The following is a 282,641-nucleotide window of genomic DNA, read 5'->3' on the forward strand; positions in this document are numbered from 1 at the left end:
TTAGGTGGGGATGCGCAAAGGCGTTCTTTTTAAAGATTCGATCTTTATGAACCAAGTCACTTTGGCGATTCAACCAATCGATCCAATAGCTTCTGCAACGTTTTACAATTAAATAGTGTTAATTGCTGTTGTCAGGTAATAATCGTTGATAAGAAGGAGATGGATGCTACCTCATAGTCTTCCGTGGCGTTCTTGATTAGACGGTTAGGTCTTCTCAAAGTAGAAGGGTATTGTTGAGAAGATAAGCAAAGGAGACGATAAAAAACTGCAATTTGAAGAAAATATAGTTTTAAAAAATCAATCGTCTGACGTTTTACTTCCCGAATGCGATTCTCAATTAATCGAGTGAATCGCAGACTCACCACTCCACGCAAGGGCGTACCCAGAATGGAAACTAGGGGAGTAAGCCATGGTTGATCAAGTTGTGGGTAAGATTTAAGCATGGAAAAGGTGAATGAAATCAACATTTTTAGAAAACTGTAACAGATCTTTATTAGTCTTTTAAATTGTTTGCTTGAAAAAATGTTATTTTCCTTAAAGACATTTGCGATTTTTGCTTCTAAGAGGGGGGTGGGCAGCTGCCCCCTCCTGCCCATCGCTGGTACGCCTATGAATCCACGAGAACAACTTATTAGTCTGCGGATATTGGAAGAATCTACAATGGTTATTTAAGTAGGTAATATTTCAGACCGCAGTTCATAAAATGTTATCAAATTAACAAGAATTTATAATTAATTATCAAAATCTTATCTTTAAAATGTAATAAATGTTGTCGTAAACGAATGTGCTCGTAACTCCGAAATCTTCTCTCCTGGTATCTTCAGTGATTTCCGATAGGTGTCACCAATTGCCTAGGGTAGGGATCTTGGTTGCTCATCCGTGAACGGAAAACGTGAAGAGATGGAATTTGCATTTTTTTTTTCAAAAGTAATAGCCATCAAGCCCAAGCCTTTGTGAGGCTTTTTTTACACGGGACACATACTTGCACAATCTTGCGTGTTTTACGAATGCGCAGTCAAAATTGCGTCGTGTAAAGCGGTGAATTGCTAGAACACATGCGAGAATGCATGTACGGGAGATGGAAAAATAGCCCCTGTTCTAATTTCGTTCATGCATTCGCGCAATTCCACGCCATTTTAGAGATTAATGCAGTTCTAACCTGCGCAATTCCGTGCCCCGTGTAAAAAGGCCTTTAGGGCTAGCTAGGCTGGGCCACTATCGACATGATTAAGGGTAATTGAGTAAGGACGGCAACCGTGTACCATGAGTGACGTTTGAAGGGAGATTCTCTCTGCGGACAATCGACGCAGCCTCGCGCCTCCGGAAATAATTGACTGCCACCAAGCGCAGCGTTGAATCTAGGGAGCCTGTACGTACATAATGGCTAATTTATAGGGTAAAATAAGGACTTCAGGACATAGGGTAGTATTTGGAATTCGGTGCTCATTTATTTTTAGGTCTGTGATGACCTCGCTAGATGTCTCCTTCGTTGGAGGTAGTTCGTAAATATCATAGGATATCTTTGTCCATAGTCATCGAGTGAACTCTAAATTAAGTTAACTTGCTTCCGGAAACGCCCTCAGTCTCACGTGCGAAAGATTATGAAGCAAGTGACTTATTGAAATAAAAATATAATGCTCCCTTTATTTTTCTACAGTTCAATAAGGCTTAACAAACCTATTTAACCTTTTCTTAACTTTTAAATAATTTCAATTTTAAAATTGCGGGGTATATTATATTATGCAAAAAATTGCTATCTCTTTGGAGATTTTGAGTAATAGATATTTCAGTTTTGCTTTCTCTTCTGGAGATTTTAGGATTAAAGTTTATATGCCATTCAAAAATGTCATATGATTATAGGCTGCTAGCAGGTAGCTGAGAATTCTGCTAGCAGGTAGCGCTTGGCTTAAATAAGGATTATTAATGCCCAGACGTATCTTAAGATACGTCATACTTTAAAAATTCCTAAATACGCTTTAGTTTGTTTTTTATGCAATTTCTTTTCCTAATATGACAGAAGAAAGTCTTCAAATGCTATACAAGTGATTTAGATGATTTAACTCTATATTTGCAATTTTTATGCTTAATTTTGCATGGCTGGTCATGAACTACTCGGAAAGCGCTACGGTATGGTCATGTGAAAATTTATTTTTTGTATAAAGCATTGAGTTATATGAATCCAGTTTTTACCTGTTTTATTTTAAATGTATAAGGAATATTATCATTTTAAAGAAATTCATTTTTCTTTCAAGCTCATGACAAAACTAATCAGTAAAGTTTTGACGTATCTAAAGATACGTCTGGGCACTTGTGGTACTAAAAATTCAAGTTTTGACTTATATGAATTTTTCATTATATTTACTGATTAAATAAGTAAATAATTATTTTATAATCCTAATTGTGTGATAGCTCAGAGACAATTTTATATTTCTGCCATTTCATGAAGTATAATATTGAACAATTAGGTAAATACAGAAAAAACAGGTTTTTTCTCAGAATGGTGGTGTGTGGTATCCTCATTTGAATTGTGATAAATTACCTTCATTGGAAGCATAAAATGAATCAGTATTGAATTTCTGGAGGCACAAATTCTCGCGATATCAAGTTGCCTATCCTGGCACAGTAGTGGAATCAGGAAAAATTCAAGGGGGGCGCAAAAGATATCTTGAGCTACCTTTACTTGTATCGTAACGAAAAAAATCAAGTCACATTCAAAGTTTAGGAAAGTTTTATTTTAAATTATTATACCCATATATACAAGGCAATGCTATCTTATGATGTGAAGGAGTTACAATTGTAGTTCTGCGATATTAGGCAATGCGGGCGGCCCCGTAAGAGGGGGGCGTGCGACCCTTGGCCGTCCATGTGTATTCGCCACTATCCTGCCATCACTTGTATTCTGTATCGCCGACGGTGGAATGCATTGATTACTTTGTTTCTCGTTAAACTTTCCGCAGGCAATGAAATCCAGATTGCAAGCCGGAAATCAGTGTAGGAAATAAGTAACTTTAGTGAACATTGGTAAAGAAATTATGTATCACGCTATGTCACCCAAAACTTTGTACTTTGTATTCAAGTCCGAGTTTTCGAAGGATATACCTGACATAAGGAGGAATCGGCGCTTTAAAAATTTCTCAAACGTCTCTTATGTAAGTGATTTTTTTGTTACTTTTGTTGCACACCCCTTGCTATGTAAGTCAAGAAAACAGCATAGGGGTTCCCATTCACCGTTGAGAAGAGAAGACGTACCTTAGTGATGGAGCAGAGGTGAAACATATCTGAAATAGCTCTACCATCAACGCTGTCAGCACTAAAATTCAAGATAAGTTTTCTGAACAATTGTTAAAATTTTAGTACATTCGTACGTACAAATCTAAGAGATTTATAAAGTGTTTGGAATATCGCTACTCTCAGGTTATCACCGTCTACCTAGTCGATGGCTTTATCGGAGGTCATCTCCAGACTGCACCATCGAAATAGTTTCTCAGTCAATGCGAAGGAACAGTTTTGAAGAAATTTTAAGGTTTCTGCATCTGGCAGATAATTATTATAATGGGAAGAATGATGGCAAGGATAAGCTATATAAAGTTCAACTTTTGTTTGAGATTTTGAACAAGACTTTCAAAATTGTAAGTGCTGGAGGATACTGTTCGGTGGATGAATCAATCAACCCCTACTATGGTAGATATGGCTGCAAGCAATGTATTAGAGGGAAATCAGTAAGATTTGGGTTAAAATTATGATGTATTTCTGAATCACGTCAACGTTTATCATGCTGGTGCCAATCTTGAGAGAACTGATCTTGGTCAAGGAGGAGATGTAGTTTTAGGACTCGTGGATGAGTGTAAATTACCACGAGGTATAAACATATTTGTTGGCAACTTATTCATATCAGAAAAGCTGCTTAGAAAGTTGACTGGAAGGAGCTTGTGTGGCACTGGAACACTTCGTGACAGTAGAATCAATTATGTGTATATCCTTCCAGAAAAAGCTGCATTTCAAAAATCAAAAGGGGGAATGCTGAAGTTAAATCGAAAAGTTTCTAACGATGAATAATACATAGGTAGTTACCATGATTACTGATAGCATGCATAATAAAATGAAAACTCCTGTTTGTTTTTCTGTTTCCGAAAAGAAAAAAATTATATTCCAATGCCACTGGCGATCGCAGAATACAATTATCACATGGGTGGAGTGGACCTGTGCGATCAATTCTTGGCAAGTTACCGTACAACAGTCAGGAATAAAAATGGTGGTTCACTTATTTTAGATGAGACTTGATGTATCAGTTGTACAGGGATGGCTACGGTATAGAAAACTGGGTTACAGGGTCACACCGCTGTAAAATTTCAAAGTGCAAATGTAAATTGTTCACGTAATAATACTATAATAATACTCAACATTATATTATTTGATGCGCAAAAATTAAAATTCATGTACAAAAATCACTGATGAAGGCATTAGTAATGAATTATATAGTAAAAACGTGCATCAACACAATAAAATGATAATGTACATTTTTTTGACCCCTTCAGTGCCCAGATGTATCTTAAGATACGTATAGGATTAAGTACTACGCAAATGTTAGAGATTTTTTTAAACATTTTTTCCCACATCAGGTGTGATGTCTAATCATAATTTAATCAAAAAAAGTAAATTATTTTGAAAAAATTCTTCTGGGCATTAATGGGTTAATACCCTATCAAACGAAGGAAACTCTCCGAACTTAGGTATTTTGAATGTGTGATTATTAAGAGATGTTTCCCTGAGCTCTGTGCCTCATGCATGACTTAGTAATCTCAGACCATGTAAAACTCCCATCAACTCGTGTAGAAACTAGGTCCCTGTGACGTCATGTGGAGAGGAATCGCATGGGCGCCAATCTGGCCTTCTTCAAATGAGGTTAAAATAGAACATTAACATTCGTCCTAACTGGGATTTCTAAAACCAAATAATTTGTATATTATGAATACATTAATGGTGGGTAAGGAATCGCAATCAATGCATTTCGTTTTCTTTGGTGAAGGAAACTACCCTATTTAACTCAGTTAGGCTCCCCAACTCTGATAATGTTAATGGTGCATGGTATTGGGCTGACGCAGTGTCCTCTCTCTCTCTCTCCTTAGAGCACCCACCCTTCTCCCAGACAAACCCCACACTCCTCTCCGGGCCATTAAAAAGCGGAGCGGGGGACGCTGTGGTCATCATCATAAACGCACCCACCCCCCCTCCCATGCCTCACATCTTCTGACGCCCTCTTCACGAGAAGGCAATCTCAGCCCTGGGCTTTCCTCCTTATCTAGCAGCAGCTATAATATACACTGGACGCAATACAATGAAGAGCTTGCACATCACACATGACCGCATTGTCCTAAGAGACATGATCTCTTTACGAACTGTCCGAGATAATTCAAACGGCCCACATTAATGCAGCATCCTAAAATTAAGGCTTGGGATGATATGGACAAATTAACTAGAGCTACCACTAATTGACTTACGTGAATGAGTCCGATGGCTGAAATGCCAAATGCCAATTAAAAGTTGGAAGGAAAAATACCACCGATACAGGTTTTTCGATTGTATCAGAGATATACGAACTTAAATTGCTGTTTGGATTTTCCATTATTTGGACTTAAACAGCATAGTATGACAAAAGAAACCTCTCATAAAAATATTAACCTCATTAATGTTTGTTCCGGGTTTCTTTGTTCGTTGAAAACTGATTTGTTCGTAGTTAGTAATTAAAAATATTTTTATTCAGGAAATAGATCTCAAAAATGTTCCGCATCCTGCTTGGAAATAATAAAATCGTTGTTCTTTGCGAAAAACATTCCCTACAAACGGAGTGATGCCAAATATTCCGGTGGTTTAATTTTATAAATTGTACTAGTAAGTTGTGTTAATGGTCTATCACGTGCAAATTTGTGACGGAAGGCTCATGTTATAAAGTTAATCCAGCAGCCATGACCCGTGTAAGATGAAACAATTTATTTTCCACCCAAATACTCTCTCCAGCTCACATAATATTGTACATGCCTATGAAGTCCATGCCTATGAAGATGAAAGCGCTGACACCGTTATGTGGGATAATCTGAAACAATATATATGACACCCTACGCTTCAGAAAATCAATTTGAAATGTATATGGATCGTGTAACTTTACACTTTCTGCTAAGCGCACTATATGCAAACAAATGCCCTGGTTTCTATGGAACTCGAACGTAAACAAACTTATTGAAAACCCGTTGTTGAGTGGTCACATGTGAGAGAGTAATTTGGTGGCAAACAAATTGCTTCAGCTTGCACGGGTTGTGGTAGGTGAATTAACTTTACTTGAGCCTTCCGTCAAACGTTCACGCGTGATACGGTATTAAATTTCCGTTTTTGCAGCGAGATAAAAGAATAATATGTCACAAGAGAAAATTTTTATTTTCAACGAAACTGATTTTGTCCCCCAAATATATTCTTTTTATTCATAGAGCCTAATCGGATAATCTACTGTCGGTTGTCACTAATTTAGGAGGTACGTAAGAAATTTTTACTCCGTAAACTGATGTCCACATTAAGCCATGAGTGTGCTTACTATTTAGCATCTAATACCTCCTTTCTGCACCATATTCAGTGTTGAAAAGTAAATAAATTTTACAGTCATAAGTATGTCAAACCAAATATTTTATTACTCTTTGGTAATGAACATACATATGTACAAAATATCAGTCATTCATGTAGTTATAAATTACATCACATATTTTTTACGAATCGCCTAGCGTTTTTCTACTTTATTGAAAGATATAATTTCACTTCACAGCTCATTTTTCTCCGTTCGTCATTTGTCTTTTTTTTAATGGCACTTTAATGATGCACTCGATATAGCTCTATTATTTTTTCCGAGTTTCTCATCTTTCATTGTTTTTTTTTTTCACGTATGCGTTTCATTTGATAAAAACTTTTCTATGTTTAGCACGCGCATGGAAAGTAAACAGTTGTTCTAATGCTTCACACGTCCCTGTATTTCCATAGTCACTTCTCACATGCACAATTTTTAGCGGCGAGTCTCGGGCATTATAAGTTTGGGGATTTCATTTGTCAGAGTCCCTCCATGTAAGCGAGGCCTCTTAATTTAGCCGTCGATTCTCTTCCTAATCTCCAAAACTAAGGGAAGTATCTGTTTTATCGTCTTCCCAACTCTCTCTCTCTATCTTTCTGTACAATATAAGGCGTTGAGAGGGCCGGGAGGATTCGTCAATGCAGAGACGAATGTAATTATGCATCTCCGTACTCCGCTCCACCAGTCTCCGATGCTATAGACAGAGCAGTCGGTTATAAAACTAAAGACACAGTGCATACCTCCCCTCCGCTACGTACTCGTTAACTTAATTAATCACTGGAGTTTGGCGCGCAGCTAGATTGTCAGCTTTTTTATTTCACTCGCTGCACTCGCTTACGCTCATTCCATCTTTGGCACTGACACATAGTTGTCAGAACGAACACACACACTCACACACTACGGTTGTTCACAAGGTGTTTTTTTTTCTCAGGTATTCAAGTAAACGAATATATACCTAGCCGCTCTGATGAATACTTGAGTAATCAAAATAATGGAATTACATTCAGATTCAATAGTAGTTGATTGTGACATCAGTTTGGTCGCCATGGTATTCGTCAGATTATTATTAGAATTCGTTCGAATGCTCATGAATTCACATGAGTAGCCGGCTGTAGTAGTTATGAATAAATTTGAGTTGCCACGTAACCATTCGAGTTTTCACAAATGTTTTCTCTCGGATTATTCACTTGAGTACTCAGGTTTTCACTTGACTAGTCAAACGAGCTATTGTACTTTTTATTTCAAAATACCCATTCGATTAGCCATGAAATAATTTGACTGCACTAATGACCATTCGAGTTTGTACTAACATTTCCACTCGAACACTTCATGTATTATTCACTTGAGAACTATAAGTATTCATCTGAGTGTCCTGGCATTTATTCAGGTGCTCGAATACCGATGATAAACGCCATCACTTAATCACACCTGCACAATTCCATTTGATTGTTTCCTCACATTTCCACCGAAGGCTTGCACACGGCACAAAGTATTCATCCGTGTCTAGTGCACGTATTCATTGGCCGTCATTTGGTGGTGCAGGTTGTACTGCTGCGCGTCCACTATGACGCTCGTGTACCCTGGCTGCTGTTGAGCGGGGGCCACGTGTATCTCGTGGTGGTCCTTGATCCTGCCGCCGCTGCCTCCCCCTTTGCACGTGTCTTGGAAGTAGTGCTGCAGGCCCTCTTTGTCTCCGCCTCCTCCGTCCGCCCCCGCCGTCGCCAGCACCCCCGCGGCGGCGGCGCAGAACCCGAGGCCTCCTCCGGGGACGACCACGACACCGCTGGCTTTGGCTGCCTCGGACGCTTCCGTCGCTCCGCCGACCATCAGGCCTCCTCCGCCCTCGAAGTAAGAAGGCGCCGCCTTCCTCGCTGCCTCCTCCATCGGGATGCCCCCGCCCGGGTGGAAGCGGGCCCCCGGCGGCGTGCCTACAATGTGGGGATTTTTTTCATTAATTATTGGAAACCTATAGTCATCGTTTTGGTCGCTTACTAGGAATAGGGTTGAAATAAAAATATTTTCGAAAAAAATCAGAATTAAGGGGAAAATTCCATTAATCCGTGAATTTTCATGAATGTTTTCGAACTTAAGATACACCACAAATCGCCCTTTTGGCCACATCATCGGAAGGTGAAGCAAGTAAAATATTTGAGTAGTTGTTATAAAAAGGAGATATTTTCATGAATTTTTGGAAGCTATGACATCGCGTTTATTCCAACAAGAAAGTCAACCGGTTAAGGTAGGTACATGAACATCTACCAACTACCACGCAAGCAGCCTTGATAGACGTGTGGCGGGGTCCTTTAGTGTGTGAAGATCATTTCCTTTCCCCAGCGAATCAATTGCGTGAACTTTTTCCCGGTCTCCTACCGGGTGATTAATCCGTCTGTGGAGATACTCAATAGACGGATACGGAGTGGGAGACCGGAGATAAGGACTTAACTTATTTGTCATGCATCATGTGACGCCTGCCTTCAGTGAAAAAGGCAGTGGATTCGAAACCCATTGGGCGGGCTCGCGGGTTACTCCCCTGGGCTGAAGTCTGAAGCTATGAGCTTATCACCTCTGCACCGCAGAAGGGGGAGGACAGGAAGGAAAAAGGAAGGAGGCACCGCCGCGATAGTAGCCCGAAGACGCCTCCTGGGACGGGATAGGGAAGGAAGGGATGGGACGAGGAATCCCGCACCGTCACATAGGCGGGCGGGTCCTACCACTAGCGAAACCAGGAAAACCATTTCCGTGCCAGCGATTTTAGAGGATTATTCTATGGGGAAGAATAATTATTATAAATTTTCACCCCCTAAATCTTTCCAACCCCAGTCAAGTCTATGACTTTCATGACCCTGATGGCCTTAAAACGTCAGTTTTTTCAATCAGAAGCAGATAATATTAATAAAAGTACCTTGAAAAGCGATAAGTTTAGTACGGGGTTGTTTTCCCTAATTTAGGGGTTGCTCGTAAAAATGGAGGGCGATAGAAAAAAACGGAGGTTATTTTCGGATTCAGCGACCCGAAATTAGCTAGAAACACTCTAAAATGTCAATCGCCGCCGCGATAGGAGCCCGACGACTCCTCCTGGGAGGGGATAGGGTAGGAAGGGAAGGGACGAGGAATCCCGCACCGTCACAAGGCGGGCAGGTCCTACCACTAACGAAACCAAGCATACGCAATTAATATACTAACGATTCTATGAGGAAGAATAATCCAACGATCAAATCGTTAGATATTCACCACCGGACAGGTGGAACGAAACCCTTAGGACGGGCTCGCGGGGTACACTCCTGGGGCAGGGACTGTAAGCGTCAGCTTTTCTCCTCTACCACCAGAAGGGGAAGGACGGGAAGGAGCAAGGAAAGGAGGCGCCGCCGCGATGAGAGTCCGACGACGCCTCCAGGGGAAGGACGGGAAGGAAGGGAGAGGACGAGGAATCCTGCACCGTCACAAGGCGGGCAGGTCCTACCATCAGCGAAACCATGCGTACGCAATTAATATTCTACCAATTCTAGTAGATTTTCCTATGAGGAAGAAAAATCTATCGATCGAATCGGTAGATAGTGAAAAGGGCAGTGGGTTCGGGGGTCCCAGGGCGGGCCCCGCGAGGATACAACTCGAGGACCGGGAACCAAGTCGGAGACTTATACGCCCGTGCCTCTCGAGAGGGGAAGGACAGAGGAAGGAAAAAAGGATTGGAGGCATCGCCGCGATGAGAGCCCGACGACACCTCCAGGGGAAGGAAAGGAAAGGAAGGGAGGGGACGAGGAATCCCGCACCGTCACAGAGGCGGGCGGGCCCTACTATAAGCGAAACCAAGCTTACGCTATTAATATGCTACCAATTTTAGTAGATTTTCCTATGAGGAAGAAAAATCTATCGATCAAATCGGTAGATAGTGAAAAGGGCAATAGGAACGAAACCCTTGGGTCGGGTTCGCGGGATACACTCCTGGGGCAGGGACTATAAGCGATCAGCTTTTTTCCTCTGCCACCAGAAGGGGAAGGACGGGAAGGAACAAGGAAAGGAGGCGCCGCCGCGATGAGAGTCCGACGACGCCTCCAGGGGAAGGACGGGAAGGAAGGGAGGGGACGAGGAATCCTGCACCGTCACAAGGCGGGCAGGTCCTACCATCAGCGAAACCAAGCATACGCAATTAATATTCTACCAATTCTAGTAGATTTTCCTATGAGGATGAAAAATCTATCGATCGAATCGGTAGATAGTGAAAAGGGCAGTACGCACCTGCTTCGGTGGCGCCCTCAGCCTCTCCTGCGCCGCCGAACGCCTTGAAGCCACCGTAGAGGCTCTTCAAGCACGCCGCCGCCTCCAGGTCCAGCACGGGCAACTGCCCCCCGGCACCGCTCTCCTCGACCCTCGGCACCACGTCATCCTCCGCATCCGCCAGCAGCAGCCTCGCGCCATTCGCTCCCATCTGGTGATGGGGATGCTGGTGGTGGTGTCTCTGGTGCTGCTGCTGGTGGTGCTGATGAGAAGGCACCAGCGGTGCCGGCGGCGGCTCCGACCCGAAGCTACTCGTACTGCTGCAACTGCTGGAGGCGGAACTGAAAGGCCTCTCTTGCTGTGGCGGCTGCTGGTGCAGGTGGTGTTGGTTGTGGTGCTGCTGTTGGAGCGGGTCCAATATGGTGCCGTACCCAGCACCGTCCTCACCTCCGCAGAACCCACCGAAGATGAGGAGGTCTTCTTTGGAGCCCCTGGGGGAGGGAAGGGCCTCCATTGGCATGCGGCCCGTGTAATACGCGTCCCCAACACCGTAGCCGCCTCCGCCGAAGTTGTCGCCTTGGTGCTGGTGATGGCTGCCGTGGTGGTGGTGATTTTGGTGGTGCTCGGGCACCGCCGCTGCGGCCGCGAACCCGCCCTCGTGCAGCGTCTGGTGCTGCTGGGCGTGGTGGTGCTGGTGCTGGTGAGGTGTGGTGGTGTGGTGGTGGTTGCCGTGGAGGTTCGTGGAGGCGACCATGGTGCGGTTGTTGGTGATCGGGGACATCTGGGCGTACATGGGTGCGTGGTGCGGTCCGTTGGTGACGACGTCCGTCGCTTGGTGGTGCTGGTGTTGGTGGTGATGGTGCTGGGGCGCTTGCTGGTGGTAGTCGAACCTCATGGCGGCCTCGAACGGTGGCGGCGGCGGCGGTTGCTGCTCTTCGATTGTTTGGGGTTGCTGCGGCGGAGGTCGGAATTTGTTGGGGTCTGCGTTGTTGGGGGTGGGTCGGTGGTTCCTCGGCTTGTGGGTGGGGGAGGGTCTTCCGGTGGAGGAGGCGGGCGATGAGGAGGTGGAGGAGGTTGTGGAGGAGTCCGCGGAGGAGGCGAGGGGACAGGCGGGTGCAGACGATGGCGTGCTGACGTCCTCCCGAGGCCCACCGCAGCACTGCTGCTCTCCGTTCAGAACCATCTCCTTTGCCTCCAGGTCGCTGTTCAGAACAAGAAGAGAGCCCGAAATTAGTCTCCCTCATTACTGGTCGCACCATAGGCTGCCCCGATGTTCACCCCAAACAGCCAGTGAACAGTACAATCATTTTTATGCGCATTTGTCTGTCTTGTGTGATTAGTATGCTGTTTGTGTTACAAGAAGCTTAAAAATTTACCATTGAGAACATGAATCAAGGAATTTTTGTATCGATTGCATACAGATGATAATTATATGGTATGTTTAGAAAATTTCTTATTCTACCTTTTCATTTTTTCTCGGGAAATTTTTGTCGAAAATGGAAAATTTTTATCATTTCATAATTTTTTAGTACTTCTTTTTCCTTTTCTGTTACCTAAACCGGTCTTTTATTATCTGTGGGGTCAATGTATTTATGGCAGATTCATTCTTTATTCATTAAGGAAATTATTATGAGCTTTGAAGTAAATTTTTTTGTTCCTTGCTACAATGATTCCCAAATTACAACGAATGAGATTTATATTTTCATTTCCCTCGTGAACACTCTGGCATTGTCTAGGATATTTATTTTATTTGAATAGTTCTACTTCTGTTTGAATTTTTACAATATTTGTGGAAGCGTTCATTACAATGGCAGATACACAAGTATCGGAATCCTTAATTACGCGTTCATCCACTAAAAAACCTTAGAGACCTTTTGTAACAAATATTCGCTTTGAAATCAGATGGTATATCATTGATAGAACATTGAAAAATTGTAGGTCTACAGGTCTCTAAGGGTGGTCGTTTTTTGTACTCGGTTTATCGAAATTCTAGCATCGGAATGCAATAATGAACATATCCGAAAATAGGATATTTTGTCTCCCTCTATCACTAGTCTACTTTCGCAATTTGCCGTCATTCGCACCTGAGGACGTAGTTGACGGAGACGACGCAGTGTGGCCTGGAGGACCTCGAGTTGTGCACGATGGTGGCGTAGCTCTGCATCCACACCCAGCCACCGTCACGCGCCAGGAACCGGAAGTACTTGGTGGTCACCTGCCCTTTGAACAGCACTGCGAGAAAGAGGAAATAATACATTTTCATTATTAATTCACTGGAAAGATTTACCCGACACGAATTTAATACAAACTGACCAAAAAAAGATATAATCTTGGGAATTGATCTATTCATTATTTCTCTGAGTGCGTTTATTTCGTTCGAAAAATTGATTTTGGTTGCGAATGGAGTTGTGCCTTGTATCATTTCATCAAATGCCAAAGAAATTTCCCTCCTTAAGATGTTCATCTCGATATGCTTCGGAAAGAATGGTCATAGGTTTCCATCGCTGAGTCTTGTATAATCCTCGTTTAAAGCCTGTGAAGTTAACAAAGCAATTAATTAAATGACTCCATGGACACTATGATGGACTTGGACACATAATGGAAATTTAAATTTTGTCCATAGCTATAAAATGTGTCGACAAACATAGCGCCGATAGACGTGTCCACCTAGGGGGTGGTTTCCATATAATGGGTGGAAACTATAACTTAATAATTATTGTATGACGCTTTTTTTATCAGTAAATTGAGTTGTTCACGATTGAAAAATTATAATTTGTATAGAAAATACGTTTTAATGTGGTTTTCACGAATCACTCAAATACTACGCGTATCAACAAAAACAAATGCAATGAAAAAAATGTAGCTTATAAAAGAAGAAACAGAATCTCGGGCTAGAATAGGAAGCGACACAGCCCTTGCGTGGCAATCAAAATGTAAAGAAAAACTGACGGAAATGACCGCGGAGAAAAGGACAAGTACTGTGGATGGATCAAGGAGAATATGGGGAAAATAAGCCTCAGGAAAGTAAAAGGTAAAAGAACTGGCATGGGAGACATACGGAGAAACAGAATGCTGCAGTATGCCAATTTTAGGATTCCAATTATATGCATAAAGATCATAGTATCTTCATCACAATGTTGGGAAATAAAGCATAAATACGAGGTGACTCTCTACTCTAGGCGTTGCGTGATTTTCATTGAAGACACTGGCCGTTCAGTCTCCGGTTTGCGAGTCCAGAATCTGACTCAATATTTAGACCTCATTCTAACTCAGTGGCTCACATTTCAGGCTCAAGTCGAGTTTCAGTTAAAATTCGTGTTTTCGGGACTTACTTCATCTGAACTCACTTGACCCAGTGTAGTTGTGCCAACGTTCATTAATAAAATTTACGAAATATATTCATGTACCTATTACTTGGTTACTCATGGTCTCACCGCCTGAACTAAAAATAGTATTACTGCAGTGCATGCGGAAGTATTTTACAAGAGATATTTCATTTAAAAACGTGAGGCTGCGAACATTTTGCGACTTTATTTAAAATGGGGCTCAAATTATCCACTGTAGAGTGTAGCGTGAGCGTGATTTGGGACTTGAGTGAGGTTTCGTAATGCCAACATGAGTTTAAGTCATGCTCAAGACTTGAGCAACGCAGTTGCATACGGCTGCTTGGTCTAAATCTTTTTGGTTGCGCTTTGGTGTGGGGAATGGTCAGTAAGCAGTAGCAGCATCATTCGCCTCCATTCTGAGGCTTGGCTGTCTCGCACGAGTGTTGATGCCATTGGCTGTCATTCAGCGGGGGTTGGCTGCTGGAGTGGCTCCCCCTGAGATGGCGCAGGCGCCCCCGCACACATCTAGCGCCACCCACGCTCCACCCTGGACCCCTATTCTCTCTCCTCCTGCGCGGACAGGCTCCCATCCGGCACCTCGTGGCGCTGGCACATCGATTGGGGCGAGAGAAACACTACACACGAAAGAGGAGGCTAGAGTCCGCCCCGTTGAAGCTTGGTTTTTGCTCTCACTTTGGGCGTATTTTATTTAGTTTAACTCTTAACCAATGACGTGCAATTCTTGTTACACTACCAGAGACCGCAATAAAACAAAAATTCATAAAACGTTGCAGTGTCATTTTTATTGTTTTGTTTAATGTTTCTTTGATGGCTTAACTATTCTAAAACTTATATTTAAAAGTATGCATTCCCAATACGAACCAATTTTTCAATAAAAATTTTTATTAGAAACAGGATCAAAAACCCGATATAAAAAACACTTGAGATATAATTATCGTACTTTTTTTAAATTAAGTACTTAATTATACACGTTATGCAACTAAAAACGCTTCCTCACAAATTAATAATTACTAATATTCATAATAAATCACTAATAATTGTTTTAACAACTTTTTCAATCATGTCCACCAGCATTACGTTTATCTTTTTTTTCAATTTAATGACGTGAGGTCTCACTAATCAAATTCCGCTCAATCAAAAATCAAAGGCCGCTAATCAAATTCAGTTGCAAATTTTCAGATATAAGTAATAAGAACGTTGAATTTTAAGAGTGCCATGTCCTTATTATAAAAATTATGACGCTCACGATGATCATAGATATTTTGAAATGGCAATTTTGAAAATATTCATAATTTTAGAAACGCAGCGGTCTCTCAGACCGAACGTCACCGGTTAAGGGTTGACAAATATACCTAGCATGCGTTAGACTAAACACATCATTAGAAAGCGTCGAATAATTTGGGTGAAAAATTATAAATTTTGTCAATAAATGCATAGCCCTACAATAGTGCGTACAACTAAAATCATCTTTGCGTTAATGGAATCAATTTCTTCCAGGGACTTAACAGTCCGCCTATGAGTGCTTATTCACTGGATAAAAACCAATAGTGCAATGAGCTTGTGCTACGCCTGTGAATCTCTGGCCTTCAGAAATTTATGGTTAGACCTGTTGTACTTTGAGATTTTCAACGCTTTTTTTCTGAATAAAATTACTTCTGTGACCCTTAATACCCAATACTTGCCCATCCCTCAATGTTTGAAGTATACGTACTTGTTTAATACATTATTGTGTATTATTTTTTCCTAGTAATTTAATTCGGAATTTAAATGGAAAATTCACTTGAATTTAACTTAGCCCCCTTAATTTTTGACCGAGAGCGTTAAAAGAGGTTTATTTTCATTGAATAAGTTGCTGGGATATTATAAGTGGCTCATTATCCCAGCGTTTCAAATAGGTATTATACCATTAAATGGTCTTTTGTCATTATTTACGTATTATACTGGTTGAGGTTGGTTTCATGGATCATCGTATGGATTGCCACGGCCTGACCTCCCAATTTCGACTTCCCTTCTCAAATGACAATGAGGCCTACTCCCTTTCATTCTATCTTAAAATTTTTACTCTTTTCCTTCCCCTCCCTCGTTTACCCAACCTTCTACCCTCTAACACAGTTTTCAACATCCCCTCCCCCCTAAGTATTCCCTCCATCCATACCTTCTCTCTCCTCCGCATCTCATCTAGAAATTTTTTCTCCTCTAGAACAAACTACTACTATACTTTATACTTTTCTTTCAACTTTTACATCACGGTTTCCTTATTAGCTATTTTTCCTTTTCGTGAACGCTTCCTTTTCCTACGCAATTCTCTTCCTGATGACCTCACTGCTGTATCCGTCAAGATGGCGAATTATTTTATCAATTTTAGGGATTATATGGATACCAATAAGTATGTATAATAATATAGTATTCTACGGATTAAGGTAGGTTTCCGCCGAGCAATTAAAAAGGTATTCTTGCCGTCTCCTCTCTCTTCATAGACTTTCCCCTTCAATTCAACATAAAGCCTACATCGTTTCATTCTATCTAGAAATCCTATTCTTTTCCTTTCCCTCCCTCGTTTACCTCACATTCTACTCTCCAACACTGTTTTCAACATCCCCTTTCTGCTAAGTGCTCGCTCCATCCGTACCTTCTGTCCCCTCCGTATCTCATCTAAAAGCTGCCTCTCCTCACCCACCATGTCCAGCACTTCGTCGTTCCTTCTCCTCTCCGTCCACTTCACCTTCACCATTCTTCGCCACACCCACATCTCGAATGACTCGAGTCTTCTCTCGTCCTCCTTCCTTAGTGTCCACGTTTCCACACCGTAAAGCACTGAACTCCAGATTAGACTCTTCACTAGTCTTTTCCTCAAATTCTTACATAATAATCCTCCCATTATCTCTGTCCTATTCATTAACGCCTTCTTTTCTCATTCAATTCTCTTCCTTAGGGTCAATTGCTGCCCAAAAATTTGAACTATGATGTGTTCTATAAGTTCCTGAACTGTTGAGAGGGTTACGTTTTGTAGCCATTGCGTCAATAAAATCAGTCCTCTTCAGATATTTTTGGTTTGTATTTCGTAGACGGCCGCATCGGTGCTCTTGCGCGTTGGTCGTTCGCAGGTCCGTGTTTGCTGATAGGTTCGCCTCGAAGATTTACATGAGTATATGGCGTTCACTAAGGAGGTACTTCCATTGGAATTCGGCAACCATCGATATCACTTTATGTAGACACGCGGTGCCTTACATAATGATTGCTCCTTGAATAGAGATTTGAGCCGTGATGGGTGGGTCCAAATTGATCGATTTGTATTTGCAACCCCTGCCACGCACCCATTTTCCGGAGCGACACTCTATCCCCATCCGCCCTCTCATCTATCCTTCCTTCCTGTACCCCCCCCCCCCCCAATCCCCATCGCTTCGTACGGAGCCAACGCCACCCTTGGAGAGAGAGCCGTGGCTGGTGCATACATATATATATATGTGTGTGTGTGACACTTGGCAGTTCGCACGATCATCCGGTAACAGGGTAAATGAAGGAAGGGATGTGCCTTCCGCCCTCGCTATGTGGGAGGACGGTTACATATAATGGCGCCCCCTCCAACCCTTATCGCCCGCCACCAGCTTCGCGAAATCCTCCCCGACGCGATGGGTCGATGGATGCAAGGGGTAGGGGGAAGCTCTCGTGGGAAGGGCGTCGTGTGACGCGTGGGACGACATTCAGAGACTATTGGGGGTGGATTTCCGAAGCGTTGTTAAGGTATTCTTTCTTCACAGAGACGGAAATTAGCCCTTATGAGTCTATTAATGTTTCCGTAATCGCCAATGGCATTGGTAGAGCCTTTTCTTTAAACTATTTTTGCTATTTTATTCAAATTTAATCAATTAATGTAACTAAACTGCAGTTAAATGGAATGGAACATAATTTGACCGATTTGGAGTTAACAGTGCTCAATAGCCTTTCCTTTTTGAGCAATTTTGCGTGATGGTCAACTTTGAGTGAATGGGTAAATAAGTCTGAAACTTTGGAACAAGCATTGTGGTAGTAATTTTTTTCTTGCGCTTTGCGAGCGTGTTTTTTTCGCTCTGCGTGTGAACAGTGGAAGAAGACATCTCGGAATGAAAACTTCGAAAAAGAGATCGTTGCGGCTCCAAAAAAAACTCGATTTTAATGCAATTTGTGCGTCACTTTGCCATTACTTCTGCAGAAGAATAACAGATGGCGTAGTGTCCGTGTTGTTTTTATTAATCAAAGCTTGAAAGCTGTTAAGATTATTTTTCGTCGAGTGATGAATTTCAATAGATTGCCAATTTTTTCCATATTTCTTAGAGGGCCACGACGCGATGTTAATTGCGCCGCTAAATTCTAATTATTGTACGTATCCTGCGACCTGTCCTCTGAATTCGCTGTGCCATGCAAGAGCAGCGAGTGATTCTGAATATTTGACGAGCGTTGGACACATTTCCAGATTTTAGCTCATTGTCGTTATCAACAAAAATAGCCACACCCAATTTCATCCACCCTGCTCAGATGTCTGCAAATTATTGCCTTTACTGCCGTAACGGGGTTAAATAGGACAGGCTATAAAGGATTTAAAATAGAAGATATTAAGCAAAGGTTGCGAATCCTCGATCTGGAAATGATGCACCCAATGACGACACAAACGCCCGTGTGACATCGCAAATCACAGCTTAAGCTATAATTTTCCCTGTCGTTGACGGCCGTAGTGTAAATGATACTTTGACTTGTGCTTGAAAAATTAATTATGTGAAATGTCGAATGGGATTAATACCAACCGTAACTCTGGTGAGCCTAACGAAATAACCCGCGTGCAAAAGCTTTATCCTGACATTCACGATGGTGGCAGTGGTCGGGTGATCGATCGTCACGTGACCGTAGAGGACGCCAGCGGCAGAGGAGGAAAAATAAAAATGGCGCGCGAAGGAAGGCAGCAAACGGCGAACTTTTAAAGGCGACAATGAGTGCGCGCTAATGACGTATTATTGAATGGGAGATGAAGGAAATCGATCCATCAATAAATAGTCAAGGGTGGAAAATGCTAGTTTGCGACCTGAAGGCGGGGTCTAATCTAGAGCAAGGACCTATGTACGAAGACAGAATTGTATTATTTTCTCTCTTAATTCCAATTTTTTTCATGAAAGCTTTTTGTTTGAACGGTTAAATTGGACGACATTGATTCTATCTGGTATTCGCAAAGCACATGCTGTTTTAAGAGAGACAACTTACTTTTAACGAACGGCCAATTTTTGTCGGATATTCACTTATTTAACACTCTAAACAATCATAGATATAGACGAAAGCACTGCGACAACACTTAATGTATAATTTTTTAATATGGTTTTTATCATAATTAGGGAATAGTATTATTTTTTGTTTGAAAAAGGAAAAGGCCAAAATGCGCTGCATAATTCGTAAAAGGTTTTGCACGGAGACCTAGGCCATCGGTATTAAGATTCATAGCGCTCAATGTAGCCATACCCGAAGTCATCAGTTTGGCACCTAAAATGGGTCTCTTTGAAGTGAGGAAAGTCGTCTTGAAAGATGTCTAAACAGCGATATCCATGCAAACGTCGATCCATCAACCAATAGTAATAATCACTGAACTCGAAACAATGTTGTGCTGGTCATTGTGCAGTAAAATACCAGGTAGCCGTGCATTAGTGCTTGTAGTTGAAAATTTATTTATTTCGTACGTATTACAACAAACGCACTATCGACTGGTGGTGGGACAGCAGTATTAACATAAATTAATGAGAAGGCCATCTATCCAAGGGCAAAGTATATGAACAGAAAATGCTCCTACAGAATACAAAAAAATCACATTAATACGAATATATTACGACTAAAAATGGAATTTGAGCCGAATAACCCGATTTCCAACGACCGTGAATTAACCACAGTGACATTAACCACGAATCGAGAAAATTTTACCCTCAAAAATTTTAATTTTTGCGGGGAAGATCTTAAAAATGTCTAAATGTCTTCAGGCAAGTCATTTCATGCCTTACTTCCTCCAGCGAATCCCCCACTTGGGTGTCACTGAGCTGATCTTTCAAGTAGCGATATTTGCCATGGCAACCCGCTTCAATAATGCACCCCCGCTCGTATGACCAAGGTAACCAATCAAAATTTCCGTTTTTTGCTGCTTGAAGTTTATTTTGAATTTGTGATCGTTTTTTCCTATGAAGCAAAGTGGAGTTCAATGTGGATCGTTAAAAAATTTTAATCGCCGATTTCCGTTTTAAATGTAACTTCTAACTGGTCAGATTAAGAATTTTAGCAATGTAACGGAAGAATGTAAGTAAAGAGCCTATTGTTTAAGTTGTGTGCATTTTCAAGTAAAAAAATTTACATTAATACTAGCTAAGGCATCAGTCGTGGAGTTTACTAGGAGGTTTTTTTTTTTGATTCGACGTTTTTTTTTGCTCGCTTTGTAATAACGAGAGGGACACTATGGGAAGAAAGAGGAACAATGGGCTATGATATAGAATGGAGAATTTTCGTGTGGAGGTACATACTACCTGCGCATGCGCACCTCCCCGTCCTGCACACACAAGAGCAGAGAAGCGCCAACCAATGAGCGGATGTGGCAGCTGAGCATCGTGTTGCGGGGACGCAATCGATCCTCCTTTCCACCCGAAGGCGCCATCCACCCCAGCGAATCCCTCCACCACTTGCCGTGTCACTGAGCTCTCTCTCTCTCTCTCTAAGTGGCGATCTTTACCATGGCAACCCGCTCCAATAAAACACCCCCGATCGTACGACCCAGGTAACCAATCAACGTGCATCCAAACGACCGTAGTAACACGGTAATGCCATCCTTTGACCAAGATTTGAGACTCGTGTGAATATAATAAAGATACACTATTGTATGCTCCACAGAAGTTATAATAACCGACCCAGGTTTCGACAATACACTATGTCATTTTCAAAGGTGAAAATGACATAGTGTAATGTCGAAACCTGGGTCGGTTATTAAAACTTCTGTGGAACATACAATAGTGTATCTTTATTATGTTTCCTGTCACGAAGTTCCACCAAATATCGCCGTCCAGCGTTACGTTGATCGTGTGAATATGAATGACAAGTAGCAAAACAATGCACTGCGCTCCAAATGACTTATCTTTCTTGAAAGTCACCTCCGATTCGCTGAAGATCCTTCCCCGAAACATTGTCGCTTTACATGTCTCGAAAAGAAGAAAATGTTCGTGGGCAAAAACATCAAAGATTGGGCAACGATAGAGATACTGGGGGGGGGTCTATTTCAAGGGGTAAGAGAGCGAGCAGCAAACGCTCTGAAGAGGAGTACGGCATCAAGAAGAAGAAGAAGAATAAGATGTCTCGAAATGGTCACATTCTTCTTCTCTTCATACTTCCTTTTTGCTGTTTCGGCGTTCATGCCATTATGCACATTGAAATATATCATGTTTTCATATCGCGGGGTCGATATATATTATCGATCCTGCGACCGCAAGGATGACAGTCGATGACTTAACGTTGCTTACGAGCCCAGCAGATATCATTTAGCACTAACATTTAGAACACAAGTAGGAAATTTCCCCTTTGGTACTCACGTGTGTGATGAGAATACCGCATGTGCATAATATCACAGCCATGGATGTAATGGTACAGCGTTTTTTCAATGAGGTCCTGGGGCTCGTAACCGGTTAATTGCGCCACCCTTTGGAATAAATCGGAAATAAAAATAAAATTAACCGTAAATTTTAAGAAAAAGCAGTTGTATGACGCCACCGCGTAATAAAACTACGTAACACATTACGCCTCTAGAAAGAAGCTGAAATATTAAAACACAATTGTTAAAGTTTTCATCCAATTCACATATATTTACGCTTCAAAATAGTGGGGTTTTATTACCAGGTGGAATAACACATTTCTGAAATCCCCCACTTCAATCTTTATTTTTATTTCTTCTTATTTTATACCAAATTCTATTTTAAAATTAAACGAAGAAATTGAAAACCTTTATTTTTACTTGGAAATAAAGAAATAAAACTTTGTAAGGCTCACTATTGTTTAATTATGGGCACGACCCGGGTTTCGTAACTTGGTTACATCGTCAGGTGTAACCAAGACGATGTAACAAAGTTACGAAACCCGGGTTCACTTCAACAGGTTGAAATCGTTGGCTTTAACATAAGATAGATAATTGCAGTACAATTATGCCTCAATAATAAATGAAATTTACAAGATGGATGCATTAGAATATTACCAACGAAGATAATATGATAGCGACGAATACCGTGAGGTACTTCAATAAGCATTGAACAAACTTTGAGCCTTCACTCCGAAACTTTTGGCTTTTTCTTTGCGGCTCAATACCCCGAAAAGCATCCAGGAAGACTCATCAAGACCTTTTACCAATTTATCGCCAAGATATTATTAAACTTCCTCTGTCAGCTGCAAATATGTGCCTTAAGACGTCATGCAATAGGAAGAACACAATACGTAGGCTGGGATCGCCCCCTAATGCCATCTAACGTGCAGCCTCAAAAAGTGAAACTAAAAACAACGAAATCGCAAGGAGCTCGCTGGGACTGGCCGTGAGATAATCAGACTGTGGAGTACGAGAAAATTTGCGCGTAATGATATGATTCTGCCATGCTCTCGTCATAGTGTGTGCCCCTGTTTCTTGCGAAAGGGAGAGGATTGCTAGGGCGTCGCTTTCTCTACTTCTTTTGTTCGATTTTGGTTTCGTCACTGCGAGGGATACGTTCTCTCACACCGAATGTGATATCCCGCCCACTGGCGATACGAGCCCGCCGTATCGCCAGCAGAACGCATACTTTAGAGGAAAGGAAAATATGAATCGTAATTTATTGCGAACAAAGACAATTTATTTAGACATAAGGTCGAATTTGTGATGATGTAGAATGTATGCTAAATCTGTGGATTATTTAAGTTTCCAGTACTTATCCATCAATGGGCATTATTTACTCATTAGCACATCAAGAAACACCCCACCACTTATTAAATAAAATTTAATTGCATTTTTTACGATTATTTTAATTCGCACCTCGCGTTTCGACTCACAGATCCATCATCTGGTAGAAGACATCAAAGTAGATGAGAAAATCGCATTTATACATTTGAGGAAGAGGTGGGGGAGGATTTGAAAAGTTTGAGGGAGGAGTGGGAACAGACGGAGAGTGGTTTTTCCGCAACTTCTTAATTTTCTGCATTCTCACCGTCTCTCCACCGTACTTCTGTTGCCCACCCCTTCCTCAAACTTGTCGAATCCTTCCCCATCTCTTCCTCAAATGCATAAATGTGACGTTCGCATGAACTGTGATGTCTTGCACCAGATGATGGCTCTGAGAGCCGAAACTTGTCGTAAGAATTAAAATTGTTGTGCAAAAAGCCATTGTATTTTATTTTAACACGGCAAAATTTCACTACATCGTGCCTGGAACCGTTGAATTTAGTCTACCAATCGACCAAATGACAGACCTCATTCTGTCACAGTGAGAAGTCGATTGGCTTGACTGATGACGACGATGCCTAAGGGTTTATGTTAGAATCAGTGATGCACTTTACACTCGCGCCCACTATAGTGTGGAGGACGGAACCAACCGAAGCGGTGCATCGTGGGAAGGAAGCATCGTGGGTGATGAAGGCGGAAGGAGAGAGAAGGCCTCGTTATATAGCCTCGTATATTGCACGTAGGCATGACTCGACACTTATGACTGTCCCTCCCGCCACGATCACACAACACTTAAAACAGTACCGAAATATTATTTTCGCTGCATCACAAACCAATCTGGACCATTAAAAATTCACGAAATCAGGCACGCACACAGACAACCGAAAATTCACGAGTTCATAAAGGCACTACCTGTTCGCCTAAAAATTACTCCCTTTCACGAAATAATTTAATTAGCTGGCACATGAATTCTTTCCTGTGTGTACCATTCCTAATAAATTAATCGTTGTGAGAATTGTACTTTTTCGTTGGTCAAACAGTGAAGCCTTTTGTCGCCGTGCCATCAGAGCGACGAGACTACACTGATTGAAAAAAGGCATTGTTTAAAAAAAAGAAAAAAAAAGAATGAAACGAAAAAATCCGTACAAAAAACACAAAATGTAGAAATAGGATATTTTATCCCAAAAAAAGATCCAATGGGATAAAAAAGAACAACAAAAATCCAATGATAGTAATGCAAATGTTTTCAGTTTTTTAATATTAAAATGAAAGTGTGCAGTGAACCGCTATATGAGCCACATGCCGACAGCATGTTAGCTTAGCCGATTTATTTCAGTTTTTTAATATTGTATTTTCATATCATAGGATTTTAAAAATGTTTTAGATTTTTTTTATATACTGTGCATTGCACGCGCCCACTAATGGCGCTTTTTTTAACTTCTCTTTCACTCACACTAGAAAGGTCACAGTCGTACCTATACACGCGTGAAATGCCTTCCACTAATTCGTGCTTCTGCGCACCACAACGCTGCATTGCATCGCACCGAAAGCAGCGGAAGAAATTTTCCGGACCGGCAACAAATTGACGTGCCACTCACACAGCGGTTCCCCGTCCGTGTGGGAAAGCTGTCTGCGGGAATTCCCGTGTTTCTCACGGGCCCAATAATCACGGCCTCCCTGAGAAATACCCGACTCGGAAGGATTATTCGGGCCTTCCTGTAATCCGGGCCTTGCGTTAGGACGGCGAGGGTCTTATGGTCGTGTATGTGGAGGCGGCAAATGTATGTAGCGTATGTTTACGTATGTACCTGGCCGCTTGTGAGGGCTCTACTACGGCCTCACAGGTAGTTCGCTGGCTTACCTATCGCACGCCTCCTCTCCAAACTTAAAAAAAAACCCTTAGGGGTTCCTGGACAGGGCGTTGGAAATAGAAAAAATAGCAATAAATTAACCGTAGGGCGTAACTTAAGGACTGCATATAAAAATATGAGCAATACATCAAATTCAGGGGGAGCGCGGTAGGTTGGTGGGAGTTGGGCTACTCATCGAGGAGTACCGGATTCAAAATCCAATTGAAGACTTGGGACAACCTTAAACATAATCCTTGAAGTGCGAGTGCGTATTCCAGGGATAGGACCCCCCCCCCCCCCCAATCCTGGATGTGTGAAAATCATACATGTACTTGTGGCTTAGTTCATGATGAGCTCTGAATTCACCTATCAAAACCAAAAATTGGGGCGTTTATTGAAAACATAAACAATTATTCGACGTCATCCATCGCTCTTCTGAAGAACTAACTGCAAACTTGGTATTGAAATTGAGCTGTTTTTTAGATGCGTCGATGTCTTTTCTGAAGTTAATTTCCCCATTCCGTATTATCTCCATGTTATTTTTCATCCCGAGATATATCCTTCCATGATTCTCGGATTAAATTAACAAAACACGGGTAAAAACAGCGTGAAAAAATGATAGCAACAAAAGCGTTGCGTTCCAAAGTTTCACGTCAATTTTCCCGTCAACTCAAAACCGAAAAAACCTCGCGCTAATTTTATTGCATATTTCACCGAATTCGGCGTCGTTCGTCGAAAAAAATAGCGCGGTATATAATATAATTAATTTTAAAATAAGCTGGGCGCTACGACCACACGTCGCGTTAATATTTCTGCGTATTTAACTTAATTCATATTCATCGTGCCGAAAATAGCACTATTTGAACTGTAAATCGGGTAACAAATAACAATGGACGAACACAAACAACTATGATCTAGAAAGGGGTTACCTACCCGGGCGAGACACGATCCCACCACCTTAAATATGGCAGACGAGTGCCCTTTGTCATCTGTAGCTGCCACCGTTTCACCACGTAATATCCGCACTATTTTTTCTGAGATTCACGTTCATTCACGCAAGGTTAATGGAATCTCACGCCAAATGTTCAGTCTGGGTAATTTATAGCTAATTTTTTCCCATGTAGTCAGTCGACTTAACGGTCTCTCCATATGTCTCTCAATGGTGTTTCGCCGTGTTCTCTTTGCCGTAAGCGGCTTACGCGCCCAGCAGAGGGGGCGGGGGCGACAAGGCAGACCGCGGTCGTGAGAAAAATCCTCGCACCTTTTTGGGCGAAAGTTGGCGCGATTTTATTGCTTCCTCTCCGTCATATTGTCGTCAAAACTCGTGTTCGCGAGACATTCTGGCGACCTTGGGGTTTTGCAGGCCGTGTTTAGTCCGGTCGACTTTAAGGTGATCGGAAGTCATACATGTATGCGCGGCGCACTGGGATGCTCCAAAACACAAGACTCACGGAGGACGAGGCGTGGGAATGCTGTTGTTTTTGTATAGTGTTTCCCATGGAGCAAGGCTGTCGTCGTAGGTTCTAGAAGAGTGGTCGTTGCTTATTTGCGGGCATTTTCGGGTTCCGAGAGGAACCACTGAGGGAGATCTCATGATGAAACAGTGAAAATAAAACATACTCAAGTTCGCTTGTCGCTGTTACTCCTGACCTAGGTAGGCACAAATATAATAATTATAACAATCCCTACAGCATCCCATTAAACAAAGCTGGCTTTACTGTTCGGTTTACAGGTGTATATGTTCTCATAGAAATTTGCTATTAAATACGCATTAAAAAGTATCATTTCTTAAAATTTATTGCAAAACGGACTGTTTCCGACACTTGATTATGGAACACTGGAACAGGGGTGTTCTTAATATTCATCAGTTAACAGTGGCGTAACTATGGGGGAGGAAGAGCGGGATAGATCCCCCCCAAACCCTCAGAGAAATAAAAACAATATTCAATACTATTGTCTAGTTTGAACATACAGTAAATTTTAACGTAAACTTTTAATGAAACACAAATTTTAAGTGCCAAAATTATTTCAAATGCATTTGCGGGCGTGTCATTTTTACAAAATTTTCCCAAATTTGGGGTGGGTGGGAGGTCGCCCATCATCCACCCCAAAGCATATTCCTAGTTACGCCACTGTCAGTTAGCAATGCGAAGATTGGTTTGACGCAGCTCTCTGCTCAGTTCTCCTATATCACCTAGAGTTTTAACGCTTACACGATCTTCTTTTCTTATCAGCCATAATTCTAATTGCTTTGCCAGGAATTTTAGTGTTTCTCTCTTACATTAATTCATCACATAAAATTGTATGTCATACTTGTCTTCATGTTCCAAACAGCATTATGTTATTTATTATTACCCTGACATCTAAGTATTTTTTACAGTGCAACAGTCCAAAGGCAAAATCAGCGTATTGTGCCACCTTTAGTAAATTTCTTGGGCGCGGCGTAAATAGTAAGGTCATTTATGGAAATAAATGTCACCGAAATGATGAGGCTGCAAACAAGATACGAATAACCGAAAGCCTGCTTATTAGATATATTTCGTTACAACTAGAAAGCACTACCATAAGAAAAGGCCATAGCAAGAAAAAGCGCTACCATAATAAAAGGCTATATTAATATCAAGCGATTTATATTCCACTTAATAGCAATTTACGATTGTTAAGCGCGAGAGAAAAAAAATTGCCGTAATGCGCGAGTTTTCTGAATTCTTCGGATATTCTCTCTTCGGTGGACGATAAAAAAGGCTCGCGTTAGCAGAAACAATGGGAGAGAAAAACTCAGTCGGCGTCCGTAACCATTGTGACGATGTGTTGGAGGGATCAAGTGGCGCTTTACAGCAACAAACCTTCCGTGAAAGTGTTGGGAACATCATTGTCTCACTCCCGGTAATTCTAAAAGTATGTACGCGAAGCATCAAAAGTGAGGAAATTTTGGGGTCTTTTCATATTTCCAACTTAACTCTGCAGACAATGCGATAGCAAGGGAGAAAAAAATGCGATGCCCCATGATGATACCGAGTTTCTCAATTCATAATGAGCTTTTTTTCTCGTTGCGAGGAAATGCATATTGCAGAACATACCAGGTACGGAATGATTAGGTACGTAAGGACACGTAAAATGGAAAATGCCCCCTTCAAAAGGCGAAAAAACATTTGCTTGAGCGTTTTTAAAGATAATAAGGAAGTTGTTCAATTTACAATTTGAGGTGTTTTCATGAGAGTGCAGAAAGGAAATGCAATGGCGGGTTCCACAATTATTTATCGATGCGACCGGTTTCGATCAACCAAAGGTATCATCAGTATGACTGATGTGTAATGCCAGGCATGATGTCTAATGTCAGGCCTGATGATGATGATACCTTGAATCGAAACAGGTGGCCACAAAAATGCTAGTAGTGGAAGCCGCCATTGCCTTTTCTTTTCTGCACTATCGTGAAGGAGTTCCATCATGTTTCGCCTGACACTGTCGAATTTATCTAGCAATTTGATCGTTTACATTATTCTTCCTCATAGGATAATCCTCTAAAATCGCAGGCACAGTAATGGTTTTGCTATTTGGTGGGCCCTTTTCGCTTATAGAAGCGTTAAGGCGTTTTTCCCCGTCCCGCCCCTTCCAACCATTTCCCTACCCCAGAGGCGTCGTCGGGCTCCTATCACGGCGGCGCGGGCGCCTCTTTCCTTGTTCCTTACCATCCAAATCCCTCCCCGAGAGGGCGGGCGTATTAGTGTCGGGCTCGGTTCCCGGCCCCGGTGTGTTGTATCCCTCAGAGAACCCACCTAGGAGTCCTGATCACTCTGTCGAATTTATCATCGGTATTTTAATTTATTCCGATGTAAAGTAAACATGTATTTTATCATGTATTCATATCTGCCTTAAAGTTAACAGCCAAACGTAACGTAAACATTTTATTGAGACTGTGAAACTCCATCTCTGCTACCCGGAAGTTAAAACCTTGGATTTAAAAGCACTCGCTCATAAGATGTACTAATGTGATGTTCTCCACGTCTCCCTGAAAGATATCTATTCTCAATCGCTCAAACAATCAAAGCCCAGCGCGCGTGGTCTCTGAGTCTCTAGCAGCTCCCATGCTCCTAATTCGTTTAAAATCTGTGCGACGCTTTCTCTGCGCCCGTAGCAGTTTTCGATGAATCGCACGGCTTCCCTTCGTATTTTATTAATTTCATGTCCAATACTTAGTGTTTCTGCACCGAATCCCATATGCTAGCAGCATATTCAAGCTGTGGCCGGATAAGTGCGAAATAGTACCTAATTTTACTTTTTCATCCTAGAAATAAGGCGAGGTTCTAATTTGATTTTCACCATATCGCTTTGGAAGCTATCTTTTCTTATTTAAATATTTTTTTTGGAATTTCCACAACATTTTGTGGAAAAGTGCCACGATCTTTTATTTATTTAAATATCTAATTTCCACCAATTGAAGCCTAAATCTGTTGAACTTATATATTTTCTTAATTGATCGAGCTTAGTTGCTTATCAGTCCATTAGGATGGGAACTGACTCGGTTTCCGAAACTTCGGCAGCAATGTCAACAATTACCCGGTGGAAAACCAGAATGGCCTTCGCTAGAGAATCCTAATGGTAGCAGTAGGTGGGAAGGGAGGCCGTGGAATAATAATACATAATGGAAATTTCCAGAGCGCAGGCGCCACAGCCCGGCTCTTCTTTGCCTCGTCATGCACGCGCGCGCGTGGAGTCTCGCGAGGAATTGGGCGTGTGTCGCTGCTTCTCACGTTTCGTTCGGGAGAGAGAGAGGGGCGATTTCATTTGCACCTCCTTCAAACCCCTCTCTCTCTCTCCCTGCCTTTCCCTCGAAACGAATTCCCATTCTCTCCTCAAAAGAGTGCCGTGACGCCGATCACGTCCACGGCGAGGTTTTTATTGCGTTAAAATCAAAGTTTGCACTTCAAAAAATAAACGTTCAATTAAACTTTAGTTTTCGACTCAGTTTTTCCTCCGCCAGCCTTGTCTCTCACTTTCGCTCTGTGATTCTCATCGAAACGGTCGATTCTTGAGGGCAAAAATCAATTCAACGTTTATTGTCCTGTTCAAATAAATTATGAATACACATTTCCACAATTATTTTAATGCGTACGACGTGTTTCGGCACACAGAGTCATTATATATATTGAATCACCATATGTATATATCATCGGGCCTCCGTGGCGGCGGGGTTAAGGCCTGCGAAATCGAAGGTCGCGGGTTCGAGTCCAGCTTGGGTAGGTAACCACTCTATAAGGCATGAGTGCTTGTTAGCGTTAGATTCCGCCGCTGTAAAGGCCTTCAATGCGCTGTTTTCGGGGCGGAGAAGATAAATACGCTGGTACAATATATCACTGTTCATCTTACGAAACTCGTCCTTTGCATTAAAATAATTGTGGAAAAGTTCCATTACACATTTTATCTAAATGAGTGGAACTCCCACGATATCACGCCTGAATCGATTGCATTTGTTTTACGTCTTGACCTTTTCATGTTCGGGATCACCGCTGTAATCGATTAAGAGACAGTAAACTGTAAATTTTTATAAAATATATGTCCCTGAAGCTGCTCGTCGCCAATTGAATTTGATCATCTTCCTTCAAAAATTAAATTCAAATCTGCAATTGAAGTGTGTAGCCTGTTGCGTATAAGGATTTTGTGAATGGATTCATTGAACACAGTAAAAGTAGACGAAAGGTATGGATGGAGCGGGTGCTGTGCGGGGAGGAGATATCGAAAACAGAGATAGAGAGCAGAATGTTGGGTAAACGAGGGAGAGGAAGGTAAAGAGTGATTTACGGCTACAGTACGCATCGGAATCAGCAAAAGTTAGTTCTTCTATACAAAACACAAAGTCAATTATCGTATTTTTATACTTTAATTTACACTTTAAATGGTATTACTGTCACCGATTCTTCCATAGTTTTCGTTTTTCCCTGAATACCTTTCGCTTGTTCTACCTTTTCGAATTCTATAGCTTTCAGCACAATGGCATCCCTCCCGGAGATTGCCAGGCAGAAATACCAGCAATTTTTTAATCGGTGTCTTGTGGGACCTTCAATTATTTCTACATGGTGGTATGAGAGTTGAGGAAATATTGTCGTTTCCGAGTAATTTCTTCCATATGCATATCATTTTTCCGTATCTAACTTGCACGTATAGATTTACATAGCCCTGGGCCATATGCTATACGTCGCTGCAAATGCTTTCAACATTTTAATCGTGTGTCCGATGAGATCTTTTAATTATTTCCGTCAGCCGTGAGTAGCCGAGGGAATTAGGCGCGGCACTTTTCATCGGAGAGCTGCCTCGCACAATGGGGAACCTCGCCCACCCGATAGAGAAAGCATTTCGGGAAAGCTCTGGACAGTGGCAGAACGGCCCTCTTCAAAGGCCTTTCCTCACTTCATCGCTCTATGGTTGGGGGGGGGGGAGGGGCAGGCGATGCGGCCTAGCGTGAAACATGAAATGCGGAAAGTGGAAAAGCGCGTCGCAGCACTCTGGGATACTACTGAGGGCCTTCTTTTCCAATTTCAGTTTTCTCGCGCGGCCCATTCAAGGTGCACATTATCGTAATTACTGGTAAGAGATCCAGAGAATGGTTTGACGCAGTTCCCAACTCAATTCTCCTTTCAATTTACAATTTCTCACCTGAATATTGCTTCTCTTTCACAACTGTCTTTACCTGCACCATACATTTTATTAGCCGTCTTCATTTTCCATTCTTGCCGTACACTTGTCCCTCGACGATTGTCTTCATCGCAAGTCAACAATCCTAAAGGCCGCTATACCCACGGTGAATGATTTCATTCAGCATGATCATTCACCGCGTACGACGGAACAATTCGCGAATGAACCTTCATGCGCACGATCATTCAGTGAAAATTAGAACATGATCTATTTTGCCAGCATGATCCTCCGAATGATCACGTGATCATTCAGCATGATCATTCACCGTGTATAGTGGCCTTAAGATTGGTTTAACGCAGCTCTCCATTTCTCTCTCCTAGCCGCTAGCCTTTCCACAGCGACGTATTTCTTCTCATTTACGTCCTTTATATCCTGTCTTATGTAAGTCATTCGGGGCTGCCCTTTTGCCCTAGCAATTCTTCCCTTCCACCCGTCCTTCTAAGAGTGTCTTCATCAGGCTATCATGACTCAAAATATAGCCGATTAAATTAAGGTTTTCATGAGGGTTCTCTTCTCTCCTTGTCTTCTTAGGTCTTACTTATCATTTACTCGGTTGATCAATCCTCATCATCCTTCTACTTCATCATATTTCGAAAGCCTCCACCATTGATTTCTCTGCTGCTGTCATTGTCCATGCGTAGAGAAAAATCCTCATCCGCTTCCAAAAAATTCAAGTTTCGATGCATTTGTTTCCTTATTTCTACGTCTAAATTTACATATGTGGGATGTTCATTACTTTGCCTTTTAAAATATTCTTCTTTCAGGATCAAGTGAACCGCTAATCTTTATTCGCATCAAATTATGCCAGCCGTAACGGGTATTTACAGGCATTTTTAGGAATATACATACTACAAGCCGGATAGAAGGCAAAAATTTTGAAAGATAAAAATAAGAATTGGCGTGATACCCTAGTTTGCCATTGATCGCGAATTTTGCAATATTTTTCGTTATTTTCGCATTAATAACAAATTTGAATTAGATAATTAAAAAATATCCATGTAAAATTAGAATGATAGCTCTAAATGATCGAGTGGAAATTAAACTATTTAATTTTTATTATTTTTATTTGGAAATTTTTCGGAAAGAAATGGATAATTAAATTGAAATTATTAATCGGCCAAATAAGCTCTTTTTATTAATACCTGTGTAAATTTTTTAAATGAGGACTTCGCGAACTGAGAGAAGTTGATTTACGTTTAGTCATTATTTTATATTGAAACTCAACCGGTTCCACCGCTAAAAAGTCCATTTTCTTAGGCACTTTTTTTACAAGTCGTTTTACAGCTAAAGCTGGCTGGTCATGGATTACAAGTGAGAGCCTGTAAATTGACTTCCATTTTTATTACTTCCTGAATGTCGTCTGAAATCATTCCAGAGATTTGTGTGTAGGCGATTACGAGCGAAATAAATCATTTCAATCGACCGCTTCCGTAGCCGTCGAAAAAGAGGCCAATCCACCTGCCTGCACTGCACTCCTTTTCGAAAATCATCGTAAAATCACGAGAGGTTTAACGGAATAATGTGATGACTGCCACTCCGAAGTTCGCCTTTCACCGCTCTGCTAATTTCAAACGGCTCTGTTCCAGCTCACATCGTGTTATCGGAATCCTCTCCTCCTCCTATATGAATCTCACCTTTCCTACGCCCTTTTTCTCTTTTTCCTTTCGTGCATGTCATTTCATTAACGTTTAAAGGAAAATTAAGTGTTCCAAATTGTTTATTTAACGGCTATTCTAATTCACTAAATACACTCCTATACGGCGTTGGCTGAACCTAGAGCAATGTTAAATACCATTTGGATTTGAAAAAGTTATTTTTGTTTCGTATTTTTTTTTTACATAGTTGGCGGAAATTGAGCATCTATCTCGTATCTAAACAAACGGTTTCCTAGATTTTCACCTGTCATTTTTTCGTGTACAAGCGGCAAATCTGCAAAGTTGTCGATATTTATCTCAGGCTAACTCATGGATTGAGAAGAACGGTACATTTTATGAACTTTGCGGCTGTTAAGAGAATACAATAATTGAATTTAGAAACTACTGAATTCAGTTCAGGAAATTGCAGCACGTAAAAAGATTATACGAAATGGTGTGCAAATTCCAAAAACGGGAAATGTCATTTTCATTGGCCCGGATCCATGATATAATTTGATAAAATTATATTAAATTATGCCACCAAAAGCCTCTTATTATATAGCATAAAAGTATCTTCTTCCAACTCTGAAAATTATAGACCACAGGAAGATCATATGCGTTTGTCAATTGGATTATTAAATTGATCGTATTAATTTACACATCGAAGCATTTTTTGCATTTCAATAAAGTGTCAATATTTCTCATCATCGATTCAGGCCCATCACTGGACTCATTAAGGGCAAATTACAGTTTGATTCAGGCTCAGATTCAGGTGAATCTGAGCCTGAATCACTGTACTGATCATCACTGATGCGAACGCCATGGCCCGTCGCTACGGTATAACTCAGAACTACGCGATTTTCTGAGTAATTGAATCAGGTAAAAGAGTAGATGCCTAACAGCAAAAGGGCATAAGAGAAAGAAGAAGAAAGAGTAGATGCTCTTTTCGGAGATGTGTGACATTTTGGATTCCTTACGACTCAAAAATATCAAACGTAAAAGTTATCCCGTCCTCATCATCGCATCTACCGTTGTCCTTTCCAACTCTTCCTCTCCCCCCCCCCCCCCCTTTTCTTCGGATCGTTTCTCCTCCACCCCCCACCCATCTCCCACACGTCCCCCACCTCCGCTTTCCCCTCCATTCTCTTTTCCAAGACAAAGCGTGTCTGCCGGTGGAAACAGAGTTCCTGACCTGCTCAACACCCATGCCCGTGTTCGATTCAGACGAAATAGGCACGCATTCATATTTCCCATCCTGTGAGAGATACCTTCAGCGACGGGCTCCATGAAAGTGTATTTTCAATTGTTTTTTGCGAGTTTAATTGGCGGTACTTGCTCTTATGTTAGTGAAATAAGCATATTGAGAGGTTTGTCAATGCCACACAGCTTTGTGCGGAGTACCTTTGAGACATCGGTTATCCTCAGAATGGAGACTAGGCATTTGTAACGAACAACCAATCTATCCGTATACAGTTACAGGAAAGTCGGGGGAGTAAAAATTGGGACTCGAAGTTAGAAGTCAGAGAAATATCATAGAATTGTGATTGAAGTCAGGGATAAACCCTGGAGGCTCAGCGGAAAGATATAAATCTACATTAACATACTACATCCGTAAGATGCATCAACAGGCGTGTGTCGTGGGGTGTTAGGACATCAGCAGTTAGAAAATAAAATATAAATGCTCTACTGAAGTTCCTTGTTGCATTTATACTAAATCGGGGTTCATATATGATGTTTTCCGTGTTGTTCTTAAAAATATACATTCTGAATCGCTCATGCAATATAAGCCTACCGCGCAGCATCCGAGTCTCTAGCGGCTCCCAGCCTGATTCGTTTTGCATCCGCGTAACTCTTTCTGGACGACCGCAGAAGTTTTTGACGAATCGCGCAGATTTCCTGAAGTTTTTGACGAATCGCGCAGATTTCCTGAAGTTTTTGACGAATCGCGCAGATTTCCTGAAGTTTTTGACGAATCGCGCAGATTTCCTGAAGTTTTTGACGAATCGCGCAGATTTCCTTAGCACTTTATTAAGTTCACGGATTAAGTCTTTCTGCGCCTGACTTGGTTTAACGCACCGCGATCCTTGCCGCATTTTTGCGGTGCTGTAAGAGTATTTTGCCGTCCTGGCTAAGCGACTCGGGGTACTAGCGCTTACCTATTACTTCATTTTATATCTATTACTTCATTTTATATCTATTACTATCACTGTCTCTGCAATTCCTCTCGATAATGACACGAGAGTGATGGATTTGGTGCCTTCCCGGCGTTTCCTGCTGATGAACTCTTTTCGGGAAATCAGCCGGGTCAGAATGGACATTGCTGCCATGTCCGTTATCTTCTTGACACGCGTGTGTTGAAACCGGTCTAGGTTGTACAGGATAAAACTGTGTGGAATAATAAAGCTATCTACGCATTTATTTTTCCATGAAAATAGTTAATCCGATGCTATTTTCCTTCCTTGATTCCTTACTTACATGTTTAAATTTATCAATATAGGACATTTTTTATTTCGCTTTTAAAATATCCTTCTTTTAGGATTAGTTAAACCGTTGAACTTTACGAATCAATTAATGCCAGCCGGCACGGAATTTACCGACCTTATTGAAGAATATGCATCGAGCTTAGCTACACGCTGGATCGAAGGCAAACATTTTTGAGACATGAAAATAAGAATTGGCAATTAACCCTAGGTGGCCATCGGTCTCACATTTTACATTATTTTTCAAAATGAGTTCACTTAAAAAAAAACTAATTTCAAAGAATTCATTGCAATTAATCTGTTCTGAATTCGAATAAGGGCTCTGAATGATCAACTGGAAATTGAAATATTTCGTATTTAATGTTTCAAAATTATAATTTTCCATATAATATTTAACGTAGCATATTCCAGTGCTTTACCTCGCGAGTGCAAATACGCTATTGCAAATAAATTGATTGCTCTACGCTCCTCGACGCGAAACGGACATATTTGTAAACGCATCCAAAGGTGCAACATAAATCAAGCTTCATAGATCAGTCGACTCAAGCGGGCCACCTTTTATGCAGTTGCCTCTTTGGCTATTTTTTCCCTGGGGCATCTCTGGTTTCATTCATCGCCGATGAAATTGCGGTTTCGCCCGTAAGTATGCACTTGTTTTCTCTCCACGTTGCTCTGGGATACGAAGAGAGAGAGTTCCATGGCCTTGGGCTAGTCCAAGAGTCATTGTTATCCTCGCTAGATGTGAATGCCGTTTTCATGAGATCGCTCCTTTCAATCCAATCATTGTGTCGAGTAACGCCAGCCCTCAGTCCGTTGCATAACCTCAAATACCTCTCAGTGATGTAAGCCCTCTTGCGCTCAACAAGGAAAGGGCAATCACTGACGGGAGAACTGCTACAGATTTGAGCAAGAGTAATGTCACTCTGATCTCGGCGCAGTGATGCACCCGCAAGGAAATATATCTTAAAATCGCATTCTTTATACAGTATCGAAAAGAAGCAAACCTCGTAAAACTTTTGTGGTGGAACAGGTGATGCCAAAAATTCCATCTTGAATCAAATTATTATTTTCTTGTTCCTCTGCAACTATTCCCGTTAGGTTAGGCTGCTCCTATCTAGTAGACTCCAAGTCCCAGTAATCCTCCCTCAAACCATTCTCGACAAAGTCCCTCCAAATGTTGGTGGTTGTTTTCGGGAATTGCTGCGTAGGTATCATTTTCTTTTCATTTCTTTTTTTTAGAAGCCGTGAAAATCCTCGTACGAAAAGTCTTCTCTTTGGTCTTCCCCCCCTTCTCTCCCTTGCAAATTTCCAATTCTGCCCCCCAAATACTCCTCATCATCCCTTCTGTGAATATAAATATGACCGAACCATTGCATCCTTCCCTCCTGCACCCTCCCAAATAATGTCGACCACCCCTGCCATATCCCTTATTCGTCTTCTTATTCCTAATCCTATATCTTTGTTTTTTCCCACCATCATTCACATCTCTGCCACATTTATTTTTTTATCGTGGGCTTTCTTAGCAGGCCAGATTTCACCGCCATATGTCAACGCTGGCCGCACAACGGTTTTACATACTTTTCCCGTGATACTGCTCCCAATCACACAACAGGATACTGATACCATTTTCAAGTTTCCGCACCCTGCTGATTGGATTCTGAGTCAAATTATAATGTAAATAAAATATTATTTTATGGGTTTTCCAGCATTGGACAGAAAATCAGATTTAAGTTCTTCATTATTTCATTATTTGCATATATTAAAAGACGTTATTAATCCATCACTAGGTACCTCATGAATCGTTGGTACATTTTGTTTGCGTACTATATTGTTAATGGAAATGCGGAATAAGCCCATACCATTCGGACTTTTGTTTATTGTGGAGTCTCTTTTAAATTTCTTTTTCGCCTATGTAAATTAATTATTTGGTAGAAATGAGAAATGTATCTTATCTAATAATTAATAAACATTTTTGCGTGTAAACTAATATATACTGTCGTTAGTGTTTCCCTTACTATGCTTAAATATAAAATAACATTTCCTCCTTAACATTTGATTTATTCAGCGATGAAGGATTACCTCGGGCCTTGGTGTTGGAAAGCCAGTGCTCTGGACACCGCTGTAACACGATCTCCGAGAGATGAAAACATTCAGCAAATTGGACGCGTGGCTTCGGAGAGCAAGAGTTTCGTAACTTTTGCTTTCACGCCGGGGAGAGAGAATAATGCGTCGCGCATGACGAAGCACCAAATGATAAAGGCCATTAATCTCACTTCCATTAATATCTCGAGTGACGACGGAAACCACGCTATCTATCTCTCTCCACCTCACCTCAATCTCTCTTCCTCGATTGCCTCCTCTCTTAACGCCAAACAGACTGTTATTCTCCGTAAGAGGACGTGTGCTCAGAACTTAACCTGAGCTTCATCTTCGGGCAAATCACGCGAAACACAGATCGCGCTCTTTATCCTCTCGCGTTCTTAAATCTAGCGAATCAAAATGGCAAGTTGGTGAAGAGTTCTCGGGTTTTCCTCCGGGTGAGTTGATTGTACGTCGACGTTTGGACGGCTGCCTCAAAACACCGTCTCCCGACCAATGATTCAATTTCTGTTTTGTGAACTTGATTTTTATTCATTTGTTTCATTATAAACATTTTATGAAAGGAATTTTCGTATTTTATCTCATTACTCTAAGAGTTCACGGAAGATAAATTTCCCAAATGATTTTAAGAACATATTTCAGATATGATTATTTGGTGAGAAATTTTCACGTACGATTTTCTGGTCTATGACTTAAAGATATGCCTGAATGGAATGAATTTTTGAAATTCTTCTTAGCGTCTAGGAGCGATCGGTACAAAAAATGACCTCTGCTCCATAATTAGCTATAAAATACGTCAATTTTTAGGCGTAATTTTATCGCGAAATGAGTGAAATTCTCTCATCGGGTTTAAGCAACGTTCTTGCGTGGAGACAAGAGTGGAGATTCGAACTCAAGAAGTGCAAATGCACGGGTAATTTACTTGCGATGTTGGGTCATCTATTCCCGTGCATATGTTATGGCTGGCGTCAACATAAAAGCGACAGAGGAAGTGAAGTACCTGGGAGTTGCAATAACTTCGGACTTATCGTAGGGAACATGTAAAGGAAATATTTGTAGCAGAGCCCTGAATATTCTAGGATTGATCAAGCTTTTGTGGGAATATTTTTGGATGAAAAAGTGCTATTTCGCAGCTAACCGGCATCACCTTGAGCATAAGGGACCCGGTACAGAAATAATTATTTCGTGAACTTAATAAAATACTGTCGAATAGCTGCGCGATTCGTCAAAAACTGATAAGGGCGTACAGAAAGGGTTAGAACGCTTGAGCAATGGAGAAGAATAGATATCTTTTAGAGCGACACATTAGAGTACATTAACAGGCGTGTACGGATGGGGAGGAAGGATTGCGCGATGGTGGTGAGCCCGAAGGTTAAGTGAAGAGGTGGTTGGACCGATGTAGAAGGCGGGGCAAGAATGGAACGAAAGGATGTAGATTACACTATTATCATTAGCATAGCCTAAGTGTATCACTCACCTGGCGTCGAGGAAGATGAGCTTGAGGTCGAGCGATGCTCGGAACATGAACATGTTGGAGTGCATCTTGATCTCGGTGATGGCACTGGGGGGCAGGGAGTGGCCCACGGCCACCAGCCCCACGTTCTGGAAGCAGCCCCCCGTCCCCGCCGCCCCACCATCCCCGTACGACTCCAGACCACCCCCCAACTGCTTCACCTTCAAGTAGCCGCTGCAGTGGATCACCTGATCGAGACAAAAACAGTCGAGATGAAAAAAAAATGACCGGCTATTGACAGGAAATTGTGTAAAATACAATGCGAAATTCAATATTATTCCAAGCGTACTCATTCTACAGACAATTTATTGCCTCCAATCACAAAATTTAACAAGACAAAAATCATCCGCACGATTAAATGAAATATATTTTTTAATGCATGTAACCTTAATGAGATATTTTGATACTTTGTGTTGGGAAATTTCTATCGCTATTTTTTGAGAAGTCACCAACTTACTGTAGCTTAAGACACACATAATTAGTGCTATGTGACGATAAAAAGTATTGTTATTATTTTTATATTAGCTTCTTTCATTGTATTAACCTTTATATGTTATATTAAATATTTCTTGGAATTTAGGTTTTAAAATTGAAATAAGTACATTTTTCCGACGCTTCGATTACTTTATACCCCATTATCAAGGCTTGAAATGATTTTGATGCATAAATATAATAGCGCATTACAGCAATGTTTTATTTTAATAAAATATTTAAAAAGAGAAACATTCAGTTGTAAATAAACAAGAAAGAAGAGACTAGAATTTTGACTTACCATTTTGAAATGTTTTTTGATGGTGACTGAAGTAATACAATTCATGGTTACATGTCAATTTCGATTACTTAAATAATAACATATTTTGCTTAAATTGTATATGCTGGTCTTTTATTACTTATATTTTTCTGTTTAGGAAGTATTTATAATTTCTTTGATTAATTAATACTTTTTTCTGTTTCTATTACTTTGGTATTTTCAAAGTAGATAGTATGGGTATTGTTTAAACTGTGGTTTGTGAGGGATTTGTATTTCATTTAAAGGGCTTGTATTTTATTTTTTACAGGTGATGTATGTTGGGAAATTCTATGACACAAATATTATGATTCCTGTCCCATGTAGCATTTGTTACACTATAGGCATAATAGTATTTTTTAATATAATGTTTCTGGTAAGATTTAGGAGTTTCTGATTTTATTTTTCTGTCAAGGCGTTGAGTGTTATGATTTTGCGTACAATTTGATAATATATTTTCTAAACTTTTTTTGCGGTTTTTTCAGATAATTCATTTACATAAATGATCCCTCGGTATTGGGAATGTGTTGCATTTGATAAATATTTTTTATTTATGAATGTTGAGTATGTGGACAGATAGCGCTGTTCGTGTGAAGTATGGAGTGGATGATTCTTTGTGGAAAGCGATTTTTTAATCAAAATATCCTCGAGTCTATTTATAAGGGGGGGAGCTCCATCTATTATATTCTATCTAATTAGTAATGCTTATACCCTATCATCTATTATTGTGCACTATTACACCTGTATCTATAAGTAGAGGCAACATTTTAGTCCGATGATAGAGCTACAGAGGATACTTTTCGCCGCATTACTTTTGCTGTGTATACTCCACTACGTCCAGCACCCATCCTCATTCATCACATCTTGTGATTAACTTTAGAATTGTCCGTTCGCGCTGCTATCACCGACTAATTTGAAGATGTAAAATTTAATTTGAATTATATTACTGCACGTGATTTTACAAAACAAGACCCCCGTCTTTGTTAGCTGAGTGAACGACCATCCTTCGTCCATCGCGCTTCGCGATTGATGGATTGCGCGTGCCTTCGTCTTCCGCGCTGAGAGAACTATCCGCCACGGTCCATTCGGCCTCCTCCTTGGATTCCGCTAACCACACTCGGGAACGTGCTCAGAGCAGTGCAAGGAAATCGGCAGTGGCCGAGGTAAGGGTTTGCTTACTCTCCCTCCCCTTGCGGACCACCCCCAAATCCTCCTTTGCTTACCATTCCTTTCCGTCGTCGTCACACTTTTCGGGCGTGACGCGACGAAACCCCCCCTCCCATATCACCCCCACCCACTCCACCACCTCGCCTCCCCCCTCTTTGAGCGGATGTGTGGGGAGTAGTACGGAGTGACGCCCCCTTTCCGCTAAATTGGAGGAACATGGTTCGCCTACCTCACTCCCAATTTATGGCGGGGCTTAACTCTGTCCCTTCCCATTCATTCCTAATCCTCGTTTACAATAACTATACTAAGTAAGCGAAACTCGACTTTTCTCACGCCGCAGCGGTAGTAAGTGCACTTTCCCACGTTGACCAATCACATGCGATTTTCGAGACATTTTTATGGTATTCTTACCTGTCTTATCATCCTGATTCGTGTTTCTTCCCATAGAAATTTATTGATGGTCTTTATTAAAACAATTGCTGAAGAACAGGTGGTAGGGAATAACGGCATAGGTAGGCTTCGCATGAGATGAGGGGATCTCGGTGAAGAAGTTCAAACCGGAAAAATTATGTTCGAGCTAAAAGATTAGCTGGCAGGAGAATTGATCGGACAGCTGCGTCAAACTCATCCTCTGGTTAATAACTTATGGTAGGCCTCCTTGATTTTTGCAAAAAAATGTTTGTGGCTTTATTTCTTAATTTCTTACCCGACTTTTAGTATTCGTGGCGTGTTAAACTATTTTTTTCCCAGATTTTTGGATGGTATTCCGTTCTTACGACTGCATTCAAAAACTGCAAACTATGATGAGATATTGTGCTCTCCCGACGAATTGCTAGCATAATGTCATCTCGGATTTCCAACTGGGTGAGAGAGTTCATAGTGTCCAACGTTTCTAGTCAGCTCGAGCGCTTCATCTTCAGGGAATGTATTCAAACAACTTTCTATGTTCAAAATAATTTGTTGCCGTCGCGTTTTCTATCGCTAAACACGAACGGGAAATAGAGCAGCAGCTGATATCGAGCGAATCCCTATAAAAAAATTGTATAAACCTGTTTCAAATTTTTACACATTCTTAAACATTGCCATACAATTTTTTCATAAGGGAAGTAAAGATCAAGGACGCCTCATTTAGCCGCTAGTGACGCGGAGACTGCGCGATAAGCTTGATTGAAAAATAAAAAGTATAGATAATTCAAAGTGAATTGAAAGAACATCACATTATAACTCTACTATATTTCCAGATCGATTTATTTAATTTATAACTAGATTTCCAACAGAAAGGATTAATTAAGAGAGAGATTTTGCGAACGGATAGGTATGGGAATTCGCTTTTGCCCCGAGCAATATAGGGCTACTTTAATAAATGCTAGGTGGGGATTCGTTAGAGCATATCCTTTTTATTTGCCATCTCTTAGTAGGTCAAAAACGATCGTGCGCTTCAGCCTTAAGTAAAATGAACGAAGGAGAAAATCCGCGCAGTCTGAAATTCGTAAACACGCCGTTTCCTAGGAAACGCCTCTCTCCTCCCCCCCCTCCTTCAATGGCGGCTTTAAGAATACTAGGTATAGGCAATCGCCGTGTTCAGCAGCTCACCTGTGGGAAGGAAGCCGTGGAGGGCGCGACCGAGACGTGACTTGACAATCGAATTCTTCCGACGCTCGCTTGTTGCGCTGCACTCGTAAACGGCGTAAGCGTCGAACGTCGTAAATGGCCAGAGCGTCCGTGTGCGATTATCCCACTTATGTGTGTCCACACGTAGCCCCGAGAAGAAAGGGAGGTGCCTTGTAGTGGGAGGGGGGGTGGGGTCTGTCACCCACACTGCCTATATTGCAGTTGTCGCGGGACAGAGCGCCTTTGGGCGTGGCAAAGGTCATGGGAATCAATGGACACGTTGTAGCAATGGCGGGAAAATTGAATTTATTTATCAGACCCTGCATTGCATTTCTACATATTTTATATTATTTAATTATTTAGAAATAATATATTCTGTTAAAAAATATATAAAGGCCTTTAATGCGTTGTTCTCGGGGCGGTGAAGTTTAAAAAAATGTGTTAAATTAACTTTACTTCGGTAGACTCTTGGAAATACTTTGATGTACCTACCTTTGATAATGTATGTACTTTTTAAGATGCAAGTACGTTAATTATGTCACACCCCCACAATTTGTGGGGCACCACGCTAGTTCATGACCGATTTCAACACTTTCGTCTCATTTTCAGCGGTAACCTATTGTACATAGGTACATGCAAGGATGATAAGGTACTTTTGTACCCTTGATAATGACACAATTACCCTAACTTCAAAAACGGCTTTGAGATGACGCTAGGGAGTCATCATTATCCATTTTCCTGTACATACAAGTATTTCAGTACATCCCTGCCATAATAGGTCCCTCATTATACTTGGAAAATAGGTGAAAGAGAGGAGTAGAGAGCCGATATGTCAACTGACACTAAAAACTTCAAAAATGGCCTCCGATCGGAGACCACGGCAGAGCAATACATCGGCAGAACGGAGTTCTCTAATCTATTACTCTCTTAAAATAGTCAATCTACTATGGGGTCTGATTACCTCTAGAAAGTTTATCATCTTCCCTGAAGCCTCCACGTATCAACCCAGACATCTTCCCGTCACTCTTCTTTGACACTTACATTCTAAATAATTTCTTATTTCATTATTTTTTTTTATTATTTTATTTATATTTTAATTTTTACTTAAATTATAAAATAATACATTTTTATTTTTAATAAATGAAAGCGAATACTTTCACTATTCCACTCAAAATGTATTTGCGATTCCTCTCGGCGAATAATGTCACCTCCATTCACAACTCATGAATATTCTCGCAAATATAGGAGGAACATAAAAGTTTATCTAAAAAATATGTTTAATTTTTGCCTGCGTACGTGTTTGTTTGAATCTTCTTTAGTTGTGTATGAGGATGACATCATAAGCTGAAACCGGTCGCAGATAAATTATGTACGGAAAAGTTTTTCACATTCATTAATTTTAAATTTTTAAGTTATTCCTCAAAGATCAAATTTAAATTCACTTTAGGTGACTTTAAATTTTATCAAATTTAAGGAATATTCCTGCTTCTCAGACCCATTTTCTTTTTTGGTTTTCGTTTGTTTGCCGTTGGCTCAAAGTATTTTATCGCTCAGTTAAATTATGATTGATTTCTTTATAGGTTACAAGAAATAAGCAGCAATTGCTGCACCTATCAAATTGACCGCATTTGAGTGGAGCTTCCAAGCTGTAACTAATAATGGATTATGGAGCAAGTTGTGAGTACCCCCTTAAAAATATATCATTTGATAAAAACGCCCGATTGTAGCATTTAAAATATATTATGTTCGTCTGTCCCTCCCATTAGTTGAGTTTTTATTAGTCAGAATGTGGTATGTATCATAAAAATGATTAGGATGTTATTAATTTTTCTATTTTGTTATTCATAACTTACTCGCGAGTATCCGTTTTAAAAAGGTGGCTTACCTCAAGGCTGTCTCGGATTAATTTGTACCAGGGTTTATACAGAAACTTGAGGTGTAATTATCTAGAAGAATTTAAATAAGTAGGGTAAACTTTTCCTGACTTTTCAAAAATAGGGTTCATAAAACTTTGATTTTTAAAATATTGCAATATGCTCGACTGATTGCTTATTTCCTCCGATAAACCATTTCTCATCTCGTCCGCACGGCGCATGATAAGGAATACTGCGTAGCGATAGCTTTGCTGTATCTCTTGTACACGACCGTATCTCAAGGCTTGACGATATTATAATTAAAAATTCGAAATATTGGTACTAAATTGAGCTTGCGATAAAATGGCGATTATAACGATAAACAGTGGACGATATATAGTAAATATTTAACCCTCACTATCGTAAATCGAGACTTGTTGCCCACGTGGGGGAATGCAAGTAGGAGTTGCATGTGATTGAATCGAAATGTCGGGCTGCAGAAGAATGATCATAAACAAATTGATCGACTGATTGAACAATTTAGAAGTCTTAGGAAGGAGGAAGAAAAGCCTCACGAAAACCTTAAGAAGAGAGAGGAACAATCCAATCGGCCTTATCTTGAGACATGATGAAGACAATCGTCGAGGGACAGCTGGATGGCAAGAACTCAAATAAAATATACGGGACAGGTAAAGAAGGGCGTAAAATGAGAGGAATACGTGGCTTTGAAAAAATCGGCTGATAGGAGAATTGAGTGGAGAGCTGCGTCAAACGAAAAATCTTAGGACTGTTGAGCAGTAACGGTGAATGTTTTCATCGTGTTCAATCGAGATATGGCTCATGCTTAGCCTCACAACTCTCACCCTTCTTCTCTATGTTTTTTATTCAAATGCTCTCCATCCTCGGACCACTCTCTGCGAATTAAAAGGATATATTGTATAATATGTGGCACGGTGTGGTGGAAGTTATTAACACTAGTCAAATAAGACATAGCTATATTCCCACTAAATTCTGGTGGTGGTTTCCTAATTTACCTCGTAATTTTGTGTTAAGCTATTCGTCAAAACTGCGTCGATGAGAGAGCGTTACACAGCTTTCACTCAAATTGCAATGGGAGCCGCTGGAGACTCGGGAGGCATAAGAGTGTTTCAGCTTCCACGAACAGATATCGTGCGGAGCGCCACTGAGAACATCACCTTAAAGCATCAACGTGTATCTAAGTCCGGCAGAACGGAAAAATCAGAACAGATTTTGCTGAACAGATTGGTATAGGATTTCCTTCTTCCCCCGTACAAAATAGAAATTTAATAAATGTTTAGTTAAGTACAGTAATCAAATATGCGCACTTTTTATAAACTTTAATTATTTTGTTGACGAATGTTGCCCTAACACCCCCCGCCAAACGCCTATCGCGGCGGCTCACAGGGTTGAGCGCATGATCGTCCATTTCTTCTTTTTCTGAGTCGCATCGATTCCGTTTGGAGAGGCTTCCATCGATAATCGCTTTGCTCAAAGGCGATTGGTTAAGGAACAGTCCAGCCTGGCAATCTTAGGGTCAGTCGAAGAGAATGGGAAAAGATTTCTCAAAAAAACGTCAAGTGTGTACGATAGATGTGCTTTGTCAAGCCAATGTAAAGGTGCGGCAGTTCACCTCGCTGCGAGGTGGGTACTTGACGAGGGAATTACCCAAAATGACTCTTGTCCGACATTCCCCGGATTCCGTCCACTTCTTTTTCTTCTCAGGTGAGCGATCTATGGCGGGGTGTGTGTTGGAGTATAGTGAGAGAGGAAGGGATGGATATATATGTATGTGTTTGTGTATACCCTGTCCCCATTGCAGCTTCACCCCCTGTCCGCGGTGTCGCTGCCTCGAGTCGTGATCCGGCATAAGTTGAGGGTGCGCCGCATCTCCGCCGTCTTTTGTCCTACGACACGCAGAAGAGCATCGGGGATGGGTTTAATGGGTGCCGGCCCTCTCTTGTGTTTTGGATGTTGTTGGGTGGGGTGGAGTGGTGAGGGGTGGTCGGCTGCTGAGGGTGCGTGGAATGGGGGACATCGCGGTCCCGCATACATTACGGGGCTCAAAAAAGAGCGATGGATATGACGGGGGGGGGGGGGGGAGGCCTGTTTGGAGAGTGGAGGGGTGGGATACGGGTGCACCCGCCTTAACACCCCTTCCCTGCTTCTGCCCCACGCCAAGCGAGCGCTGCGCTCGTCCGACTCGGTCAAATGCGCCACCCGCACATGTGCAATCGACAGCGCATACAATGCTCCAGGATGGAAACTTAGTCATTAAATTATTCCACCAATTAAGATAGTTTTCATGTAACATTAGTATTTTTTCTCCGCAGTATTTTGATGTTTTCAGCGAGGTATGGGTCACACCAAGCACTCTCATCCTTTTATTCTGAATTTAAAAACATGTATGACAATTCGACAATTATTTAAAATTGCACCTTTTTTCAATCGTAAGGAACAAGTTTTTCGGTCGTTCGATATACGAGGGTCGTTTAATAAGTCTTTAGAAAAAGGTAGAAAAAAAATTATTTTGGGTCATTCTTTTATATTTTTCAACTTCGTTTCGTTTTTGCTCTATAAATTTTTCTCCTCAAAATAGGCATTGTTTTGGGCGATTAACTACTCCTAAGACGTAAACCTTTGTCCACCAGGACATTTATTCAAATTAGGAAATTACAAAAAGTCACTGGTGGTGAAATTTTTTTGAATATGGTGAATTTTGTAAGAATTGGAACTTTAATTCCATTATTTTAGCCAATATAACAGCATAGGTGTGTAACCTTACATTGTCTTGTTGAAGGAGGAACTCTATGAGGACACTTTTTTTGATTTCTACCGTCGACCGGTCCAATAACGGATGCTCTCTTATTTTCGCTTTTCTTCTTTCTGAGAAATCGATGTAGATTATTCCGCATCCATCCCAAGATGTCGTCGCCATAACCTGACCAGCTCATTTCACTATCTTCGCCTGCTTTGGAGCCTATTCATTTTCAGAATTCCATTGTTTCGGCTGTTTTCTGTCTTTATAATGTGGTCATGAATCCATATATCATCAGCAGATATGTATTTACGCGGAACATCCTCAGGATTTTGGCGGACAGGTGCTAAAACAACCTCGGTGTTGACCACGAGTTTTGCTTTATTCTGGACAGTGGGAAAACGCAGTAGCCATATTGCCGAGATTTTTTCACACCCAATTTTTCGTGCAAACTAAAAGTGATTGTGCGTTTCGATACGTCTGTGGTCTCAACTATACCGTGCATTTTGTCGATCGTTTCGCGGGTGGCGGGTGGGTTTCATCTGGAACGATGTCGATTTTTTTGGATGTACGGCCACGTATTAATTCATTTACCCAGTTTTTCCCTCGGCCACGTTTACCCATTTACCCAATTGCAAATAGCAACAAACACAATAGCAATTGCGACATGAACTTTATGCTACTCAGCTATGATTCTTTTCGGCGTTAACCCTTTTAAAAAACAAGTGTTTGATCACCACAAGAAACTTACTTTTATCCATTTTAATAACAATTGGAAGTTGTTCCCTGCAATCTGTAAAAACGATGAAACTATGGCATAGATACAGCTGGAGCACAAACAGCTGACTTGTCAAAAGTGCTGCTTACTGGGAAAAATTAAATTTTCATATTGAGAGTGCGATATGTCGGAAATTGTAAGGACATATTGAACGACCCTCATATTTAAGACCATGATGCATTAGGTGAGGCACGACACAGGTGGCAGAGATAATTGGTATGATGTGGATTTTCTCTGATTTCAATAACCTCTTTATGACTTCTTTGTGTTCTTCATATTTTATAATTATTTTTATTTGAAAAGTATTGTTCCGACGAAGGTAGGCATTCAGTTATTTTTAAGATGAATATTTAAGATGCATTCTGGTAGTCTCCCCTCCTACGATAGACTTGTCAGTTCGCAATGAGGCCTACTCCTTTCATTCTATCTAGAAATCCTATTCTCTTCCTTCCTCTCCCTCATTTACCCAACATGCAAATTTTGCCAATGCAATAAAAGAATTACTGATTTGTAAATGAAAAACTTTGCTGTTTCTACAATTTTGAACTTTATTTTCCTGACTAGTTTCGATACACTGTATCATATTAATAAAAGAAGTAAATACCAAGGAACAGCTTAGAGAAGGTCCTGGCGAGTTCCGAAAAGGCTTCACAATAAGGGCTAATCCCTTCACTTTTATCTGAAAATCCTATTCTCATCCTTTCCCTCGATTAACCAACATTTTAACATTGTTTTCAACATTCCCTCCTTTAATTCTGTCCAAAAATCCTATTATCTTCCTTCCTGTCTCTCTCATTTCCCTAACATTCTTCCCTCTACCTCTGTTTTCAACATTTTCCTCCCGTTAAGTACCCCCTCCATCCATACCTTCTGTGTCCTCGGTATCTTATCTAAAATCTGTATCTCCTCACCCACCATGTCCAGCACTTCGTCGTTCCTCCTCCTCTCCGCCCACTTCACCATCTCCATTCTTCACCATACCCACACCTCGAACGCCTCCAATCTTGCCTATTCCTCATTCCTTAGCGTCCACGTTTCCACACAACAAAGCGATACACTCCACACATCAGACTCTTCACTAACCTTTTCTTTATCCTCTTTATTGACAAATCTCACATTCCCTCCAGGTTTTCTTATCATTCTAATAAGTAATCGCTCCAAGTTTAAAGTTTTTGAAGTTTTATGAAATTTATAGTGAAAACTAACTTAATTTGAATCTACGCATGACTTTATTACTAAACCAGCTTTCAACAAAGAATCAGTCCAACCCAGATGACGCCAACACTAAACTCATCAAACTTTTTTAGGATAGAATATTGGGTAAACGATAGAGACAGGAAGGAAGAGAATAGGATTTTTAGATGGAAACAAAGAGAGTTGGCCTTATTATGTATTGAAGTTCAATAGGGGAGAGAAGACTGCCTGGATGCTTCTTAAATACTCCATGCGAACCTACTTTAATATCAACAACAATAGTAATAATAATACTAATATTACGTCGCATTCATAATTTTGCCGTGCAAATCCGCTCAAGTGCTAGGACTCAGCAGCACACTTAGGAAATACATACATTAATCGCCGCTTTGAGGACATTTTTGAAAATAGAATGAAAAGTGAGCAGGATGATTGGAGTATCTGCGGAGTGCATCCTCCCCTATAATGCAGGGCCTCTCCTTGGTCCCACTTGAGAAGAGGGGCGGGGTGGGGTTTCGGAGGGGGGGAGGGACCAGTTTGGGGGGCGATGTGCTTTTCCACGGAAGGGGTCGGAGGGGGGAGGAATGGGGGTGGGGTGGGGTGGGTGGTGGAGGGGGATGGAGTTAAGACGGGCGATGGATTACGTTTCATTCGAGTGAAAGGCATCGCTGCGAGTGTGTGTGTGTGTGTGTCCACCTATTACACGCAAACGAGATGCCCGAGAGCTTCCTTCCCCTTCAAGGAGAGAATCACTTCCGTACCCATGTGTACGTATCCCCTTCTTCTCTCAACGGGGGCATTCCTCACCCTCCACGGAAGACTATGCTCCCCTCCACCAATATATGTATATGGACATGGAGTGGTATACATAACCCCATAAAGAGAGCTGAGGCGGAACCATTTTTCCACTCAAGAGAACCTGGTTCCCCCAAAACATTCCTTTTTCTTAGCACTCATTGTTTCTCGGGCTTCCGTTCGGGTTAACACTCCATCGTCGCCATATTCTCGGAGAGCGCGTTCCTCATCGTCTTTAGGGCTGTCTGATGCAGGGACACTAAACGACTCCTTAGGCTTAGACTTTGCGGTCCCAAAAATGTCTTCGTCACCTCCCCTCTCTTAATGTCCAATGTCCATCCCTCTTCAATTCATGATAAGGCCTTCTCCCTTTCTCTCTATCTAAAAATCCTATTCTCTTCTTTCCTCTCCCTTGTTTACCCAACATTCTTCCCTCTAACACTGTTTTCAACTTCCCCTCCCCGCCAAGTACTCGCTCCACCCGTACCTTCTCTCCCTTCAGATCGTTTTCCTCTCCTAATTAAATGTAGTATGTCTGCAATGAAAAACACATTTAAGTTGTCTAATAATGCCTTCAACTCATCTTTTTTTCATTTCATAACCTGCAGTACACTGGTGTTGCTGCGTGCGTATAGAAATTGATCGAGTGGAGGCAATGTATGAAGCAGCCGTCGCTTACTAGTTTTTAGCCTATTGAGATTGTTTATGAACATTGGCGAACGAACCCACCATTGCAAATTAAAATCGATCCTTTTACACGCTTTATAAGAGCGCTGAAGTTTTGCTGGCAGCATCTATGGTATGTGTATGATCTTAATGTGAGAACGGAGACTTCCGCGGTGTGCGTTGAAGTTCTTCATTTTCAGTTACTACCGCGGTGGTTGCAGTGGCGATGACAACAGTTCCGCGGGTGCTACGATCAGGTCGAAGATGAAGACGCTGACAGTAGTGCAAGCGAAACTATTGTCATCGCCTCAGCAACCGACGCAGAAGTAACTCGAAATGAAGAATGTATATGAACTTAATACACGTACTACCCTTTTATTGATTAACCCTCTCGATGAATTGAAACACAACCGTATATTAAAGTGCATAGTGTTCACTCACCTTGTATCCTCCTGTGGTGAGTCCGGCGTTTCTCTTGGCCAGCACACACTTCATCCGAAGGAAAAACGCCCTCTCCACCTCGAACTCTGAAATACACCAAATAAGAGACGAATTCAGTGCGTATAGGAGAGGAGACCCGTGTTTTAAAGGATCTTGTTCGATATTTTAGGAGAAATGAGATGGACAAAAATACCTGTACATCCATTACAAAAAATTTGTCTCTTTAATTAATGAAAGCGAGAACTTTTGTTATGTCACTTAAAATGTATAAGGAATAACAAATCTGTAGCTTTCATTTATTTAAAATTATGAGCTAATTCCAATAAATTTCGCCTCCTTACATAACTTTCCTCTTATAAACTCCTCCTTGCCCATGAAAGCGCTATTCTCTTCCTGATTTCCCTACTTCTACATCAGTTTTTATCCCTACTCATGCATGATAACTGCGAATTTAAGGATACTGAAATTGCTTTTTAAAAAGCCATCTTTCCTACAAAAGTTTAATTTCAACGAATTAAATCGTTTCAGATTCGATTTTATGAAAGTCCGATATATTCATGATAAAAGAATACAGATGGTAATTTCCACACTGTAAATTCCAAGGTTAATTCGAGTTGTTCTTGATGATTATTCTTCGTTGAGGACATGCAATTCTGAGTTGTTGTGAACTAAGAGACGCTCATCATAAGCTTTTACTCCATGTTTACGCCAAGTTATGTCAAGAAAGTATAAAGCACCCAAAAGTAATGTCATTGATGGGAAGTTATTGAACAATTCATCATCAATAGTCGACAGTCGTGAGATGAGGTTAGATGCAGCTCTCCTCTGCGCTAGCCTTTTCATAGCTACGAATTTCTTCCCTTTTATAACCTGTCCTATGTAACTTTGTAATTTGGGCCAGTCCCTTGTCCTTCTTCCCTTCCACCTGTCCTTCAACGATTGTCTTCATCAGGGCTCATAATGTGGACAACCTAGTTGTCCCGTCTTCTTCTTATAGATCTTAGAAAACTTCTCTTTTCTCCCACTCTTCTTAGCACTTCCTCATTGCTTACTCTATCGATCTTAATCATTCTTCGGTAGCACCACATTTCGAATTCTTCCACTCTTTTCTTCTGCTATCAACGTCCAGGCCTTGCTATCGCAGGTAAACATTCCTCTGATGAATTGATATACTTAATAATCACATTTAATGAACTTTCACTTCCCTCGCTTTCAACATATTGAGCGTGGCGCTAGCATTAGACGACTTCCTCCACGCCTTCCCACGAGTGGCCACCATCTGGAATCCATTTCTTATCCCAGTTATCTTAAGTTTCCTTTGTTGATTCAGCCCCTATCTCAGTGGCCGCTACATGTGGCCACTAATTGTAAGATAGGGGGTGAATCCAACGCTCTTTTTAAACTGGACCTCACAATCGCTGAGACCCGGAATATATAGGTACCATTTATATACTCCAGGATCTTATGCAGCCGACTTAACTTGAAAACAAGCTCGGTTGTCATGAATTTACAGAGAAAACCTGGAATTGTCATGAAGAGCCCAGATATAGTTTGAGAATACTGAATGCATTCGTCTTCGGAATTACAACACCATTAGAGTTATTTTACTCGTTGTTTGTGCTTAAAAATGCTCTATAAAATCAATTCAAGATCTGATTATTGAAGATAGTATCTTATTAATTTCAATTAAGGTTGAGAATAAAACATTCTCCTCGAGGACAGACGAAGGTTTCATCTTCAGCATAACTTTCTAGATAAAAATTCCACTTAAATACTCGAAAAGGAAGATTTTTAGAGGATAAAAAAGAGAGAAAAATATAGCATCAAATATGATTAAAAGAAATGGTATAAGGTGCCTGATAATTTCAACTGAGATGCTCTGCTCCCTCAAAAGTGTATATATAAAGCAGTATACACCTATACGATACTTCAAATCCAGGAAATATTATTTTTAGCTTTGCTCAGATGTAGCTTTATTGTTGAAATTGCTGTACGAATGCTTAAAAACGAGAATTATTATGTTGGTTTCCTTTTAATTCATTGCTCCTAATCAATTTTTTCGGCATGCCTCGCTGAAAGTCTGGTCCCTTAGGAGAAAACTTCTAGCTCAATTCCTGCGTCAGTAGAAGTAGGATTGAGCAAAGTTTTTACAGAAATTTACGGAGCGCAGTTAGCATTAGCGTATGGACTACGGAGTGTATCAAAATCCATTGAAATAATATTCATACTCATTTGTCTGTGTTTTTCAGACTATGCTACCTCTTGTATTTATGTTCACCTCTGTAGTGCTCTTCAGTGCCAGTCACTTTTCAACTTTGTGCAAATGTAATTGCAATTCCAATAACCAATATAAAGCGGGGATTTTATAAATTGGTATTTTTTCTTCCAAACTTCTTCAGAACCATTTTGAAACCTTACAAACCTGTCAGATAGCCTGCTTCCTAAAGAAACAATTTTTTCACGCTTCAGTAGATGTAGAAATGAACAATTAAAAAAATAATTTTATGGAACGCAAGTTGATAGTAGCGTTTGGACTATGAATGGTACGGATCAATTTTCTTATAATGACTTTTTACTAATATATGTGGGTGCCTACTTGCGGTAAGGCACAATGCTGTGGGGATATTTAGCAAGGATGGTGGCACTCTCACACATTTGGCCAAGCGGTAGATCCATCAAACTGGTTCTAACTCAAACCTCACGTATTTAAAGTATATTTCATACATGCTAGTGACTCTACTGTTTCCCACGGCCAGAATGGGAACCTGTTTCACTTTTTCATATGCGTCGGTACCTTTTTTGTTTTGCTGAAGTCCTTAGCTAATCCTACGCGGTCAAGAATATCAAATTATGTTTAGAAACAGGAATTTCTAACTACAAAGCTGTTGAAACCGACAACCAAAGCATAAAACATTCAATGTAGAGGTGATATGAGTTGCATTGTTGAAGCTTACGTTGTTTTGTCGCATACCGTTCTTCACAAGCTGCTTTTTCAAAAAATATATGGTCTCAAAGTTGAACGTATTTCGCAAAAATTGCCCGCGTTGATTATTGTCCGAAACTCATCATATTGAATCAAATGGTTCACTTTTTGTAGTAATGCATTGAAAGAAAAAAATTACTGCGTTCTCAAACGGTTTATTTTCATCAACTAGCACGACTTAGTTTTTGTCTTTTGTCTGTGGCCAATGGAATACAAAATGGCGGACCCTGTTTTTCGTCTAATTTTTGTGTTTGGAGGATTATAAAAAAGAGGTCATCGAGTTACCTCGAGATATTTACACCTCACACACAGCAAGGGCTGTCGATTGTGATCCGAAGAGATGATTCGCGGCGCCGAAGTGAAGATGGTTTTGAAGAAATGACTCCATCATTTGATTTACTCACCTTGCACGACGTGTGGTGCGGCGTGTCCGTGGTGGTGCAGGATGGTGGCGGGTGGCTGGGAGGGCGGGGGTGGTGCCTGGTGCAGCGACAGCACAGCCGTCATCTCATCGTGGTCCGCAGGGTGGATGTACTCGTATATACTGTTCCCCGTCAACTCCACCTATTGGCGACGAAGCGAAGTCACATTTGTCATCAATGCACTTAGCACTCGGCCCAGTTGAGTTTGATTATATTATGCTAGTGCCTCTGCGTGGGCTGTACTCTATGCTGATAATTTTAAATGGATACCATGATTATGTGCAATACACTGAGGCGACGCAAATTTATATCCACTGCGTGTTCAGCGTCAGCTCAATGAATTGATTCTTGTACAAATTATTTTATAAGATTATTAACTGTCCATCATCGGTTGAATTAATACCTTTTAACATCCCATTTCCCGATACCAGGAGAACTAAATAATTCTCTATGAAATATTGCATTAAAAATTCCACTTTCTATTCCCCAATAAAAAGGTTCCTTCCATGATGTGATATTCTGTGATAACAAATGTTGACATTCGTAGCAGTACATACCCTTACTTTTTTTATCCCAGGAGAAGTGAGATGATCTATTTATGATACATTAAACCGATTTTTACTAAATATTTTTTGTAGTATATGCATAATATACCATGTTAAAACATTTACTGCACCTATATTAAGAATGTTAACCCTAATTATGTGCAATTTTAATTTTATAATTTATTCTTGAAATATATTATTATTAATGAAGCTTTGTTTCCGAAATTCCGAATGATGCCATCTTTACCGAGTAAAATGACTCCATATTGCGTAGAACTCACGTGATCATTGCCATTTGACACGGCATTTTCTATTGATTACGTGATTTTTATGCGATGAAGAGCCAGTGAACTTAATAAATTTTACATGTTTGGTACTGGGCGAACATAATCGGGTCATAATAAAGGCTGAATCATACCATCATTTTTTTCCATCCCTCGGATTGATAGCTTAAGCGATAGGTTTTCAGAAATCAAGAGAGCCATTGCTCGACCCTTCATTGTGTATTAATTACTCTGTCATTCCCACCGTCCATCGCATATTCCCTAACTTTCCGTATTTACAACTGTCATTCCATTAGAAGCCAAGCGTGGCGTTACAATCGCTGTTATTCGGCGTGCGTTCTGATTGGCTGAAATACGATACCAGCGATTGTTTCAGCGAAGGAAAAAGGGAATTGGCAAGGGATGAAAAAAGGGATTGGATTCTCTTCACTGGAGCAATCGGGGAAACATGATTGTGTGAAACGGTCATTTGTTGCATCATTGGAGCGATCACTGGTTGTATCGCTTGGAAGGGAATATGATCGTGCGACTCAGGCTTTGGTGAATCGATGGAAAAGTGAAGAGGTCGAGCAAATCTTGCTCCTGTGCATGGCAGCGAGAATTGAGGCTCCTTGATGCCAGAAAAAGAAGTTTCAATCACGGTGGTAGTTTTTAGTGATTAATTTTAAAGTAACTTTTTGAGAAAGTAAATAATGTAATCTGATTTTTTAAACTTTCAAGCTATGTATTTTTTGTTGGCGGAAAAGATTCTTACGCTATTTACTTCTGCTGCCTACTTCATTTTACAATCTACCCTCTTAGAAAAGGATATTTTAATGCAAATTTAACTTTTTTATCAATCCTATTGGTCGGCTAAACGTGAACACTGCATAATACATGAATGTCCATGGCAAAGAATTCCTCTGGAACGGGAATCGAAGCACGGACCTTCGGCATTCCGGGCCACTGCGCAGATCACTACGCTATCCGGGTTCCTGAAATCCCGTGGCAATTGCACCTTTGCTCATGATACTAGATAGTCCAGAGGAATATTTTTCCATGGCAATTAAATGTATATTTCACCGCCGTTCACGCGGCAGACTTCGAAATATTACACAAATACTTTATTTGAATGACCAATAGGTTACATTCATTCGTCAAGAGTCCCTCTACTCTACTTTGCAACTGAATCATAAAATACTCTTTTTTCTCATAAATTGGAAAGGAAATTTAGGCTCTGTCGGTACGAATAAATTATCACCTAAGTTTTCATGGTTGCTTACCTGTGATAATCCGAGGTGGACCGACGCCGTTTCCGATATATACATTATTTTTCCATCAGGAGCTACGACGAATATAAAACCATCCAGAGTCTGCAAGAAAATAATATTAATCCGTTAATATTTAGAAACATTCATTGCAAGAAAGCAAATGTATATCTTAGAAGTAAAGAAAGTCTAAGAATGTGAAACTTGGAAATATTTAAGACAGTGATAGAAAGAATGCAATCGATACATATCTCTATAACAGATACAGCAAAAGTTGAAGCCGATTCACCAAAAGTTTAAGTATATCTGCCCAATTAGTTAATTGACCAGCCATGCAAGTGATATAAGCATATTCTCATCCACTGTTTTCTCCACTTAATTTCTAGGCCAATGCGTACACCATTACTTTCTTTCTTTAGAATCGTTGACTTTACCTCACGGCTGAACAGTGATGGTGGTTCGAAACCTGTGTTCCCAGTGATGCTGCCCCAAGAAATTAAAAAATGCGAAATAGTATTTAATGCCGCGGATTTGTACAATGATCAATTTATTTACCTATTAAAATTTGAGACTTTGTTTTTTTGACAATTTATCACCAAGAGTAGTTCTTGTTGCTGATAGCCGTCAAGAAAAAATATCTGGCGCATTTTACTCCTCATACAAATGTTGTGAGCTCGACAGAATTGAACAGACAGAATTCTGTCAATCTTTGCTGTATTCTAACTTTAATTTTTTACAATATCATATAACAATTCTAACGAGGAAAACTACTATTTCCTTATCGGGGAATGATAATGGTGACATGACCAGTATAAGATGGTAAAATGACAGGCCACGTTCAAGGACATGTCGGACCTCAAAACGTTGGAGAAAGTGGACGGTCAACCGGCTGGAAACGTGAGAAATTTTATTTGTTTAATCTCCAATATGTACAACATTATCATCATCAATTGTTTAAATCATAAATCCCACGTATCATCATTCTTCAGAAAAAATATTCACAGTTATCGTTCTAGTCAAATTACCATTACGACGTTGCCATGAGGAAGAAAGATCCGGTGCTTTCCCGGCGAATAGAATCGATATGGTTTTCTCGGGTTTCCATCCGGGTTGAGAGTGTCCATTTTCCCCAGCTTTTCGCGGTACGACCGAAGTTAGTAATCAGAAAGAATGATCCTTCGCTAATGTCGAAGCGTTGGAAAAAATGGACACTCTCGCCCGGCTTAAAAGCCAAGAAAACTTCATTCATTGATAACCGTAACATCTGCCTTAGCTGCCACAAAAAAAGATGGCCGCCCATGTAAGGCCGGTAATTTTCGATTAAACACATCCGACATTTTTAAAACGCGATTCAACATATTTTTCGATCAAGCTGATTTTTAATGTTTTTTTTTCTATGATGCATCACCGAAAACATCATCCGCACTTGCATATTTTGAAAAAAAAATAATGGTTGTCTGTTGGGCCACTGGTTAGTGTGCGGTGGTTATATGGTGGGGTAATACCTGGAGTAGGTGCGATCCTAATTCCTTGATTCCGTGGTCCCTGGGTGCCCCTGGCGGAGGAGCGGCTCCCCACGCGTCCCCAAGGCCTGCAATGGAAGAAAGAACATGAGATGAGGAATGCTAAGCTGCAACCACAATCAATTCTCCTTGGCATCCATCGTGAAATGGCACAGTGATTTGGCACGGAGTTAAATTGATTTGAATTTCTCTTAAGTTTACTCTTATATATTGTTTAGGTGTGCGCCAAGATGTTTGCATTGCACCCCTAAGTCTGCCATTGGATGGAACAAACTTTCCGCTTGTATTATGTTTTGTTTGTCTATTGTTGGTGGTGACCATGGGGTAGATTGTTGCAGTTGCATTCATGCGCCTTTGACGAGTCAACTCGTAAATTTTATTTGCATTTACGACACAGTCCACTTATCTTCTCTGAAGTGTATTTTTTCTTAGTTTTTGCCTCCTCACGTAGCGCGAAAACGGATTCACTAGAGCAAATATTTATTTCCAATGATGCGTATCCTACGTTTCGTCGACCGACTCGCCCACCGTCTTCAGGAATCCGAGCGATCCCCCATCGTCACATTGGAAGAAGACACGGAGAATCTAATCCGACAGATTGTCACCAATTCTGGAAAGTCCCTTCACGAACCCATCCCGAAGTCCAGAGGGGTTGTTTTGTGCACCCGAATTATCGCTCAACTTTGGAAGACGTCGCAGGTTTAGCCAAAATACGCGCATTGTTTGAAAGTCACTGCCTACGGCGTGTGAGGAACGACTCTCATTTCCACGAGAACGGTTCATTTCCATCTTGTTGTCATGATTGTTGCCTCGGGCTCGCGTAGATTGCAGGGAGTTTTCTCTAGGGCCACGTGCTCCGGCGACGCCTAGAGTCAATTCAGAGAACTAACAGTGAAACGTGAGAAATGCTATGTTGACGTAATCACAGCTAAATCACATTGATGCAATGAAAAATGGACGAAATATCGCGTAGTTGGAGATGATTTCATTTGTGAGATGATTGAATGCATATGATCATTGAATTAATACCTAAGAAATATTCTTGAATACGCAGGGTCATAACTGTTCGTTGTCATCTAGTAGCTGTGGCTCTCGTTCACCAAGTTGCTATTTTAAGATCTTACAGTTCTGCGAAAGTGGTCATTTTTATTTTTTTACATTAATCTTCGCTGCCCGGAAAACAGCACATATAAGGCCTTTGTGGCGGATAAATCCAGGAAAAAATTATGTGGGATGATCGCAAACACCCATGCCTCGCAATGGGGCAATTTACCCAGATGGGATTCGAACCCGCGAGCTTATGTTCAGCATGCGAAAACTTTACCCCACCGGCCGGCGGGAATGCATAATAACCCCTCCCCCTGAGACTTACGCGTCATAGAGAGCGGTGGAAGAGACAGGGGGGCCCCAACGGTGTGCTCCCTTTATCACCGATAAGGTCTTCGGCTTGTCAATTAATTATACGGCGCGCGTATGCCCTCTTCGCATTCAGCGAAGACGTGGTGATTGAAAAGAGTGATAGTTAGGCGGGGAGAAAAAAGAACATCGCGATAGAGGGGGCGCCCCTTCGGGGAGGTGCCTCTCTTGGGGGGCCCTCAATGGCCCCGCATCCGGGGGTATCCCCCCCCCCCCCCGTTACCACAATAGCGATGCGAAGTAAAGGAGATAAGCATCGGCACCTCCTCTGTGCATGCGGGAGGCAGACGAAGAGGGTTCCTATGGCAACGCGTCAACAAGACTTCGTTACAGTTTCGGACGCAACCGGAAAGACGGCGCCCTCGAGCGAATTGCCTCCGAAAAATCTCCGATTTTTCTCTCTTACCGAAGGAATTCGTGAAGCGAGTGGTTGCAGCTGTGACTAAAATATCATCCAGCCCTCACGGGGCCACAATTACTTAGTAGGGCCCTCAAAACCATGATTATTAAATATTAATGTCAGACTGATTCTATGCACCTAAAGTTACGAAGTTTCGCCGTATTTTAACTTGCAATTGAAGAAATGTAACGCCAACTGATACGTCAGGTTAAATCAATGGCCTTTACATCAGATATATGATTACATTAAATTTATGTTTCGCTAAATAAAATTTGAACAATAGTCAGTACATTAAAATATCACTAAAAAAGACAATGTGTTACCATTCGGTAAGCGTAGAAAACCACCAGGGACATACAATAATATTGAACAAACCTTTAGTCCGAAAAGTTTGTCGTTTTTCTTTTCTGTTCCATAGCGTATATAAGCAGATCATCAAGGGACAAAACATGACCGTTTACTCATGTATCACCACGATATTAAGTACTAAATTCCTCGTCCAACTATAATTATCACTCATAAGCCGCCTTGCAAGTTGCAACACAACAACCACAGGAGCCTCAGATTGCTTCCTACTGCCATTTCATGTCCAGCTTAAAAAAAGTGAAACTATAAGCAATTAATGAGCAAGGAGCTTTATGGGACTGCTTAAAAATATGCCTAAAATTATATTTAGAATTTCACTAGAAAAAAATCGCGAGAGTGTTGATCAGGATTCTAATGATGATGTCATTTTTTAAACTTTTTTAAGGATATGTTTGGCAGAAGTCACTGTTTTCCTTCCCATAGATAGATTCGAGAGAAAAAAAACGAAGGTAAAAACTTGGAGCGGCCACTTCAGCACTACTCCTTATAACCGCACCTGATTCAATCCAGGGACACAGGGAGTAAAACGCCGAAAATAAATCCTGACACTGTAATAGACCGGACATCGTCCATTGGACAAGTGCGACTGGTTTTCGTGCCTCAAGGAGACTCCTGTATTGCATTCCTCCGATGTAGTGTTGCTTGTTTGTTGCATGTTTAAAATGAATATTGATTTTTCATCTCTGAAAAGGATTATAGTTCTGCACGTCAACCATAAATACTATTAGGAAATTTCTCATGCTTCAAATTTTATTTTTCCGAAATAGTTAGAAAACCACTTATCTCAAGGCATTGTAATAATTTATCAATGCGATGCAGAATATTTGTGGAAATTTTTATTTAAAAATTGACTATTCACAAAATTATTTTGAAATTTGTCGCTTTCCGGTGTTTAGTTTCAACTATAAAACAATTGTTATTCCCTCGATTGAGCTGATTGCATATCTGGAAAACTCTTCCATATTCTATCGCTGCGTAAGTTATTCCACGCGATTACGCAACCCTATTAAAATCAATTTTCCTAGAGAAAGAGGAATTTATTGTAATTTAGTGACGCTGTTACAAGTCAATTCCAGAAAGGTGGAGTTTTCTTTGATACTCAGTTGAATATCAATGGTTCTTTTTGCATGCCAAAGTACGATAAAATGATGTTTATACCGTTTTTAGGTGGCAATAGCTGGAAAAAGTGAATTTATGAAATATTTTTTCAAAGCCCCTTTGGGCGTTTTTAATCTCCATGAAAATATCGCCTCTGATTGAGTTGGCGAAGAATGAGAAATTCGATGAGGATGCTGCAGAGCAATGGGATAGGATTTGCGTGGGAGAATTGAAGTCGAAGACAATTGAAGGGCGATTCGCGTATGTATGAATTGAGTGGAGCGTTTAACGAGCAGCAGACGACGACAGAATGATTCCTGTGGTCTCCGACCCTCCACGCGCCTCACACACTGTCCCTACGGCGCACGGGGGGGGGTCTACCCTACCCCCACGAGTTATTATTGTTCTGCACGCTGCTGCGACCGAATGAAAGACGGGAGGCGCATAGCGACCCTCTTTTGTAGCTGATGCTCACGCCCCCTGCCATTGTTGGGGCAGGGGTCCGTTCTTTGATTGTCCCTTCCCCCCAGTGGATCTTTCCCCACAAAACACGTACGAGCAAATAACGACCAGCCCCCATTTATTCCTTCCTTCGCTCTGCCCTATAGATCGGAGGCGGCGATATTGAGGCGTAGATAGATACACCTAGCATGCATCACTTCTTCCCCCCCCCCCCCCCCCCGTTCTCCTTCGATGCAGCCCGAATTTGGGGATTCACAAGATTGACCGATTAAAAGCGAAAAGAAAGTCGTCCCGCATGTTAAGTTGACAAGCATCCTATTTTAATATCTCCAGGAATTCGTAACGGTCGGAAGATTCGTGACGATGAGGAAAATTTTTGAATGTTCTCCGAGACACAGAGGACATTTTTTTCTGTGAAATTTTTAAAAGATCCCCGTTTTTTTCGTAATCATTTTATTTTTTAGTATTTTACGAAAGTAAAGCATATACATAATATGATTTTAACTGATGTGCTCTGTACGTAGCGTGGTAGGGCAATAATGGGTAGAGGATATGCTTTGCTTTAATTAAGAAGTACCGGGTTCAAATCGCGAATGAGGTCTTCGTACACCCCCAAACAAATAAATTCGTCGAATTGCCCAGGGAAAAGGAACTGCCCCGCCGACTTATCCACAATGCGTGATGTTCACACGCCAGCGGCCTAGCCCGAGGCCCTACCCTCTCCTATCCAAAATGATCTTCGGGGTGAATCACTGCTACAGTGAGTTAATGTTCCATTCTTTTCGTTGGATTCCATCGGACTGCCGTTAAAAATTTTGGCGTTTTCACTTTTACTTTTGGATGTTTTCACCCAAATGCTTAAATAGGATTAGACGCGTCAGAGATGGTTGCACAGCGTTCTCTTTTTCTTTAAATCCCTAGCAATCTATAATAAACAGAAGTCGATGAGCGACTCGCCTGTGGCATGATATGTACTTGATAGATAGATAATCCTCTTTTCAAAATTGCAGCTTTATTATAGTATGCCGGTGCAGAAATAAATATTTTGACGAAAATAGCTTCATGAAGTGTATGAAAATCTTGATAATAATCGGGGGAGGGGGGGGGGGAGCACCCCCATGCATCGTTCGACAATACGTAAGCCGCATGTAGAGATGGACCGAATTCGTCAATCTGTCATTTTTTTTTCATTAAAGGGATTAAAGGCTCTATTCATACGCAATTCGTCCTTCAACTGTCTTCATCACTTCTCCGTCGGAAGCCCAGCCCCCAGCCTATTGCATTTAATCGATTTCTCTCCCCACCTCAGTTCTGGGTAAAATAGCTTCCTTGATTTGTCTTTTGGGCCTTTGAGAATGCTGCTTTGAAAGATTTGCTCAATTAAGGGTGATCATTTTTACACTTCCAGAATTTTATAGCGCAAAAGGGTTGAATTGAATCCCTATTTTCAAATCGGCAGCTCACTGCCGTTGTACAACTGATAAAAAATACATTTCTTTCTATTTAACTTTTTATTACACTGAATAGAAACAGATTGATATGGCATGAGTTTTCTCCTGACTAAATTTCAACTTTCATGGAACAATATCTCGTTGTAAATGATAGATCCTATGGAATATAATACATAGCGTTACAATTTTGGGAAAATTGATTATAATAATTATCAATGTAAGATCCAGGTTTTGACAGTACATTATACTCATTTCATTTCGCTGCCTTTACATTCATTTACCATGTTTTCGTAAGAAAATAGAGAAAACAGTTGTTTCCTACTGAACATTGCTAGAGCATAGGATCAGCTGATTCCTAGGTTTCTCTTACTTTGACATAGGAGTCCTAAGCTCACTCAACTGGATGACTGACTGGTGTTTTGCCTTGTGCCTCCCACGGCCTCAATTCACGAACAAAAAGTTCAGAGGAGAAGTCTTTGGACGAGGAGAGACGCCCCTCATTACTCCGCGGCGTCGTCGGCCCCTGGCGTCGCGTGTCTCTGTGGGCGCGTGTCCTTGGGGCAGCCGCCCCTCGCGGAGAGACGGACGCCCCTGGGCGAAGGCGATCGCTAATGATCGCAGGGGTAGAATTGGGCTGGAAGGCGACGTGGATCAATCGTAGGGCCACAGACCCCCCCCCCCTCCCTCCACACAGGCGAAGGCGTATCTAAGCGACGCAATAAATCATACGATTCGATTCTCAAATATTTCATTCCGCGATCCGTGAACGATTCACTCCCGCTCGTGTTTTGTCTTCTGTATTTATCGGCAATATCGGAGTCTATGCCTTTCCTGGTAAAGATTTAATGCGGGTTAAAAAAAATGTCAAAAAATGTTTTAAACGAGAAAACGTTTTTATACGATGTTTTAAAACATACTTGGAAAGAAAACTTTTTTCCATCACTAATGGGAGAAAACGAGGCTTATTCCATCCGCACGCAAGGAGACATCAAACGTACCTTTTATAAATAGTTCCCTTCCTTCATATCTCTTTCCTAATAAAATGTCGCAATTTACCGTCCGTCCCCCCACCCCCATCTGAAGCTATTAGTAGCAGGAAAAAGACAGTGGAGATGAGTTAAGTCTCCTTGTTTTGCATTCCTCTTATGTAGTTGCAGATACTTTTTCGAGGTCAGCACATAGCCGTGTAGCAATAATCTGGTGCAACGAAGTAAAAGTAATTGAATTACAGTTTGAGATTCCATCATTAGTAGTTTTTCTTGTAACCGTTACATTTGAGTAATCAAAAGTGAACGCCAAACACGCCGATCGAAGAGCTGTAGTTCCAGCTACATTAACCTCATCCACAGGTGAGAGTGTTAGGTAGAAAATACTTGCTTATGTCTAAAGTTTCTATATCAAATATTATAATTATTATTTTATGCAGTGGTATTATTTAATAATTACAATAGCTGCTTTGGGTGATAATAGTTCCTTTGTTAGAGATGTTGATAGGGACTGTATCCAACGTAGGAGCAAAATTAAAAGTAAATGTAATCTTTCTGGTTTATTTCTTAGAGATCATTCTGCTATTGTAATTAATTATGACATTGGGAAGTGTAATTGTAATTGAGCCCTAATACATTTTTTCCGTATTTTTCTCACCACTGCATGTTGCATGTGGCCTGCACAGAGGAGGCATCATTTCTCATCAGAGGAGGCCACATGCATTTCTCATCAGAAATTCGGATCGCTGTGCCGTAAGCGCCGCGAATGGCGACCGATGTAAACCCACTTAAATATTCTGTGGAAGTCGGCACATTTAGTGGCCAACATTTTATTTCTCCACTGTAATATTCGTGAACAATGTACTCAATATGAGAGATAAGGTTTTCCACCGTTGTAGCCACCTCTTGGATGAACTATTGCAGAGGTTGTCAAATGAATGTCGGTTTATCTAAATCTCCTTCCCTTCGTATCGACGACTCCCCTAACCGCCCCTTATTATGACAATCCAGAGACACGGTACAACCTCTCAAACCCTAATAGACACCGGACATCGTCTACGGGACAAGAACGAGGGATTTCCCCGCCGCAGGCCGACATCCAACCTCCCCTTTATAGATGGTTCCTCCCTTCCTTTACACCGTTTTTCGGATAAAACATTCCCATTAACCGCCCCCTTTTATAACTATCTTCGCCCCGAACAATGCGGGAGGGTTGTAAACCACGCCCCTCATGGCCGAAGCCACGCATTCCATTTGCACCCCTGAAAAACCCCCAGGGGCTCCTTCAGACTCCCCTTCCCCCCCTGCGATACGCGGGAATCGTTGTTCCGTCGTCTGCTACCCTTCCGCCTTCCCCGGGGGAGAGAAATCCCAGCACACCCCCCGCTGAGCAGCGCAGTTCCCCTGACACGATCATCACCATCATAGCGGAAGGAAGTCAATCGATTCGTTATTTTCCCATTGAGAGGGCTTTTCAAGGTCGCTGGGCACTAGTCGGAGATCAGAGACCGACGGCAGAGTCTTAAATAATGGCCTGTTATTTACTTGTTATTTCACTTGGGTTTTTTCATTGCAGCGAATTGAGAGTTTTGTGTACCCAAACGTATTTCGTAAAAGCTTGAGGTTAACTCGAGGTTGAGTCTTCCAATTAACGGATTCTCCAACGAGCCCATTCATTTTCAGGATAGTCATTTCCCACACTTGACTTGAATTAATGTAAAACCCGGATCTACATTTCGCCTTGACAACGAGAATATTGGGATCAATTGGTGTAATTCGAATTACTTAGAAGGAACTTGTCGCCAAAATGCCTACACCGCCAGAAATGACTGTTTTGTCCGATTTTACGCCTGGACCATATAATGGTAATTAGAGGATTTTAAGTATCATTCGACAGTCCAGTCCAGACAGAGGGACTGATATTGCACTAAATATTTTGAGAAGAAATTCTATGCATGAATTTTGTGGTTTTGCCTCAAGTGAATATTACCAGGTTGGCGATAGGATATAGTGGCGAGAAAATTATATTCACTTTAATTACAACTTCTGTTTCTGCAGTTATTCATACGATGGCAAATATTTTTTTTTAGCAAGTGCAGGAGATTTTGCAGAGTATATTTTTGTGAGACACGTTGGAACCGTTCCATCATGAATGAAAGAGATCTTGCAAGTTTAAGTCCACTTTAAAAATATTATTATTCACCACATTACACATCGCGTTTCGCTGCTTTCATCATTTTATTGTGTACCCAAGATGTTATATTTTCTTCCATTTATTATATAAATATTTGTTTTGTAGAATTATATGTTAAGTGTGTTTATCGCGATAATTGGACGAAATAAAAGAGTTTTCACGCTCTTGAAAACTATGATAAATCATCGTAACCCGTCTTTAAAGAGAATCTTGCGAGTGTATACTTGTAAGTATGCATGTATGTACTTGCGAATAAAGTTTTTAAGTTAAACATGCAAGATCTCCTTCATTCATGAACGAAGGTAAAGTTCGAATAAAGTATTTATTTTGATTGTCGTGGTGACGGTGTAGCACGAGCAACGGCATGAATGAATGGCGAAGGACCGCGCCACCTGCTCCCACGTTCAAGTCGGTTCGCACCTCCTATATTCCATTCTCGATATTTCCGAATTCACCCCGTAACCGATTCATAAATTAGCATTCGCGTGTGGCATTTGCTGGAGAATGAAACGACGCGATGAACCACGAGAAAAGATCTCTGTACGAGGTGAAAACCAAGCGCATCTGACCTCTGACGCGCAAATTAAGCGTATAAACGAACAAAAGACGACGTCCGGGCGCCAGTTATTTTTTTTTACGACCGACGAAGGCGAGAGTGGATGAGTAGGTATTGGGCAGGAGATCGCGCAAGCGGAATCACTCTCATCCTGGTGTGAGCGGAGTCGCGCGGCCCCGAGGCAAATCGAACTCGGCGAGAGTAAATCAGACGGAGAGACCGGCGTGACGGCGTAAAATCGCTTCCAGGGGCGCCACAGAATATCCAACAGACTCCTCTTATTCTTCTCCTCCGGGACGCGAAGGACAGGAAGACGCCCATAACCCGCCGGAGCCGAGGGAGTGGAGAATAGGAACAAAATCTCCCGAAGAAAAAAATCTCGATTCACAGTCAACTCGAATATAAAAATTTTGAAACACGTTTTCACAATAATGAAATGCACTCGACGCGATAGATTATTGCGGAAAGTGCAGATCTTTATCTTTAATTTCAAAATGACAAACTTCCTCTATATCACGCCTGAATGGGTAGAACTAATTCGAATATAAATTTTTGTAATAAATTCTCCCGCGAAATTCGGATCGTTCTGCCATCAGCGCAGCAGGTGGTGACTTTTGTAAACCCATTTAAATGTGTGATGGGTGAAAGGAGAATTCTCCTCGGTAATATTCGTGAAAAATGCGAAGGATGAGAGATAAAGCTTTCCACCGTCGCGTCGTAGGCATCTCTTGAACGAGCATTTGGCGAGGATGACAAATGAATGTCGTTTGGAAGGAATGCCCTTCCATTCGTAATGTTGCCGACTCCACTTAACCGCCCCTTATTATCAAAGTCCAAGGGACTTCGCCTCCAGGAAAACCTTTCAAACCCTAATAGACACCGGACATAGACCTGAGGGAGACGGAAATATTAACAAAATCTCCCGCAGAAAAAAATCCCTTGCGCTTGCAATCCAGGTTTTCGCGACAAAGTGGACCCTGATACGGTGGCTATGAAGAGATATCTCGCCAAAGCAATCAACGCAGAAGTATTCTAAGCACGGATATTCCAATGAAGGAGGCCCAAGAACATGACGGTTGAGGGTTACATCAGTTGCCGTTTCACTTATTCGGCGGCGCCAATAGGCAGCTGTATCTCGTTCAGTCATGCTTTCGCCGTTAATCGCAGCAGAAGTGGCCTTGGTTTAGTTTAAAATGGTTTTGCATGCGTTAAATGTGTGGTTTATATGGTTTATTGCCTCAGAGTCTTATTACTACCGAGTATTTTTTCCTGACAAGTGGATATATATGACTGGTAGAGCCGCGAGTGGCGATTTTTTAATCGGATTTTATTGCGCGGGGAGCGGAAACAATTCTAGCGGCGGCCTTGAGAAAACGTGAATTCGTGGTCTTAAGAATGCCAAAGCGCCTCGTGATGGCAGAGGTAGAAACAAAAAGGACGGAGAGATAGTTGCGAAGGATAATTTCATTCCCTCTTCCACGAATATTGCAATGAAGGATTTATAAGTTTGCATTAAAATCTGTGGTCAGAGAAAAACACCTAATATCAAGGCTGTCAACAGAGAATTATACTAGGTATTGCTGATGTAATAAAAAAAATTCATAACTATTCAATGATATTCCTCATTATTTTAAATACAGTACTGAAAATATTGAGAATAGAGGGATCGCCATAGTATCTATATCACTACCATTATCAAAACAGAAGTGTCCCACGAATGCTAACGCTCTTCGTGCTGGCAGAGGAAGAAAAAAACGAAAGAAATACAAGTAATTCCATGCCCTCCTTTTTATGAGAAAACAAAAGTACATTTAGACATAATATAACATATATCCCTAGCAACAAATATATGAAAAAATCAATATACGTACTATTCATTTTGCTTGTGCATGTAAAGCAAAATATTTCTCCTGCAATATAAACATAACCATCAACTCCTACTGCGTTCAAAGTTGAACTATAGTATGCCTCGAATCATTGCCTCAATCAAGTCGTGTTTTAGGCCTTCAAGATGAGGTAGTAACATTGAAAAATAGATCGTAATGATGTTTTAATCGGGGAAAATTGTAAATATTGAAAATAATTTTAATATGGAGAAACTTCTGCTCCGGAGCAATTTAATTTGCAATCCCAGAATCTTGAGGGATATTGAAGCGGCTTTAAGGTTTACCTTCACTCATTCGGAATCCCAAATTATCAATTGCAATAAATAATCTAAAGAAAATCTTTGTCTTGAAAATTAAATGTCTCTCTTTAATACGTTTAATAAATATTTACGTATAGTTTTGGGTGTGAATTTGTGCTATTCTGAGTATCCCCTTACGAACAGTTTTTTTTGCTCTAAAATGAAGAGATGATCGCTCTATTTTCGTTTTAAATGGCAATCAACTATGGATCAAATTCAAAATAGACCTTTCCGCTGTTTTGTCGCCTCTCTGTCATGAATGCTACGAATGAAAAAAAACATCGCGCATGGTTGCTAACCAAGCGAACTGGGGGAAGGAATGACGCCATTTGTTTGACGTGTCAACTCTTTCAATATGCTCACAAAATATTTGCTTGTTTAACGGTGCGTGATGTTTACGGAGTATGGTAATCACTCATTTCACTTGCTCGCTCGTAATTGGGTGCTTCTGGTGACACCTACCCGCATGATTAGGCATGATGCAGCATGTGGAAGCGCAGTAGCCTATTTGATTTGATAGGTTTGAAACGCTGTGATGAATGACACTCTTTAGATATATTGAGTAGTTTTTTCCCGTTTCAGTTATTGAGTAATCTCCAACAGACAGTTGGCTTAAGTCGGAATATAGAAGCACAATGAGCGGAATCTAATTATACCAACCGTCTTCGGAAACTTTTTTCTTTGATTAATTCACTTATTCAAATAAAGTACAAAAGACAAGAAGTATTTCTGGGAGCTTAATTGTCTTCTTCAATATTGAAATGAACAAACGGAAAGGAATATTTGTGTACATAGAGGACGAGAGATACATTAATTAATGATAATAATTGAGCTATAAAAAGTTGGTTTTAGATGACGATATAATTAATTGCTGTCCAACTCGTCATCTACTTAAAAAAAAAAACCTTCACACCAACAATTAGCAGAAAAAATGTACTTCCATTCTATCACTGAATGTTCGGTTACTTTATGCTCCTTGATTCTTCATTAATTCTGCAAAAGTAACTTCTCATTTCCGACTTTGGAAGTATCTACTGTCCTGAGAGAGTTGTTATTTGCTCTTAAATTCTTTTAAAATAGGTTTTATTGAAAGAATCTCATGAGCATGAACCTTATTGTGTGTGCCTCTATGACAAGTGTTCACCAGTGCGTTTTATTTTTAAATTCCACCCCGAAGGTATGAGTAATTCAGCCATGACCTAATTCAGAGTGAAGAATGACCCATAAATTGTATCAGAGGAATTTCCTCTCATACAACTTATTCAGCGATGACGAGGTATCCAGGCTGGCAGACTACATGAGGAGCCCCAGAGCTATAGCTTCATTCCACGTAAAATGCGCAAGAGATGTTTTGTTGATTTCGTTCCAATGAAATTCGAATTGTTTTAGCCAGCAGCGACGCGGGCGGCGACCTTTGGAAACCCATTAAAATGCGGGACAGCACATCATATGGCCCGCTGGAGAATGCTCTACCCATTGTAATGTTCGTGAAGCCGCAGCATTGACGAACTCAGACTCAGTTATTTATAAAAACATTCAATTCGACGCCATGCGAACTCAACTTTTAGCGCCGAGACAATGCGGGGCAACCAGAATCTAGTCCAATCTATTCTCTGTCGTGGTAATGCGTTATTTATTGATTTTACCCTTATTGTATAGTGCCAGCGGGCCGATCCATCGCCTTGGGGGCTATGTGCGAAGATGGCCGAGGGCCGATCTATCGGCCGGGTTTTTTTACACTCGCGCCGTTTATTTATTGTGCATCGCGCAGCTTTGGTAACTATTTTTTAGTATCTGTCAAACTTTAACATACTCGTAAGTTTTCGGAGCCAAAGGGCAAAATTGGCTGCCACTAAAAGGTCTGATTGTAACAAGGTCATCCTGCTAAGCTGTGCACGTGCAATAGATTTGAATCAATAGAGGTCGCAATTCCACTAACCTTGATGACGACGTCAGCTATCAAAACTATGGGCAGTGAAAGTTTTGCTAAGTTCAAGTTTGTTTTTCAGCTCAGCATAACTCTTTTTCTCTTGTCATCGATTTTTTTGCGTAGCAAAGAAGGTCCAACTTCCATGGAAACTTAAAGGTGATTCATTATTTCACTCGAGGACATAAGGTTGATAATGTTGACCTGTGACGCAGTTTCTGCTCTCCGTGGAATACATAACGAAAATGAAGGCCCTCGGAGTGCACGACCACCCATCACATCATCACCCATCAAGCCAAAATAATACAAATAATATCAGCAATAATAGTTTTTTTTCTTTCTCTTGAACTCATCTTTTCTGTGATTAGTGTCATGAAGTGTACTAAACGAAAAACCTGGTGTAGGTATAAAAATATACTGAAACGTTGGTCACACAATTATGCATTTAATTCTCGAAGACTTACTCTCCATGACACTAATCTACTTTGGCAGTAATAGTGGCAATATGTTTTGAATAAATAAATGTGTTTGGAACCCTCTGATAAGCCATGCGGCTTAGAGGGACCATGTTATACAGGGTGAACACAAAGTCCTGTCCTGATCATAAAAATTTATTACAGAATAACCGTTTGAAATAACTTTTTTCTGCGGCTATATTAAGGACAGAGTCTTCACCACCCCAGTTGCTGACGTCGACGAACTGAAGGTTAGGATACAAGCTGCTGCGGGTACTGTGACAGCACTCATACTACAAAACACCTGGCGGGAACTGGAAAACTGCTTAAACATTCTCCGAGCTACCAAAGGGGCTCTAATTGAAGTTATCTAGCGCAAGTGGTCTTAATAAAACTAGTAACATTGGCCAATGTAGCAACATCAAATTTAAATTATTTTGTCAAACGGTTATTCTGTAAAAAATGCTTGTAATCAGGGCAAGACTTAATGCTCACCCTTGCGTTGGTGAGTGAGTGGTACTGACCGTCTGGGAAGACGTGTCTCATCTTGAGGTACGATGTGGTGAGTCTGATGACGGAGGCCTTGTCCAGTTGCGAGGTGATGGCGGCCGGCAGGGGGAGCAGCTTGGCCAGCTCCAGGAACTCCGCGTTCTCCTTCTCCCGCCTGCTCCTCGCCGCGTTCTTGCTCTTCTCCTTCATCCTACAACACACTCCTCCCAACCACCAATGTCACTACGGCTCGATCACCACTCCCTCCACTCCAACCGCGGAACGACCTCCCTGCGGAAATACATCCATCATGATATAAGATAGTAATACAATTCTTTAAAATATACATATAAAAATAGTAAGAATTAATGAAAAAATATCAAATCAATAGAAATTAATTATTATTCTTAATTAGATTAATTACCTTATTTCAACTTCCTCCGGTTACTATAGCGCAGGTGTTAAGTGACGACAACTGTTGTCGTCTCATAGCAACAGACGCGGTAGTAACCGGAAGATGTAGGAATTGAAATCTCAATACAGCAACATTTTTTCGTACTCTTATTATTTACCATATAATTGACTTTTATGTGCTACTTATGTAAACGTTCTCGATTCATGTTCTCAATGTTTAATTTTTTAGATTCTAATAACACCAACAACACGCCACTACGCATAAAACACAAACAAATGCGCATCAAAATTAGTGTTATGTCAAATGGTTGGTTAGGGTGAATATGTTTTACCGAGACAGTATAGGAACACGCCTAAGGCGTTACAGATAATGAGAAAGAGCAGCAACAATTGGAGACAAGGGAACCACATACATAGAGAGGAGGGCTTAAAAGGAGGTATTCCTTAAAAGGGAAATCATAGACTGACTTTTACCGAACAAGGAGTTCACGTTTCATGTCCACAGTGTGGCACAAGAGATGGCGGATGTGCTCACTAAGCCACTGTCGTAAATATAAACCCTATTTTGTCGATAATCGAACGTTCAAAAGCAACGCAGAGAAAGAGTGACTCTACACGCAGTCACGCGCACGGGTGCCGAGTTATTAACTCCAGTGGATGAAGTTCAACATGAATTGAAAATATTTCTGTTTTTTTTTGTGATGCTCTTTAGGGACAAAAACGGAGAGCTATTGATTGAAAACGAAGAAAAAGGGAAGAGATGGAAGGAATATCTGGAAGATTTGTACAAAGGAAGTCGCCTCAGAACGAATGCTATCGAAAACGAGAGGGAAGTGGATGCCGATGACATGGGAGCCCCAATTTTAAGATCGGAATTTGATGCGGCTGTAAGAGACCTCAGGATAAATAAAGCGTCTGGCATTGATGACATTCCTGCAGAACTAATCAAAAATTCAGGAGAGAAGACGTTGAGCCAGCTATACAAAATCATTAGTGAAATGTATACGACAGGTGAGATACCAAAGGATTTCGAGAGGAACATTATAATCCCTATTCCTAAGAAGAAACGAGCGGAGAAGTTCGAAGATTTTAGGACCATAAGCCTTACTACACATGCATCAAAGATACTGACAAGGATCATCTATAGAAGAATAGAACGAAAAGCAGAAGAGTACTTGGATGAGGACCAATTTGGATTCAGAAAAAACAAAGGCACAAGGGAAGCAATATTGGCCCTAAGACTGCTCATAGAAAAGAGAATGGAAAAGAACAAGCCAACATTCGTTGGGTTTGTGGACTTAGAGAAAGCATTTGATAACGTGGATTGGAGCACAATGCTTGGAATCCTAAAGGAAATTGGGGTTCTTTATAATGACAGAAGAATCATCCACAGTTTATACAAAAACCAAATAGCCGTGATAAAATCATGGCCCAGCTGTGAAGAAGCAAGAATTAAGAAAGGAGTGCGACAAGGCTGTACATTGTCACCCGTAATTTTCAACGTTTACATTGAAAAAGCCATTAAGGAAATCAAAGAAAAGGCATTGGGAGTGAATATCCATGGAGAAAAAATAAGCATGCTAAGATTTGCCGATGACATAGCCGTTATAGCAGAAACAGAGAAGGATTTGAAAAATATTCTGGTTAATATGGGTAGGGTAATGAGTAGATATCAACTGAAAATAAGCACGAAGAAAACCAAGATCTTAGTATGCAGCAGAAGAGAAGAAGTCAAGACCAACATTAAAATAGGGAGGCAAAAACTGATAGAAGTGGATGAATTCTGTTATTTGGGAAGCAAGATAACTAGTGACGGGAGAAGCAAGAAAGAAATTATCAGCAGAATAGCCCAGGCGAAGAGAGCATTCCACCAAAAGAGAGACCTGCTTACAGCGGGAAACTTAAATATGGATGTAAAGAAACAATTTATAAGAACCTACATCTGGAGTATGCTCCTATACGGAAGTGAGGCATGGACAATGACCGCAGCGGAGAAAGCAAGGATAGAGGCCCTTGAAATGTGGTGCTACAGAAGAATGATGAAAATCAAATGGATCGACCGAGTTAGTAATGAGGAAGTCCTAAGAAGGGTAGGAGAGAAGAGAAGCCTCATGAAAACCTTAATAAGAAGACGGAACAACCTTATAGGCCACATCTTGAGACATGATGGCCTGATGAAGACAATCGTCGAAGGACAAGTGGAAGGCAAGAATGGAAAAGGAAGACCTCGAACAAAATATATGGAACAAGTAAAGAGAGATGTGAAAGAGAAGAAATACGTAGGAGTGAAAAGATTAGCTGATAGGAGAACTGAGTGGAGAGCTGCGTCAAACCAATCCTAGGATTGTTGACCAGTGATGATGATGATGATGCTCTGGAAGACATCTATTCCTGGATATAAGCATATCTTTATCTTTCTGTCTCCATATCTGCATTGGTCCTCAAACGGGCGTCTTAAAAGTTTCATCATACTCGTCTTCAAGGCTGTCTTACAATTAGGAGGAAGAGAAATTCTCTCACAATCAGACATCTCAATTTCCGGGAATGATCCTTATTTTGTGGCCAATAGCATGTGTTTTCTCGGTTTCAATGTAAAAGATGGATAACTATTCTTACTTGATAGACCATAAAGAGAATATGCAACGAGTATGTGAGACCCAGGCCATAAAGCTCAGTTCGTAAAAATTGATTAAATACGAATTAAAGCAACTTGGGAGCAAGGAATTATCTCAAATTAAATCTTGAATATATGGACTTGGAGTCAGCGAAAAAGCGACAATAATCTACCACAAGTTTACTACAAACCAAACGTCGCGTTTCGATCGTTATGTCATAGCTAGACGACGGTCGAATCACTTAGCACAATGCGCAATAAACTTGTGGAAATGTACCATCACTTTTTCGTTTACTAAGACTTGTTGACTTGTCGAAGATGTCCTGCCACTATATCTCGCCTGCCTCGGTTACATTTATATGCACTAGGATTTATCTTTATTATTTGCGTCACTTACCTTAAAATAAATTTTTATTTTTACTCACCAGATTATCTTCTTCTGTTCAGCTGCCTTTTGACTCTGTTCATCCTTTGAATCATCTCTGGAAGCTGTTCCGTCTACGTGGTAAGTAAATATTGGCCATTTCCCATGTAAATCCAAGCTATCCTGAAATTGACGACAGAGATAAAAGTTAAATATGTGCAAAAGATTTATTGGAAATCATCTGAATGTTCTCCTTTAAAAATGAAAGAGCTATTTTACATGTACAAATTATGATTAATGAAGGATAGTTCATGATTAGAATACCATCTGACCGCAACAGGTGCGTTATGTTTTCATTAATATTTATATATAAAATCTTACAAATTATAATGAATATTGGAAAGCGTCCTTTATATTGGGATAAATGATCACCGCTTCCAAATTAATCAAGAACAGGTTAAGTGATTCCAAAATTTCCTTTCATTAGCTTTGGCTCATCGTAAAAGAGTTCATTTCCAAATGAATTTCTTGCTCTTTATTGGCAAGTAAATTAGAGAAAGAATTTGTAGTACTTTGTTGCCTCATTTTGAAATCAAGTAAAAATTTTCATTCTGGCGATTTCTTGTGAGTTTCTTCTTTTTTATGTTCTCATTTATGCTTGATGATGAGTATTTACGGTTAAAACTCATATTTTTGTATTCTTTCTAATGATAATAACCACTTTACCTAATTTCTAATAATCTCTAGCCAGCATATTACTACTCTGTTTGCATTTTATATTATCGGCCATCACAATCATTGGTCAATAATCCTAACATTGGTTTGACGCAGCTCTCCATTCCTCTCTCCTATCCGCTATACTTTTCATAGCGACGTATTTCTTCTTTCACATCCTTTATAACCCTTTGTCCTATGTGACTCATTCGGGGCCGTCCTTTGCCCTTCTTCCCTTACACCTGTCCTTCAAATGATTGTCTTCATCACGCTTTATTGCCTCTTAATGTGAACAACTGAGTTGTCTTCTAATTAATGTGTTTAGAAGACTTCTCTTTTCTATCAGTCTTCTTACCTCTTTCTCATTACTTACTCGGTTGATCCATTTTATCTTCATCATTCTTCGATAGCACCACATATCGAATGCTTCCTCTCTCGAGATATTTTTCTAACTTTCCGCTTTTTATTACTAACTTATAGGTTTATTTGAATGGTAGTATACTCGTGTCCTTAGCTTTCTCCTAGTTTCTGGTCGGACCGCGTGTCTTTGTCCTGTGTGATTGGCCTGTTTCCTGCGAAAGAGCGCGTTTCTTATTAAGTCTAGGATGAGTGCTCAATGCCTGTTAGAGTGGAATCACCCCCTGCCACACACCCTGATGCTGGCCTGCATGCTACCTCGCATACGTTACATCAAATCGTTCGTTCTCTCCCCCCCCCCCCCCCATTCCTTCGATTGACGCACTAGTGCTGTGGCCTTAGCACAGCTTCCTGAAATGCGCCCTGCATTCGGTCCATAGGTTCCGTGGACCAACTCCCCCCACCCACGCGCCTTCATCCTTCGGAGTTGAGAAAAGCACCCTGCTTCTTCTCCGTCTCGCAGCGCTCGTCTCGAAACCAGCCTCCTCTCGTTTTCTGCTCAATTGGCAGTCTTTTCCTGGACACCAGGCCCCTCCGCGCTTTTCTTAGCCATCGTGCCTCTAATTCATCCACACGTCCTCACGAGTACAGCGCCCGAGTACTCGATAAATCATCAGGGTGGATTTCGTCACGGTTGTGGAAAAATCATCTGGTTTTCATCGCAAACGCCGCGTCATTCAGCAAATCTGAAGGGATGAATTATCTTAAAAATGAATGAAGAAAAGGGAAAGATTCTTTCAGGGGAAAAACGAATACCTATATCAATCCGTTTGACAAAATATCTCTCTTAATTTATCGTTTCAGTCGGACCTCGAAATGTAATGACATTCTAACATGATATTCTCCGAGTCGCTCTGTAAGATGTTTATTAGCATTTGCTCTAGCAGTCTAAGCCTAGTGCTTAGCGCGAGCGAAATATTTTTTGTTCCTGTTTCATCCGAATATCTTCCCACAGCACGCCTGACTAATCCTAGTTAATGATAATCGCGTCGCGGAAATGATTTATTATTGGAAATTAAATCATTTCCTTAGTCTCGTCCTTAAATGTCCTACATAGAACTTCCATCATAACAGTAATGATCAACAATAACAGTCGAAAAAACAAATCAACGCATGCAACAGCAATATGCATTTGCATTATATATTATGTTTTGTTGTTGTATGCGTTGTATAACTCTGTGATCAGGAATGGCTAGAAACAAAACAGAGATAATTAAACTAGAGAGAAAATTAATAAATATCTGCTCATTTATATCGTTCTTCACACTTTAAATCGGGATCACCGACGCTCCCTTTTTTCAGCATTCGCTATTCACGTAATTTAGTCGAGATTAAGTTTTTTATAATTTAAGATGATTTCAGGCTTAACTGTGTGAAATCTTTCAATTATGGAAAATTAAAAAATAAACTTTTGTAGGTTATGATTTATTTATTGTCTATTATTATAATTAAGACAGTAGCCAACAATGTTCATTCATTCATTTTCCATTTGTAAGCATTGTGCTGGTTGGAGGGAAGACGAGGTCAAGTCTCCGGGGCCTGCTTCCGTGGAGAGCAAGAGATGTGGAGTGGTACAGTTGGGGGCGGACGAGTTTGAAGGGAGAAAGGAAGGATTAGGGAGAGATATATGGGGAGAGGGTGCGGAGGCACTGGGGGAGGGCGACACTTGAAAATCCTGCCCCCTTCCTGTGGGCCCCCTCCTCCACTTCTCACTTGAGAGCGGTAGGCAACGTCGTGTGTAATTGCGCGCGACAAGGACTCATTCAAGGAAAACCACACCCCCAGGGTCCAACCCCACTTCTGCCGCGCGCAAGGGCCTTTTTCGGGGCGCAAGGGCCTTTTTCGGGGCGATGATGATGAGTTTCACAGGGCCCCAAAGCAAAGGGCCTCAACACTCCAGCCTTCGAAGCAGTCCGTGGAGTAACTGACAGCGGAGTAATGATTTATCCTGACGGCCGGTCGGGTTTCAATCGACACGATGGTATATGGGCCAATTGTAACAATAATACAATTTCATGGCCATCGAATACCTGACTCTAGCGAGCCCTCCCTTGAAGTATATTGCTACCGCGAGGGACCCTTGCGAAGTAGTACATATAGTAAGTATGTATGACCCATATGGCTGAAATCAATAGAGTAGAGTGCAAGGCCAGATTAGTGATGTCAATGATAAAAAGTGTAGAGTTTCCAATATGTTGTCCGAGTTAGGCTGGAAATAAGAGCATAAAGCGACATAAAGACTAAATTTATTCGCCGAATTAAGAGAGATTAAGATTCGCCGAATTCGACGGTAAACGAAATATACTTTTCGTAAGAAAAATATATTTCGTTTACTGTCAATCTGTAGTGGAAGGGATAGCGAAAAGATAGTGAATCTGTTCCCAATTGTAATAATGATTCACTGCGCCGCTAGCGAGTGGGCATATGAGCAAAATATACATGTACATTCATGACAGAGACAAAATTTGCCAACGGTTAGTGATTCCTATAGCAAATACATGCAAGGTTAGAACTGGAAAAAAACATGCAACGAGTTGTCTTAGAAAGTAACGCCGGTAATTCCATTAATTGAGACACACTCGCTATCCTTAATAGCACGAGGAAATAATGACATATTAAATCCCTCTGTTTTACAGTCTATTTCTTTAATTTTCTTCTCACGATCACGTATACGCCGGGACTTGTGAGAAAATACAAGAAATGCGTGAAAAGATTCTTGGTAGAGTCGAGGTAAAGGTTTTGATATATTCGTCGTGAAATTAGTGAAGACACTATGAAAGAACTTTTTTAAGAGATTACCTTTCTCTCGATTATTCGTCACTCTATCACCTCGTTCATCCCATAAGTGAAGAGACTGTAGCGCTATTTCCGTGCACCTCCCTTAGGTACGTATGACCAGAAAGCCTAACAGTTGTCGTCCATTATTTGTTTTGAATTCACTCAACGCCTCCCTAAGTGCTTTCTTTGTCTCTTCTTTAGATTATTTTTTATTTTCACGCATTTCTAGTATTTTCTCCCAAGTAAGTCCCGCATTTGTCCTTTTCAGTTTAGCGTGAATTGCTCTTTGTCGCTTTAGAGCTTTACGTACTTTAGCATTGTATATTCTCGGTCAGTATTCAAACGTTTAAAATTACTCGTTATCGCATTATCCACGGCCTCTTGCATAATACTAGTAATGTTGTTTATGATCTGATAATTCGTTCTTCGCATTTGATGAAGTAGTTCTGATGGCTGAAGTCAATTGAGTGCAGCGTGGGGCGGCCAGAGCCCTGATCAGTCATTAAGCTAAAAAGAACAGCGTTTCCTATATTCTAGGTGAGTTAGCTACGTAGGATTATTTAAGTTAGGGAGAAACTTAATAAATACCTGGTAATTTATATCGTTCTTCACATTTTCTATCGGGATCGCCGTGATCAAAATATCCTTCTTTCAGCAACAATCACAGGAATAATATTATGTGATATAAATTTGGGAAAACAATCATAATGTCAAATTTGTTTTAAATGGATTGTGAATGGAATCGTCGATCATCAATAGGAGTGATCAATTTGTCTACGAGGCGTCCCGGGAAAAATAAAAAGTCCTTGTAGAAATTCATTCTATTGTGGAATTATTGGTCATGGTGAATAATCTGAACTGAAATGGGAGTGGGTGCTGTGGAGCCTTCCATGGGTGACTGTGATCGTAAGCCTACTGCCGCCTTTCAAGTGTCGCTTTTCAGCCACGACCACACGCTCCCTTGGAGGAGGCGGCGTGTCTGTTTCCATGGCATCATCGCACGCCCCTCTTCCTTCCCAAGCAATCAATTGTGGACGTCTTTTTGACGACGACGACGGAGAGAAACAGCCCCGAAAACCGTCAGCGCCCACGACACACGATCTCTAGTGAGTCAGGTCGAGGAGAATTTTCTACGAACTAAAACTGACTGAGACAAAAAGGTGAACATTACTCTCATGGTAATTATAACTTCGCCATTCAAATTGCTCTTAATCCGACTCTGATCAAACGTTTGGCATGGAATGCTAAATACCGCTAAATACCGTCTTTTGCCTCATTAGTCCAGATGATACATACTTTTTGTTATCTTCTAGAAGGTTGTTATAGTTACCAAAATGTAATAACGTCATACTTTTTCACTCTTCAGAAACCTTAGTTAAAAATCCGATATAGCTATTTCTCCTGGAACACAGGTTCGGGTAGTTTGCACGCTATTTTCATTATTAAATCAGGGAAAGAAAAGTTACATATTTTTCATTCACACTATTTATTAAAATCCGACCCAGTTATAAGTATCGTAACTTAGTCATCTCTTTTGGTTCTCATGTAACTATCATAATGGCACAACTTAGGTAAAATACCAATTTTGGATTTTGAAACTCTAATAAATAGAAATAGATCCTGAAAGAAACTTGATTGTAGGTGGAGATTAAAACGTGCCTTCTATGGATTGGGAGATGTATAGCTTTATGCATGGTGGAAGAGGAAAAGTGATTTGCAAAGCGTTATTGCACACTTTTACATTGAACTCATTGTTTCAAATAGCATCCGTATCTAACAGAGGAGAAAGTATTCTTGACTTATTTGCGACAAATATACCACATGGAGTAATAAACGTGAGCACCGTCGAGGGAATCAGTGCACGTAAGGTAGTAACAGCTGTTTTCTTTACCCAATATGATTCTGTAGAATCAGTAAAGTATCTAGGAGTTGGGCTCTGGAGGAATCATTGGGAAATTTGCCTTGCATGAATGTGGTAGTATAATTTGTTATCATGCCTAATTTTTTTTGGTCCGTGTAGTGTGCATGTGGGAATCCTATTTCATGATGATGATTGTTCTTCCTTTGCAAACATTGTTGAGGTGACTCGCAGGGTATTATGTAGATGTAGATATATATGTGCATTGCTAAAACCTGCGTTGGTATTTGATAAATAGCATGGCTGAAAACTATGATTCTGATTCTGACCGTGCATGGATAGTATTATTTTAATGGCTATCGGTGTACTAATTTAAACCATCCATGTAAGCTAATCATGGTTAGTGGCAGGTCACATCAGTGGCATTAATGCATACCACGTATGCATTGTATTATAAAAAAAGTTGTCAACAAATTCCGGGATAAGTTAAATTTAGCGAAAACATTATGCTCAACATTAATATAAATAGGCTTGTTTTGGTGATTGGTACGATTGATCGAGAAATTTTAACAATTTACAACAACCCCACATATAACGCGACGGTCCAATGGCTTGTGATTGTGAGTCCATGTCCAAAGTAGATCCTGTGAGGGAGACAATAAGAAATAAGTTTCCAAAGGAACGCTTGAAATGTCCTATAAGTTGTAGAATAATTAATCTATTGGAACGTCGCGTCGCGTTGTTTGTCAAGTATTGTAGCGAAATAATGGAAATATAGAAACCGTCGAAATTCTGAGAACGCGAGTCTTCTCTTTGAGCGATGGTTTATTATTATTCTTCTAAAATATCTGCTAAAAACTATTTAATTTAGAGAGCTGACTCAGAAAACCGTAGCATTAGGGATCCATCTATTAACCCTTTCTAACCCAGAGCTGCTTCTGGGAGAAATCAAATTTCAAGATTTTTCACTATGAAAACTTGAAAATTTTGCTCTCAGTCACCAACATCGTGGCAGCTAAATATCTCGTCATTGTTGTTCACATCACAAAATAATGCTTAGTTCAGATATTTCCGAAATTTAGCAAAAAATTTGGACATTTTTGATGTTGCTTAGAAGCAACATTGGGCTATAAAGGGTTAATGAACACTAATGGCATTGGCACTATTTTTATTTCAGGAAATGATACATGAAGCTCATTATTATCGTAGCTGCAAGGGAATCGGTACTTGAACCAATATAATTTGATGGCAATTTAACTGCGCATCTGAATTTGAATACAAGCGCTAAGCATACAAGCATTGTTAATTTGCATCAACGAGATATCGTGCAAGCCACCACCAGGGTGTGTGGCACGGGGTGTTTCTACACCAGTGTGCATGCAATACTTATCCTAGTCTTAATCAGACACGCGCTCTTTCGCAGGAAACAGGCCAAACACTCAGGACAACAACAAGCGGTCAGACCAGAAACAAGGAGAGTCCTAAGGATAAGAACATGCTTCCATATAAATGAAAACACAGGTCAGGAATAGGAAAACGAAAAGTTAGCGCAGTGATTCGTGCATGAGTTATACAAATCCAAGCAGATAGTTCGTGTTTACAATTATAATAAGTTATACAATCTACATAAAACCTTGCGAGCCACCTGTAGGGTGTTTGGCAGGGGGTGATCAATCACCAGCATACAACAGGACTCCCACATGCACACCACATGGTCCAAAAAAAAATTATGCATACTAAGAAATCACATCACCACATTCATTCAAAGGCAAAACCTGCCAACTGCTCATGAAGGCTATAAATAACCTCTGACAATAAAGCTAAAACAGAAAAAATATGCTTTTAGAAATATTAAGAACATTCAGAAACATGCATTAAGGTATATATAAGTTAGTAGGCTACAATACGAGTCATCTAATATATGTGTGAGTTTTAACACTGCCGTTATAGCCTCTTATTGATCGTGGAAAAAAAGATATTCTGAATCTGTCTGTTCTACAGCCTATCCCTCTTATTTTATTTGTACGATGTGATCTACCGTAGTAAGTTGGCTTTCGTAAGAAATGGATAACTTCGCCAAAAAATACACTGCACTTGAATTTATCTAATTGCACCTTCAATCTAAGCGTTCTGCAGTGTATCTCCCGAATCTTATCCATGTGATCGTTTCTACCGCAATAATTATCCTCTTTCAAAATATCTTGAACGTCAGGTAAAATGAATTCTACTCGAAATTTCGGATTAGATAAATTCTCTCCACCTTTTAGCCGTACAAATATTCGCGAACAATATCAAGCATACATAACTTCAGCAATGTGTGTGTCTACAGCCCCCCAGGATACGGCCGCTAAACTGTACAACCCCCACACTCCAGCTCCCGAGGCCTCAAACTGTCTGGGGAAACCCTCCCCGGTTTAACACTGGTGGGATGACAATTGTTGAGTGCCCTCGCCCTTTCTTCGACCGGTAATCGGTGGGGAGTCCCCACTGGTCGTAGCAATGGTCCCATACTTTCCCATCCCCCGCTAATACCACCACCCTTCTCTCCCATTTTTCCCACTGCCATCCGAAAAGAATACCTACTCCTTCCAAGGTGATAAAGGAGTTAGGTTCTATACATATATGGACAGTTTCCATCACATTGCACTCCTTTGTCCTTTTTCTACGCCTCCCCAGAACTCAATTACACGTGCTACCACATCACGACTACATCTACATAATACTCTGCGAGCCACCTCACCCGGTGACCAATCGCCAACATGCAGCATGCATGAGGACCACCACATGTACACCGCACGGTCGTGGAAATATTATCTACGCGTATTAGCAAAATATACGTGCATATTCATGAAGAGACAAAAATTGCTAAGTAATGCCTATGGCAAATATGTACGTGCAAGGCCTTTAATGGGGAACATGCATGGAATTTGTTCATCATCCTAGTTAGTCTCATTGAATAGAAAATTTTCTCACGAGTCCAAAGAGCTAATTTTGATGGGTTTAAGAGTCATATGAAAAATGCTTTCCCCGAGTTTCAAGAATCAGTATTAAAGTTAAATGTAGAGAATACTTGGAAAGCTTTTCTTTCGCTCGTAACTTCGGGAATAAATAGCTACATCCCTAGTAAAATAGTAAAAGAAGGCAGCGAACCGAGATGGTACGACGCGGAAGTGAGAAAATCATTGAGGCGACAGAGAGCGTGTCATGCTAAAATGAAAAAAGTCAGCACGGATTTATCCGCTAATGAACGCGAGCTAATAATTAAAAAATATAGGATGACTAAAGCCGCCACGAAAGAAGCGTTCAGGAATGCGTTCACGAATTTTAAAAGAAAAACACTAGTAGAGCAGTTACAGGATAACCCAAAAGCATTTTGGTCATATGTTAGGGAAGTTCAAGGTAAACGATCTACCGTATGTTCGCTGAGAAACGACAATGGAGATGTGTTGACAAGCAGTTACGATAAAGCCAATTTATTAAATTCCTACTTTAAGAGCGTGTTCACGGAGCCTTCCGAAAACTCACCCGGGACCGATGACAATCCCTGTATTCATAAGATGCCAGCTATTGACATTAGTACGCTCGGAATAGAAAATATATTGAAATCGCTTAGTCCAAATAAATCACCTGGTCCAGACGAAATCCCTTCTCGCGTATATAAAGAACTAGCCTCAGAACTTGCCCCCTACTTGCAGTTAATACTCAGTAAATCCATCAAGCAACACGAAGTACCTAATGACTGGAAAATCGCTAATGTAACGCCTATATTTAAAAGTGGAGACAAGGAACAGCCATCTAATTACAGGCCGATATCTTTAACGTCCATCTCTTGCAAAGTCCTTGAACACATCGTAGTCAGCTCGGTAATGAAACACCTAGACGCGCAAAACTTATTAATGGGAAATCAACATGGATTCAGGAAAAGCAGATCGTGCGAAACTCAGTTAGCGCTTTTCGCCCACGATATTTTAGTCTCCGGGGAAGACAAAATTCCAGTAGACGCGATTTTTCTTGATTTCAAAAAGGCATTTGATAAAGTACCCCACGGAAAGTTAATAATAAAACTGAAATCTTATGGTCTAGACGAAGATGTCATTTCCTGGATTAGAGAATTTTTGAGCGACCGCGTCCAAAGAGTAGTATTAGACGGTGCAGTCTCCAATGAGGTTAGAGTGACTTCTGGCGTTCCTCAGGGTAGTGTCATTGGCCCACTCCTATTCCTTCTTTATATAAACGACATTGGCGAAGTAGTGCAGAGTAAGTTACGATTATTTGCAGACGACGCTGTAGTTTACAGAGAAATTCGTTCCAGCAAAGATATAGATGAACTAACGAATGACCTTGCTGCTATCCAAGCTTGGTGCGATGCTTGGCAGTTAGAATTAAATTTGGAAAAATGCGTCGTAATGAATTTCTGGAAGAAGAATAACTCCCTACAGCGTAACTATGTCATTCGGGGCGCGCAGTTAAAGGCAGTTGAATCTGTGAAATATCTAGGCGTTAGACTCAATAATGATCTATCGTGGAATAAACATATTCGAGAAATAACCGGTCAAGCTAATCGTAAAATGGGTTTTGTCAAAAGAATATTAGGAAAGTGCGACGACAAAGTGAGAGAAATTAGCTACTTTTCCCTCGTTAGACCACATTTGGAATACGCTGCCAGTGTTTGGGACCCTCATGAAAAAGGCTTAATAACAGAGTTAGAACGCGTGCAAAGAAGAGCTGCCAGGTATGTGAAAGGTCGTTACGATAGTCTTGTTAGTGTAACTGACCTCTTAGATAAACTCGGATGGGAATCTCTGTCGGACCGTAGATTGAAAAATAGACTAAACCTTTTAGATAAATTCAAGAGCAGTGTCTTTTCTGACGAAGTTAACCATATCTTGCGGACGCCAACGTACTACGGAAGATCAGATCATATAAATAAAATAAGAGAGATAGATTGCAGAACAGACAGATTCCGAATGTCATTTTTTCCACGATCAATAAGAGATTATAACGGCAGCAATAGAACGCGTAAATAGATTGCATGACTTGTAGTGTAGCCTACTAACCTATGTAAAACTTACTGCATGTTTCTGAATTTCTATTCTATATTCTATTTCTAACAGCATATAGTAGTATAGTTTGTTATTATACGGGACGTTTCTTGGACGGTGTGGTGTGCATGTGGGAGTCCAAATGCATGCTGCATGCTGGTGATTGATCACCCCCTGCCAAACACCCTAGAGGTGGCTCGCCGGGTAATTTGTAGATGAAATATATAAGCCAAAACTCTCCTAGTACTCCACAAACGTCGATAAATGCTAATTAAAAATGCTCGAATATCGCTTGAAGTCACGTGGCCTGAAACGCCTTCTGACGTCATCGCACGGTACACCATTCACTTCGCTAAGGGAGTAGAGTGTTAGAGGCTTGAATGCAAGATATTTAAAGTAAAAATTGCAATTATTATCGCCAAATTTGCATTTGATCCGTCGTAGATCGATTTTTTACCCACTTCCTCAGTCTGTCATCAGTGGATACCGTTCCGTGACGCCACGCTCTGATGACGTCGTGTTTTCAAGCAGCCGATGAAGATCAATTTTTAAAGAGTCATAACTCAGCTAAAAAGCATTATTAATACGCGAAATTTTCGACGAGTACATTTGAGGTAGAGGTCTTCTTATTCCAGTATTTTAAAAAAATTGTGCATGTTCCCCATTCTGTTAACTGAGACACCGTTTCTATTCTTAATAGTAAGAGGGAAGAATTACATTTTAAGTCTCTCTGTTTTGCGGTCTATTTCTTTTATTTTCTTCTCGAGATCATGCCTACCATAGAACTGCCACTGTAAACGAAGGATATGTTTCACGTCGTCTGAGAAAATATTTTCTCGGAAATTTTCTGGATAAATTTAGCCTATAGCTCAATCTACGCTGCTGTAATATTCCCATCCTAACTCGCGTAACATACTAGAACCGCTGCACTTTTTATCGTAACTAAAAACACATCGCGGAGTAGCATCGGCACTCCGTGCCTCACAGTATAATACCACGGTCTGATGCCGATCCACTTTTGGATTATATTTACTAAATAGCGAAATAGGGTAGAGAATAACTATTTGCCACGTTACATCTAGTTATTAATGCGTTTTATGTAATAGTATTTCCACATTAAATTAAATCTATTATTGTTTAGATGAGCTTTTCATCCGCTTTGGTTAGCTCGACCTGCGAATCATGGAATATGATATCGTGGGATGAGGAATAGCTTAGATGTAATGTAGAGTGGAGAAGCGAAGAAGAGAACAAGGCAGCTAAGAAACAACTTAATATCAATGCAGAGCAAGAGGCGGTTCGCTGTTACTTAATCTTATTATTTTAAATAAATTCTTTCAAGTCGATGTGACTTAGATGTGGTCGGGTTGTAACATAAAGAACAGAAATATATAAAGTCCTAAATACAAAGTATAAATTGATATGTGGCCGGATATTTCGGATCGGATATTTTCGGATTCAAATGCATTTTCAAATTCCTGCTATTAAAATATTATCCCTGCTATTCCTGTTGGTTTTCTGAAATCTGCGACGTAGTTCCTTTCGACGTGGTTATTATCCTACGACGCTGAGATTACCCCGATGATCGTTCAATCTCTTGGGAAGAGTCACACTATGTGCCAGTCGTATTTTGCCTTTTTATTTTCCACGGCTGAAATTCTCCTACGTAACCTCTGCGAGAGCTTTTAAACAAAAGCGTTCATGAGTAGAATAAGAATCGCATGCGACGGCGCATTCAAAGATAGAATCGGAACTCTTTCCACCCTTATGGGGCGTTGCATTCACTGAAGCTATTATTTAAAATTTCGGATCCAGATCCGATGTCTTCTTCGACTTAGGATCCGATGTATCCGATGAAGGGCAATATCCGCGGATATTTGGATCCGAGGTATCCGATCCGAACATCCCTAGTAATAAGAGGTTTTCAGCTAAACGCTGAATTATTGCCAGTTATTTGAGCTCCGCTTACAGTTCGCTCAGAAGTATGATAGGTGTCGTCGCGTACGCCTTAATTTATTTCAATAAATGCCCCATATCGAAGCAAATTTTTCTTTTACTTTCCTTAATTTTAATTTATAGCTATTTTTTCCGATGAACCGGCATTAATAGCTACGTCAAGAACAAATAAAAGGGAGTGATGCGTCCCCTTGAGCGAAATGACACCCCCGCCCGCCCTAGGAATTCCGGAGGGGACTCGCATCCTCTCACACCCCCTGCCACTCTCCTTTGCCTTGCAGCTGCATTGGCCGTTATTTATGCTCCCCCGCGTGCAAGAACAAGACCGGAGGACAAACGAGCGAACATGCTCGTTGGGTTTCCCCCAGGAACAAGGAACAACCCCACTATTTGCTACCGCTCGGGGGAGGGAGGGGTGGTCGTCTTCTCTGCTGGTGGAACGAGGGTGAGGGTGCGTGAGGGAATGCTGGGAAGGGCGGAGGAATCTGCGCTCTTGTCTCACTTGCAGTTGTGCGGGGAGAAGTGGAAAAGGGTGTTGGGAGAACTAATGTCTGTAAAAAAAAACCATGACACCCGAGTTTTTAAGGAGCCATATCTTCTAAACGAAGCTATCAATTTCAACGCAAGGAAAAGCTTACGAAATAGAATTTATTTCTACGTCAGATAATTTACTTTAATTTTTTTCTTGAAATCTTCGGCTCTGCAATGTTTTCTGTGCTTCATTTTTTGTCAAAAAATACCCGTTTTTTGGTGCGTGAAATCAAGTTGCCCAACTTTGAGGGCTTGGCATTCCCGTAGTTTCCGTTCCAGTGACTTGCAATTTTGATGTAAGAAAGCCAGATCTAGTATTAACGGTTTGCAGAAAACAAATTGTTAATGCCACTAAAATTGATAGATTTGATGTAAAAAAAACGCAAATCTGTGCTAATTTCGAAACCAATGGAGAGTAGTATAGTATAAACAGTGGTCTCATCTACATACTACAACGCATAAGACGTGTGGCGGAGGTATTAGGATCATCACCATCATCATTAGTCATCAATCCTGAGAGTGGTTTGACGCAGCTCTCCACTCTATTCTCCAATCAGATAATCTTTTCATACCTACTTATCCCATCTCTTTCACATCCCTCTTTACCTGTTCCATAGCTTTAATTGGAGGTGATACCAGCAGTTGATAAAATACGAAAAGTAAATACAAAAGCTTTGGAGATATTTGTTTACTTATTCCCGCTCCGTATTTATGAAAGTCCTTTATCGTTCGAGAAAAGAACGCATTCTTAAGTCCATCTATTAAGAATCAAATCCGGTATATTAGAGCGAAGTCAAATATGTAGGAGGCCACACAAACGAGTTTTCGGAAGAGTATTTATTGCAAAGGAAATTGAGATGAAATCTCTACAGTGAATAATGCATGCCTAAGGAATATTAAAGTAGAGAATTCTCAAACTGGCTTGTAAATGTGTTGTCCCTTTGCATGCATTCAAATTGGTTTACAAAAGTTGCCACTCGCGTTGCTGAAAGGCAAAGCGATCCGAATGTCACGGGGAAGTGAGCTATAATTGGGTCTGTTAATCGAAGCATTTATTCGTGATGGTGTGACCTTATGAAGTCATAGCTTAAAAATGCTTTCCCTCGCAATTGTAAACGCTAAATTGTAAATTTCGAGAGTAATATGTAGATGTAAATACGTTTCCTCGCAACTTTTAATATTAAATTAATTTAAATATAATGCGCTCATTTTTAATTATGGATAAAAATGCGCCCGAAGTGGCTACATAAAGGGGGGGAACCAGGATTTTTTTGGGGGGATCTGCCACGCAAACGGTCTTCTCATATTTTATATTTAAAAACAACATGCAACAATTACTGCTTTTCTTTATTTTGATGTGAAATTTATTAATATGAAATTAAATTAATGAGACTCTATAATACGCAAAATAAATCGAACGTTAAATGATAATCGTATTAAAAATTTTGTCTATTTTCTAAGCTTCGGGGGGGGGGGGGGTGCCCCTCCCCTACATTCGCCTGTGGCCACATACAAGAACATAGTTTCAACTGGACGGACTGCTTCCTCCTGGCAGCTCCTCCTCGACAAGCGCCATTTTGTGTTCCGTGAGCAGCAGGGGGGAAGTAATCGATTACGCATGCGCCGTCCGATAAGTGGATAGAGCAGCGAGCCTGCCTTCCCCTCGGAATGCGGAGCCGCAAGAGAATCAGCGAAATTCATCCGTACCATCCACTCACTCACTCACTCACCATCCACTCTTCTCTCTCCTATCCGTGCACTCATTAGTCCACGCAAACAGATTGTTGCAACCATTGTCACTCACTTTTAAATCTTTGAGTGAAAAATTTAAACAAGTTTCAGCGTGATATACTTTCTTGCAAAATAAAGGATATTTTGAGATACCGTAACCAATGCATTATATAGTGCATCAGTGAATTCGGAGAATATTTTTCTCGGAGGACGTGGGACATGTCCTTCGTTTACCGACGTACTTTGGTAGACATGATCACGAGAAGAAAATAAAGGAAATACACGGCCAAAAAGAGACATTTAAGGTGTCATTCTTTCCACGCGTTATCAGGGGTAGCATTGGTGTTTCAATTGGTAGTTCACTTATTCGCTTCACCCAGTATTTGAACCCAGGACTCCTCGATTAGCAGCGAAACCCTCAGCCCACCATGCTACCACGCTCCAATACTTAACTCTCACGACCTGCGCAAATGTGTCTTGTGTTATTGATGTTCATTACGGATGATCGAGTAGCGATATTTGATCTCGAGTCGAGTATCGAGTGGAGAAAATTCTCCTGCAGAAAAACCAATTGTTCTACATGCTCATACCGCAGGTTTTGACGTCTCCATGTTTCAGTATTATTGCCTCCAGAAAAGGGACTTCTGCACAATTGCGTGGCTGGACAAGTACTTTCTCGCCAAATTTAAAGATTTGGGAATCTTAGGAACTTAGGGACTCTCATAAAGAAGGACTGATAGCCGAAATCAATAGGGTACAGCGCAGGACGGCCAAATTCGTGATGAGTTATCATGATAAAAGGTGCAGCGTTTCCTATGTTAGGCGAGTTAGAATGGGAATCTTCATAAGAGCGGAGAGCTAAGTAGGGGAGAAAAATATTAAAGGAAATAGACTGCAAAACAGAGAGATTTTGAATGTAATGCTTTGCTCGCACTATCAGGATTAACATAGGTGTCATTAATAGAATTAATGGCGTCACTCGCAGCGACGACTCATTGCGCGTTTATCCTTTTCCATTTCCCTAACTCTGCATGGAATTACTATCGGAATTAGTAATCGTGGGCAAGTTCTGCATTTGCGAGAATGAGCACGTATTTTTTGCTATATTGCTTAATACGTTCACGATTGTGTGGTGTGTATGGTGGGTTTGTCTTGAATCCAGATGATTGGTCAACCCATGCCAAGAGCCCTGAAGGTGGCTCGCAGGGTGTTATGCAGATGCAGATTCGCCTCCTCTAAACGAGAGCGTCGTCATAGAATATGTGTTGCATGTCTCCCGGGGTGACCCGTGATTTCTGCCCTTGTTGGAAATTGATCTGATGGGAATGAGAGACAAGTGCAGCAGACGGATAGAGTAAACAGCCCCACTGGATCCCCTCCCACTGTATGTATACCTACTCCTTATCTGAACCCCTTCTCCAGGGTTTTCCCCCGTCGCCCGAGGGGCCGTTATAGCCACACCCCGTAAATCCCTACGCTCTCTCTCTCTCCTCATATATCCCTATATATAGACCCTTTCTCTACCAGCTGGGAAATCCTCTAGCCCCCACTCTTCCCACTTTATCTTGGTCTACTGTCCCTGTTCCCAGGAGGGAAAGCCCTTCTTCCGGATACGTGGACGCCGAAGGAATCGAGGATTATTGCGCCCGCCGAAATTTTTTTAAATAATACGGAACTTCGGGAATACTATTGATTCAGAAATATGAAAAGAAAACCTTTTGTGCTCGCATATTTTGTTCGTCTCCAAGTAAATCGATTCTAATGCCATCCGTTAGCCGTCTTACTGTATTAGACGTAATCACGAGAAGAAAATAAAGGAAATAGACTACAGAAGAGAGATATTTAAAATGAAATTCTTTCCTTAAGAATAGCAAAGATGTCTATACAAATTAAATTAAAGCGTCACTCGCTAGTACGACTCATTGCATCTTTTTATTTTATCCATTGTTCTAACCTTTCCCCTGCCAAACACCCTAGAGGTGGCTCGCAGGGTATCATGTAGATGTATATGCATGGATTTGCAATAGGAATTGCAAATACTCTTATCACAAATAAAATGTATAATCGAATGGTTTACGCTATTGTTCTGTTATTGTTTACGAGAGCTGCGGTGTCCTTAAAGATTAATTTTCATTTCCAGACGACGTCGATAGAAGTATCGCGGCAATTAATTTAGCAGAAGAATGGGGTGTTAAGCCGAAAACAGAAACTGCGATGGAGATATTATAAATTCAATTTCTTCGATAAAGGAGGAGTTCATTAGTGTGAGATAGATGACGGCGGGTAGATAGGTAACGGCGAAAATAAAGGAGGGGAGAGTCTGTAATTGGGTTCGCGAACTTTACGGAGGTTACTCCAAATACCGAATAAAATGTTATTTACATGAACTTTCACTATCAGTAGATACTTCTTATCTTCATCTACGTAATACCCTGCGAGCCACCTCTAGGGTGTTTGGCAGGGGGTGATCAATCACCAGCATGCAATTGGATTCTCACACACAACGGTCCGAAAAACGTTTCGCATTCTAACAAATTATACTAATACCACAATCATACAAAAGGTAAAAATTGCCAACTATACATTATGGTTACCTCTCGATAAAGCTAGAACACACAAAACAAGCTGTAAGGAATAGTAAGAAAATTCAGATACATGCATTAAGGAATACATAAATTCGTTGGACACACTTCTAGTCATCTAATCTATTTGTGAGTTTTAGCGCTGCCGTTATAATATTTTATTGATCGTGGAAAACCGAAATCCTGAATCTATTTGTGACACAGTCAATCACTTTTTTTTATATGATTTGATGCACCGCAGTATGCCGGCGTTCGTACATCTAAGTGGTGCCTTGCACTCTATGGCGACACACCGCGGTTCAGAAGCTTGCACAAGAAAAAAAAAAGATCGGGGCGTGGTATTGGAGAATAAATGATAGAGATGCTGAAGACAAAATGGACGGAAAGGGTGGGGAAAGAGGAGTTATAATAGGATTAGGATGAATCATTGTATGCCAAAGAAGATCAAGGTGGGTCTCTTAATTACAGACAGCAGTGGCGTGGGAAACATAATGGATGGAAAAATTTATTTAAAAAGTTCCCGAGGGAATAGCAAGGGACAAGTATCTACACAGCAAAAACATTTGTCAGTAACTATTGAACACGAATGATAGGGAGTATTTTTGTTAAATAAGCACATATTTTGATGCAAATAGAAAAGTTCTTGATTTAGATTGGCAAATGTTCATGCTGGATCTTATCGTACATTTAGGCATTTTATAATTTGAGCAATTTTTCGGAAGGGTCCGGTAAAAATAACCGCATTAATTAGATACGCTTCAGAGAGTGGTGGCTTTCGTCGAAGTGGTGATCAATTTTACGAACGTTTTTTCATATTTGGTTCTAAATAACGAATACTCATTCGTTTCGTAGATTTGATTGTCTTCACTAATCCCTTAGCGATAACTATCGAACGAACTGCAGCCCCTGTATAATTGCCAATACACAATTGCAGTTGAAAGATTCCTTAAAAAAAACTACCTGAAAAGAAAGATGGGTAAAAATGATTTTATTTTCAATACATATGATGGCGAGAACGTTTTAATATTATTAACATTCATATTTTGGTTTATTTTCGTTTTTAATGTTATCCGTAAGCTGGTGCATAGAAGACCCTGAATACTATAGGCCAGATCAGATATAAGAGCCTCAATCAGGGAAGTGAAAGAACTAACATGGGATGGGGAGAAATGGAGTATGGGCTGCAGTATTCATAACAATCGTAGGACTGCAATAGTACGAATGACCTCGAGGGTGTGTGGCAGAGGGTGAGCATATCTTCCCAACATGCACCATTTGCTTCCTGCTTCAGTGCCGAGGGGAAGAGGGACAAGATTGTCGGTTGTTTATTTAACATCCAGATCTTTCGCTTCCGAAGAGTGAGCGAGGCAGACCGGACACGTGACCTTTATGCCGAGTGCATCTCATCTGTTGTTTCGTGAGAGAGGGTGCGTGCCTACGTCACGCACTCCAATATTAATCCGCCCCTTTCGTCTGATACGAAAGCGGAGCTCAAGAGGGTCGCCCTCCTTCTCCCGCCGCCCCTTGCTAGACCCTCCCTGCCTCTCCTTGTCGAATTGTTTTCGTTCGCCCACCTCTTGAATCCGCGCGCCGCAGTCGTAGGAGAATGGGCACGCGGCGGCGGTGGGTGTTAGGCAATTGTTTTCCCGCCGGTGGAACGCGTCAAGTGTTGTCATATTCAGCGAGGGGAGGTCCCTTCTCGATATAGTTCTACGTTCTCTCTAGAATTGAAGTGCCGAAGCAGCTGTCCACGATTGTGGATCCCACCTAGATTAAGTGGAATATCAAAGCCAACGTTTTCTTAATTTAGGCTCCCAATAGAGATGGGAACTTGATTTCGGGAGGAGGTGGAAACTACATCTACATCTACGAGGCACCGTGTAATCCACCACCAGGGTGTGTGGCACGGGGTGATTCCACACCAGGCATCCAGCACTCATCCTATCCTTACCCAGAAATGTGCTCATTCGCCGCAAGGTGATAGAACCTATCACCTCCTTCATCACCTAGCATTCGCAGGGCACAGGCCAATGACACGCGGTCAGACGAGGAACTAGGGGAGTGCTAAGGACAATAATTTGCTAACATGCAAATGAAACTACTAGTTAGTAATAGAGAGACGAAAAGTATAGAACATTCTGCGATAAAGATCGTGAAATATCGCCCGGTACTAAATATCAAATAAATTGACCCGATAAAAATATCTCGACAAGATATCGCGATAGGTCGTACAGATTTTTATAATCAGATGATCTATCTTTTCTTCATCGATTTTTTTTTATTTTACGATTTACGATTTTTTATTATGCCTGTGAAGAGGATATTTGTACCCCAGATATCACTTACGAAATCGCCAATCATCGATATTAAAAAAAAATAGTTTTCGGAATCCGATACTTAATATACATATTATTTGGCCCGAGCCTATTTGAGTTGGAATAGTGAAGAAGACCGGATTCTTACCACTACCACACCTAATGGCGAATCTCTAGGTGTGTTTACACTCAGTAACATGTTATATAAACAAGTTACATATAACATGTTTGGCAATGAATAACATGTTTACATAATATGGTATCCGTTGTCAGTGTAATCGTACCTTTAGGAGGGAGACTCCTTATTGCTAGGGAATGCTATGCAGCACAAGCCTAGTATGCGTTAAATCAGGATGCCTTATTTCAAGCTCTTTTATTACTTATCTATATTTTCAGTGAACTGTTTTGATGGTTCTGGAAGTTCTTGCTATTTTTTTCATTATATCTATGGCGACCTTAAGTTGCGCCATCATATATCGTATTGTTGCCGAGGAGGCCAGGATATTTGTTTATGCATTTAAGTCAGGGACTGTGATCTTAAAGGGCCTTGCATGATAAGCACCAATAAAGTAATTAGATATGTGCGGAGATATTTTAATTTATCCATCTCCACACATCTTACTCTTCAGATTTGGATAGTCAAGGGTGATCTTTAAGAGCTTTCAGGAGACGTTTCGTTTTCCGCTCATGGTTATTGGTTACGTATAACTCATAAATCTCTGTTTTCTCCTTTTTTTTAAGCACGCGAGAATGGGAGGCGCAGCCGATAGCGCATGAAGGCGAGCGATTTGTTGTGAATGCGGCCGGAAGTGTTCGGCGGAAAAGGGAGCCTTAAAAGACATCGGATGAAGAGCCATTTTTCATCAGAGCAGAGCCTGTGCCGTCACTCAAGCATCGACGCGGAGGCCGAAGGCGACACCCTGTCTCCCCCGAACGCCAATGTATATATACATACATACATTGTATGCATACATATAATATGGGTGTCACAAGGAAGGAATGGGGATACGCCCCTACTCACGTGACATTGGTGGCTGCTACCAGGGTTATTTGCAAAGGCATTATCCCCGAAGTGGAGAAGGCGTCTTTCCCGTGAATATGACCGGCCATTACTCTGATAGACCCCGGTGAAACTGTAGCCTCCGTCATTTGTACAATGTAAACCACTGAAATGCCCCATCCGAGGAGCCTCTAGGGTGTCTGGCAGAGGGCGAATAATCAGCAGATTGCAATTGGTAAGCTGCATTCTCATTAAGTGGTTATAAAAGTGAGATATAACACGTACCCATTGCGAAAGTGGTGTGAGCTGCCACTAAGCACGTATCGCTCCATGCGGAACAGGTCTGTGGAACGCGTAGGCTTAGATAGGAAGCTATAATTAATAAGAATAAGTCAATTCATGTGAGGTCAGAATAATTCAAAGGGTTTAACCGCTTGGAAATAACAGTCAAATAGTAACCAACATTGATGGGATGAATAAAAAATGCCCTAATAATACAGAATGGATTCGAAGAACACAAATGGAAAAAGACCATTCGTCCTATCGTGAGCCGCTATTTATTTCATTGGTTGCGAAAATGTAGCTATCCCTGATAGTACGAGATATATAAGCATGTTAAATAATTTTGATGAGCATTGTAATAATATTGAGAGTGCTAGAGACATACTGGTGAAGATGATATCAAATTTGACGATCAATTGAATATGACACACAGATATTATTTTTTACTTTACTATGATCTAGTTCTTGATCACGCCAGTCGGAAATTATTTCTTTCCTTTGAGCTGCAACATTAATTTAAAATGTGAAAGTTTTACCAGCTATAAAAATGCCTCCCATCACTTAAAATGATCGTTGAATGCTAAAAGTGATTCCTATTCAACCAGTTTTCCGACCCAAAAATTAATCTCAGTGTGTGTATGCTATTTCACCCCAAGACGAGGTGAGACTGTCCCACTTTATCTTCAAATACACAGGGCCTCAGGAAATTAAAAAAAGTTGCTATTTTCGTTGTACAATTCTTCTTCTACAGGGAAAAACGTATGTAATATAAGGGAGTATAAGTTTAGGCTTGTTTGAGCATATTTTATACAATAGTATAAAATAATTGAGACAAAGTCACTCCATTAGACGGTATTTGATTATGTTGTGTTATTTATCAATATATCCCAGTAGTTACGTAGCATAGAGGTACATGAAGGGGTGGGTCTGGGTTTGATTACCGTAGCTAACTATTATTTTTCCGGTCTCGGTGGCGTCTGGGTTAAAAGCCTCGCACGCTAACTAAAAGTCACGGGTTCAAGTCCCGCCTGGGGAAGTCACCTCTGTCCAGGACGTGGGTGTTCGTGGTTGTAAGCTATCAATTGTTGGGATCCTCTATTTTTGGGAGCTATTTTCGGGGTTTGTGGAAATCAAAAATTAAATTAATTCTCTTTTTTTTACTCATATAATTGCTCTTATATTTCTATCCCCGATAAAAAAATTATGGTAGGTTAAAATGTAAGTAAAATTATAATGTAAGTATTATATTTGATGTACTCTGCGTCCTGAATCCGGGTGGGCAAGCATTGGCCGAGGTGTGAGGCAAGGCTGTCCTCTGTCGCCGCTGCTCTTTAACGTGTACGCTGAAGAGATGGTAAGGGAAGCATGGGATGAGTTAGAAGCTGGAATAAAAGTGGGAGGAATGATGTTCAAATCAGTGAGATTCGCGGATGATCAGGCGCTGATTAGCCAGTCAGCAAGGGGGCTTCAGGCTCTAGTGGATGCGTTATACGAGCGTTGCGAGGAATATGGGATGAGGATTAATCACAAGAAAACTAAGGTAATGCGGTTTTGTAAAGCATCACGAGCGAGGAATGTGAGACTTAAGATAAAGGTGGGTGGTGAAAAACTTGAGCAGGTTAAGCAATTCAACTATTTAGGCAGTACGTTAGAGGAAAACGGATACAGTAGTAAGGACATTAGGAAGAGAATTGCATTAGCGAAGGAGGCGTTCATGAACCGGAAGGAGCTTCTAAGAGGATCGTTATGTAAGAGTTTAAAGAAAAGGTTAGTGAAGAGTTTGATCTGGAGTGTAGCTCTCTACGGTGCGGAAACGTGGACACTAAGGAAAGAAGACGAGAGAAGATTGGAGGCATTCGAGATGTGGGTATGGAGAAGAATGGAGAGGGTGAAATGGACGGAGAGGAAAAAGAACGACGAAGTGCTGGATATGGTTGGCGAGGAGAGGCAGCTTTTAGATGAGATACGGAGGAGACAGAAGGTATGGATGGAGTTAGTGCTTAGTGGTGAGGGGATGTTGAAAATGGTGCTAGAGGGTAGAATGTTAGGGAAACGAGGGAGGGGAAGGAGAAGAATAGGATATTTAGATAGATTGAAAGAGAGTAGGCCTTACTGTGAGTTAAAGAAGGCAGTGCTGGAAGGAAAGGGAGGCTCCCAGATCACTTCTTGCGTACTCCATGGAAACCTACCTTAATCGGTAGAATACTATAATAATAATAACTCTGCGTCCTAATTTTGCCATGACGTCAGTCCTCCCGTGTTCTCTTTGTGAGGAGTAGTCGCCCTTTTAGCAGTGAATCAGCTTCACATGAGATAAACGCGCTATTACGCATGCGCCGTCCGATAAGTCTATGGATCAAAGAGCGGCCTCCATTCCCCTCGTCATTACTCGAAATGCGGGACCAGAAGAGGAACAGTGAAATGTACTGAATATTTAAATTAGACAAGAAGGAAAAACAAAAGAAGGCAAATAAGAGGTGATTGGTGCAAAGTATGCCTGACTTAGCCGTTACTGAGGCGGCTTTGGAAACAAGTGAAGGGGATGACCAGTTTTCCGAAATAATGGCAACGTTAGGATTATTTTGTTTTTTTTTATTCGGATTACATTTGCAATTTTTAATAATCGTGAATAATTTTTAAGCTTTTTTAAATTTTAAGCAGTTATTTCTTTGGCTAAAATTTGACTGGAATTTTACTTCCCTAAAATGAGCTTATTTTATTTTACAAAAGACTATCTTACTGGATGTTTCCATGAAATCAGTTTATAGGAACGCTTGTTTGACATTGACCCGAAATCAGGGAAATGTCAGGAAAATTCAAAATGGAAACTTTTTGCAGACCCTGCTTTCGTACTTGAATTAATTTACCAATCTCTCCACTTCCAGAAACATCCTTGAATGTGTACGTAGGATAAGACTCGGGAAATATACATCGAAAGGTAATGAATGCCAGTGGCGTCAGCCATTTACTTAGTAGGCCAGCAATAAATGTGTCTCGCCCCCGTCTTTACGTTTTCCTCAAATGTGGCAAATCAGATTACGCGCGTGATTAATGTCCGCGGGAGGCAAAGGCGGGGAGTGCTTTCGTATTAGCACTCGCTCCAGATGTCGCGCGCCGTGCCGCCATCTTGCCTTCCGACACCACCGGAAATCAAATCCGCTGAAGGCGACCCCGCTTTGTACACACGGCAACTATCCATCCCCTTTCACCAGGGCCTACTACTCTCGTAAAAGTTGTTCCCCTCAAAATGAATCAAAGCGGATATATCCCTCCATTGCGCACCCTGAAAGGGGTTCTCGATGCGTCAACAGGATTAGGGCCATTTCCCCTCCTCACCCTATCCAAGACCCTGAGATTTGCTCCTGCCCCGAACCCCCCTCTGCTTTTACGGCCAATTGAAATAATCGTGCTCGCTTAATGCGACTCCTTCTGTACTCGACCACCGACACCACATCCGGAAATGAACACCTCTCGCGATTGCATAAGTGATGAGCGCCACAGATGACTGAAATGAAACACTACATTTATCTCACTTAACAAAGACCCTTCACGCGGAAATTTACGAAAATTCCTCTGAAGCATAAAATCTCTTCATAAAAGTTGAATTAAACAAAAAAACATTTTATTGACGAGCACGTCGTACGTTAAAAGTGATTCACATATTCTAAACGTGGGAATCAGAAAATTACATTATTTCACGCTTTAAGAATCACTTGACGCAAAAACAACGCAGGGAAATACAAAATATATCCATAGAAGTAAGAACTCTCTAAATTATAAATAGACAAAGAATTTCCATAATGAGCACTCGTGTTAGCAATTTAGTCAACCATAAGCCTTCCCGTAGGTGTTTTTACGTGGTATCAATCATACTATATTATCAATCTTCCTGGTATATAGGCTACTAGGTATGCGTACAGTCTACTATCAATCATAATCATTCTGCACTGTTTGGAAACACTGTTAAATTTAATTTGCAGTCATTATTTCTTGTCGTTCCAGTCGATTCAAGCGGAGTGAAATTAAAATAGTACCATTGTGATTTGCCCCAGTTGATTCGTCAAAACAGAATAATATCGTAGTGGTAATCTACATTTTTTTCAACGTATGTTCGATCATCTTCGTGAAAGTCAATGTTCGCTTCGGATTGTTCTCTTTTTAAGTTTCAGTGAATTCACGGGTGTGAAAGCACCATAGTTTCATAAAGAGCCAACGATGAAATTAATTGATTTCACATAAAAAGAGAGAACAACGATCTCAACCATTTCCGTAAAACCTCCGACGAAGAAGACTTCTAGCGGTCATCGAAGAGTTTAAGAAAATGGGTTTAAAAACTTGTTATTGGCGCTTTCAAAAACTCCCTAAAATATTTTAGTACCAGCATCAAAATGTTATCATGAGGAGCTTGCCCTGCACCTCTACCGCCACATGCCTCATTGGTGTGCGAGCGAAACTCCGAACAACTAGCTCAAGAAATTTGTGATGCCATGAATTTAGGTCCTAAGTTACTAACATAATCTACGTACCAACTGACTCAATGCTGAATTGTGAATTAAGACACTTCCGTTTACGTACATGATCGCAGTTTTATAGCTAATGTTCTTTTGGCTGATATTCACTCAATGAAAATATCGAAAAAATAAATCCTCATTTTAAAAACTCTCTCTCTTCTGTTCGAAAGCCAGCATTGCTTTTCAGTGAAAACTGAGCAAAAATAAACGATTGTGTTGGCATGGCAGTGGTATAGAAAAAGGATTTATCAAAATGTCTCCATTCCACTAATTTCTTTCTCCTCCATTGTTGCCCAGTGAAAACGCGGTGCTGGGAGTCCACTCAATTTCCATACTTCGTATTTATTATAAACCAATTCAGAGGGCTCTCATAAATACGTCATCATCGCGCTATTTTTCTACTCGTGCCTTACAAAGGACCGAAAATAATTTTGGTATATCATGTAAATATTCTCCCAATTTGGTGTTAGGAATTGAGTCATTGCCTCTCTTTGAAATATCTTTGTTTTTGTGCGAAAAATCCACAGAGAAAAAATCATTCGCCTTGACCGGGATTCGAACCCGGATGATTTTTTCTCTGTGGATTTTTCGCACAATTGTGCATTGCGGGTGACTCCCGTAAAGTTATCACCGTGGCTAGTCCCGGTATACTTAAATTCTTTGTTTTTGCTCTTATCGACCTTATTCCTAGTCGTCATTTCCACTTTTTAGACCGGAATGTATGATTATAATTTTTAATTGTAAGCTCACTAGTGGATTTGAAGACCACAGATCCATTTGTATTTAAGTACTTATGTATTTTTTTAAATTTATTTTCACTTCCCCGAAAACAGCTCGATGAAGGTCTTTACATCCACAGGGTATTTTAACCATCAATAGCGATGGAACATCATAAACACCCTTGCTCTGGATACAGGCAACCTACCCAGGCGTGACTCGAACCCGCGACCTCCGGCTTGGTGGGCGAGGACTTTACCACACCGCCTCCGAGCCCGGCATTGTATAGCTATTGTTCATATTTCAGCGTTTGATTGGTATTGTCTTTTCCGCTGCTGGTGGATTCATACCGAAAAATATGCCCCAATGCATTGTGTGTCCCAAGGCAACGACTGGTCTCCTTGAATTTACCTCCTACGGTCAGCATTTTTCGTTTTAATGTCAATTTCAAGTGAAATTCCCGGAATCAGAACTGAAAACATCCCACAAAGCATTCCTGTATAGATCGTAAACAACTCTGCACCGCAGTAGTCAAGGATGAGTAGAATAAATAAAAGTATTGGTCCGATGGAACGAGGAGAAATGATAGCAATGCCACTGAAGGGCGCTGCAATCGCTTTAGAAAAGCCGAATTGTCTGTTCCTCTGGGGAAATGTAAACAAGATGGCGCACAATGACTCGCAACAACTAACAGCCAAGGCTGACATCCAACATCCGTATTGGCATTTGAAATGGAAAGAGTTTGCGCAATATAAACTTTATATAGATATTATTACATTTAGCTAATTAATATGTGTCATTCCTAATAAATTAATGGGGAAGAGAAGGTGCGAGAAACGTTCGAAATGTGGGCATGGAGGGGATTGGAGAAGGTGAAGTGGACGTAGAGGAGGAGGAACGACGAAGTGCTGGATATGGTGGGCGAGGAAAGGAAGCAGGTTCTATATGAGACACGGCATAGGCCGATTTAGGAGGAGGCACAAGGTCACGTGCCCCCTTCCCCCACGTCCCCCCCCCCCCCCCAAACGCTAAAATACTAGACAAGATTTTTAATACGGTTTGATCCGCCCCTGTGATACGGTGCGTTTAAATTTGTGGATAGTTTATCTTGTGACAGTTCCATGACTCTAAATAGGTATATTTATTCTTAACGCTACTTCTTTTCCTCCGGAAAGTACTTAATTTTTTCTCTTTCTGTAACTCTGAAAATAAGGCTGCAGTAATTGAAACTGCAAGTAACTCTCCCCTCAGTATATCCCCTCCCCGCTCAGTATTCCATCCGTCCATGCCTCCTGTCTCCTCTTGGTGAGATACGGAGACAGAAGGTATGGATAGAGCGAGTTCTTAGCGAGGAGTGGATGTTGAAAACATTGTTAGAGGGTAGAATGTTATGTAAACGAGAGAGGGTAAGGAAAAGAATAGGGTTTTTAGATAGAATGAAAGGGAGTAGACCTTACAGTGAATTAAATAAGGCAGTGCTGGAAAGAAAGGGAGGCTCCCAGAATGCTTCCTTAGTACTCCATGGAAACCTACATTAACCGGTGAAATACCCAAATGAAACAAATTGTAATGAGTATCGCGTGTAAATGCGTCAATTTCGAAAGGAGGGTCTGATGGAATACACATGAAACATGTTTGATCAATGCTTGGACCAATGTATTTTCGAAAGGTAGAGGTCGTCTCAGTCCGTCCCGTGAAAACTTGTTGCCGATTGAGCGGATTCCAAGCGGTTCCAATAATGTCCGTGGCGCGGCGATGAGTCCATAGAGATCCGTGCATTCTCAGTGTTTGCAATGGCGAGGAGCAGCATTGAAAAGTTATGATTTCAACAGATCACGCCATCACGAATATAAATTCCGTCTAACAGATAAATTCTTCTGCCAACTACAAATATCCGCCATAATCTGCTGCCGTGGCGTAACTAGGAATATGCTTTTGGGGGAATGTGGGGGCTCTGGGGGGGAATAGATGGGTTAATGAGGGCTACCCCCCCAGGAAATGGGGATTTCATGAAAAGTTTTGAAAAATAACTTGCCTGAAAATGCATTTTACATCATTTTGGCACTTAAAATTGAACTTTTAGCGGATGCAGTTATTATGCATAAATCAAATCCAGACAAGATTTTCAAATACTTTTTTGATTTCTCTGAGGCTTTGGGGGAGGAGGAATACATCCTCTCATCCCCCCATAGTTACGCCACTGAGCTGCTGTACAATACAGCAATCACAGTAGCCTCGTATCACTCCCTACTGTCATTTGACGTCCAGCTTCAAAGAAAGCGAGGATAAAAACAATGAAAGCGGAGGGGAAGTGACGGCGCGGCGTGTTTTTCCCACGGGTGGCGCCCCTTGAGGGACGTGTCGGAAGGCGCCTATCCCTCCCCTCCCAACACCTCCCCTCATCGTTCCATTGGAAGGGGGCGTGCCCTATCGATCTGCGCGTTCCGATGTGATTCAAAGGGGAAATATGTATTCGCGTGGGCGCTCTAGGGCGACACAATCTAAATGCTTTGCGCTGGTCAAGACTCCATCCTCAAAATACATTTCTAATGGGGAACTTTCAGGTCCTCATTGATTCTGTTTCTCTCATTGGGACCTCACTTATGCAAATGCCTGCGATTATGCCTCTTTTCCTTAGCTACGACTGTTGCTGGGTGAAATATAATGTTTCTTCTGGATTGGCTAATTAAAGAAGCCATAGAAATTATCAAGACGTCGAACACCATAAACAGAGAGGACGGCTGCCCCCTCTGTTTACACGAGAAAGAAACAAACCGACCAATCACCTTCCATCGCGAGGGAAATGGCGCCAACATGCCCTGGAAAAGTCGACGAAAATCTTACTTTCTATATTTATATTTTATAGCAGCCTTTGCTTCGAATTCAATTTTACTTAACTCTGGAAAAGGTATATACTGTTCCCTTAAACTCTTGAAATGTCATTCATTTATTTGCGCCCCAAAGGGCATAATCATGTGCGGTGAAAAGGTGGTCGAGTGCCAACGACTCATTTGTGTATTGCATGGTCCAAAAAGCCCAATTTACGAGGAGGCGATCTGAGTCATATCCTGGAACTCGGCCTGAGGTCACCAGTTGAGGATGCTGGCGAAATGGTCGTCACCAACAAATCCCACGCGGCGAAACCCAGAAGCCATCGAGGCACCTGAAAATCGACGCCACGGAAAAACTACGAGTGAACTTAGCAGTGAGAGATATGCTGATCAATATATCGATGGCTAAGTTCTAATAACACGTATCTCAAATTCGGCCGGTTTGAAACTGGCATCTTAAAGAAAGCGTAATAACATTTTTTTAAATAAAATAGAAGCAAAAAACAACTCTTTGTTTGCAAATTAATGCTTCTTTTTCAATTTTACGAACTTTTGGTATTTAATTTCAGTGTGCAAGTAACAAATATTAATCGTTTTTTTTTGCTCTCCTGAAAATCTGCTATTTTTGATATACGTGTTGTTAGAACTTAGCCATCGATACATACCATACATTGAATCGATAAGGGTGAAATCATGATGAGACTTAAGGAACCTACCTTAGTGGAGTCCTTCGCTACTGGCGTTAAGTACCTACCACGGGCGAGGAGCTAAGAAAGAGGATGGGAAGATTGGGAGGGCTTTCATAATTTTAAGAGGCGTCTCCTGCATTCCTGAGTCTACAAATGAACAATCCAAGAAGAAAACCACCTGGGGTTATGAGACTCGTGGTCGGCGCCCTGCGCCTCTCCGCTCCTTCCAGGCAATGATTACTTCTCAGTGGCCGCCCAGCGAAGGTATAAGTTCTCTCCCATACTGTGTGTCCAACCAATCACCGCAACGCTTTTCCCAAACGCAAATGGAGGTGAACTTAGGGGCGTCTGACAACTAGAGGAAACTTCGGAAATGAATGGAAAAATAAGATGGCTTTTTTTAGACCGTGGTCCTTTTAAAACTGGCTGAATGTCGTGGAAAAATCCATCGCGGTCCAGGTGATGCATAAAAAACCCGAAAAGCTGTTTCTTTTTAAAACATAGATGGATAAAATAGGACTCTGGCAATGAAGTTATTGGTACTGCCTGCTGTAACATAATTGCCATTTAGTCACATGATTAACATTGCATTAACGACATAACTGGTGGTCGAGTACCAACGACTCATTTGTGTATTGTATGGTCCAAAAAGCCAAATATACGAAGTGATGACGTGTCGTAAATAGAAATTCGTAAATATCCGAAACTCGCTCAACATTAACTTGATATATTTTTACTTCCACTCACCCCTAAAACAGTTCGCGAAAGCCTTTACATGGAGGATCGCAACAATTAACTACTGCACAAGCACGAACCTGGATAAATGTAACTTACCCAGGTGGGATCTTCGAAGTAGCAAGCGAGGACTTTACACCACGCCGCCAACGAGGTCGGGCTAAATGCAGAGGTGTCTGTATTGATTAAATCCTTGCTATAGATTTACTCGAATTGAATTTCTTGGGCCTGCAACTAAAGCATAGTTACCATTGTCACATGTTCTTTTACGAATTAATTGGTGGGGTAAGGAGTGAGAAAATTAAACATTTTCAGTATAAACTTGCTTTAGTGTATATTTATAAATGAAATATGTGCTTCGCTTTTATTTCTTACGCTAGAGAGACATTTTTATGCACGCTACCGAAGGTTCTCCTAAATAGATCTCATGACTGACTCACAGTCTCAACTGCAATTGGTGGAATACATTATTGATTGGTCTTTAAGATTTTTAGTTCAGTTAATTGCGATCACCACCGTCTAACGTTTGAAAAAAACGTTTTTTTATTCGGCTCGAAAAGAACGTGAAAAAGCATTTTTTCGATAACTTCATAGATAGCAATTTCCATTATATGTATATTGTATTACTTTAGTGCCCTGAATATAACTATCCTATTTTTAATACCTTTTACTGCTTTTGATTTGCTGCTTTATTCAGCTTCTTCATTAGTTTCTCAATAACGAGTCCTCAAAATATACATGATCGAGTCCTCTGACAATGGGTATTGACAAGTGATTTTACAGACGACGTAAAATATTTCGTAATAATGTCACACTTTTATCTTCCAATATTTCCATGTTGCAGATAATAATTGAAAACGATTATACATCAGTGTATATTTTTCTGGGATAATATAAAGTTAATGCTCAGAGAACATGTCATTCCAGGTAAAATTTAATTCAAAATCTGAAAAGAAAACGTATTATATGAAAATATTTTTTAACTCAACTATTTAAAACGTTAACGGGAAAAAAAAGTTTTTTATTCAATGTTAAGAAAAGAATAAGGGGGAAAATGTTTTTTTTTCGACTTTTTTAAATCGTTCAAGAGAAAAAAAAACTTTTTATTCCACGTGTAAAATTTAGTGGAAAATTCGTTTTTTTCCATCACCTGTCGGCATGCGCTGTGAGACCGCCCTGAGCGCAGATGGATTTGATTTCGATTGGTAGAGACGAAATGACATCAAAATCGACGAAAGTCTTCCATCTCCGACTGAGAAGAAGCAGTAGTGTCGCGTGGCGTGTGATTGTGAGTCCATTTATTCGAAATGGATGGAACTTCTTCTCCCTTTCCCTTTAATGAGGCCATACGCAGTGCCGACGTGCCCAACCAACGCACCCCTCATTATTTTTAAAGAGATGACATACGCGGCGCGTGCAATTATTCCCGTTCCTCTCCGCGGTGTGCGGGAGGGAAAGGGGCGTAATGGGAAAAACAATGGCGAAGCGCGCGGCGAAATGGATGGGGCGAACGGAGAGATAGGGCACGTAGGCAGGCAGGGGGGGGGGGGTTACTCTGGGGTGCGCCCTTCGCCCCTCTTTTGTCACCCTCCCTCGCTGGTGGTGAATCTCTGCCCCCCCCCCCTTCCCCCGCAGCAAGCGGCGTCACGGTACGGTCCGGGAGTCGCCTGCGGAGCAGTCACGTAGCGAACGATATGTCACGGAGCAGTGTTAGGGAGGGGGGGAGGAGGAAGGGAGGGAGGGGGCCTTTGGAGGGGGGAGGTGTGGGTGTGACACAGGTGTATGTATCTTCTTATTCTCCTCGGGGCTCCACTCCGCAACACCTCTCTTTTTTATTACTCATTGAAGGTGGAGTGTGGTAAGAGCGTTGTGGCTGCTGACCGAAGGGACATGGGTTCAAATCCCGCGTGAAGCCTTCGGACACCCCCAAACATAATCCTTGAACTGCGAAGAGGTCCGGGGGAAGGATTATAACCCCCTAGATACTACTTGAATTAGTCCTGACGTTGGCATTATTTGTTTAAATCTTACGCAATAGTCTCGAAATTTATAGTGTAATTTGAGTAAACTATTGTCAAAATTTGCTGTATCTCAAGTATGTAAATTTATTTTATCAGGGGAGAATTTTGATATTTTTGAAATTCTGGTGAATATTGATTGATTTATCGATTCTGAACATATTATAATTAAATCCCAATTTTGGAGTAGGATTATGGTAGTATAGTGGGAAGAGCACTTGGGTGCTGATCGAGTGTTCCAATCCTGGGTGAAGCCTTCAGACTAGTGATGGCATGAACGACTCTTTTTGTGGAGCTGCCTCACAGGTCACAGCTCGTACAGTGCGACTCAGCAATGTGTTTCTGGGTAGTGGGGAAGGGGAAAAAGGGGAAGGTGGTGAGGGGGGACTTCTGGACGAGCATTAAAGCGCAACATTTCCTAGATCACAATTTGAAAAATTGATTTCAAGTCAATCACGTATTGCATATTCACAATGCTTAAATGGTGATTTAACTGAGGAACCGTTTCTGCCGATACTTTATATTTTTCATGGAAGACGGAAAATGCATTCTGTCTCCTGTGCTTAACGATGACGACCGTTAAAAAATTGTTGTAATAAAACATTCTCTCCGAAACTACATGATCATGTTAACAGTTTATAATAAATTTCATAGATTAATCTTAGTTGTTTGTGTTAGAACTTGGTGGTGAATTTTCATTTTTGTCTCGTATTATTTTCATAAATTTGCCGTTGACGAACACTTTTACCTTCACCTTACCTTACCTTCTTCAACCCTTTTTCTTTCACGATGCATGGAAAATGCTGGAGAGAGAATTGCCATGAGGGTCATATGAGATTCTTTAGATTAATTCCCAGAAAATATATCAGGAGAGATGAATCTTTCAAGCGACGTGATAGGTGAGCAATGGGCTACCCGCGATAAGTGCAATGTGCTCACACATCCCCATTTTCTTCGCGGACACGCACTCAAATTTGGCCTTTTGTGGCTAAACGGTGGCAGGTACGTCAAAATGCTCGAAATTTTTGAGCCAAGGAGATAGTAACTTGGCAAAATCTATATAAAATGACCGTAAAATATTAAATTTTTCGATATCCCCCTTAAATGGCGTTTGAGAGAGGGTAAGGGGTTCACCTAAAGGTCTCAAAATTTTCAGTCCTCATTTTTGGTCAGTCCCACAACTTTTTATTATTGGACCTGATTTGAAAAATTGATTTGAAAAAAATCGATTTTTCCGATCCTCCCTAATTTGCAGTCCATTTCGCTGTGGCAGTTTCTAGTCTGACCTTCCAGCAGAGCAAAGATGTGTGCATGAATTATCTCTTCCATCCACAACCAATTATTCTAATAACAATATATCTACCTTACTAAAAATTTGTAATTCAAGCTAATTTATTAGTATTAACAGCAAAAATGTTATAGGGCAGATGTCATATAAGTATTTTCAAAGCATATTTCTTTAAATTTTGTTAATTTAATTTTATTTCCATTTTTCTTCTTATCTGTATAATTATTGTGCATTATTTATGTATCTAACGTTCATCAAGAAGATATATCTGTTTTTCAATGATATACGCAGTAGTGCTACTGTTTTCTGAAGGTGTTCTCACCCAGAGGCAATAGCCTCTACGTTAAAAGAAGTTTCTTGCGTAATTCGGTGGAAATCTTTGATATTTAACATAATGAAAGCACTCGTCTATTATATTCCATTTCAAGGTGGCATTATGTGCCGAAACCTGGATGGCCTGGAATTAATAAGTGAGGAAATAGACAAGGACTTTTTATTGTGTTAAAAAAGCTAAATCTCCAATCTGGTGTTGTATCTATGTTATTTTAAAATCGTGGAAGGTTATTCGGGAATTCCACTGCGGGTAAGGTTCTCCAACTCCATCTCGGCCGGGAAAGCCTGCGATCGTTATTTATCTTAAAATTCTCAAGGAACAATTAATAATGTAATGGTAAATGATCCCTAGTTTTCGAGTGCGCGTCAGAGGTACCTACATTTCCGCCGTCCAAGGCGCCTTTGTGAGCGGGGGCGTGTCTTTTCGTCTCCTTCGCTGCAACAGGGACCCGTGCATAAGCAGGGACGGACGGCTTGCGTGTGACGAATCCTGAGATTCCCTCACGGCGGCAAGAATAGGCGCTTCTCCCCATGTTCCCTTCGAGGCGGCCTGTTCTGTTTTTATGGGGCCAAAGACCCCTTTCTCTCCTTCTCCATTTCTCTCTTCCCGCCCCGCGCTCCTCAACTCATCGCCTCGGAGGAGATTTTTCAGAGTCTCCTCACAATATTTTGACCGAAACCATCACCTACCACAACCGAAGCACGGGTTCCATTTTCACGAAGCTGTTCGGCTTCAGTCCAGTTTTTTTTTCACAGTTCAAAACAATCACCTCCATTGCTATTACCATTCCATTCGTTTTTTGATAAGATTTATCTCGTTGATTGCATCCATCGATATTTCAAATATACATTACGAATTAATCGGGTAGGTTTTAATACTTCATTAGGTATCTACATAGGTGTAAATAATATCCTACGAGCCACCTCTTAGGTGCATGGCAGGGGGTGAGCAGACACCAGCATTTAGCATGATAAAGTATCCTCAAGTAGAAATATAGGGAATGATAACAGCAAAAAATGCGTGCACATTCATGCAAAGGCAAAGCTTTCCAACGGTGAGTAATTCGTAGGGCAAATCCGTGCAAATTTGGAATAGAGGAAAACGATAAACTTGCAATGAATTGGCCTATACAGTGACGCAATTAATTTTATAAATTCAGACACTGTTGCTATCCTTATAATACGAGAAAAGAATAGCATTTTACATTATGACAAGCCTATCTTAGTCCGACGTTCAATGAAGGATATTTTTCATGTAGTTTGGCATATCTTCCCCGAATTTCCAAAAATGAAGTCAGCCTATACTTTTCTCTAATTGACTGCATCGAAGATGATACAAAATCTATTGAAACAGGTTTGGAAGCAAAATTAAAGTATTTGTTGGAAATTGCCCACTTCGCTTATTGTTATATTTTAGAATTCTACCGGATGAAGCCTGTAACAATTCTCTTTGTTTTGACAATCGATGCTTTTGGAAACGTTCTTGGAAATTCCTTAAGGGAAGCTTAAGTATTTGAAATGAAGCGCGATGGATTTGGAATCTTGGGAAGGAGGATTAGAATATGCTTAGCTGTCCAGAGTCAAAGTCATGGAGTTAAAATGGGGGCAAAGACCCCGGGAATGTCCATCCTCATTCTTTCCCTCTTTCCCTCGTTCGCAGCTGCCGTTTCCCTCCGAGCAGACCGCAGGAGATTAACTTTAGCGTGGCCATAAACACAGCGAGTGTCTTCTGTGAGCGAGGGCCCCAACCAAGCGAGGGAGGGTGGCCGAGACAGGGGCCCCCTTCTGCTGGGGCCCCAACGCTACTCCGATGCTACTCCTGGGAATCCCCGCGATAATAGTAAAAGAGAAGATGGCTTATCTCCCCACACCCCCACCCCCCACACACGCCCACGTCTTACTCTCACCACTTTCTTCCGCTTCGTCTTTCGCCCCTACTTCCTCTGCGAACCTCCACTTCTGGCCCCTCTACGAGAACTCTTTCAACGCATTCTACGCTTTATCTAGGTGCGTGCCAACAGGAAAAACTCACTATTACTCGCGTACCCGGATGGCGACTTGGATATTCAAGCTATCACATTCATGTAAATGAACTGCCATGAGATAAAATTCGCTTGGACCGGGAATAATTATAATAATAAAGTGTCTTTATTCGGGCGAGGTTGAGAATAAGAAGTCCCCTTTTCCACCTAACCCCTAGACAGCGTCAATGCAAACATATTTAAAAACGGTAGATAAAAGTTTACAATACAAAACATATACAATATACACTATTAGTGAAATGTCAATAAAGATAAACAAGTATATGTGAAAATTTTGTTTAAGAAAAAAGATTTCTGTTTGTGGGAAAAAACATGAGGATAAGGGTGTAGTATCCTTCAGCGAAAAAAACCCTCTGCAGGAAAACGCCCAAAGAAGGGGGGCGTGAGAAACCTGCGAAAACCTACTGAATGAAAGCTAATGTCATGTTGCATGCAAAATACAACATAGTCAATGAGGTATATAGAATTCACAAATATTGCACTTTCAATTAAGACATAAAATATAACATATAAGGTGCTCCGGGATATAACTGGGGCATGGTTTTACAATGAGATAGAACGATATCATTTTCAAATATTTTTAGTACAGATGACCCCAGTGAATGGCTGAGAAAAAACACGTAATGGTTTATCAACAGTCGCACTAGCACATCATGTGACTTGAATGAAATTTCTACCAGTAAACAATATTTTATATTAATATTATTTTATCGTCTCAGTTGGCCCCACTTACCCCACGACTTTCGAGTAACTGGATGGCAAACCCCATTTGAGCACTGCCTTAACTATTTTTGTTAACTGGATATATCAAAGTACCTTAAATGGTCAGAAAAATATTGGTTAACGTAGCTATTTTGATAATTATGAATGCTAAGGCCGTTATATTAGGACGGTAACGGAGACCTCACGGATTTTCGTTTCAAAACACACATTAGAAGAAGCATCATACCATTAGCAGAAACACAAAGCAATGTTTCTGTGTTTTCTTTTCCAGAGGTGCATGTTTTGCGTTCAATATTCCGATTAACAGCGCCAACAGGTTTTGGAGGGATCATGGCAGAAATAAGTCTCGTCACAGTTGAATATTTGGCCTGGCATCCCTTTCAAACGAAGTTTCTGAACGAGATCCGTTAGTTTTTCAAAAAGTTATGAACTACTCCAGAATTAGTTTGGTTACAACAAGTGTGCTGAATGCTTTGAGGAAAATTTAATGGATAGGCTATTTCTTTTTCGAAACGAAAAAAAACTAGTCTTGGCCAGGCCGCAGATTTTGTAATCTAGTATCGAGTTTGTTTAGAACAATGTAACACTGTATAATGACTAATACCCCTTCTCAAGTAAGGCCAAAGCCATTTTTTCCTTAACTTTTATTGCATTGGCAAATTCATCTTCATCAGCAGCAGAGAAATAAGAAGTCACACACCCACCTCCCTTACAAGGACGTTGAGATATGAGTCCTTTCCCCGAGTTTCAGAAACACGATGTTATACCGTACTCCTAGCAATGGGATAAAATAATACTGCTCCACAAGGAGTTTTGTTCCCGTTTTTTTATATTATTTACAGTATTTTCAAGATCTTCAATTGAGTAGGCTAGTCCAGCACCCTTATGAGTTTTCCATATATTTTCGCACCATTATCTGCAACTGAGCAATTACATAAATGAATTTTTAAGGTATTTTAGAGCTAGGTGAAGTTACATAATAAATATCTCCGTGCAATTCTTATTCAAATTAACTGTTGTGGTAACTGGGTCAGTCATGACCCTGTCCCTTGAAGTACGCCATGGGTAACTTTCATAGAATCCGAGCTAACTCCACTTAGATGGTTTACAATTATTGTGTTTGGTGCGAAGGCTTCCGCGGTGCGCTGGTAATGTAGGCTGCATTTTTCGGGTTTCACCGCGTCGTCGTTGCGTTGGGGACACTGGAATACGGGAGAAACTGCTGTCCCCATCGCAACGACGACGCGGTGAAACCCGAAAAATGCAGCCTACATTTATTATGTTTATACATTCGAAATGTGGTACCACAGAGGAAAGATTAAATATAAAATGGATTGAGCGTGTAAGTAATAAAGAAGTGCTGAGAAGAGCACGGGAAAAGAGAAAGCCTCCTACAAACCTTAAGATGCAGAAGACGAGACAACTCAGTTGGCCAAATAATGAGGCCTGATGAAAACAATCGCAGAAGGACAGGTGAAGAAGGGCAAGTGACGGCCCTGAATGATTTACATAGGACAAAGGGTTATAAAGGATGTAAAAGAGAAGAAATACGTCGCAATTAAAAGGTTAGCGGATAGAAGAGATAAATGGAGAGCTGCGTCAAACCAATCCTAGGATTGTTGACTGACGATGATTACATGTTTTAAAAGTTAGAATAAGTTGAAGGATTTGAAATTTAAACACCCGTTAAAAGAAAAATTTAGAAGAGTAGGTAAGCAACATGGGGCTGATATCATTCTAGGCCTATTGAGGATAAAGTGGATCGACTGAGTAAGTAATGAGGGATTGCAAAGAAGAGTGAGAGAAAAGAGAATTTTTCCTAAACACTGACGCAGACGACATTCTACTTAACTTACAATTAGCTGGCCTCATAATGAGGCATAAATATAAGCCAGGTACTGCACCATTCATTTATGGTAGTAGCGAGGTATTTTTCTAATTCCGATCTATGGTTTATATAGATGGTCCATGGGGTCGCGTTCTCTTTTTCGGCACTCCAAAGGGTGGGCTGAGGAGTTGTTTACTTTCGCTGCACCCACACCCCCCCCCCCTGGCTACGTGCCTGATTGGGCCCAGAGATATTCTGACCTATGGCAACAGTTTTCTCTCGATGAATCCAATCACAACCCTGCATTCTCTCGTTCCTTGTTTCCCAAATATCTAGCTCAGTGGGATTACGTGGAGAAAGCAACATTCCGGTGGCGATGAAATGAGATAAAACTATATTGTCAATGCACTGCAGGAACAAGTGACTTTGTACGCAGTCACGCGCACGGGTGCAAAGTTAAATACACCGATGGATGAAGTTCGCCATGAAAAATATTTGAAATTATATAAAAAAATATTTTAAATATAATTAAGAAAATCCACGCGCTGAAACCCAGAAGCATGGAGACATCATATAGACAACGCCACGGAAAACTACGCATCAACTTTGCTATTTTTAGCCAGAACTGAGATTGTGGATTAAAAGCCGAGTACATTCGAGACGAAACAGAAGAAAATTGTGAATTAAAGAATTTTCTCCTTTTCTAGGACGGACTCTAGAGGAATAAATAATATAAAATAGATCCTAAATTTTATGACAATCCCTTACTCCTCTTGAAGAATAAATTACTTCTAAAAGGGGGATTTAAATTTTACGGAATAACACGTATGTTTGAATTCGGTACTCGAACTCCTGATTAATTCTATCGTTCCCTCTGACTTCATTCATTACCCAGACAGATAGTGGTTGGCTGACAAGTATAAAAATGTAAGCATTTTACCAAAGTTAGAGTTATGCGAGTTCTGCGATTAGCCTAAATATCCCTCTAAAATAATGGTGCATCGTGCGTTTCGCCCTTGCCGTTAGGAGTATCCTGCTCTCAAGACTACGTGAGCATAAAAAAGATTGTAAATGCGTCCTACATCCAGACTACAGCTCTGAATACCATTAACTTAACAACTTGAGGCTTTTTGCATGCATTAGGATGGAGACTTCAATGCGCGATGGAGCAATTAACGGAATGTTAAAATAATAATATTATAATATGAATGTATTCCATTCATGCACATTATTAATGGTACACAATAAGCATCAGATGTAGTAGAATGAAATTAAGAACCCCAGAAGAGCACTCTGTTGGAGGGGATGTCATCCGATACATGTGCCAGCCCAGACGAACAAAAATATCTGAGCATCAAGGCAAGTTAACACACAGAAAGTATTTATTATTACAATAATATCAAAATCAGTGCACAATACCAAAAAAAATAGGAATCATCATGACAAAAAATTTATGGATTCCTAAAATGCTTTCCTATTGTTCGACTGATAAATAATATGACATTTATTTTTTCTTTTCGATTACTTTGTCACGCATTAAAATCTCCATCTGAGTTATCATCGCTGAGTTTATTGCTGCCCCCGGCTCCTGCTTTGCATTATTTTCTATTTTTGGTTATCTACTTACAGGCTCATCCCTTCGCCTATCTTCGCGCTTCTCGACTGTTTGTCGCATTGCAGGATAAATTATACTGCTGAATGGAGTAGAAATCCGTCAATTTGATGTATATATATGAATTTATATCTCTTCGTAGAAAATTTATGATAATTATTTCGGTAAATGAAACCATTTCCACGCTCATAACTAGTTTTTTTCAATCTGATTGGACCTTATCGCTCAATGACATGAGGGCCCTTATGTATGCCACTAACCAGGTCATTCCAGGTTTAATTGAAATCAGATGCCTTATTTTAATGATGTTCTAGGAAGGAATCGTCTCTTCGCCAGATGTGAAGAGAAAAAGGGGTCCCACGGAGGCCGAAGAAAATGTATTTTGATTTATTTTAAACGTTATCTTTCCTGTGAAGTTCTAACATTCCACAAATTGTAAATAGTCCTCCCCGTCCATTATTAAGGTTATTCATCAGTACAATTAACCCATATTGTGATCACTGTTGGATGGATTTGGTATAGTGATTGCTGTTTACAACAAAAAGCCTTATATCCTCTATTAACCTCTAAGTTATGTCTAGGAATTCTCCATAAAATATTCCCCTTTGCGTTGAAGATTTCAAATGATCGGCGATAACTTTTGGAAATGTGTGAAAGTTGCTTGTCATGGAAAATGCGTAAATTTATACTGAAAACCATTTATTATGCTGGTCCGAGTTTCAGCGTGCAACTGTCATTATCAAAATAATATTTACTTAATGAATTTTTTCTTGGGCTTTTTGTAAATCTTATTCATAAATGAAAGCGAAAACTTTTTCATTCCACGTAAAATTTATTTGCACTTGCTTTTGCGATGTCATTCTCAGGCACCGGATAATACAGGCAGGAGAGTGATAAGTTAATTCGATACTGGTATCAAATAAATTTTATTTAGAATAAAATTGTTTTCGCTTCCATTTATTTAAAATTTTAAGCAAATCATACCATATTTTTCCCGTTACAACCAATTCGTGAAACATTTTGGTTAGACCAGGATCAGCTAATTATGTTTACCCGCTATTTTGTAATTCTGATTCTTGGTAGCGTTTTTCGTGATGCTTACAATAGCATTCAACTCTATCTCCAGCTGTTAAATATAAGTACTGTCTGCAAAAGACACTATCAAAGTGACAAGAATCAAAATTAAGGGATCTGCGGTGGCATAATATCCTGAATGCAAGGACAATAGCGGTATGCGTACATATATTAAGGTGTAGGTGTGTTACCGTTTTTAGAGGTGTGTAAGTTGATGTAAGAGTCGTGAATCCATGCATATCCCTCTAGAACAGTAATACTATAAAATCGAATTATAACGCAGTTTACACCCCCTGTATTGCGGAAATATTTTTAGGGAAAGTAAGAAAAAAACTCTATAACTAAATTTTACCGTAACTTTTCTTTGCATGGTATAATTTTTAAATGTTATATTAAGTTCAAGGTATCGTCCGCGGTCCTTTTTAACGGGATTTACTAAAACAATAAGATGTTTCCTATTGGCGCGGCAGTTTTTTTACGAATTTTACTAAAAATTCAGCCAAAATTACATCTACATAACACCCTACGAACCGCATCAAGGATGTTTGGCCGGTGATAAGTATTTATTTACCAAGTAAGTAACTATCCAAAGTAAATGTACCAAGCATAAATCCGTAACATTATGCCTTTGTTGCTAAGAGGTTTTTACTGTACATCAGATACAATTTATTTGTCCGTATTGGATAAAGTGTCATTGATGGTGCCTTAAAGAGGCCCGCTGTCAACGCAGCGAAGCTCCGCGTGTGAGTCGCCACGTATCGCCGCATATCACCCCGCGCGATGGACGGCATCTGTCTTGGGGTCAATTTACCCCCGCTAGCCTGCCGCTCCACGAAGAGAGATTCCCGTAAAAACAATAGCTCTAGACACAAGAACTAACACTAGAAATAACACCATCATCATCTGCAGCTCTATAGCTATAATGCAGCGGGCCTTGGCTTCCTCTATCACTTGCCTACATTCAGTTCTTCTTGTCAAATTAATGGTTCGCGGATCCACTCCGTGGAATGGTGACATAATAGTTTCAAAATTAAAGTTAATATAATCCACGCAGTATTTATAAAAATTCTGGCGGTTTCGACCTTTCCAGGTCATAAGCAAGAGGTAACAGAAAATCCGCCATTCTGTTAAATCTTAAATTCTGTAACCTCTTGATAATGATCTGGAAAGGTCGAAACCGCTACGATATTTAACGTATACGATGAGGAATCCAGCAACTTTTATTTCTGAATACATCTTCTTGCTTTCATCTTGTAACTCCCTTTCCCCTTGAAATCATCCCGCACATCATGTGTTTCATCTCTACCGTGGTCTATCTCGACTGTGGCATGCGTAACAAATCTGTGGTTTTTCATTTTAGTCATTATTAGGGCAAATGCTACATATTTTACGTAACGTGGTAGATCTAGGTTATCACCTCCTACCTTTCAGACTATAGATTGTAGTAATATTTTAATGTAATTTATGTAGTAATCTTATCAATGAAACTTTCATAGCTTGATATTATTCTATTAAAATGAAGCACGTGCTTTTAAGAGATAATCCCTGCCATATTTATGGATTAATTGTACCATATCATATCATTTGACATGCAGCTATCTTGAGTAAAACAAAGCTCCTACTCAATGGATCGTTAAGGGAACTCACAGATATATATTTAAACCAAATTTTGTTTTGTTTTTTTTTCTAGTATTCCAAAACCCGTTTCGACGTGAGGCACTGGCATATCAAGAGGGCATTCACTACATTTGATCTGATCTACCAATGAACTACTCAGGGCTTGTAACGAAGATGATTTTTTTCAATCACCAGGTTTTGCTTATGCCGAAAAGAGATTTCCCCAAAAACACTAGAAATAACAACACCATCATCTGCGGCTCTATAGCTCTAGTGGAGTGGGCCTTAAATATGGGATTAGTAGCAGAGAAAAAGAGAGAGAGGAAGGCTTCATCTGCGAATTGAATAAAATACAAAGGAATGCTGCGCGATTCGTGAAAACCCGGTTCGATCGAGCAGAGAGCGTTGCAGAGCTTTTGCAATAATTCGGTAGGGAGCCGCTGTTAAATAAAATTAAAGAGAGCTGACTACATTCAGCGCTTCATGAATTTATGTGTTTATTTTTAATTTGGCGTTTGACGTGCATAAATGCTTCTGTAAATCGTTGGACAAATGAAATGTTTAAAAAATATAGCAATGGCTGTTGCCCCAACACCCCCCGCCACACTCCCGTTGAGACGACGGCGTAGTGTGGAGATGAATTCGATTACTTGTAGGACTCATGAAATTTTTATAATTTTCCATTTACTCTTAAAATGTTGGTAGCGCTTCTTTGCATACCTGCTGGTATGATCGATGCCGATTATATTAGTCGTGAATTGAAGTTCCCCAGAATGTAACTGCGTTGGACGCGGCCTTTTCTGTCTCGCAAAGCGACAGAAGTTTTTCACATCGATTCCCCCTCAATATGAAGTGTATAAACAAAAAATACACCGGGTGCGCTGGAATCCAAGTGACCAAAAGTTCGAGTTTGTTTATCATTCCAAGAATAAATTCATGCGAGACATTCATTGACTAATGCTGGCCTTGGAGCGGGCGGGGTGAAGTTCTCGCCCGCTAAAATGGAGGTCTCGGATTCAATTCCCGCCTTGGTTAGTTATCCTCCTTCTAGAGCATGAATTTATGCGATCGCCCTTAGTTACTTGTTCTCATCCCCTACGATGTGAGCGCCTAATTTAGCTGTTTTCGGGGCACTTTGAAATAAATAAATTTGTCTTCGAATCGCGCTCGCCATGGGACTTGACCGATAATTCTGAAATGACCGACATGATGGGATCTGACCGACAAATCTGCAACCGATACACACTGATTTTATGTAAGGAAACTATGAAGTTTCATATTGAAGAAATGAAGGAAAAAATGTTGAATACTGTCCCATCGAGTCGTTCTTCATTTTTATGAATGAAGAACACGTAACAAAACACGGGGATGGTTCCACAAAAATAGAATTATAGGTATTATTTAATTAAAGTGAAATGGAAATTCTCACAAATTCCTTAATGCCTTCCATTAAATGTTTTGAAACCGGTAATGAAAGGAGAAGACTTTTGGAAAATGGACGGTTACTTTTTATTTTCTAATAAGTTATAATTTCACATGATTGAATCAAAAATTACTCTCTAGAAAAACAAAGACACCTGTAATTGTTTATGCGTGTCTAGATGATATACATTTCACAGTAACCTAGTTATTGATTGCCGCTAGAATCAAACATTTATTCTAATATTTATAATATTCTAATTGTCTTTGTACCTAGATGAGGTGTCTTCTCCGTAATCTATTCCAATTTACTATCCGACTACTTTCAGAGTGACCTAGTTCTTGGTTGCCGCCATGCTTAAATATTTATAAATATCCACCTGCCCCGTTCTTACACCTTCTACAAAGACGTTACACAACTCAAGCCTTTCCTTCTTTCGTCACTTTAGCCTTCCTTTGATTTATTCTCAAACCGTAACTGCCTGCCGAAGATGCGTTCACAAAGCGGAAGAAAGCGTTAAGCAGCAATCTAAATATTGAACCGACGGAAAGTGCTTTGTACGGAGTTAGTTCCTGCATACCTCTGAAACGTGTACTCACAAAAGGAAAAACGAAGAGAAAAACTGGAAAGAGAAACGGAAGCGTTTGGATTTTTTTTAAGGAGAATATTTCATACAAAGTGGACGTACAAAAATAAAATAAACATGGTACACATCTATATGCTACCCCAATACAAGCCGCCTCACTGCATGGACGTGTGGTGGAGGTGTCAGTACTTAAATAGAAAGGAAATGCTCTAACGACTTGATCGAAGCGAATTGATCCTGTACATCGACTTCTCTGCGCCAACACACCAAACAGCGGAATCGAAGTATAATGCGCCCACGGAACCAACCAGTGCTAACAGAGAAACCCGAAAAAGCTAAATGTGAAAAATAATTGAAGAATAAAAATGAATATGACGGAACGAAGAGATGAGTCAAGACAAAATACATTTTTAAAATTTTGTTTTAATCGCATGCGGCGATTACTGTCTACTCAAATCGCAATCACGGAACCACATATGCTTGAGGCTCGTTTCAAATGAAACGGTAACATTCGGCACGCTGCGAATTGGAATCGTTTTCGGTGGCCTCCCATTGACACCAATTAATCTCTTAATCTACATATTACCCCGCAAGTCGCCTACATAGGCGTGTGGCAGGGGATGTTAAAACACCAGTCGTCGACAAATAAAAAGGAAATGCTTTCACGAAGTTCCGCCTAGAGTTATTCAAGTCCTTTATTGCGCGGGGGAAAAGCGAATTCCCATACCTAACCGTTCGGCTGTGTATCTGTCTCGATTCATCGTTCCTATTGGATCTGAAAATATATTGAGATACTGATATGATGTTCTCTGTGTCGCTCTGAAATATTCTCGAATCTGTTTTTATCAATCTAAGCCTGTTTCGAAAGCATGTGAAGTAACGCTTTCTGTTCTCCCGTAGCTATTTTTGGCGTATTGCACAGCTTAACTTTGTGTTTTATGAAGTTCACCAAGTCTTTCTCCACCTCATCCCATATGCGCGCTACACTAAAAATGGGTGAATGGAGGCATAAGTCTTGTCGCCTTGATTGACTGTCGGAACCATGATTCTACAAGATACGCGAGAAGAAAAATGTATATTATAATATGCTACGAAGCAGGGGAAGGGAGTAATGAATGAGAAGTTATAATAATTAATTCTTTTCAGTTGGGAGAAGGTCGTGGCGAAATGAAAATATTGGCGAAAGATATGGGATCTTTGAAGAGCAAACAATATCTGAGACCTACGTTAATATGTCCCCCATAATATTTAATATATTATCGACCCATGGTTGTCGCTTTAACTGATTGTTCACCGTAATTGGCGTGTCCCGAGCACAAGATATCCAAATGCCAATTAATGTTGGAGGAAAAATGTCTCCGAAGCCGGTATTTTGATTGTCTTCGTCGATCATCTACGGGGAGAAGAACACTCGCCTAGAACTAGGATAAATACTAGCCCAATGCAAGCCGCCTCTACAGGCGTGTGGGGGAACTCCATCCGTTTACGTATTAAAAGGAAATTCTCTGACGAAATTAAGCCTACCATTTACTTGAGTCCTTTATTGTTGGGAAGAAAAACGAGTTCCGATACCTATCCGTACGATAAATTATCTCTCTTAATTAACCGTTTCTGTCGGACCGGGAAATGTAGCTGTATTCTAATATGGTCTCCAAAGCCCCATCCTGAATTGCTCTAATCTTGCTGTAACAACTAAAAGCGTCGTGCGGAAATATTTCAACGTCTAATTTAACCATTAATTTATAACTTCCATCACATCCTTCCACATATCGTACAAATTATTAGACTCTACCAAGATGAAGTTGAAATTTAGTACGTGCGAACCTACTTTTTTTCTATTAGTAAATTGGCGACAGAGAGTCATTTATGACGAGCAGGTATGTCACCAATTTGAGTCACGACTTCCGCCCGTGAGTGTCCTTCGAGAGCGATGATGATTAATAAATAACTCGTCCTCCCTCCGTCGCGTCGTCATCAACCTTTGCTCGAGTGAAGCGCGTAGCTCACCGGGCAGTTCCGCGTTGGCCACCCGCCTTCGCCGCAGCCAGGGCGGGCCGCTGTCCTTTCGTTATCAGCCGTGGGCGCCATTCGTTGTCGCCTGGACCACCGAGGCCCGATAGCCGCGGTAACTGTGGCCCACTATAATTAGCCCACGATAGTGCGCGCTTCGTTGGCATCATCAGAGAACAGAGACCCCGTTGTCATCGCCCGAATTAGATTTTTCAGACGCTTCAAATGTGGTCCGTAATGCGTGCAAGGGTACACTCTCTTCATGTGCAAAGTGCGCACATAGTATTTCGGTGTTGAAGCCTACGATATTTTACGCAGCCATTCAGATTATTCAAATTACTTGGGTCGTCCCTCTCACTGATGCAAGAAAAGTTATTTTCTCCATGCCTGAGTAATCAACTCTTTTTCGGTGAGGCATACATGGTATGTGTCTGTTAATGAGAAAACTTTTTTAAATTTCGAATATAACTTCTGTTATTAGAAATCCCCTGGATAGGAGATCCTATGACACGATTGAAAATTAGATACTGTGAAAATATTTGTTATTATTTTTCAAAGCAGCCAATGAGAAGATGTGAAATATTTTAAAATTATTACTACAACAATTTCCTTCAGTCTCCGATGGGAAGATATCTTTGAGAAAATAATTGCAGTTTTATTGATAAGCACTATAGAAATTTATTGCTCGTGAAACGAGACTGCTCTCTTTTTTCTGCAGTATCCATCGTTACGGTCAGCATAGCATGGGTGTTTCATTTAATATAATTTATGGCTTCACTTCTTTTTCCATTTTTCTAACCATACAATCATTTTACTGTAGGAATTAATAACCATTGGCAAAATTTACCTTTGTGTGAATGTGCATGTATATTTTCTCACCGGGCGGGATATTTTTATGACCGTGTGGTTTGCATACAGGGATTGTTACTCATTCTAAATGCTTGTGTTTTCTTGAGAAAAATTGTATTCAAAGAAATACTAGGGGAAGTGGAGTTTTTAAAAACGTATATGATCCAGCATAGAAATAAAATGCTTCTCTCTCTCCCTCTCGCATTTTGTTTCATTGAAATCGGTTTGTTCGTTTTGATGATAGAGCTCCTAAAACTATGATGTCTAGCCTCCCAAACACCCTAGAGGTGGCTCGCAAGGTATCGCATTATCAATTATCTACATATCATCCCTCATGGCGTATATGACCTCGAAAATGTCCTGTCGGTCGTCTCATCCAAATAACATATGCGAAGAGATGCGGTTGTAGAAAGAAAATCGTTAAAAACGTGCGCCTAAATTTCACCTTCTGCTCGTGGGCGAGCAAGGAGCAGTGTTGAGAGCAATTGCAATAGCTGGGAGCAGAGTAATCGATTGGAGATTGCGCGTGTAACATCGTGTGTCCCGCGCATGATCTGGGCGTCTTGTGTCCACCTATGTTCCATATTTCCCTTCGGCACGCGAGGCCATGACATAGGAAAGCAGCAATCGAGAAGCCTGATATTTACTAACAAAATGAAACCCAAATATTTAATAACAATATATATATATTTAAAAAAGCAATCCATCCTAGTTTGAGGAGCTCGATCGTGAGACGAATCACCGATTCCAATGAAACAAAAAGCAGACCTTTTATTTATGCGTTGGATCAATTACTTTTAAACGACATACGCCATGAAGTATTTCTTGAATGAATATCTTACTCAAAAAAGTACCTGTGTTTCGTGCACAACATCACATTGCCCAGCTCTGAGCGCATGACATTCTATAGTATTCGTTCTCGTAACTTCCAATTTTAATACTAGGAGACTAGATACATTCACAATATTTTTCTTTTTTATACCACAATCTTTTAGCCCCTATTTTCTTTATGAAGATGTATACCTTACGCTGTTTACTTACTACATGCATGTCAGTAAAAGCTAGATGCCCTATTTTGAGGAGCTCTGGCGTCCAAACAGAAGAACCAACTTCTATGAAACAAAATACATAAGAGAAAGACCTTTCATTTCTATATTGTATCCTATACATTTTTACAACCCCATTTTCCCTAGTATTTCTTGGGTAAATTTTTTCTCAAACAAAGTGCCAGTGTTTTACGCATAAAATTACTGTACCCAATTGTGAGCACATGGTTTTTCTTAAGTTTCCCTCATATAACGTGAAATTTTGATACAAAGAAATAAGATAAATTCCTAGCATTTTGCAGAAGACTTATTGTTTATATCGATCTTTAATAGTCTATATTCCCTCAATGGAGATTGACTGCTAAGCCCTGTAGCTCATACCGTTCTGCTGTGCTTTCAGTTTCAGACACGTTCCATCAAAAGTCATCGAAAAATCCCTAACAGACCCCTCGAATCGAGGCTCAAAAAAGCATTGCCTCTCAGACCGTTATACATTTCATCTAAGTTAGTATCTGCTCCACGACACCTCTTAAGGCAAGCGATTTGAGACGTAAAAAACACCGTGATACTCGACATAACAGACAGATTAACAGCACGTTCCCCTGGAGGGGAAATATTATATGGTCAATACCTAATATCCGCAAAATCTAATTTTCCGAAGGCAAGAGCTTGGTATTACCATGGTTTTCCTCCTCATTACTTACAACTTTTTCATAAGGAGCAGGATCCTATTGCTGTTTCCAGAAAGCATAATGTTTATGCCTATCAAATTAAAGCAGTTGTAAACAACGCACACCTCTGCAGCTTTAACTACTGGTTTAATTGCAAATGGATTGATACTGATCAGCTTAAATTAATTCGAAATTTAGGCCTCTCGAACGATTACAATCAACTATGATTGGACCTTTCCTCTTGAATGGCGTCTGGCAGGGGGCGTTATTCGCAATACCGAAGTAAATGAAACAAGAAGAATGTGACAGAAAGCTCTCCATCAACCTTAAAATAATAGTAAACCAATAATGCTGGAGAACTACAATATGTTTCTCGCTGCTAATTTCTTTGAGTCACTAAAGAGTTTTATTATGTCCATTCTTAAACTGAAACCTTCTGCTGATAAAAAAGAAATCTTTTGTTTGGATGACAAAAAATTCTAAAGAAAAGTCGTAAATTCATGATAAACTGCAGAAATCGAATTTTAAAACGACGTTCCTGAGTGTAGAAACAAGGAAATCATCTAAAACAGATCGATTCAATGGCAATATTGTTTATTTTCTAATTTATAAATAATCTTCGTTCTCAAAAATATTCATTATCCAGCACAGGATTTCGCGCCAACAATGGCTTCACGGGGGCGGGGCAGCAGTCGCCAAGGAGAATGTTTCATTCTTCGATTCCACTTTGGAAGACTATTTATGTGAATCGTGATAATTTTGAGAACGACGACACTGACCGGTACAGGATGCTCCTTCATTGAGTTATCAATAAAATCCAATTACATGGCTTTAGAAAGAACAAGACTTTTTTTAGCGATTCCTTTGTAACGATACACCGCTGTGTACCTACTTGTTATCTTCCTATACATAAATAATTGGCAGAGAACCGGCTCCGACGTTTTGTCGTGCAGTCATGGTAAACAATAAATTTAAATAACGGAAAAACACCAAATGGAATGGAACAGACTGCACTTTAAAATGTGTTATTTTTTCCACACAGCAATTCATCGAAGTTAGGCACGAGGGAGGACTACGATATACTGGGAATGGTTTTTATGAGAGTCCGGGCCCATCCAAAGGCCCTGGTGAACAGCCCAAAACAACGCAGAGCTTGGGAGTCGTGTGCCTGGCGTTAGCCTCGGTACTGTGGTGCAATACGAACAACTATGTTGCCATAACACGTGACACTGATTTTCTACCTCCGCATCATATGAAACCACAAATAAATTCCGTTCGCGAAAAGAATGCCTCGGTTCGTTATTTTGCTCAAGCTCGCTCAGTGCTGTCTGGGACAATGCTGGTTCAAGACCGGGACAATCCTAATGATTTTAGCTTCTGGACTGTTGCACTAAGGCAAAACATACGCGGCATCATTTCACAAAATTGTCCAGCAAAATCGCCTTACAACCACCAAAGTTGAGGGTTAATTGACAAAATAACTAGGCGAAAAAAATGGGACTACTGGTTTGAGTCCAGGATGACGCTAAGGATATTACCCACTTGATAATTTTGCACTTAATGATCGCTTGCGGGTGACTTCGATAATGCGCACCACCGACGGATCCTCAACTGCGGTTATAATTTTATCGAAACTATGTCTATCCAATAAAAAGAGTTCGAGGCACAATTTCCACCGCTCTGCCAATTTGGAGCGGATTTTGCTCTGCCAAATTTCCGTACTTCATTTTCACTTGCTTCAATTCACACCGAGGAGTATTCCGCGGTTGTAAAATAAATTTCCAGTGAAACTTCTATACTTGTGTGAACATTTCCACTTGGTTCGAAGCACTGCATTAGATTTCTCGACCTCCTCACGCACACATACACAGCGACACTTTGCGTTAAGGGAAATATCCGCCCGTTTGTGTGTGTGATTGTGGCTAATATTACTGAGCACTCACCACTCCGGTCTGCGCCGATGCCTCTCCTCGGTAGGTCCCGCTGCGAAAAGAGAATCCTCGGCCGCCCTCAGGATGACAGAACAGAGCGGTCCAAACACGATGGGAGAAGCAAGCACACGGTGGGGCACAGTTTAGTAAAAAGAGTCAGGGGTCAGACGACTGTTATGAGTGGTGCTGCTTCTTGGTGGAAGCGGAGGCGAAGGACTGCTGAGGGGGAAGGAAGTTGGTGACGGCGGCCGTGTTGTCCCTGCGGTGGTGGGGAGGGAGGGAGGGAGGGTGGGGTTTGTCCTCCGGGGGGAGGATCTCTCTCTGTACACCCTCGTTCGGGGGGAGGGGTGAAGGCGTGCGGGTTGGGGAGAGGGAGAAACGTGGGAAGGTGGGCTTTCCGACGATTCGGGTCATTCGATGAGCTTCATGCCAATGAGTCGTTCTTTCAAATTGTTCCTTATGAGCCACGTGACACAAACCCGCGTTTGAAGAATTCTGAAGTTCTTCACGGTGAATGACTTGAGTGAATTTTTCTCGGGTTTCCAACGGGTTATTGTCCAAATGTTGTAGTTTTACTCTGCACTTGATGAAGCCCTACAACATGCAGACTCTGTTCCGGTTGGAAACCTGAGAAGAATTCTTTAAAATCAACATCTACATAGTACCCAGCGAGCCATTTCTAGGGTGTTCGGCAGGGGGTGATCAATAGCCAGAATGCAAAAGGATTCCCACATGCACACCTTTTATCATACTTATTTTGTTATATTTCTTTTACTCCATTTACTACTACATTTATTTATATGTTTAATCTTTATTACGCACAACCGTGACGCCAATTTCAAGTGAATTTTTTAACAAAAACATATAATAAGACTAAATATAATAACATTACAAAAACTAAGAAAGAGTGAACGACAGAAAACATACAATTAGCAGAAAGACAGCTTGTACGGTGAAACTGTCGCTTAAAAAGTAAATGGAGGGGCGTGAACGTGGTACGCCGCAAACCGCCTGGATCGGGGTACATCTACATAATACCCTGTGAGCCACCTCTAGGGTGTTTGGCAGGGGGTGATCAATCGCCAGCATGCGGCATGCATTTGGACTCCCACATGCACACCACACCGTCCAAAAAACGTCCCGTATAATAACAAACTATACTACTGTATGCTCTTAGAAATAATAACTGAATTAAGAAACATGCATTAATTTTTACATATGTTAGTAGGCTACACTAATGTATGGCGGGGGGTGCTAAAAAACCAGCCATGAGCGAATGGGAAATGCATGGACGAAGTTCCGCTGTGCATTTTTTAAGAGAAATAAACTTAAATACTCGATCTCCCAATTATTTTTAATCTTTGTAATCATTTTATAAAAAATGACCATGGATCGATATTCCATTATTATTATTACCACCATTCGTATTATTCCCCATAACAAACAAGTATTACTAATAAAAACTATTACTATGATTTCCAAACGTAATAAATGCTCTATTTCCTCAGCATTATTTATTAATGGTGTCCTCTATTGTCCTTGGGAAAAATGAATTCTCATACCTATCCATATGGCTAAATATCCCCCTTAATTTATCGCTTCTGTCGGACCTGGAAATACAATGAGGTTCTAATATTATATTCTCCGAGTCGCTCTTACAGATATTCATTCTCAACCGCTCAAGCAATCTGAGCCGAGCGCGCTGCCTCCGAATCTCTCCACTCAATGGATGTTTTGGTTTTCCGTTATTCTAATATTACATGCATATGGTATAGGAATTAATAACCGTTGACGGGTTTTTCCTTTACATGAATTTCCACGTACTTATATTTTGTCATTATGCATACTATTTTTATAACCATGTGGTGTGCACGTGGGCTTCCTCGTGTATGTATTGGTCACTCCCTGCCAAACACCCTAAGGGTGGCATCGCAGGGTATCATGTAGATGTAAGCCATCAGCAAATAAATTTTAGGCAAAATTTAGTTTTAACGGTTTTTATGATTTTTTAAAGTTTCCCGCTATGACTCGGGTTACCGGTGTGGCGAGGTATTTGCTCTGTTCCCCTTGACGTGCGATATAACCAGATTTGACTGCACTGCGATTCATTTCGTATTTGTTCATGGCAATGAGCCGTTCAAAATGAATGGTTCGCTCGTGAACGACGCATCTCCACTGACAATGAGCGGCAGAGGAAGGGGTGGTTCCGCACGGGGGGTTGGGATGGGGGTGTAAGCTTAAGAGGAGGGGTAGTTTGCTGGTGGGATGAGTGCGGGGTGTGTAGCTGGTGGGAATGCTTTTAAAAGGGGGGAGGGTGAGCAGGCGACCGACTGAGGGGGGAGGGGTGAGGGGAATTACCCAGGGGGAGAGGAAACAAAATGGCGGATTGGGGCGAGAACCCCCGCCTCCTCGTCTTCGCCGAGCTCCCCTCACATTGGGCAGAAAGAAGATGACGCGGAACCCGATCAGAAATCCACGGAAAAATCAAACGTATTTGGCGTGATTTTGTGGATCGACTTTTAGCTTATGTTCGGGTTGTGGCATCCACTAGCCCCAACTTTACGCCTTTTAGAGCATCTTTATTTTTCCAGGTAATTCATTTAAAAATATTTTTCTGAGCGGATAAATATATGGGAATTCGTTTTTCTCCCGAACAATAAATGGCTTTAGTAAATGCTAGGCGGAACTTCGTTACAGCATTGGCTTTTTATTTTTTAGCAGCTGGTGACACACAACCCACGCAACACGTACACTAAGGTGGAATACCGGGCTATTATGTATATAGGTGTAAATAGCCTGCGACCCACCTTTAAGCTGTTTGGCAGGGGGTGACCGTGGTCAGATTCGTAATGCGTTGTTACCTACGATAAAAAGTGCTGTGTTTCCATTATGTTCCTCGAGTTTGGATATGAATATTTACAGCAGCCCAGAGCGAAGCACAGCGTACATTAACTTAGTAAATTCGAAGAAGACTTAATTTATGATTTCGTACACATTTTTCGTTCGTTTTTTAGTTGTACCATGTAAGATGAGGATTACGAGAACAAAATAAAGGAAATATACTGTAAAACAGAAAGATTAAAAATGTCACTCTTTGTTCGTACAAAAAGGGATGGCGACGGCGTGTTGACTAATAAAATTTACGGTGTCATTTGCTGGGGCAACTCATTTCATGTTTTTATTTTCCCATTTTTCTGACATTGCATCGATTTACTTTAGAAATTAATAACCGTTGACAAGTTTTTCCTTTGTATGAATGTGCATCAATTTTTTGCTATAATTCGTGGATAATATTTAATATGTCGTGTGCATGTGGGCATATCCTCCTGCATGCTGGTGATCGATCACCCCCTGCCATACACCCTGGAGGTGGCACGCAGGGCATTATGTGGATGTATAAAGAAGTAAGTATTTGTTTTGAGTACCTTAGTCGCGGCAGTTGAGTGGGGAGTGTTGGCAACAATGTGCGCTTCTCTCCATCCACGCCCCCTCCTAATCATCTCCGCTTAATCGTCCGCGAGGGGAAGCGGTTCCTCGTTGTGTCGCCATTTTGCGTGCTCTGCTTTCTGCGCCCGCCAGGCGACGGTGGCGCCAAGGGGGCACGACGAGGGAATGCGCCTCGTGCGCTTTTTTTTCTCCCCTCTCTTGTTTCGGCCGATAGACGCGGGGCGCCATCCCTCCCTCCGACCCACTATCCCTCCATGACCCATTTATGTATTTAATTAGTTGAGGCGTTGTTGTGACGCGCCGCGACGACATTCCTCCCCCTTCCCCTTGACCACGCCACGCGGTGACCACCACAAATGTAGGGTAAAGGTAGTAAGTATAGAAAAAGTAAGTTCTCTAGCAGTCATGGAAATAGGATCGATGTTATGTACACGGATTCAATTGCAATTACAAATCACTCATTTAAAAATTAATCAGTAGGATTCCGAATTCTATTTTAAACTAAGGGATCCCGGTCAAGGCGAATGATTCTTTCTCTGTGGATTTTTCGCATAATTTTAATTTACATCCTGTACAGTAATATTCTGGCATTTTCATTTATATTTTTGGATTTTTTTCTTTCCCATAAGTGTTTTTCACAGACGCGTTAGAGATGGTTGTTCTCGTGCAATGTTACCAATCTTAGTTCCCTAGGAGTTCTTTAAAAACAGATATCGCAGCAGTGGCGTAACTATGGGGGGAATGAGGGGTTATATCCCCAAACCCAGCATCAGATAAACATGAATGAAACATTTTTCATTCATCATGAGCAACTTCCATAGAGTAACGCCTCAGACTATCAACATCAGATAAATATAAAAGTTATTTAAAAATATTGACTAGTTTTGAAATATAATAACTGCATCTGCGTAAATTTAAATTTTTAGTGCCAAAAAGATGTAAAATGTATATTCAGGTTTGTCATTTTTCAAAAATTTTCCCGCCCCAGGCCATCTCATCCCCCCCCTCCCCCCCCCCCCAAAGCATATCCCTAGTTACGCCGCTGTACTGATGGGCAACTCCCTTGTGGCATGATAGCTACTAGGTAGGTTATTTTCAAAATTCAAACTTTATGAAATCATGGTGGTGCATAAATTAAAAATTTGCTGAAAATTGCTTCATTAAGTGTATAATATTCTTAAATTGTTCAAAACTTTTTTTTTTTTTTCTCAGGCGAAAACGTTTGCCCCTTATAACCATTAATGGGAATAGGAAGGGAATAAATTAATTCGGCTAAATTACAATAACTACGACTAATTATTAATCAATTACAATTACATATTAATCTTCGAAAAAGGTAAGCAGTAGGATTACTACTACGATTACAATTAGTTTTGATTTTGCTCCTTCATATGATGCATCGCTGTCAATATTTACTCAAACAACGAGTAGGTACTACATGCGAAACGGCATTCTAATTGTTTTTTAATATTATTGCATAAAATAATAATAGAAATGTTTTATCTAGGCTATTTAGGCACAAATAAGTATGTTCTAGCGATAAAGTACACCTTTATGTGAGCTAATGCCTTATGAGGTAACTCCCTTTCGATCAGCGCGCGTGAAATTTAAATTCTCACTTTTTCTTACTCAAATGTAAGGATTACTCAAAGGAGATTTGGAGTAGATTAGAAAAAAAAATTTTTAAATGTATCCACTACATGTAAAAATTTCCAAATATGGAACAGTAATTGGATTACTCTTATTTCATTACATCTCATATCTGTGTAAATCAAAGTACAGATGGGATACCGCGAATCGTGAAGTAAAGAGAGGAAATGATTTCCAAGTTTAAAATCGTTAAATATAGTCTTCTTCTCGTCGGAGAGTAGGTATCATAGAATTTAGGTAAAAGTAGTGTCACCACCAGTAGCGAAAGATTTCAGATTTTTCCGACGAATGGCTAGAATGCATTCTTCTCTGAGCTTGCACGCTATCATCTTGTAGCTGTTAATAAAAAATTCTCCTCCATAGACGTATGGTATGGGGTAATACGACACCGGTCATTAAACTGTGAAGGAATAATTATAAAAAAATAATATCCTTTGTAGCAAGAAATTTGACTCGCCTAGTATTACTTCCTCTAAGTTCTATTCTACCCGGAGGAAATACTAATTCCTAAACTTATTGGATCAGCAGAGTAATTCTCTTACTTTATAATTTATTAGAACCATAGTGATGGTCTAGGTTATCTGATTTGCTCTGCATGATGTCCGTTCTCAATACCTCAAGGAAACAAAGCCTATCGAGTAACCTTCGAGCCTTTAGTGGTTCATCATCGCATGCGAGGGAATTGAAGGAAACCCGGTGTCAGCGATGGACCATCTACTCTTGTGGGAAGGCGCCATGGGGACCACGACTGATCGTCCCATTGGACGGACGGAGTGCTGAGCTTGAAGTGCCCGCGGGAAACGGACGAGGCACCCAGGGAAAATTTCCGCCGCCACCGGGATTCGAACTCGGCCCCACAGAGTGGAAATTCAGGCCACCATATAGCCGACAAACCAACCTGACTCCTGAACGTTATAGCTCGAGTGCAATTGACAAACTCTCATTCAAAATATTCTCATTCTAATTCATTCCGTTGGAGTTGCATCGTCTGGTCATTTGGAGAGTGTGTGACGGGAGAAGATGATGCCGGACGATGGACCAGCAGCCTGCGGGGAAATACAGCGCCGTGCCCCGTCTCCAGGGAGACAACGGCTACAGCGTCCAACAATGTCATGTGCACATCCACTAATAACATGAGTTGAAATGGTAATAATAAGGCTTTATTCAACATTAAACCCTGCGAGGATTTTTGCCAGGGGGTGGCTAATTACTTGCACCAATTTTCAAAATTATCATGTAAGGAGACTATAAATTCTCACTCGACGCTCATAGCCCTGAGGAGGATGGCCGAGTCGGGCATCGAAACGTCGGCACTAATGCAGTTCCTGACGCGGTGGCGATCCCGAGAACTCTTCACGCTGTCTATTGGCCGGGAAAACACCAAATCCCTCATTTCAACTTTTATTTAAACATTTTCATTTAATCTATGCTTCCTTCCATGAAACTCATTGGACTAAAATTTTGGAATTATGGCGGACTTCCATATATCGATGGCTAAGTTCTAACAACACGTTTCTCAAAAATGGCAACTTTTCAGGAGAGCAAAAGAAACGATTTATATTCTTAATTTTACGCTGAAATTAAAAACCAAAAATTAATAAAACTGATAAAGAATGAATGATTTGCAAACAAAGAGTTGTTTTTTGCCTGAATTTTATTTTTTTAATTCCATTACAGGTTGTTTAAGGTAATCGTCTCAAATTGGCCAAATTTGGAGATACGTGTTGTTATAACTTAGCCATCGATATGGAGGCTTCCGAATGTAATTCACAACAATTTTTTTCGGCCGTTTAAGTTGTGGTGGACACAAAGAGCTCCACTCAATAGAATATAGAAGGTTAAATTGATTTCATTTGGGTTTAATGATGCGGCGATAGTAAAAACAGAGTCATAATATAATGCTCAACATTGAAGGGAATGTAAAGGATTTTCTCGAAATTCTACGCATGGATACGTCGTGACACCCTCGTGGAAGAGGGAGGACTCTCACTGCGGTTATAGCGGCCCTCTGGGTGGCGGGGTCTTCGGAGCGTCGACTGGCGGGTTTACAGAGGGCGCAGGAGGGGCAACGCAATCCACTGAAACCCTCAATAACTTACGAGGTGATATTTTCCGTCCCCTTAACGCACATCCTCAGAAGGCGTACATAATACCCTTGGAGCAACCTCTAGGGTTTGTCTGTTTAGTGTCCTCTTACATAAACTCGGATGGGAATCTTTGTCTAGGAGTTCAAGAATAGCAGTTTATTTCAAGTTAGCTAAATTGAAGAGCAATTTATTTTCCGACGAAGTCAGCCATGTACTACGAACGCCAACATACTAAGGCAGATCGGATCATAAAAAATAAAATAAAAGAGACTGTCGAACAGATAGATTCAGAATGTCGTTTTTCTACGACCAATAGTAGACTATAACAGAAGCGCTAGGACGTACTAATTGCGTTGACCTGTAGTGTAACCTACTAACTTATGTATTCCTTAATGCATGTGCATGAATTTTCGTAGTATATCCAACAGCATGTTTAGTCTGTTTTAGCTTTATTCTGTGATTGCCTTCATGAGTAGTTGACAATTTTTGCCTTTGCATTCTGCATGCTGGCGATTGATCACCCCCTGCCAAACACCCCAGAGGTGTCTCGCAGGGTGTTTGGCGGGGGCTGACCTATCACCAGCACACAAAAGCAACCCCACTTGGCGGGTGTGGGCTCCCAGCAAGCGTGCATTGCTCTCTCTCTCTCTCTCTAAACCGAGTCCGCAACTCAATTATAGGCTCACGTAGAGACCCAAAACTCATCGACGGTTAGTAAATAAATAATATGGTACGTCCATGTAAGGATAGAACAATGGAAGGGTGGTTACCTAAAAGAAACACGGGTCTTACAATGTTCGAAAATGATAACATGAAGAGAAATATAAATGCAGTGAGAGTAAAAAATATACTAATGGAAAGAGATGTTTCGCTAGATCTTCGTCTCGCTTCTACTACAGGTTGATCGAAAACAAAGGATATTTTTCACATCGTCTGAGAAACACTCACCCCTTTAATTCGCTGAGGAAATATAGTTAGTCTTTATTTGGTTTTATGCTCCTGCAAATATTCCCAGCCTAACTCGCTTAATATACCTATTGGAAACGCTTCGCGTTTTATCGTTAGCAATTCCTTACGCATTTGGCGCTGTATCTATTAGTGTCAGCAATCAGACTTACTCATTGAAGTCAGAAATCTAGGAGACAAGATAATCTCAAACTTAACGCGGAGGACGCATATTAGAAATCTTTGTGTCCAAGCCCTAAAGAAGCTAGGATTCGCCAAACGTGTTGTGGGAAGTTTCCGATTAAAAAGGAAAAGAGAGTCACTATTTCGCTCTCGTCCGGATAGACCTTGAATATAATATGCAGCTAGCATATGGGATCCGGAACAGAAAGACTTAATCCTTGAACGTGAAAAAAATACAGAGGAAAGGTGCACGATTTATCGAAAACTGCTAATGTCGTACAGTAAGCGTTACGTAGGTTTTAGAAGAATTAGGCTGGGAGCTGCTAGAGATTCGCTGCATGCTAGGCTTCGATTGCTAGAGCACTTGAGAATAGATATCTTTCACACAGAAACGGAGATTATCTTCTTAGAGACCCAATATATTCCTAGATCCTGCAGAAACGATAAATCAAGAGTGGTAATTTGGCGAACGGATAGACACGGGAATTCTCTGTCCCTTGAAATCAGGTGTTTAATGAATGCGAGGTTGAAATGAACTGAGACAGCTGGAACAATTACTACCCGTTCTTACCCAAAATTTACTTTTCTTCTTTGCTCTGCTTTGCTAGTTAATGGCTTTGTGTTGTAACACCTTCCGCCACAGGCCTGTGTAGTGTGTAGCTTGCGGGATAGTGAATTGATGTAGATGAACATAATCCCCACCTCCACCATCTTGACCGAGGATGAGCAAACATCAAAAAATTGGCAGGGGTAGCCTCCATGATCGCAAATGGTGCAGCATAGAAAACACCAGGTAGCCTGATCAATCATCAGAATAACAGCGGCACCTTTTCCTATTCCGTTAACAGAGTCACCACTAGTACCGAGAGCATAGCTGTAGAGAAGTTACGGGGCGGCCGCTCAGATATAAACCTGGAATTTCCTGACTTTTCTAGACATTGTTTGCAAAATCCCAGGCTATTATATGGAATTAATTTTGAGGAATATTGGTCTTCATAGGTAATTCAAACCTAATTGCAGTAAGACAGCGAACTAAAAACAAATGTGGCCGCTCAGTGAAATATATAATAAGGATTTAAGTTGTCATAGACGTCACGTGAATAGCATCGCGTGAATATGTTGAATTGCATCACGCGTAACGAAAGATTTCATTTTTTTTACCGGCGGATGACTTGAATGTATTCTTCTCTGGTATTACACAGGGTCAGATGGTCCATATCGGCTGACGTTTCGCTAGAATTCTTAAAAGGATTCTAGGTCTAGGATACTTGGGTTTAATATTTTTATTAAGTCATATTATTTGTACAAATTATGTTCTGAAGCGTGATTGCAAGGCACCTTCCCCTCCCCCATCCCCTCCCCCTCTTTACGCAAGTAATTTCTTTAGCATACCTTTTTGCGTCTAATTATTGGTTACGAGTTCGCATTTATTCTTACTATGAAGTTGGCGTAATGACAGGCTGATAATACCTTGTTGGCCAACATACTTCCGTGAATATAAATTATTGCTATTTGCATGGGAGAGAAACATTATAATTATAATGTTGTTATTATTATCGTTTAATGTCAGGTGGCGGCTTATTGTATCGGTTGTGTCCTTGGTATGGTATGATATTTCCCCGATCTATCCTAGAGCTCACGAATTCCGCGGGTGGTGCTATTCTCTGGCCTTCAAGTGTCTAGTGTCTGCCATCAGCTGTGTTTCTCTCCCTTGGCAGATGTCCCCCTCTCTTCGTCTTTTGTTTATTTGGCGTTTCTCATTCGAACTGACTTCGACTCACACCCGTATTCCGCCTGACTCCGCAAGTCGGCAGTTTTCCGTTTCACGTTACACGCCTCGGGCGAATAAAACAAACATTTTTACGTCATCGTTGCCAACCGGTGGTTACGAAGTTGACCACCACGCGACGCCACCAGGTCCTCATCTTTCCGTGTTTTCCGTCTTCGAAAATTTGCATTAACTGGTTCCCTCCTTTATAAATTTTACCACCGAGGAGTTAGTAAAATGTCGAGAAGTCTGGATACTCACGAAAAACCGTTGTCATGGTAACTGCAAAGTGCATCCTACAATGTTTGCGTCGCCCAAGCTCAAGAGGTAACAAAGGAGCTGCGCCCCATGTTCTTAAGATTAATAAATGCTTAAAATTGTCTCCCCTACAACCTCCTGAAGTATTGCAGATTCCTCCTGAAACACTTTGTTTGCGATAACTAAACTTTTTCTATGAATTAGCCTTAAGTTTCACGTCATTGGCTTATTAAACACCATTCCTAACTCCTTTTTAACTACGTGTTATTCCATTCCGACCTTTCTTGGATCGATAACTATTACTTAATGCACTCTTTCTTTTTTAAATAGGGGGACCCGTGTTTCGCTGAATAACCAACATGATCAGGCGTAAATTATTATCTATTTATCTTATTGTTGTGACCTAAGTTACGTAACAGAAAAAGGGATGAATAGTTATTCCACCGAGAAACCTCGTTTACAATACCCATGAATCTTGAGGCCCCGCGGGAAGAAAAATAAGGCTTTGATTTTCGACGCGATCACGGGACTTGTATTTTCCTCCGTCCGACACACACGCATCCGTTTCCACTTCTCCGGCGATCGAACATCATTCTCTCTCTCTCTCTATCTCCCTTTCCTTCCCCTTCCCCCTCCCCCCCCCCTCGCACACTCTCCTCGCATCTCTTTTGTTTTCCCCATTCCCGGCATTTTTCGCGCACGCTATGTCGTCGCGATCAGGGAGCGCCCGCTGTTCTCTGATTGGTCGGAGGGGCTCCGTGGCCACGCCCCCTTGCGCATGCTGTTGGCCAATGGGGAGACGAGGAGGAGGGGGGCCCCTTCCCTCCCTCTCGCCCCGGGCGGAGGCCCTCCACGAAGCCCCCCCAAGAACATAGAGGGGCACGCTTCTGAGTCGAATGGGGTGTGGTGTGGGCTGCCCAATGCATTTGTAATTCCCATCGCCACACGCCCATGCTGGAGCTGTTGCGATACACTCGGAGAGTTCTTTAGCCACTGAAGTTAAGGTCTTCCCCGAGTTACAACCAAAATGATTATTTTTAAATCATCGGCAGTCATCCTAAGAAGTCCTTTGATTGGTTAAAGCCTGGATCACGCAATCATTTTCCGCGATGACTCAAGTGAAAGTCCATCCCTTTTTCCATCACTCTGCACTTCACCTTCTCCGGACCGAAAAAAATTATCGTATGATTCAGGATTTAACGCAGCTCTCCATTACGCTCTCCTATCCGCTTCTAGCCTTTTCACATTGACGTGTTTCTTCTGTTTCACATCCTTTATAACCTGTCCTACGTATCCACGATTAAAACATAAATGGTAATTTCCACACTATTTTATTCAACACTCAACGACCGACCATGGTTTCGACACTTCGTGTCATTTTCAAGGTAATCCAGCAAAAACTCTCTCGGTATATTTACCGAGTAATAGTTCTCCAGTACTGGTATATATACCGAGAGAATTTTTGTTGGATTACTTACCTTGAAAATGGCACAAAGTGTCGGAACCATGGTCGGTCGTTAAGTGTTAAATGCAATGGTGTGGAAATTGCCATTTGTGTTTTAATCATGGATAAAGCATTATTCCACAAAGTCAAGCCTGAAACGATTTTATAGAGGGTGTCCTACGTAAATCATTCTGGGCCACCCTTCTTCCCTCCCACCTGTCCCTCTACGATTGTTTTCAAATGTGGCCGACGATCATGCCTCATAATGTGGCCAACTAAATTGTCCCTTGTCTTCTGCTTAAGGTTTTTAGAAGACTTCTCTTTTCTCCACTCTTCTTAGCACTTCCTCATCACTTACTCTGAACTCGATCCATTTCATCGCCATCATTCTTCGGTACCACGACATCTTGTTTTTATACTATCCGCAAGAGGATAGGACTTTTCTTTAATAGGACTTAGTAAAAGACATTCATTCAGCGTCGCCCGAGGCTGTGAAAAATATTTTTAACAAAAATGTTATAATTCTTAAAAATGATAATAAATTAACAAAACTCGCTGATTTATTAATCAAATTAATAGTTTAATAAACTTAGATTGCCTAATAAACATTCTTTAGTTTTCTTTCTACAATTTAAAAGTTTTTAATGCCCATATACAAGAAAGTTAGCCTAATTGGAGCAAAGTGCACAAGTCCCTATAATACGTCCCAATTAACCGAAATCTACTGCATCACAAATAAAATAGCTGGACCATTGATAGAGGGAATTTTCTGATTTTATTTGGATACCGTTAGAGTTCTATCTCTTGCTCAGGTCAATTATTTCACTCAAATAATTAAATTCACAATGCAAATCCATAATTATTATTGATTGTAAACGTCTGGTAATTTTTATTCCAATAGCTCGCCGAATATGGAGTCATTTGGTAGATTTTAGCCAGAGTATGAAGTCACGGATAATTTCGTTCCTGATCATTTGATTGACATTCGAAAAATTCTGTCAAATATTAATCGGTTTAAAATTCGTTCCACTCTGTGATTTAAGCCTCCATCTGTTTTTTTTTATCCTCCTATCAAATCTCAGGGAGCCGAGATTAAGTACATATCTCCTCTTAAGGCCGTTTTACACGGGGCACAGAAATTGCGCAGGTTAGAACTGCATTAACTTCTAAAATGGCGAGAAATTGCGCGAATGCATGAACGAAATTAGAAGAGAGGCTATTTTGCCGTCTCACCTCCACGCATTCTCGCATGTGTTCTAGCAATTCACCGCTTTACACGACGCGATTTAGACCTATGCGCCTTCGTACCTACACACGGTAGATTGTGCAAGTACGTGCCCCGTGTAAAACGGCCTTTAAGGCGCCAGAAGTCGAAGTTTCCGACTCCGAAGTTAGTACCTAGGATATATGCAAATCATATCAACGACTACAGAATATAGCTGCTTTTTAAGGGAGCTCACCGCCTTAGCTGTTAGAATCGCTGCAAAAGAACACAATTATTCAGTGTGTTCTCGAGGAAGGATATTTGAAGTCATCAATCAGAATTTTCCATTTGATAATAAGAACAAAAACAGAAATATGCCACATTAGAAAAATACGCTAATTCTAGTTGTTCAATTTCATCGAATGTTAAAGGGGGAATATATTACCGATATATGTATCGGTAATCCCAGAGAATATCCTGTGTGAGGTTTAGCATCATCTAATATCAATATGCAGTGACTGGTGCTTGTTACATATTATTATTTTCTTTCGCCGATTAAAGGATCATTTTCACCGTAGTTTACTCAAAAAATCTATGATTTAAGCATGACCAGCAGCGGTGACAACCATCACCAAGATTGTAGAGATAACCCTTCACTTCGATTCTTGTGGTATGTAAAGCGGACGTTAGTTATATCATCGGTTCTATAAAAATGGTACATATTTATACTCGGGCAGCGGTCAATATTTGTTATGCCTATTTCAACAAGCCTCTAAGTGTGTTTTTAACACGACCATGATTTGGTTCGGGGTGAGCTCTACTCTCATCTATCCAAATAAACCTTCGGGTTGAAGCCCTGAGTGAGCACTTCAATTACCGATATAAGAGGCTGTATGAAAATACAGATTTTCGAATGAAATTTCCAGAAAAATTGCGCGGGAATTTTTTTTTAATATGGCGTTTGTTTATGATATACAATTAAAATGGTTCATAATGAAACTTTTATATAAATGTCATCTTTGCTTCTTTGACTTTTTCTCATTACTTGTGGCGTCGCTGGCGCGAGCAGTGCGTGGCGTGAGCATCGACCCAGTTGAGTGTGTACTTATTTTATTGCGTATTTGCATGTGTTGTGTGAGAAGTGTGTTGTTTTTGTTTGCAGTAGTTTACAAATTAAACATTGCGAAGATTAAACCAAAAAAATTATAGATAAATTTCATACAAATGCCAATTCTAATGTAAATATTTCATTTATTTTTATTACCTTTTTTATTACTTCTATATTTTTTCATTTTTATTATTTTTTGTTGTAAGCAGCAATTTTTTATCATTTATTTTTTGCTCTTTTTAAATATATCAAACTCAATAGACGTATTCGAATTACATTATTAAGACTAGAAGGAAAGACATAGGAAATACTCATAAAATAGTAACTCGATGAGGTAGCATTTTTGCTGTTGGAACTGTGGGCTCATAATTTTAAATGTGTGTAAGTACTGTATTATTGGTTGCCCCGAGTCTGGACTTTAAATTATTGACTAGTTGGGTAATAAAGTGATTAACGGTGGTGAAAATATGGGCGGAAAGGACATCGGGAATTCGGATTATATAACTGATAACTTCAGGCTTTACTTTGTGAAACCTCTCCATATTGGAAATAAAGAAATAAATCTTTGTAAGGTTCACTATTATTTTAATATGGGTCCGACCCGGGTTTCGTGACGTCGGAAAATGTAGCTCCGTTGCGAAACCCGGGTCGAATTAACCCTGACCTTACAAGTGAACTTTACAAAGTTTCATCCCTTTATTTCCAATTCGGGTTATGTTTGAGAGGTTCAATAGCTTACGGAGGGATTTATCTAGTTATTTTTCTGGTTAGTTTGCTGGGAGCAAGTACTTATTTCACAGTCGTAGAGGAGTGTTGGTCTGAGTTTCGCGCCTCTGACCTATACCCCTCGTTGCTCACGTTAAACAGTTTAACAGCTGATGTCCTGACACACCCCCTAGCGTACGCCTTTTGAGAGAGCTTTCTGTGTATTGGCTATAATAATAATTCGTTTATTTTCATGGGCACTGAGGCCCATGAGAAAATATGCAAAGCTTTTTACATTTTCAGAATTGGTAGATAAATAGAAGAAAAGAAGTAAATAAATAGAATTACAGACAAGTGCAACCAGTGCAGATCGCCAAGAGTATGAACACAGCACAACAATATCTTCAACAAAAGAAAAAAATCGCACTTAGATATAACAGACTAATTACAAGAATCTAAGGTGATAATTCCTTATGACAATAGTGTCAAACAAACAATATTTTTTTTCAAAAAGAAACGTTAGGATAACACTGTGATTTAGCACAATTCTAAACTTAGTTGACCATTTATTCACATGTGTATCAATAAAAATAACAATAATAATAATTAGCCTACGCATGAATATAAAAGGGTCAAGGTATATATGTAGTTCTACCCTCCTTCCTCGCATGTCATGTATCTTCAGCGCAGTGAGCGAATCTTTAACATCTTCGCCGAATTTCTTTATCATTCGTACAAGGTACTGCTCGTCACCATTGTCTCCTTCTGAGTAGCAGCTCTCCTCCAAAGCAATTGTCTTCGCACTTATTTCATCCCATTGTTTTCTAAATGCATCCTTATCTCACCTCAGCTTCTCGAGTTGACTTACATCTGTTCTTCAAAGTAAATGCGTTCTAACTTCCAACTCGATTATAACTGCGTTTTCATTGCTTTACTTCTCAGCTCAGTTATTTTCCACGCGGAAAATTAGACCAACTCTTCTGAAGTCCCGGCATTCATTCATTCATTGCTGTTTTGTGGAGTGCAAGTGTTCTCGAGGTTTTTCCATAAATATACGGGAATCATTTGTAAATTTCTCGCTAGTTTGCAGAGTCCAACTGTCAATTATTTTCATTATTTTGGTATATATACCGCTGAAATACGATCAAATTTTTAGCTGTATTCATTTGTTACACGGGCGGATCCAGGATTTTTTCTGGGGGGGGGGGCAAAAGGGTTTGACAGGCTTTGTCATACATGAGATTAAAAACAAAATACAACAATTACTGTAAAAAATATTCTCTTTATTTTGATATGAAGGTTATTCGTATTAAATTAAATTATTTAGGCCCATTATATATAATACACAAAATAAAACGAATGTAATGATAACCGTATCAAAAATCTAGTCTAATTTTTAAGCATGTGTCAAATACCCAAATCCGCCTATGATTGAATGGTTACTTCGTCTGTGGCAGCTGCTATTATAACAGGTGTATCTATGAATACTGCGAACACACTTCATTGCTTGTTCTTGAATTTTTGGCCAAAAACAATGCTGTAACCATGGCCCAGCCTCCATACATATCTGCCACGTAAGGCTCGTAAGGCCACGTGTGGCTTTTTCCTAATCCCAAAAATTAGAGAGAACCTAAATGGGCCATCGTTTTCACAAGTATAGATGACATTAAAAGAGATCACTGGCAGGGCGAAAGACTATCTCACAGATTGAGTTTGGGAAGTGTTTCGTGGATTGGAAAAAACATGGGCACAAGTACATTATACTATATCATATAATGGGGACTATTTTGAATGCGGCAACATTAATGTAGACGAAGAATTAAAAAAAATAAAATTATCGTTTTTTCTTAACGCACCTACAAGAAGTAGTATCTTTTATGGACATGGTTTGCTGCTTCCACGATGAATCACGGATGCATGCTGATACGCGTGCAGACATTCATCGTGTGCCATTTTTCATCACAAAGTTTGGGTAATAGATGTAGTTTCATCTTTTAGAGATTCGGTTCTCACGTCGGAAATGGTTTTAATATTGTGTGCAAGCAAAATTTTAATGTTTTGACCGTTTGAAACCATAATCCAAACGCAAAATCTGATATTATCCTGTGTGGATCCAATTTTTTTTAAATAAAGATGGAAAGAGTGTCCACATTCTGCATTCGCCTTAATGTTTCATTTCAACCTCGATAGAATCTGTCCATTAAGTATGGCAAAAAAATTTACAATAAAAGGGTTTGTTTTGAATCATGCAGTCGTGGCCAATGTATTTATTTATATAACAATATAGTGAAAATTTCTAAGTTTAGAGGAACATAGACACGGCAAATGATTTTTCGCTAGCCGAAAGCCTTTTGGCAGGCAAAGCCAATTTTTAGTTTATGCTGATTTCTTGTTTACTCATGTCATGTATCAAATGAATTTACGTTCCTTCTGAATGAATTTCAATCTCGAAAAATGATAAATGGACACGGAAGTGTAATACCGGAAGTAAAATGGTTGCAATCAAAATGTTCATCCAATGCTCCCGAGTAGGCGAAGAAAGCTGCCGAGAGTGACGCGAACCTTTCGTATGGCCATGTAAAAAAGGATGGGTGAAAGTATATGGAATTAAGAATTTTTTATGAATCAAACCAAACATTTACTTTGATGTTTTTCTGCCGCCATTTGTCTTCACGGAATCATTTTAAATTGAATTGGATGTTATATGTGAGAAAATTCTAAAATAAATGCTTTCGAAGCATAATTATAGGCGTGATTTATCGCAAATTACGTATTCTGCCGTGTGTTAATTAACTTACGCCGTCCCATCGTTTCCGTCTCAACAAGGGATGCCGACTTACAAAAAATATTGGGGGGGCCCAAACCGGGGATCTTGCCCCGGGAAATGTTATAAGTACATAGTGACTTTTAAGTTTTTTAAGCATTTTAGAAGAGTCATATGATCAACATTAGAATATAACTCGAATCTCGATATCTGGACACTCCGGGGAAAATCGACAAGCCTGAAACATTTTTTCCTCACACCCATAACGAATATTTGAGGGGGCTCGGGCCCCCTCAGGCCCCATGGAGTCGGCGCCACTGCGGCTCCATTTTGTTGAAGTTGAAGTTCACAAATGACTAAACGATTTCGTTTTCTTCCACGCATTTATTTTCTCGGAACGACATGTTTAAACCTCAAGAGGTCATTTTCAAGTGCTCTACTTGAAAATGATACTTGAAAATGACCTCTTGAATTTTCAACATGTCGTACCGAGAAAATAAATTCGTGGAAGAAAACGAAGTCGTTTAGTCATTTGTGAACTTACGTCGTCTAATATCTGTACTTCACAACCAGGCTGAAGCAGGAAGATTGGGCCTCCTGTGAGCAGGTAAAAGAGGCGTCGATATATTCGGCCACCACAAAATGCAACATAATATTGTAAGAGTAAATACCACTCCTTGGCTGTCGCCAGTAGTTCCATGTAATTTCTATGTCTTTGCATCCGATGCAAAATATACAGTTATAAATACGCAAATAAAACAAATATCCATCTTAAATATGTCATTATTATTAATTTTTTGTATTTTCAACATTGTTTATGAAAAGAATATTATTAATACGAAGTCAGCGGGATGAAAAAATTGGCTCAAGGGCCTCACCCACGTGGGGTGTCAACCCACGTGGCGCCACCTGTTGCGCGTGACTTCACCCTTTACAGCTCGATATCAACCCTTCCAACACTTCGTGGAATTTCAATCTTTATTTCAGTGATGTCATGAGAATGTAAACTATTTCGCACTGCCTTCTTCTAAGGTGTTCAATCGATCCTGAGGGATTTTATCTCTCTCGTGAGACCCCATTTGGAGTACATACGCTGAGCGTAGCTAATAGTGTATGTGACTTATGTTGAAAAAAGGAATGGTTTCGGATATAGATGGAGAAGAGAGGCGAGACGTGGCATTCATTAAGATTGCTACGATGAGCATAGTATTGTTATTGAATTGAATACGAATTAAGAATGGGAAATTCTATCCGATCGGTGGGAAAATTTTAGTTTGAATATTTTGCGGATATTTCAGGAACAATCCTTTTTGCCCGATGCTCAAAATATTTTGAGAGAGCATAATTATTATGGTCTAAATTATTTATTGGATAATACTAGGTGAATAGACTGCAAAACGAATAAATTTGAGATGTTTTTCCGCGTACAGTAAGGGACCATAATATATACGATAGTTTAGCTCTAGGATAGTTAGGCTCTGTATGCAGTCATGCATGAATAAATTTCTGCGCTAATTTTTCGTATTTCTATCACTAACTATTAGTTTCATTCTACATGGTAGCACGTTTGTGCCCCTAGCGCTCCCGTGGTTTCTGGTCTGACCGTTTGTCCTCTGGGCTTGGCCTGTTCTCTGAAAACGAGCGCGTTCCTGATTGTTGGGTAATGTTGCATTGCTGGTGTGGAATCACCCCGTGCCACACACCCTGGTGGCGGCTTGCACGATACCTCGTCGATGCAGATGAGATCTCCCCAGCTTTATACGTAGATAAAGCTGGGTGGATCCGGGAAACCAAGATCAAAATAAGGTGAAGTAAATTTTAAAATGGATATTTTGTAGTTAAAAATAAATGAGATATTTAAAAGTAATGGAAGCACGATAATACTAGTAGATAGATGAAAGTATTACGATATCTCTAAGCGGCGAGCGGTTGACAACTAAAATACTAAAAACATTCCTTATTTTTGTGTGGGAGGGCAATCCGTCCACCTGTAAACGCTGTATAGGGTGGATGGAAAAAGGGATATTGTCGCAAATCATTTCCTGAGGGTGCTATTGCTCTAATCTTTTCACATTAGATTATGGCATGCAAAATATATTTGCCCTAAGTTGAGGCTTGCCAATCTAACCTTACAATAAAATAGGCTCTTATGGAAATTATTTATTAAATATTAATTTATTTATTTCACACACCATCGAAAACAGCACTGTTCGGCCTTTACATCGGGGTTGATTACATTTAATAATCACAAACATCCATGCCCTGGGTAAGGTCAACTTACCCAGGCGAGACTCGAACCCGCGACCTTCGGCTTGGCAATCGAGGACTTTACCCCGCCGCCACCGAGACCGGAGTTTGTTGACGTTGTTGTTGTCTACCTTGCATTTCGATTGAAATAAAATTATTATTATTTTTTATTTCAACACGGATAGTTGAAAATTGTTCAATAAATTCAATGATGCATTTAAATTAATTTTTATCGGATAAAAGATGTATTTTTTATTCAAGCATTATTTCGGTAGATTTTTCACTCAAATTTTGGACGAATTTTAGAAATTGTTCATCAGAATTTAGCTTGCTTTCTCTCCTTGTCAATTTAAATTTTTTATTAAGTTTCTATTTAAAAAAAGGTTTGCAGAGTATGTTAGTGGTATTAAAATCTTGAAATTTGGAGTAAAACGTCAATAGTAAATGTAATTCGTGCTTGAACAATATCACCACTTGCTCTCTCCTGAAGTCTGCGAAAAGGCATACACTACCCTTATTTTATAGCTAAGATGCATTTAAGGAGCCTGAAGATACTGAAATCAACTCCAGCCGGTTTCTATGAAGATTGGCTGTGCTGCCTTCCAAACTGATCGTAAGGTTCATTTTTGTCTATCATGATTTCCTCTCCTGTATTAGTGGTTAACACTAATCTCCCCCTTGCTAATGCTTTCATGTCGTATCCAACTTCCTGATTTATTTAATTTACGACAAAAAGAAAATTGAATTAAAAAATATATTCGTCACTGCATTGTCGATAATACGCTATGAACTTGGCCTGATGGGGTTGGCTGTAGCCTTTTTTAGTATCCCCCCGCCCTCCTTGAACCCGTCCTCGTTGGAAAGTGATGGAGTAGGGCTGAGATATAAATGTGGAAAGCAGTCAGGTAGGCCAGGGGAGGGAGGCTATGTGGTGACCGCTACATGTATTTTGGGCTATGCAACCCTCTAGGAGACAATCTCTTTCATATCCATCTCTCAGTAGGCGTGTGTCGGGGGGTGGGTGGTTTGGAAAACCAAGTCGAAAAGAATGGGACATAAACTTTCGTATTTTGACAGACTGGGATTTAAAAACAGTCTTTAACGAAATTACAACGGTACATTTTTACCTAAAATATTCAAGCTATCCAAGATTGTATATTTTTCACCGAAGACATAGATTTTGAGACAATTAGTCCAATGTCACTTATACTTCGACTTGCTTTCAACTATTAAAAGTTGAGGACTCAGATGAGCGTCTCAGATCTGAAATTTGCTCAAAAATGGGTTCATTTTAATTAAAGTCTATTGCCTCTGCCTTACAGTGAAAAATTTCTAGATAAATCAGGCGGATTTCGGAAACAAACGCCAACTGAGATTACGCTAAGCCAAGGCCGCACAGTGGTCTCGAATCGGAAAAAGCTGGTCGCAAGTCATTCTTTCATTTTTTGGAGGAATTTTTGAAAGTACTATTCCTATCCTACACTATATGATCTATAATACAGGATAGTATCACGACTATTTTGTGGCTCATTGTAGCGTGTAGGACTAGGCAAACATGAGTCCTCCGGGATAAAAACGCCTGACGCGTAAAATCACTCATTTTTAGAGAAGTTCACCTTCAAAAAAAAGTTTCAGAAAATTTATGAACTAAAAAAAATACATAGTGTCCATTTCCTCCATTCTTCGTTCCTCGTCTTCAGGCCGAATGATGTTGGTGCCATAATCTCACATTCAATATTTGAGCTGAACTCGCGTTTCCAGACGCTGTACCGGTGAGTCCAAGCTCACCCCAGACAGCCAGTTTACAAAAGGTATCATTAAATTGGCGCAGAAGTTTACTTTGTCGGTGGAAAGTTATGTGCGTGTGAAAAGGAAGCTTAAAGTTAATAATTTTTGCATAATTCAGGAGATTGAACAAAATAAACATTACTGATAACTTCAGGCTTTACTTTGTGAAACCTCTCCATTTTGGAAATGAAGGAATGAAACTTTGTAAGGCTCGCTATTATATTTATATGGCCACGGCCTCGGTTTCGTAACCTGAGGATGTAACTACGTTATGATTTTTCCTCTGTGGATTTTTCGCACAATTTGTGCATTGCGGGTGACTCCGTAAAAGTTATCACCGTGGCTAGTCCCGGTATAATTGAGTAACTTCGTTAGTTACATCTGACGTTACGAAACCCGGGTCTTGCCCATCTTCTATATTATTTCTACAGTATAGATACCTTTTTCTCAACTTATATGCAACCAAACTCTACAAATGAGGTACCAAAATGCACAGAATTTATCAGAGAACATGCGACGGCATATCTTACTTCCTAAACATTGCTATTGTTTCCTAAATTGGTTTTTAAATAATAAAAAAACGGTAAATATTCCTGACGTTAACGGCGCACAAACTGATACATTTGTTCATTTGCAACAATATCTCGCATTCTTTAAATAACTTTTATCAAAATGCGGCTGATTCCACATTCAAGTCTCCTGTTCATACGTAAGTATGAGTCATCATGTGCGTTTAACAGAGGATAGTGTAATTACTTCCAATGTTGTGTTTAAAGAGGTCCTCTGACCTCAATTTGTACATGAACATTCCAATTAAATTTGTACATAAGACCCTGATTTTTTTTTCTACATTTTAAAATTAGAAACGAGCCTATCCATTATCACTATGACCTATCCCTCTGTGGACCTGCATTGAAAAGAGCGGGGGAAGCCCGCTGGGAGCGGGCGCATCACGCTAGTATTAATATAATAGTGAACCTTACAAAGTTTTATTCCTTTATTTCCAAAATGAAAATTGTAAGTTAATGCTTTGAACTTATATTTTAATAATTTCTGTACCAATCTGATCACTTTTTTTATTTTTCCCCCTCTATTTTTGCTGGATGTCGCTGCTGGGAATTTCTTATATGATTCTTTCTTTTGATTTTTTTCACCATGACCTTGGCCTGTGTTTATAATTGTATCGCAGTTGTAGTCTCTTCTAATGGGGTGGTTTCCTGTTATTTTTTATCACCTTATTCGAAAGATTTATACTCCTGGAGTATATATTTCACGCTTTCAGATTTTTAAATGACGATACCTATTTTTACGATTAAATGAAAAGTGAAAATTTTCAAGCGCGCGAAAATGCGACGGGTAAGTATGAATGCCGGGAAAACACCGTGTAACGTCTGGCTGCTGCTGTGTAAGGCCACCTGGGTGCGAGGCTATGAACGCCGCTACGATGCCGGCTGCTTGCTGCCTAGCATGGCGGTTGCGTTAAGTACCCTGATAGCAGGTAGCGCTTGGCTTAAATAAGGATTATTAATACCCTATCAAATGAAGGAAACTTTCCGACCATAGGCAATTTTAATAGGTGATTAGTAAGGCATGCTTCCCTGAGCTCTGTGCCTCATGCATGCATTGGTAATCTCAGACGATGTAAAACTCCTATCTACTCGTATAGAAACGAGGTCCCTGTGACGTCACGAGGAGTGGCATCGCATGGGCGCCAATCTGGCCTTTTTCAAATGTGGTTAAAATTGACCATTAACATTCGTTTAAACTGATATTTCTACAACCAAATAATTGTTATATTATAAATACACTAATGGTGGGTAACGAATCGCAATCAATGCCTTTCGTTTCTTAGATGAAGGAAACTACCCAATTGAATGGCTCTGATCATCGTCCTCCAATAACATTTAAGTTTTCAGCATGGGCGCAGCGAAGAATTAAGGCTGGGGGGGGGGGGGGTTTAGGTGTAACTGATACCGGGGTGTGTTGGGGTCTGGAATACCCGCCAGGATAAGCGGTAAGTGCGAGATTAATAAACTGCGGAATTTTAAGATAAACGGTTCAAAATGGTGAGTTGTGGTCTCTCTGAGGGATATTTTATTAATCCTTACACTATTCTATTAGTAATATCAATCTAATTAAGTGAAATGGATTAAACTTAAAAATTTCTCTGGGGGGGTTTTATCCCCCAATACCCCTCTCGCTGCGCCACTGGTTTTCACCGGCTCTTAAGTGTAGCTCCTGAGCGCATACCCTGTCTCTCCATTGAAATGCCGGTCTTCGAGTCCTATTTTCAATTTTCTCTTTAGATGTGCTGTTCCAATAACTTGATGCTCGGCAGAGTATTTTTGCCTCATCCAAATGGATACCATTTTTTGGCGAGGGAACGGGAAGAGTCCACAACTGCGGAACGCGCATGAATGGCCACCATCATGGCAACAGCATCATTCAATCCCTCACGACGAGGAACGAGTCGAACTTCGAAACGTCGGAGAAAATGGGCACTCTCACCCGGCTGAAAACCCGAGACCACATCATTCAGTCTATTCTCGCGGGAAAGCACCAGGTCTTTCTTCGAGGTGTATGTTTTCGTACCCATGTAAAAATTATATATGACGCTCAATCGCTTTGAGAGTGGTAACAGTGACTTCCACGGGCACTTGCCGGCTGTTCTGTTGGCCCCACTGATCTGATCAGGTGGCGAGAAAGTGAAACGAAAGAGAAAGAGGGGTTGCTTGCTGCTGTGGCCTACAAAGATGTCCGCCTCTCAGGGAGCATCTCATGAAACGGGGACTGGCTCGCTAATTTCTTACTCACGCCTCGCATATCCAGCGCGCAATCCCAATTTTCTCGCTGTTCTGCGTGAGAAGAAATCGCAACCTCCCTGGTGCTCTTTCAATAAAAAAAATCTTCCTCCTCTCTGTCGTCACCAACATAACAGTTTTCATTGATGGATTGTTTTCGCTTCCATCAGTCTAGGATGCATAGGCATTAGTTGAACTCATCTTTGGACCCTACCTCCCCTCTATTTCCCCTTCCCTCAGCTATCCTTTACCCTCTACCTAAGGCAGGGTAAGTTCCTCCAGTCGCCCTCCTTGGTGAGGTAGTGGGGGTGGAAGAAGGGGAAGGGGAGATATATATTTGAAATAATGTTTGGTGAATTCACTTCGTGGTATGGTGTTATTATAAATTTAAAACTAAACCTTTTAGTATTCCATACAATACTAATGAAAAACTCAACCAGTTTCGATCTTTTCAGGTCCTTATCTAAAGGTTTACGATTAAGATAACGAGCTGAAAAGGTGGAAACCTGTTGGCTTTTAAATGCATACTGTGTGGATAATAACAAAGTTTGTTTTTGTGTCCATAATATACATAATTATTAATTAAAATACTCATGCAGACGATAAATAAGTTTAACCTATTTGGCCTAGGTATGTGTCAGCGCTTGGCAATGCCTTTTTGTCAAAGGCACTGTGATTGGTTGGTTTCATCCAATTGGATGAAAATTTAGATCCTGTCCTGTCCATTTGTACAAATCGGTGATTTGTACAAACGATAGGACCAAAAGCCAGTTGGATGAAATTTTGACCGTGGGACAGGGTGCGGGTAAGAACTCATGAGAGCTCAATGGGAGCTCTTCTAGGCTACAACCACCGGGGCCCGGAACCAAGCCCGAGGCTTATACGCCAGGACACCCGGGGAGGGGCTGGAGTGGAAGGAAAAAGGATGGAGACGCCGTCGCGATCGGAGCCCGCCGACGCCTCCAGGGAAAGGAAAAGGGTTGGAAGGGAGTGGAATAGGGTTAAAACACTCCAATGCTATTGAAGCAGAGGAGGCCCTACCTAGCGAAACCATGCGTGCGCAATTTTTCTACCACCATCCCGGGGAGATTTTTCTATGAGGAAGAAAAATCCCAGATAGGGACAGTGGGAATAGGGCGCGGGTAAGTTGCATCAAAATTTGATGCAAATATTTTGATGCAAATTTGACCGTGGGACATCGGCTTTAGATAAGGAGAAAGAAGATTGCGAAGCCATACCTCGAGTTATCCCCAATTGAAATGGCAAAAAGTCGTTAAAACAGTGCACACATCGGAGTCATTTTCCCATTGAAGATTTGCAATTATTTTAGCATAAGATGCCGAATTTTTATATTCATACCCTCGATAAATAGAATGCTGAGCGCGTAACTTCTTTCAAAGTCTTTCTTACCGCTGGTTAAGGCGTTCATATCTGTTCCCGAATGAGGAGGCTGAGGAAAAATGGCAATTTATAATCTACTATTCGGAGAGCATAAACGATTTTCCATTGTGTTTTCAATTGAATATCGCACTTGTACTCTTCAACCATCAAATATCTTCTTTGTTACGTGTCGTAGTTACGTCATTCTTTGGATTAATTGGGCAGCCGGTTAGTTAAGCGAGATCCGCTACAGATGTTTCTCATTTAACCAGAATGTACCGTATTTTAATATTCCTTAACTACATGGAGACTTTGACAAATACGGAAAGGGCAAATGGCTAGATATCAGCTAAAAATAATCATAATCAAGTCTGATATATTAGTATACAGCAAAAAATTACGGCTTGGACAAACATTGAACTAGGAATAAAGTATAGAAGAGTTTCGTTACCTAGGAGGCCAAATTACCGACGATGGGCGAAGCAAAAAAGAAATAGTCAACAGAATAGTACAGGCAAGGAGGGCTTTCTTCTTTCTTTAATAAGAATTTACTTACAGCTTAAAATTAAAGTGTAGAAGTGAGGAGACAATTCATCGGATGCTCATTTTTCTCTTTGCGAGCGAGTGCGGAGATGTCAACATTCGAAATGCGGTGCAACCGAAGAATGATGAAGATAAAATGGATCGACCGAGTAAGAAATGAGGAAGTGCTAAGAAGAGTGGGAGAAAAGAGAAATATTTTTAAAATCTTAAAGAGAAAACGGAACAGCTTAGGTCACATTCTGAAGCACGATGGTCTGATGAAGAAAATCGTAGAAAGACAGGTGGAAGGGAAAAAGGGCAAGGGACGGCCCCGAATGAGTTACTTAGGGCAGCTTATAAAAGGATGTAAAATAGAAGAATTATTTCACTATGAAAAGGTTAGCGGGTAGGAGAGAGGAATGGAGAGCTGCGTCAAACCAATCTTAGGATTGCTGACTTATTATGATGATCATGTACTGTTCCGTGTTGGCGAATATTTTCCTTATCGGAGCTCCATCTGATGGTTGGGAGGTGGAAGCTGTCTATATGGTAGGGTCATTCACGTCCTCGCCCTTGTGAAGAGGACTTGGAATGTATAAGCGATCATTCGTTGTTTATTCAATCGGATATCTCACTTGAACGTGCGAACGCGCGCTCTGGCGGATCGGATAGGAGTCTCAGGTTCATCGCGAGAAATACAGCAGAGAAAGCTTACTAACCATGTAGGAATCATCATTTTTATTGGTGGAGCTGTTGAAAAATATCTCTTAATATTGCTTTAAAATTTTTTCTATGATAATATTTATTTCTTGCTTAAAATTGTAGACTTCCATCAGACTTAATCTGGTGGAATTATGATATATTATTACGTCAAAAGTGGCTGAAAGCTTTTTTTAACAGAGTAAAGAAAGTACTTTTTTTACTTTGTTCATAAATACACATCGCATGGAATCATTTGAAATTATTTATTTAAATTTATATTTATTAACCTGTCTGTCCGATTCCCTAATTTTTCACTCCCTTAAACTTTGTCTAAGGAGCAATTGCACCTTTATTCCTCCGATGTGACTTCGCTGCAGGACCGCAGGGGATCAAAGCACCCAGAAATGTTGGTGAGAAACAGTCTTGCGTGTACCCCCTTCGAGGGAGCTCCCCCTGAAATATAATACTTACATATTTTGTGATTCGATCGAAAATTTTTCTTCGACCCAAAATACAGTGCACTGAATTACTCATATCATTAGTTAGAATTTTTTTATCTGAAAAAAGGGTGAATTCAGTTTTGTCTCACAGGAAAATATACCGGATGTCTTCACCTCATATTAAGATTGCATCGATATTTCGCTCTTCTCCATGATGGATAAATAAGCACAAAGTCGACTCCGAAACAGTTTCTTAGAAGAATATAACCTCTTCAGAGGAAGACATTACTTTGCGACTCAAGTACAAATTTTCCGTCATTTCCAATCAGTGAGGATTTGAGGAAAATGCCCCCACCATAATTTAAAATAAAAAGTTTTCAACTGAGGCCAATTGTTCGTCACTTTGAAAACGAGCGCAAAAATCAATGGAAGACGGGTAGAGTTAAAATTTACTGGTAAAAGATTTTATTTCAAGGCCGTAAAAAAGTTGTGCATGTGATATGTGGCGGCACGTTGCTAGTGTTGGTGCTTCAACGCCACGAATTATTTCCCTTTGCGGCGACTGACCGTGATACATCCGGCGAGGAGGACATTAAGCATGCAGGCACACCTCTCCTCTAGACATTACGTTTTTCCCTTTTTATATTTCATAATTTCTAATCATTTTGAATGAAAATAACGATAATTTGCGTATTTACGTCCATGGAGTCAACCGTAAAAAACTGCGGCCGTATCTATTAAAACCTATGGCACTAAGAAAATATATATATTTATAGTAGATGAATATTTCAAACTCGTTCACTTAGTGATATTTTTGTTTTAAAAATTCATTTCTTTCATTTTTAGAGATAAAATGCTGAATGTTGTGAGAACATTTAATGTATCGTATAACTCAATTGGGGGGCGCCAAAGATATTTTGAGCCACTTTTACTTTTATCTCAATGAGAAAATAATCAAGTCACATGCAAAGTTTATGAAAGTTTTATATAAACTGATTATACACAAATAAAAGGCAAGGCCATTTTATATTACATAAAAGTTACAGTTGTGGTTCTGCAATATTCGGCAATGAGGGCGGCCCCGCAAAGGGGGGGCGCGCCCCCCATATCAGTCCCTTCATAGCTGTATCCACCACTGCTCTGACGCCAATTTTGAACCCTCTTGGAAATTTCTTTACCAAATAAAAATGGCTAATTTTATTCATCGTATTAACATAAATTTGTGGGTCTCATATTTTTCTATTATTTCAGATGAAATTTTATTGATAAAAATAAGGTATTCGTCTATGAAAATAGCAGTTTTTGATTTCTCTTTGGAAAATGCAAAATGCCTCACTTTAGGGACCGTTTCTCTCCACTTAGTACTTAAATCTAGATCCACACAATAGCTAAACTTCCCGGGAGTTTTGACACCCCCTTTCAGAATATTTCCGAATCCGCATTAGATTCAAACTCATGACGCAGCGGATGAGAAATTTATGTACCCGAGACGCAGACGAATCATTCAATTTCAGAATGCCTTCGGGCCGAGTACAAGATGAGCGTCTCCAATAAGTGCTTGAAATTCATATTACCTCATCTCCACCACCCTCCAATTCAAAATTGAGGGTGGTGGAGAGGTGGTTTCCAGTCTGTTGAATTTTCTCGCGCATCAAAATTTTAGAGATATCTTTGGCTAAAAGATAGCTGTATACGCACGGATGTGTGCGGATGGCGACGGATTAAACATTCTCGTTTATTTTTACCGAGGTTTTTGCAAGTTTTATCCAGAATCACGACGATTCTCTGCAATCTGTGAAACGTACTTCTGTTTAATTTTCTACCGTTCACCTGTGCCGCGTATATTTCTGATTCCGTTGGATTTAACGGCATTTCATTATCATCTGGGGCGAATTATCATTCCACTGCTCAAATGATGTCGTTTAAGGACCTTTGATCATCTGTCACAGTTATCTGATTATACCGATTATTCCCAAGGCCGCTAAAATTGGCGCATCCGTGGGAAGTAATTCCACTTTTGAACACTGGTGTCGCCAGCGTACGGCCTTCAGTGGTAAAAGTGGAGTTTGCACAATTTTCCAAGGAGTTTTGAAATACGCGAGTCTGTTGTACGTGTTGGATCAGAAGGGAGCAAAATTGTGGAGATGGCTGTGTCGGGTGTTGTGAAGTTAGCTATGTTTAGAGGTGTAATGTCGATGAGAGCTTCTACCCATTTATCTAGTAAATCCGCGTTAAAATCATGTAGTTCCATGCTATCAAGGAATGTATCAGTTACCCAGCCTCAGTTGAAAAAGGAAGAGTAAGTTATGATTTCTTGCCGCCTCTTATAATTTGAATGTCAATCATTATTATTTTATATATATTTTTGTATTTTTATTGCTGCAGAGTCGAAGTCACGTTTGTCAAAGCCAACGGGGAGCGAATCAAGGCGAAAGGAAAAGAAGGCGACAGTCTCTTGGATATCGTGGTGAACAACGAGGTTGATCTTGATGGTTACGGTAGGTATTCCTTATTTGAAGGGCGAAATAATTTAATTTTACGGTTTTTGTATAATAGAGTAATTCTATATTCACAGGTGCCTGTGAAGGAACCCTTACCTGCTCAACTTGTCACCTAATTCTCAAGAAAGAAGACTATGATCGACTTCCCAGTAAACCAACCGATGAGGAGATGGATATGTTAGATTTGGCCTATGACCTGACGGATACGTAAGATAATTTTCATTTCCCTCTATATATCAATGTAATCTCCCTATTACGATATCAATCGATGACAGTGTGAGTGGCTTATACCATACATTATCTTGTAGTGTGGACTAGTGATCCATTTGGAAAGATGTTATTTTATCCCTTTATTTGATTATGTATTGTGGTAAATCAAGAATCTGAATTATTGATCTGGATGAACCTCATTATTTATTAATTCCATCTGTATATATGGATATTTACTATTGCACACACATCAGCCTCCTTGGCATAACAAGCAGGTAATTAGCAACACAAACAAAACAGTTGCCAAGAGGCAAGTTACCAGAGATACCTAGCGACATAAATAAAATAGATATACAAAATGTATTTTTACTAAGATCCAGCCTGTAGCATACTCAGTAGTGGCATAAATTTCTCTCTACGTTTGCTTACTGCTTCTCTTGATTAATGTTCTTATGTCCATTCAACTCGATTTCAACCAGTCGTCTCGGTGCCAAAATCTCTCGAATGATTAACGGCATCCATTAATCCCTGATAATTTTTCCTCTGTTTGTCTTCCCTGAGGCCTCTTCACTCCAATTATGCTGTTCAGGTTTTGCGTTTCCGTTCTAGCCTTACGAAGTCAAATCTTTTGGGTCCATGATGAGATCAGCAATACCTTCTAACCGTCTGTTTAATCTTGCTTACCTCACATTTAAGATTATTTACGTTTTGTCAACCTATCTCGTAAGCTGTATTTCAAACTCCATCGCCAGGTCTAAAGATATTCGTCGATGCTTTACTTCTCATACGGTCTGAGGTATATCTAAAATGTCCTAGTCGAAAGGAAATATTTATGTTATTCTAATGAATTCATCCAGCTGGGTAAAGCGCAGTAATGGATTTTTGTTCAAAATTGTAGCCATTTAGTTCAAAACCGGAGAAAACCCACCGTAATGTCTCCAGTTTTTTGTTATTTTAGAAAAATGAAAGCTTAATTAGTTTTCCTCATTTACTTAAAAATGGATCATCATTAAGTGGAGAATTATGGTTTATCCATCTATCTTTGTGGCTTTAATTGGAATTCCTAACGAAGACTTATTCGTTCAGTTGATATTAAGACGTTGAATGTTAATTTCCTTTGTTTTTTCTTTGCAATTGCAGATCCAGATTAGGCTGCCAGATAATAATGAGCAAAGCTCTTGATGGTTTAGAAGTTAAAGTGCCTGCTACAGTGAATGATGCTCGAAGCAACTGAAATAATTTTGTTACCAACGTTTTTTGTTACAATTGTTAACACATACTTGTTAACAGTGAAATGATCCTGAAAGTCTGACTGATGTCATGTGAAGTGAGTGAGGTGCTGTTGTTGGTGTGAGTCAATTTTGGCGTCAAGCTTCAATCATTTGTGTGACGAATGTAGTGTGAAGTGTGCCTGAAATATGTCGTCGGTAGTTTGATAAAACACTGTAGACTTCTTTTTTTTAACTATAAGTAACATCATTTATCACTCGGTATAATCATTTAGGTGTCTTATGTAAAAAGTTAGGTATTTTATTAGTGATAAATATAATTTGTTTATTATTTTTTTGAACATATTCACAAATTATTTTCACATTTTATTGTTATGAATTATTGAGAAAATATATAACGTGTTTGTTAAAAGAGATTGAAAATTTTCAATGTCAAACCTTCCCTCTGCATGAAAGTGTCTTTGTGAACTGCAAATGGATTTTGAATGGTACTGGTCTTTTGCTCGTCAAATTTCGTTTCGAAAGAATTTAATGGGATTGTTTGCGTGAGTCGGGAGAGGAAGGTCAAGAACCTCGGGTGTTTGATGTGAATGTCGCAACTTGGTGTTAATTAGTTGATAATATAGGTATAAAGGTGCTATCAAACATCAAACACAACAGTCGATATTCTCCCACGTTGGTTGAAATTTGAATATGCATCTATTTGACCTACAGTTTCCCATAAGATCACAGAAATTGAGCAGTGTTGGGCCATGGAGTTAGGTCGGATGATGATGTACCATTCCTAACTTAACCCTTCAGCTGTAGTAACATGATAGCAAGTCTTTTACTCTGTGTGGGAAAAATTTCCAGGGAGGCCAGGGGCTTTTTTTCTGCCATTAGGGGCCTGTCAAGTGTATGCCTAATGTGAGCCTTTCTTCCAAGGATCCAGATAGAGGACTTCACCCACTAAGGAACCCAATAGTGGAATTTTGGATGATTAGGTGATATTATGCCATCAGCCTTTTAAGCCTTCAGACACTTCCAAGATACCTCAAAGTGACAAAAGGCTCAAAATGTGGTGGCCCAGGGAAAGGAACTGGCCCTCCTTTCCTGAATGTGTGATATTCTCACGCTTGTGGCTTGAGTCTTGGGTGAGCTCTACCCTCACCTATCCAAACCAACCTTCAGGCTGAATCACTGAGTGTGAATTAATCAGTCAAAATAGAAGAAAACAATTATTAGATGACATTTCTTTGTTGCTAAGTGTTTAATCTGATGTCAAGCACCAAGGAAATTGGTCAATATTTATCCGCATTGCATGAAGTTTTACTATGTATCCTATATTCTTAGAAATGCTCACTGTAGTGATTGAGAGGGTAATGAAAGGACAGGCTGGCATCACAAGGAAATAGTAAATTAACTCGCCACTAGTGAGGGAGGCACTAGTTTGGGTAAGCAGGGAGGGTTTCCAATTGTGATAGAAAGTTTGAGCCATAAAGATTAAAAGTACTTTTCCTGCAGCTGAAGGGTTAAGAGGACAAATTTCTCTATCTCTAACTGTATGTGTCTTTTTCTTGGGGTGTTAGAAGTCTAAATCCTTGATCACAACAACTTTACTTGGCGCAGCAATGGAGGTGAAGACTCAAAAAAAAAAACTTCTTTTGGCTGACAGCAACTTGGAAAGGCATGGGAGAATATGTAAGAAGGGATGATCAAATAGCATTTATATTTCCCGTGGCCAAAGGGTTGACAAGGTGCTCTTGTCTGGTGTGATTGGCTAAAGGATAAAGATTGCATTGTCACAATGGACAAAGAAAGGTCTAATATGGCATGAAGTGCAATGAAAATGATGATGTGCATGGACATTTTCTTCAGACTACATATCTTTCTGCAGTCCTTGTTATTGTTTTATGTAATGTGATTCCATCGACCCATGTTCTGCTTTGAGGTATGACACTTTTCTTGCATAATTGAAGACACATCACAATGGTTAGAATCAGTTACAGAGTGAATGACGTATCCAACTATCTTATCCACTTTCATTTCCACTATGGGTTGTCAACACTTCATCTTCCTGTGAGTTGAAAAAATACTATTTATTATGTTATCTTGCCAATCATTGGCTTTTGCTTGGTGAACGTTATCACTTTCACTTGCAATTGCTTGGGAAATATGAAAATTCCCCTAAGGAAAGAAAAATTTACGGGAATGTGATAGTTCATTGATGTGTAACTGATGAAGTACATTCTTTTTAAAATGAGTATTACTTTTATGAAGAAAGCTGTGGAATAAGGAGATGACAGGACCATTAGTCTAATATCACATGCAACGAAAGTGGTACTGAGGATATTGAATAGACGAATGGAGTTGAGGGCAAATGACTATTTGGGTGAAGATCTGTTTGATTTTAGGAGAGGGAAGTCAACTCGTGATGCAATAGCAATAATGAGGTCCCTCGTGGAGAGGTGCCTAGAACATGACCAGGACGTATATGCCTGTTTCATGGATTTTGAGAAAGCGTTTGATAGGGTGAACTGGTTAAAGTTAATGGATATTCTCAAGATAATAGGTGTAGATTGGAGGGAGAGGCAACTGATTGACAATCTGTATATGGCGCAGACAGTGCGAGTGAGGGTAGTGGACGGAGAATCTGGATGGGCAAGCATTGGCCGAGGTGTGAGGCAAGGCTATCCTCTATCGCCGCTGCTCTTTAACGTGTATGTAGAGGAGGTGGTAAGGGAAGCGTGGGATGAGTTAGAAGCTGGAATAAAAGTGGGAGAAATGATGTTCAAATCAGTGAGATTCGCGGATGATCAGGTGCTCATTAGCCAGTCAGTGAGGCTCTAGTGGAGGCATTAGAAGAGCATTGCAAAGAGTATGAGATAAGGATTAATCACAAGACCAAGTTAATGCTGTTTTTTAAAGCATTGTGAGCGAGGAAGGTGAGACTAAAGATAAAAGTAAGTGAGTTTTGAAGAGCTTGAGCAGGTAGAGCAATTCAAGTATTTAGGCAGCACATTAGAGGAAAACATACAAAAGTAAGGACATCGGGAAGAGAATTGCATTGGCAAAGGAGGTATTCATGAACAAGAAGGAGTCTTTGAGAGGATCGTTATGTAAGGCTATAAAGAAAAGGTTAGTAAAGAGTCTCATCTGGAGTGTAGCTCTTTACAGTGTAGAAACATTGACACTTAGGAAGGAGGACAAGAGAAGACTCGGCATTCGAGATGTGGGTGTGGAGAAGAATGGAGAGGGTGAAATGTACGGAGAGGAAAAGGAAGAGCGAAGTGCTGGACATGGCGAGGTGAGACAGCTTTTAGATGAGATACGGAGGAGACAGAAGGTATGGATGGAGCGAGTACTACTTAGCGGGGAGGGGATGTTGAAGACAATGTTAGAGGGTAGGATGTTAGGGAAACGAGGGAGGGGAAGGAAGAGAATAGGATCCTGGTCAAGGCGAATGATTTTTTCCCCGTGGATTTTTTGCAAAAGAGAATAGGATTTTTAGATAGAATGAAAGGGAGTAGGCCTTATTATTAATGGAAGAAGTCAGTGCTGGAAGGAAAGGGAGGCTCCCAGAATGTACTGAGGCTCCCTTAAGTACTCCATGGAAACCTACCATAATCGGTAGAATACTTTAATAATAATAATTACTTTTACGTACAGGGCTTATTGTAAAAGTATTTCATCTTATAGTGTTTTGCTTTCTTTATCTGACATCATCTTTACCGGACTGGATAGTACTCCTGTGACCTACGTATTGCTTCATTTTTTGGGACTGTGTGTGTGGAGTTTATATAAAGTAGAAGATAAAATTATCTTGCAGGATATTCATCACGTTTTCTCATGTTCATGGATAACAGTTTTGCTGGCATTTTAAAAGGAGTCTTTAGTCACTGAAGACTCCTTTTGCAGTTTCTATGGAACTTTAATCCAAGACCATGAACATACTCATCTTCAACCAGGGGCGGATCCAGGATTTTTTTCTGGGAGGGGCACAAGCAAGGCCGTATCCAGGATTTTGTTCTGGGTGGGGCACAAGGATACCTCGTAATACAAAACGAATGCAATGATAATGGGACCGTATTAAAAATCTTGCATATATTTGAGGGTCTGGGGGGGGCACGTGCCCCCGTGCCCCCCCCCTGGATCCGCCTATGTCTTCAACACCGCCATGTCATGAACGCCTCTTCAATCATTCCTATTCCATTTGTTTTTATTTTAATTCTTTGTGTATTCATGATTGCATCACAATTTTGTAATTTGATGCTTGTGTCATGTAGCCCTGCTATCGCTGTAGCGCATGAAGAACCTCAGGCCACCATTCCCTTTGCTTATATTCCCTGAGGAGACTATCACTATCAGCTTTAAACATTGGTTTGGACACTATTTAGAGCGTGACGAGAGGTGATAGAGTCAGGGGTGGATCAAGGTTGTTGATTTTAGGGGAGTGGTGGTTTTTTTGCTTGCCGTGGCACCTTGGTGACATGCATATTTTGACAGGAAATTGCATCTGAGTTATAATAGGCATAGGAAATTTTCTGTTGAATATTCATCAATTGTTTTGAAATTTGTTTGATGAGGTTGGGGGAATGTTAACAACCCTTGGGGGTGGTCATCCCCCTGGCCACTGCTACCACTTCCATACTCACCCGAGGGCAATCAACCAGTCAAAAGACCCATACACCAGCTGACTCGACCATTAGGACCAAATATATTATGTCAGGCCGAAGGGCACGAGGGGGCTGAAGAGGGAGTCTGGGTTATGTTGCTCAAACCTTCAGATGTAATTTCTCCCACACAATTTGGTGGAAGATTGAGGTGTGCTCTGTATCCTTAGACTTCTGATGTAAAGCCCCAATTTGTAAGAAGGAAGGCTTTCACAGAGATAAAGGGCTGACTCCATGTTTTCAGGTTATCTGCGGCCATGTTGTTTTTCTGGTGACAGCAGTTTTGCAAGCACACACCAATTTTAAAAGATGCTTTCATATTATTCAAAACTCTCCTCCAAGTCCAGTCTAGGTGCAGCCCTATGTTTCTGTTGAAGTGGTTGTATTTTATTTCTTATCTGTAAATATTTCTCGGATTTCACACCAGGTTAGTCACTCCTTATCTCCTTCCATTGTTTTGATGCACAACTTGCTCATTGTCCTCAGGGGTTCTGGGATCCAGTGCCATTCCATTCATGCCTCGGGATTCACATACAAATTGTTACGGTAAAGAGCGGTTGCTCTCTCAGCATCACCTGATTGGCTGCCAGTCCCCACAGATTTTCAGGTGATCCCATACATTGCTGATTTTATAGCTGGAGTCTCTGTTGATGGTGTGGTTGAGCTGTCGGACCTGAATAGATTCTTTCACAAAACAATCCCGGTATCCATGGGATCGCCACTGGAACTTCATTTCTTCCCAGTGAATCATGTGGTCTTCATGGGTGCTGTGCTCGGCCAATGCTGATTTTTCGAGTTGTCTTAGTCGGAGGTGTTCTACCACCCTGGTCTCTATTGAGCGGCTCACCTCTCATATATAGGTTTGCCTGCATTTGCATGATACGGCTCTTTTCAGAACCACAGAGACCTCACTACATATTTCCACCGATGCCACTATTTCCACCCATGCCACCAAAGTAGAACATTTCCAGGGAGGAGCTTCAGGCCCAACGGGCTCTACAAAATAACCGTAACCCATAGTAATCTAACCCTAACCTATCATACTTATGGATGGAGAAACGCTACATTCATACTAAAAATAGAAGAATATCAGCAAAATATCCGTGATATCCTGAATAACATAGCATTCAGGACCCTGCCCAACAGATGCTGAAACCCGGAAGACAGTCCTCCCAATAAAGAAGTGATGTCTTCCTCAAGAGACTGTGAGGAGCCACCAGCCCCTGTGCCCCCCAGAATCTATGGTTTACCCAAAATTCATAAATTTGGAATGCCCCTGAGGCCCATAGTTAGTGCAATAAACTCTCCTACGTACAACTTAGCCAAATACTGATCAGGCATTACGTGCATGTAGGGTTAGGTGGTACCCTGGTGGTATGCTATACTTCACAATGATGCAGCTGCAATCTGATATGGGTAGGCATGAGGCTGTTATATATGTATATATGAATGTTCAAAAACACAGTCACTAAACATAGACACGAAAAAAAAGAAGAAAACACTCACACGAAAAATAAAACTGAAAGACTTTCGCGGTTGTAGCCGCTTCATCAGTCAAGGAGAGATTGAGTGGGGAAGGAGTGTGTTGGAAAAAGGAGTGTGTTGGAAAAAGGGGAAAGGTGGGGGGAAGAGGGGAGGGGTGTATTGGGGCGGGGCTAACTCAACAAGATACATTCAGACCAGGGTGCTAGTTGGCTTGCAAACGCCAGATGCATGCCAATTCGAGGGTGTGGAGATTGAGGGGCGAGTCAGTGGGTGACAGGGAGGCAATGATAGAAACTTTGAAACATAGATTAAAGATGGAATCATGCGAAAAACAATGTGTGGGGACCGGGAGAGATGCGTGTGGAGACGACGGACAACAGGATGTGCGGTGATTATTTATTCTGAGGTTGAGGGGGGTGGAGCATTGGCCTATATAAAAAGCGGGGCAGAAGTTGCATTGAAGGAGGTATATGATGTTGGTGGAGGTACAGGTGGTGGAAGGAGATATCGGGAGGAATTTAAGTTTGGAGAGGAAAGAGGCTGGGGGTGAAGAGAAAATTTTACAGGTTTTACATCTAGGACGGTTGCACGGCGAGGGTGGGGTAGTGGGGACTGAATTCAATTTTTGAAGGGGGCGGGTGGCTTTGAAGATGGTGCTGAGGTTAGGTGGTCTCTTATACGTGATCCGTGGAAGAGAGGGGAAAATTTGTGAGGTGGATTTGTGGTTGGAGAGAATGGGGTACAAGTCCTTCAGGATGTCCTGTAAGGCATGAGCACCGGGGAAGTAAGTGGTGAGAAGAGATGGAGAGCAATTCTTTTCGGCACGGGGTTTATTGGACCTGTAGGGTTTTTTTCTAATTTTGTTGATTAACAGTTTATTGGGATACCCTAGGCGTAGAAGAGAAGTGTGTAGATTGGAAAGGAACTTCTCAAGGTCTTCGGGGTTGTTGCAGATTTTGTGACCACGGACAGAGAGAGAAAAAGGGATAGAACGTTTGGTATGTGGTGGGTGGCAACTGTCATAGTGGAGGTATTGCTGTCTGTTGGTGGCTTTGATGTGGACAGATGTCTTGAATTTGTTATTTTCGGAAAGAAGAATGTCCACATCTAGGAAAGTGATGTTGGTGTTAGAGATGGAAGAAGTGAAAGAAACTGAGGCGGAAGAGTTAAGTGAAGAGACAAAGGTGTTAAGGGAATTGATATTTTATATATATATATCACTATATATATCACTATATATGTCACTAAACATAGACACGAAAAAAAAGAAGAAAACACTCACACGAAAAATAAAACTGAAAGACTTTCGCGGTTGTAGCCGCTTCATCAGTCAAGGAGAGATTGAGAGGGGAAGGAGTGTGTTGGAAAAAGGGGAAAGGTGGGGGGAAGAGGGGAGGGGTGTATTGGGGCGGGGCTAACTCAACAAGATACATTCAGACCAGTATAAATTGTGACATACTGACCATATGTCACGTATTTTCTCTCGTTATGTAATGACCCGAGTAGGGGATGATCACATATGTGTGGATGAGCGTGGGTATGTCTGAGTGTGTGCGTAATAGTGTGTCATGCCCCGGGCATGAGGTAAAAGTGACTCACAAATGTTCAGTGTTTGGTCAGCTCGGACCGGTGGTTGCCCCACCCAACAGTGAGGCCCAAGTGAAACCCCTCTTCTCCCAAAAAAAACCCATCCCCTGTGTATCATCCCCCTCCAATATCACTATAAAACGGCGGACGGAGAGAGCCTCCTGGCGAGAAATTCTAGTTTGGTCGACGGGCGAGAAACGCTATCCTGATCGACGCAGAAAGGGATTGATGACGTGCCAGATTGGTCGTCATTTTCTCTGGGTGTACCCAAAGAGTGCAGTTAGCGGGACGAGATTGTCTACGGAGGTAGCCAGCAGCGGAGAGCAAGATTGCAGACGAGCGACAGAAAAGGACCAACGCCCAGAGGTCGGGAGGAAGATAGCCCCCGATCCCACGGACATTTGGGGTCCAACGTGTCGCATCATCGACGGCTCCTACTGCTCAAGGCTCCGAGAAACCGTAAGAACGTCGCAGTCAGCGACCCGTCCCCGTACTCGTTCGCCCAGACCCGATTTAATCCCCAAACTGTGTATCCAAAATATTTGGGTATTTTTCTCTCTATCCCGGTGCGCCGTATGTAATCATCAAACTGTTGACTCCTTGTCAGAAATCTGATTCAGTGTTACCACGAGAGCAGCCTAAAAACTTAATTTGGGCAAATTGTAAACTCGGCCCACGAATTCTACCAATCACAAATTGTTGCTTTTTTGTATTTCTTTTGGAGGGGGGGGCCATTGAACCATATCATCTTGCGCACTTTTCATTCACCTCATTCTCATCAGGGTATTTAATTTCAATAAGTGTGTGTGTATGCTATGTCTGAAGTGGAAAATAATTTTTTTTTAATGTTTCAAAGTACTCGATAATCGTTCGATCATCATTTAAGCATTTAAGCATGGAAAAGGCGAATGAAACTAACATTTAAGAAAACTACTACAGGGCTTTATTATTTTTTTTAATTATTTGCTTGAAAAAAAATTATTTTAGTCACATGTCTTATACTAACATCATTTTTTGTGGGTCTAAAGAAAATTTGTTGAAAACTTTCATTTTAATCCAGTCCTGATTTTCCTTAAAGAATTTTGCAATTTTTGCCTGCCCCTCATTGGGTACGCCTATGCCCCCATGGACATGCTGGGCTCTTTCCCTAGTAGCACAAAAAGGATTATATCTAGATATAATATGTATCATTGTATACACTGTATACAGATTATATCTGTATAAAATCCATGCAAATGTCCTCTACCACGCATATAATATCTAGATATTATACGTATTATATCTGCTGCAATAATATGGATTATATACAGATTAAATATGCGACATAATATAACCCTCCATAATATATATTCAAAATATAATCCATAATATAATAAGATATTATATATTAACCCTCCATATACCTACGAGATAATAGAGAGAGACTATACTTGCCACAAAGAACTATTAACAATGTGAATTCGCGAGAAAAATAATATTTTCAAGTAAATATGTCTGAAAGGATTGTACTTCCACTATGCCAGCAAAAGCAAAGATCAATCTAATCCTCAACTACTAGTCCAACCTCAGCCACTAAAACGTACCAGTCCCAGGCGGATATATATTTTAAATATTGTTTGGGATGAGCAAAAGTTTCAATGTCACTTCAGTAGATGTATCAATCTAATAAAAATTTGAATGTCCTGCCAAACCACCAGCATAAAAATATGTATAAAGAATATGATATCTCTTAAATCACATCTCAGCTCTTACCATGCATGAGGACATCACCATAATGAATTTTAGTGGCAGGAAAGAAAAAAAACAATTAAAATACAGATATTTTTTATTTTCATTATTCAATCACAATAATAGCTGCAATCCTCTCTTGTTACCATGAAATACTTAGCTGAAACAAATACTGTCATTCTCTTTTGAACAAAAATTATTTTTAAGTGCATAATTGACAGAAGCCATACTATCTTCAATAGTTTCTCCAACGAATGTCTATTGTCACATCATCCACTTAAAAAAAATCCACATCCACCATAGTTCTTACTTCACTTATACCACTGTCTTTCTGTCTTCTGAATGATAGTTTGGTAACTGAAGAAATGGCACCTTCCTCCAGTCTCGGCACCTTTAATTCAACACGAATTATCTCCCCATCTTCTCGTGCAAGGCCACAGATTCTTTTCTGATATCAATCGATGTGAAGTGCAGCTCACACACCTAAAATTAATAAATAAGAAAATACCAAGTAAATTACTTAGTCATTTCATTTTCAATTTAAGGCATTTCTGAATGAGAAATATATCTAATGACTTGGCTGGTAAATACAGGAGATAACTATATATATACCTCAATGATTTTTTTATAAAAAACTAGATATAAGCATAAGATAATTTGAGATGATAAAAGCCGGACACAGTTAAATTCCGGTTCATTGCATCACTCACGATTGTAAGATAAAAACGCATATTTCCATTCACGGCGGTTCATACACACTTAGTATATAAGTTTCTGACGAGACTCAATGAATTTCTCAGCATTGTTTTCCATGCAACTTATTAAGTGAGTATCGCTGGTCTTGCGAAATGATACATAAGCTCAAATTAATTCGAAAGCATGAATACCTTAAAAGGTATGTGCTTTCCCCCGTAATATACGGTACTACGCCAAAAATACAATGACTCAGGAAGCCTCATCGAAAATACCCTAGTATATAACTTAGGGCGTAAATAATTCAAACAGCTTTTCAAATCTAAGTTAAATAAGTATTTTTAACTGAGTACTGAGTTTCAGACGCATAACACACCAAAGGGCAAGCTAAGAAATAATATTCGATACCATAAACTTGGCTGCTAAATTATAATTCCCACTAACTCCTTCAACCACACGTCTACTGAACGAAATAATACAAAAAAAACAACTAAAATAAAAGAATTTTCAGTCGAATTGCCGCTACAATATTTTAAATCACCACTTTTAGTATTGGAGACATTCATCAACATCCCCAAGCCACATCTAGCTAGAAATTACATCCAAATAATTAGAGCGTGAAAGGGTACATACCTTACTGTTTTTCGTGGAGGTGAAATAGGGTTGTTCAAGCCTATCAGAACGGTCTAAAAAAACGAATGTATATCACTTCTGATGTAATTTCATTTCGATTGGGATGAATGACAGATGCGTTGAAAAAGTAATGATGGAATTATTAGCAATCAAAATACGAACAATTTTAAACGCCGCCAAAAACGGTCGGCCATCTTGAAATAGAGGTGATGACGACACAAGCCTGTACGGCTGGCCTGTAGCCTTGATCGCTCGATGCCAAGCTGAGTACTCTGCATGCCGACTGGACATTTGCCAAGGTTATTCCTTATTTTGAAATGGCCTATGTTGTGCATGAAGCTTCCGGATGGATCAAGGCTACATGAAATCCATTCTTCAAGTTAGGCAGGCAACGTATGTAGCGTTGACAGGAATTGAAAGTTTTGTATAGCTGCATTTGCTAGGAAACTACGTGCAGTGAACTTTCATTGTGCCTCTAGTGCAAGTGAACACAATTTGTGCCCTTGATGTACCCCTAAGTGAATGATTGCATATAGACGATGAAGTAAAGAGTGAAGTGAGTTGTGAATGTAACTGCTTTGACGAAATTATTTATTTCTCCCATGCTAGTTCAATCAACCCTATACATTTCGATCTAAGGTATCTAACTATTGCCTAGGGGATATGTTTCATATTTGAGCTAGTTGTGCTTTAGGGATACAACGAACGCATATTAATATTCAATCGTTTGTTCGCTTCTAAGTTCCGTTTGATGTTATTACCTATTCATTTTGAGCATTCACGAGTGTTTACATTTCACGAATTTCGTTGCGCTGTTGTTTGTTTTTGTCATATTTTGGTTACGGTGAGTACGGGTAAGAGTAATAGTGAAATTCGAAGTTTTTTGATGTTACAATAACCGGTTTAGCAATTTGTTTCAGCCTATTCATTTCATTGTCCTCGAAATGTCAATGTGAAATTACGTAAACTGATTCTAAGTCGTTAGTGATGAGTGAGGTGTGGAGAATCTTTCGAACTTCAAGGAGTGCAAATTCTTTTAGCGTGTGCAGTGATTGGAAAACCGATTATCATGTTTTATTAGTGTTTTATATTTATTGTGAGTCAAGTTTTTCATTGAATCAGTTGATTCGGAATATACTGATTATATGTATCAAAAAGACAACTCGTGAAATGTGTACGTTGTAGTGCTATTTATGATATGATGAGCAATAAAAATGTACAAGTAAGGGTAATTTTGCTTATTATTACATTTACTAAAGGATAAATTTGGATTTTCTTTAAACACTGATCTGGCGGCAGACGCTGGAGATCTTGAAAAAAAGTGGAATAACCCTGCTGAGCCACTTAAACAACACTGCAGTAGGGCATCTACAGGCTTGTGACGTCACACATCAATTCAAGATGGAAGTAGGGCTTTTTGGCGTAACGTAAAATTTGTCACTGTTTAAAGCCTTCTCTAAACATGTACAATGAAGAAAATAGCATAATATTATTGTCATTGCTCCTTCTGAAGCACGATCTTTCGATTTCTTAAATAAAAAAAATATGGTGAACAACCCTATTGTCTCTTCTGATCGCCCGAATCCACTTGATCTCCAACTCAAGATATTTTGGAAAGCTAAAAACAAACTTTGGGTCCACTCCTGGAGTTTTCTTCGCACCCCGGTACTGAACACATGAAAGGCGTTTTTAACAAAAATGTCTCACAAACACACGTTTCTTAAGCCCAGCGAATGAAATTCAAGAATAAAGGAAAATTAACTATCCTCAGAAACTTCAATTTTCAACAACTTACACCACAAAAATCCCTAAAAAGTGGTGAAACGTAACGTATATTCACTCGTAAACAACGTAGGAGTTTCAAGGATATCACTACTTCGCTCAAAGATGATCTTATGAGTGGACTCATTAAAACCGATAATGTGCAACTAGGCAATTATTAGTTTTCAGAGTGAATATTAATCCACAAATATAATTTTCCTCGGCAGTGTACTCTCCTATATGTTACATTAATATTTTTGGTCGCTAATATGAACTCAAAGGTTTATGCATTATACCGGTATGGATACACCAATATACATAATGTAAATCCCTACATATAATAACGCTGTAATACAGCAATAATACGTTACAAAATACATTATGTATAGTATACATCAATTTCCTTCGTAAATACATTATGTTCGCGAGTTCTTGTGCTGTGTGCGGATGTTTGAAAGAGAAGCAGAGATTTTAAAATATATGATAAATATATATATAATACAGATATGTGTATCTGTATATGATGTATACCAGAATCTTTAAAATATACAATTAATATCCTTATGGTGTAACCATGGATCATCAGACATGTATAAAATATGTATTATATACAGATTTGCAAATATGTATACCGATGTATTTCGAAATCTTAAAAATATACAGATATAATCCTTTTTGTGCTACTAGGGTTTCCAGTGCCTGTATGGACACTCTAGGAGTTTGAAGGCTAATGTACTCCCCCCCCAAAATTACAACCTCAATTCACACCTGAATGATGAAAGAGAACACAAAAGATATCCAAAATGGTGTGATAGAATACAGTGCTTGATCATACTTGTTCAGTTAGATGCCACTGCCTTTCTTTTTGCATCGTCCCTTCATTACCAGGAGCATCTCCTCTCTCACCATCTCAGCTCTCGTTCGCTCTGGTCCAAAGTACTCTTTCTTTTACTTGGGATTTCAAGTGCTCTCAGCGGCCGGTTGGAGGGAAAAAAGGTACAAGTAGCTCATCAAATGTAGTGAGGGTTGAGGGAAGGAATATGACCGGCCTCATGCAGAAAGTTTTATTTTTTAATCAATGAAGAGCATTGCCATTAATTTGTTCATAGTATTGTAATGTTAGATTGGTTTATTACAGCCCTCTTATTCTTCCATTTATCCAGCAAATTCCTTTGGCTGCCAGAGGCTCCTTCTCTTTTCATCCTTCATACAAGGCCATAGTAAAAAAGAAAACATTTTGTGGGGGTTCAAATGGGAAGAGAGTACATTTCTGGGTGGCTAAGTTGGAGGGGTACACTTCAGACTGCATTTTCGAGGGAAAGTGAACTGAAAGACCCTCTCCTTGCTTTCTCAGGGAAAAATTTCTGCTGTGTAAGTCATTTGGAACTGTCGTCTTTCTGCTTTGTACCACTGATTTGTATGTGCTTTTGAACTACTGTGGAATTGAAACACGGTACACAGCAGTTCATGACGTCATAGCGTCCTACCATGTCATCAACTCATTTGTAACATATTTTGAACTGCCTTGGATTTCCATTGGAAACTGCTATGGTACTCATTTGGATTTAAATTTGGAACTCGTTTGTACCACTCGTTCATCCGTTATGAAACTGATTTGTACCACTTGGACACCCATTTGGAACTCATTTGTACACCATGCCACCTGCTTTGTAGCAGTTCAAGATGGCGTACTCAAATTTCTTGAAGTTTATTTTAGTCTGTTTCGGATATTTAGGCAAGATGAATAAGAGGCATGATGAATTGAAGTGCGGCAGTGCCGCCATTTCACTATAGCTCCAATGCTTTGCAAAGCATTAGTCATAAACGAAAGACCTTCAAGCTCGACAAGCTGAACACAAGTTTTATGTTTTCATATTGCGGAGTGAGGGGTAAGTCACTTTGGTGGTCAAGAAAGTCCTTATCGAGAGCTTAATTCCGATCTTACGTGGTTGGTGTGGATCATTCAGTGTCCATTTTTGAGTGAAATGCCTTCGTTTCTGGATATTTTTTCTTGAAAACCGTCATGTTAAATATCTGAAAATGCAATGGGAAATGCGAAACAAGGCCTTTCCGGGTAATCGAACTTGTCAACCTCGACATTGAAATATATTTTCGAAGGAGGGATTCATGGCGAAAAAATTCAGCCCTTAAATACGGATCCAAATATGGACATAAACCATTTCCAAGGGATCGCGAAGACAATACATCGGTATGTTTTATCATAGAGTAAGCATATTATATACTTACTCTATGGTTTTATGTATATTAATCTATGCAAAATACTACTTTTCCGGTAATATCAAAGAACGAAAGCAATGAAAGAAAAGGTTGCAAATATGCCGTAAAAATCGCAATATTTATAATTGCGAATTATACTTTGAAAGTATAGACATTGAATTTTTACGATAATAATATACTTGGAAACGCAAAAAAACGCGAGCGCTATGAATTTGTTATTGAATACCTTTATTATACGCAACCAAAATTCTCGGTACGTAGTGAAGATAATCTTGTCGCATTTCAAATCGGACCCAAAGATACGATTTAAGCCACAAGGAAAATAGAATAATTTTTAAACTAATTCGAGTGATTATTTGGGAGTTCCGTTTCTATTAACTGACTTGCGATTATTTCTTATTAAACCATTAATGCATTTTTATTGCATACATTAAAGAATTTTCGTTTTCTCGACCAAACGTATCAGACTGAACCTGGCCATGGTATGTTGGCGCGTAGAAGACAGTTCCAAAACAAATGATGACGTATATAAATCGCATGGATTTGTTCACAAAGAATTACAAACGTATGGAAAGCCGTTATACATGAATCTTCTCAGTACACAACAGTTACAATACGAATGATGACGCAGGGAAATCCTGTCATCTCGTTCAAAGGGAGTTCCAAATGACATTTCTCCGTACACAGCAGTTACAATACGAATGATGACGTCTGGAAATCCTGCCGAATCGTTCAAAAGTAGTTCCAAACGAACACACTCTGTACAAAGGAGTTCCAAAGGGGATCACAAATGAGTTACAAACGTCTTCATATTTCTAATTTTTGGTACAAATGAGTGAAAATGAGTTTCACAGCAGTTCCAATGCAGATTTTGGTGTTCCAAAGCAGTTTCAATAGGGTTCCAAAGCAGTTGCAAAGCAAAAATTTTTCCCTGAGTTGGCCTTGCATTTTAGATGCATCCCTCCGTCTCTCTGTCTTGATCAATAGCATACACCTCCATCAGAAGGTGTCAAATTATATTCTTTTCCACTCAGCTTTTCCAAAAGTCTATCCTCTGATACATATGGAGCCATTAGAGCAATATTGGACGAGGAGTTGCTATAAGAACGAAGGGTTACGCTACAAGAAATATTTATGTTAGAGTGAGGAAATGGAGAAGTAATATAAGAAGTGATGCCTTATGTCAAATGTAGCATTCAAATCATTGTAGGCTATTGCTGAAAGTCAGTACCGCCTGGAGGGAGACAGGCAGAGGATCCTTGGCGCTGGTACGGTAATGGCATCCCAGGTATTTGGCACCCTTACCCGAAAAGTAGCATCCCTGAGGGGACGAGAGGAAGACCTGTCAGCCCACGTGCAAAAGTGTCATTGAATGTGGGACCATCTTTCCCATGTGCCTGTATCATTGTACCGTAATAAACATACGTTGTTATAAGGAGCACAGTTATTTTGCCCAACACGAGTCCCGACAACCCTCAAGGAACCTAAATCAAATGAGAAATGGGAGGGAGACATTTAATCAGCGGCAGATCTGGGGGCAAGGGCTGCGATCCTCTCCCACTCCCATAGCTTATGGAAAAAATTGAAGAGATGATAATGCCTATTTAAAGGTGCTCTTGAGAAGGGGCGCAGCTAGGAATTAAGGCTGGGGGGGTTTAGGTGCAACTAATACCGGGGTGTGTGGGGGTATGGAATATCCACCAGGATAAGCGGTAGGTGTGAGATTAGTAAATTGACGCGGAATTTTAAGATAAATGGTTCAAAATGGTGAGTTTTACGGCTTTCGGAGGGATATTTTATTAATCCTTACACTATTATTTTAGTAATATCAATCAAATTAAGTAAAATTGATTAAAGTTAAAAATTTATCTGAGCTCTGGAGGGGGGGTTTCCCCCTAAACCACCCCTCGCTGCGCCACTTCTCTTGAGTGAAAGTTTTTTCAAAAGCTACACAAACCGTTAAGAGGTAATTCATAATTACCTAAAAGCCACTTGAAAATTGCATATTAGTCCTCAGGCGCATTAACTGCTTAAGTTCTGCATACCTCCAAGGCACCCCAGAAAGTTGTGATTCGTTCCCCGAAACAGTGGCGTAACCATGGAAGAAGGAGGGGTTCCATGGCGTAACTAGGAATAGGTATGCCTTGGGGGGGATGAGATGGCCAGGGGTGGCGACTACCCGCTCCCCCCTCTGGGGGTTCGGAAAAATAAAAAAAAAATGGCATGCCAGGAAATACATTTTACATCATTTTGGCACTAAAAAAAGTAACTTTAAGCAGATCTGCTCTGCATCGATGCAGTTCTTATAAGTCAAAACTAGACAATGGTTTTGAATATTTCTTTATTTCTCTGAGGCTTTGGGGAATATCTAGCCCCTCATTGTTACGCCACTACCCCGAAACAAAGACCTTAATCTGCCCCTTACGATGAGGTTATATCAGTTGCAAGGTTGCACGAATTTGAGCAGATTTAGCCGTATTTGCATTACGTTTCACGAATTAAATTTGAAAGCTGCTTATGCTTCACGAAAGAAATGATATTTATAAAATTGTATACGCGTCGAGCGGTTAGATTCAACGGGGTCTATGGAAATTCCACAGAATGGCTTAAAGATTTTTAGGACTGGGCCAAGCTATTTAGGATTCGGCCGTATATAAGGACCATAGATTGAGCAATAGGTAACGGGCGATGTAGCTCTGTATCATGCTAGATTCTGGCATCAAATTTTATTTGATAGGCCCTCATATTCTGATTATCAAAGAAAAGTAGTGAAATTTTTACGAAATTAGAGATCCTAACCCCAAGATGACAGAATTGAAATTACTCGATTACGGAATAGCTGTTTTAAATAACAAATATTGGCGGGATTGATGCCCCGTTTACACCACGATCGTCGCGACGTTGATCGCGACTACTGCACGTTTACACGTCTAAAAGTTACCATCGTAACTCAGTGCTGCCCTCGTTGTGGAATTGTGTCATTTAACAACTGACGACGACACTGCGTGAGAAAATTGAAATCCTGGAAATTTAGAAGCAAAAGAATATTAATGTTTTCATGTGCTAAAACTGAAGCTAGACCGAACTGTCGGTAAAACTTTAAAGAATGTAGGTTTCTTTATGGGAATCTGTCCAAAGTTTAGCAATATTCATGCAGTAAAGACAGTAGATGTGTCTCCTTGCTACGTTCCAAATTGGAATATTTTGCTAACTGGTCACTTTATTATAATATCGACTCAATCCGGATTGAACGTCTCCAAAATAAATTTTTCAAATTAAATAATTACGATTTATAAATCTCTTGGTCTGATTGCAACACTTCATATATTCTTCCCCTAGTTAATTTGAAAACTCTTGCACGACCAAGGATCCTCCAACAAAGGCATATTCCTCTACAAAATTATCAATTAATATTTAGATTGTTCCTATCTCCTTTATTAGCAACTTTTAATGGATCCCGTCATAGCTATATAAATCCTCACCAACTATGATGAGTTAAACTAAAACTAGTCATAACAGTCCGTGAAGTCTTTAAAAAACTAGATTCTTCGAGAGAATATGTCAAAACATACAAGAATATTCACGCATTAAAGACAGTACATATTGCTGTTATAATTTAACTAAAAAAGGCTTAGATTTCGGCTTGATTCGGCACAAGTATTGATATCTCCATGTCCTCATCTAAATGTTATGGTTATTTCTGGCGAATTTTATTGTGAAATCCTGTATACAATGATTTAATTGGTTAACATTTTGTGCATATTTGTTATTTTCCATCATCTGTGAAGTATAATGTAAGGATACATGGTTATGGGTTAACCTGTAAATAAAGAAATGCATAAAACTGGTATAGTACAGAATATCCAATATCATTTGGCAAATAGAACATCAGAAAAAACTTTCCCATCACGTCCTTCCATTACCTGCTCAATAATGTCTTCAATCGTTGCCATATATCTGATATATTAGAGTTATTTATGAAATATTAATTATTGTATCAAGATTGCAACGGCGCGAAAGAATCGTATATGCATCGATCTTCATTTCCTAACTCTTTTTTCTTGGCACACTAGCGCTAACCATCGTAAGTTCGGCAGTGTTAGGTACTAAGGCCTACGATGGTAACTCTGCGCGTCTACACGACGTTTTGAGGTTACGATCGTACGGATCAACGTCCCGACGATCGTCGTGTAAACGGGGCAGACGGAATAAAAATAAATGACAATCGGAAGGCGTGAAAATGGGTGAAGTTCATTTATGAAAACGCGCAAGGTGGCAATTCAATAGTGATAAGGGAGTTGCATTTTTGTTGTTGTGTTTGTGATTTAGAGTTATCAATGGATAGAAATTTGTTTGATATCTATTTAATATCTATATAATTATGAGCTTCCTTCTAGAATATTTGAAATCACTGTGCTCTTCTCTTGGTAGTCACACGCAGGGTGTGATTTTATCGTTATCACTTGGTGCAATAACTTTAACAGGGGATTTTTGCGTTCTAGTGGTAAACAGAGATTTTATTAGAGTTTTGTGCGATAGCTTAACCCATGGTTCAGTGGGATTTATTTCTTGGCTGATAATTACGTGTGGAAGTAACTTTAAGCACCGCTTGATCGAATCTATAATCTGTGCTCTCTTTGCTATCGTGATTGATGCTGATCATTTCATTGCTGCTCGTTCGCTCAAAATAAAGGTAAAAACTAAACTCCATTGAGTTTATACAGCCTTTTAAGTTTAGACTTGTGTATATGATTGGAAGCGGAACGATTTTGATTTGTTCACATTTATTTTCCACTTAACTTTTCAGTCATTTAGCATTATATTTCTTGCAGGATGCTATCAGTCTTTCCAGACGACCTTTCATGCATTGCACGACCTTAGTAATCATCATCAGCGTACTCTTGCATGCCAGCACCAAAACATTACCTTACACACACATCAATTTGAAGAGGACAGGTTGGTTATTTCTTGTTGCAACAATCTCTCATCACATACGTGATGGAAATCGGAGGGGTCTATGGTTATGGCCATTACCGTTTTGGCCTTCGGAATACACCTATTCCACTCCACCTATTTCAAAGGGGCTTTATGTATTGTCTACTATTGCTCTACCACATGTATTAAAATTTTTTATTAACAGAGACTCTGAAAGTCTGTCTCTTAAAACTGAAAATGTGTTAATTGTATAAGTTGGATTTGAAGTGACCACACACTTTAAATTTGAAGACATCATTTGTGATCATATCTGTGATAATGTATTGCCGATTTGATAAGTTATTTTTTTTTATTTATTAAAAATGATACTTTGTTTTAATGTTTTGTTACTGAGCCTGTGAGCTGAACCCACAACCGAGCCAGCCATAAGAACTGCACCATATTAGATAATTGAAAATAAGACATTGGTGATGAGTGGGTAATGAGTTATAACACGAGAGAGACTGGCAAGTGGGAGTAAAGTCAAGGGGACGTTGAGTCATGAAAGGAGGGGGAATGAAGAGAGGTACATATTGAAAAGAGAGCGAGATATTTTGTGTGATAGATTCATGAAAGGCATTTCTCTGATGAACAATAATATTTTTGCCCATTCCATTGATCATTTGTGATCAGCCATTAGTTGGTGGTCACTCACAAACAATGTCTGTCATCATCATTCACAATTTAAATTGGTTGTCGGTATTTCACAATTACCCGCAAATCAACAAAACACTCGTGCGAAAGATCCACAGAGAAAAAAATCATTCGCCTTGACCGGGATTCGAACCCGGATCCCCCGATTTCCGGTCGAGTGCTTTAGCCAGTTAAGCTACCGAGGCGTCATTCTTCCCTGTGGACATTTTCGGACACTGCGGGTGACTCCCGTAAAAGTTATCACTGCGGCTAGTCCCAGTATACTTTAAACTAATCAACAAAACACGGTTTAAATTGTTTTTCCAACTAATAAGCTTTCCAGTAGACAATATTTGAAGCATAAGAGGATCAAAGAACTATTTTTAAAATTTTTATTGTGTAGCAGCTCAAAGATAAATTGGTGATTTAAATAATATCAGTTCTGACTGATAATACAGTTACATCTGTGGCGATTAACATCAGTGACAAATGACATCAATTGTTATTGAAATCGGTTGTGACCAACATCGATCACGATTGACATGTGTAGTGACCAATGATCGACCATTCGCAATTGACTCACTCAAGTAAATGGTGAGTGACAATAACCTACATCTCTGAACTCACCTGGGCCAACACTTCATACGATCCTTTTGAAATACAAGTGGGAAATTTTTCTGTTCTAACTCTAGGTAAATGGAACGAGTCTTTTGAGTCCCCTCTCAATGAGGGGTAGTAAGTAGGCTGTGCACCGGGCATAAGTGGAACAATTGTTACACTTGACTTTCATTAGAAAAAAGTTTTTTTCATGGCTTGTCTTGAGTGCCTCTTTGGAGAAAACGACCTCCCTTCCTACTTCAGAAAATATAACAATTAAGTGTACAAGCATGGTGTGCGGATGCAATATTAGAAATACGCTTATCTGTTTGTGAACTATGGCAATAATTGCCAGATTTCCGCGTATTATTTTGATGGTGCCGGTGAGGAAGGGTCAGTGGGTGGAAGAGGGGGAGAGTCGCTCATTGCTAATATTCTGCACCAGCCACTTCTGTCGCTAGAAGCCACATCCCATACAGTTTTATGTTTCATCATTATTTCTTTTTAAATCTTATAGGATAGTGTGGCATAAAGTTTAAAAACCAGGTTTACGAACGTGTGTCCTGTTAAGAACAAGAACTCTTTCCAGTTGTAACACAAGAGAGAGACTGGCAAGTGGGAGTAAAGTCAAGGGGACGTTGAGTCATGAAGGGAGGGGGAATGAAGAGGGGTACATACATATTGCTTCCTTGAGGGCTCAACGCAGTGGGGCGAGGTGGCAGAAGCTTCCACTAGCGACGATTGGCCTACTCCCATCAGCTGATCTCTGGACAATTCCTCTCAGCATCGTCCAAGTGGACTGGAACTCCAGGAAAAACCAATAATATGCGAACATGGAGGGGAGTTACTTAAAAAGTTTGACATTAGACGGCATGAATGGCCGAGGCTTTTTTCTCCTCATAGGAGGTTCATGTTGAGGGTCATTTTAGTTATCCTTCCCTAGTCCACCCATATCTTGGTAGAGGGTGCACAGGGTAACTATTTGAGGATGTAAACAGCTCAGTTGGCTGTCAGCATCTATTTTTGCTCTTATAGCTAAGCTTAAAGCCACTGAATGTGAGTTTACTTTTTGAGTAGTGGACAAAAAGTGATGACATTCAGAGGGGGTATATGTCTATCCTTAGGCAAGGTAGACCATTCAAGTGATATTGTAACCGTTGATTAGGCCGTGACTTGGATGGAATGCAACGTAATGGAAGGCAACCAAAAGTCATGCTTCCCCACACCCAGTGGAGAGGGCTGCGGCTTTTTTTCATGCGAGAGAAGGTGAAGACCACAGTGGTCTGTACGACAACGCATTTCACTACGTAGGTGGTAGCATTTACTTTATTGGTTTGGGTTTGGGTGAACTGAGAGGTTAGCTGCATCAAAAAAATCTTTGGATCGATGGTGATGATCTTAATTTTGATTAAAACAGACTTACAGGAGACAATTTAAAATTTGCCATTAAAAAAAATAAATATTTTTGTTATTATAATAAAAATGGAGGAAATGTCTACAAAAATGAGGATTGTATGGCAAACCTTACCTTGATCAGTAGCGTAGCCAGGGTGGGGGGGTTCCAGGGGGTCCGGACCCCCCCGAAATATACAAACAATTATTTTCCTTCATAAAATGAAACAAAATATAGAAAAATCGGGAATTTACAAAATATTTCTTTAACAAATGAAGTTTTTTCAATCATGAAAAGTGTTGAAATTAGTTAAAAACCCATTACTTACAATTAGTACTCTGTTTTTCAAAAAAATTTCCCCCCTGGTTTTGGACCCCCCCCGAATGAAATTCCTGGCTATGCTATACTGACCTTGATCCACTTCAAGTATGGCATTCACCCAGGAGAATGATGATAATCTATTCTCAACAGAATTGTCACGACTCCATCAGAGAGTTGATGTTATGAAGTTGTTAGCACAGGTATCAAAAGTAGCCATAATGAAGGTCTCCAAGCAGGAAACAATTCAGTCATTCCACAAATACTGCACTGCCTGCTTGAGTAAGCACAGGTCATTTTGCATAAAGACAATTGACTTGGTCTCAAGGCCCAACCCTGGGTTAGTATTTAATGACCAAATTACTTTGATATGTTTGCTTTATTGAGTATTATAAATTTTGTTAATCATTGATTTACCGTATATGTCTGAATATAGTCCTCCCTTTTTTCTCCAAAAATGTCTGTGGTAAAAGTAAAGGGGGGACTATATTCAAACGTATTTTTTTTAACTTCTCCAGAAACTGAAGCAAAATAGGGGGGGACTATATTCGGAGAAATATGGTATTATACATAACATTATACACGCCTGACTTATAGGAGAGATAATATTAATTCTTTTTGGGGAGAGGCGACCCTGGGTTAGCAGTCATCTCACCAGAGGTATAGTGGGTAACTGCCACGACGGAAAAAAATTTTAAGGGGGTGGCTGAAGCCCCTTTGCTTCCCATATCGCAGTCCCTGTGGTATAGATAGTCAACCATGACTGACCACCCTGGATACTCAAGTTCCAGCTGGACCATTGCCTTGTGCGCTGAAACCTTGAGGGGAGACAGAAGTGGCCTGTGTAGCTCAGGGAAGAAATAATAAAGGATGGCCTCCGAAGAGGTTCCCGCCCTCACCCGTTCGCTCCTTCCTTCTAGGAGGAAGGGGAACTGACACTCTTTACCTCTTGAATGATTCTACCCATGTGGGGTGTTTCGCATTTTGCACCCGTCTTCTAGTTGCCATTAGTCTCAGACTCGTACCACACATTATCATATGGAACCTCCACTTCTGCATTAATGTTAATTTTTCAAATCTGGCAATACATGGATGGCTACGTCAACATCCAAAACAAGACATCTCAAAAAAGGACATTTTTATACCTTTGTATGGTCTGCTCTACTTTGCACTGATTAAAGTAGCTGTTGAAAATATTTATTGCATTGATAAGATAATGACATAAGTACCTATAGGTCACTTAATTTCAGATCAATTATAATTGATCTCAAATTTGGTGCAAATCCAACCAAACCTGGCAATTCAATAAAAACCCTACCGTAACCCAAGGTGTGAGAAGGATGAATTTTGGGTGTAACACATACTTTTTGCCAAACTCTGGGAGTCTTGTAAACAGTCATTGTCTTGGTTCAACACATGAGTACATAGTTGGGGGGTCTCGCGAATAGTGTTGGTACGTATACGAGTATATCATTACATTTATCACAGAATTTTCCAAGGCATCCTGTGACACTATTATGCATAGCAACTGTAGAGTATAACTTTTTTACCCTCGCAGAATAAAAATATTAATATAAAGCAGGTGAAGAGATAGTTCTGATTCCATCATGGATATAATTATATACTGTGGAGGTAGAGTTGTTATGGATCTTTCAGGCAAAATGAGAAAGAGAGGAATTCCCTGCATGTATATGAAAAGGTTCATTCACAACAAATCAGAATATGTAGAGTAAAACAAATCTCTGGCTTGTTGAATAATGACGATGGAGTATATTAAGTATAATATCAATCTTGAATTCTTAATTGTCATTATTTAAGCAATAAAATGCATATTTTTGTGTGAATCTGTTGGGCACAACAATGAGGATTGAACTTAATCCAAACTAAAGTCATTACTACATGGTAACAGAAAATATCCATTGTACTTGGCCTAGTGCTCAATTGGATTCTGGAATAATCTAATTTTTGTACCTTGAGCGTTTAAATCATTGTTTCAGGAATTGAAACTGTATATCCTGAGGAAACTGCTATACGAGTTCTATTCTGAAGATACTGCTTGGTCCTTAACTTTCTCCAATTCAAAATTGTCATACTCAAAGCAATCCTGAGTGTAAAATCAGACATTGCATTTGATGAAGTTAAGATGATTACCGTACTCTTGAGTCTGCTATACACAGTGAATGATCATGCGAATGAAATCATTCGCTGTGTATAACAGAAAAATTTGCGAATGAACCGTAATGCGCATGATCATTCAGTGAAAATTAGAACATGTTCTATTTTCCTTGCATGATCTGTGGTCTGCATTCACCGTGCATAGCAGCCTTACAATGCCAATCATTATCAGGAAATCCACCAATCATTTTTATTGTTGGATTTGAGTGCACTTCATTGTTATTGCAGATTGTAAATGATTTTGACTACTAATAAAATCAGCATCAATCAATAAGGAAGTTCATCTAAACTGATATTTAATTTGTGTTCATACATGATGTATTGGCTGATTCATTACGTTAATCAGATCATTCGTTCGTCAGTGAAACATATGCTTGAATTGTGAGCATCAAATGTATTTCCCAAGTATTATGATTTACTTTGTCCCAATTAAAATTGTTTGCTAGTCCTCGAGGGATTTAATAGGTAATTTAAATGTTTTAAGTACCCATTTGGTTACTCGCGTAGTTTTTGCTGTTGCAGCACCAATCTTATTGATAAGGAAACCGACAAATAATACAATTCTGTACGTTTAATGTTGATTAATTTCTATACATAATTATGTTTGCCCAACATATTATTTTTAATCCTGATAGCAATTACATTTCAATCGGATATTCCTGTAAGTAAATGGCGAAATCAAGAACCTTACAATATTTAGGGCTCTTAGGAACTTATAGGGTTCTTGGGTGAAATACCCACGTCGATTGAACCCAATTCGTATAAGCTCTACTCACAAGGCCCTAAATGGAAGTTGATGAAAGGGATATATATTGCCTTGGCAGTGACTCTACAGGAGACTAATCCTATAACAGAACTCTTGGATCAATGAAATGATACACAATAATTTCCACCACGGTAAACGCCTACGAAGAGGTACGTAATTGATAGTAGTCATCGCGTAACCCGTAAATTTTTAGAGAATAACAAGGGAAAGAAAGAGTCACGAACCACTTGATTACACCAATCGTGTCACAATTTTTTCTCACGAGCAGAACAGTAAGTATGAAACCTGCGTAGGATATCTGGCCTTGCATACCAAAAGATGCCTGTAATAGCTTACGCGCGACTATAAACAAAACGCTAGTCACGCAGTGAACCTGTCGCTCCCTCGCAAAATCGTAAATAATAAAGCGCCATACACTACCGCATTTTCAGCATCATGATTAATACATTACACTTACAATATATATATGTATATGATATTAAATGTGTAATGTATTCTCAGGCGCATATAATGTATTTTCCACATTCATGTAAACATGTGCGACTTTATCGATGTTCGTTTGTTTTTCCCGCCTTTTTTCGCATGTTTTGTGTTTTAGTAGAAATTTACGATAGATGTCGCTATTATACAGCAAATGTTTTTAGCGCTAATGGCGATGGGCAGATGTCGGTGTTCGTTAAGTTAATAGAAGATTTACACTTTTTATCCGTTACTTATGAGTGTAATGTAATATTTTGTTAGTATATAGTCCTTGCTGTTGATATAGTGTAGCCTATTGGGTTCACGCGGTTTATTTTTATGTTCTTAAAATGATTCACTGCGGTTTGTAATCAGTGAGTTTGGCATGTTGTTAAGCATTGTAAGCAATTTTTCTATGAGTTGATAGTATCGAATGTGAAAATTAGATAATGGAGTACAGCGGAACAGCTGGTGATGCTGATAATTCTGCTGGAGGTGAAGTGACTTCAGAGTCTGTGTCGATGGAAGAGCAAGACATTAATCCGCGTGAAGGTGTTCTTCAGGGGAACACGGATACGAATGCTCTTGTTGACAGTGATGAAGCGAAATTGGCAGGTACTACTTCGGCAGCAACAAATGAACAGGATGTTTGTGATGAATCTTCGGAGGGAGTTATGGATATTGCTCCTGTTGCTGAACCCAGCGAAAAAAGTGCGGTGGAAACAACCGAGGAACGTGGTGGGACTGAGGATGATGTTATTAGCACGGAAAATGTGAATGAATCGTGTAAAGAAGGGGATGAAATTGAAACAAAGGTAGGCTCTGAATCGTCTGTAGGTAAACTTACTGAAGGTATTACTGACGTGGGCGAAGTAGATGAGGTTGACATGCCCGGTGAAGTGGCAGTCACCTCGAATAACGCGTCTCCTGATTTGGTATCAGATGAAACTTCTCGTGCTAGTGATAAGAATGAATCTAAAAGTAAAGATCCTGATGTAAACAATGAAACGGTAGACAATGAATTAGATGATGCTCCGTTGAGTAAAAGAGCTAGGTTGGACAACACCGATTCGAGAGAAGACACTTCTGTTAAAAATCCAGAAGCTCTTGTCAAGGACTCTGAAATCTCCAACTCTGTGGAAAATGGTCGTGTATTAGATGATAAAGATGTGGAAGTGGTTGGAGGTGATGTTGCCCGTGGCACATTGGCACAGACTGCGGTGAAGGATGAGGACAAGCCTGAGATTATAGAAGATATCCTGACACCTCGTAAGCGAGCGAAATTGGGAAGGCCTCGAAAGAATTCCCGTCCCTTGGATGTGATCGTGGAGAACGGATCGCCAGAGGCCGAGCCACATACTGACGAGAGCCCAACGGGGAGGCCGAGGAGGAAGGCGGCGCAGAAAGCTGGAGATCAAATAAAGGTGAGCTCACACATTTCCATTTCAAAACAGTACTTTTTGCGTATTCTAGTCAGGTTAGCCGAGTGATACATATTTACATGCCACGGCGCCTGTATGCCCTCAACTAGTACGATTCCGAATTTTGTTGTTGCCGTTGGTTGATTCCGTTGTGTATACCGGTCAAAGTGCGCACGGTAGTTTTTAAAATAGTTTTATTCTTCCGATGGACTACTTCCTTTAATATTTTGACCTCTTATTGTGCTAGATAGATTGCTGTACGCACAAACTTAATTTTATGCATGGTGTTTCAACTCAAAGAGCCGTCATTGGGTAGTTCTTGCTACTTTTGTTGGCCTTCCGTTCTATCGAACCCGATTTTGTCGATAACACTCTTATGGTACCCTCTCGGATATTCTGTCTGACATTACTTCCATTTTTTTGTATTAACATCGCTATATCATCCCCACCAAGCATCTAGAATAAGCATAGATCTATTTCCCAACTGTGCTCTCAGGCATATTCACTCATACCTTTGCAATCTATGTGATCCATGCGCTCCATGATCATATATTTCAATCTTGTATTCCTTGGCAAATTCAAGGATTTTCACGTGGTGTCCGTTCCATCTCGACTTTCGGACCACGATATGGAAAAATATCATCAGATAAGCCTTTAATAGCTAAAGTGGATTCCGAAGGCAGTGCGAGAATTGTTTATATGAACATACTATATTTGTTAGAATGTGTAATAATTTGCGGTAGCCTTTATCGTTTGAACTATACCCTTTAGTATTGTACCCACATACCTCCTCTGAGCAGTATCCCAAGGCATACCTCTGGGCCTGTTTTATGTGCGTTGGTAGAACATTGGAGTACCAATTGATATACCTTTTATGTGATGTCAGCTTTGTTCATTGCTATGATTTCTGAAAATGCACAATATTGCTCATGCATCTTTTCCTTGAATTTGGTGGTTTTGGTAAATAGTTACCCTATTGCCAAACATGTCAAGCGTTGATGGATAGCAAACAAGAATTTGGACTCTTGGGGACCTTCTGGTATTATCCTGGCTGTCTCATTATAAGTATATCTCTGCAATCATAATTTATTAATGTTATGGGATAATGGAGATTCACCTGGTCATCTCTAATATTTCAAAGCTGTTGTGTGATTTAGATGAAGTTCTCTTTGTGGGAATAATTCAGCTCACCTTATTGTGAACATAACTTTCGACAAACTTAGTGTAGGTTTTCTTTGCCAGGCTTGTTGTTGCTGATAGCAGGCTATTTTTATAAAACTTATTTTGAGAACTTCATTGTATATTTGTATTCTCTTAGTCCTCAATGAAGCTAATTTAATCATAAGTCATTATTAATAATATAAGTGGTTTGTAATGGTTTTTCTCATTGCCCAGCATGGCATTAGTAACGAATGCTTATTTTATCTTTGCAAACTTTTTTAGCACTCATATTTTATTGAGGTATCATTGATGTCAGTTTTTGAAACCATCCTTATTGGAACTTCACAATTTACGATTTTTGAGTCCTACATGTCAGGGACTCACAAAATACATAGGCTCACACAGAGGTCCTGTGGTGAAATCAGTGTCGTCAACACCAAGTTGGGCATGGACCCCAGGGTTTCTTCGGAACCAGAGAGTGTACAGAGCTTAACAGAAACTAACCCCATGGCAATTCATATTTATGTAGTCCTGTAGCATGGCTTGGCTATTAACATCACTCACTGATAGCCAGCATAGAACTAATACAATGGAAGGATTGGCTTTGTTGGAAACTCTCAGTGCCAAAAATATATCTGATCATTAATTCCCTGCCAAAATGGTGGAGCTCATGGCTGATGACTGGCGTTCAAGTCCCAGGTAAATTCTCAGGATATCTCTGGCCATAACCCAATCAGTTCGAAGGGAACCATATTGAGTGAATGGCCTCTTACTCTGAATGTGGGAAATTTACATGTCTGCAGCCTGGTCTGTGGTGAACTCTACCTTAACCATTCTTCACCAGCCCTCCAGTAAAACTCAAAGTGAGTTATTCTTATCTGGTGATAACTGTGTCCTTCAGAAGTTATCCTGTGGCTCTAGACAAAATTTATGCAGATTGCCGAGAAAATGGATTTACAGTCTCCCACTTATGAGCTCATGCAAATAAACACTTAAGAAATTCTTACACATCCTTGAAATAAACCATGTTTTCGCATAAATTTGCCTTAAGTATTAGTCACGACCTGGTTGCTTATCAAGAGTGGTGTGAAAGAATTAAATGGCTATGTGTCTAATGTTAGTGATTCTGTTCAAGGCAAAAGTAGTGGTGGAATATATTCCTACCTCTGGTTATCCTGGGGTTTTCACTTGGTTAACTATTCAGATACAGACATTAAGATGATTGCATCTGCCATCTTTAGGGCTAAATTGCATTGATCGCTTACATTGGATGTTCACAATGAATGACCTGTCGCTTCCATACACATGTGTCCTTCCATTCCTCTTGTAAGTCATCACAGCCTGTCGACTGAATGTCAAGATGCGTTAGAGCATTGGGGAGAAAAGGTGTTGTGCTTGATGTCTAGTGGGGTTGCAATCATCACAACATTGGCTTCTCCTTAATTTTCCAATTGAGATTAGGAGTGCTTTCAGAATGCCTTACCAGGTTCTCCACCAGGTTTGGGAGATGGCAGATTCCATCATTTAGGGTTCTACTCCTGGTGTCTTTCTTTAAGCTTTTTTTGTGCAATGAAAACTTTGGAAACTCATTACGTCTCCTTGTTAGATTCAAAGTACACACGGAGGAAGTCTTCCCAGGTTTTCCTCCATGTGAGGAAATAGCGAGTGTGGATGCTGAACCTACCTCTCATGTCCTCCATAAGGTGTGCTAGTGGGATGGAACACCATCACAGCCATTGAACCGTTTGCAAACTCAGCTTTCTGATATGGTGGAGACCCATCAAAACTTTGTGGGGATCAAGTACCAGGGAAATGCCTGGTACTTATAGGAGGATTTAATAAATTCCCTTAAAATGCCAGGAAAGAAGTATATACATTGTTAATGCTTGGTAAGCACACATTTTCGGGAGCACGTTTTCCATAGCTCAATTTTATTTTACTAGTGACTTATGTGATTTCAGCCTTTTTGACAGCTAAAGTGTATTATGTATGTATGTTATGTGTTATTCTTCATAAATTTTACTTCCTATATGCCCGTCAGCGGTATGATTTAATTATGAAATATCAATTTTTTCTACTGATCCTTAGGGAATATTATATTTTTAATAACATATTACAAGTCGGTTTTCCTTAATCGTCATCATCTCATTATAATCATTCTTTAATAATTTGTAGCAGGTCTAAGTTCAAAATAGTGTATCCTCCAGCCTTAATAACTTAGTCTATATAATTTTTCAATTTTTTGTGGGGCCCTTCGGCTACTTCGGGCTACTTAATGGCGGCGCAGTTGCTTGCGATATTGCTTCTACGCCATTCTTAGCGTTTCAGTTACCGCTACCGCCTCAGAAAAGGCCGTTCCCTTAAAGGGCGTTACTTTTTTCTGAGATAACGATATTTAGGTGCCTTGATGCCTGTGCAGTCTGCGCATGCGTGTGACGTAATTGCGTCGGCAAAAGGCTCGCTGGGTGGAGAGAGGCTCAGCTCCAACCCATGGCTGTAAGTCGGACGGTGATTGGCCGGAGACTGTCACGTGGTATGGCGCATCGCTGACGCGTCGCACTTCGTGCAGTGTGCCCTAAAATCTGGCTATAGACGACAAGCCAGTGTTGATTGATGTATATACGCCTAGTTATCGTCCCTGCGGACGCTTCGACTACTGCTTGGGCGCTAGAGGAGTTTGCGCGCGAGTCTTTGCCGTTTCCCCTCTATGCAGTTCAGTGTACGCCAAAAGAGGGCAGCACGGTAGCACCTTGCGGGGTGCTGCCATCTACTGGCTGGATGCGCAATTGCTTGCTATCGTTCCGACAGGCCGTAGTACCTGTTTTCATGCCGCGGTGGGTGGTGTTCCAGCGATCTTTGCTGTTTTTTTTTATGAATACCCGATAATGTTTTTCAGTACTTCTCTGGGTCGTGTTTCAAAACGATGAACTGCCACTTCTTTTGGTGATTTGTTAATGTCAACTCAATGATTGCTATTTTTAGTTTTATCACAAATCTGACGCAAGGTTTGCCGTGTAATTTGACGTCATGACTCTGGCGGGATGACGTCATCCGTCGCAGTTTCTAATATTCGACTCGCTCTGGCGCCGCACTTAAAATGTATGTATAAATTACTGCCAATGGCACGGTGAAGCTGAATAATTTGCTTAGTAGATAAAACTTCCGTTTTCTGATCAATCCAAAGGAAATTCTGAGATTACTGAATATATCATCGGCCGGATGCTGTTTTCAAATTATGGAAATTATTTTCCACAAAACCTCTTGCATCAATTTTTATATAGCAATGGAATGGCACAAAAAAAATCGCAATTTCTGTTTGCGCCTGGCGGAAATGGAGCTCAGACTTAATAAGTCGGCAGTTATTACATAAAATTGCTTTTCAGGTAGAAAAATATTTCGTTCACGAGTAGAATAAAGTTTTTTTCATTTAAAGTAATAAAAAAATATGCTTTGTAATGAAGTTTCCAATTGTTTTCGTTGCACGATTGCAGTTAATGGTTGTTTTAAAACGTCGGAAACGTTTTTTAAGGAACTTTTTCTCACGCTTGTGGAATGGCCTTCTTTCGCTTCCAAGATGTGTATTTTGATGCGATGAATGGGTAGGAAAATTGTTAAAATTAATTGTCCATGAAATAAAGCGTGTGAAGGAGTGTTCATTCCTCACAAATATCGGATTTTTCGTAATACAGCACTTTTGAAAATAGCAATTCATGGAAATTCTGAATGAAGGCATTGTTCTATGGGTAATGGAAGTGTCCCGTAAATGGAAGGGCGGCACTATCTTCTCCTAAATGAAAACTTGTACATAACTTTTTAAACTGTTGTTTGTTATTTTGAAAGGGTAAATGATCGTAGAATTCTCGTCCACGCTCATTGAAGAAGGTAGCGGGGTGACAAATGACTTTCTTCACCTTACAATCAGAAAATGGTGTTGATATTAATAGCATTTTACATATCTTGCTTCATCGCCGTGCAGTGAAGTAATTATAAATATCATGGATTACACCGTTATATTTGCATTTTATTGAATTCCGTAAAATAAATTCAATAAAATCATCCTAGAAGACAAGGTCTACAAAATATTTCGATCTTCGTCTGATGTAATGTACAACAGTGGAGTAAGTCAAGTTTTTTCCAAGAGAATATTCATCGAAAAACTTGCACTGCCATGGTTTTCTACTTGAGCTATTCTTCTTTTAAAAGCGGAACCATGTTTATCCCTTTAAAGCACGCATCACTGTTCCACCTTCGATGGCGCTGCCACCACCTGTTAACGTCGGATTCGCGAATCGTCTCACATAAAATTGAAGCTTCATGTGGTTAGCTCCTCTATGATTTTAAGAATTATGTATTGATGCGGTACGACTGGCATACACGCTCTTTTGGCCAATATGCGTTTTTATCGAATGCAATCAGAACGCCCTTAACGTACACCTACAGAGGAGATATTTATGTCACAGTAGCAACATCCCCAAATTGCGGAAACTCTCGGAAATCATTCATCAACTGCTTGCGTCAACGTCTCGCTCCATTATTTGAACATTCGCTGGGAATAATACAACAACATTAAAATGAAACAAAATAAATGAAATTACATTAGTAAATGCATAATAATCTCAAATAAGTTAGTTATAGGAGTAAAATAACGGCCTGAGGTTTGTTCTTACAGTACAGTACCAAACTAACGAAAATATAAAATAACGATAGAAATATTATACTAAAAATTAATAGAGCTATAAAGTAAAAATTATTACGTACATGATGCATAGTTCATATGATGAATGCATCATACGAACTATCCTATGAAAATTTTACCACCTTCAACCGCCATTTCCTGAAATAATTTTCTCCAAAAACAGCTAAACCTTGTCTGGGAAACCTTTTTTTACGATCGCTAAAAGAAAAAAAAACATTTCCCAGCCAATTAAGTGGCCTCACTTATTAATTAACTCCATTGTCCATTATTAGGGCCAATTTCAATGCGATGTATGTACATCGAAATTACGTATTTTCATCTCAGTTATTGCTCATGTCATTACTATTAATCATTCTCAAGGAAAACATTTGGTTTTAATTTAATCTGATCCATTAATTCATCATAACTTTTGGAATTTACCAATGAATATATCATTGGTGTCATTGTTAGAACACCATAGTGCGTGACGATAAGATAAAGCAACCAAAGTTGTAGAAATGTGGGAACTAGGTAAGAAAGCATTTTAAGCCCTCACAGGAATAACAGCGACCCGTGGAATCGGGAATTGCGCGTGCATTTTTAGTCACTGGAATAACGCATTCATTTTTCATGAATTTTCGCTCCGACCGGGAATCTCAAAATCTTTTATTTCAAATTAATTTCTCATAAGGTATTACTCCTTACCATAAAATATTAATTAAACCATAAATAATAAATGTTACGTTGTAGCATTTTCTAGGTAACAAAAGAAGTAGAATAATGGACTGCCAATATTTTAATTTTATATTGATGGTTCTGTTAGAAGTGTCCAATATTTAAAAAAATGTGAAATAGCAGTTTATTTTCTTTTCCCCTGATGATTATGCAAACCCGTCGTACTCTGTAGCATTTCGGGCTGGCTACTCTGTAGGAGCCATGCTTGCGCCATGAAGTGGAACTTGTTCAAATACGTTATGACTTACCTTTTTTCTTCCATAATAGTGGTGCAGAATTAATGTTAAACAACCGTAAATTATAAACGTATCGACGTTTATGTACCATTACTGATAATTTTTAAGCATCAAAAATTACTCTTATTTTTGACAATGTTTTCTCACAAAGGGGAAAAAAGTCGTATTTCCTCGCTTACACTCGATTGATGAAATATAGCAAGGTGTAGGGACATATCCACTGCATGCTGAAAGAGAAAAATATTTTCCCCGTACGTGAAGCGTGTTGTGAGAAGATTTTCGGAAGAACAATTATGAGAAAGGTGTAATTTCGCCCTCGTCCGACCACACTTAGAATACATAGCGAGCATGTAGGGCCCTGCGACGAAAGATGAGTCCCTGAACTAAATGAAGGTACAAAATAAAGCAACGCGATTCGTCAAAACTGCTAAGGACGTACAGAAAGCGCTACACGGACGTTAAACGAATTCGGATTCGAACGAAAGTGCTGGGCTTAGATTGATTAAGCGATTGGGAATGGATATCATTCAAAGCGACACCGAGAAAATCGTATCAGAACCCCACTACATCTACATAGTACCCTGCGAGCCACCCCTAGGATGTTTGGCAGGGGGTGATAAATCACCAGTAACTGGACTCCCACATGCACACCACACGGTCCACAACACGTCACGCACACTAACATATTATACTCATATCATATGCTGTTAGAAATAACAATAAAATCAAGAAACATGCATTAAGTTTTACATCAGTTAATAGGCTACACTACAAGTCATCTAATCCATTTATGAGTTTTATCGCTGCCGTTATAATCTCTTATTGATCGTAAAAAAAGGTATTCTGAATCTGTCTGTTCTACCTGATCTTCCGTTGTATGTTGGCGTCCGTCATATATGGCTAACTTCGTTAGATAAGACACTGCTCTTGAATTCATCTAAAAGGTTTAGTCTATTTTTCAATCTACGGTCCGACAGAGATTCCCATCCGAGTTTTTCTAAGAGGTCAGTTATACTAACAAGACTATCGTAACGACCTTTCACGTACCTGGCAGCTCTTTTTTGCACGCGTTCTAACTCTGTTATTAAGCCTTTTTCATGAGGGTCCCAAACACTTGTAGCGTATTCTAAATGGCGTCTTACGAGGGAGACGTAGCTAATTTCTCTCACTTTGTCTTCGCAATTTCCTAATATTCTTTTAACGAAGCTCATTTTACGATTATCTTGACGCTATTCTATAATATCTGAGAATTTAAGAGTGATATTTTTCCCAACGGATAGGTATCGGAATTCGTTTTTCCCGGACAATGAAGCACTTTAGTAAATGCTACGCGGGACTTATTTCGCTTATTTCCTTTTCGTTTGTTCTGGGCTGGTGTCCGCCACACGCCTCTTGAGGCGGCCTGCGTGGTATTACGTAGATCATGGGATCGGGTTGGTGTGGTGGCTAGAGTGTTGGCTTCCCACCCGGCGGGCTCGGGTTCAAATCCCGGCTGTGGCAGCGAATTTTCAGACGCTGCCCGATCCCTGCTTGAGTGTTGTGTGGAGGACATTTCAAGCACAACACTTCGTCCGTCAGATGGGACGTTAAGTAATTGTCCCCTTGGTGTCTTTCTTTAAGAGAAAGGCTAATGTCGACGCCGGGTTTCTCTCCACCCTTCCTTCCATACCCTTTCCTCATGGCGCAAATGACCTCAGCTGTCGGTCGCCTCCTCCAAATACCATACTACGTAGATCATGGCGATGTCCCCATGCGCTGTCTCCTCTCCCTAGGAGGTTGTAAAACTTCAATCCCACATTCGCTTTTCACTTTTCACTTGTCGAAGTGCAATTTTATTTACCTGCGACTTTTCTGATCAGGTAAACCACAACATTACCCATCCTTTGCCTTATCGCGTAGTCACTTACGTTTCCTGAGGCGATTTTCTATTTTAATTTACTAGCGGTAGAGCAATACGTTCTTTTCCATTTTACAGATAAACAGAATTTTATGGCGATATGAGGGATGAAGTTTTTTAAACTTTCATTTGGATTTTTTCCAAATTATTATTATTAAATTAAAACAGCAAATTTCGCTGTAACATATAATACGATTTATTAAAAAAATACGCTGCATAATTGGACGAATAATATCTTCCATGAAATAGAAATGCTATATTTTTTTCTTATTTCCCGATACTAAAGCGACTCATTTTACTCCATTCTCTTCACTAGATTTCCAGCAAATGTTTTCTTCGCTGACTTGAAATTTAGACGAAAGTGTTTTAAATTATCTTGTCGATTATGAATCACTTAACATTTATGCTAGTTCGCTTCTCTTTTTTTCTAATCGCATGGCCCTCTTTGTATGCGGGTGTAGGTGTTGTATTCGGTTTTTGTTGGAGTGTGTAGTATTCGGGTACTGTGGGTATATATCCATTTATAGTTTGTATTGTTCATTTAATAGTCCATTTCGGGATGCCCGTGTGGATTTTAATCTTATAATGTACGAGGGGAATAAGAAAAGTAAGGTTTAGGCGTCGCTGTATGCGGCACTGCGCGAATTCTAGCCATTGGTCCTTACCCCTCGCCGTCGAAGAAACGGTTCCGCAAGATAATTATCGGCGCAGCACCCATCCACTATGGACGTCCCGATTACTGCTCCCGCCCAGTGCTAATTACGGTCTGCCAATAAGTTTTTGCATTAAAAGAAGGTTGCTCCGATTGAAATTGATAGCTAGTTGGAAGAATTATATGATTTGAAGTGTATGAACTTGAAAAATGTGTGGAATTGCTGTAGGAATTTTACTGCTTGCCGCCTCAACGTTCATGACGAGGAGCGGCGGGAGGTTATTCGAGGAGGGATCACAAAAGACCGCCTTACGGATGCAGAAATTCACCGAGCGCCAGGGAAACTGCATCGGAAAAAAGCTCAATGTTCAAGGTTTCTAACCATGCATTAGCCATTAAATCTCAACAGCTGTGAAAAATAATTTGGAGACTTTACTTTTCATACGTCCCTTGTGGATGGGAGTCTAGTACACTTGCAAGGAATTGGTCTAAAACCGTGTGGATTAATTTTCTTCTTCCGCTACGATTTCACTCTAAACCGTCGCGAGAGTCACGTCCTGTTTACGTGAATGATTGACTATCGGCAGTTAAAAAACCTGATATGTTGCTGAAATTTGGAAGGAATGTATTTTCATGCAGGAATAGGAACAAGAAGATACCGGAATCCTTCGAGACATAGATATGGGGAGAATGGAGAAGATGAAGTGGACGTAGATGAAGAGGAACAACGAAATGTATAACATGGTGGATGAGGAGATGAAGGTTGTAGATGAGACATGGTGGAGACTTAGGTGTGCATGGAGCGAGTACTTAGCGGGGAGGGGATATTGGAAACTGTTTTAGAGGGTAGAACGTTTCAGAACGAACGGAACAGAAGCGTTTGAGTTAACGAGGGAGAGGGAGGTAGATAGTATGATTTTAATAGATGAAATGAAAGGGAGTAGGCCTGACTGTGAATTGAAGAGGGAAGTCCATGACGGGAGGGGGGGGGGCCGACAGGCCGAGCTAAAGCTTGGTCCACACAGGGCGATAATCGCAGGATACTAGCAACATTGCCCTGAGCAACATCCATGCTGGAGACCACGATTTTTACGTGAATAAATGTTTCCGGCGTCAGTAAGCTTGCCCACTAAGTCGTGAGCATGTCGTCAACTTTATCGAGCTCATATTTCTGTTTTCGAGACGCCCTATCGTCCGTTCGTATTGTCAGCATTCAATAGCGGCAGTGGTAACTTTTGGTACCTACTCAATTACCGAACTCTTCGCCAAGTGGATTCTAAATATCGAGGAACTTCTTCGTTTCGGGACGTAGAGGCTGCTATGGCTTGTATGCCATGGGCATTTATCGCTCGAGTTTTAAACAAATGTTAATAATGCTGGATAAAACAGAACATTTAGACAATGCTTTATCAAATTGAAGAATTACTAAAGAGAGAGTATGAAAATTGGCGTGCTGGTTTTCGGACTTAGCTGGAAGGAAGATGGGACTATAAGTCGGAACAAGCGGCGCGTCGTGCTGCGCCACAATTATATTTATTAATGCGCGATAATTCCACAGAGAAAAATTATTCGCCCCGCCCGGGATCCCGGTTGTGCATTGCGGATGACTCCGTAAACTTTTCACCGCGGCCAGTCCCAGTATACTTCAATTATATATATTAACTTTTAGCATTCGTGCCTCCAATCCGAATCGAGATGAAGTTTAGATATAATAACGTTACATTAATTCAATGCTTTCTTCGAATATCTCACGCATCATGTCTAAACCCAAATCGTATAGTTAATTTAAGTTAGCAGTTGATTAATTTTTAAAGAGCACATATCCTAACCTGTCGTCACAAAATTTATCTTTACGTGTTACAATATTTCGCCTCAAGTAATCGTTATTGTAATTACTTAATAATCGAGAAGATGGTGTAATAAACGTTCTGCGTAAGTTTCGAGCCTGCGTAGAAAACAAATTGACGGCAATTGAGTAAAGAAAATATAATTTAATGAGTCTCTTAAGAATCGGGAAATAGGTAACGAAAAATTATAATTTTTAGTATAAATTTTCTGGAAACTATTATTCGTTCAATGATAATGCGTATCATTTTGAATAAATTATCGTGTAATATTGCTCAGCGTTTTTTACTGTATGTTATGATTCTTCGTTGAAACTTTCGCGGGTGCTCGTCATTATGAATAAAAACTTTTCGTCTATGTCGCCGCGTCAATTCTTGGGTGGCCCAAACGTTTCCCGACCGATGCTGGTCGCTTTCTCAATGGATTCCGTTCTGATTCTGTGGCATCCCTTGTGAAAGCGACCAGCATGGGTCGGGAAACGTTGGGGCCACCCAAGAATTGACGCGGAAACATAGCTCAAAAGGTTTTATTCATAATGTATGTTATGAGTTGGCGACAGCGCTTCGGATGGCTAACGGATATTAACTTGGAAAAAGAATCTCGGAGAAGCCCGTCGTGTGACCTATGTTTGCAACCTAATGTGGCAACCATTTTGCCATTATACAATGCATAATAAAGTTAAAGAGCCATGTCACGTATGGCATGCACGGTCCTTGCTCATGTTGTGGAATACACGGGGAATTTTTGTGTTCTGAAAATATTTCTTCGAAATGGAGATATCGTCTTCTGAGCGTTTAAATTCGTGCCTATTTCAAACCGAGTCGAAAAAAGAATTTTTCAAGGATATCTACATAATACACTGCGTGCCACTTCTAGGGTGTTTGGCATAAATCAGCTCCGATGATTGATTTAGCCCAATTAACGTGGAACTAAATTCAGGTCATTTTCATTGGATTTCATCGTTAACTCAGTTTTTCTTTCGCCAAGTTCTTGCCAAGGCTTCGGCGTTGAGTAGTAGATGCTTACATGGTTACCGGATTTCCACCGGGTTGTTTCATGTCCTATGACGACATATATTCAGCTCAGAAGTCTGTCGAAACTGTCATCGTCTGATTTGTAAAACGCGGTGGAAACCCGGCAACGATGGGAGAATCAACTAGCGACGCTTGAAAATTTTCTATCGACATTTTCGAACGACCGTATACTTTCCTATTACCTTTCTGTTGAAGCCCTGTGACGAGTTTGCGCATGCGTAGTATTTTTACATCCTGGTAAGCCTGGTCGATCAAACCAGAAAGAGGACTGGAAAGCTCCAAGCCGGATTTATATTAGTTGTATTGAATCGGGCTGGATAATCAGGATTGGCTAAAATAGATGATGATTTCACAATGAACTGCCCCGAAGTGATGGGAAACGTTTGAATAGTATACTTGTTAATTATGGTTATCGGATAATTAACGTCATCGTGTCCGCTTACCCGAAAACATGGGGAATTTAAACATAAATGAGCCCAGGTGAAAGACTGAGCACGTACCAAAATGAAATTGTAATGCATAAAAATATGTTTGACTTTAATCACCAATATTAGGCCACGAAGCTTCCCTTCAGCGATTTTTCTTGGCATCCAATTGCTCAAGCAATTTATACTATACTATTCCTAGGTTGGGACAAGTCAGGAAAGTCAGGAAAGTCGGGAAATAGTCAGGAAAAAAAGTTTTGGTCAGGAAAATCAGGAAATCGTCAGGATGAGCGCCCGAAGAGTCAGGATGGATCGGATTGTGTGCCTTTTGCTGTGCCGCCGGCCACCGCACGCCGCACTGGCGGCAAGCGACAGCCGCAAGATGAGCCGAGAACGCCCGCGCCGCGCTGTCTCACCGCCTCCCTTCCCCTCGTGCTAACCCGTGCCGAACTGGGCTGCCGCCTTCACCGCCGAAGCAAGGAGTGCTGGCGTCGCTCTGCCTGCCGCTGCATGGCAAGGTTCTCGCATGTGTTCTAGCAATTCACCGCTTTACACGACGCAATTTTGATTGCGCCTTCGCACGTACGTCAGACTGCGCAATTCCGTGTACCGTGTAAAACGGCCTTTAGACACTCTTAACCCTCTCATGCATGCATGCATGCATGAAATCCTTTGGAGTAATCAAAAAATAAAATAAACATGTGACGAGTGCAAAAAGTGAAAAGGGTTGAAATTTTACATCGCTTGCTGCAGCGGTTCCAATTAGGCAAACGTTTAGCAAATAATTTAGACTATTGAAAAGGAACCAACTTCAATATTGAGCTCAGAGAGAATTCAGAAGAGTCAAAGCATTTTTAGAAAATTTCTAGAAAACATTCAGCAATGTGAGTCACTTAAAAATAACGATCATTGATTATAAAATAAATTTTGAAATTACCGATTGCTAATTCAGATGCACTATAATTGAATTCATATGCCTACTTTTAAAGCTCCTCTCGATCACCCGTCAGGTATGCTATCAGCTAAATAAAACTAAAACACATATATGCATATGCTTTTCACTAAGGATGACCATGTCATTGCAAAACGCTATTTTCTCACCATGCGTCTTGTCGTTCATTATCATGCTCTGGAAAAATTAGTTGATAATTGAGAATAGAGAAAAGTATAAAGTCTGAACGCAATGAAGATTACCAATAAATCTGGAGCAAAGTATCAATACCTGAATTAATGACTTTTGATCGGATAACCAGGCTAAAATCTCAAAAGTAAAAAGAATCCTTCACTTGGAAGAGGTTCTGATTCAATACAGTTGCAAGTACATATGACGTGAAAAGAAAAAAAATTGAAACGGTTTATCCTAATTTACCTTAGAAGTTTAGCAAGACTACCAATTTATAGCTTGTTCGAGTGAAGGAATAATTACCATAAAAAATATAGGTTTCTATCATGCGATTTACGATCTTTCCCGTGATGCCTGAGAAATATTTTTAATGCGCTAAAATATTTTTGAACTTCAATTATCACATGTTATGGGTTATTCTGCTCAGCCATTGCCTGGAAAATTGCTCTGTATTATTTAATGGCGTACAAAATAATAAAATTACAACTAGTTTTTAGTCTCACGTCTAGAAATGAGGTTGAATGATTTCTTACAATGGGGATACAGTGGAGGTCATGCCTTTCGGGTTGATGATGTAAAAACATAATTGTCTTTGCACGAATAAGTATGTTAGGTAATTTATCTCAAAAGTGGAAAAAAATCTAGCTTATCACATGTGATAGGAGCATCGCAAATCTTGTACATCACTTCTTTGGTATATATACATATTAATTTTGACCGATTCACTTTCAGCGATATTTTTTTAACGTGTGAGGGGTATTAAGAGGTTGTTGGTGCCGATTTGTATATCCATGAAATAAAAGGATTCCTAAATTCAAGTGCCCACGTGTAGTATGAGACGTTTCGTCCAGCTTTCTTCGTTTCTGACAGTTTGAGCACGTCGCCACTGTATAGCGGGAGGCCGGCATACACGGCAGTGTAACGCGCTCTTCTTCCACAAAAAGTCATTTTATCATTTGTGGACTACTGAGACCATTAACGGAGAAAGCGCAGGAAATATTGACTACATTGTGTTGAACGCATGGCGACGCAGCGTCTCAGGAACCTTAAATGAATTCTGTACTACCATACGACAATGCAATAGCAAAGTTGCATTGGGTCGTCTGTGACATAGTAGCGGCTTGGTAGGCTCATGCGCAGAAGCGAGTGAGGCAACCTTAGGCTCTAAACCTTGGCTCCACGGTCGCTCCTTTTCCGCGCCTTTCCCCCCACACCCCCCGCCATCCCACGCGCTCCCCGGGTCTACGCCCGCGGCGGGTCAACAATAACAGTGCGACGGTGACGAGTCCGGACGAGTCGGTGTGCCTGGAGAGCAGCGGAGGTTGCGTTTTCTTCATTGAAGGTAGGCTGTCACGAATATTAGCAAACTCACTGTCGTGTTATTTTATCCACTCCATTCGACTATTCATTGAAACTTAATGGTGCTGTAGTTCAAAATGAGATTGTATTATTTTCAGACCCGAATGCTGAGGCCCATTTCGTCTCTAGTCATGGTCGGGGGAAAGCAGACGTATTGGAACGAGGATTGGTCAAAGGAGCTTCATTTCAGCTGCTTCTCACCAAAGACTTCGACTGCATTAAAGCATGGATTGCCAGAAGGAAAACCAACATCTTTCTACTGCTCGGTGTGCTGCAAGACGAATCAACTCGGCAACATGGGTCGCGGTGCCCTGACTAAACACCTGTCATCAACCCACCACAATACTGCCGTCGAGAACAAGAAGAGCTGTTACGGGATCAAGATATTTTGTTTGCCTTCCGCTAAGAAGGTAAGTGATGGTGAGTTATTTGTAAAATCTTCGGGGTTTTCTGGTTCTCTACCCCAGCCTGATTTTTGTAGGTGACTACAGCAACTCCCTCTACCTCTACATCCGCGTCGGTGAACCCCACGGCGGCGGCACCTGGTTCCTCAGCATCGGGTGGGACTGCAGAAGACCCTCGGGACGATCCCGATGACCCCACACCAGCTTCACCTGCCTGCACATGTTCATGCCCATGTGCGCGATGTACCAACGAAGTTATCGCCGTCCCGAAGACTGCTGGTTTGCAAGGTCTTAACACCTGGTTAATGAAGCAAGATACTACCAAAGCTGAGATTTTGTGGTGTATCTATTGTGTAACGAGCCATACTTCTTTGTCTTCTGGGGGCAAGGCAGTGCAGTTATTTCCCACAATGTTCCCAGATAGTATGATTGCTGCAAAAATGGAATTGGGTCGGAACAAAATCGCCTATTCACTTGTACATGGTTTAGCCCCACATTTCCATGATGTTATCACATCTAAGTTAACCAAACTGGATTTTGTGGTAGTTTTATTTGACGAGAGTCTCAATAAGTGTAGCCAGAAGACTCAAATGGATCTTGCCATTAAATTTTGGTGTGATGATCAAAATGAAACGGTGACGAAATATTATGATTCAGTGTTCCTGGGTCGCTCAAGGGCGACTGATCTCATATCGGCATACTGCACAGCAATTCCTAGAAGTGTGCAGTCTCATGTGCTTATGGTTGGCATGGATGGCCCGAATGTTAATGTCAAGTTCCTGAAAGATCTCCAGATTTATATGAAAACAGAGTTTGGTGAGGATGAGCCACTGCTGCTGCTCATGGGGTCCTGTGGTTTGCACGTAGTTCATAATTCCTTCAAAGAGGGGGTTAGTAAGTGTGGCTGGAATATTGTCATGTTTCTCAGGGCCTTATACAATATATTTAAGAATGTGCCTGCCCGTCGCAGTAAGTATACAGAGTGGACAGGCTCTACTACTTTCCCAAATAAGTATTGTGCAGTGAGGTGGTTGAATAATGCACCTGGTGCCGATAATTGCATCAAAATATTGCCAAACGTAAAAACTTTTATTGAAAAAGTGAGAACTGGACCTGAAGAGGATAAAATAAAATCTGCCGGCTTCTTGTATGTTGCAAAAGCTGTTGAAGATAAGATGTTGGGGCCTAAGTTAGCCTTCTTCTCATATGTTGCAAGACTTGTTGAGCCATTCTTGACTACTTATCAAACCAATGACCCAATGGCGCCGTTCTTGCACACGGACCTGTCGAACTTAGTGTCGAACCTGCTTAGACATTTTGTCAAGAATGATTATGTAAATCGAAAGTCAGATGTATGTAAAGTTGACATTACCAATGAAGACAATCTGATTCCTGTGAAGAACTTCAATTTTAGTTTTTCTGTAAAGGACGCTCTCAAAAAAGTACAAGTATCTACTCCAGAAATGCTGAAGTTCAAGGAGGAGTGTGTGCTCCTGCTGAAGGCTATGGTTAGTAAAATTCTTGAAAAGGCTCCCTTGAATTACAAACTCTGCAGAGCCATAACTTTTTGTGACCCAGAACTGATTTCACATTCCAAAACTGCCGTTTCTACTCGACTGAACGGCTTCTTGGAACAACTGCACAGCCGCAATTGGCTTCCTGCAAGTGAGTGCGACACTATTTTGTCTGACTTTAAGGTGCTCTGTGACAAACAAGTATTTGCTAACGCCTGTCAAGAATATGATCGTCAGAGGCAGAGACTAGATCATTTCTGGAGAGGTATCTGGGATCGTTATAAGTGCTCAGATGGTTTAGTGAAAGTGATTAAAATGGCTCTGATCATAAGCCATGGCCAAGCTTTCATCGAGCGTGGCTTCTCCATCAATAAGGAGATAATAGTAGAGAACCAATTAGATATGTCTTTGGTGGCTCAGCGCCAAGTGTACTACTCAGTCAACGCTGCTGGTGGCGTAGAAAACATAAAAATATCTGCTGAAATGATCAACAGATTTCGGCACGCGCGCTCCGAGTATGAAGAAGCAAAGAAGCAGCGCCGATCTGAGGACGCTGAGGTCGAAAAAAAAAGGACCCATGAGAAGATGATTGGAACTGAAGTTAAGGAGCTTCAAGCCAAAAAGATGAAAGTGTTAGCATCAAGCCAGAAGGAGGCTGATGCCATTGATGAAGAAATAAAAAAGTTGACTGGTACTTTCTAACTTAACAATGGAGTTTCTAACTTAGACAATTTGTGAAGTGCACTTTAAATTAATAGTGATTTTTTTGTTCACCAAGTTTTTTTTACTGTTTTGACTAATGATTAAGTCACAGTGATTGCTAGTCCAAAGTGGCCATATTTTGTTTGGAAAGTCAATATGAAAGAACTATGATAATTTGTGAAGTGTACTTAAAATGAGGAAATAGTGATTTTTTTGTTCACCTTGTTTTTTTTACTGTTTTGACTAATGATTAAGTCACAGTGATTGCTAGTCCACAGTGGCCATTTTTTGTTTGGAAAGTCACTATGAAAGAACTATTATTATGTGTGAAGTGTACTTAAAATAAGTAAATTGTGATTGTTTTGTTCACCTTGTTTTTTACGGTTTTGACTAATGATTAAGTCACAATGATTGCTAGTCCACGGTGGCCATATTTTGTTTGGAAAGTCACTATGAAAGAACTATGATAATTTGTGAAGTGTACTTAAAATAAGGAAATAGTGATTTTTTTGTTCACCTTGTTTTTTTTTTACTGTTTTGACTAATGATTAAGTCACAGTGATTGCTAGTCCACAGTGGCCATTTTTTGTTTGGAAAGTCACTATGAAAGAACTATTATTATGTGTGAAGTGTACTTAAAATAAGTAAATTGTGATTGTTTTGTTCACCTTGTTTTTTTTACTGTTTTGACTAATGATTAAGTCACAATGATTGCTAGTCCACAGTGGCCATATTTTGTTTGGAAAGTACCAAAGTACCTAACGTGTAGTACTGTACAGTAGTAACATTTCTTGTAAGTTTTTCTGATATTACAATTAAAAAATACTGAAGTGTTGCATATTTTGAGCTATTTCCTTGTATATGACCTCTTATGACATCTTTCTTCATGCGTTAAAACTTATGGCGAACGCTAGAAAAAGTCAGGATATATCAAGATTTTGGTCAGGAAAAAGTCAGGAAAAGTCAGGATGGGAGGAAATTGAGATCTTGTCCCAACCTAGTATTCGCTAATCGTTATCAAGTCACGTGACATAATACCAAGGTTCTTAGAGTAAGTAAAAGCAAGTAAGTAAGTAAGTAAGAGTTCTAAGAACCTTGACATAATACCGCGTTACCATTGAGACGCTCGAGGTATGCAGGGACCTTGCTCTAAGGAAGTGGAATACTCGGGAAATTTTTGTCTTCTGTAAAATCTCTGGACATTCGGCTTGTGTCGTGGAAGAGTAGGTGGGCTTGGCGCATGGATCGTTTGACGAAAACTACCTCAACGCGTTCAATACTTGGGACTACATTGATGAGAAGTATAACGTAATTTTTGTTAGATTTTTTATTCTAATTTTCTCAGAAATCTTAATGTCTTGAATGAAAGCTCTTCTTCCATTACAAGCATTTTAGGGCGGTTCCTTACTTTTACTATATTGCCGCACTTATAATTCGTGCTTGGAAACTAATCATGAGAACTTTTTGTGGACTGCACTTCCATTCAGGATCGCCGCAGTTTCTTATCTGGGTGATTATACTGTACGGTTGAACTCATTTAAGGTTGAAATATTTTGGAGAAGGTGAGGAGGACTGCCAGCCATGGTTTTTAAGGATCAAGATCATGTGAAAATGCCTGTGCTGTTTCTACTTTTTGAGTTAAAAATAAATGAATACAGTAATTGACGTGAAATCTAGTTGGTTTCATGAAAATGGGGTAAGTAAATGAGCTGTACGGATGCCTTTATGGATCAACAGTTAAAGAAAGGGTCTCCAATTTCCGTAAGATTTGGCAAACCAAAAACCAGAAACCCTCTGTGGGAGTTTACGGGAAGTAATATTCACGTAAACCACCACAGGAGGGCTTCTGGTTTTTTTACGTTCACGAGTGGAGCCAAATTTTACGGCCACAGCAATGACTTTCCTGGTTTCGCTAATAGTAGGACCCGCCCGCCTTTGTGACGGTGCGGGATTCTTCGTCCCTTCCTTCCCTATCCCGTCCCAGGAGGCGTCTTCGGGCTCCTATCGCGGCGGCGCCTCCTTCCTTTTTCCTTCCTGTCCTCCCCCTTCTGTGGTGCAGAGGTGATAAGCTCATAGCTTCAGACTTCGGCCCAGGAGAGTAACCCCGCGAGCCGCCCAATGGGTTTCGAATCCACTGTTCGTGGGACATGTGCCCCCACGTAGCCTCTGCCTTCCCCGAACGGAAATGAAAAGGAGGTCTCGCTTGACCTGAACTGCCGCTGCCCTTCTTGGCTTCGTTCCTGTCTTCGCTTATCTCCCGACAGTGTTGCCAAGTCGAGGAGGCCTTGTCACGCTGCAATGCTGTTCCCCCAGTGGGACGAAATCACAAGCCCTGGAATATGTAGGCACGCTTGTACTTTATGGGGATTCTTAAGGGAAATGAAGCGAAAATCGTTTCCGTTAACATTTCCAATTACAATATTCTTTCGTGTCACTGTTTCCCTTATTTTTATCAGTATAGTGACTGTCATAAGCCTGTCCAGGCCGTGTAAAACTTGAGCCGGCTGAGGTACCGAGAAGACTTTCACTCGTAAAATATTAGCAATCCCTCGTCATGTTTGTCTTAAAATGAATGAAAATCATGGATTATGCAAATTCCAAATTATTCTCTAATAATGGCACTTCAACGACTGGCGAAAAAATAAATTGGGTTTTTCTTGCCCATATTTAATTTTGGAATATCCTTTAAAAATCCTCTTTTTTTATAAGTTCAGTGGTCACACTGCCTGATGCGTGGAATGAAAATTCGGTTAAAATTGATTAAATTATCCCTTTACGAAGAGAAACACGATATGCGTCATAGAATGTCAATCATTTTAGCGCTAAGTGTAAGTGCGCATGTTTTTAATTTTAAACTTCATTAAATAAAAATCTTTTTAGCTACCTCTGTTGGAGACTTTTTCTGCGCGTCGGGACTTTTCCGGACAAAAAACGTTTCCGAGACTTTTTACGACACTATCTTGCCCAAGTTAGTATTTGATGTGCTGACCACTTTTTTTCAGAATCAAGCGTATCCACCGAACCAATCGCTCAACGCGAAGAGTCCCTAGAAGTGACCGTGAGCGTGAAATCCAAAATAAATGGTCATAGCCCCTCGTTTAGCCCGTTTCCGAATTGTGAGGAACAGTCAATGTGTACCACAACGCCTGAGTAAGCTGCTAAAAGGAAATTTTTAGTTGATAAACCTGTGCTCGAGGTATTAATGTTATTGATCAGAATGCTGGTGATCACTTGCATAGCTACGCAAGACCAATAAAAAAAGAGCTAAACTGTTTCTCGTTGTGCCCATTGCGCGACCCCGAAGGCCGAAGTGTTTTATTGAATAATTAAGGAAATATAAAAATTGCATTAATTCTTATCAACTATCATTATGGACTGATTTAACGTGTCATGTAGGTGGGCATATGAAGTGAAGTATCTGGGATAACTTCGAACCTATCGTGGGGACCACAGGTAAAAAATATTTGTGATGGAGCCCTGAAGAAGCTAGGATTCGTGAAGGGTGTTGTGGGAAGATTTTCGGGTGAGAAAGAATAAGGCGGAAAGTGTCATTTCGCATTCGTCCTGCCCACACCTTGCATGTGCAAAGAGAATGCGATTAAAAATTTATATTTCCAGGTCCGACAGAAACGATAAATTAAGAGAGATGTTTTGTCTAACGGATAGGTGTGGGAATTCGTTTTCTCTGTCGAACAGTACGAATCCGATCAGTACGAACGAATGAGAGAGATCTATACCTAGTTTGATAAAACTTTAAAAGAAACCATGTTGTGAGTTTTGGTTTTCGATTAAAAATTAAAAACACGGCGTGTAAATAGCAAATCTTTTGAACAATCCCCAAATGAGACAAGAACGTCCCATTCGCGGTTTTAGACATATCTAATTTTTTTTTCAGAATCGATCATCAAATTTTTGTTCCGTAAAGGGAGGAATCTAGACTTAATTTTAAGGCACCAAGTCCGATCTACCTAAAAAAAATGCGTGTATTGAAGGGGAGAGAAAGCTTTGAATTTTCAAATGTGACAAAAATGTCACGTTCCCAGAGACTAGTGTTTTCTCACGTAAAACTTACTTTCGCTCTAACCTCTGGGGATAAAGTATATCGAGAAAGGATATCCCAATCCAATACACTCTTTACTATATCCCATCGCTCTATCTCAAGATAGTAGATGGGGCCGGAGAGAGCCTCACTTGCGCCTTCTCCCAAAATGAGTCATCTATTTTAGTAAAAATGCTAAGAACTCATTGAAATATTACTCAATAACTATTTAATCTCGATTATCTCCTAATTGTGTTTTCAAATTCATCTTTTACACCGCCAGGGTTAAATTTGAATAGACATGCTAATTACGTTGAGATTAGTATGGTAAATGACTCCTTTTTTTGGGCTTCCAGTATGAAGTAATCTTGATATGAGTAAAATTGATGTGTTTTAGTCGAATAAACACGCCAACCGGTAAATCCAAATACATGGATTGTAAATATATTTATCGCTGCGAAAGCTTCCTGTTGTGTTGTTGTTTCTATATTTTCTTTCAACTTCTTCACCTGCTGATTGTCTCGTACATTCTGATTTTGTTCGATTCTCTTCCTTTTCTTTTCTAACTATAACCGTTTGCTTTGAATGGACCGACACCGAAGGAAATAGTCTACCTCCGACACCGGGATTTCTTTTAGCTTTTTGGAGAAAATGTTTTATATTTATTAGTGAATGGAAAGAGAAATGCATTTTCAACTACTAAATATTTTTTGTTTTAATTTTTATTGTACGAAAAATTGTTTTGTAGCAGACACAGAAAATGTAGTAGCATAAACTTCCTTAGACCATCTCTGTCATGAAAGCTGAGATGCATATGGATAATTTAATTAAATTAATATGACCCGCGTGCATGTTACAAATATCACGTTGATTTGGATAAATTTTATGGTGAGAGTTTATAACAGACTAGTCTGTTTCGTTGCAAGAGTTGAAATCTCTGAGAAAGTGCTAACTACCGTGCTCTTAAGGTTTAAAAACCGATCACAGAACAAATACCAGTTGTTGAACTATAGTAGAAGCAGCCTGTCATGATAAATACCAATGTCTACCAATCTGAGGAAACAAGCATATACGCCTTTCATGTGTTTGCGTTGCTAGCATTTTTATCGAACGTACGATTTAACAAATATATATAGTAAATTTCGGCATTTCCTTTCATCGAGGTCCAAAACTCGACCATAAACGTCCAAAACCGAATGACCGCACTCGGTGGCGGCGAAGTATGAAGTCCTTACCTGTCAAGCAATAGGTCACGGGTTCGAGTCCCACCTGGATAGGTTGCCATTATCCAGGGCATATTTTTTCTTACCCGTACAATTGTTGAATGTGTGCAGTTTTCTGTGGTGTGGGGATAAAAAATACAGCCCCTAAATCCGCTTAAATAGGCTTGTGGCGGGGGTCCTTTTTACAAATAACGAGGAAATGATGAAGGTCCTCCCAGCATCCATTTAGCCCCCTGTTGTTTTAGGGGGAAAACGAATTCCCATACATATCCATTCGGCAAAAATCTCTCTAAATTTATTGTTTCTGTCGGACCAGGAAGGACGGTGAGGTTAAAATGCCATGTTCCCCGTGTCGCTCTGAAGGGTCTCAATTGCTCAAGCGGTCTAATCCTTGTGTCAGCCTTCCGAGTCTCTAGCTGGTCCCAGGCTAATTCGTTTAACATTTATACAGCGTTATCTGTTCGCAGTTTTTGGCGAATCGTGCAGTTTTCCTTTGCATTTTTCTGACGATAGATGTAATATACAAGAATTGCCATGAGAAAAAATTCCCCTGGACCGGGAATCGAACCACGGACCTTTGGCTTTTACGGGCCAATGCGCAGACCACTACGATATCCAGGTTCTTTAATTCTCATGACAATTATACCGAGGCTCATGGCACTAGGTGATACATGTAGCATTCGCACGATGATCCTGGAAGACTTGTGTTTAAAATAATTTCGACTTTTTGGGCGATATTTGTTTTGCAAAATGAAGGACTTTTTCCCCGCGGTCTTGTAATCATGATAGAGTTGAAACATTTCCACCTCTTCGAACCCACTTCGAGTTGTTAGCGAGTGGATGCAGTAATCTAATTTAAACGTGCGAATTTTTCCCCGGTCGAAACGAAAGTTTAGAATTAAGTCGTTTGATAAAGATATTCTTGTGTTTCCTTGGAGTCTCTTAGCTAATGCCATTACGTCGTATGGAAAGGAGAAGCTAGATTGAACGTTGGCGAAATTATTGCCTGAAGTAGTGAATACACGCGGAAGGAAAACCGAAAAGAAAAAGGTAATACTGTTTTGGCTTAACTGCATGCAATGTTAGCTCTACTTGATGTTTACTTAAAATGATGCTACATTTCAATGCAAAATTCGTGAAAACTTTGAATTATTTGTTTTAGGTCGTACAATCACGGCAATCACGTCGTACAATGGTGATAGTTTGAATATGCTGCGGAGTCTACGTGCTAGGCTAAGGCTGCTTGAGCAATTGAGAATATATTGGAACACAAACTTGCAATTTCCCTCTATTTCAGTGTGGAAAAATTCAACACCATCTCGCTTGGATCGGTGGATTTTATTCAATTGAGAATAGATACATATTTTAATTTATTTATTAAATTATTCAAACACAGCCAAAATGGCCTTTACATTGAATACAAAACGTAAAATCTGCAGCTTTAACAAATGTAAACTATAAAAAAAACTATAAAAAGGATATAAAAAAGAAAAAAAGGGATTCAGTAGAATTTCAGAGCGGCGCTAAGAGCATCATATTATAACCCTACTATATTTCCAGATCCGACAGAAACAATAAATTGAGAGCGATTTTTTGCCGAATGGAAAGCATTAGGAATTCGTTTTTCCCGATAAGCTTAAATAAAGGTCTATGCGATTTGAGTCGACAGTAATACGGTTAAAACAAAATTTTAAACATTTTTTTGTCTTAACTTATCTCTTCGTTCCGTCGTTTTCATATTTAGCTTTTTCGGGTTTGTGTGAACTACCCCGTTGGCAATGGTTGGTTCCGTGCGCTAAGTTTACTTCGATTCCTCTGTGTTTGGCGCAGAGAAGTCGATGTCCGGGATCAATGGCGATTGGCGAAAATCCACGGAATGGGAACCACAGGGTCTTGTGTAAGGGCGCTTGCTATTTCTGCGGCTGCCATATACGTAGTAGGCCTTGCTGCGGTCAGCCTCCCAAATACCATCCCTCAGCGAAACCAGTATTATCGCCGAGTGTCACAAATTATACTGTGGTAAAGTCTAATTATTAAAAGTTACTCTGTGGTATTTAGGCGGTGAGTTCTCGTCAACATGCCATGCACTGAACTCAAGATTTATGTCCAGGGATTGAGGGGGATCGCTAGTTATGTGGGATTTTTTCGTAATAATTCACGGGGCACTCGCGTAAAATCGCCAAATGGTCCAAGATGAGGTTGGTAATGCTTCAAATTAGTGTGGCAATGTTAGCAAGTGTCTCGTTTGGGATAGGTGTATCATGGAATGAGCATTATAATCCATTCCAACCCTTTACTCCACTCCGTATATGCCAGTAAATTTGTCCTGTCTTCTAATTAATGTTTTCAATGGGCTCCGCTTTCTGAATGCCTTTTCATTTGTTCATACAGAATTTCCAGGTTACTTTTCACATCATGCTGTAGTTCCACATTTCAAATCATCTATGCTTTTTCTTTCATCTTTCCCCATAGTCCATGTCTCGCTGCCGTACTATAAAACTCCGAAAAGGTCTTTTTCGTTTGCAGGATATTGATGGATTCAGAAAAGTTTTCTTTGTTTTTGAGAGCTATCTTCGCCAAAAGTATTCTGCGACGCATATCTTCTGAATTTATTTCATTCGGTCTTTGAATGATGTCGACAAATTAATTGAAAATTTAAAAATCAGCGTTTTTGGGGGCATCAGGCTCAAACCCCGGCGGTGGCGGAGAAGTGTTGAGGAATGCCCGATCCCTGTTGTGCCGTACAGTGGAGATCACTTCATGCACAGCACTCCGTCCGTCGGATGGGACGTTAAGCCGTGGTCCCCTTAGAGTCTTGCCTTATAGGCCGGGTTTCTCTCCACCCTCCTTCCCTACCATAACCTAATGTCGCAAGTGACTTAAGCTGTCGGTCGCCTCCTAAAAATGCTAATCTACCTATAGTGTTTTTGAGTCTTATGATTCCAGAATTAAATCCGTAACGTTTCGTTGATCTTGAGGTACGGCGTACGGGACTTTCTTTCATAATATGTAAGATTTAGAAATCATAGCTTTTGTCTATTTTCTATCTTTCGTTTTTAAGGTTTAAGTTAACATTTAATACTAGATTTTTTGGGTTTTCAAGGCTTGGCAAACCACTGTAGACACCCTTACGGCTTTAATGTCCTGAAAGCAGAAGTGGAACGCCGTGCACGCGTAGAAAAATAAAAGAGAGATGACCATTCATAGAGGGATGTCAATCAATTTGTACTCAGCGAAATGAAAATCCAATTTAATTAAAAAAAAAATGATTTATTTCCTATGCTGCCAGTGTACAATATTTAGGTGAGTGATTAATACAAATGCGTAGCATGGACTGTGACACAGGAATGATTACTGTGGAAAACTTTGGTGTGTAGATAGAGCTGTTTCTTAGCTCGCACATAGCAGCGATGGGAGACTCTTAATTATGCTGCAACTCTTTTCCTCCGGGATGGCTTCGTGGCCTGGCATTCGCCAAGAGACGTGAGGGAAACCGGCAAAACCCCACGCAGGCCGCCCTGTATAACTTCACTGGAAATTACTTATTACGCTGCAACTCCTTTCCTCCATTGTGCTGGAACTTTCTTTTCCTCCATTATGCTGGAACTCTTTTTCTCAACCTCGATGGAGCCCTTTTCTTCCATTGTGCTGGGACTCTTTTTCTCCATTATGCTGGAATTATTTTAACCATTATACGGGAAATATTTTCCTCCATTGTGCTGGAACTCTTCTCCCTTCCTTATGCTGGAAATCTTTGCCTCCGTTATGCTGGAAATCTTTTCTTCCAATATTCTGGAATTCTTTCCTCCATTATGCTGTAACTTTTTTCTCAACCTCGATGGAGCTCTTTTCTCCATTGTGCTGGAACTCCTTTTCTTACAATATTCTGGAATTATTTCCTCGATTGTGCTAGAGCTCTTTTTCTCCATAGTACTGGAAATCTTTTCCTCATTTAGGCTGGGATTCTTTTTCTCAACCTCGATGGAGCTCTTTTCCTTATTTATGCTGGAACTATTTTTCTCCATGGTACTGGAAATCTTTTCCTCCATTATGCTGAAACTTTTTTCTCAACCTCGATGGTGCTCTTTTCTCCATTGTGCTGGAACTCCTTTTCTTTCCTTATTGTGGAATTCTTTTCCTCCATTCTGCTGGAACTCTTTTCCTTATTTATGCTGGAACTATTTTTCTCCATGGTACTGGAAATCTTTTCCTCCATTATGCTGGAACTCTTTTATTCGACCTCGATGGATCTCTTTTCCTTCCAATGTCTTCGTGGCCTGCCATCCCCCAAGGCGTGAAGGAAACCCATCAAAACCCTTCGCAGGCCGCCGTGGTTGTCGGTTGATTTCTTTTCCGTAGGAATTCCATTGGTTTTTATCCCTGTTCACCTGCTCCTCGAGAATACGGCCACGCCTTGGCTCAATTTTCACGGAGCAGTGCGTTTGGCGTGTGCGTCAGTGGCCCTCTCCATTGAAACTGAGCCATTCGTGCACCTTCATCACCTGGGTAGCAGGAGCATTGTTGGCCACGTCCAAAGCCGTGTTCACCCCGACGACTATTGTTGCCGCGCGTGATAACTACTGCTACGACTAGCCCGTGCAATGTGCTTGTTACCATGACAGCACGGCATATGGAAGGAAATGCTACGAATTCATAAATTATTCCTTAATTACTTCTCGCGCTGATGCTAATAAACTGTTCTCGTATTGTCCCTTTCTATTTATCTGGGAAGTCTCCTGAAATAATCTATCGAATCAAAAATTTTCCTGAGATCTGCATAAACAAGTGACTTCGTGTGCAGTCACGCGCACGGTTGAAAAGTATTCATAGCGAAAAGGGCGAAATTCATCAAAATAAATATTTTGCCTTGACGGATTTCGTACCCGGATCACCCGATTGGCGCGTAAATTGCCCCCGTGCTTCTTGGTACTCACCTGATCGCGAGACTGCCTACGAAGTTGCTTTTTATACGCAGTGCTTTGAAAATCTTACGTTGCAGAATAGCGTGGAAGTTAGGTTTTTTTTCAGTATCGCCAATGGCCAGAAGCACAACCTTCGTAACCTGTGCCGCAATATGGTATTAAGACTAATATTAACTAAGACTAATTATAGTACTGCTAAAGTTGCAATTTCACGTGCGATACGTACAATTAAAACTGCTTTTGCGACACAAGGGGTGACATATTTCGTACCCATCATTTCGTAAGTGACAACATGGCATGGGTGGCTGAATCGAAACAAGTAAATTGTGGCACTCAGGGAATCGAAGTTATCTGGAGGCTAGGATAAATCAGTGAAGTAATCGTCGATTACGAGCAAGTGACGATTGCAATGAAAGTAGCGATTACAATGAAAGTAACGTTTCCTGTTTCACAGTAAGGAGTAAATAAAAAATAAAAATTACGTTTCGTAAAAAAGTAATCGTTACAATTAAAAATTACTGCAAAAGCAACCGATACAAGAAATCCGATGGATTTAATCGATCACTTGCCAAAACTGAAAATAATTTGTAACGAAAAACAGTCTTCCTCACTGAGCCATTTTCTCGTAACTTTAAAATGAAAACATGCTTGGTTGCCGCGCACTTTTCATGAATAGGGTGGTTTCCTTCATCAAAGAAAACGAAAGGCATTGATTGCGATTCGTTACCCACCATTAGTGTATTCAATATATACAAATTATTTGGTTTTAGAAATACCGGTTTAGACGAATGGCAATGGTCAATTTTTATCCTCATTTGAAAAAGGCCATATTGGCGCCCATGCGATGCCACTCCACGTGACGTCACAGGGACCTAGTTTCTATACGAGTAGATAGGAGTTTTACATCGTCTGAGATTACCAATGCATGTATGAGGCCCAGAGCTCAGGGAAACATCTCTTAATAATCACCTATTAAAACTGGCTAAGGTCGGAAAGTTTTCCTCGTTTGATAGGTTATTAATAATCTGTATTTTAGCCAAGCGCTACCAGCTAGCAGGATACTCTACTACCTGCTAGCATCCTGCGTCGTATCTGCGATCAAATCCTCGCCCCGAGGTCACCTCACTTGCGGCAGCGGGAACCAGAACGAAGTCACACGGAGTTTTCCCGGCATTCATGCTTAGCCGTCGCGTTTTCGCGCGCTTGAAAATTTTCACTTTTCATTTAATCGCGAAAAATAGATATCGTCATTTAAAAGTCTAAAAGCGTGAAATGCGTACTCCAGGAGTAATAATCTTTCGATTTAGGCAATAAAAAAATAATGGGAAACCACCCTATTAGTGACGCCATTAGGTTCTGGTTCATTACGTCGTTCAGAGACCCAATCTTTGACGGAAATAGTCGCTCATTACAGCGTTTATGACTACGAATCAGGCGAGGAAGATATACCCATGCATAGGACACATGCGGATGATGCTTCATCTTCATCATATAGATGCGCAGAATCTAATAATGCTTGTAAATAAATGCCTGAGCCCATAAGCCGGTTGCTCCGTCGGAATTTCGCTTGATTAGTTAAAAAGACATCGCACAGGACTTGTTATTATTTCTCTTATGAAGTAAGAAACTAATCAGCAGATTACTATCTTAATATCACTAAGATACATCATGCATCGCCAAATATTCACCATGACTAAGTCTACTCAATGTATCCCGAAAATTGCAAGATGATAACAAGTTAAGCATTTGTAAATCCGTCACCAAAATATATCGGTTGAGCATGCGTCCTCTTAATAAAGAACCCTCCCCATTTTGGTGACTATCTCTTCGGCATTGGCGGAAATAATGTCCTCAGTGAGTCATTTGCTGCAGAAACGGAAGAAAGCGCGTGCTGCGGGTTGCCTAGCGCGCCCCAAATTGTTGGGATTGTCTCATCTATGAAGAATGGCATCCAACTGCCGTAATCAAGTTTTATTCCCTAATCTTCACTGCTACTGGTGTACTTCTATCCAAAAATGTGTTCACTTTCTCCAAAAAATGAGTCTTAATTCCACAATTTTTTATCAAATGTTTGAGAATTGTTAGAGGCATAATTACCTTACCTTACTTACCGTAGACCCTAGGCCACTGTGAAGACCACTATGCTATCAAGGATCCTTCATTATCATGGCAATTTCATTGAGTTTCATGGCGCTAGATTGAAACGTACTTGGTACTCAGTTTGTGGAGGAGTGTATAGCTCAAACAATAAAAAGGCACGGCTGAACAGAGTGTCAAACTTTTAATAACAAAGAAAAGTGGTCGAATAACAAAAAAAAATCACCTTGGTGAACTGTGGTGGTGACGATAGCAACTACTGACTCGGGGAAAAGGCAAGATAGGAAACAGGGATGGAAGATTGTTACCTTGGCTGCTATGGTTGCTGCTTGGCTGGTTACCTTACTATGGTCAAAAAAAAAGTGCCTTCGGTCGCCTACCGGGAGCAGCTCTTCTCACGTCCAAACACTCGACAAGAGCTTCAGCAAAACAATGCCCACCGCTCGTGGACAAGCATTCCCTTGTATAGGTTTGGGTCGATTTGCCACCACCAATGTTAGGGCCCCTACTGACCGGAGGCCATTTCCTTTTGGCGGGGGATTTCACCACCCGCCAAGCTGCTCGACCGATGGCGTAAAATGAGGCAGGGCTTAAGATGTTAGACCCTTGCTATCCATTCAAGATGGCATTGCAAGGGGATCAAGGAAGTCACTGCTTATGGATAACCGCATACCTAAAGCCACGCATAGCAGTGTGTGATATATACATGAACCGAGCTGAGATCTGTCTCGTTGACTCGGTTGGGGTTGGCATAAGGGAGTGGATCGAGAGTGGGCCAAGTGAGCTAGCAGTCTGAAATATCAGCTCAGGGCTTGTCTGAGTGCTAAACTCATTCAGCTCAGTTGCTCGTTGCAATTCTATTTTGTCATTGGAATCTGCCTTCTTCACGAATGCACTGTTTTTTGTGGCGAATTGTCTGTGGCTCGCAGTTATTTACTTGAAGGTGGCAAAAATATTCAAAGGTGGCTTTGACCATTTGAAATTTACTTAGGCATTGTTATTGAGATGGTTGGGAGCAATAATGTTCAACAAATGATCGCTCTTAACTTTTTAGGCTCTCTCACTCATCCTAAGCCCCATTGAAGAACATATGATGAATCTTTTATTTGAATATTAAGATAAAAATTGACCAAATGAATTCATAAAGAAATGCTAATAATCTCTGTTTGTGTTGCCTTTATGTTAGATTCGTTGTAGTTCCTGATATTGGCATAATTTGCCGCTTACAGGGTGTGATGATAAAACCTTCATGCTACCCACTCTCATTCAGTATTCAGAAACTAGGTTAACAGCACTCGATAATGGGATGTTCTACAAAATATAAACTCACTGGCAGGAGGAAAACAGAGGGATGGCATAATTAATACTGATGCACATATATGCAGTGATTGCATTGCACCTACCATTAAGTAAGCTCAAATTCTTATTATTTTTATTTAATTTTGGATAGTTAATTGACCAAGGGAATACATTATACATACTGCTGCTGAAGTTGTTGCTCTTCATGTGGAATAGAAACTATGTAGCATGCGTAAATCTTCTACAAGAAAAGTGTCTGACGGTTTTATTTCACATTCCCATGGAATGTCATACATTTTTGTGATTGTGTAAGCAGCATTATCTATTTTAACGTGGCAAGCTATTTGTCCTACTAATGTAATTCTTTCTATTTCATTTCAGCAAATCGTTGGCAGCGAGGAAGAGATCACGGAGATCTTAGAAAAACGGAAGGAATCAGAATGGAGTGCTGAGCCTAAAACGGAAACGCCTCCTCGCAAGATCTGCTATCAGTGTTGTAGGGTTAGTATTACTGCTCTATGTTTGGGAATATTTAAAAAAAAAGGTTTAATTATTGAAGTTGAAGTTTATTCATATGTACTTAGGTTATTTGCACTCTCCCACTAAATTTCAATTAGCAATACTACATGTTTCGCCGTTAAGTGGTACATTCAGTTAGCAGAATGTTTGTTTGTTATTTCTAACATTATTTTGTTAACGTTCTCACTCATGATTTATTTAGGACGTTTGCGCTTAATTTTGGTTTCATGGGAATGCAGTGGCGAAGGGAGGACAATTGTTGGAAGAGATGTTCGTTGCAGAGAGTTGTGTTAGGGTCTCTGTTGAATCATCTATTTTCAGTTTGTTTAAGAGCATCCGTTGTCAGTCTTTTCGATAGTCTCTTGGTAAACTTTCTGGGGTGAAATTGCATGAATTCATATTTAGTGTCAAGGGGGTGTTTTGCAAGAAGGGAGGTATGTATGGCCCTTCTCATTGAAGCACCATAAATGTTCTTTCATGCCAATCATGACATTTCTTCCTGTCTTCCCAATATATGGGGTGTTCAACTGTTACAATTTAGTTTGTAAATTCCAGACTTAAGGCATCAACTTGTCTTTGACTTTTACAATGAATTTAGATAAGTGTTTATCCGGTTAAAGTGTGGAGATACTTTTGGGGGGGGGGGATATTCTCCCAGCTGGTGCTCATGAGAATTATTTACTTTATCTTCTTGCTTTACCTTTTGGCCCATACTTTCCACACTTATTGTTGGAAAATGAATGTGTGCTCGATGAAACACAGAAACCATGGTAATTAACTTGTGATGGGTTTGGCAGTCTGTGAACCCAAATTATGCCAACCCAATGGTCCATTAACTAAAGTTAGTTATGTTTTATTTATGAATAATTTTGATGGTTTAAGTTAAATGTTAATGCTTCAAATGTTCTAAGAATATGTTTAATATCTGCACCATTTGGAATGATTAATTTCAATCATTATTTTTTTTTTAATCATTAATCCAGAGTATGGAAATGAATGCTCTTCCAATTCTGTACGAAATGCTCCACATTGTCCCAATAACAGTGACAATCCCCTTTTACAGCAGAAGCCCTGCAATTTTCACTTATTTATCACTGGCAATCACTTGTTATCATTATAATTTCCCTCTGATGTGTTGATCAATCAGTGACCCCAAATTTTTACTAGTCAAGATTAACCACACTTCAATGTATTAAACAAATAAAAGTTGGCTATGATCAGTTTATGAATAATTTTAATGATTAAAGTTTGGCATTAATGCTTCTGTTATGTAATGGTTAATTTGAATGGATCTACTCCAGCTCAAATATATGTGTCGTGCGTACCAGGAAACAAGCTGCTGCCACAGTGTGATGAAAACCACCTGTTTAGCATAAATTTATACATATATGTGTATGCTGTATGCTCTAATTGGATAAAGCTTTTGAAATGTAAGGGACCAGTGTAACCTTTCCAGTGCTAGTTACCTCATCTATAAAGAACGATTTTAATTGTGTATTCTTTTAATGATTACAGTAAAATCCGTTTATATTGAGGGTTTGAGGGGACATAGTTCTTACCTATGTCATTTCCTCCCCCATATTATAAAGAGGAACTTATTGCGAAACAAAGAATAAACTAAAAATAAGTTTCAACAAAAAATTAATTGTATAACTCAGTTTTCAAATGGTTTTGAATGGTTTATTGTTAGGATTTTGTCCGCTATCTACTTTATAGGGTGTAACTTAAATAATCTGTTGTGTATTTCCTTTTTTTGCTACAGTTCTTTGCTTGGTTGCATTTCTAATTGATGAACTGATTTGGGCATCAACTCTGAGGTGAAACAAAATGTTTGACTAAAAATCCTTTAAGAGGATAGAAATATGAAGCTAGTTGGTTGTGAGAGCATGGAAATTGCTGGTGTGGGTCTATTCCATGGGTACACAACTCACTCTTACCATCTTCAGCTCGAGTTCTTATGAAATATGATGGATTTCTTGGGCTGTTCTATAGTAAAATAATGTTGACTCAAATGCTGTCACCATTACCTTGCTTTCTTATCAAGTAACAAATAGGGTGGTTTCCTATTATTTTTTTATTGCCTAAATCGAAAGATTATTACTCCTGGAGTACGTATTTCACGCTTTTAGATTTTTAAATGACGATATCTATTTTTTGCGATTAAATGAAAAGTGACAATTTTCAAGCGCGCAAAAACGTGACGTGTAAGTATGAATGCCGGGAAATCTCTCCGTGTGGCATATTTCTGGTTCCCGCTGCCGCCCTGTGAGGTGACCTTGAGGCGAGTTGAGCGCTGATACCCTGCTGGCTGGTAGCACTTGGCTTAAATAAGGATTATTAATACGTTATCAAATGAAGAAAACTTTCCGACCTTAGCCAGTTTTAATAAGTGATTATTAAGACATGTTTCCCTGAGCTCTGCGCCTCATGCATGTATTGGTAACCTCAGACGATGTATAACTCCTATCCTCTCGTATAGAAACTAGGTCCCTATGACGTCACGTGGAGTGGCATTGCATGGGCGCCAATCTGGCCCTTTTCAAATGAGGATAAAAATGGAACATAGCCATTCGTCTAAACCGGTATTTCTAAAACGAAATAATTTGTATATTATGAATACACTAATGGTGGGTAACGAATCGCAATCAATGACTTTCGTTTTCTTTGATGAAGGAAACTACCCTATTAGAAGTTATTAATCCAGTAGCTGTGATTTTGATGACAGCTTATGTAGTGGTTTACTTTCTTGAAGTAGTGCTGTGGTGACACTAAAGTTGGGATTTATATTGAAATATGTACAATGGAAATAGTGATTGGGATAAATATTTGGTATATTGTAACTCAAAATTATGTTGCTGAATGTATTGATTGTTTAATGCTGTGCTATGGATACATATCAGCTGGGTCATCAGGAAAAATTTTGCCAAAAAGATACCCATATGTGGCTATCATAATGTTATGCTTTTGGGGGACAAAATGTGACCTATGGGCAGTATTCTCAAAGCAGTGGTTTATTAGGCTTGCGTTTTCTGCGGTTTTTACTGTAATTCTAAGTTTCTGCACCCATGGAAAACAATTCCTGTCACTCCGAACACCCCTTAAATGTCCCAACTGTAACTGTGGCAATTTCCTTTCACAGCTGAGGCCTTGCCAGTATCACTTGTTGGTGAATGGGGTTTCGAGGTATATGTGCACAACTCCGTGTTTCCAAGCATTCCGAAGGCAGCATCCTGCGTCCAAGGGGGGTCAGAATGACGGGGAAGGTGGTGACGGAGATGTGGCAGCACCGACCATCGACCTGGCTGTCGGGAATGACGTGGGTCTGCCATTGGTGGAGGCCAAGGGTCCTCACGGGAAGGAGAGGACGCTGGAGTGTGCCTTGTGCCAGCGAGTCGTCCCACCACCCACTGCCAGTGAGAAGTCCCTCTCGTGGGAAACAATGGAGTTCTGTAATGAAGGGTGCTTAGGTGAGTTCAACAGCAATCCTTAACTCTTCAACATTTAGGCCACCGTGAAGCAAACTATACTCTGTTCATTTTTTTCTTTGGCGGGTGAGCTGGTGTGGCCAAAGCAAGTGGAGATGAGGGGAGGGAAAGTTTCTCGACATGTGACTTTGCCTTTGCCAATCAGCAAGCAGTAGGCGTGGCCTCAGTCAGTCGCTCTCAGACCTCAGTCGAGTTAACATCGTGACTGCTCATGGAGCAGTGTTGCCAAACCTCACGCGTTCTCCTTGTATGTGATGCCTTTCACCAACGGTGCCTCATTCAAGGTGGAAGCTGACAATGTAATGGGCTTCTGTGAAAGGATTATCCCCAATGCCTTCCAAATGAGTAGGTATATTGTCTCGGCACCAGGGACAAAAACCTGTGGCCACCTATGACTCTAACGATGTCAGTGACAAGGTAGGGCGGCTATGTACATTTGGCAACGTTATGTTCACTCTTCCTCTCTCTCTCTCAGTACTACCTCTCCCCTATCAGCGAAGCCATCCGAGAGTGTCCGGGCTCTCACGAAAGCTCACCCGCAGACATAAAGTGAATAGACTTCTGGATCATAAAATGATAGAAAGATAAGACACCCTGACACAGAATTTATTTTCCTCCTCGCTCTGTAAGCATGATAAGTTTCATTGAAATTGGGGCATACACTTGGTTAATGCTCCTTATGATTAGGAATGTGTCAAATGTATGGTATTTGTATTCCTAGTCAGTCTCCTGTGTTCCCAGATAGGTTCTAATGTACCCACAGAAGTTCCAAAATATGTACCAGGAAAGGAACACGACAACTCAGATGAACACATGAATATATAGCCTAGATATTCCTCTATAGGGTTCTGTTCTTCAAGATCTGCCCCAAGTAACCGGTGGACCCATTAAACGGAATCTACTGTGTTACTAACTAATATTTCTATTACTAAGTGTAAGTATTTAAATTTGGAATGTAAATTATGGCATTATGTAAAAGTAATGAAGTACAGTGCAACCTCGATATAACGACACCCCACGGTGTACTAATAAACACTCGCTATAGCGAATTGTCGCTTTACCGGAGGTGGAGCAAATAATAGCCAATATACCTGTTGCGAACAGATATACAGGAACAGGAGTGGTGCGGCGACAGATAAACATCTATCCGATAAACGTAAGCATAAATCCAGACGAAAGGCGATGTTTTATTGCATCACTAAATTTCCTTACTCAAACAATGACTAACTATTCAAACAATTTATAAGCGCCGCACTGAATAAAAATCATGGAAAGCATTGTTTCGTAAGTCATTATGCCAATGCAAAACCGACGAAGCCATTTTTCTATGCACTTAATTAGTTCATTTACGTGATCATTCTATTATTTTGGTATTTTCCACTGAAAATTCAAAAATTAATTGATAAAACAGTATCGCGGTTATTTAATGCCTCAAATGTTTCCATTGGTGTATGTTTATTGTTTCTGTACGTTATGCGGCAGTGAAGTGAAATAACGCATTACATTTGTTTCTACAGGTGAAAACGGTGGAAGGTTGTATAACGTTCCCGCCTTGGAAGACTTTTTCTATCAAATAATGTAATACCTACATCATCTACGGTAAAAAGTTAGCGAAACTTGAAAAATGATGTGATTAAAATTGGCGTTGTTGAAAAAAAGGTTCTTTTTGAGTGTTACGCTCGTGACGTATTTGAAGTAATACACCGAGTTTACCACGGCACTGCAAACGAGAGTTAGTTGTTCTGCGAGTTCTTCCAGCGGCCACCAGGGGATGCTCGGCTACCCACGTGACAAAAGAGAGCGCCAGTACGACTCCGACCACTGACGCGAATAGTTCACCCTTGTAAATCCGCAACGGAGAATAAATAAGTCCATCCGGACAATTCACGCTGAGTATCATTGCTTCGTACATCCTACATCATCGCTAAGGCGCACTACCTACCTTTAGAGGCATCATTGCAAGAAATACCTCATAATGCAAGGGTTTTGTCGAGGAGTTGTATGTAAAAAAGTTCCGTTTCGTCTATGTTATATGACGCGGGGAATACTTCTAAAGATACTTATGATCGGAGTCCTCTCTTCCACGACTTCGGGTTTACACCGCAGGCATCACCAGGGGATTGTGAGGGGAGATAACGCTTTGGTGCTTCGCATTAGTATAATCAACCTTCTGCACTCTTAAAATTCTCGATTCGCAATCTATCCCTGAAATTTTCTGCTTTAGGCTTGGGCGTAGCCCCTTTCTCAGAAGTTCCCGCAGATTTGAATGGGCAAAACCACCCGAACAAAGCTCCTTATAACTATTCATCGTCTGCATTCCTTGGGCGCTTCTGTGTTTTTATAATTTTGCAGAGCGAATAGGAAGATAAATTAATTTCGACATTCTCATATTACTCCTTTATTTTTATTTTCTCGCTTAGACGTGTTTGGTGTTTTTTTGGCCATGGTCACTGCCATCAAATGCTTTCTATTCACGCAACTCAAGGACGTGCGGGTATGCTGCCAACTGCTTTCTGCCGCCCGAGGAACAAAAGAAGATGAAGCATTCGCGAATGCTAATGCCACAATATTTTCACCAAAATTAACTACTTATTTATCGAACGACAGTTTACCACGTAAATTTGAGACTGAGTATTCCATTAACTTCATATCTAACAGATCGCTAGAAATTACAGAGGTTAAGGAGTCTTGATGAAAGTCTTCCGGCGGTAAAACCCTCGCTATGGCGAGAGGCAGCACCAAAAGGGTGTCGTAAAAACGAATTTTTTAACACGCTTATTATAGGGTCAATTGACGGTGCATCGGCTATCTCTCGTTATAGCGGGAGTGTCGTTATAGCCCGTACTCGCTTTAACGAGATTCCACTGTAATTTTGGGCGTTTTAATATTCTTATGTATCACAGTAAAATTAACCTGGAATTTTGTCAAATTTCCGTGGAGAACCTGGAATTGTGCATTGTGAATATTCCTTCTTTGATTGGTGGATACCTGTTGACAGCGGAGCTGACAGGGAAACATTGTGTAAGGGGCAAGGTTGAGTTGAAAATTTGTCAGGTGCACCCACCCAAATGAATAGTAAGATATGTGCCAATATTTTCTCCAAATTAAATTTTTCAATTTATTAGGTCGGCTGGAGTAATATTTGTGTGATTGCTCAATTTTCTATTGCACTTCTAATTTTTGCTGTTCTCTGATTGTCAATTTTCCTGCAGAAAAGGTTAAAATGTTTACCAAAAAGCCTCGAGGAATTTCTATTGTGCATATTACATATTAGCAACTTTGTTATTATTTCTATGCTGATGACTTCGAAAGTAGTCAACATCAAGCTGTGGAAACATACTGATCTTGTTGTCTTAGAAACTAGTTAATCATTTTCATTTTTGGAAGTCTTGCTCATTGACTCCATTTTGTCAATTATGTTATATGTAACGGATGAACTTTTTTCCTTCAGGCAGGTACCAAGATCAGCTCAGTTCCAGTTGTTCCCATTGTAGACTTCCTGTACAAAGAATTAGCATGGGAAAATACTGTGTCCGTTTTGGTTATAATATCAAGCAGTTTTGTTGCTCCACCTGTTTAGAAGAGTTCAAAAAAGGTCTAAAGACATGTACATACTGCCAAAAAGACATCTCAAATGGTGCTGAAGGCTTTCTTGCCCCTGTTGGTGATAAAGGCCAATTTAAGGTGAGCTTATCATAAGTGAATTATACATTGCATGTTTTAATGTTTGATCTGTGACGCTTGAATTGCCAATTTCTTGCCTCTCTTTCATTGTCATTAAATTATCTGCCAGGGTTGTCTGTAAAGTAAGATGAGCAATTGTTTTTCACAACACAAAATCAAGTTTGTTGACATTAAATAAGACATGTTTCGAAATCTTGGGCTTTTTCTTATTTTTTTGCAGAATTTGCTGTCGTGATCAATGCATTTTTGAGAATGGTACTCCTTCTCTTTATAAATATCTGCATCATCTCAACTCTCCCGTTGCTCTATGAATGTGCCTCTAAAACTTTCTCTCAGCTTCAGTCCAGTTGCTACACTAATAACACAACCTTGCATTGGACTGCCCCCAGAGGGAAGTCCAATGCAAGGTTGCTGCTGATCACTATTATTTTTAATTTTCGATTGGTATTACAGGATTTCTGCAGTCCTTCGTGCATGGAGCAGTACGACCACATTAGCTCAGGAACAAGACCTCAAAAGAAAGAAGCAGCCTGTGCCGTGTGTGATAAAGTGCGACCTGTAATCTCAGAAGTCGTGACTAGGAGGCTTGGGAAGACGGACAATACTGATTCTAATCCTCCAGTCTATAGCTTGTGTTCTGACCCCTGCTTTGCTGCATTTAAATTTGTCAATGAGGTGAAGACAGGTAAGATGTGGATGAATTACAATTTTAATAAGGTCAGTTGATTTGAGTGAACTGTAACGGAATAAAATGTTAGATGAAAGAATCTCAACCTTTGTGGAGTTGAGTTCAACAGTATATCTAGTACTCTAGAATATCTGGAAGGCTTGGACTCTTTGGGTATATTATTGTCCCTAGCACTTCCTGTGAAATCTGTGGAAAATATCAAATTGACTGGAATTTTCTGTGGTGTCAGCTTACATAGAGAAGCAATGTGCCTTTTTTGGCTAGCTGCTGAGTCTAATTGACCTTATGTTTGTATTCCTGTAACCACCAATTGTAGGTTGAATTTCATGCACACAATTTCATGAGTACACAATTTTCTTATTCATCTTGGCCAGTAATTGTGAATTCAAATTTCTCTTGCACTGTCACACTTTTAAAGCATCCATTTCCTTTCCGGAAGTGTGAGATTTTTGTAGTACCTGGTATTCAAAAATTTAGTTTCATTTCTTTTTATCCACATTGGATGCCTGTCCTGGAAAGAAAAGTTAATTTCTTCACTTTTTAAATTGCTGAATGTTGCATATATCAATGCTATTAATAGCAATATCTGGCTGTGACATAACCTTGTTCCTGAGTGCCAACATGGCATTATTTACATCTAAGAAATGGTGGTACATAATATGATTTTCTCTCATACCATTCTGAAATTTTTTTCTGATATTATTTGTTTATTTTATTACAAATCTGCAAGTTTAAAATAAAAGTGTTACAATTTTAATCACCTGAAAATCTTATAAAATATTCTCACCTAATTTATGAGAAAAAAATCAGTACTACTGCTCTTATTTTCCGTTGACATCATTCAATTGTGTTTATTCATTGCAGTTCATATTTTTATTGTCATAGATTAATTGGGAAGTTATTCCAAGCTGCTCTTCAGCAAATTGTCCTCATTATGTTCCGATACTTATTGGATTTGACGTATTAAATACAGTGAAACCTCGATATAACGACACCCCACGGTGCACTAATAAACCCTCGCTATAACGAATTGTCGCTTTACCGGAGGTGGAGCAAATAATAGCCAATATATCTGTTGCGAACAGATATACAGGAACAGGAGTGGTGCGGCGACAGATAAACATCTATCCGATAAACGTAATCATAAATCCAGACAAAAGGCGATGTTTTTTTGCATCACTAAATTCCCTTACTCAAATAACGACTAACTATTCAAACAATTTATAAGCGCCGCACTGAATAAAAATCATGCAAAGCATTGTTTCGTCAATCATTATATTTATCGAACGACAGTTTACCACATAAATTTGATACTGAGCACTCCATTAACTTCATTTCTAACAGATCGCTAGCAATTACAGAGGTTAAGGAGTATTGATGAAAGTCTTCCGGCGGTGAAACCCTCGCTATGGCGAAAGCCAACACCGAAAGGGTCTTGTAAAAACGAATTTTTTAACACGCTCATTATAGGGTCAATTGACGGTGCATTGGCTATATCTCGTAATAGCGGGAGTGTCGCTATAGCCCGTACTCGCTTTAACGAGGTTCCACTGTATGCAATTTATTTTATCTTGTGCATTGCTTGAAATTTTCTTTCCCTCTTAGTTTTCCATCAAGTATTTCTCATATTTCCAACTTTCCTCACTGCATATATTATATATTTGATTTTTAATAATAATAATTTATGGGAGTTAAAAATATCGGATTATGCACAGAATTTGAAAAATTAGAGCTTATGGGCAGATAAAAATCAGTACCAGGTAATATTTATATAGAAAAGTGTTTACTATCAGAAAAATATTAAAAATGAATTATGTTGGAAAATACTTCATTAATCTTTAAAACAGTCATTGCCAACCTTTTATTAATCTAAAAGTAGAGAAAATTAAAAAAAAATATTGATAATTACCTTTTATATAACTTTCAGTATAATTGTATGTCATCTATCATTTTGATGATATTTTAATGTATTATATCTTCTGTTACTATGAATGTGCTCTCATCTCTTATAAGCTTTGTTTTTTGCTTTCTTTTCAGAGCAATGTGAATCATGCCTTAGGTACTTTGACACATCTAGACCTGAAGAGAAGCCCACCATATTTTTCCATGATGGTGGATACCACTGTTGTTGTCGAGCGTGTCTAAATATTTTCATTTTGACAAGGAGGAGTATAGTGCAGTGCAATTGGTGTCGTGTGAGTTATTGCTCCTATTGCTTGCCATTCTATTTTTTAAATATAATTTCAGGGTAAAATCTGATGCTTTCCCGGCGACTATGTTCAAAAAAGGCTATTCGGGCTTCCAGCCGGGTGGTCTCCCTCCATTCTGCCACCACCACTGTGGAGGGAGACCACCTGTGGAGAGCTGGAAGCCTGAATAGCCTTTTTTGAGTAATTTCAGGGTGTTTAGGAAAGCACCAGCACACCCATGTCTCGTATAGCGCAATTTCGATTAGCGCAATTTCGATATAGCGCAAATTCGTTCCTCGGGGAAACATTGCAACGCAGTGTAGCCTAATCACATATCTTAAACGCTCTCGTGATAAAACGTGAACTTGCGCTAAGTACACACGAAATTTCTATCAATTTACGCATATTAATATTATTTCTTGCCACAAATCTTCTTTTTTGTTCATATATTAATCGAAATTCATTGCTGTGCAATTGCCAAAAGTATTACTCGTCATTGGGTCCAGATAGCCGGCCTACCGAAGTAATTTATCTCGTCTCCTAAACAGAATGATAATAAATAATTTAGATCGTTAATTAAGCGTGGGGCTAGTGGAAATGAGTTTTTTTTCAGCAATACGATTTGAGACGTATTTTTGCCGTCGTAGGTTACCGGGCGATTGACTTCCAGGTAGAGTGTCTACGCTAAAGCCTTCAAGGTCATCGGTATTCACGGGGGAGAAATGGAGCGGTGGCCGAGTTGCGCATGAATAGCATCGACACATAAAAGGGTCCGCTATAGAGTCTCAAACACAATGGCTTCGTTCCCTCCCCGCAGTCTTAGGCCTTCTGCGTCTCAGGAATACAGTTCAGCAGAAGAAGGTGATTTAGATAGAGCCATACAGAGTAAAAACCAAGAAAATATGGCAAAAAATAGGAATGCGTGTAGAAAAATCAAGAATTTATCAAGAAAAACCATTAACCTAGAAGAGGACTTGAGAGAGGTCAATTGCTTTGAAAATGGAGAGCGTCAAAGCGATATTGCGCAGAAGTTTAAACTCACGATGCCTTATTCTGAATAAAGACGAAGCTAAAATATCAGTGACCTCAGCCGCACTAACTTCAACCAAGCGGTCTACACATACGGAAAGTTCATGGTGAATCAGTACAAAAAGACGAGAGTGGTAATCGCTCCGAGACATTTAGTGAAAGCTCTGGTTGGTTCCAGAATTTAAACGGCAAGCAGGTATTTTCAGTGCGGCGATATCAGGTGAATCTGCAAGTGTTGATAGCGCAGCCACCACAACATTTTCTAATGAACTCCAAGCTGTTATTGAAAGTGGCTCCTTTCCCCCTCAACTAGTTTTTATTGTTGACGAGACGATATTGTTTTGGAAAAGAATGCATTCTCGTTCATTCATTTTCAGGGAAGGAAAACCTGGGTCAGGTTTCAAGGCATTTAAAGACTGTTTCACGTAGCTGCTAATGACTCGGAGGACTTCAAATTAAAATGATTTATCATTCATAAACTCCGCTGGCTATGAAATGGCATTTAAAGTAGCATTTTCCTGTCATTTCGATGAGCGACAAAAGGGCCTGGGTGACACAATAGTTGTTTTTAGACTAGTTTGAAAAATCGTCAACTGCCGGCAACGCATTACGATCCCCTGAGATAGCAGATGTTAGCCCACCCGCACGACAGGATGGAATTTCGAAAGCACGTAAGAATTTTTTTTAACGTGAATAAAAGTCTTTGAATGCGTGAATACTATCTTTAAAGATGTTTTAAACTATAAATATTTATAGAAATAACTTTTTCTAAGGCTTTTTATGGGAATATAGATGTTTTAGAAGAAATTCAATACCCAAGATCTATGCTACCAGGAACGCATCCCTATCTTCCCTATGTTAAAACGCTCTCGTATAACGCAAATTCGTATAGCGCAAAGACCCCAAGGAACGCATCCCTTGCGCTATACGAGACATGGGTGTATTGTAGTTAACTTGATTTTAAATCCACTTGAATACGAAGGACAAGATCTCATGTGAAAATATATGAACTATTAATGTGAACTGCTTTTGGGAGCAGCTGTGTATTGCTCTTTGTCACGCGAGCTTTTGCAGCCATTGCAGGTCGAATCATTAGGCCATGAATAAAAAATTGGAAAATGGTTGTCAATTAAAGTAAAACCTCTATTTAGTGAACCTCTTCACATCGTAAAGCTCCATACTTCATACCACCTCGATGGTCCCGTCAGATTTGCATGAAAATTTATAGGCAAACCTCTTTTAGTGGACCTCTTTATCTCGTAAAACCTCCACTTATCATACCAAGGAGATACCCCCGAGACAGCCTAACTACCTCCGCAAATTGTACTGAGACAACTAGAGACCATGAATGCAGCCGCGATTACATACATGGAATGACATTTTCAGTTTCATTTTAGCTAATTTTTTTTCTTATACACCTTTAATATGCTGCCATTTTCACGTTAATCATTAGTTGTGGCCATTATCCATATGAGAGCATACCTAACAGTAAATAAGAAAAAAAGATATCCGACTATCCTAAACATTTTAAGTGACTGTTGAATTGAAAGAGATCACATCATTTTCTCTCAAATCATGGTAAAAATCATGCGATAGCACTTGCTTTCTGTTATAATTAAATAAAAAAAATGGTGCCTATCACTGAAACCTCTATATAGTGAATCTCCTTACATCAAATTGCCCAAATTTTGGTCCCCTCCATTACAATGTAAAGAGGTTTTACTGTGATATACTCGTCAACCCTCCTCATTCCACAGGCATGTAGTTACTTGGAGATGAATATGTATATTAATAGGCAGCTGCTCTCGAAAGCCGTTGGCTCCAATGAATCTCACTGTAAAAGCCTTAGTTTCAAATTTATGATCTCCTTTCAATGTGGGATGCATCTGGTGGTCATTGCTGGCATAAAAAATATGAGGATATAATTCCAATAGAATCCATGGCACCGAAGTCGTTGACATGGCGATGACCTCTAGGTGTCCCCTCTGTTGGTGGTAGTGTGTAAATTTTAACTTGAGATCTATGCCCTTCTTAATGAAATGAATGCGGGACTCTAGTTAACTTTATTTCTTGCACTTTTGAAAGTGCCCTTTGGCTAGATGACTTAATAATCATGTCCAAATCGCATTCTTTGCGGAGCTAACATTCTTGAGCCTTGGCTGTGAGAAGGTTCATTAGTTTGCAAATGCAGCCAAAGCCTGTCAGAGTGTCAAAGTTAGCATTAGCATTTAGCCTTCAGCCTAGGCAAATTGCCGCTGTTGAAGCAAGCTTGAAGATTACTAGAATTCTTGGGTTGTGTGGAACTTTGAATGAAATACGTAATAATACTATGTAAGAAACCTCTCTCATTAAGAAGGGAGTTTGTTCCTTTGGTGTCTAATTGTTATGATGTTTACTTACAGGTGAAAAAGTACGATTTTGATATGATCAAAAGGATATCTTCGTCTGGGCAGGTTCTCATGATGTGCTCACTGAACTGTTTAAGCCTCTACCATGTGTCCATTAGTGCTGTTTCACTACGGAGGTGAGTGCAGATTCTCTCTTTCATCTCTTTAAATTGCTTCAAATTAGCCCCGTGTCCTGTTGGTACTTCACTGGCTAAAGTTTCACTCTGTGGTGATAAGTAGTAATAATTAACTTTCAGAGAATGTTGTTTATTTTAATATTGCTGCACTTTGCCATTAACCCATTGATGCCCAGCTCTTTTTTCTTTTCGAAAATACTTTTTAAGTGATTTTCCTTCATTAACACCCAGCCTAAGTTATTGGAAAAATAATGAAAAAATTCTAATGACATTACTTACATAAATATAGGGTGGGTCATCAATGACCCATTGGTAGAGGTCCGTGAAAGTGGTTTTATTTTTTGCTAAAATTCGTTTTAAAACCATATGATTTCGGTGTTATAGAAAATCTTGGCGGTGTTATTATAATGCTACAATTTTCCCACGTTTATAGGCATTTTATTATTTTATGGTACACATTTCATGAATACTTATACTTTTATTAAGCATTTTACATAACATTTTAACACAATTTCGATTGTACAAAATTTCTGATAAAACTAAATGAAAGAAATGGTTTAACTTATATTGATTCAAGGTATATGAATGGTTCAACTATGTAGTCTTGGTGAATACGATCAGCAAACAGCAAATTCCCACTACCTCATGTGTGTATACTTCGAGAGCCATTCCAGAATTTTTGGAGTCAAGTTTCTTAAATAAATCCTTTAAAAATGCCTCTGTAGTAGCAACAACAAGCTCCTCCTTGCCTTCTTTGACTGATTGACTGTGTGTTCAAATGATAGCTGTCGTTTTGCGAGTCCCCTTTCTTTCCCATGTTTATGTGTATCGCTACTGATGTGCTTTAACAAAGTGTCACATCTTTCAAATTAAAATATTTTATCGCAAATTTTGCACAGTCATACTTTGTCTCTTTACTTACTGCTCGGCATTGACACGTACCGGGCGCATGAGGTTGTATTTCCGCTCTTCAGCGGCCGCGTTAAATTTTTTTCCGCACATTTTTCATTTATAATATCTAATTCTGCAGGTGAGAAAGCGCCTCATTTCTAAACATTTCAGGATTGATACATGGGAATCGAAGAGAGAGGCTGTGATAAATTTAACGGCAAATTCTGGCGGAGAAATCACTACAGTGCACGGTATTACGCCGATGCCTTCTGCGCAAGACTAAACGACCCAATTGACCTTGGAATCGTAATGAGATAGAGCAAATGAACTTCGGCTGCGTTAAAAAATGAAGGCTCGGGCTTTAATAGATTATGACTCATTGGATGTGATTTTTTTCGCTAATCCACCTAAAATCGCAAAAAACGCAAAATTTCGTTTTTATTCACCGATTTCGCGTTATTTCGTGTTATTTCGCGATATCCCGTCTCGCGAAATTCACGGACATCTACCCATTGGGCACAACCCCCATGACTATGTGTCTACGAAGTATCGAGAGTTTTTTCCAAGCCTTTCAATTTACTTAACTTTTATATTGGTTTTCACCTACAGTTCTACCTATTGATTTAGTTGAATTAATTACATTGTAAATATTTTAACTTTAAAAAAAAAATAATTGTTTAAATAATACGTGGCTGATAACGAAAGGCTTAACTATGATATATTTAGAGAAAAGATTTTATTCATGAACATTTTGGTCGCAACAATAGCATTCTAAATTAAACAAATAATTAATATCAATTGATATTTCTTTCATTTTTCCTGCAAGAAGTGTTACTTCTTTTGTCATAGCAAATAATTAGCAAGAGTTAAATAAACCCATTACTAGATCCACCATCTAAGATGTATGGACTGCAAATCAGGGAAGAGTCTGGGAATTTGAAAATGGAAAGTTGTTATGAATGCACTGTGTTAATCGTGGGAAATTTGAATGCTTGGGCCAAGATAATCAGTGAATAATTAGAATCTTAAAATACTGCCTATCACACCAGAAATTGTCTCTAATTAGTGAGCATAATAGTAAGAAAGTTGGAAAAAAATTTATCTCCTTTCTTTATTTTCGTATGAAATTAGACTTAAAAAACTCTTTGTACACTTTACTGGAAGAAGTTAGTTCAGTATAACTAAAATTATTAATTTATTGAAGACAATTTTCTGGAAAAATTTACAGTGTTACTGATATAATTTGAAGCTTTTCTAAATGAAGCCTTTCTATTATGGAAATTAAAAGTAGTACACTTTGTGCACTCTCTCTTTTCAGGCTCATTATTTATGTTTAATGATGCAACCCATGTTTCTTTAACTGGTTATATGCTTTTTATGTAAATTCTCAGTTAAAATTAATTAATTTTTAGCTTTTATGACGATGGGAAATTAAATGAAATACATGATAATCATAAGCATTAGAGTAAATTTGTGAAGTTAGAATTAAACAAACTGTCTTTCCTCAGGGTCAAGTGTGATTATTGCAAAGAACTCTCTCAGGCCCAGTATCATCTCACCATGTCTGATGCCACCGTCAGGAATTTCTGTTCCTATGAATGTGTAATGACATTTCAATCGCAGTATTCAAAATCCCCGCTCACTTTGCCAGAGGAGGATATGACCTACTCGCCAACTAATTCGACCACAGGTTAGTCATTGTGCAGGAAAGTCTTTTAAATGCACGATTTAGAATTTTTCTTCAATTTTTTTATCATTCTCCAAGGGGGATCCCCTTTTCCGTGGGTTCATTTGTAGGTGCATGTTGCATATTTGTTTATTGAACTCCGACTGGAATTAAGCAATCGTGTGTCCATCTCTATTTTATGGTCTACTGATGTCAAATTCTATTGTTAACTTCAGAAGCATTTTTCGTATCCTACGACGAAAGCTGATAAATTTTATTTATGCTCATAATCAAGGAGCTTGTGTGATGTTGTTGTTTCTGTTTCCTGCAGTGTGATTGAAGTCCCTTTGGTAATGATCCATGGTGACATCAGGGCAATCAGGGGCTTAGGGAAGGGGGGTGGGTCCTTCCCCCCCAAAATGAGGAAAATATATTGCATTCAAGCTGTCAACCACCCACCTCTTACAGCCTTCATAGTTGTTTCTTTTCATCTACTATTACTATTGTATCTTATTTATTGAAAAAAGTATCTGATATCAGGAACATATGTATAATTTTTGCCATGAACCCAATCAGTTTGCCTGATTTACATTAAAAATTTAAAAAGGTTGACAATTTCTCCCTTTTGCCATGATTAGGTAAACAAAAACTCATTCACTCATCTTTCCCACTGAAATTCCCATTTAAACTTGTCATTCAATTGGGCGTGGGTCGACGACTTCTGATTGAAATAAAACTCTGTATCTGAGTTCATAAGACTGAGAGGACAAAATGAAGGGAAGTTGAGAGAAAGAATTTTTTTGCAAAAAAAAAAAATGCTCAAATATGGGCACTCTATGGCAGGGGTCGGCAACCAACAGCATGTGGCTCTTTTGTTGTCAAATTGCAGTCTTCCAGTTCCAAAAAAGAATAGTTACATTATTTTATTTTCAAAACTAAAAAAAATATTGCTAACAGGATAAAAACCATTAATGTTGGAAGGAGAGAGGATGAAGCAACTCTTAAAAAATACACTGTTAGTAGTCAAATTAAAGCACCGTCAAAATGTTGCTGCACAGCAGGCTGCATTACTTTTGGCTCTCCTTGCCTGAAAAGGTTGCCAACCTCTGCCCTAGGGTAAATATGAAAAGCTAATTGGAAAGTATAAAGTTGTTTCATTTATCATGTTTAATGTTCTAAATTTCCACAAGGTATTGCCTTCATTGGTTAATTTAATTAGTTTAGTTGTTTTTATTAGTTTATGCATGTTTTATCTGTGGCTGAAATGGCTTGGATGAGTACATATTTTGCAACGTTGATGGGAGACACATGATTCTTCATTCTTGTCCATCTTGCATTCCAGGATCAACTCAAACTCCACCTCGAAAGGCACCGTTAACTGTAAAAAGTGGTGAGATAAAAAATTCAAATATGTCTTCTTCACACTGTTACTTCTCTTTTGTTCATTTGTCAGTGGTACCTTCAATTTCAATCACTTGGGAGGTTCCATCTAGTTTCTAAGTAAATGTCATTTTCTAGGGATGTGCGAGTAGTACTTTTTGACCTCGAGTCGAGTTGAAAACTACTCGTGAGTATCGAGTTGAGTATGGCAATTCCTAAAATAGGCAATACAGCAATGCATGCTCCAGCATATTCTCACTTTTTTCAATCCACTTGCAAATTTTCCTTTTTGAATGCTTAGCTTGATTTTAAAAGGGAAAAGATAACGAGGAACATTGATGGTAATAGGGTAGTTTCCAACTAGAATGTAGAAGTAATTTTGTCAAAAACTACTTTTAAGTCAAATTTACTTTTTGAGTTATTATCAAATGAATGGTGATATTGAGGTCATGTGGTGTTGGCACCGAGAAAATGGTGCTATGGTTTGCTCAAAGAGCTGGAGAAAGCATTTGCTTTCGATGACGAGCGCATCTTGGCATCGGATTTTCGTAATTTTAGCACTACTTGTTAGAGGAGCAATATAATTATTTTGAAAGCTTAACAATGTTAAAACATTCATAGTACACATGAATAAATCATATTTAATGAAACATGATGCCTTGGAAGGATTAAAATGACTTTATTCAAGTAGCGATAGCTGTGTTCTCCATGTTTAATAATCACATTCTATTTCACGGCTCCACGTTGATTACAAAATACCATTTCACTACCTACCATTGAAAAGAGAACCACAGAAGGAAGAAGTAGAGAATGGGAGCACGATATTCGGAAAAGCAATCGCAGTGGAAGGGGCTGATGTCAGTGAAGGAGAATTGGCTGGAAAATTTTCTTTGTACACAAATTTTTCTCTATAGGGTGTAAAATTGTGCCATTGCAAATATTCCAGCTTAAAGTCTTTTTGGCATGCGCGCTGGACTTGCGTGAGGAAGTGTCTTTGGTGATTGCGTATTTGCTTAAATTGAATTAGGCCAGCAAACGCTTGGCAAACTGACAGTTTCAATTCCCCCGATTTTTAATGTCTGTTTCAGTTGAAAACTAGGTTGGTGAAATACGTTTCTGTGGAACTTTACGTTGTGATTTTATTTAAGTTAGGAAAAACCACAACGTTGCTTTTTCTCCATAATTTTCAAGACTAGAGAATAGTCTTGAAAACTAGGTAAAAAACTAGGTCTAGAAAACAAAGTAAAAATTTTCAAGCTCGCGAAAACGCGACGGCTGAGTATGAATGCTGGGAAAAGCCCGTGTGACGTGTGGCTGCTGCTGTGTGAGGCCACCTGGGTGCGAGGCTATGAATGCCACTACGGTGCGGGCTGCTTGCTGCCGAGCATGGCGGTAGCGTAGAGTACCTTGCTAGCAACCCTTGGCTTAAATAAGGATTATATTAATACCCTATCAAACAAAGGAAACTTTCTGACCATAGGCAAATTTAATAAGTGATTATTATGATAAGTTTCCCTGAGCTCTGTGCCTCATGCATGCATTGGTAATCTCAGACGATGTAAAACTCCTATCTACTCGTATAGCATCTAGGTCCAAGTGACGTCACATGGAGTGGCATCGCATGGGCGCCAATCTGGCCTTTTTCAAATGAGGTTAAAATTGACCATTAGCATTTGTCTAAAGTGGGATTTCTAAAACCAAACCATTTGTACATCATAAATACACTAACTGTGGGTAACGAATCACAATTATTGCATTTCGTTTTCTTTGATGAAGGAAACTACCCTATTCAGTGCACATGATTTTATTTCTTTATATCGTCATGTGGTTCTGGAACGTGAAGCCTAGAATTGTGTTTTATGAATTAATTTAATGCCTTTTGTATTTACACTTGTGTGCAGGGCCAGTTCCAGGTCCTGGAGTGGAGTCGCCGAATCATCCTCCCCCTGTTCCCATCATTTCTTCTGTTCAATCTCTAGCCTCGGACAGAAATGCCGGTGGAGATGTAAGTAAATCATCATCAATAGCAATATCATAAAGTTATTTTATTTTATTTTATTTTATTCTCAAACCACCGGATACAGCTCATATTGGCCATTTTACACCGGGGTATTCAACAAATGTAACAAGTAAACGTACACAAACAACCATGCCCTGGACCGGGGAAACCTACCCAGGCGGGACTCGAACCCGCGACCTCTTGTTTGGCAGGCGAGAACGTTACCCCGCCGCCACCGAGGCCGGCAAATATCAGAACTCCTACTCCTCAATATCAGAACTATGGTTTAGTATGTGATACTAGGCAGTAAGAAATAGGTTTTTCTTAAATGGTCTTATTTTCGGGAGCTCCCATACTTGTATGATAGTTTTCTTTGTTCATTAGTGATATATCAGAGTGCTCAGCACTATCGAAAATCATAGAGAATTCAAATTTCACTGAAAATATGAGTTAAGCATCAAATTGACTGGAATTTTCTGTGGTGTCAACTTATAAAATAGCAATATACAGTAAACTCTTGATTTTACGAAGTCAGTGGGACCGGAAAATTGGCACTTCGTAAAATCGAGTTTCGTAAATTCAAACCTTTTTCATAAGTCACGAAAAAAATGTTCGCTTTTGTTTCTTCCGCCGTTTTTTGTCTTTAGTGGTCTTATTTAAATGTTTTCGGTGGTTATTCTCGGTATAATTCATACAAAAGGCTTTTTGCTATCGATTTATGATGTGAAAAATCGTTAAATAATTATACCACCATAAAATTCCCATTTCTTGTTCATACTTCAACATCAACGATCGCTAAAGAAATTCCCGACCAGTTTAGAAAACGTAATCAAGTAATGAATTGCAATGTTTATTATAAGAATTTACAGTAATAAATTTGTGGTTAGGAGCCAATAGCTACTATTAAGTATGCAAAAGATAGATATTTGTTTCTGACACCCACGGAATTTTAGCGGCAGCCGGCCTAACCGCCATTTATGTCGCCCTCTATCGCACAGTGACGAGAAAAAAAGAAAAACAAGGGTCTTAGCCCGTTTCCAAAATAACCTTCGTAAGTTAATATTTCGAGTTACTTCGTATTTTCAGCAGAATGTGCTCTATTTTCACTGAGATTCAATTACGATCATAAATAACGTAGGATGTGATTATCTTCTGGCGAATATTTGAAGTAAATTCTGTTTGAGTTCTCCGTCCGACTACTGTGTTCCATCATCTTCGCAGACGTCGCCATAAAAGACTTAATTCTTCATCAGGACTGTATTCTTCATACCGGGTGTGAGGTGACCTGTTCATATAGTATGTTTCTCTCCTTTTATGCCGACAGGAGCAAGGTTCCAACCGGAAAACGACAGGAGAAACATCTTACAGTATCGGAGAAATATAGATAGAAACGTTATTATCCACATTGATTGTTTTCCTACAAGAGACATTTTATCATTTCTCAACGTGGTTAAGTATTGGTTCGCTAGCGTGAATTCCCAAAAAATGACACGCAAAAACCTGTACCGTCACCTCATTTAGTTTTCGTGTTCCTTTCTCCGCCGTATTGAAAGTTAGGCAAAGGATAATTGACATAGAGAAAAGATTTTCTTAGTTTTAGCACTAAAAAATAGTGGCGCCATAATCGTAAATAAATATAGTGTGGAAAGAGCAAAGAAATTAATTTCAATCGAAAAGTCAGCTGAGAAGAAGAGAGACAATTATAAGCGCGGCACCATTTTCCCGATAGTGGAAGTTACTTCTTCCGCCTCTCTCCGGTTAATAACTCCCCCCCGTTGCAGGTAAAGATGAACCATGCCCTTCTCCACAATCGGGGAACGTTCCCAGTGGGTGGGGTGAATAAGAGTGGGATGGGGATTGCCTGAGGGAAGAAGTGTGGTCATCACAAGGACTGGTGAAGGGGGCAGGACAAAGAAGGGTGGGGAAATGGCCTTCGGCTCTGCCTCAGTCTACTTTTGGGGGCCGTATGTATTTTTTTGCGACGCACTCAAGCTCAGTCACCTTAGGGAGGGAGTGAATGGGAAATGCTGGGGAAGGAGGGGTTTGGGATGCGTAAGGTGGGTGTCAGCAAGATCAGTCAAAGGCGGCAGGAGGGAAGGGACAAAGGCTTTTGAAAGACAGAACCCCAGCATGGGAGAACGGGGAAGCGCGTGAGAAGAAAGTTCATGGTTAGACTTGGAAGTGCGTCTTCATTACGAGAAGCCTGAAATTTAAATTGGCGGTAAATAGAGCCCAATACTTAAGATATTTAAGTTGTTCATTCACAAAGGCCAATGTATACACGAAAAGATATTATGGCGCGGATTGCATTAATCAACGTCCATTTCGGGATGTTATTAATTTCTGTTCCCATTTATAAAAGTAGCAAATAGATTTGAAAGAATGATAATCATGAATAAAAATATCTAAATCGATATCCAAACGCACATGAGCAAAATAGATGAATTTATACATACCGATCCATCGCAAGTAATACCGCCCAAGCTTCTTCCGGTACAGGACTTTAAAATCTTGGATAATGCCTTGGTCCAAGGGCTGGGACTTGCTAGTCGAGTTCGGGGGTAAAAAGAGGACTCGAACATTAGCCAATTTTAGATCTTCCATGTATTTATGAACGGTGGCATTATCCATTATTAAAACAATTTTGCTGTTCTCTCCAGCAATTTTTCTCTGTAGACGTATAACCTTTTGCTGGAAAATTTCTCGGGTCATCCAGCTGTTTTTATTTGCATGGTAAAAAACGGGGAGGGCTTCCAATTTTACATGTTTTAAGCACCGTGGCCTTTCAAATTTCCCAATGACATCGGGCTTATTTTGTCCGTGCCCGTTTGGTTGACGCACAGCCCCACAGTAACACGCACTTTACTCTTTTTCCCCCCATGGCACCTTTGCCCTTTGAAACCCAGGGTTGCGTCAGGTAATGCATTAAAAAATAGCCCAGTTTCAGGGGCCAGCGAGGGTGAGCTCGTCAAGGAAAGGGTCCCGGATTAGGGACCCTTCGAAGTGCTTCGGCGAAAAGTAGTCAAGTAGTCTTCGTTGTACGTTCACAGCAGAGCAAAGGGTTAATTAGGGGTGTACGAAATACTCCGCGCGACCTTCCTGGCATGTTAAACTACGAATTATTGTCGATGCTATGTTTACGAACAGGCACGTAAATAGTGGTATAATGTCAGCCGCGATATTTTAACTGTACTCCTACTCCCCCTAAATTCCCACAGTGAGGTTTTTGGCGACCCATTTCTCTCCAAAGTTGCATTATCATTTACGATTTCGCACTTTTGATGGACAACAGTTGGAAGCGCTGATTTTTTAGCTACTTACGCCGGCGTAACTAGTTTTGTTGACAAAATTTTCGCCGTAGTTCGTATAAACGAATGCCATTTGTTCCTAGGGACCGAGCCGAGGTTCGTAAATTCAAAAAATTTCGTATAATCGAAACTTCGTATAATCGAATAGCGCCATGTATTTAGCACAGGCTTTTCACCGGGACCGCAATATCACTTCGTATAATCGAAAACTTCGTAAAATCCTGCTTCGTAAAATCAAGAGTTTACTGTACCTTTTTTTTTGTAAATCACTAAATCTAATTGCCCTAGTGTTTTTGCATTCCTGTGATCCCCTAAGAATATACATTAAAACTACATCAAAAGAGCATATAGCAAAATTTTAAGGTAACCTCCATATGAGGAAGTTGTTGTCCTGTATCCCTCAGTGAGTGAATCAGTCAGTCACACAACAGTTTTTATATGCTGGGGCCATGCGCTATTTGTGCCACGGCCATATTTTCTTGTCCCTTGAGAAAACATCGTGACAGGAATTCGCTGCAGTTTCTATAATTGTTACCCAAATCTTTAATGTATAAGCTCTTTGCTCAATTTACAACAACGTGACCTTCAAGGCACCTCTGTACACTGAACCTTCTTGTGACTAAGTTGTCATTTTATAGGTTCCATCAAATTTGTCAAATGGAGGCTGCTCTGTAGATAATTTTCCCTATGGCCACATAATGTTCTTAATGCTCTTATACTTAACAGCAGTGAGGTAAAGAATGAGTCTTCATCGGCAAATCCCTTGTCCTTGATTCCTAGTGTTTTCTTTTTTTTTTTTAATCATTCTTTTTATAAATGGGAGTTCAATTTTTTCGAAACTTTTGAATCCTGGAATTTTGTCTCATTTCCTATCATCCACCCTTGACAATTAACAAGGGAAAAAATCTATTCCTTATCTGAGTGATATATTTTGTTGATCTCAATAATTAATAATTTATTGATGATATCTCCTCTGATTGTGAGATTTTCAATTTAGCATTTTTGGCTGGGAGTTTTTTTTTTTTTTGGTGCAGTTCCCCTTAAGTGGGCAAACACTGTTACTGTGAATTGGGAAATCTCTTTTTTACCTTTATAGCCCTTCATCATCATAAGTTAACAATCCTAAGATTGCTTAAATGCAGCTCTCCATTACTCTCTCCTAACCGCAAGCCTTTTCATGGCAACGTATTTCTTCTCTTTTACATAACCAGTCCTATGTAAGTCATTCTGTGCCGTTCCTTGCCCTTCTTCCCTTCCTCCTCTCCTTCTACGATTGTTTTCATCGGGCCATCATGCCTCATAGTGTGGCCAAATAAGTTATCCCATCATCTCCATAAATTTTAAAAAAAATTTATTCTCATACCACTGAAAACAGCTAATGTTGGCCTTTACATTGGGGCTTTTCAACAAGTATTTGAACAACCACCTAAGTAAACGTGTATGAACGACCATGGCCTGGACTAGGGCAACCTACCCAGGCGGGACTCAAACCCGCGACCTCTTGTTTGGCAGGCGAGGGCTTTACCCCAAAGCCACCAAGGCTGGCTATTGACATTGAGGCAAATTTAGAAGACTTCTCTTTTCTCCCACTCTTCTTAGCACATGATACATAGCTTGTTACGTACTAGGTCAATCCATTTTATCCTCATCATTCTTTGCTTGCTCCACATTTAAAATGCTTCCACTCTTTGATTTCTCTACTCCTCTCAATGCCCAACCATCACTTACATGGAGAAACATGCTCCATATCTAGTATCTGTAGAATTGTTTCCTCACTTCTATAATTGTATTTTCAGCTGTAAGTTGGTTGTAGCCTTTCAAAAAAACTTAATAGCTCCTAATAATAATAATAATAATAATTTTTTTTTCAGAGTTTGGTGTCTGGGGCTGTTCCCTCTGGAGCAAATGGTGCAACAGTGTCCTCTCAAGCAGTGTCTGCTAGCAGTATTACTGCCAACATGAATTACAGACAGATTCTCGTGAGGCCACCCAACACGAAGCCGATGAAAAACAAAGCAACAAATTGCACACCACTCACGCAGTCGATTGGGGTTGGGTGTGAGTTGTCGTCTGAAGAGGGGGAGAAGAAATCGGATGAAGAGAAATCAACCACAGAGACATCAACGCAAACAGGCAAGCACAGTTGAAGGGAAACATTTTTGGAACTTTCAATTGTTTGTGTTTTCTTCTGGTCATTTTTTTTTTCAAGTGAAATGTGGTTAAGTATTCCTCAATGGTTGCACTGATTCTGGAGAATCACCCAAATGCTGCACTATCATATGCGTTTCAGTGAATTAGGGGTGGATATTAGAGGACAAGGGAGGGGTTCTCTTAAGGGAATGGATCATCTGAGAACCAGTGTTCAACCTTCTGTGTTCAGTGTTTCCATTGCTAAAAAGAGAGTCAATTTGCAGGTAAAAAAAGTTTTCGAGAAGATTTGTCAAATATTTCTGGGGGGATAAAAAATTTATTTTCACTAACAGGTACTTCAGTAGGTTTTTTAAAAACATCTTCGGCCCACACTTCACTAAAGGTATCTTCATATCATTAATAGAGATACGTGGAAATCGCACTTTAATTTTTATTTTATCGCACTTTCAATAACAGTTTATCACATTTTTTAGCATGTATTTTTTTTATTCTCATAATGAGGTAGATGACGATAAAATGTAGTGAAACGCATACATACAAATAGGAAAATATGTTTCAGTTTCTCGATAGAAGTATGCGGCAGACTCAATCTAGGGTTAAAATCTTCCCGAATACAGCCAGTCCGATATATGAACTAGATGCGTCCCAAGACCTTGTTCCTAAGTTGATAAACCTACAGTCCGGCCGCCGAGAGTGGTCCGATGATAGGAAGAATGGTCTAGGTCGGGATAGGGTGCAAGGTTGCCAGGTAAGAACGGAAAATGCCTGTAAAGGGTTCCATGAAGAAAGGAGCCGGAAGGGACGACGAGCGTGAAGGACATAGAGGAAGAATCACTTGATTTGCTGATTCGAAGAAAGGGTTTGTTTGGGTGGATCAGGCTTATTTCAGTGCTCCTTATGCATTTGACGTTGTATGACTAGGCGAGGGTGTGTTAGGTGCGTTTGGGGGACAGCAATTGGATGTAAACCGTGCAGGCCCAGTGTTGTCTGCCCCTCCTATTGTGCCGTCATGGGACAAATTTCACCGGCCGGACTGTATGCAAGGAATCGAGGAGTGCGGTTATCCTGCAGAATGCAACACTGCATTACACGTATGCGTTAACTCTCGAAATTTGACAATTTTAAATGCTCGTGCCTCTGAAAATTCGTAAATAGAATGTGCGTAAGAAGACTATACATCCAATTTACAAGCGGTTATGAGTGGGTCACAATGACTCCACAGGAATGAAGCTTACTATATAACGTAGAGTATAAACTGAATAAAGAACCATAACTGACGCTCTTGAGCACAGAACACGAGAAGAACTTAAATGTGGCGAGATTATTAAAACTTATCATAGTGAATTTCCACCAAAATACCGTTGCTTATGTGTGGAACTTCGTAGTAAAGTTCATTTTGTAACTGCTGGGAACGGGACTGAGGTTCATAATTTCGTAAAAACGAAAATTTCGTAATAACGTTTCTTTTACTTAAGCTTGTATAGGCCTTTTCGTCGGGACCAACGAGTTGCTTCGTAATAACAAGAACTTTGTAATAACGTTGTTCGTATTAACGAGTCTACTGCAATACATCATTTATACCATCATCTGTTTCTCAAACCTACTTTGAACCATATGGGTGCAATAATTTTCAAAACATGGGATAGAAAATAAATGCATATTTTCAAAAAGCTGAAAATTTCACTCTGCCATAGGTGAGTTATAGGTTCAAAAACTGGTTTTTGAGAAGTACATTAGATGGGTAAGTACAACATATCCTGAAAGTTTGGTCTAAATATGAGGGAGTGAAGGAAATTTTCAACATATTGGAGGTTTTTTTCTTTTCTACATTAGATATTTCACTTATTCAACCATTGTTTCTCACAGCTTTATAGCATCAGTTGGTTCATTCAGCTGATAGAACAACTCCGCAGCTATTCTGGTGTGATGTGGCTGAACACATGCTCACTGGGAGGGATTGACCATTTTTCTGAGCAGAAGTCCTTGCTCAGTTCCGCTTAGTGCTCGTGAAGCAAGCTGGAAAAAATCTATTGATCTTTCTCTCTCAGGGTGATCTTCCATATCTCTAGGAACAGTAAATCTGATTTGGCTGCTGGTAGCTTGCTTCATCCAAATGAAGTCTCAAGGTTCTCCTATCCTTTTCTATTGCACTCGTATGGATCGGAGTAACTTTGAAAAATAGGGATTTTCTAAATGATAGAATGTAAATATGTACATACTAAGTGATAAATCACATAAAATTGATGGTGTAGGTGGTAGTGGGGTAAAGTCCTTGTCTGCCAAGCAAGAGGTTACTGGTTCAATTCATGTTTAATTTTCAAGCTAAAACCCTGAGGTAAAAGCCTAATGGTGCTGTTTTTGTTGGTATAGGAATAAATACACATTTATCATTGTGGTAGCTCATCAATTTCCCTAACCTATCACCTATAGGTAACATCTTTTTGGAATATTTTATTTCTCCTTCATAAATTTTTTGTAATACACAGAATATGCTACAACTTGAAACCTAAATATGAAAAGATTAATGAACAAAAAACATATATTTAATCTTCATATGTTGAACCATTATCTGTATCACAGATACCCCAGGGGCATTGTCAGGCTCATAAATTGCAGCACTACTGCTTTCCATTGTTCCCTCCTTGTTTTTAGGTGCTGGACGTAGAAGTCTCTAGACATGTGAGCCTGGCCTCCGAGGTGTATCCCCATCAGGATCCACAAGGATCTCGATCCAATTGCTTTAGGAGTAATTAAAATTGGTACCCCATCAAAAGCACTTTCTGTGCCCACTGCAGCAACCAAGCTTCACGTTCAGTTGGCTGAGAGCTTCCTCTCGGAATGTTCCAAAAAGTTAATGTGAGTGGCTCTGGAGCTGATCCTCAAGTAGAATGCCCAAATCCCATTTAGGAATTGAATCTTTGTTCAATTCTCAGTTGATGGTGCAGAGTAGTGAAAGGCATTGGTTAAATAATAAAAATACTGTGGAAGAATACAAATTTTGTTCTAAATTGAATGTGAATGTCTTCTGGTGAGCACAACTGAAGGTCGTTGTCGAGGTTCTGCTGTATTTTTCATCTGCATATTACCTTGGGAGTCGCCTTGATAGGCGTGCGGCATGGGGTGATTGAACACCAGCTGTTGACAAATAAAAAGGAAATACGCCACCAAAGTTCCGCGTGGCATTTATTAAAGTCTTTTATTGTGCGGAGGAAATGCAAATTGCCATACCTATCCATTCGGCAAAATATCTCTCTTAATTTATCGTTTCTGTCTTAGGTGGAAATATAGTGCGGTTATAATATGTTATTAACTATGTTGCTATGAAAGATATGTATATTTTCAATTTCTCAAGCAATCGCAGTCTAGTGCAGCCTCTGAGTCTCTAGCAGCTCCCAGCCCAATTAAAATGTGTTATGATTTTTGTAAGCCTGTAGTTGTTTTCTACAAATGTGCGGCTTTCCTTTGTATTTGTGAATGTGAACGTCTTTCAGGAAGTGAAGCCTCATTCTGCTGGCTATGTTTTATGGATGGCGTTTGGATCCATCTCTTTCAAAGTCATCATTGTCTCTCTCTCTTTCTCTTCCAGACGAGTTTTTCCTCCGTGGGCCCATCCTGATTCCTGTTCCTGTGCCGATATACGTTCCGGCGCCAATGGCCATGTACAGCCAACCATTTCCTGTGCCAACGCCGTTCCCTTTGCCCATTCCTGTGCCCATCCTACTTCCATCCAAGTTGTCTCTTAAAGAAATTGTCCAAAAAACCGAGGTATGAATCTTACTCCTTTTTCGAATGAATGCAGAATGAAGTGATTGCAAGCTTGCCAATAAAAAATAATAATTATTATTAAAAATTGCCTGTTTCAGTGTATTATCTGTATCAAAACAGATAAAAAGCCAAATATAATCATCAGAATTGTAACGAAAGTTATTTAGTTCTTGAAAGAGCCTTTTGCTTTCAATTGTTTTATTTTTTTATGCTCAGGAGTACATCTTTGTTTAAATATGGTTATAATCATTGATAATGCAAAATTTTCTATGCGTAGCTATGGTATGAAATACAGAAAAGCAATCATTTTTTCATTGATTATTCCTGTCACCATTCTGGCATTACCTCACCCTCACTCATGCAGTTGAGGTTTTAAGAATTTGGAAACTGGGCAATGCGAACTAAAGTATTTTAATGAGGAAGAGCAACTTTTGGCAGTATATTCAAATATGAGCCCCCATTTGTTGTGATTTTCAAGGAAATGGCCTTAGTTTTTTTCACTCTGAGGTATTGCTGTATTGAAGTCTGTATATTTGTGTACAATCTCTTGTCAAATTTGTATGATCACTGTATTTTCAATTTGTGAAGTGTAAGGATTTTTGTAAAATGTATCATACTTTTCTTTAAATATATATAATTGAATAACATTATTGACTCAAAATGGTCATTTATATCATATTGGCAAGGAAATGGTGATATTAAGGAAGTTACCTTTATCAAGGTATCTCTGCTGTTACTTAAGTAGGGCCTCAGTCATATTCTTCTTGTCTACTGCACTGTTTTATATTTCGTGCGTAGCCATTTATTTTGTTTTGAAAAAGAAACATGTTGTAAAACACACATGTTTGCGTATTTGTGCAGGTGTTGTCATCAGTAACCCCAGAGGAGGCAGAAATTTTAATGATGGCTGAACTTGTGGCAGATGAGAGTAATGATGCCCCACAGAAAACAGACACTAGAGTGTCTAATTCACCCGTGGACGGTAAGTGTTGCATTGTTTTTTCTATTTACATCTGGCATCATTTAAGTCAATTATTTGAGTGTGGTTTGAAATTCTATCTCAAAATTAAACACAGGAAACATTCCACTCATTATACAGTAAAACGTCTTTACATTGTAATGGAGGAGACCAAAATTTGGGCAATTTGATGTATGGAGGTTTACTATAGAGAGGTTTTAGTGATATGCACCAATATTTCATGTCCTTTGGAAATGAAAGGCACTGCTGTCTTTTAAACCATTATATTTATGTATTTAAATAAACATTCATGCATTAGCGAACATATATTTATTATTTAATGATAACACAAAGTGAGTGCTATTGTGCGATTTTTACCATGATTCGAGAGAAAACGATGTGATCTCTCTTAATTTAACTGTCACTTAAAGTGATTAGGATAGTTGGATATCTTTTTTTTTATTTACTGTTGGGTATACTCTCATACGGAAAAAAATGGCCATGACTAATGGTCAACGTGAAAATTACAGCATATTAACACTTTGGGTGCTGGGTGAATATCACCTGGTCTTTACCCCAGTGCTGGCTATTTTTTGCACTTTTCAAAGCGATGTTACAAAAAGAATTTTTAAGATATGCATGAGCGAAAAGCATTAGTTTTAAGACCATACTTTTATCTTTTGAATTCATATTGAAATATTTTGTATATCATAATGCATAAAGAAACTTCAGAAGCTATAAAAAAGCCGATATTTGAATTTTCAAAAAGTTGAAAAATCATTGTTTTTCATAAATTTATTTATAAAATAATCACAACACACTAATTTGAAATAGTAATTACCAATATTTGTAATTATCATAGTAATCAACATTTAAAATGATCATAATCAATATTTGAACAATAATAAAAATCCAATTATAATAGCTATATCGCAAAGTTCTTCCTTGTGTGGAAAAGCTGGAAGCATGGCTCTATGCAGAGACCAATGTAACATGCTTTACACTGCTAGGAAGTACATTTTCTGGCAGCTTTCCCAGTTGTTTTTCGCCCTTTTACGGAGCACACCCTACACCTCTTTTGAGCCTTCTTTTGGTACGGGAATTTTTCCAATGAAATGCTTTTCAGATATTCTAGTTATATCGGCTCTGGCGTTTTCAAGGGGCGATTCGTCTTCCAATGTAACTAACTCCGAACAAATTTTTTGCGTAAAATAGGTGACTGCAACAGATTTTTGGCTTAACTGATTGTACATGATTGTGTGTTATTTGTCACTGCCATAACTATTAGGTGGACTGCCAGCTTACGCCACCACTTCACTGATCGATGATCCAGGGCACCGTAACGAATTAGTTGATCACTTAGGTCTACACCAAATTTTTTCTTGTAATAGTCTATTACTATCGCAGGTTTAGTTTTCTCCCTTCCTCTGCGATCTTTGAAAGTGATTATGTCACTTTTATGTCGAGTGGAGAGCAGAAACACATCACGTTTGTCTTTCCAACGCTGGACTAATATATTTTCATGTCGCGCGAAAACATGCTCTCCACGAGATAGGCGAGTATTTTTTATCGTCAATGGAATCCCCGCCCTATTTTTCATGATAGTACTTACTAATCCCGTTTGAAGGCTTTCCAATTCACGGGCCAGGGCAATACTTGTGTAAAATCGGTCTGTATATAATGTGTGACCCTTATTAGCAAGCGTAGCCAAAATTCCCTTGACTATAGCCAATCCAGAGTTTTCCTGGCAATGAAACACATCCACATTCCAAACAAAACCACTGCTTGCTTCTGAGAGCAGGTAGAGTTTTATGCCATATTTGCTTGGCTTCTGAGGCATGTACACTTTGTAGCAAAACCTACCACGAAAGGGACAAATTCCTTCATCTACAGTTATATCCTCCGCAGGTTGGTAGGATTTTTGAAATTTATTTCGAAAATCCTCGAGTAATGGACGCAATTTGAATAGGGGGTCGTGACCATCTACGCCTTTTTCAATGAATAATTGGTTGTCCGCAAGATGGAAATTTCCTAAGATTGAAAGAAATCTATCTCTAGAAAAAACACCAGACAGAAGCCACACGCCAAGACGGGATCAGTACTCCAATGATCAGGGATACAAGGACGTTTGCTAAAGCTCATGTGCATTATAACGGCAAGAAACTTTTTTACGTCACCTCGAGTCACTGTTTTCCAGGATTGCAATCTGCCTTTTGCGGATAGTAAGTTCCCTCTCCTCAGTTTTGCAATTCTTTGCCTTGCATATAAGTTCGTATGTTCCTTGATACGATTTATCAAATCAATGTCGAAAAATGTTCAAAAAATTCATCATCTCACTTGAACTATTTAGCCCAGAATTTGATTTTACATCATAGTCACCAGTGAAGATTACATACCTCAATAATGGAAAGATTATTGTTAGAAGAGAGGATCGAAAAGTAGCTAAGTTCCATATCCTAAATAAAAACCTTGGGAACTGCGTCAATATCACTCCAAATACCTCCCGGGCCCGCTCCTCTGTTAGTTGACCGTCTTCCTCTAGGTGCACCTCAACGATTGCACATCATTTTTTGACCTTCTCCTCGCTTACTTAGTTTTTGCACCATTTCTGGTTCGTTCAAACCTTCAGACTCTAAAATAAATATCATATAAACAATGAAAAACAGTAATTGTACGAATAAATATTGCGCAAAAAAATATATAAAAGAAGTCAAAAAAAGGTCACGCGGGTTGCGTTACTATACGCAAGAAATGGAAATTACCTATTGAACTATCTTTGCTGGGCATGTAATCAGCATCGCATTCTGAGTCATCAAAATCACTTTCACTATCATCGCTGTCGAAACAATTCAACGGATTGGCAATGTCTTCGTCGGCGAGATTTCGCTCCGTGATCACTGGCGAAAGAACACACAAATGACGAACGAGGTAGGGATTTTCGAGCCTTCGGACACATTTTGTCTTGAAGGAAAAAAATATGACGAAATATATGACTTTGTGGCATTAACTTCACCTATAAGAGCAAATGCATGAATCCGAGTAATACCAGCGGCGTAACTTTGAGGCGGGAGCCGCTACAATGCAAAAAAAATGCCCGTCGTAATATTACGCCAGCCGCAAATTCTGCAACACCTCGCGCGGCGTAATATTACGCCGTTAGTACTCAAAGTGTTAAAGGTCTAAAAGAAAAAAAATAAGGGTGAAACATTCATCGCTGAAAATGTCATTCCATGTATGTAATCGTGGCTGCATTAATGGTCTCTAGTTGTCTAGGTGCAATTTGCGGAGTTAGTTAGGCAGTCTCGGGGATGTCTCCTTGGTATGATAAGTGGAGGTTTTACGATATAAAGAGGTTCACTATAAAGAGGTTTGCCTATAATTTTACATGTAAATCTGACGGGACCATCGGGGTGGTATGATATGATGTAGAGAGGTTCACTACATAGAGGTTTTACTGTATTCAGCTGAGGGCATATTTCTCTCTTATTATTGTCTTGTGCTCTTAGAGTCAAGCCAGAATCACACAATCTTTTTTTTCTGTTCCTTCCCAGGAAACAGCTCCAATGTCCGTTTCATTCAAACATTTTCTGAGATGGTTTTAGTGAAGAATTGTCCAATCGCTTTTTCTCTCACTCATCACGTCTCCTTTTCCATTGCTGAAACTAACACAGTGGTACCACCTATCAGCCAATCGGAACACACGGCCACTAACGGCGATTGTAATTCACACTTGACTTTTTATTGAATGATTATCGTAAATACAGTTAGTGAAGGAATAAGCGACGTGAGAAGGCATGGTGGGAATGACCGTGTGATTCAGGTCAGCTGATCACTCTTTAGGTTCCTGTAAAACTATTGGTGGAGCCATCACTGAGGAGGGACAGAAAAAATAGCCGTTAGATTCAGGCTTAAGCTTTTTACCCACCGCTGGCCACTGCCTCTTGCTTTTTAACTTTGTATGAAGGATTTTGTTTTGAAGGTCAACTCTGATTAAACAATCAGGTACACAAACCTATTTGTGTCATGTTTTTGATGATTCATAGTGAGTAGATTTTGTCTGCTAAGTCAATAGTGTAAAAATCCATGAGATAGGATGGTAAAAATAAGTATGTATCATAAGTTAAAAGAGTCTCTCGAGAACTTATTCACTGTGTAGTACTATTTTCTTAAAAAAATTATAAACTACTTTAAAATTTTACAATACTCCTGTTTTAGTACATGAAGAAGTTAGTTATACAGATGGAGACACTTGTTTGATGGCTCCATTGATGATTTTTTTGTTCATATGTAGGATGCATGAATATTGTAACATATTCTGGTACAGTAACAGAGGGTGTCAGAGTTAAGAGTGAAATCCTGTATGTGACCTTTGATGCATCGAGTGGCATTCATACATGATGTACACACAGGGTAGGTGGCTATCAGGGCAAGAAGACTGTTTTGACATTTGCCTGGATGTCAATTTTGAAAATTTTGCCTTTTAATTATTTTCTCTTGTGTAATTTTTTAATATCTGATATATTGGCAGATTTTGAATAGGGTGGTCAACACTTTATACACTCCTTGAAAATTTCAAGAGTATCAGTTTTTTGCAAGGATTCCGTCACAGCAAAAAGATAGGTCCTGGGAGGTGTGTACACTCTGGATACCCTTACATGTTGAAGGGATGTACGAATTTCAATGTCATTTGTCCAAAAATTAAACTGGCAGTTGCATAAAAGTGCACCTAGAATAGCATTCAGGTATTCAGGATTCATCTGTGGCAGACAATGAAGTCCACAATTGGTGAGCATGCAGCACTGGGCCTCAAATTTGGCTCAGAGAAGAGAGATATTGTTGACAAGGTAAAACGTTTTGAACCCATGCTCATTGGAGAAGCAGTGAGGATGCTAAAATGAGATAAAGTCAATTTTAAGGGGGAAGCCAGCCTCAAAATAGGCCGTGTGTGGAGGCATATTATTTTGCAAAAAAAATGGCCTATGTTACCTCGCACTACTTTCCACCTTCACACCTTGCACTCCTTCTTTTAAATGCTATTTATAAATGTAATGAAAACTCTTGCTGTTCGCATTGCCTTGAAATAGCAACCAACATTGGTTGGGAAGCTTAGTATTCCAACAGCTTCAGTGGCGCAGCGAGGGGGGGATTTTGGGGGATAAAACCCCCCCAAGAGCTCAGAGAAATTTTTAAGTTTGATCCATTTTACTTAATTGGATTTATATTACTAATATGATAGTGTAAGGATTAATAAAATATCCCTAAGAAAGCCGTAAAACTCACCATTTTGAACCATTTGTCTCAAAATTCCGCAAGTTATTAATTTTGCACCTACTGCTTATCCTGGTGGGTATTCCATACCCCCACACACCCTGGTATTAGTTGCATCTAAACCCCCCCCAGCCTTAATTCCTAGCTGCGCCCCTGAACAGCTTTGCTGGGAGAAACCCGGAAGTTTTTATCAACAAAAAATACTGGCCATCTGACATTTACTGACATTCCCACGTATACGAGATGTGTTCAGAAAATTATTGGAAATTTAGTTTTTTTTTTTAAATATGTGTATGAAACTGATACTAGCTGACCCAGGGAACTTTGTGCCGCCTAATAATCAATGAGCTGTTTAGTTACACCATTTATAAATCAAGAGCGGCTGTACTTATTTTAATAATATTTTACTTATTACAGAAAATTAAGAAAAATTTCAATGAAAGAATAAAAATAAGCATTATAATGTCTTTTAAGAAAGATATTATCTTTATTCAATCTGCATAGGTTAGACCGGAGCATGTACGAGTGGTATTGTTTCATTATTGTTTTTGGCCAAAAATTCACGAACAGGCAATGAAGTGTGAGTTGAAATTCACTGAGCTAATAAAAACACGTGTAACTTTAGTGGCTGCCAGAGACAAAGTAAACAATTTTAAAAATTGACTCTCCAAACTCAAAAGAAATTTAAAAATTTAATTCCCATTATTTTCTGAACAGACCTAGGAAAAAACAATATTATTTTATTGGCCCCAATACTTAACGTGTAAAATGTGATGTAACGGAAGATAAAGCATGTATGGATAAGTGGAGAAAATTCAAAACATACATATTGAATCATGAAATGAGTTGCTTTTGTTGCCATAAACTCCTTCAAAAACTTTTTAACACTATAATCTCAATTTTCCTTCAGAAAAATGTTCACAGCTCTCTTGAAAGTAGTCCTTGAAGAAGGATTTTTTATGCTTACTAAATTACCTTTGTGAATCTTATGAAAGGGACTAATGTTGTACAGGGCAGAGAATGGCAGTAGAAATGAACATGCCCATGTACTTCAGCACTGGTGTTAAATTGCTTCGTATTATCCTTGACTAACATACTTTCTTAAGTACTTTATATGCGAGGAAGGTAAAGTGGGGAATTATAATCAATGAATTGGATGTGGTTGTTTTTAAGGTTACTGGGGATGTGTAATTTTTAAAAATAAACTATAATTTGATGGCTGACTTTTTAAGTGCAGGAATAACTTTCATTTTTTGTAATTGTGTTTTAAGTTTCCTCCTGAAATCGATAACTTAATCTATGCGGCATAGTAAACATTTTCTTCTTCTTCTTCCAGACATTGGCTACCCTAGTTATTGACTATTCTTGTAATCTAGGAGTATGACTATAATTAGCTTATGCTCTTGGCTTCAAACTCACGAACAACATTACATTTTGTTCCAGGTAACATCGACACATTCCAAGGTGATGCTGGGAGTGACCGAGATATGGATAATGATGAGAGCTCCATGGCAAGCGAACCGGAGCTACCAGACGTGGGAGTCGATCTGGAGGAGGGAATTATTGTTTTGGAAGTGTGTGGACCTGCTTACAGTGAAGGTATGTGTGTAGTACATGTACGCTTTTTTCAGTTGGAATAATTGAGTTGGGCTACATATTGCATTCATGGCCACAGTAAAGACAGTTAAGTTGAGAAATTGATTGCCCACTAAAATTAGTATGACCATTTCTAGAAAGGACTTCGAGCATGGCATTTAAGTGGAAGGTTTAGCAACCAGTGTAGTTACTCATCAACAACAACAGTTCTATTCATAGAATTTGGAATATGTATAAATACAGTTTTATCAATTCCAATTCAGTTTTATTCAACTCTCATGTCTACCAGCTCTGGAATACCAGCATTCACCATCTTCTTGTTTGTTTTCTATGGGATCCATCACATTTGATTTTGTTATCTTTTAGTGGGGAATAATTATTAATTACTCACGTAATCATTTAATCCTGAAATTCGAAGCCTAAACACTTATCTATAATGAAAATGTTGCTACCCATTTCTTACGTACCTCCTTTGTGCCCACTAACCCTTAACAGGGTAATGACTTTTTTTTTTGCAAAAATTGTAAAATACAGAAACTTAAACCTCCTTGTGGCACCTACAAATGCAGTTTTATCCTCTCGATCACTTCCCCAGTCTCCCATTCCAATTTGACATAAATTTCATTTGCAACGCCCATAATTCCCTCTTCGACGGCCTTGATATTGATTCCTTCATCAAAATACCGTGTACCTTCCTGCCACACCAGTTCAAACTGTACTCAACCTGCCAATTATTACGCTTCCTTTTTCTACCGTCTTTCTCCCTTAATTAATTCTATCCCGTCTGATATCAATCCCTTTTCTGTATCAATAGAAATTTTATTGACTTGGCATCGTCTCATTTAATGCTAAGCAACCAAATTACCTGATAAACACAGATTTTTGATTTGTTACTGTTTGATTTTTAATTTTATAAGCTTTTTTGTGAAGTTATTATTGTATTAAATGCCCTTTAGATAGAAGTTCTTCCTGTGTACCTTTTCTTTGAAATAAATTAAATATTCCTGTTGTGATGTGGACAGATGAGATGCGTGCTGACGACGAGCAGTCGGACGACAAGACGAGGAAGGACAAGGGGAGGAAGCAGAGGTGCAGGCCAAAGCGCTCTCAGCCGTCCACCCCACAACCAACAGAGGAGGAAATCGAAGACGACCCCAACAACTTGAAGGTAGGATGATTGCCGGCATTGGGGTGAAGTCCTCGACAGCCAAAGTGAATATTTGCTGCTTTTGAGTCCTACCTGCCTCGTTATGTTCACCCTGTCCACAGCATGGGTGTCTGTGACCATCCTATTTTGTTGGTTGTTACATTCCCCTGCTCTAAAAGCCTTAAATTCACTGTTTTCAAGGTAGTGGAGATTAATAGTATGTAAATAAATTTAATGATATCTCTCCCTCTCACATTTCACATCCTTCATTTCAACGGGTTGTCAGGCTATCCCACATGCAATCCAACTTGTGATGGGCTCTTCTCGCCGGAGATTCTTTCTATCCAGTTGTTACTCTGTGTTCACTCCCTCTGGGCCACAATTTCTTCATTCTATTCGTGATCAGCTCATCTCGCCAGAGATTCTCTCTGTCCTATTGTGATTCTGTGTTCACTTCCTCTGAGCCACAGTTTAATTCGTCCTATTTGATGAACTTTCATTAATTAAACCAGTGATCTCAAAACTTCATCGTACCTGACCTTGGAAGTAACTCTCCAAAACCTCAACACTGAGGGATCATACCAGTGAGAAAGTATGGGGAATTTTAACAATTTTGTGAAGGTAGGAGTTAATTCTAGTCATCGTTGGAAACTCAACTACCAAAAGTGTATCTAATATGTAGTGTGAGTTACAAGGATTATAAATAGTATCATTTGAGCTCTTAATCTCCTCTCTAAATCACTTTTATATCAATTCAATGATAGCATAGAATTCCTTTGAAAATCAGCAATTTTTCCTGTCTAACTTCAAAATTTTATAATTACTAGGGACTAAAACTTAATCATTTCACCTTGAGATATGCTATGGTAATTTTCATCGCTTAAGGCTCTCTAAGTCTCCTCTGGGAATGGATCTGTTCTTTAGTGGATTACTTGAGCATGAATGGCCTTCATGCTTTCCTTGAATTTCACATTTTTTCCTAATATTTTAGTTTAAAATTGAGGCTTTTGGGGCATTGAGAGAAATGTGGTATTTTGTGGTTAAATAAATAGGTAAAAACTTTGTGAATTGTGTATCGCTATTTATTCAGTAAATCACGATCATTTTCTACACTCAAATGTCATCCTCTCATGTCAGCAAAAAATCCCTTGATTATGACTTCTGAGAGTTAGACTGGTTGAGGTTTCCTAAATTAAAAGTTGTTTGAATTAAACATAACGTTGATCCAATCATGCAATCATGAATGAAGAGTTTCCACAAAGTTAGTTTGCAAGCTATTGGAGGTGAATGTTGTACATATCAATTCTTAGATGCTCAATGTGCCATTATATCACCTTTCAGTTTTCACCGTGCTACTCAAGATGCTCAATTAAGTAATGCCCGTGTGTATTGGCATGCAAGATTTAAAAAATTATATTTCGAGTTAATTTCACTTCTGTACTGGAGATAATGTAAATCTTTATCACTCTAGATTAAATGGTGTTTACAGTCATCTTTTATGTTCATGTTCATCTTTTACAGTGTTTAGTGTTCTGTTTTAATAAAAGAATTTGTCTCTTCTTGCAAACGCCTGATCCATTCTTGAATTGGGTTTTCTGGGAGTGATGATGGAAATTGCTGTGAGAGAGGGGGAAAGGGTTATGTAATTGACTTGGCTGCTTCTTTGTTACAGGCTACGCTGGGTGTGAGTGCATGGCAGGTGTGGGTGAAGCAGAAGAATTCCGAGTTGAGCAAGGTGACCTCCAATTCGAGGAGGTTGAAACTTTTCAAGACAGAACTGTTGCAGATGACTCTAGAAGAATTAAATTACGCTCTGTGCTTGTTTGTGAAAGAAGTTCGAAAGCCAGGAGGTGGCATGTATGCTCCTGATACCATATTTTATTTTTGTTTGGGTAAGTCTCAATCACTTTTGTCTAAGATTATAATTTCGTGTGGATGCATGGGTTTGAGGGGAGCGTGGTGGCCTAGTGGATAGAGCATTTGCCTGTCGATCGAGAGGTCCCAGGTTCAAATCCCGGTTGAAGCCTTCCGAAACCACAATAATAAAATCCTTAAAGTGCAAGGGAAAGGAACTGGCCCTCCACCCAGAATGTTTGAAATTCACAAGCCTGTGGATTAGTTTGTGGTGAGCTCTACCCTCACCTTTCAAAGCCAACCTTCTGGTTGAATCACTGAGTGAGTGATTTGAGTTGGAAGGTGTGTTAAGCAAGTATTGGATGGTTAACAACCTCACTTACGTCTTGGTTTACTTGTGCTCTTTCAATTAAAATTTGTGTCAGCACCAAGTGTTTTCAATTTCCTCAAATCTATACATATTTTCAAGCAATTTAACATACTTGAATTCCTAAACATAATCTAAGTAGTGATATTTAATTAAAGGAATCAATGGTCTTCTTTGTCAAGCATTGAAACATTTGAGAAATGTTTAATGAGACAGTAGTGATGAAGATTAATTGTGTCATGACGTTTATGTTTTAGGGATCCAGCACTACCTCATGGAGAATGGTCGCATTGACAATATCTTTACTGACCTTTACTTTGAAAAGTTCACGGAATGTTTAGATCAGGTGGCTACTACCTTTCCACCTCTGACAAAGGAGACAAGTAAGTCTGGTTTCATGATTTGAATGTTGCCTGTTATTGGAGGGTGTAGATTTTGACCCTTCAGCTGCGGATTCTAGATCACAAGTCTTCCACTCTGTGTGTGTGTGTAGTGCCATGGTGGCCAGAGCCCTTTTCTTTCTACCGGGAGGGTCAGGGCAGGCAAGAGATCCTTGTAATCCCCTCCCGACTCTTTTCCTGAGAAGGGCCCCACCCACTGCATTATGGGATGGATTAGTAGATTTTCAGATAGTATTCATTTCATCAGCCAAAATTTACAAAACAGATGCAATGTTAAGTTTGTCCATAATTTTATGTTCAATTTGATGCCAACCACCAATGAAATCGGTTGATGTTTACCCGTAGTGGTTAATCCTCTTTGATTCATCTAATTTCTTTCATCCAGAGTCAATATGCAGAGTTTGGGTAAAAAAGATAAGCAGGGTCTTGGAGAGGAGGTAACAGGTGATAGTCTTACGTTCTTGCATGTATTTCCCACAATCACTGGTGCACTCATAAATGTGTGCTTCCTGGAGCTGAAGGGCTTAATTGTAAGTAAAGCCTGAATCACAATCATTTTCCATCCCTTCCGAGCTATAGCTCCACCAATCGCTCCAACGATGACAGAAAAATTAAAATTTCATGCCATAATTTTCCGCAATGGCTCCAGGGATGGGAATCCCATCCCTTTTTCCATCACTCGACACGTCCCTTTGGAGGAAAACATTTTTGATTTCAGATATCTTAGCATATTAATCTTAAATGCAGCTATGTACACTTTTTTGAGCCTTGAGTTAAGCTGGCAGTTCATTGCAGAGTTGAAAGCCCACACAATTTGCACCAGCCCCTGCATTCTGAGTGTTTTACGTGCAGCTGATCCATCTATCAAGTAAAATAATGGTGAATACCATAGTTCTTAGCATACTGAGAAAGATTTCTTTTTGTAACTTGGCATTGGTAATGTATCCAATTTATTGAACAGGGAATGGCATGGGGTGTCATGTTTAGAAAAAGTCATGAGCCAAATGGCTCTTTTCTGAATCCATAAAATGACCTAGGCCTTAGATGATGAACCCTAGGAAATGATGCTAAAGGCTATGTGAGAATAGATTTCTCCATTGTGGAGTCCCCGAAGATAATCGACAGAAACTCTGGGTCCTGATACCCTGTCATGTCACAGCGGAAACTGTTGGTTGAGGGGTTCATGTATCTCGGTATGTAATGAAATGTGTTTCTTTTTCACGCGTTTTGCGTTCTCGTTTTGCAGAACTCCTCGAGACTCGTGTGGAGGAGGAGCATCTGTGGGAGAGCCAGCAGCTGGGCGCGCACTCCCCCTACGTCCTCCTCTCCACCCTCGTCTTCTTCAACACCAAGTATTTCCACCTCTGGGTAAGCTACCCACCCCATTCACCTGTCATGTCTACCAGCTTATCCTTACATTGGGGTTCTGGGAAGTAAAAATTAGGGCTGGGAGTCGTGGAATTATCTGTTTATGGTCACGTAAAAGCTCCAGAGGCACTGCAAGAAAAGATTAAATTCATGGTTGAGCCCTTGAAATTTGTAAATGCTCTCAAGGAGTAGACCGAGAAGCAGAGGGGAGGAACACGTGTGATATTTCTAGCCATAAAAGTTGCTCTTCATTTTGAAAGAGTCTTCTTATCAGGTGTGGGAACAGTTTATCCAAAACTTAACTTAGTTATTTTATTTTTTTCAAAAATTTAATGCAAGTTAAAGTTGTTCGTTGTTGGTAATTTTCTGTTTTGTATTTTACTTGTAATTTATATTTAATTTTATTGAATATCATACAGATTTTTTTGCAAAAAGTATTTAAGATGCAGTTTAACCTAGGCATTTCAGAATTATATATATTACAGTTGGAAATGGAAACATGAGTCACCAAATATGGATTAGTGCCCATTCCCAGAGTCTCTCACCAAATTAATACATGACTTTCCAGATGGCTCTGAACAAAAGTTATGCACATTAAAATAAAACCATGTAAAGCTTTCGGATGTAATCTTGAAGTGAGATCAATAAGCAAAGCTTCAAGTGTTAATTTGCAAGTAACAGATAAGTGCTTTTCTGGCTAGCCTTGCTTATTATTATGCACTTTTACTGTCTGCAATTTTGCTCATTATACAAATACGGTGTTTCACCTCTGATATCATGTGATCCTATCCCACAATTCATGTTCGTTTCAATTCCAGACTGTGCAGGAGCACTCGCAACTGACATTTGCCAACGTCATCAAGGTGTGGAAGAAGCCTCCCTCGAAGCACGGCAACTCTTATGCCGAAGCCACTGCCTCCATGTTGCGTCTCATTCTCCCGAAAACAGCGAATGGTGAGTGCGAATGAGCGAGAGGAATGGGGTGGTGAACTTTGAAAGCCATAATTCCAACCCACGCTATGCTATCTAACGATCAAAAGTCACACTTGGTGTTTTAAAGTATAGAGCCTTGTTCTGCACTTACAGCCAGGAGAATTTTTTTGGTCAAAATTGTAATTATATCAATCCATTTCCCAATTCTATTAATAGCACTATTTCTTGAATAAAGAGTTTCTGGATCTTGTTTAGTTAATTTATTTGGATTGTTTAATTTCAAATCATGTTTGATCAACCATGTATTTAAGGTATCCCTGCAGGCATTATGTTTTTGAATGTGTTACAAATCACCTTGTGCATTATTTTCAGATGAAAGTCATGCCAAGAAGAAAGTGTATGAGCAAGAGGAGAACACTTCGATTCCGATCCGCTGTCCTGTTAAACATTATGAATTTTATATGTCAAAGTGGTAAGAATCCATTATCATTATGCACTTCTGAAGCCAGCTAGAACTGCATGTGTAGATGCATGCTCAAATTCTACTCAAAGTCATAATTTGAAAGTATCCTTTGTGATACTTATGTTAGACCTGTAGATGTCAAACCAGCTGGAATATTGGTATCCCTAGTTTTGCTGAAATGCTTACAGTGCAGATGTTTTGTGTCTGTGTTGGCCCAATCACCTCTCACCTCTGCATTATTGCTTGTCAGTTTCCTGCAGATACTAGTGTACCTTCACCGAATTCCTCAAAGTGTATCCACTCTTTTCATTCGAATTTTCTCTCGCCAACTTATTGCTCTTGGAGTACTGAGACAATTATTTTAAATATGCTGTAAAATCACAATTATCCAGGCTAGTGACTCAAATAGGGCTAAGGGCTCCCTTAAGTACCATAATATAAAGCCAAGAGTTCTCATAGTGTGATAAGTTAAAAATTCTGTGAGAGATTTGTAATTTGAAATATCTCTAGTGTTAAGCGAGGAATACCTGTATATGCACAATCATTCTTCATCTGAAGTGTCCAAATGTGTTCCACAGCCCAGACCCTTTAAAAAAGGTGGGTGACTTCTTCTACTTGCTGCCGGAGAGGGCCTGTGTTCCTGACAGTCCCGTTTGGTATTCGAGCACTGCACTTGGACCTGATGCCTTGGCCAAGATATTGCATCGAATCCAGATGGTCAAGGAAGTGAACAAGTCTTATGCTGATGAAATGGCTGATTCTATGGAGGTATTATTCTTGCAACCATTCCTAATGTAGTTCTAATGATATTTGGTTTTCCTCTCTCTTATAGCCACCATATTTTCCTAAGTTTGTGATAGGAGTTAATAGTTAAACTAAATTCTCTAGTATAACTCGTGCATTATGTGTGGTTTCTTTGTAAAATATTCAAGTGACTTGATGCGTTCCTATCCATATGGTGAACAAGTATTCTTCACGCATAATAATTACTGATTAGGTCCTTTGTGATATACAGTAAACTCTTGATTTTACGAAGTCAGTGGGACCGGAAAATTGGCACTTCGTAAAATCGAGTTTCGTAAATTCAAACCTTTTTCATAAGTCACGAAAAAAATGTTCGCTTTTGTTTCTTCCGCCGTTTTTTGTCTTTAGTGGTCTTATTTAAATGTTTTCGGTGGTTATTCTCGGTATAATTCATAGAAAAGGCTTATTGTTATCAATTTATGCTGTGAAAGATCGTTAAATAATTATACCACCATAAAATTCCCATTTCTCGTTCATACTTCAACATCAACGATCGCTAAAGAAATTCCCGACCAGTTTAGAAAACGTAATCAAATAATGAATTGCAATGTTTATTATAAGAATTAACAGTAATAAATTTGTGGTTAGGAGCCAATAGCTACTATTTAGTATGCAAAAGATAGATATTTGTTTCTGACACCCACGGAATTTTAGCGGCAGCCGGCCTAACCGCCATTTATGTCGCCCTCTATCGCTCAGTGACGAGAAAAAAAGAAAAACAAGGGTCTTAGCCCGTTTCCAAAATAACCTTCGTAAGTTATATTTCGAGTTACTTCGTATTTTCAGCAGAATGTGCTCTATTTTCACTGAGATTCAATTACGATCATAAATAACGTAGGATGTGATTATCTTCTGGCGAATATTTGAAGTAAATTCTGTTTGAGTTCTCCGTCCGACTACTGTGTTCCATCATCTTCGCAGACGTTGCCATAAAAGACTTAATTCTTCATCAGGACTGTATTCTTCATACCGGGTGTGAGGTGACCTGTTCATATAGTATGTTTCTCTCCTTTTATGCCGACAGGAGCAAGGTTCCAACCGGAAAACGACAGGAGAAACATCTTACAGTATCGGAGAAATATAGATAGAAACGTTATTATCCACATTGATTGTTTTCCTACAAGAGACGTTTTATCATTTCTCAACGTGGTTAAGTATTGGTTCGCTAGCGTGAATTCCCAAAAAATGACTCGCAAAAACCTGTACCATCACCTCATTTAGTTTTCGTGTTCCTTTCTCCGCCGTATTGAAAGTTAGGCAAAGGATCATTGACATAGAGAGAAGATTTTCTTAGTTTTAGCACTAAAAAATAGTGGCGCCATAATCGTAAATAAATATAGTGTGGAAAGAGCAAAGAAATTAATTTCAATCGAAAAGTCAGCTGAGAAGAAGAGAGACAATTATAAGCGCGGCACCATTTTCCCGATAGTGGAAGTTACTTCTTCCGCCTCTCTCCGGTTAATAACTCCCCCCCGTTGCAGGTAAAGATGAACCATGCCCTTCTCCACAATCGGGGAACGTTCCCAGTGGGTGGGGTGAATAAGAGTGGGATGGGGATTGCCTGAGGGAAGAAGTGTGGTCAGCACAAGGACTGGTGAAGGGGGCAGGTCAAAGAAGGGTGGGGAAATGGCCTTCAGCTCTGCCTCAGTCTACTTTTGGGGGCCGTATTTTTTTGCGAGGCACACAAGCTCAGTCTCCTTAGGGAGGGAGTGAATGGGAAATGCTGGGGAAGGAGGGGTTTGGGATGCGTAAGGTGGGTGTCAGCAAGATCAGCCAAAGGCGGCAGGAGGGAAGGGACGGCTTTGGAAAGACAGGACCCCAGCATGGGAGAACGGGGAAGCGCGTGAGAAGAAAGTTCATGGTTAGACTTGGAAGTGCGTCTTCATTACGAGAAGCCTGAAATATAAATTGGCGGTAAATAGAGCCCAGTACTTAAGATATTTAAGTTGTTCATTCACAAAGGCCAATATATACACGAAAAGATATTATGGCGCGGATTGCATGTATCAACGTCCATTTCGGGATGTTATTAATTTCTGTTCCCATTTATAAAAGTAACAAATAGATTTGAAAGAATGATAATCATGAATAAAAATATCTAAATCGATATCCAAACGCACATGAGCAAAATAGATGAATGTATACATACCGATCCATCGCAAGTAATACCGCTCAAGCTTCTCTGGTGTAGGACTTTAAAATCCTGGATAATGCCTTGGTCCAAGGGCTGGGACTTGCTAGTCGAGTTCGGGGGTAAAAAGAGGACTCGAACATTAGCCAATTTTAGATCTTCCATGTATTTATGAACGGTGGCATTATCCATTATTAAAACAATTTTGCTGTTCTCTCCAGCAATTTTTCTCTGTAGACGTATAACCGTTTGCTGTAAAATTTCTCGGGTCATCCAGCTGTTTTTATTTGCATGGTAAAAAACGGGGAGGGCTTCCAATTTTACATGTTTTAAGCACCGTGGCCTTTCAAATTTCCCAATGACAACGGGCTTATTTTGTCCGTGCCCGTTTGGTTGACGCACAGCCCCACAGTAACACGCACTTTACTCTTTTCCCCCCCATGGCACCTTTGCCCTTTGAAACCCAGGGTTGCGTCAGGTAATGCATTAAAAAATAGCCCAGTTTCAGGGGCCAGCGAGGGTGAGCTCGTCGAGGAAAGGGTCCCGGATGAGGGACCCTTCGAAGTGCTTCGGCGAAAAGTAGTCAAGTAGTCTTCGAAGTACATTCACAGCAGTGCAAAGGGTTAATTAGGGGTGTACGAAATACTCCACGCGACCTTCCTGACATGTTAAACTACGAATTATTGTCGATGCTATGTTTACGAACAGGCACGTAAATAGGGGCATAATGTCAGCCGCGATATTTTAACTTAACTCCTACTCCCCCTAAATTCCCTCAGTGAGGTTTTTGGCGACCCATTTCTCTCCAAAGTTGCATTATCATTTACGATTTCGCACTTTTGATGGACCACAGTTGGAAGCGCTGATTTTTTAGCTACTTACGCCGGCGTAACTAGTTTTGTTGATAAATTTTTCGCCGTAGTTCGTATAAACGAATGCCATTTGCTCCTAGGGACCGAGCCGAGGTTCGTAAATTCAAAACATTTTGTATAATCGAAACTTCGTATAATCGAATAGCGCCATGTATTTAGCATAGGCTTTTCACCGGGACCGCAATATCACTTCGTATAATCGAAAACTTCGTAAAATCCTGCTTCGTAAAATCAAGAGTTTACTGTATATCTAAGAGCATTCAAAAGTTAAATCAATAATATGATGATCTTGTGTATGAATTTCAATGGTTCCGAGAATATGAATTTCAGTAGTCAAGGGTCTGTGGGTGTCCTGCATGCGTATAAGTGTGTGCTATATTTGAAATTTAGACATGTGGATAGCAACCAATGGTTGACGTGTGCGTTATCCTTGAGTTTGCATTGTACTACTTCGGAATTTAGTGTATATTTATCTATCAAGGTCCATTAATCAGGGTTGCTATAGGCGAGGGAAATTAAGGTGATGAGGAGGCGTTTAGGAGGGCTCTTCAAGTGTAGCCCCCTGTGCCCTGGTCCCCATGCTTCCTATCGTTAGCAGCAGCCTAATGTCGACTCTGGGTTTCTCTCTTGTCTAACCACTAATAACACGCTTATTGAAATTATCATGTCGTGTACTAGTTTGAGTCAACAATTTTGAAGAATAGACAACATAAGCTGTAAGTAATTCTGTTTTCATGTAACCCATGTTCAAAACAACTCCATTCTTTTATGATTGGTGTGTATTTTCTGAGTTTACAAGCCTAGTGTTGCACTCTTAGGGGATGACGTGCGGGGTACCACTTCTCCCCATGTACAATGGAGAACTTGCAAGGTTTTGCTGCAGCCATTTCAAACCTAGCATTTAATAGTTAACCAATATCGTTCCATAACTATTCTCTTCTTATAAACGGGCGAATAAAGCTTATTCATTGAGCTTCAGTGAATCGAAGGCAAGGCATAGTTTTCTGCCATAGGCAAGTTTCAAAGGCAGCTTTCCATGCGCCAATTTGGGAGACAGGTGTGTGATGTCATATTTGCCGTTGGGTTCTAATTTTGCTGTTTGCTTTGCGTTCTGAGTGGGAGGTGATTCCTTGTGATTCGAAAAAGTGATTTTACCACATGAGAATGCTCAAACCTCATGCTGCCAAATCCATCAAAACCAAAATGCTCAAATGAGAAGTCCTTACCCACCCACCACATTCCTCACATATTGTGCTGTCCGATTATTTCTTGTTCCGTTCGATGGCACATAGTCTGGCTGATCGGCAGTTGCACTAATATCGCAGACTTCGAGAAATGGCATGATTCGTGGATAGCCTCAAAAGATGAACAATTTACTGTTACGGTATTCGAGATCTGTCACAACGATAGCTAGAAGTTGTAGCTAGCGATGGACAATACATACTTTGAATGATTCATTTATAACCATTTTCTCACAGTTAAGTTGTATTTTCATTTAAAAAAACAGCGGGAACTAGTTGCACACCCAGTACATAAATATATTATTATTTAAATGTATTGGAGTGATCTTGGGTATTTTAAAATTCTTATCTATCACAGTAATCACATAAGATTATCCTGGCATATTTCACATAATTTCATATAATTTCACTGGAAAACCAGGAATTATGCATTGTGAATTTTTCTGCTTTGATTATGCTGGACTCTCTGTGAGAATACAGCGATCATATTTGCCATGAATACATGTAAATAAATACCCTAGGGAATACGCGTTTTGACATTTTTATCTTTAATTTTTGGTCTACATAGCTGTTTTTTTTTCCATTTCATGCATTGTGCAGCAATTCCACAAGATTTGTTTTTAATTTTTGTATTCATTGTATACCTTTTTAGGATGAGAAGGAAACTTCGAATTAGTGATTTGACAACAAGTGGTAGCCATGGTTGAAGCAGCTCCAATCAAGTGAAAAGTGACTTCTTCTGAGATAAGTTACTGAATATTGTTTGTACAAAACGAAAGGCAAGTGACATAAACTATCTTCTGTGGTTTGTACTCCTCTGTTGTGGACAATCCTTTGAATATGCATACAATTATATTCAGTGTTGTATAAACCTCCTCTCGAAACATTGGTTTTTATGTTGATTTTTAGCTTACTTTGCTTATCCATTCCAAATGATCTGAATTGATAATGGGGGCCGTAGCAATAAGATGTGATCACAATATTTTTGAACAACACACAAATTGTTTTTTACCTTTCTACTGCTAGGAACGTGAGCACATTTGTATTTCAGCTGTGTCCTGTAAATTATGATGATGAAGTTTCCTGTTATTCAATAAATTTATTCAACATTAAAGTTTGGTTCTAGCTGGTGTTATGAAAAACTGTTGATATTGGTATGTGTTACACTTTTGGTTTTTTTGAGTGTTCATTTGTCAATGGCTTAAAAAAAATCCTGATTATTGTGTGAAGCAAGCACACTGTATAAGCTCCACCAAGGTGTATATAAATAGGGACATCATGACCATAAAATCTCCACCGAACTCAATTCTCATTGTTGTGTGCATGAATTCTTGAGTATTGACTTGTGTTAAACAATATTCTTTGCGAAATATTGTGAAATGTGAAGTTATGCAATTTTTTGCTTGGTGATTCACAAATAACTTATATTTTACATGGTAATAAAATGAATTAGTACATCACCTTTAACATATGTATAGTCAAAAATTTTATTTCCGTTAATGTTTGAGTGTGTATATGTGTCTGATTCAGGGTTATTATAAGTTACATGATTCAGGGAAAAGTCATGAAAATTCATCCATAGCATCAGGAAAAGGTATGTCATGATGAGCAAATTAAAATAGCCACCATGACTGAAAATCCCGGCTGGCTGAGGACTTGTTATCTTAGAGATAGAAAGCTGCGGTGAATTTGCCTTTGTTTTAATAACACTTTGTTAAAGAATGCGTGATCGACCAATGACATCAGGCGGCCACTGGTTCTTTCCCCAGGTTTTGGTTTAAAAAATTCCACATATTTACCCTATCTGGGTCTAATCTACTCTTTTTTTTGACAGGAGTATTGTCTGCAGTATTGAACAGGCGTTCACTGAAAACAGAAGTAGTCGATTTTGATTTTGAAGTGCCACGGGAAATGTGCTCGGAGCAAAGTTTACAAACTGCATATGTAGATAGTTAGCATATAGCATCAGGATCAATAGCGAAACTTCCCCAACTTCTGACAAAATCATCTGGTAATTTGCTGTAACTTGTGAGTCAGTTCAGAATATATTCTGTATTCTGCAATGTAACTTAAAGTCTTACTTAAATTGACAACTTATTCGCATGCCTCACTGTCACAGTTCTTATATCCTCAACACAAAACTGCTCAACATCCTGGCACAGTTTGCTGGCGCTTATTTTTTCAAAAAGATCCGATTTAAAAGTTCGTGGTCTCAAAATGTGCAAAAATTAGAAAAAAGTTTGTGGTTCATGCAATGTCGGACAGCCGTGCCTGAGGTGCCTAAAGGCATTTATAGGGCCAATTATGAACGTTGAGGTTTTCGACCTGGATAAAAAGTTTTTTTAGTAAAAATGATATTTTAGGGTCCTTTGAGCAAAAATTTATACCGTTTAGTCGTATCTCGACTCCTTCATGGCGAATCGCTGCCTCTCGCCCCCGACTCCCTACCAACAGCCGTGCCACACGTTCCTTGATTCACACGACACTACTAAGTCCCGTGGATCTCCCCTCTTTCCCCTTAGATGCTGGCGGAGTTGACCTAGCGTGAGTAATAATGACAAGCTGAGGGTCATATATTCATTTGTCAATGTAACTTTATAAAAAAAGTACACTTTCTCCCCTCTTTCCCCTTAGATGCTGGCGGAGTTGACCTAGCGTGAGTAATAATGACAAGCTGAGGGTCATATATTCATTTGTCAATGTAACTTTATAAAAAAAGTACACTTTATGCGAAAAGAGGCAGGAAAACTTGGATTTTCACGTGGTAAATACGTTAAAACAAATGTATGAGATCTTGTTGCTTTTCATGTCTAGTAATCAAAATTGACTTTTGTCATCGGGAAAACTTTTGCAGTGGTTTTGTACTGTAAATAATAAATGCTGTGGACCTTCTTTCTTGGTCACACTTCTATTATAATTAGTCAAGAGTTTTACTGTTCACTCGGCATGACCATCAACCACCCTCAAATATTGCACCTTCTCTTCTCCTCTGATGAAGTCTTCCCTCTTCTTCCAAAACTTCCAAAACCCAAGGCATTGAAAATGGAAGTATTGATATCGGTAGATACATCCACCGTGCGGGTGCCACAGTGCAAATGCTACGATCTCAAATACCTCGAATGCTTTGGATTTTGCGCCATACACTGATGCATGCACGTCGTTGGTGGTTGACTCAGAAGCAACGTAGAGGACTCGAGTGGTTAAGTGCAAGCAGCGCCGTTTTAGGAAAGTCGACGAACTACATCCAAGTCGCGGATAAGAGTGGTGAATAGATATCGTTCGACGTGGGGACCAAAAATGATCGGGGAAAAATATTCGAAAAGCCCTCCCCCCCCTCGAAACGCCTAAAAAAAAAATGAAATTGGCAGAAAGAAAATCGACTTTTGAGGTACCTTCCGTCATGCATTCAGCTGCAGCTCCCAAACCGTTCCACTAATCGGAAAGATCGTCACGGACTTGAAGACTACAAGGATACGGGCTTCCCCTGACCTCTGTTTTGTTTTTTTTTTGCCAAACGACGGCTCTGCAATGATGCGTCAAAGTTAAAAAAGGATCGAAATTTTTATTAAATTGAAGTAAAAAAATGGGGGCGTTTCGTCCGTGACTTCAACGACCGGATATGCGAGATTGATATTCTGGATGATTTTGAAGGAGCAGCATTTTTTGCTATTGGAAGTGCAGTCACAGTTTCTTAAATTATCCCCCTTGTGAGTAGCATTATTAATTTCCTAGCAACTACGAAGTTTTTGCATTGTCGTCAACAAGGTTTCGTCAATGATTTCCTGTTTTCCATTAAAAATAGGTATGAATTTCTGGAAAAAGAAATATTATTCCCTTTTGACATTATAATTATTGATCCACGATTCAAAAGCAGTCTATTTCAAGATTCAGATAATTTTGAGATGATAAAAAATCAATTTGCTTAGTAGATAACAAGTTGTCTAAACTGTAACACCCACCGAAAACAGATACTATAGGAAAAGTGCAACCGATAATTACCTTTTTACCTTATATGCCTTTTTATTTATACATTCATAAAATGAAATAGAAGAATAACATTTAATATGTTTTGTGCAATTCTATTATCGGAAATTACAGATATTCGAATATTTGAGCTATGATTTAATATTCGATATTCGAGTTCGAGTAATCTGCTATTCAACCCATCTCTTAAAAAGGCATTTTTGTAATCTTTCATTCACTACCAGTCTTGGCAAATCAAATAATTACGACTATGAGTTTTTATTGGAGTAATTATGTATAAGTACCACCAATTTTTAGAGCTACAATGGGTTGAAATATATTCAAAATTTTCACAAGATAATTGTCATCTGATGATCAGGTACCAATAAAAACGTCCAGTGATTGCAGAAGCAGAGGCAAACTCTTACCATCATTAATAAAAAAAAATTTTGCCACAGTGGCGACCAGGCGCTGCACAGGTTACGGCGCCACCAGCCAGGTGTCTCTGGTGCATGCGGATGCACCGAACACTACATTGTTATTTAGCCACTCACCGCGGCTGCTCAGGAGTGTTGCAGCCTTCATGCCATCTGATGACATCGTCATATTGCAATGATTCCAAAACGAAAAGTAGATTGAATATATATAGAAGAGTTTAAAAGAATTGCTGATAATATTCTCTTACAATACAATATTTTACGTTATGAATGATAAGTGAAAGAATCTCGTGAAAGACACCGGCTATGGCCTTTAATACGCTGCAGACCATTTCGGATTTGGGTGCCAAACTCAAAAGCCTCACCACCGTCCCGAGCTGGTTCCATAGTATCAACTTCATGCAATTGGTTCTCTATACCCATTCCACAGGCCCAGAACCAGCAGTAATAATAATAATAATAATAATTTTATTTGTCCAAAAGATCATATATTACAGTGAGCCACAGAATATAGATATAGGACACGTCATGGAAGTTAAGTGAATCATAAAAATGTAACATACTGAACAGTAGATGTAACAGTAAACAATTGAACACAATATATCAATAAGTGACATTCACATACATTTATACATATTTTTAGGGATCAATATAGAACTCTTGGATGCTGTAGTAAGATTTGTTTACAAGATATCTTTTTAGGTCAGCTTTAAATCTGTTCATTGAGGAGATGCTCCTAAGTTTGGGGGGGAGTGAATTATATATTTTTGAGCCTATAGCTATGGGGCTTGTGTAGGAAAGTTTTCGTCTGTGGAGGGTTATGTGGATGGATGTATGTGATCTAGTTTGGTGATTATGTATATCCTGATTTAGCTTCAGTCTATGAAGGTTGAGTTTAATTAGTACACATAGTTTAAATATATAGAGACAAGGAAGCGTGAGAATTCCCAGCTTAACAAACAGTGGTCTACATGATTCTCTTCTAGGTATACCCAAAATGGTTCTGAGTGCCCTCTTCTGCAGGAGAAACGTTTTGTTTAGGAGAGTAATTGTTGACCCCCGGAATTCAATGGCATAATTAACTATACTTAGGAAGTTACAGTGATACAGGGTCATTAGTCCTTTATGGGATAGTGAGTTGGTAAGTAATCTCAGACTATATAGGACTGTAGATAATTTTGTACAAAGTTCATTGACATATATAGACCAAGAACCAGAGTTTTCAATTATTAGACCTAGGAATTTTGTGTTAGTAGTAGGATAGAGTTGGGCATTGTTTAACATCAACTGATTAAAAGAAGCATCATTATTGAATAGCAAGAGTTGAGTTTTTGAGGTATTCAAATTTAGTTTGTTTGCGGCACTCCATGTCCACACTGAGTTCAATACCTCCTGACATTGGCAATGTAGATCAGTCATATTACTCGCTGATATGAGGAAGTTTGCATCATCTGCATACATGATGGGTCTAATGTTGCTGTTTTCATGTATAAATGAAGGTAGGTCATTGATATATATGAGAAACAAAAGGGGGCCAAGAACACTGCCTTGAGGTACACCTACGTTTATCACCTTAGGGTTGGATTTTCCCACTGAGTCGTGTAATACTAGTTCAACTAGCTGAGTTCTGTTTCTCAAGTATGAATCTAACCATGCCAATGCATTACCTCTCACTCCATAGTTGCAACATTTTTTTAAGAGGGTTTGATGGTCAACCATATCAAATGCCCTAGAGAAGTCTATGAAGAGAGCAGAACCTTTGTCTCCATTATCAAATGACTCTGAGATGAAAGTCCAGGCATCCAGAAGAGCATTGCCTGTCGACCTACCTTTGCGAAAACCCCACTGAGAGTCAGAGAGAATTGCATTCTTTTCTAAAAAAGACATCAACCGGTTATAAAAAATAACCAAGAACCAGGTACCAGAACCAACCCATCTCTAGTAAGAAGATTAAACTCCTTAAAATAGGGTTTACAAGATTTCATGTGGGATCTTCCATAATGTACCTTTTACTTCTTTTGTGTGTGGAAAAAACTTAGAAAACATGAGGATTATCCTCAGTAAACAATTCCATGAGACAAATAGGATTGAAAAATTCCAAGCCAATCCGATCTCAGAACAAATTTATCCACACTATCAGCAAGAGATCATTTTCGACTACATATGTACTAAGCATCATTTTTAAGAGGGACCCAACTGACTAAATACGTATTTCATGCAATGCTTTTGTACAAGGTGGAGAAAAATTGTCACAAAATTTTAACACTAGAAACATTTAAAATACAAACATTGAGTAACAATAGAGTGATGTATACAATTTCCCAGTGGATGTCTTCGATAAAAGTGCACAATTATTTCATTTGTCATGTTTAATGTTTGTAATTCCCATTTAATCATCATTCATTTCATCCTCTTTAATAGTTTTTTGAAGATAATGCAGCTACTGATTGCATAGCATTCTTTATATGCTTTATTGACAGATATTTATTTTGTTTTCTGACTCCCCAAGAAAGTGTAGAAGAAAATCTCTCTGCTCAGTACTCACCATACTCCCCCCATGTTTCTCTCCTTGAATACGTGCTACTCTGATTTACCTGGGAGAACCAAGATGTGTATTTTCTGTGCAAACTTGAATCACCAGCGAAATTGGCAACGATTGACTGAGCCAAGCAAAACTGTTATGTATTATGGTCAAATACTGAGCAATAGTTGAGTAAGAATTTCCTCTGAATTCATTTATGCAGGATGCGTTTTGTACTTACAACAACATTTTCAAGTGCATGATTTGCAGCCAAGTTATTCTTTGAATATTTCCTACCGCTAAAGGAGAGGGAGTTATTGGAAGGATGGGCTTTGGGTGTCAAGAAGTGGTATTATTCGTTGGCCCCCCAAAAAGTCCTTGGGATGCTAAGGTATTTCAGTGTTTCTAGGGCCAACAGCCCTTCATGCTTAATCTTGCCCAAAACCTGCTTCCTCCCCAACACCATAGAAGACCAATCGAAGATGGGCACAGGGTCAACACACCCCTGAGAAGGATATCATCTGGAAAGAGGACTCCATCCACAGGACCACAATGTTCAAGACGACAGTGAAGACGCATGTGGTACCCTCACCATGTAACATTTTCCCCCCTTCCTCTCCATGAGAACCTACTCTAACCTGTGACCTTTCTTCCACAACCACCAATATACTGAAAAATCCATGAAAAACAGATCGTCAGTGGAGAGATTTAGATAGTTAGGACGGCTCCTCAGCAGGTGCATCTCAATACCACCACTACAAAGTTTGAGGTTTGGGTGTGAAGCAAAACCTCAACAGAAGTAATGTTCATACGGAAATGGCTCGAAAGTAGAAATCTATGTATCATCTATCTATCACTGGCATGGTCTGTGCAATACTGCGATTAAAATCCATCTAAATACCTATTGGCCGAGACTCTAACCCAGCATAGCCTCATGCCTCCTATTATGTACTTCAGTTAAATATTTGCTCACCTTTCTCCAGCAACCTTCAGTATTCCCACTTCAAATCTTCCAAAATTCCCCTCTTTTTTCCAATATTTTGCAGTAAAATCTTTATCATTTCATGGAAATGCATTGAAAAGTAATGAATTTGATAGATCACATCATCTGTATGTGTATAAATTTTGGTTAGTACTAGTGATGGGTCGATTCCAAAATTTTATCGATTCCGATCCCGATTCCGATTCTGACATTTCGATTCCGATTCTACCGATTCCATCGATTCTGATGCCATAGGCTCCAAGAAAAATATCATTTAATTCCAGGCAACAAGAAAACCACTTTTAAAAATATTATTCTATGAAAGAGTCAGTTGACGAAAGCATCTTTCATATCATTACTATGTAATTAAAATATAATGGCTAAATTTCAAAACAGAACATACCTGAAAAGTGGTGTTACATGATAGGTATTACTTTAGAATAGGGAGAGCCCTGAGTACAGAAATTTTCATAGCTCTAATAAAGATTACATACTACGTATATGAATCATGTAATATTTGGCCCTTTCAAATTCTCAAGCAGAAAAACCAATTATTCTACATGCTCAGCCAGCAGGTTTTGACGTCTCCATGTTACAGTATTACTGCCTGCAGAAAATTGCCTTTTGCTACACATGTGTGTTATTGGGCAAGTACTTTCCCACCAAAATTGCAAGATTTCGGAGACTTTGGAATTTTTATTATAAATTATATCAACGATTTTTTTTTGGATCTTGAATCTTCATGGAATTCAAGTGGACGAAGCGAACAACTATAAAACTAAACTTTACTTTTGTAGATCAAAAAAAAAATGCCATAATTCTCACGTCATTAAATCAACCTTAAAATCTCTTGCTTTTTTTAAGTTCAAGAAAGAAACTAAACGCTACAAATGAATATCACATCGGACGGTCGCAGTAATAAAAAAGGCTAAAAGAGCCTTGTGGTGTGAAAACTCCCCCTACCGCGCGGCTCACCTCGGCGAAGGTGGAAAGGGAAAAAGGGTATCGGTTGTTGCCTTTCATGGAAACAGTTCATTTTTCTCTCTCTTAAGCATGCTGACTTAATCTCTTCACTTTACTTCAATACCCGAGGCATATTTCTTACGCGTGGGATGGTTCCGAAAAATATCCAATCCTTAGTATTTTCACTCGAGTAATGCGCTAAATGGTCTAGCCGATCTATACATAATCCTTTTTAACATCCTCAGTTTAGTGTTTTAAGTCAATGAAGACGATTATCCATGCTTTAAATGACCATTTTCAAGACTAACGTTTTAAAAAACTTGAAAAATCGGCCTAAGTTACCGAGCCTTAAAGTTCCGCAGCGTGTAGCTCAGCCTTGACGCGCGATTGAAAAATCGCTCTTATTTCCTTCGTCGCATACTTTCTTTTCAAGATTTCTACTTAGTACTCTTTAGAAATCACTACTTTATGTCGTGGTTCAAATTTTCTGAGTTATATTTTTCGTTTACGAAAGATAATGTCTACTTTATGCCAAATTTCACGTGAAAAACGGGTCGGCCATTTTGCGTTGTAAAACCAGACGGATGAGAGCCAAAATCTTCAAAAGTCATTGAAAGTACAGGCAAAGCACCAGATCAAAGGAATATTGTGTTTTTTATTCCACAAAACTCATACCAACGCAAAACCACTTGGATAAATTCAAAGATTTTTTGAGGAAAAACGATATCTCGCGTGGCATTGAAAAATTGGTCATGTTTGGGCCTCTGTATCTCACTAAATGTTCTTATTTATGTAAAATGGCATATAAATCAATATTTGGTAATGATTTATGAGTATTTACGCTGAGTTTCAAGTCTCTATCCCCAAAAAGGTCATTTTGGACTTTATTCCAGCTTTTTCCGATTTCGGACCAGTGTGCGCGGGGTAGGAAGACGATCGGCCGCCGCAGCTGGCGTAAAGGTATTCGGCGCCCACGTCGACAACTATAGTGTATTCGGCAAGCTGAAACTACCAGGCCAAGGCATTAGAATGACTTATCGGCTTTATAAACTGCATTATTACATGAGTTCATGATAGCGCTTCCTGTCGGCAGATTGCTGGACCTACTAGCCTCGAAAGCTCTGTAACCTTAACTACTCGACTCGACATTCGTAATGCTACTCGAAACGCTCGAGTCGAGTACCAACTACTCGATGGACTTGAATTTTCGAGTACTCGCACATCCCAAGAAGTTATGTGTTTTGTTATTACGATTACGCGGCGCGAAAATTCAAATGAGTGTTGGAAACGCAGTCTTATATTTTGTTGTTTGAAGTACTACTGGAATCGGAATCGATTTTTCGCTTTGACAAGTACTCGTTTTCGATTCCGGTTCTTGGCCGAGAATCGAGGAATCGAACCGACCCATCACTAGTTAGTACCCCGTATTTCCCTGAGAAACTTTGATTGATTTGTCCGTCAGCCACACGAGTGGTGACTTTTATAAACCCATTTCATTGTGCTGTGTTTGGAAACACTCATTTGGACTTGTGGATCCTCTTTTTTTTAGTATTCATGATTATTACAATAATGACACACATTATGCAAAAATAAATTCACAGGAAATATGTCTTATTTAGCTAATAGTAATGACTTCCACCACAACGTGCCACATATCACACGAAGTCGAAACTGCCTAAAAACATGGAGAAATGAATATATTTCTCAGGGGATAGACATGGATTTGGAATTCCAGAATCTTGTTACAGCCCTATGATTGAATGGCTTGGCTCCCCTTGGATGAACTGTGGTAAATTACTTTTATATGTTTCTTCTATAATGTTACACTTAATGAGGAATATAAGGGAAGGATTTTTCTAATATCATAGCTTTTTCAAACAGCTGACCTCTTGATGTAAGCTACTGGTTTTTTTTATTCTGCTTGCCTGTTTAGCTATACACAATAGGATCCCTTCATTAAGAGATCGCAGTGTCTTCTTCATCTGTGATTTTGATGGATTGTTGACTTTTCAAATTAAAACACTTCAGTGTCATATTTTATTGTACTGCACCCTCATCATTCATGATAGAAAGGTGTTGAGTTTTACCCTAAAGCCCCTAGTAACCAACTCTTTTATAAGAAAATTTCTAACTTTTAACCATGTATGTAGCATCTTATGAGTCCAAGTTTTCTAAATTGTAGGCGAATTATTATGTATTACCACAGATTTTCTCTTGGGGTAATTCATTTGGATATGTCAGATCGAAACATCCTTGGTTATAGCATGTCACCGGGTAATGGCATCAGATCCTTTTTCCATGTAAAAATTGAATCAGAATTCCACATTTTAAATGAATGTTTTGGTCATTGAAGACTCCTGTGAGAATGGCAATTCACTTTACTGTTGTCCTACCCATGTGACGATATTATGCTAGCATGGTTCACATATTGTGGTTACAACAACATGGCTATCAACCCACTATCACATTACTATTTGAGTTTTTATATTTTTATTTTTGTTTATCACTAATGCCAATTACTAATAACTTAAACTGCAACGAGGCTTGTCTGGGAAGTAAGTACCATTTGGAAAAGGAAACTCATGAAAGCAGCAGAGTGGGTAAGGAAGTGGATTGAATGGAGAAGCACCTTGGGTTTCAGGAAAAGCAGTATGTAGCCGAGGCTTGGAAATGGGCCGGGGGATTTTTGAGTCAGTTATTTTTTTATTTATTAGAAGGAGCTGAAAGACAGGATCGTGAATGCCCACATTTTTAGTGTGGTGGTTTTTTTTTATGAGCTTCATAAGTCACTCAATTTGCTCCTGATTTTTAACATGCAGTTGATAAAGTACGAGTACTTTTTTGTGACATTGGTTTTATTCATCTTAGTATCTATTTATGTGAAAATTTCTAATTTTGTCTTTAACCCTTTTGCGGACAAGACGTCTCACACTGTCCTTTATGAAAGACAAGGTTTATGGATTAAATTAGATGTGTTTCAGAGAAAGGTATCTTGGTAGTTACTATCTGCAAAAGGGCTAAACATAACACTTTTCTTCTTCTTTTATTGCCTTTAATAGTGATCAATACCTAGAGGTCATCTTTATGACTGCTCACTTAGATAACGCAGCACTAGATGCAGAAAAAAGTTGCCAGAGACTGGCAAACACCAGAAGGGTTGATGGGTAACGGTTAGCGGCTAGAGTTAGGGAGGATTGGCTAAGAAGAGAGGGTGGGGGAGTTGCAAGGAGCATTAGAGAGATAGACTTTGCCCATTCCATGGCAAAATTGACAGACTCAGACAAAGGGTCTACGGTGGGTCGTAATGAATGCGGCTGATTACAATAATGAGGCGCTTAGGCAGTTGTCAGACACTTTGGCGTATCGACCCATTCCTGCTGATCCTAATCCCCAATACCGAGAAAAGATTCTTACTTTCCTCGTGGAAAACGGACCACAGGAAGGATTAACGGCCCAAGACATTGCACTACTATCACCTTCCAACCCCCGTAGCCCTCATTTTTACATACTACCTAAAATACACAAAGCTAATAACCCCGGCCGTCCGATAGTTTCTTCCATTCAATCTCCCACAGAACGAATTTCCGCTTTTGTTGACCATTACCTCCAACCCATAGTGCACTCTCTTCCCTCATACATTAAAGACACGTACCACTTCCTCCAGCGCCTTCACTCGACCACCCTTCCTGGAGACAAAGACGTCATAATGGCGACCATCGACGTCACATCTCTTTACACCTCCATACCACACACAGAAGGCCTCTCCGCTCTCGAACACTTCCTTGAGCAGCGCTCCACTCCACAGATTCCAAGCACCAAGTTTCTCGTCGACCTCTCCGAGATAATCTTGAAACACAATTCGTTCTCTTTCAATAACGATCACTACACACATTCCAGGGGCTGTGCTATGGGGAGCCGGTTCAGTCCGTCCTATGCCAACCTTTTTCTTGGCCGCCTAGAACAGTCTTTTCTCTCCCAATACCCACTCACACCCACCCTTTGGGTCCGATACATAGATGACATCTTTCTTTTGTGGCCATATGGCATGGAATCCCTAATCACTTTCATTTCCTGCCTCAACTCATTTTCATCCGTAAATTTTACTTCATATTCCTCCTCCACTCGTGTCCCATTCCTTGATGTGGACATTTTTCTCACAAACAACAACTTTCACACCTCTGCACACATTAAAAACACTAACAAACAGCAATATCTACACTACAATAGCTGTCATCCGACACATAAAAAACTCTCCCTCACTTTTTCTCTTTCCATCCGTGGTCACAGAATATGTAATAATCCAGACTCCCTTAATAGATTTCTGTCCAATTTACACCATGCTCTCCGGAGAATGGGTTACCCGGAATCCCACCTCCGGAATAAGATCCGAAAAAAACCATATTCCCGAAACAACTAGGCGGGGACAATTCGTCGCAGTTTCTTTCCCTTTGCACGACCTTTTTTCCGGGCGTGGACGTACTACGTAGGACCCTAAAAGACCTTTTCCCCATCCTCTCAGACAATACAACCACTTCCAGATTTTTCCCGCGATGCCCTTCCCTCGTCTTTAAAAGGCCACCAAATCTGGCCAACATTTTGAAAATAACAAAACCATTGCCCAAGCAAAATACCTCTATTAAACCCCAGCCCTCGCCCTGCAACCGTGCAAGATGCAAAACTTGTCACATCCTCATCACCGAACCCCTTCCCGATCAATTCCTTGCCTTCCCACTCCCCTCAGTGTCGGACATTTCCTGCACAACAAAAAACATTGTATATATACCGTTGTGCCAGAAATGCCCGGCTTTTTATATCTGCTTATCCACCACTCCCCTGTGCACCCGAATGAACGGGCATCGCTCTTTGTGCAATAGCATTTCTTCTGTTTCTGCTTCCCTTCCAGTCGCCGTTCATGCTTCCTCCCACAAAGCTCTGTTTGACCAGTGCTGTAAAGTGGGAATATTGGCCTACCTCCCCCCGTCTACCACCCCCCTAGAGCTGAAGGACTTGGAACAGGCATGCATATGGGCTTTCCGTCACAGCCAATCCCCGTCAACCGTTTTTCCTCCCTCCATCTTTACCCTCTGCTTTGCACCCTTCCTTCTACCCTTACTTTTCCTCCTCTTCTCACTTGAGAAAGATGGACAGCGTCCCATCGAAAATTTGAAACAACATTTCCCCGTAAGTTCCCTACTTCTATTTTTCATTTATCTACATCGCTAAATTTTTCTATGTGCCCACCCTAGGGCAAGATGAAGTTCACTTATATTATTTATAATGCTCGTGTGAGTTTATTTCAAACGTGTGTATAACTTAGACACAAACAAAAGACAACTCACACGTGAGGTTTCGAATTTTCGACCCGTTTGGGTCTTCGTCTGGAAGAAGACAAGTATAGTTATATATATATATATATATATTGTAATGGTTCAAGCCCCATTACAGTGCATTTCTACTCGGCGCATTTTCTTCCCTACCAGTTTACCCGCTCTTTCCACGACCTTTCCCAAAACCCCACCCCCAGACCATGGCCTGTGGAGGAAGGCGTGGATGAATGTGTTTTCGCCGATTTTTGTATGATTGTGTGTGAGTGTGTGTGTGTAGGAGGAGGGGAGCTCTGGTTTTTCCTGAGTGAGTTACTCCCCCTTTTTTGTTCATTGTGCATTACCCCCACCCCAAGTTGAGGGATAATAAAAGGTGGTGCGCGAAAGAGAAGCGAGAGAATTCTTAAGTGACTGTCGGGCGGAGCCTATGCCCAAAATCTGAGTGCGACGCACGGCATAGGAGACAAGGGGCCCAAACATCATTTCAGAAAGATTGATCTGAAAGAAGAATCCCCCCCTGTCTCGAAGGAGCAAAGGACCAGCTGAAGAGGACGCATTACCTCCGTTCTGGATGCAGCTTCCTCCAACAAGGGAGAAAGGAGTGCAGTAAATGGAACGAGAGTTTGTTGGATCCAACCTGGTCCAAACTCAGACTACGATAAAGTAAGATTGCAGCCCAAAAAAGCCCCCTCGTGTCTCCTGCCAAGCCGTGTTAAGACAAACAGTCATGGAACGCACCCGTTACATTAGCGAAAGTGAAATTAATCACCAAGTACAATTAAAGTTCGCACCCAAATTTACATTCGTCGGGATGGACTATCATTTACCTCCCCAGTAAGGAAATCATTGAAATTGTGTCATATTTACGTGTTCACCACCAAACTTTATTTTGTTCATATCATTTGCTATATTGATTTTCATCTCGAAACCAAGTTATATTGTTGTTGTTTTTTTTTATTTATTTATCATTGATGTTTCATAAGTGGCTTTCACCAATTCATATTTCATTAGCGTATACGAGGGTTCCTTTTGTTTTTGTCAAATGCAACATTATTTGTGTGAATTATATTTTGTTTAATTGAAAGTGTTTGAGTAAGTGTATTGTTCTGATTCCTTCACGGGTCACCTCAAGGAAAATATCCCTCACCCTTCCTTTCGCCCCGTCCGTTTTCCTTCCCGTAAATGCGTGTTGGACGAGTGCATCAGCGCCCGAACGTCACCCATCAGTTTGAATCGGGAACCCCCCACCCGCAATCATCTTCACAGAAGGGGAATATTTTTTTTATTTATGTGAATTACGAGAAGTGAGTGGCATAGTTTTGTCCCGTAGGTCCCATGCGGGAGGGATCTTCGCGGATTTGTATATTTCTTTTTATTTTTGTGCGACGTCTCCCCCCGGTTCTATTGTGGTATCCGGGCGAGTCGGGGGTGGGATGCCACAATATGCATGGCTCCATCTGACACTGGCCTCAGTCTGCTGCCCACGTTTCGGGTGATCAATCAGAAGTTGGTGGTGCCGAGACCCGGCTGAGGTTGCACGCCATATTTTAAAGGGTTGGCCTCTGAACAAATGACCTGAAGAGTAATATTCCCCACCTGCAGTAGCCCCAAACTGTTGCAACCATGCATCACTGATTCCTTTCTACCCACTACCGTTGGTGGGAGGCCAACACACACACAGCACCACCTCAAGTAGGTGGCGAGAAGATGAACCTACTGTCCTTATAAAAACGCAAAATATGTACCAGAGTTTGAAATGCTGTATCTAGGTTACAACTGTATAGGTTGTAGTGAAAAGAACAAAAATAAAAGAAAATTTATTTCTGTTTCCTTACTGTCATCAGAAACTTCCATATTTTAACAGTAATTTTATCCGGTTATGAATGAAAAAGTTATGGTTTTGATGCTTGGAAAACAGTATCTGTACTTTGATCTCCAAGAACTTCTCCATGTATTGACGTGTTAA

The 282,641-nt window shown here is 40.0% G+C and overlaps 4 protein-coding genes across 5 annotated transcripts; 3 read left to right on the top strand and 1 right to left on the bottom strand.

The window, feature by feature from the left end:
* Window positions 1-6,655: 6,655 nt before the first annotated feature.
* LOC124169213 (single-minded homolog 1) lies at window positions 6,656-127,801 on the bottom strand. Its single transcript, XM_046547730.1, has 12 exons — window positions 127,579-127,801; window positions 75,891-76,012; window positions 72,473-72,728; window positions 58,435-58,520; window positions 56,945-57,034; window positions 54,836-54,995; window positions 51,449-51,534; window positions 39,345-39,568; window positions 21,747-21,853; window positions 12,907-13,054; window positions 10,844-12,024; window positions 6,656-8,535 (listed from the first exon to the last, which is right to left on the bottom strand). Exons 3-12 carry the CDS (start codon window positions 72,645-72,647, stop codon window positions 8,111-8,113), a joined length of 2,682 nt encoding a protein of 893 aa, XP_046403686.1. The 5' UTR covers window positions 72,648-72,728; window positions 75,891-76,012; window positions 127,579-127,801; the 3' UTR covers window positions 6,656-8,110.
* A 29,271-nt stretch (window positions 127,802-157,072) lies between these two features.
* On the top strand, window positions 157,073-159,226 carry LOC124169469 (adrenodoxin-like protein 2, mitochondrial). The gene is made up of 4 exons (XM_046548089.1): window positions 157,073-157,308; window positions 157,395-157,507; window positions 157,585-157,717; window positions 158,861-159,226. Exons 1-4 carry the CDS (start codon window positions 157,154-157,156, stop codon window positions 158,952-158,954), a joined length of 495 nt encoding a protein of 164 aa, XP_046404045.1. The 5' UTR covers window positions 157,073-157,153; the 3' UTR covers window positions 158,955-159,226.
* A 25,977-nt stretch (window positions 159,227-185,203) lies between these two features.
* Window positions 185,204-267,956, top strand: LOC124169718 (zinc finger MYM-type protein 3). The gene is made up of 22 exons (XM_046548405.1): window positions 185,204-186,465; window positions 218,186-218,305; window positions 221,463-221,790; window positions 225,260-225,492; window positions 225,946-226,177; window positions 228,218-228,375; window positions 231,801-231,922; window positions 234,322-234,503; window positions 235,822-235,869; window positions 237,761-237,864; window positions 243,038-243,299; window positions 246,904-247,082; window positions 247,944-248,064; window positions 254,752-254,907; window positions 255,927-256,072; window positions 257,724-257,943; window positions 258,530-258,655; window positions 259,920-260,041; window positions 260,860-260,995; window positions 261,347-261,446; window positions 262,016-262,205; window positions 267,138-267,956. Exons 1-22 carry the CDS (start codon window positions 185,491-185,493, stop codon window positions 267,159-267,161), a joined length of 4,284 nt encoding a protein of 1,427 aa, XP_046404361.1. The 5' UTR covers window positions 185,204-185,490; the 3' UTR covers window positions 267,162-267,956.
* LOC124169719 lies at window positions 199,348-204,270 on the top strand. Of its 2 annotated transcripts, XM_046548407.1 has the most exons (3): window positions 199,348-201,587; window positions 201,703-202,014; window positions 202,086-204,270. In XM_046548407.1, exons 2-3 carry the CDS (start codon window positions 201,709-201,711, stop codon window positions 204,222-204,224), a joined length of 2,445 nt encoding a protein of 814 aa, XP_046404363.1. In that variant the 5' UTR covers window positions 199,348-201,587; window positions 201,703-201,708; the 3' UTR covers window positions 204,225-204,270. The 2 variants fall into 2 exon arrangements, with proteins under 2 accessions (XP_046404363.1, XP_046404362.1); XM_046548406.1 differs by having other exon boundaries at window positions 199,348-202,014.
* Window positions 267,957-282,641: the final 14,685 nt, after the last annotated feature.

This window comes from Ischnura elegans, chromosome 12, assembly GCF_921293095.1.
Source record: "Ischnura elegans chromosome 12, ioIscEleg1.1, whole genome shotgun sequence".
Lineage (NCBI taxonomy): Eukaryota > Metazoa > Arthropoda > Insecta > Odonata > Coenagrionidae > Ischnura > Ischnura elegans.

What these genes read in the sequence shown, in the direction of transcription:
- LOC124169718 (XM_046548405.1), top strand. Translation starts at nt 185,491, where the DNA reads ATGGAGTACAGCGGAACAGCTGGTGATGCTGATAATTCTGCTGGAGGT. An exon ending in TGTCAATGAGGTGAAGACAG is followed by an intron (nt 226,178 to 228,217) that starts GTAAGATGTGGA and finishes CTTTCTTTTCAG; the next exon opens with AGCAATGTGAATCATGCCTT. An exon ending in AAATTGTCCAAAAAACCGAG is followed by an intron (nt 247,083 to 247,943) that starts GTATGAATCTTA and finishes GTATTTGTGCAG; the next exon opens with GTGTTGTCATCAGTAACCCC.
- LOC124169719 (XM_046548406.1), top strand. Translation starts at nt 201,682, where the DNA reads ATGAGATTGTATTATTTTCAGACCCGAATGCTGAGGCCCATTTCGTCT. An exon ending in GTTTGCCTTCCGCTAAGAAG is followed by an intron (nt 202,015 to 202,085) that starts GTAAGTGATGGT and finishes TGATTTTTGTAG; the next exon opens with GTGACTACAGCAACTCCCTC.
- LOC124169213 (XM_046547730.1), bottom strand. Translation starts at nt 72,647, where the DNA reads ATGAAGGAGAAGAGCAAGAACGCGGCGAGGAGCAGGCGGGAGAAGGAG. An exon ending in CTCATCTTCCTCGACGCCAG is followed by an intron (nt 21,854 to 39,344) that starts GTGAGTGATACA and finishes TTTATTCCAAAG; the next exon opens with GGTGGCGCAATTAACCGGTT. An exon ending in TCCGTCAACTACGTCCTCAG is followed by an intron (nt 12,025 to 12,906) that starts GTGCGAATGACG and finishes TGTTCTGAACAG; the next exon opens with CGACCTGGAGGCAAAGGAGA.
- LOC124169469 (XM_046548089.1), top strand. Translation starts at nt 157,154, where the DNA reads ATGGCTGTGTCGGGTGTTGTGAAGTTAGCTATGTTTAGAGGTGTAATG. An exon ending in CCTCAGTTGAAAAAGGAAGA is followed by an intron (nt 157,309 to 157,394) that starts GTAAGTTATGAT and finishes TTATTGCTGCAG; the next exon opens with AGTCGAAGTCACGTTTGTCA. An exon ending in GCCTATGACCTGACGGATAC is followed by an intron (nt 157,718 to 158,860) that starts GTAAGATAATTT and finishes TTGCAATTGCAG; the next exon opens with ATCCAGATTAGGCTGCCAGA.